Consider the following 277,618-nt stretch of genomic DNA (forward strand, 5'->3'; position numbering starts at 1 on the left):
AAGCGTTGCCGTCCCGAATACGGGACACCTAAGTTTGCATTAATATTGTTGATGTAAATTTTAATCTATCACTACAAACTATATATCGTTGGAAAGGTCTAAGCCTCCAAAATAGACATTTCAACAGTGTTTTACAAAATAAATTATGTAGGGAGAGTAATTGATTCATTTATGAAGAGAGTGTGCCTCAAAACATTTATTTTCTGCTAAATAAATGTCACTGTCCCACCAGCAGGACGACTACATTTACTTCAATGTTTCCATATGAATTCTTATCTAATCATGACAAACTGTATATTGTTTGAAAGCTCCAAGAGTGTAGATTTAACTCAATAGGGTGGGGTGATGCTTAAAAGGTTTAATAATACAGACACAACAGCTGATTTCCATTAAGACCAACGCAATCTACTAAAAGCAGCGCAAATTAGTTAAGGGTCGCAAATAAGCAGAGCTGATGAGGTGCTGGTGATCTACTGACACCTGATGAACTTGAGTTCAGCACCACAGATATTGCAACTGAAAATTTGGGGTGTGATCTCTCAGCAAAAGAAGCCATAGGCTGTGTCCAAAATCTCAAACTGTGACAGTAAGTACTGAATTAGATGAAGTATCTATACATCTAACCCTAACAACCTTAAAACAGTAGGTACTAAATAGTATGAATATGGAGAGTATGGATGAATTTGAACGTACTACATCCACCATGTTTATACATCACGTGACATACATCGTCAAAACAACCAGTTAGTCGTTAACTGGAATGACATTAAACTAGCACAGTTTAACCACGAGGGACAGCTGTCTAATAAATGTATTTGCATTTTAATAGAGCCGCGTTACCACTTTTGGACATTTTTATAAAACGCCTCTCCTTCATTTTCTTTATTGGATAACTTCTCTCTGGGGCTCACAGGATAGTAAAGGGTCCATCGAATGAACGCTTCGGGATCTTGCCAGATGGTACTTTTCTCCTTCTGTTTTTGAAATACTGTGAATTCGGACATACTACTCGCCTCGCTTACTGCTTTTCGCCCGCTATATATACCATTAATATCACACACGCAAACATAGCAGTAAATCACGTTGCGTGAATCATTTAAAAAATCTCCCCCCAAAAATGTTGTGTCTGACAGGGAAACTCCTAGAAATGCATATGCAAAAATAACTAAACCACACCTTTTCAGTGCTAATGATCCACTGCGTATCTTTAGTAAATCCTGACATTGTTATTTAACACCAAAATGATGGTTTGCGCTGGTGCGAACTGTTAGTAAATCTGACCCCTGATGTTTATGAAATGCAGTTTATGTGTGTTATTTATAAAATGTGTTTTACTGATAATGTTCATAACCTTCAGCCAGTGCAGTCAGATCCACATTGAATGAAGTTCATCTGCACACTGAGCGACTCTACGACCGTCTGAAACCTCTGCAGACGCTGAGTGAGAATCTGGGCAGAAACCTGTCTGAAATCAGAGAGCTCATCAGACAGACCCGGAAACAGGCCGCATCCGTGAGTAACAGATCTGAACCGTTCCTCTCCCCAAAAAATAACTGAGAACCCTACTGAAAAATCCAGCTAAAACCAGCATAAGCTGGTAGCTGGTTTTAGCTGGCTTTAGCTGGTTTAAGGTGGTGTACGCTGGTCCTCCCAGCCTAACAAAGCTGGTCATGCTGGTGGGCCAGCTGGTATGCCAGCATGACCAGCTAAGCCTAGCTAGACCAGCTTAAAATGTGACCAAAACACAGCTAGACCAGCCTGCTACACCAGCAAAACCAGCTTCCAACACCAGCAAAACCAGCTAAAACCAAGCTGGGGACCAGCTAAAACCAGCTCACCAGCTTATGCTGGTCTTAGCTGGATTTTTCAGTAGGGAAAATACACATCTCTGACACCCACACCTGTGTCACTGTAGATTAAAGTGGCCGTTGCTGCGGATCGAGATTGTGTCCGAGATTACAAACCCGAAATAACATCCAGAAACTTCAACATACTTACACTTACGGTGAAGACCGCTGAACCGGATAATCTGCTTTTCTATATGGGCAGCAGTCTGACTGTAAGTTATACAACCTGAAAGTCAGATGTTTGTGTTTAATTCTGTTTATATATAAACATGATGTGCTATATCCACATCAGGAGGATTTTATGGCTTTGGAAATGCGTCATGGGAAAGTGTCATTCCTATGGGATGCTGGTTCTGGATACACCCGACTGGAATATCCCAACATTCAGATCAACAACAACATGTGGCACAGGATCAACGCCACAAGGTATGAAAAATCATTCTTTAAAGACTGTAGATATAATCTACGATCTGTCGATATTTTATATTTGTCTTCATTTCTTTAACTGCAGGTTTGGTAAACACGGCACCCTGACCGTTCAGCAGACGGACTCTGAACCCATGCCCACCGTCAAGACCACTGCTGCCGGTTCTTCTACTGTTATGGACGTCAACAAATCCACCTGGATGTTTGTTGGAGGTTTGGGTGGTCAGGTGAAGGTGAGGGCTTCATCCGCTTTATAAGGATCTCCCTCAACATCTCTGTTTTGTTGTTTTACATTCTCTGTACATCTCTGCAGAAATCTCCAGCGGTGAAGATGACTCATTTTAAAGGCTGTATGGGAGAAGCGTCACTCAATGAGAACAATATTGGATTATGGAACTATAGAGAGAGAGACGGAGAGTGTGCTGGATGTTTCATGAGGTCTGATCACACACACACACACACACACACACACACATACACACGCAGATCTGAATAAACATTAAACTCTCTCCTCCATGTGTCACGTATAGCGTGCGGACAGAAGACACTTCATTTCACTTTGACGGCAGTGGATACTCTGTGGTTGAGAAGTCTCTTCGGTCCATGTCCACCAGCGTCATCATGTTCTTCAAAACTCTTTCTCCAAACGGCCTGCTCCTTTATCTGGCCTCCAACGGCACGGTATGATCTCACCAACACCTTTTTAAAAAAGTCACGGATCATTTCTTTTAGTTTGATCCCTCACATGTTCTCCTGTATGTACAGAGAGACTTCTTATCCATTGAGCTGGTAGAAGGAAAAGTTCACTTGACCTTTGAACTGGGTGCTGGAGTTTTCACCCTGACCTCTAACAAAACATACAACACGGGCAACTGGTACCGTATCGCCCTGCAGAGGAACAAACGCAAAGGTGACTTATAGACTTCACCTATCTCTCTTCTCATTGGCTGGATTCATAGTCTAATAATAAAAGGGTTTTTTTTGTCTTCAGGACATTTAGCTGTGATGGCAGCTGAGAACCCTTCAGAGCGAGAGGTCATGGAAGGGGAGGCACCGGGTTCATCGTCTGACCTCAATCGCTCCGATCTCGACCCCATTTATATCGGCGGCCTACCCGCCTCTCGACCAATCAGGTGTGATAAGTTTGAACTATAAGCATGTTTTGAACATCACACATAAATCTTTCTCAAACTTATTGTGAATTATGTCTGCAGGAGAGAGGTGGTCGCACGATCGTTTGTCGGCTGTATGAAGAATGTCGAAATTGCTCGTACAAATTTTGATCTGCTCAGAGAGTCGTACGGAGGAGTAAAGAAAGGATGTGTGCTAAAGGTAAAAGTCCATCACCTACAGCAGATGGCGCCAGAGACATTTAATTTATTTATAACTGCTATCAAATACAACACAGAGAGGATTTTACCAGAGACTGCAAATACAGAAATGATTCTCATGCTAACTATGTCATATTATAATACAGATATTCCTGAAGTTTACCTTTTAAGTATCTTGACTTTATTCCTCAGAAAGCAAAGTGTTCCCAAATACTCCTTAAAGTGTGCTTGATTGTGTTCATTGAAACTCATATTATGTTGATGTGTTTTAGCCCATCCGCAGTCTTTCTGCATTTGGTGATGGTTATCTGGAGATGCCTGGCATCATCATGGGTTCACATACAGAGATCATGACCACCTTCTCCACTAAACACGACAGTGGGGTCATTCTGGCCGGATTCAGCAGAACCACAGGACGCTCACGCAGACAAACACAACAGGTCAGTTCTACATCACACAATATTATTATTCATTTAATGATGTCATGCTATTAATGATGTGATGTTATTGTTGATGTGATGCTGTAATGTTAGTATCAATGTGATGTTATTGTTCATGTCATGATGTGATGTTAAAATCGATGTGATGTTATCATTGTGATATTATTATTGATGTGATGTTATCATTTGTGATGAAGTAACGTTATCATTGATGTGATGTTATTGTTCATGTGATGCTGTGATATTATAATCGATGTGATGTTATCATTGTAATATTATCATTGATGTGATGTTATTGTTCATGTCATGATGTGATGTTAAAATCGATGTGATGTTATCATTGTGATATTATTATTGATGTGATGTTATTATTGATGTGATGCAGTAATGTTATTGTCAATGTGATGTTATTGTTTTATGTTTTGATCTCATGTTATTATCGATGTTATGTTTTCATTGTGATGTTTTTATCATTGATGTGATTTTATTATTGATGTAATGATGTTTTTTCATCTGTTTCTCATCAGTCTCTCCTGACTGTAACGCTGGTGTCTGGTTGGCTGGAGGTCCGTGTGGGTGTGGCTGAGGGTGGGGCTGTGCACAAGGCAGTCGTAAAGTCACGAAATGGCTCGTTCAGTGACGGACGGGAGCATTCACTCGTACTGCAGAGGAATAAACGGTTTGTGACGCATCATCAAATCATATCTATAGATGTATTAACAGATGTCATATAGAGCTGGTTTTCCAGACAGAGTTTAGATTAAAACAGGGCTAACCCTTATATGAAAAACAAACTAAGGCACTGTCTTTAGAAAAGTAAAAAGGGTTAGGCCTTAGTTATATTGGGACACTGAAGTAGTTCAAACAATTACAGGTGTGCATCTTGAGACAAAACAATGCAGTGATATATTTAAAGATCTGTCATTGGTTATGAGGATGTCATTGATCTTTTCCTCTGTATGTTTGTGTGTCAGGAGCATTACAGTGTTTGTGGATGAGGAGAATCAGCCCACAATAAAACTGGGCTCATCTTCAGATAAACCTCTGTCATTGGGACGTCTCTGTATCGCGGGTGTTCCTGCAGGAGAAAGCATCACAGGACTGAACGCCATGACCTCTTTCTACGGCTGTATCAGAAACATAGCTGTGGATGGAGTGTGAGTAAAATACATACTCATATACTCTCTATCAAATACTTACACACGAGTAAAATAGTCATACAACAGTACCGTGATGGCATCCTGTGATTATACTGTGATACTTTGATACACGCATTCATTTACTGTTATCTCACAGAAACCCTGAAGTCTCCATAATAATTGTCTATATATATCAATCCAGAAGTACAGTAAGAGATGTAATTGATGTTTCAGACTGCTGGATCTGTCTGCTGCTCTGCACTATGAGAACGTGGACATGGACAGCTGTTTACTGCAGGAGAGACCCAGACGAGTTCTTTTACCTGATGATGTAGAGACGGATCCGACCCCTGACCCCGCTGTACCACCTCTGACCCCTACACCAGAGCTCATCACCGTCACAGCACACAGCACCAGTGTAAGCCAACATGACATTTAAATACAAATCTCTATGATGAAAGAGATCCATAGGGATTATTGTCTGATATAAATCTGATCCTATCTGTGAAACCCAGACTAAAGTCTCAGAATCCAGGAGCATCACAGGAGCCTGATATTTAATATGATCTTACTCAGTCAATATTAATCATATCAAGATTATATTATATTTTGAGTTTGAGTTTAAATGAAGGCTGATGGATAAATGAATGTGTGGATATCTATCTATTATAGAGAGATATATAAACAACAATATTCACCTTTAACCTGTGTGAGTGTTTATTTGAAAGCTCAGGTTTCAGTGAAAGCAGATTAATGAGTCAGATTGTGTCTGTGATTTACACACATGAACGTGTTGCGTTACATTCTTGTGTCGTCATCATTGAGTATGATAAGAATGTCATGTGTGTCTCATGTCTTTATTTGGTCATTTCTCTTTCTCAGTGTGTTGCCATGGATGACACCGAGAGTATCCCAGAATCCCATCAGTTTGGATTGTCTCGACACAGTCACGTGATCATGGCCTTTAAGAATAAGACGGTCAGAACGAGGTAAACCTTTAACCGCCATCACCACAACAACAGGAATGAAGCGTCTCTGGTATGAATCTAATGAAATGTGTTTGTCAGTTTTACAGTGAAGATGTCGGTGCGCACGTTCTCTCGCAGCGGCGTTCTCTTCTACATGGCCAACGCTAACCAGCAAGACTACGCAGTGCTGCAGGTGCACAACGGTCGTCTGCTGTTCTCCTGTGATTTGGGCAAAGGTCCCGCCAGCGCCACGCTGCCCATCATCATCAGTGACGGCCTCTGGCACACCGTCAGTTCCTTCTGCATTCAAACAAACCTTTATATTGAGAGAAGAGCTGTGTGATCTGATGTGTGTGTGTTTGTGTTTGTGCAGGTGAAAGCAGAATTCAGTAAGAAATCAGTGATGATCAGCGTGGACGGCTCAGACTCGGATCACAGCCCTACTAAAGGACACACATTAGACGTGGAGGGGAAGTTATATGTCGGAGGACTTCCAGCGACATATACAGCCAAGAGAATCGGAAATGTAATTCAGCTTATTGTGCTTGCTTCATTACAATTCAATACAACACCAAAACATCAGATATCAATAATACTAATAATCGATGCTAGAGTACTCATCATCCCTTTAATGGCTTGTGTTATCACATCTTTCAAATGTGTTTTTAACAGCTAGTTTGTGTTGTATAATTCAGGTGACACACAGTCTGGCGGGCTGTGTACAGAACGTGATGTTTAACAGCGTCCTGATGAACCTCAGCAGTCCGATGTCTTCTTACTCCACGCGTTCCTGCTACAGTAAAGTTCAGGACGGGACGTTCTTCAGCGGGAGAGGACACGCTGCCTTCAGTAAGAGTCTCATTATGTTGCAGTAGATAATAAAAGCATCAGTAGTAATAATAATAATAATCATTTTCCTGTGTTTCTACAGTGAAGGACGGTTATAACGTTGGCTCAGATGTGACGGTGACTTTAGAGTTTCGCTCTACGGTGTCAGATGGAGTTCTGTTGGGAATCAGCAGCAGTAAAGTGGACGCCATCGGTCTGGAGCTCATCAATGGACAGGTTTGTGCCGCACACCCGTGTTGTGATACACAAGAGCTGCTGTCGGATTGATATTAATGTTGTTCACGCTCTCACAGGTCGTGTTTAATGTAAATAACGGCGCGGGCCGCATCACGGCTATCAGCAGGTCACGTGGACTCTTGTGTGACGCTCGCTGGCACTCTATAGTGGCCAAAAAACAGAAACACAGTCTGAGTTTGACCGTAGACGGCGTTACCGTCACCACAGAGAATCCGTACTCATCATCTACCTCAGCTGAGACCAAAAACCCAATCTATGTTGGTGGATATCCAGGTACTGTACCTTTAAACAGTTATGTTTACGTTCATTATTATGAGATCTACTCTTTCAACAAAAATCTGTAATACTGTAAGAGCAAAATGAGTTTTACTTAAAGGGGGCCATGGCACAAGACTTTTTTAAGATGTCAAATAAATCTTTGGTGTCCCCAGAGCACATATGTGAAGTTTTAGCTCAAAATACCATATAAATAATTTATTATAACATGTTAAAATTGCCACTTTGTATGTGTGTGCAACAATGTGCCGTTTTGGGTGTGTCCTTTAAAATGCAAATGAGCTGATAAAATTCAAACACTGATCACAATGATGGTGGTTTGTTGAAATTAAAACTCAATTGTGCTTTTCTCTGCACTAAATGTCAGTGCTGTGATTGGATAGTGCAGATTAAGGGGTGGTATTATTATAATAAGAGCTCCTTCTGAAATCACAAGGGGAGACAAATTTCAATGAGCTATTTTTTTCACATACTTGCAGAGAATGGTTTACCAAAACTAAGTTACTGGGTTGATCTTTATCACATTGTCTAGGTTGATAGAAGCACTGGGGACCCGATTATAGCACTTAAACATGGAAAAAGTCAGATTTTTAGGATATGACCCCTTTAAGTGTAAATCTGAACTTTGTAAGAGGATTAGAGGTGTAACCTCATTAAGTGATGTAGTAAACATAAGAGCGCTACATTTCTTTGTGTTGCTTTGTGTCAATCACAGGTGATGTGAAGCAGAACTGTCTGGTGGGACGAAAAGCGTTTCGCGGCTGTATGAGGAACCTGCGTTTGATGAAGGGTCACGTCACAGATGTCCTAGACTTCACTTCAGCCTTCACATACGCGCATGTGTTTCCTCACGCCTGTCCTGCTGCATAAACCACTGACAACCACTCACACCCCCATATACACATACTGTTGGTCTTATTGTGTTTAGATTTGATAAATGAATAAAATGATGTTGCTTTCTTAGTAAAATAAGTTTCTCGTGTTCCTCTGGATGAGATTTACACCTTTTTGGAAACATTCCTTGACTGTCTCGCATTCCAAAGCAGAAGATGCTGAGTGATAATGAAACTCTCTCGCTCTCTCTCTTTGACCTGAATGACCTCTTATGTACCAGTGATTTATACTCCTGATGATGATGTCATAGTTTGATCATTTTAATTGCATTAGTGTTTCACAATCACAACCTGTGGCTCAACCAAATATTACAACATTAATGAAGTCAAATGTAGTCATGAAACCTTAAACATACTGAAGACCAGAGCAATGGTTCATTCTGTCATCTGATGAATAATCAATCCAGCTGTGGTGTACAGGGTTTGACCTTCATGTTTTTAATGTACTTTTACTGTGTTTCACTCTTAATATCTATGAGCAGAAAATGTTAAGTGAGCGGTCAGTGGTAAAGCTCAACATCACGGTTACAATTAAAGACCAACCTAATGATCAGATCATCTCACACATTCATCATGACATTAAACACAACAAAAACTCTTTTGGCAATATCAAAGACTAAAAAAATAAAAAATAAGACACTTGAACATCATAAATAATCCAAATAAACAAAAGTCCATCATCAGAGTGTAAACTTTAGACGTGATGAAGATCCATGATGATGATGATGATGTGCTATGAAGATTCAGGTCATGAATGCAGATTTATCTTCTCTTCATCATATAAACTGTGTTCATGATGTTCATCTTTAATGGATTCTCAAAGCTTCAGATGTGCATAAATGCAGTGAGTATTTAATAATGTTGGCAATAATATTGGCCTGAATTAATGAGAGGTAAATATGAATAAGTGTGGGGTGAATCTCATGATAACAAGACCTGCATAAACTAAATGAATGTTTGTGTATTATTCTCTTTAGTGTGACTATTTAAATCTGAAAGCAAAAAAATACTGCTGAGACGTTTTTTACATACGAGTAATGAGGTTGTTTTGTAAACAGTAGTTTATGGGCAAGTTTTCACTTGTTTTGTCTTCATGAGATTCACCCGAAGTTCACATGGCTTCATTAGAAACATGCAGCGTATAGAAACAATACAAAACTGTCATGATGCAGTCAGATAAATTAGTGGTATAAATATGTTTATATACATGCTCTACTGTACAGTATCTGTATGGTATAAAGTGAATCATGCTTTCACACGCTTGAGGTTTCAGTTCGCACAGTTTTGACACAAACTCAACGACCAGCATTGATCTGCGCCAGCGTTCGCTTCAGGAAACTATAATACCATTTCAAAGAGATCAGGTGAAATCTTCAGCAGTTTTTCATAAGCAGATCTCCTCAGTGCTTCTCTTCTTCAGGGTTAACACTCCAGTTCAGAAAGGTTTGCTGTGTGATCTCAGGTCTGCCGTGATTTTAAAATCCATTCACAATGTGGGTTAGCGTGGTAAACATCAAGTAAATAAGCTTCTGGATCCAAACATCGTTCTCCTAGAGTAAACAAAAGCATTCATCAGAGTAATGCAGTCATGATTATGAGATGTTTGGGGTGGTGACATTGAATCACATCAGCTCTGGTGTTTGCTGTGAATGTGTTTATCAGCTAGTTTCATTGTTTTGGTCAAATCATTGTGGATTCTGTACCCTCATACACACAGCACTTGTTTCCAGAAAAGACCCAGAAAATAGTCAAAGAGGCTTCTGTGTGAACACAAACACATCCCATAAATGTTCTGGGATCGCTCCCATAAAGAGGATCTAGTAACATTGCCGTAACATTCACAGAAAGCCCTCTGTGTGAACAAGAGACAGAAACAATGCTGTAAGGGGTGTGCCGTAGTGAGACCGAGCGTCATCGCAACAAGAAGTTATGGTTCAGCTTATAATATAAACATATTATAATATATAATTATTAGGGATGCACCGATAGGATTTTTTTGGGCCGATACCGATTTAAACAGACAACTTCTGGCCGATACCGATATTAAACACTTGTATACAATACTATACAGTTGGTCTATTAGCTAGTTTATTTCTGCATCAAATTATTTTTACTGAACATGGATTGGATCTAATTAACATTCAACTGACCAACATAATAAGAGAGGCACAAATTAAGCTAAAACAAATATAATAAGACAGCATGACAACCTTCAAAGGTGGTTTTAGCTATTCAGCATTTATTTTATTAACATCATTAACTCATTTTTTACATATAATGGATTTCTTTAAGCAGTTAATTAATAAACAATCGGTATCGGCCTGTCTTGTGCCATTGCCAATATGCCGATGGTTTCAAATTCATCAAACATCGGCCGATTAATATCGGCGGCCGATACATCGGTGCATCACTAATAATTATCATAAACTAAAATGCACGTGAGTGGTTTCCGGAGAGAGAAATAATGGATAATATGCAAACTTAAGACACTGTGGGAAAATGCCTACCAAATGCAGGACTTTAAATACGTCACGTGTCTTTACGGGATCTTTATGGTATTTGTGTGAATGCATGCACAGATTCTGGAAAATCAAACGATCCCAGACATATCCCGGATGCATTTTCCATGTATTTTCTGAAATCTCTTTTTGAAAAGGTCTCGTGTCTTCAGAGTGAATCAATTTCTACCAGAAATATTTCTACTTACTGATATTTCCTCCAACCTCAAATAGAAACTGCTTCTGTCGTCGACCGGTGCTGCGTGATCCTCGTCTGGAGAGAAGATTCAATCGTGAACACAACACAGAAAAAACATCTGTAAAAACAAATGAATCTCATTGTTCGTTCACTCACGAGTTCTCCACGTCGAACCGTGCCATGATATCTCTCGCCTTCATCTCAGCGTTCAGCTGTATCGCCATTGAAACCTTTGCGTGAAGCGGTGCGTGAACTCTGATGACTCCGTCATGAAGATCTGTGACCTGAACCAAAGAAACGGAGATCCATCAGCATCCAGAGATAAACCGTCTGACATTACCCACCCACTCAGATCTTACCTCACTTCTGTTTCTGTCCTTCTCTGTGTTCCACCTTCTCAATAATCTACGCTTGGTTTTCTCTGAGGTTGGCGTTTTCTTGCCTGTGGCGGCTTCGTTCATCTTTCTGACATGAGAGATCAGGAAACACGGAACCTGAAGGAGATGAAGCACATCTGTAAACACATTTCAGTTGTCCTGTATTAAATGGGACGTCTTGTTTAAGGTGTAAACTCACCGTCCACAGAAGATCCTGATGTTGGATGAGCAGTCGTACGAGATGAGCCGAGCCCACGGCAGTCTGCATCTCCTCCTGTTTGGCGTTCTTACCATGAAAGATGATGAGATTTGGTGCTACAATCATAGAAACGTTCCACAGACTCATCCGGTTCTTATCTTCATACGCCACAACTTTTCTGAGGAACTCCAGGAGAGCCTGAGAAGAAACAAAGACCATCATCATCTTCATCATCAAAGGAGAGCCGAGACCTGGTGTTGTGTTACCAGATACCAAACAGGACACAACATGACTTCTCTGGAAATCAAGTTTAGATCTGGACGCCCCATACGAAACACAGTTAACATGTCTTAAAATTCATATGGAGGAAAGTAAACAGATTTAACTTTATCATCATGTGTTTATGAATATAATGAACTGTCAGTTTGGGTCGTTTCACTTCAGCTCACAACAATGCAATAAAAACAAAGTAAAACTAAATTGACACAAAAGCACATCAGACTGATAGGTGTTAAACCCTAAACAACACAAAACAACACAAAACTCTCAGATCTTTAATCTCAATCTCATCAGCTGTCTGTCAAACCTGTTCAGCAACTCAACTGAGATTCATATATTCATTTAAACAATACACACACACACACACACACACACACACACACACACACACACAAACAGTATCTAATCTCGCTAAACTGCCATGAAGTTATTGCTGCTGTGTGTGTAAAAATCACAAGAAACACAAACTAATGAGTGACAAACAGTGTGTAAAGATAACACAATATGAATGCTTTAATGTAATGTGAATGTGTTAATGTAACACAAACTGTTGTATAGCAAACAGAGCCTTCAGTGTGTCTCTGTTGGGTTCAGGAAGCAGCATGATGAGAAGATGAAGAGCCTGAAGCTGATGTTTAGGTGATGAGATGTCTGACAGAGAGAGAGAGAGAGCATGATTTGAGATTTTCTGGTCTTTTTTTAGAAGACCACGTGTCTGTGTCTTGCTGCAGTTGGAGGTCTGATGATGATGATGAGGTATATCTTTTTCACTATATAATAATCTTGTGTGTTAGAGACTCACTTTGAGCAGCAGTGAATGCCGGCAGATGTTGTTGTGTTAGGAGAGGATACGGCAGCTCGCGGATGAACATCTTTAATAAACCAGCAGCGTCATTCTGACGAACTTCATCCCAATCAAAACGATCCTCGTAAAACTTTAACTCCAACTCCTGACGTAAGTACTGTTAACATCATAAACACAGCTGTAATAACATTTATTTTACAACAACTTACAACCATAAAGGCACTAAAAACATGGTAATATACAGAGACGGCACGCCCATTCAAACGAGCCCTCTCAGCTTTGTATTTATTTTTTTCACCAAAATGTTTTTGCTTGCAAGTTGGATCTTCCAAATCAAAGAAGCATTAATCAATGTGTATCTCAGCACAATGTTATCATTGTCAGTTTTGATTTTATTCCTTTTTTGCTTCGTTCATGCGGAAGGCTCTGCTGACGTCACAAGCATCTGTGTACTCCGCGATCGCGTGCTCGTTGCATTTTGTTATCTGAGGAATTAAAACGCCGTCAAAAACGTTTACAGCACTTCCGAAACGCAGTACAGTAATGTGCAATTAACCCCAGCTGTGTACACAATCTACAGTAAGGTATCAAATCTAATTACTCAATGTTTTATTTGTAGATTCATCTTTGTACAACGCCAGAGTTTACCGGTGTTGTGTCGAAGTCTGTTCCCCCTATTTTTCCCTTCAGTGTAGTGTTTTAATGGAGTTTTTATCACGTTATAGGTTTTATTATTTATATATTTAAAGTTTTAATGGCTACTGAGATGTATATGTGTGCATTTCTGTAATGTATCTGTATTGTTCTTAATGGTAAGTCAATTATTTTTACAGTATGAATCATATTATATGTATAATATTTATTTAATTATGTATGCAAACATTACATTTTTAAAACAACCAGTAAAGGAAAAAAAAGAAAAAGACAGGCTATATTTTAAAAGAAATACCCTAATAGAAAACTGTCAAATGTATGAAATATTTAATAAATTGTATTATAAAATACATGATATTATGCCTTTTTAGTATAACCAATTCAAATCTTTCTAAATGTAACATGATGAAAACGCCATAAAAGCACTACACTAAAGGGAAACATAGGGGAACTGAGTTCGACACAACACCGGGTCACGGAATCAAATATGCTCACAGATGAGGTCAAATTAATGCATCTATAATAACTTTATTTGAACCTACATTACAAAATGTTTATTTAAATGCATGCTTTCAAGTGTAATTAAAATTAATTTAATTAAGAAAATTAACGTAAATGGCAGCATTATTGTTTTTGCAGAGTTGAGCATTACAAACTAAAGGCACGTGATGTTTTTGACATTTTCATTGTTTATATACTTTAAGTATTTAAAATTAACCGATTTTATAAAATAAAGCAGTTGTTGTGTAACTGCATCAATGGCACAATTGAGCAAATTAAACTCACTTAACGTAAATAACAGTACATTTTTGCTGTAACTTGTGCCAATATGTCATTATTCTGATTGGCTATTTGACCTAAAAGTTAGTTTTTACATAAAGGAATGTGAGCACTAAAGAAAAAGAGTGTGAATACTTTATTATATTACTTTTAATCTCTGTCTGTCTGTGTTTGTCTGTCTACACAATACTGTGAGCTGTACACACGGTGCCACCTTAAAAAAAATGACCCACTGATGATGAGATATACAGTAATCATTTAATGCCACGGTATTTATCAAAGTACTATCAGCCACCACATCACTGTACTACCAGTGTCTAAATTCATACGTGTGTGTGTGTGCGTGCGTGTGTGTGTGTGTGCGCGTGCAAACACAACTATTTAAGCCCTAATGGACTTTGGAATGAGAACAGAAACCAAAGTCTGTCCTTCTTATTTCAGTCTTTGTGATAAGTCTTTAGAAGCGTCTAACATGCTGTAAAACAAACACAAAACACAGATTCTCTTCTGTCATGTTGAAAAACATTTCTCTTACTATAACTATTGAATTGTTTTATTTAGCCAAACATGACGTCACATCACAAGCTGTTTTTTCTAACTCATACTGGATAAATAAATGTTGTTGAGCATGTCAGCTGGAATCATTGGTGAAAATCCAGGCCAAATGTTTAAGAGATCACACGGGCACATGTGCTGAGACTCAGTCCGCTCTGACAGGTCAGTGTGTGTTTCACAAACCAAACAAAACCACACACACACACACACACACACACACACACACACACGATCACATGTAAAGTTCAAGCTGATTGATGAATCTGTGTGAATTATTACCTTGACTCTGGACGCCGATCCTGGAATCCTCAGAATTCCTTCCGTCTGTAATCCCGTCTGCTCCAGTTTAAACAGCAACTACAAACACACACACAGACACATCTCATCACATCTATACCACGGTTATAAGAAGGTGTTTGGGCATGTACGTTACTTTAAGATCCATCAGCTGTCACAAATGTTTGTGGTGTAATGTGATGATGTGGGATATTTTCATAAGCTGTGATGTGCTGGTGTACAGTTACTCAACACATCTCATCTCATACCGAGCAGATTATTCTCCTTCATAGAAACATTCATTCAAAGCATCTTATTTTAATCATGTGACTCTGCAGGGCATCCGGCTGGATTTGCTTCTCGACACAGTTTCCTCAGTAAATCTCTTAAGTCGTCGGGCGTCTGTAGGGGGTTGGAGTGAAACACCAGACGCCTCCCTCGCTCAACTTAAAAACAGATGAGACTTCAAGGTCAATCATGTCCTGTTAAACAATCCAGAGCCCTTCTGTCACCGCCTTTGTTTTATGGAAAAGAAGAGATCCGAGCGTGACCGTGAGGTCCAGTTAACAACACTGAACAAACACAGCGGCGCTCGACCCGGAGAAATGCAGAGCGGGACCTTTCCAGCGCTCCAAATCTTGATGTGTTCCACTGTGGAACGATCCAATACGATCCTGTGTGGCTTTGTTTCAAACTCACAGTTACACCCAAACAAGGAAAGATGAGAGACGCACCTTCTTAAAAACAAGAGGGACCCTGGAGCCAGGATATTTCTTTTGGTCGTTCTCCAGCAGCGTATCAAGAGGAACGCCGAATATTCCGCTTTCTGTGGAAACACGACAACAGCATTCACACTCCATGTTAAGTTGAAATGATTTGTGTGGTCCAATATTTTACACACACACACCTCGTGCTTTACTCCGCCATACACGATTCCTCTTCAGCTCGATGCCCAAGATGTCATAGAAAGTGCTGAGCTCGATCAGAGAGATGTAACCGATCTTCTTGATGTCCTCAGATGACAAATCACTCACTCGGGTTAAACCCTGCCTGGGCTTTACGATCTGAAAACTCTAAACATCAAACCACAGAAACTTTGATCTTACTAGATCACAATTCATTATAAACAAATACCAGGGTAATGCTGTGAACATGTAGGGTAAAACTTTTCAACTTGGTCAAGGGTTAAAGAGAAACGCACTGGTAAATCATCTTTCCGAAATCTCCTGCAGTCCTGACACTCGCGGCCCTTCCGATGACCTCGAGCCGACTCCGAGTACGGCACGTCAAACGATAATGAGATCATCTCTGAAGAAACACTCGAGCTGTGACTTTCAGCTGGAGCAAAGACAGAACACAACTGAGGAGCTGTAACACACAAACACACAAAGTGTTACTTTCTATCCACTGACAGTGAGATTAAATCACTCATTGTGTTTGAAGTCAAACCTTTTGGTGGATTCCACAGTGGCAGTTTAGGAGTGATCTGTCCATTTGGAGAAACTGAAGGTGTCAGATCACCAGACTGCATAATAACACAATAATAACAACAACAACAACATCTTTACTGAGATACAACATCAACTTCTCTGGCTTTAGCACTATCATAGGTTTATGTAAGCAGTAAAAATAATACGTTTGTAATAAGAGTTTAAAATAAATAAGCTGTCTGAAGTTGAACACAGCGATCAAATGACTTCATATCAGCTGAACATTTGTTGGACTATTTCAGTGTGAATCTGTCGCTCGTATCCCATCAGAGAATCAAACACTTCAGCTGCTACAGCGACTGACACCCCAGCAAGCAATAACTGAGACCCAATAAAGGCTGTGAGTAACTTACTTCTACCATAAATAACCTTGAATTTGGTTACAAGGCATTTTTTCTAAAATAACAACATTTCATCATGTAAGCAAAGTCAGCACAGGTGTTTAAGGTGTTTGCTTTTATTTCGTTTACATGTTCTTAGCAACACGCATCGTCTTCTCTTGAGCTATGGTTATTAAACTGACCCGTCTAATTGTTTTAGCCAAAATTGCTTGCTGGGACATGACACACAAATCTGATTCTCACACCAGTCACAGGTCTCAGTCAGTAGGGCAGATATTTTAAGATGAATTCACACGCTGAGCAATCGCTCGCAGCAGCTGCAGTAACAAATTTGTTTCACTTTCTATAATCAGAACGGACTGTCGAACCTAAAGCCTTTGTCCATTTTATATAGATTTAGATAGACTGCATTATCAGCAGAATATAATAGTGATGAACATCTAATGCACTTTATATTAAACAAACTAACCCTAACTGATTATTATATAGTATATACAGTGGTATGCGAACCCCTAGGAATGAACTGGTTTGCCATTAAATGTGATCTGATTCTCACACAATGTGTATATGCTGACAACACACAAATGATTCTAGAAAACATCCATTAAACATTTACAATGCTGGAGGAACATGCAAGTGAACCCATAGACTAATAACTTTAATGAAAGCTCATTTGTGTCAGAAATAAAATGAGATCAAAGTTGTGGTTTAGTGATACTTTGATGAAAAGATACTTAAACATTTTAAGATTGCTGTCCTTAAGAAGCATCAGCTGTTATCAAGCATTCCTCTCTAAAGATATCCCATCAAGAGTTGTTGCACTCCATAAGGCTGAAAAGGGATACAAAACAATCCCAAAATGTTTAGACATCCATCAGTCGACAAATTGTCTATGAATGGAGACGGCTTAATACTGTAGCATGAAACTCGAACGCAGAAAACTTAATGAAGTCAAGAAGAACCAACAAGTATCAGCTAAAAGCTTGAAGACATCATTGGAGCTGACACACATCTCTGTTCATGAGTCTACCATACGTAAGTTTTTGAACAGGCACAGTGTCTATGACAGAACACCACGGAGGAAGCTGCTGCCCTCCCGAAACATTACTGTGAGCCTGAAGTTTGCAAAAGAGCATCTTGTCAAACCACAGTGCACTGGGAAAATATTTGATGGACTGATGAAACAAAAACACAGCTTACCAACAGTAAGCATCATCCCAACAGTGAAGTATGGTGGAGGGAACATCATGATTTGAGCATGCTTTGCTGCCTCAGGGCCTGGACCACTTGCCGTCATCAAGGGGAAAATAAATTCCCAAGTTTAACAAAATCTCCTACAGGATTATGTCAGGGTGTCTGTCCGCAAGTTGAAGCTCAGTAGAAGTTGGTTGATGCAGCAGGACAATGACCTTAAATCCACCACACACTGGCTTAAGAAAAACAAAATGCACCATTTGGAGTGTCCGAGTCAAACCTCATAGAAATGACCTCAAGAGAGCGCTTCACACCAGATATCCTACAAATATATCTGAGTTAAAGTGGTTTTGTAAAGAGGAATGGGTAAAAATTCTGAACGTTGTTTAGGTCTGATTCAGAACTACTGAAAGCGTTTGCTTGAAGTCATTGCTGCTAAAGCAGGTTCAACAAGCGATTCAATCTAAGGCTTCACTTACATTTTACTCCAGCACTGTGAATGTTTTATGGATGTTTTCTAGAATTATCTGTGTGTTGTCAGCTTATACACGCCGTGTTTGTCTATTGTTGTGACCTAGATGAGGATTAGATCACATTTAATAGTAAATAACCGTAGAAAACCAGTTTATTCCTAGGGTTCACATACTTCTTGCTTGTGAAATAGGGCCATAAATAGTTTAATGTGAGACACACTGTAGCTTTATGATTCATAAAGTGCTCATTAACATATCACCCTCCTGTTTATTATTGAATGAATTTCTCCTCAGTTCTCACCGATGTATCCGGTGTGGAGAACACATCTCTCACGTGTCTCGTGGGTTGTCTGTTTTTCTTGCGCAGCGTCTGCGTGTAGTTATCCAGACGTTTCTTCACCATGTTGGCCTGCGAGTGCGTGAGCGTGGAGAGCAGAGCTTCTGTATGGCCGTCGCTTTGAGTCCCAGACACCAGCGTGGAGAGCCCCGCCTCCTGCAGCCACTCCTCCTCAATCTCCGCCTCTTAAACATCAAACACAGGTACCGTTCACATTTTTAACATCACATTAGAAACAGGATTTTCAGTCATACAGAAGAAGATTTGTTACGCACCATCCACGCTCCCCATGTCCATCATCTCCTCGTGAACTCCTGGACCGTCCTCCTCTATGTTCTTCATCTCGCTCCAGTAGTCGTCCATGAGGTCACGGGAGCGCTCCGGAGACGAGGGGGACGCGGTCCCGGGCAAACTCATGCTGGCTATCCTCGGATACTGTGCTTTTCTGCACAACATCACAGAATCAAATCATTACATCTTACATAACAAACACCTGCATAACAAGACACATAACTACAAATATGTCTCTACACAACACAGAAGCAATAGTTACACTATTAAATATAGAAGATAAAAAAAGATCAAATTTATGTTTATTCAATCAGTCAGCAAAATTAAAGTACAAACATCTGCATGCATTGAAAACAGGACAGGATCCAGCATATATATACACATTCATGTGAAATTACAGAGAGGAAATAATTACATTTACTTTTATTTATTTTGGGAACGCTTTTATCCGAAGCAACATACAGAAGAAAGCATTTAACATCTTTCAATGTTTTGTTAAAAGAGCCAACAAGAATAGATCTGTAAATATCTTTTAAGTTGAAAGCATTAAGGGTTCAGTGTCTGTGACATGAATGATCCTCAAAGCAGATAAAGACTTAAAAATAAAAATCAGTAAACAACTAACTAGCAACCATCCAAAACACAACCAGGTTAACGACGTCAGGTCTTTACTGACCTCATGATAAAGATAAACTGATCCATCACTAATAATGATACTGGAGTCATGTGATCAGAGTAGCAAGTGCATTTATACAATCACGAGACAAAAAAAACCACATATTAGGTGGCGTTTACACATTAAAGCGTGTGTTTTAAATCCTCGTCTATACTGGCATTTCAGAAACGATCTTCATCTTCACTATTACACAACCATAAACACATGAAACATGACCATTCACACACACTGAGCATGCACACACACACACACACACACACACAAGTGTAAAACAACACATTACTCTAATAATAGCATATCTTTAGCGCATGAATGCAGCATGGGGGTGTGTGATATTGGCAAAAATTCATATCTGGATAAGATTTCACCGATAATGATAACAGACGATATATTGTATCCTCACATGTGCTCGTAAGCGTCTTATATTGTTCTAGCTCAGCCATACAACATATTAACATGATCAATAGGTTAATGTTGATGTTATAAATCAAACAGAAAGGTCTTTATGATTTAACACTGAAGCAATTACGTAAACACTACTAAACAACAGTAGCATACTTGAAGCAAAAATAACATTATAATACAAGTCAGCAAATGCAAACTTTCATCAAACACAGCATAAGAAGTGATGCACAGCTTTACGTAATGGCTTACTGCGAGTTCCTCTTTAGACGCTGTTATGTTTATAATAGTTCATTGTTCATATTGGTGATCTTATAGTCCATGTGATAATATGACTGTATTTGTCAGAAAGACATCAAATAACTTCTCATAACATAAAGACACAACACTTCATTCAGTCACAAACACTGAATCTTTACATATGAAGCCCATGAATCATTGTTGTGTTGAGATGAATCACATCAGATTGAGATGATGGTAAACTGAAGGCTATTATACAGATCTTTACTACTCAGCACATAAACTGACAAAATCATCACAGATTTATTTATCACTAACACCAATACAGATTCTGAAAGACCAAAATCTCTAAAACTATTTTAAAATATGAAATAACATCAAATTCTCTTTAAAAACCTCTTTCAGACGGGTTCACATGTAGTGCACGTAGAGTAAAAAGCCCATGTGACTCTTTGATTGGCTGTTTAAAGTAAAGGCGGGACATTTATTTCTCTCTGAGTGCTCCTGGTGTCTTATTAAAATATTGATAAGGTGAAAGGATGTGATGATGATGATGATGATGATGTTCAGAGAGGAAGTGAGGAGCAGATATTGATCTCAGTATGATGGATCTGAATCATGTTACATACACAACTCCACTGCTCTTCATTCAATTTACACACACTTTAAACCTTCAGTGGAAAAACACACACACACAACACACAACATACATAACTGCAGCTCACGCCATACATACATTCATTCATTCATATAGTTATTTATTTACTCACAATGAAAGTGAAATGCTGAAGAACAGGTTTGTATTGAAGTTTCTATATGAAGTGAAATATAATACGCTTGTATATAGATTACAGCACAATGCTATTCCTGTAGTATCCTGTCAATACCGTGCTATACAAATAGAAATAAAATCATTCAGTTTATGATACACATCAAAGGATTGCAGTATTATGATACCATCACTGCACCGTGGTACAATCACAATTATCATTTAATCTTTCTCTTAAACATACAGCACATCAGTCCATAAAAACAATGACTCAATACACAAAACACTGTGACACAAATCACAACATACAGTATGATCAAAACAAGCTCACTTTTCTATGACAGACTAGCAGAATAAATAAGAGAATCAAATCTCATCTAGATGATAACACAACACCACTGAAACAACTCAACACATGCAGAAAACACACACACAATACAGACATGTTCTCAATCAGGTTCTCTTACTCTAACATTACATCTCAATCAAACTAACAAAGACACATTCACAGTACCTCTCAACGGCCCGGCAAACTCCAGAACACACAGACAGACATGAGAGCACTCGCTGGTGAAGAGACAGACAGATCAGATCACAGAGAGAGAGAGAGAGAGAGAGGATTTCCCTCCAGCTGTGAGATCTCGCTGTCGTCTCCTCCCACTGAAGAGTTTGTTCAGCCTCCTCCTCATATCATTAAACATCTTTTGTCTTCTCCACTTACATCTCTGATGCTTCACAACACTCAGAGCCGTCTGCTTTCTAATCTCTAGTCTTTGTATTTGCTCAAAGATTGAAAATAATATCCACACGATTTACTTTCAAACACTAATGCTCATGACTGTGAACTTCTTGTGCGGTGAAATCTCTCAACATTATTTAAATATTTCTTCTCAAAGATAATAAGATTGACAGATTTGTCTTCACTTGTCGTAAAGTTAAATGTAATAAAACCCATCTTTAGAGCTTCATTTATTCTGCTGTGAAGGATTCATTGATTCAGGGAATTGTTATAAAGTGAGCCATTTTAAAATCTAATGATTCATGGTACCACCAATCAAATAGAAATCTTGTTTCACCATCCAATCAAATCTCCGGGGATAGTCCCGCCCCCCTACAGTACATTCTCTCTCATTGACTATCCAGTTTCACTCAGATCTGTGTCACATTACTACACGAGCTGTGAATACCAAGAAACCCAGATGAGTGGTAAAACAAGTGATCAAAACTTTTCAAGAATGCTTTAAAAAGTCGAAGGTATGAACGTTCCTAACATCTGATTCATCTTCACAAACCTCCTGTCATGAATGAGTAGAGAATTAAACTGAAAACATCTGCAAAGATCCAAACTATGAGCTCATCATTCAGAAAACATAAACAGATGAAGCACAGCTATACAACATCAAGTCAAAAACCTCAAACTTTACCATGTTAAAAATAACTTTATTTATATAGCACCTTTAAAAGTCCTTTTTAAAGGTGCAGTTTTTTCCTGTGTTTTCTAAGCTTTGATTGTGTTTACGGTGCGCAATATAACATGTGTTCATGTTTCACATGTAGTGACTTATCTGTATAGCGCTGTTTTCACTGTCCTAAAAACAGCCTGATGTCTTTCTTGTTCTATGAAGTCCCTCTTAAAGAAATATGTATCGAGTTCTGATTGTGTACATTGTAAAAAGTCAAAAGTTTGATCAACTTATAAAATGACTTCAAATAACACTTAAAATGTCAAAGTGAAAAATTATTTAAGTTGAAAAAATTTGTCTTAAAACCTTGACATGGTTCGTAAAATTTGTAGGTGTTCCCAACTGAAGTAATTTCATTAAGTTAATCCAACTTTTGACTTTTCATAGTGTAGCTGATCCAGTGTGTTGTGATTTGACAACAGCATCTTAGCGCACATTGTCCAGAAAGCTCACACAAGATTGTGGAAGCTGTCCTCAGAAAAGCCCAAACAATGGGAATTTGACTCCAGGATAAAAATAACAGCGTCTCAATGGCATGGCGACAAAATCACTTTACTAACACAACTCGTTCTCTTCTCCGTGAAAGCACAACAAGGTCACACCCATATTTTGGTGTATTCCTGTGGCCGGAGTTTAGTCAAAACTCTTATATTGACGGCATGTTTCCGGGAAGTAGAGGACTGTAGTCCAAACCGGATGTTCACTGTAGTCCTTGAAAGTGAATTGTATTAAAGAAAATATATCGCTTGTCATTGAACCTTACAGGTATTATTTATGCAACATTACACACTAACTAAAGTTTTAAAGATGGGATCACAAAAAATAGCACCTTTAAGATTCTTAAGGTCACTGGATATTTTTTATCAAAATAAAATCTTCTCCATCATTGATCTTGATTAAAATTGCCATCCGTTTCATCAACAAAACTTTGCCAAACATCAAACCCTGGCACGACTTCATGACATATTGGCATGAATGTTTGATTCATGGCCCCATAAGCAACATCGGGATCTCATCATGAATGTCAAGTCAAAATATCTTCCCTGCTAAAGCCTAGAGAGAAACATCTGTACTTTAAAAATCCTTTTAGATCCTGATCTAACCCACACCAGACCCGCAAGAGTTCAGATGAAACTCACAGGAAAAAATTCAATGTTTCATGTGTCTGCCTGATATTGAAGAAATATACCATATGCTAAATGATGCGTTTCGCTAATGCTGTGGTCTCCAGCGTTGTGCACGCAATTTTATTTTTTTTTATATAAGCTTGCCTTCTTTTAAGTATGTTAACATTTTTAATAATGATAAAATATTAAGCCCTCCAGATTATTTGATCCATTGTGGTGGCCCTTGCTCACAAAAGGTTGGAGACCCCTGCGATAATTTGATACAAAAATGCATTCAATTTGTAAAATCCATCTGAATAATAATAAAATGCGTTTAAAAACAGAAAATTATATAACAACATGTTTTACATTATTTTGGTGAAAAGAAAGCATCAGTCTCTCAGTCTCACACAACTCTCTCTTAACCCTATATCTGCATTAACCTACAACTGTGAGAAGTTTTAAAATCATTCTGTTCTTCCAAACTATTGCTGTATTTTCCTGTAAGTTGGGTTTACTTTAAAGCCCCAACACAGCCTGAACCCACATCACGAATCTAACCTCGCCATCTCAAACCCTAAACATTATAAACTAAAGCACCCCACAGCAGACGGGTCAGTTCACCAGGGTTAGATTTAATCAACAGGTTGAGTTTTACCCCGAGACGTCCGTGGGCATTAAAACTCCAGCACAAAACCGCTGTCAGCAAATTGCAGCACTCCTGCTGGTTAAAAGCAGGCGCATTAGCAACAGGACACGCTGGAAAACAGATCAATAGATGGTCTCTGGACTTTAAAGATTCATATCAGTGTTTGAGAGGTTTGCATCTGTGAGTTATGGAGCGATTCATGAGCTAATGGAACAATAATGACTAATAGTGTCAGAAAAAGACACTTTCTGGACGAGGTCACGTGACCAATGATGCGTTTCTTACCGAGCAGAAACCACAACACATCAACTCTTTCATCAACATCGTGACATTTTCAAGTGCTACTAGAGTACAGAAAGATAGTATTACCATGGTACGTGTCTAAAGAATGCGGTAAACATGGTGTGTTCATTGAAAACACTACCAGACTCCAGTATGAATGAATGTTTTACAGTAATAAGATTACAGCGAGACACGACGTCCACTTAAACTTTCTGCTTTGGTTAAAGTGATTTAAGAAGTTTCTTCTTCAATGTCAAATATAAATGTTCTCTTTTAGCCACAACAAAAATCAATACGTATACAACATTAACTTGCATTTAGTCTCAATGAGAAGATGCTCTCAGAGTAACAGACACGGATGCCTTCATCCACAAATATTCACCTGATTCAATGAGGAAAACTCTTATTTATCCACTCAAACCAGCATTTATTCATCTTAGTTTGTCTGATTTTCAGCATTTACGAATACATTTATAAAATCAAGTGTTGTAATGGTTAACATTAGCAATGAACTGACATGAATAACTTTATTGACATTAACTAACTTTAACAAGAATGATTACACTGATCTCTAAAATACTTCATTCTGATTGGCCAGTCACAGCATTCCAAGGTTTGTTCTTTTCAGATAACTACCGCTCAAAACTAACACGGTAACCCGGATGTAAATTAAATATAAATGTGTCTTTTAATAACATATATGACATTATATTTACAAATGATTAAACTAAATAGTGTGTTCATGACATCTGAACATCTTGTTTTATCTTAAAACCCAAAAAAGTAAACAAGTTATCCTTATGGAAGGTCTGTATTCGTTAAATATTAGCAAATCAAATATTTCAAATCAATATTTAAAGTTCCTTACCTTACTTATGAGGTAAATAGCCGTGTAATAAGCGGGATAATGTACAGTCAGCAGGTTGTTATCATGAAATAAACCCATTCAGTGAGACATAAGACCCTGCTACCTATACATTATTATCCCTACATGCTGAAAACTGTACTGAACATTGTTTATTCATGTTAGTTAATGCATTTACCAATATTTACTAACCTTATTGTACAGTTTTACCCATAATAACTGAAGCTCATTTCAGCTTCTTCACTAAACACATCTGTTGAAAATCATTTAGACGAGAAGAAATCCTGTCCAAATGCTTGTCTATTCAAACTAGAAAAACTTCCTTTCTGTCATTGAACTTCCTCACGCTGATAACAACGGTTCAAATTTACCATTCAAATAGTGACGGCCTACACGCATGCAAAACAACTTGTGCTTGCGGCAAAGTCACAGAAATATCAAGTGTGCGTGAGTAACAAACCCACAAACATACAAACACACAGCGCTGAATCATTTATCATCATCATCATATCCATATATGACAAAAACATACACACAGTCCTCTGTACAATATCTGTATTGTGTAAAGAAATGATACAAACAGACACAAGCTGACTTACTGATCTTATGCAAATGAAAGAGATCTGAAGAACTCATCAGGAGGAGAGTTTTAGATGAGATTTAAATTAGAATTAAATCCATGTCAAGGTTTTACTTTTGGTTTTACTCTTAAAACACGTTATTATAATGATCCTGTAGAATAAACTGTGCTTTCACATTTTCTCATTTGCACATTGATTTCTATAAATGTTTCAATGAAATCCTAACATTAGATCAGGACACACAAAAACTAGTTCACAGATGAGAACTGAATCAAATACACAAATCAGACTGTATGACAATAACACTAATCTGCTTCAGAAACCCACAAACAATCCACTGCATTATAATCTCCAGAAGTAACTCTTTATATGAAAGTCCTGTATGATTTTCTTTCAGAATCGTACACAATCATTACTTCAGTAGGATTACCTGTGCATGATGGCATCTGTCTGACGGTCCGAGCAGTCACTCTCATGCCGTCTGGATGTTTCTGACAGGAATTCTGCCGTGTTTTCCTCTCTCGTTCTGTTCAGGTGGAATGCAGTTCTGCCGGATTAATGGCATTCCTACAGGTCACCTGAGAGTCCTTTCATTTCTCCTATCATACTGCCTAACCCAAAACTACACTGCATCTGACAAACATTGATGCTACAAACGTGTTTTTGGTGAAGGGAATGTGCAGTAGACGTTTGCGCACTACTACATTTAGCAGACGCTTTTGTGCATTACTGTACATATTAGATAGTTTAGGAGTTTGATGTCACTTCTTAGTAACACAGTTTGAGTTCTCCAAAATCTCACAACGAATGACCTCACAACATTTTTGGTTTGAGGTGAACAAAGAGAAATTAACATACAATTCTGCATGACAGTCCATGAAAGATCAAAGTTACTGTACTTCCTCAGATACTCAGTTTGATCGTGTTTGTATCGTAGCTATAAGGAAGATTGTGTATAGAAAGACGTGACTGACACACAAAACTCATTCAGATGAAAGGATCTGTGTTTCACAGCACAAAGACCACACGAACATCAGAACTACACAAAACACACACAGACACACACACAGACACACACAAGTCCATCTGTCACTAAAACACAACGGCCACTTTCAGCCTGTGAGAACCGTATCACTGAGAAAGATACAACAGCTGTGTGTGTGTGTGTGTGTGTGTGTATGTGTGTGTGTGTGTGTATCAATGGGTCTGGGAATGAGCCGCTCCATAAATAACAAATCTTCTAATAAAGAAACTGCATCGTCTTACTTGGAGGAAAAGATATGCATGACAACTTCTGCAGACATTTGGTTTCTTTTACTACTTTGATTTATTTATTTATATGGTACACCTGAAAACTGAAAACCACTAAAACATCAAAGGTTGATCTGTGACCCCTTCAGAAAACATGTGCTGAAAATACCTCAGATGTAAATATAGAAAACAGAGAGAGAAAGAGAGAGAAGCGTGTGCTGTCACTGCCTGACTCTGACATCATCATCATCACCATCATCTGATGTAAGACACAAACACAATGAACGGGCCGCTGCTTTTGCAGTGATGCATGCTGGGAGCAGAAACACAACTGACTGACTGAAAAAAAATCAAAGAAATAATCAAGCAAATGTCTAAATAATGTACATGATCAAAGGGCAAAGTTTGTCAAGAATCTCTGGTAAGTGTTTGTAGTTTCTAGGGCTGCAATTAATCACAACTAATCTTTTGCAGAATAAAAGTTTTTTGTTCATATATGAATGTGTATTGTGTATAATAATTATGTATATATAAATACACACATGCATGTATATATTTAAGAAATATTTACATGTGCATATACATTTTATATTTATATATAATTTATATTATATATAAATATGAATATTTATTAATATTATATAAATCAACTTTTTTTCTTAAAATTATATATAATTTTAAGATATTATTATATAGATATATATAATCATAAAACAAAGTACACACGCACATGTAAACAAAAACTTTTATTCTGCAAAAGATTTGTTGTGATTAATCGTTATGCAGCCCAAGTACTTTCACATAAAAACTATTAAAACTAGACAGTTACACTATATAAACACATAAAAACAGCAATAAAAAAAACTGAACACCATAAATAATCCATACATATATATAAAACTATCCTGTCTAAAATGAACAAACAGATGGAAAGCATTTCTGTCTGCAATGACTGCACTGCATTTCACACAAACAAATAAAGCGCTTAGACATTTATTCATTTACAAAGCAGAGACTTCTAGTGAACAGTGTGGAAATAGGTCATGTTCAATGTGTTTGTTCAGCAAATATTTGAACAAACATCATTAACACACAAACACATTCAACTACACGAGTTTTATATCTGCTCCAGTTCAGCTTTATAAAATAACACACATAAAGATCTCAGTTAGCGTTATTAAACACAAAGACCAGATCACCACAAACCTCACTGACTGTGTTTCTAGAGATTATCAGACAGACAAGACAAGACAGGTGTACTGAATACTGTATGGATCTTTAAAGGGATACTTCACCCAAACATTACAATTCTGTCATCATTAACTCACTCTCAAGTTATTACAGATCTGTATAAATGGAGAATATTTGTAATCCAGCATGAAACAGGAGCACCATTGACTTCTATAGTATATTGTCTGGAAGTCAATGGTGCACAAAAACGGTTTGGTTACAAACATTGCTCATAATATCTTCCTTGGTGTTCATCAGAACAAATACATTTATACAGATCTGTAACAACATGAGAGTGAGCAAGGAGGACAGAATTTTCATTTTTAGGTGAACTATCCCTTTAAGAGAATTAGTTTTGTCACAAATACACTTAATTGTAATAATGTAATATATTTAATATTGTAATAACTGCTGGACACACTGTGTAAATATAACACACATTAACATTACATTTCACCACACACACACATGTGTATGAGTTGTGCGCGTGCGTGCGTGCGCGTGCGTCTGACCTGTTGTCCGGTGTGTCCGCGTGGATCCTGAAAGAATGAAACGCTGTTAAAACCACACCGCCACGATCCGTGTCGTCCATCATATAAACACAGCAGTGGAGATCGCAGATCTGATCCCACGAGTGAGTCCGGCTGTGTGTCTGTCTTTCTGTGTGCGCGCGTGCGCGTGCTTGTGTGTATCAGCTGTAATTACAGCGCGCTCGTGTGTGTAATTTAACTAGTGATACACTCACGGAGGCCGGAACTTCAACTCTCCTCCAATCAGAGCGCAGGATTCCTGCATAAATTATCCAACAAAACAGTTCTAGAGATGTACAGAAATGTTCAAGGGATTTTTCATTATAATAGAAAAGCAATAATTGTGCAAATATGTGTACTGATTATTATTTGTAACACATTCCCTACTGAAAAATCCTGCTAAAACCAGCATAAACTGGTAGCTGGTTTAAGGTGGCAGTAGCTAGACCAGCTTGCTACACCAGCAAAACCAGCTCACCAGCTTATGCTGGATTTTTCAGTTGGGTTTTCATTATTGTTGACATAAAATACACATAAATTTTAAACAGTTCACTTAAAATCCACTAAATATTTTCTGAAGTGCAGAAAGTGTGCTGCTATGTGTGAACAATGCTGTCTGTAAAGATGTGAAGATAACATTTGTGTCAACATCAGATCTCTCTTCTCAACATAAAACACAGCCGAAGTATTTCAATGGGAACTTTTAAAAATGTAAACTCCATTTTAATAGTTATAAATATTCTCGTCGACATCCAAATTTGATGGTTAATATTCATAATGCGCAAACATTTCCAGTGTTCAAACTAAGATAAGACTAAGTATTACATTAGTGGTTAACTAGGGCTTGTAATGGTTTATGGCTAAAGTTTGATAAGCAGCTATTAGTTTGCGTCACTGATCAAGACTGCACGTTATCTCTGTAAAATATGTACTAGAGTAAATGTGGGTAAATGAATAACAGTAAGAATCTGATTCTAGATCAGTGCTGAGTGGTGAACACACACACACACATAACTTCACTGAACGCTTGTTAAATCTGTTTACCTTAAACTACAATAACAACTAAACAAATAATGTTTGTCTCAGGAACATGAAATAATGGACAGAGAGAGAGAGAGAGAGAGAGAGAACATGATGAGTTTGATCAAACCAAACAAATCTGATTATGTAAGCTGTTCAAACATCAGACTCTTCCTCTTCACTTTAGGATTTATGTTAACATCATTTCAGCACACAACTATCAGGATTGATTTTTCTCTGTGGTGTTTCTCATTGATCTTCTTCTGTTGATTCAATGCTGTCAGATAATAGTGGATGTTATTGATAGATCATATATTGCTACAGTGTATTGTGAACAAGGTTGTAAAAAAAAGAAAAATGTCAGACTGAGACACATAAACACACGTTTGATTTCAACACTGAAAGAGGTTCATTTTTGACTTTAAATAATTCATTTCACAGTTTTTTCTCTACAGACTACAAACAACTTCATGAATTTGATTTAAATCGATCTCCTGTAATGTAAATCTGTCTGAAGTCTGATCATTGTTTTGATTATCATTCATGTCACTAGAAGAAGTTATGAAGAAATGAATCCAGCAGAAAGTCTTTATCTGAGCATTGATTCAGAGATGTGCAGGTTAAACTCTGACTCTTTTATCCGGGTTGATGATTTCTATCAGTCGTCTGACGTGGGTCACAATCTGTGTCTGAGGAGACGAGGATCAGATTCCACCGTACTGTATGAACACAAATACTGCTCATTTAAACCTACAGGAAAACCACATTCATAACCCAATTCAATTACATTGATGACTGAATATTTAAGTTCCTGCTAATACACAATAACATTACAGCTACACTGATATTAAAATACAGCTCCAGTGATTCAAGAGCAAATGCTTTGATGATGACTGTTTCACCATTGGCCAGACTCAATGACAATTACCTATTTTATGTTTTTTTACACCTTAGCCAACATCCAAAAAACCCTGCTGCCTGTGCACTCCTGACAGATATAAGAGTGATCTTATTGTTCTTGAATCTGAAGACCTCACCTCACATTACTGCTTATATGTGAGATGATTGACAGGACTGAATGATCTCACAGGAAGTGATGTAGTAACAGTGTATCTGTGTTTATAATCACATTTACAGAACAACCTGACAGACTCATTTCAATACACAATATATCATATAACTTACACTCAACTCATTTACATCTTTTACTCTTACTGGAATGACTAACCATAAATCTCTCTTAAATTGATATTGTGTTTAAAATATCATTGATTTGTGGTTAGATTCTGACACACTCATATCATTAATAAATGCAGGTGTGTGCACTGATCCAAGAACAGTATGAAGATATAGCAATGCAACTTATGTGCACCATTACATTACACACATCTGCAGGTCTCCTTACTGCTGATTCTCAAAGTGAAGACTAAACACGCACACACACACACACACACACACACACACACACACACACACTACTGTACTACCTTACTGTATTATCAGTATGTTTTGTAGTATTGATGTGTATATATGTAAGACAGCTCACTTTGTCCACAGCCAGACAGTAAAAAAAACGAGCCGAGTATTTAGAAAAGGAAATAAATCTGTGTGTGTGTGTGTGGGGGGGGGGGTGTAAGTAAGAATTCTGGAATGTTCCAAGATATTCCGACCTCTGAGCCCTCATTCCTGTGAGACATAACATACTTGAGTATTCCCAGATAGTGTTTGATAGAGTTGTGTCAGTTTAGAGGAGGTACATCTCAGTCATTATAACAACAATCACACAATGATATGAGTGTTTAGATACAGTAAACATACAGGATATCATTTGAGTATAAACACTGAGCAGGAACAATATTTTAAGATTTGCTAAATGAATCTTCAGCTTTGAACTTTGGTTTGTTGGTTGTATGTTTTCTTTCAGTGTAAAATGAATTTTAGCAGCAAGTCTGTGAAATAATTTCCAGAATCTGAAAACTTTCAGTAGAAGATCCTGAAACATGAAGCGTGATATCTGAGTTATTGTGTGTTTTGTTGAACAGAAGATGTGTGTAAAGGAATGTTTATGATGTTTGTAAAACACCTACACACTCTTAGTGTTTATTAACACAATCTCTGACCTGGCTTAACCAAACTACTAACTGTTTCACAACTAGATTAGACCTCTGACCTCTGAAGCATGTCAGGATTTATAAATCTGTGCTGTGTTATTTGAGCTCTGACACATTTTCTGAACGAGTACTAAACATCTACATAATGCTGTTTATGCTTTAAAAAACAGATCAGTGAAATGTCTGATGATCTGAATGTCCTAAATGGAGTCTTGTGAACTTTACAGTGTGATGATGTTATAATGACCATCACATGTGAAAACGGCTGTCCATTAATATACTTTACTCTCATACATCTACAGTATATTCTTATGCAGATAAATAAATAAACAGCTCTTACATTACATTAGTAAGAGATACATTACAGAACACACCTATGAGCTGCATTATGACTATTACAGCTTTACTGCCATCTACTGCTCAACTTTATATATGCACTCAATTCATAGAGAGAATATATCATCTCTAACATCATAATATATCATCTCTCTACGTTTGTATTGTCAAAATATTTACAGCTGGGCTTTGTTCAAATAAGGTTTAATATTTCATTATTTCATATTTTCATTGGTGGTTCAGAGATGGGATAGACCAATGCAATCAACCAATCAAGACAGTTTAATATAAAATATTTTTCTGAAGGTTTTTGCATAGTAGTAGATTATTAGTAATATAAACTCCAAATGAAAAAACATATATATATATATTTTAATCCTTAATTTATTTATGTATTATGGTATTTGAATAAAACCCTCATCATTGTGTGTCCACTGTCATCTTCATACCACGATATACACTTATTATCTCATATTGTTTCTTTGCCTATATGTTTTACCATCAGAAATACTAATACACTCTTTACTATAATAAAGTTCATTCATTTGTATAAAGTTTTTGTCTATCAGACTTGTTACACAACACTGAGTTTCAATGCTTCACTGCATGCCACACAGGATGTTAAATAAACGTGAACAAAAGAAAAAATAGCTTTAAATAATCTGAAGGATTTGCTTATTTCTTGGTCTGTGAAGCCTGTAATGTCTGTGTTTGTCTAGTGTGCGTGTGTTTCTATAATATGTGTGTTTGTCTAGTGTGTGTGTTTGTCTAGTATGTGTGTGTAGGAGGCATATTTCTGTTAACCATTTATTTCCACACGACCTATTGTTATAACATTTGTTATTAAGCTATACAAACACGAAGCTATTTGTGATTTTATATTTTAGAAGAAGAAGAAGAATAGAAACCGAAAGGAAGCAGAAAATAATGAATGAAAGTATAGAGAAAAAAAATGTGAGTTTTTATCAGGAATCAGTTGTGTTTAAATGGAAATACAACATGTTTGTGTGCACACACAACAAAACACACTAAAATAACGAGATGTTTATTTCTTCTGTCACAGGTCCATCAGTGTGTTTTCATGTAAGTCTTTATATCTCATACTACAGTACAACTCTTGTTAAAACATTTGTATTCTCAATCTATTGTCTGTTTTAGTGTCCATGAGGTCAGTGATCATTAGCACGTAACTCTTTTGTGTAGGTTGTGGGTTCGAGTTTGTTCTGTTCTCTATATGTGACACCTGTTCTGGTTCTCCAGCAGAGGGCTCTGTTGCGCATGCGCAGTCATTCGTGCTGTCACCGCGTCTCTCAGGCTGCGTGCTGGTAAGAAATATTCATGAATTTCAGTCTGAATTTGAGCTCTTTCATTTCTGAAGCATTATAAGAAGAAGTGTTGGAGTTTAACTTTCATGTGTGTTGCCTTAAACGCTTCACATCTTCACTTGTTTGTGTGTTTTGTGAGGTGAATGTGTGTGTGTGTAATGATGGCTGCTCGGCTAATCTGTGTGTGTTTGTGTTGTGTTTCTCATCATGTTTACATCAAGCGTTAAAGATGGAGCTCGTGTGTGTTTTTGTGTAAGCCTCGTGCCTCTTCATCTTTGTGTGAATATTACAGTGTTTCCTCTCTCTCTCTATCTATCTATCTCTCTATCTCTCTGTGTTGTGTGTTTATGTTTGTTTGTCGTGGCGCTGCGAGTGTTTCATTATAACTCTTGATGTTTCTCACTTACTGATCTCTTGTGTGTGTGTGTTTGTGTGTTTATGCGTGTGTGTGTATATGTGTATGTATATGTGTGTGTTATCTTCTATTCTCATCACTTCTGTCTATGTGATGTTTGCGTATCTGTAATGACATTAGTTTGTGTGGTGTGGTCGCCATTTTCCTGATCTCATCCTGGATGTTGTGTGTTTTGTGTGTCTGTCTTTGCTCTTTTAATGTATGAATTTATTTCTTCGTGCTGTGATAAATGAGAATTCTAACACTGAGTCAGGAGGAGTTTGTGTAATATCAGGATGAAACTGTTGATGTGTTTTGGAGAAATGATTGGGTTGATGGTGCACCTGTTGAATTTCACCTAAAGGATTCAGATTTAACATTGACCATCAAGTTTTTATTGGAGGAAAATAAATTACATTGTATTTGAAATCAAGTTCATTAAAGTTACAATGAAACGAAAAACTTCAGCTACATGCAGAATTAACAGAAGGTGGTTTTTAATTTGGAAAGGTGACACATTTTAGTTTTGGTTTTGTTAATTATTTTAGTTAATTCAAACCTTGTTGTTTGCTGTAGTTTTAAGGGTGAGAGTAAGTGATCAAATCACATCTGAATAGAGTTGTTTTATTTAATATTTAAGTTTTTCAAATCTATATGATTGAGGGAAATTCTGTATTTACTGTATTCGTTTTGTTACAGCTGTAAATTTATTTTAGCTTGTTTACCATTTAATGGTCCTGCGATGTACTATCTGATTCATGATTTTACATTTCCTTTGGTGTGTAAGTGTGTATTAGTTCATGTTAACAATATGCAAGGTACAAACCCCAAAGTAAACGATGACGCGAGTTATCATCTCCAGCATAAATCTGTTTTTTTGGACTACAACAAACACATGGATTGTAGGCAACAGTTTACTTCCTCGGCTTGTTGACGTGGACATGACGTCATTATCATAATTTTGTCCACTTCAGGCTCTCAGCCTGTAAGTTGTCTATGTTTTCATATTTAAAGACTTGACTTCAGACTAAAGCATGATTCAAACACAAGTTTTGAGCAGTGTAGAGTAGCTCTTGTTGTTTGTCGTTTCTATGATCACAAATTCAATATTGGTTTAATTGTTTTAGTATCTTTACTTTACCGATCTGTTACATTCTGCTCAAATCGTGCTGGTAAAGTTGATCGATCAGTTTGGTCATCTGCATTTTCTGGATCAGATTTGTCTCGTATTGATAAGGTAGTAAAGACGATATTAACTCCTGTTAGTGTTGCATTGGGAGCTAATCTTCAAAATTCGGTAAGGAGAGTCACAGAGGTATTCAGGAAAATCATGTACAGATTAGTTGGCCAATCAGAGGACACAGTTCTTTTCAGAACGATGAGCTCTGTATGAAATCAAAGCGTTTCAGGGAGGCAGCAATAATGTGCTTTTTATCCATAAACCACCAAACACACTGCATTACACCAAATACACAAACAGCATTGTTTTTAGCAATGTAATATGGGCTCTTTAAAAGACTTTGATTCAGTGAAATCAAGTTTTAAAGCAGGTTAAGTATTTAAACAGGTTGTCAGTATTAGATGGGGGATTAGGACACATTTATTAAAGTTATTCTAAAATAGACATGTTAATATTACACGCCTGTGAATAAACAGATGATGTTCTGTTGGGTTTATTCTGGATCAGGAGATCTTAATGGTTGTTTTTGTTCATGTGGACTCTTGTGGAGAGTCACTGTAATGTATTCATGTTTTAAATGTGTCATCGTTGTGTTTTCCCACACTGACACACACACACACACACACACACACACACACACACACACACACACACACACACGCGCACACACACACACACACACACACACACACAAACACACACACACACACACAATAATAATGCTGCTGCTGGTCTGTGATGTCTGTTTGGATTTTGGTGTCAGTAAGTTCTTCAGTAGTTTCCTGATGAATGGTACCGCACATCACTTCCTGTTCCTGTCTGTCCGTTCCATTCGAGACATTCGAGCGTTGTTTTGTTGTTTAGTGACAAACTCTCAGTCTCTCGTATATAAAACAGATTTCTGCTGCTCGACTGATGGAGGCTGAATTTATTTCTATGTATTTTTAATCATTCTGACACATGAGCATTCAATCTACAGATAAGTGTTACAAGAAAGGGTTTTTAATTTCAGTAAACAAACTGTTATTATGTTGTTGATTCAATTAAATATAAATAAAACAGAGCTTGTATTTAGAAGTAAAATGAAGACATTATGACATTTCCTCTTTTAAAATATAAAAAAGTTTATCCTGTTGTGATAAAGAGTCCTTTAAGTTAAATGTAAATGATGCAGTGCATGTTTGTGGTAGTGTTTTATTTATAGCATTCATGTCAATTAAAGTAAATAGAAAATCAGTAATGTATTAAGAACATCAGTTGAGATTGAAAATGTATTTGATGAGATGAGATGAGCTCACACATTTATGAATGTGAAGTTTCTTTTCTCTTTATAAACTTTATACTGAATATTTAATGTACCTGTAGACACTAACAACAGAAAGCACGTGTCACAGAGCAGCTTCGGCTTCACGTTTGTGTGGTTTTTGTAGGTTCATGTGCTCAGGTGTCATAGAAATGTAACAAGGTTTTTTTCCACCATAATGGCTTGTGGTTATAAAGTGTTTTATCAGTCCTGTACATCTCATTTAGCATCCGTCAATCTAAGCAAGGTTTTCTAAGCCCGGCTTTTTTAAAAGGGTTTATTGAAGCACTAATGTGAGGTTGTGTGCTGATGTGTAAGTCAGTAAATACTGAATATTGAAGTCATCCTGAATCTGGCTTGTCAAATACACTTTTCTGTCCTGTTTCTAAATATGCATTAGATAAAGTGTTGTGTCATGAGAATTAGATTATGAGTATTGACTAGTTGTCCACCCATCTGAGTTTATATTATATTTTGGTGATGATGGTGTTTTAAAACAGAAACACAGAATCAATCAAGAGTCAAACTGTGAGGTTTTGTGGCTTTGTGTGATGGTAAATGTTGTCTGTTTGTTAAACTGAAATCCAATGGAAAGTTTAAATGAAATCTGATCTTGTGTTGATGAATTGAGACGTTCAGAACCATCAGTAGAAGTGAATTATCTTTTAGGTTTTAGTCTCTTACGGCACAGAAACAGACTGATGGATTTATTTTCTTGTGTTAAATAATGCTTCTGGATGTTGTTTAAATATGATTTAATCAGCTGTAGTTGTTGAATCAGATTGTGTGTTTGTGTCCTCATGGGTTGTTTTCTGTTTTTGTGTTGTTTTTCATCGTTTTAAATGATGATACATGAGAGAGTCTCACACCAAACCATTTCCATTGTTTAAGATTTCAATGGGAGGAAAGCAAATCATAGTTTGTGGAGACTAAAACTCCAGCGCTGTACAACAATCTCATAACTGATGCTTGCAGAAAATCCATCATATTTTTAGAGAAATTATATTTGTTTTCATGTTGAAATATTTCTCAGTTAACTGTGAGTGATTCATTAGTGATGTGCATTTATTGCAAATAATCCATATGGGTCTGAAAACAAGTACTTAATTAATTAGGAGCAAAACAATTAAAGGATATTTAGGCGTACACGTCGTGGTGAAAATGAAAATATATTTATTAAAAACACTTAAATAAAACTTAATGTTTAAGAAACTATGACAGAAAGATTAGATTATTAATGAATGAATGAAATGTTTTTAAATAGGAATAGCTTTGTGATGAAATGAAGTAAAGGGGTGCGCTTTAGAAGCAGACTTATCTGTTTTCTTTTGAATGTTTGGTACTGATATCTCATGCCGCTGATGTCTGTGCAGCTCAACACGACGTCAAACCAAATCCAGTCTTTACTACCACAGGCACATGTAACACTAACCAGACCTCCAAATGGCACCATAACCACAAATAAATAAATAAACCCACATGATCAACTTTTTCTTTCGAGTACTCGAGCCCATCCCTAATTGGTAGTTTGATTCAATACTGTAGTGTAGGTCATCACCTAAACAAAACCCTTGTCTGAGTTGTTCCAACTAGTTCTGCATTTAATCCTCAGAGATTCAGGCATTAATATTGATATACAGTAAAGTGTTTTTACAGTGTCATAATATGGTTATAACTATCCTGATATTTATACATGCATGTTTATTTTAAACTCTTTTGAGTAAATGATGCCAGCCGGGTTTCTGACCCACTTGAACTCCTTCACTCCAACATCTCTGATGAAAAGTTAAACATCATAATGATGAAGTGAAATATACTGAAGAAGATGCTGAAGGTTATAAAGGATACAGAGGTGTTGTTGTGATTGTGTCTCATCAGATTCTGATCTCTCACTGAAATGAGTTATGTGATACAGATGTGTCTGGATTATTTCCCACAATGCATTGCTGTCTGTCCTGTGCTGGATTTGCTGGGTCAGCGTCTGTCATAACACATGAAGTGTTCTCTTACGTCATCATCTCTCGGTGAAAACATGAGGTCTTCTTGAACATTCTGTCCTCCATACGCTGTGTGATTTGTTATTGTAACGGTGCCGAGCATCAGAAATCATACAGGACTTTTGCAGACTAAACTCTTTCATTTTGAGCGACTACTGAAAGTCTTCTGTACCCGCTGGCTTCTCATGTCTGTTTTATAAAGCACTGTGCTTTATATGTGTTGAACATCTCAAAGATCACAACATCAAACTTGCTTGTTTTTTATGAATATTTACTATGATTCTTATTTGTAAAATACTACAAGTTACTACAGTAAAACCATGTTATGTCTTATTTCCTCAGTTGTATTCATCTGTTTGAAACATTTGACTGAAGTCAGTCATGACATAATGATATTTGCAGTTTATTTGGAAATTATTGCAATTATTTCTTATTTTAATTTGAACACGAGAGGTAAACAAAGTTGCCTGAAATCTAAATATATTTGCTTTGGCTTGTGTGGCCGCAGGACAAACCCTGATCTGATCTTCTGATACACACAGAGAAGTCAAATCTGCAGTGAAGATTGTGTTTTAAACAAATAAAGACAGCAGATGATGGTGAAATATCACACTGTGACCTCATTCACACTCATCTCATCTCAGGTTATCTTAACTACAGGGCTCCAGACTAACTTTTTTCACTAGGAGCACAGTGGCCCCCAACTGAAAATTCTAGGGGCGCAACCAGAAAATTTAGGGGCACACACCGTAAATCAACATGCTAACCAAATATTCACATTTCTACTTATTTCCACTGTATTACTAATAAATTCTTTAATGATAGATGCGGAAAGTACAATGTGCTGTTTCAAATTCAGTGTCACATTACAAAAAAAAGTGGTCAAATTTACTGGCACGTGTGCGACTGGATGTAAAATTCAGTGGCACCCTCTCAAATTTTGGTGGCAAAATGCCACCATTTGGTGGCAGTCTGGAGCCCTGAACTAATTAGACTTCATTGATAAAACAATGAGGCTACATTCAGATGGTACCAAAATATTGTTGTCAAACCCGTATTTGAGTTCTTAAGACGCTTGCGTTCATATGCAGTTCAGTTATTTACGAGTGTGGTTCATTACGTTACGATACAGTACTGATCATCTTCAGCCACCGGTGCGATATTTGCCGATACATCAAATGGTTTTTTTTCTCGATACAATTACAATTCGATTAATTTATTGATACATTCTCAGAAATAAAGGTACAAAACTTGTCACTGGGACAGTACCCTTTCAAAAAGGTACACCTTTTGTAGGCAATATTAGTTCTTCAAAGGTACATATTGGCAGTTCAAAGATACATATTTGTACCTAAATGGTACATATTAGGACCTTTTTTAAAGGGTACTGCCCCAGTGACAGCCCTAACCTTTTATTTTTGACAGTGTACTTTAATGTTACGTGCCTAGTTAAGCGGTTACATTTTTAATAACTCACGAATGCAAGCAAAATATATTACATTTAAAAAGGAACAATCTCTGTCCCAATTGGGTTATTTACAATAACAAACTTAAAAATTAAATAAAGAAAAAAAATAATGAGGGAAAAAATGTCAAACAGTCTTCAGTGTTTCAGCTGCTGCTGGCAAACCTTTTCTGCCAATCTGTTTGTTCAATCCATTCTCCAAATACAAAATATTTCCAAACCCACGATTTGCATCTGATAGCAGTCACAACATCTTCTGTCTCTCTCTTTCACTGTGTTTTTACTACTACAACTGATTTGTTGCTGCGTTGCATTCACTTGCTGACACTAACAGACAAAAAAATAAATGGAAATGTGTAGATGGACGGGACGTTATGTCAAGTAATGAGGATGCGGAGAGTGTCAAAATAAAGGTACTTCATATCAATATGTGTGTGTGTTCATAGTTCACTCATCTCATCACTGTAAGTGTGATATTTACAGGACAGTATTATTATTTGAGTATGAATACTTTGTGTATCTGTAATGAGCTCGAGATGACACCATTGAGTCTCTTTGTCATTTCCTCTTTCTGTTTGACTCATTATTAACTCTTTCCTTCCCTTCAAACCTTTATACACACATATGACTACAGGAAGAGCTTTGACCACCATCTCTTCAGTTTTACATTCAGCTTGAACTTTTATTAAGATGTGCTTCATAGCTGTTGGGATATTTCTGTATATATCAACAGAATGAGATCTGCTGATTTTATTACATTTTATTGATTTCATAGATTTCTGCTGGCATAATAAAATAAATCAACTTGACTTAGATGTTGTTGTTGTTGTTGTTGTTGTTTTATCGCTGTGATGTTAATCAGGGATTTTCTCAACATGTTTCTTCTGTAAACTAATTTCTGCTGTTGTTACAGAAAATCTTTAATCTAAATGTGAATGATTGTCAAAATCACAATATGATGATCTGCTGATGTTGTTTTTTTTTTTTTATAATGTTCAACATCAGAATTATTCTTTGTTTTCTTGTCATTTAACTTAATTACATTTTAAACATCAAATGTTTTGTTTGTTTTTGCTGTCTTGTGGTTCTGTGAGGTCAATTTTGACTTGGACAAATGGATCAATGATCCTCTGGTACTGATATTTGATCATTGTTTATGTAGTGTTGGTGCTCTCACTCAGGTCCTGTTTGCCTGTGTATGTTTGTGTTGACTGTTGTGTTGGTTTTGGTTTCAGGTTTGGAGTAATCCAGGAAAGATGAAACCGGTCTTTGGGTTTGATGTTTGTGGGTTAAAGCCCTGACCCGGACCACGGGCTCCAGCAGATATCAGGCGGTGAGTTTATGTCATGCTGGTGACCGTGATATAATGTTTTTATTGTTTTACACTTGAGAAGAGATCACAAAGATACATCACCATGTTCCTAAACATTTAGATCATATATTCACAGAAAAAGTGTAAACAAATATTTATAGTAAGTGGATAAGTTTGATTTACTGTCACAACAGTTCAAAAGTTATTTATTTTTATTTATAGATTTTGATAGCACAATAACACTAATATTCAATAAAATTTAGACAAATGTAACTATGTTGTATTAATATTTTTAATCATCTTCAGTCCTAGAATTTATAGAAGTCTGTTTTATCAAGCAGCTTCTTATCTTAACCTGAGAGGATTTTTTAACAATAATATAGTTCACATCTATTTTGCTTTGGCCGCTTTATCTTTAATTCAGTCCAAGTTATGCAAAATATTATTTTAGATGTCTAATGAAAGAATAAAAACCATAGGTATATAATGTCAAACATTTAAACATTCACCTTCAGATTTAAAGATGTTTAGGACCATAAGAAACATTTTAGTCAAATGTTTTAAAACTTTTAAACTGTGGTGTATATTTGTATAAGAAATCTGTTTGTCAAGAAATTAATATCTTTAAAAATAATTAGGAGTGGTGCAATGAGACACAAACTCCATGAGGTGAGATTTACACTTTAAAAAGTCCTCAATTATAAAATGTATGAATGAAAATCTATCAAATCATTTTGAAATGTTTTATAGGACTGTCCCTAACAATTATTTTGGTAATTGAAGTAATTTGATATTTTTTCATAATAAAAATAGACCTTAGTAAGCAAATAACCTTTAAAATGACACATATAATATGATAAGGCAATAATAATTGGTTCAAATAAAGGTATCAAAACCAAGTAAACACATGGTTTTATTCAACTAAATCATTCAAATGAGTACATTATGATTAATATAAACAAACAGCCTGGCGATTGTTGATCAATATTAAGTTATGTTATTTTTATTTACTAGTGAGGAAACCGAAAAACTTTTGGTCAAACAACGATTAAATTTGAGATTGTCTGTGGATATTAGTTATTTATTACCTCAGCGAGCTATCACAGTTTGATACAGTTAATGCATGAGTAAAAGCATAGATAAACAGCGCTTTGTCAACAGCCATTTCATAAAATATATCAACAAAATATGAATTATTCTGACATAAAATACAAGTTAAGAAATGCAATGATATATAAGATGTTTTGTTTGTTACTGTCCTGACAATGTATTTATTCCAGTGATATTATTCATTAAATTAATATTATTCTTCAATCTTTCAGACCCATATTTATTACATTGTATGCAATGTGGGAGTGATTGTTTCAATGTTTAATGTATTTCTGTATACTGATGTGATGTAAATTAAACTCTTTTTTTCTTAATATGCAGAAATCTGTTGAATCAGATAGCAGATTGTGTTTAATGGACTCTTATCACACATACTGTATAAATGATCAGTGTGATTGTGTGTTTATGGTGATCTGTGTTGATTTAGATTCACAAATAATGCAAGCAGACGACTGCAAGAAAAAGAAACAAAATCTGAACTCCAGAAGCGTATCAGAGGATTATTGTCTGCGTGTGAGTACTGTAAACTCTTCTCATCTTCATCCATCATCTCCGCTCATAGTCACCTGAAGGATTTCTGATTCCTCCTCAGGACCAGCCGAAAGAAGACGACACAAAGATGAAGAATAAAGTTTCCACTTCACAAGGTAACACGAGAGAAACTCAATCATGTTCATGAGATATAAACCATCTTCTTTCATAGCTGAAATCTGTTTCTTTTGTGTTCAACAGTTAGCAGTAAGAAGAAGCCATGGTCCTGGGATCAGTATCTTGAGGATGAGAGAGCCATCGCTGCACCACTGCATCTCTTCACTGAGGTAAATACATCTGATCCAGGATCAGTCTCAAACACAGTTAATGTCAGACACCAGTGACCTTCACACTTCATCTTTCTTCAGAATAAGCTTACTAATCAACATTGGATCATTTAATTTGTTTAGTTTAATTCAAAGTCTAAGTTTGAGATTCATTTATGTCATACGTTTTTGGGGGGGGGGGCGCACTATATACGTGGGGGGATGCATGCCGAGACCACTGCTCTGGGTATCACACACACCAAAACACAGTGGATAGACGCTGCTGGAGTGCATACACTCATAGAAAACAATGTGTTTGAATTTTAAATGTGGCGCGATGCTGTGCTATGCTTTTTGCCGGATGTGTGTGACCCACTTTAGATGAAGGAGCTCAGTCCAAAGACTCCAGCTCACATTTATAGCACCAGACTACTGAATTGAATAAAAATAATTGAATATAATAATTGAATAAAATGGGATGAGTGAAGGTGATGGAGAGATGCCAGAACAGCTTATGTAGGAAAAAGCTTGATGGCTGCTTTAATACACTTAGACAGGGTCCGATTCCCTGCCTCTGATGAATTATTTTTATCCCCGGTGGGGACAAAATGTGTACCCCCCCATAAATAATGGCCTTATAAACGGCCTTAATAACTGCCCCTAGTTTGAGAACCAATACACTAAATAATCAACATAAGCCAGTGGATCATCATTTATTTTCATAAATACAAATATTTGAAAAACATCCCTCCTCTGATTCTTTCACAAATCACACCCTGCACTTAAAGATTGACAGGAGGGTATGATGATGATGACTCTTCCCCAACCTGTGTTTACAACCTGTGTCATTTCTTTTGCACCACACACATAAAAAACATCTTTACACTCAGGTGTGTGTGTGTGTGTGTGTGTGTTTGTTTGTGTGTGTGTTTGATGTCCTCTTTCTCTCTTATCTTGGTCATTTTGTTTCTGGATGGATGCGAGGGGACATCTGTTCCTCTCTAAGACGCGGGAGACGGTTTCCATAGCAACTCAAGTCTTTCTCTGTAGAGACGGTCAATGCCAGCAAACTGTCTTGATCCTGATACTCTTGTGATTTGTGTTTCTGCAGTCCCAGACGTTTCCCAGCAGCAGAAATGGATTTAAGGTTGGAATGAGGTTGGAGGGCATCGATCCTTTACATCCATCCATGTACTGTGTGCTGTCTGTGGCTGAGGTCAGAATAACTCGCTATACACTTACCACTTACTGTGTGAATAATGAAGAGTCAAGATAAATAATAATGATAATGGTGTTTTTTATATAAAATAATCATAATATAAAGAAAAGTCTGTAAAAATATAATCCTGCTATCTTTAATATTGATTGAGTAGCAATGAGTGAAATCTGCTCTTATCATTACATTATGTTTAGTCTGGGTTTCTAAAATAGTTATTATATAATGTAGTTATTTAAAACAGGGGTTTTCAAACTTTTTTTGTGTGTGGACCACTATTTGTAATTAAGAATTTTCCTCATAATAAAATATGTCTACACAAAGTCCTGAATTTATCTGCACCTCTAAATAAGCTTATAGCACTAAAACTATAATTGGTCATCATATCAGTACAACAGATTCTTGAAACGTAATCTTAAAAAATATATTTTTTTCTTAAAAAAATACATTATTTTATGTTTTATTTTGCCTTTACACGGACCACCTGCAGTACCCTCACGGACCACATCTGTATTGATCTTACTGTAGATTGATTCGCTGTCTGTTTATTGTTAAAGGTGACTGGCTTTCGTTTGCGTCTCCACATTGATGGTTACTCTGAGTGCTATGACTTTTGGGTAAATGCTGACTCTCCAACCATTAAACCAGCTGGTTGGTGTGAGTTAACAGGCCATAAACTTCATCCACCTAAAGGTTTGCTCTTCGTCTAATATTTCATTTATATTGTAAAGTAGCTGATAGTGTCATTGTGTTTCAGTTATGATGATCAGTCAGGCCTGAATTTATAATGGATAATAATGGGAAGGGGTACATAATAAAGTGTATCATCTCTTATCTCTTCTGTCAGGTTATAAACTGAATGAGTTTAACTGGGAGAAATATCTAGAAAGTCAAAATGCTCAAGCTGCACCAAAGAATCTCTTCAAATCCCAAAGCAGCGTAAGTCTTCATTCATACACGTGAACATCTGAGCTGTAATAAAAGACTTCAGCTTGTGTATGAATTGAGTTTCTCTCTTCAACAGACCACCATCACCTCCAGTTTTCAGGTGGGTATGAAGTTAGAAGCGGTGGACCGTAAGAATCCGTGTCTGGTGTGTGTGGCCACTGTAGCAGATATCATAGACAATCATTTCCTGGTTCATTTTGACAACTGGGACGACACTTACGATTACTGGTGAGAAAAACGTCATCCATCTAAATGAATGAATGAGTAAAAATGATAAAATAAACATGTGTGTGTGTGTGTGTGTGTGTGTGTGTATATATATATATCTCATTAATATAAAAAGATACATAGAAGAACATAAGTCATGGTATTAATAAATAATGAGGAAGATTCATGAACAGTTAGATGTGATATTATTAATGATTTAATTTCATTGTGATCAGAGGCGAATAACAAGATACTGTTAGAGGTTTAAATGTGAAAGTTTCTCTTCTCCAGCATTAATGGGTTACCTTTTCAATTAAGAGAAAACGGTTTCCTGCCAATTAGCTTTTCTGATGTGTTTTTACTGCAATCCATTCTTCTGCTTTTATCCACTAGGTGTCGCTCTTACACAACTTATAAAACACCACACCATCCACTGATCCAAAAACAGTAAAAACTCATCATTGCTCTGAATCTGATCTCTAACAAAAGTCCTTTAATGCAATTATTTCAGCTTTTTGCTCAAAATTTTGTATTTTAGAAGAAACTTACCTATATTTGATAAAGAGACACCAAATAAAGATTGGAAGAAATATTTTTTCTGTTTGTTTGTTTTAAAGCAGAGGGTCTGTTCTTTCCTTTGATATATTGTATGTTTATAAATTTATAGAAGAACATATTTTCCTGGAAGGTATTAAACTTTTATGAAAATTGTAAAAATGCTGGCGCAGGCTGGCAACTTTTTTATAAACGCTGGTGGGGAAAGAGTTAATACACATCATCTATCATTTAGGGGCAGTTTCCCCGACAGGTTTTAGATGAATCCAGGACTAGCCCGTGGTTATAATAGGATATTTAACTAGATTTTATAAACAAACCTTATAAAAAACAATACTGGGGAGCATCTTGAGACAAAACAATAGCACTGATATATGTTAAAGGTGCTGTAGAAGGTAAAACTGTATGTAGGCATAGATGAATAATAAGAGTTGTGTTCATGGTAATGACATATCATGAGTCTCAAACACGATTGTTTCCTCCTTATGTAAACCTCAAAAGACAGCTGGAAAACAGACCAATCACAACATAACACCAACTGTGACGTTACAGTCCAGATGTACGCCCACAACATTAAATGAAAAAATAAAGTTATTAGAGAACAGATTATTACAATGCATTCTTTGGCACCTTTAAGATACGTCTGATGTCTTTAAATGAAGGCAGATCAAGTGTGGGACTAGGATGTCTTAATCTAGTATCTTTTATTAACGGTGTGAATGTTGTGTTTGGTCAGGTGTGATGCGAGCAGTCCTTATATTCACCCTGTAGGTTGGTGTCAGGATCAGGGCCGAACTTTAACTGCACCTCAGGGTAAGAAACACACAATGACCTTTATCTTGTGTGTGCGTTGTGTTTTTAAATGTGTCTGAATAAACATGTGTATGTTATGTACATGTGCGTGCGGTGAATGTTGTTGATCTGTATTGTAGGACATCCTAATCCAGAACATTTCATCTGGGAGGAATACATGGAGGACACGTCCACATGTGCTGCTCCGACTCAAGCTTTCTGTATGGTGAGCTGTTTGTGTTACAGCATAATCTCATCAATCATTTAACATTTCAATGTCGTGCAGCGCTCACAACTGTGTGTGTGTGTGTTTGTGTGTATTTAGAGAGCTCCACATGGGTTTCAGGTGCACATGAGATTGGAGGCAGTAGACAGAAGAAATCCCATGTTGATTCGTGTGGCTACAGTGACTGACACTGAAGACTACCGAGTCAAAGTGAGCGAACACATTTCACCTTCATGATCATCACTGTGTGTTTGTAATGCTGGTGTTGACCTTCATACGTTACACAAAGAAGAGTCAGTAGATCTAAACCTTCATACAGGAGTTATTAAATAGAGATTGTGTTATTAATAAAAGATGAACTTTCTTTCTATGAACCTCTTGATGTTGATTTACTGTGAATCTTTCTCCTCATCTGCTGAACAGGTTCATTTTGATGGCTGGCATGAGAAGTTTGATTTCTGGGTGGATTCAGATTTATGTGATCTTCATCCGGTGGGTTGGTGTGCCAGGACGGGTCATCCTCTAGAACCTCCACCCAGTGAGTTTAGTCCTGAAGATGATCAGATGTTCTGCTTGTTATTCTCATTATTATTCATGACATGAGAAGATACAGAGTCTGTGTTTTATGCTCATGACAGTGTTTCAGTGGTAGTTAATGTTAGATGACACTAGAATCTAAATGAAGTCTTATCTTCAGGCTTTAAGTCTGCTTCAGAAAGATCCTCAGTCATTTGTGTTGGTGTTTTATGAGGAGAGTAAATTACAATGTTGTGTGTGTTGTCATGTTTTCATTTCTGCTGGATTTAGAATCTGATGTTATCTTGATGGTTGCTGATACGCTCATATCTCATCAGATCAGACTTACATCAGATTTTACTCTAGCTGTGTGTCTGTGTGTGCATGTTTGTGTGCATCTTTGTGTGTCTGTGTGCATGCCTGTGCGTCTGCACGCGTGTGTGTGTGTGTGTCTCTCTCTCTCTGTGTCTGTGTGTGCGTGTTTGTGTCCATCTTTGTGTGTCTGTGTGCATGCCTGTGCGTCTGCACGGGTGTGTGTGCATCTGTGTGTGTCTTTGTGTGTCTGTGTGCATGCCTGTGCATCTGTGTGCGCGTGTGTGTCTGTGTGAACGTGTGTGTGTGTGTGTGTGTGTGTGTGTCTGTGTGCATGCCTGTGCGTCTGCATGCGTGTGTGTCTGTGTGCATGCCTGTGCGTCTGTGCGCGCGCGTGTGTGTGTGTGTGTGTGTGTCTGTCTCTGTGTCTCTGTGTCTGTGTGTATGCCTGTGCATCTGCATGTGTGTCTTTGTGTGTCTGTGTGCATGTCTGTGCATCTGCATGTGTGTCTTTGTGTGTCTGTGCGCATGCCTGTGCATCTGTGCGCGCGTGTGTGTCTGTGTGAACGCGTGTGTGTGTGTCTGTGTGCATGCCTGTGTGTCTGCATGCGTGTGTGTGTGTCTGTGTGTGTCTTTGTGTGTCTGTGTGCATGCCTGTGTGTCTGCACGCGTGTGTGTGTGTGGGTGTGTGTTTGTGTGTCTGTGTTTATGTGCACCCTTAGCATGTGTGGTGTGAGATTCTGTTCCCATTATGCCACACTGATAAGATCACATGATGAATTACAGGTCTGATCTAAATGAAGTGCTGTTTTACTGGGTTTAGTTTGATAAATGATGTGTTACTAAAAGGTGTGTGTGTGTGTGTGTGTGTGTGTGTGTGTGTGTGTGTGTGTGTGTGTGTGTGTGTGTGTGTGTGTGTGTGTGTGTGTGTGTGTGTCAGGTAGAAGAACACTGTACAAGTCTTTCTTCAGGATTCAGATGTAATAGAGAACTTTAATTAGCCTCAACAATGAATCCTGTCTGATGTATGTGCTGTACTCATTTAGTGAAGGTTGTGTGTCTTTAGACTCTAATGATTGTGTTGTTTTTTAGCACACACAGGTCTTTGTGAACAGAAGAGCTCTGTTGGTCAGGGTGTTTGTCCAACACCGGGCTGTAGGGGCATCGGTCACATCAAAGGAGCAAAATACACCGGACACCACAGGTGAGACAGTCAAAGATCTTCAAAGAGAAACGCTCACTCAATGTTTCTGTCTTTAGATTGAAAACAACATCACGGTCTTCATTCTTTTTACTTAAACATTTATTCAAGATAAACATGAGTGTGTGATTTATCTCATGATATTTGTGTAAGGAGAGCTGAATCTGTATGAATACACATGAATCTGATGAGATGACAGAAATAAATCCCAGTCGTCTCATGATTCATTTCTTTAATGAAGCTGTTGATGGTTTTAGTGCTGTCTTTCCTCTCAGAATGGGCTTTAAATGAGATGATGACATACTGTGACCTCACAAACACTCTTAGATGTTGTAATGATGTCAGGAGGAGTTTGGTCCTCTGATGGGATGCAATCAACATCCGTGTTATTATTTCTGTACTTCACCTTTCTCAAGTATTTCATCAATCATTCGTAAAGAGTCAAACACATCTGATTATACAGAGACAGAATATTTTACACTGAAATCAGACTGAGTTTCATTAAAGACTCATTTACATCTTATTTGCATATATTTGCAATCATTCACCTCAAAAGTAGAAGTGTAGCATCCCATTTCAATCTAACCCGTTTATAAACAGATAGTAAACACATCTAACCCCATGAAGTTATTGAACAATTCTATTGTTTGGTTTATATGAGAGTCTTGACATTCAAAAGCTTAAGAAAAACATAAAAGATTATAATCAACACCAGTGAATAGAAATGAACCTAAACTTTAAGATCTTTAAACAGCCATATTAAAATAAAGAATCAAATCTTGATGAAGTCTTAATGTGTGTGATTTATGAATACAGTAAAACTATAAACTCAACATCAGTAGATGCAGATGTGAATCATGTGATGCCTAAAGATTCACTTCAGTTTCATTCGATTCAGATGTGAGCAGTTTTTTCATTGTCATCTGCATAAACTCTGTCTGTCAATCCAGCTACAGATCAGAATCAGTTTCTGTGTTTGAAGAGTCATTCAATGTTTCTTTGTCTTATTTTCTGTGACTTTTAATCAATCACACGACACCATTTACTTTTTGTCTTTTTCTTTTTCTTTCTTTATTTGATCTGAAATGTTAGTTGTGAGTGGTTAGTAGTTTGTGAAGTTATAGACAGAATCATTTCTCTCTCTCTCTTAGTGCCTTTGGTTGCCCATATTCAGATATGAACATGAGGAAAGAAGTTGTGCTGGCCGATCGTCTCGGAGGAGAGAAGCAGATTAATTTCATCCCTGTGCAGTTTGTGCAGAAGACCAAACGTCTGTGTCCAGATGAAGAGGAGGATGAAGATGAGAAGGTTGAGAACAGTCATGTGGAGAACAGGTTTGAAACGTCAAGCATAAAACACACACAAAATTTAGGGTTTTGATTACAATGCAGCATCCTACCGATTAAAAATGTTTAATTTTATAATTCATTATTTAATTTGCTCAGTGTACTGTGTAGTTTACAGTAATATATTACTTTAATTTTTATTTGATAAGTGATTGAACTCTTTAATAAAGGTGTCATTCAGTTGTTTAAATCTCTGACTCCTGTGAACAGGTTAAGATTGTTAATATATGTGGATGATTAATGGTGCGTTTACACCAAAGATGTGACTGAAGCGAATAAATTGTGCTATTCGTGTATGTTTGAACATTCTGAGTGAACTTTGCGTCATTCGCATGTGAAATTCATTGTTGTTTTGTATTTCTGCCTGCGCTTGCTACGTCGTTATCACATCACTACTAGTGCAAGCCTCTGATTGGTTAATATGACATGAATATCCACCAAAGTTCAGACTTTCAACTTTCGAATCACGTGCATCAAATGCCCGAACCGCTCAATTTGCTCGAATCACGCAGCAGGAAGTCTATCGCATCTTTGCATTGACTTAACATGTAAATCACTCGTGCTTAACGCTTCATTCGCGTCTGATGTGAACGCACCATAAGAGTGCTGATGTGTGCTGATATTCATGCTGATCAATTAAACTAAATCAACAAATAACTTTAAAGAGTGATTTTTCTCCCCCCAAAAAATCTAAAATCTTGTTAAATAAATTCCAAATCAATAAATATTTTTACCTTTTTACCCAGCATTGAGAAAATGCTGCCAATGACAAATTTTTCCGACAATCCATATTTCTGCTATTATCCACCAGGTGGCGTTCTTGCGCAACTTATTAAACCCAGAAGTATTGCCCTGGCCTGGGGCAAACAGTTCAAACTCTTTTTGATCATCAATCTGAATCTAATCCCTAACAAAAGTCCTTTACAAAAATGCTATTATTATTTTTTAAGAAACCTACCCATATTTAAGAGGTGATAAAAAAGAGAACAAATCAAGAAAGGATGAATTTTCTTGTTTGCAAGACAGCCTGTTCTTTCATATGATATATTTATATATTTAAAGAAGAACATTTTCTGGAAGACATTGAACTTTTGTGAAAAAAATCATAAAAATGCTGCTGCTGGCTGGCAACTTAAACGCATAAACGCTGGTAGGGAAAGAGTTAATAAGTGTATAGAGTAAATCCTAATATTGAAAAATTTTCACTTACATGCACCATTATAAGAAAACATTTTTTTATGAAAGTAGATGACATTCAGTATTGTGTGTTACAGAGAGATTTTAACAGGGTATGAAGTGACTCCTCGTCCACGGGGTCGACCACCGATTGTCAAGAAGGAGCAGAAAGAAGAGGGAACAGATCAGGGGTCAAAACTTCTGTCACCGCTCGGGAAGAGAAGTCGACTGAGCAGCAACAGCAGCGGCAGCAGCAGGTAACAATCATTCATTCATTCATTCATTCATCTCTCATCCTGATGTTACTGACAGACGCCTGATGTTTCTCACCTCATTTGTTGGCTGTAAATGTTGATGATATTGTTGAGAGACACAGCTGATGGGTTTGTGAGGTGTGTGTGTGTGTGTTTCATTATTTAACAATGAAAATAATTAAGGGCAAAAATATTCAACGGGACACATAGAGATTTCTGTTCTTTCTTTAATTTAAAGGTTCTACATCTTAAATAATTTCCTGCTGTACGTCCATGTAACGCTACCTTTAATGCTGAAATGTTCTCACAGCGCATTAGAATGCTTTTTCTTGCTTGATCATTTCTGCATTAGATGTCTCCTAAAGTTAATTCTTTATATTTTGCCATAAAATATCACTGCCATTGTTTTGTCTGAAGATGCACACCAGTAATGTATGTTGTAAGGTTTTTTTCTAAGAAACTCCTTAAATGTCCTAATATAAATCAAACCTCTAGTCTTGATCAATCTAAACCCTGTCTGGGAAGACCACTTCTATATATTTTATTATTTTGTTGTTTAATAAAACCTTGTGTTATTTGGGTTTTATACTTTATTTCAACCCAATTATTATTGTCTCATCATTATTGTCATTGTGTAAATGCTTTTGTCCACTTAGGTTTATTTTTATTACCAAAAATATCAGATTACTTGATCATCATCATTTACCAAAATATTTCTTAGTGAAAACTCTAGATTATTTAAAACATTTTAAAATGTGATTTCTATTCATATATTTTATCACTGAGGATTTCTTAAAACTTTGTCATGAAGTCTCAAGGTCTCGTAATATCAGCAAAGTGTACAAATCTTGTCTTGTTTTCATGAACCCAATCTTGTGTCTCTTCACACCCTGAGAAAAAAACATTGTATTTTTTTGTTATGAAAGATTAAAGATCTTAAAAAACACACAGACGCATGCAGACTGGACTGTTAAATTGTATTTAATTCTCGTAAAAATGTGACTTTGTGAATCCTGCAGAAACATTGACTAGAGATGAGCCCATCATCACATTTATCATGCAACGTAATATATCTTTAAACTAATACATTTGTTTTAAAAACACAGATTTGGGTCTTGCGGTGTATTCATATAATCATGTAAATCTGTTTCATTTCTACTTTGCTCTTTTTAGGTCAGCCATGGAAGTGCTTCTCAAGCATTTTCTTTATTTCCTGAATCAGTTTTAACAGTTCATGAGTTTTCCTAAATAAAAGATGTCCTCAGGGATTATCTGATGTTATGTGCTGTAGTCGTTGTGTTTCTGGTGGTCTCAGTGCTGATAGTGAATCTGTGTTAATCAGATGTATTTAGTGAGTGCAGTATCATTAAAGGTTAAATCTGTGAAAGTAAAGACGGCATCTGTGATCTGTGTTCATTTATTGTGTGCAGTCAGTGATGTTCAGGGTCCATGTGTTTCTTTTCACAGCAAGATCATTAAAGTCTTTCTAGAGAGACATAAAGCCATGAGAGAGACTACTCTGATTTTATCTTGAGTTATATCTGTGTGATACACAGCACTTTTACCCTCCTTACTGTGGTACAAACACTATAACTATATAATGATAAAAGATGCTAAATAATCATTTTACGACAGTAGCTGTTTGTGCTCATCTTACGTGACAGTGACATTGGTTGGTGGAGATTTTGTTTACTTTTATAGTGCCTTAAATATAATATATTTTTAAACACTTTCCACTGCTAACACAATGCTTTGCCACTGAGATATATATCTTATCTATATATATATATCTATATATATCTTGAGTATACATGCAGTATACTGATGTATGAGGGAGATGAAACCCTACTGCAAATCCACATCATGTTAGACATTCAGTCTGTGTGGGATCCTAAAATGACATTTGACCTCTGCACAGTTTTTTTAAATGAGTTTTTATTTGTATTATTATATGGACATGATGTGCTATCTGCTGTGCTGAACACGATTCAGGTTAATAGAGGTGATGTGATGTTTAGTGATGATGATGAAGAGCAGGACTGTGATTTACAATAACAATTCTACCTCTCGTTCTGTTCAGATTCACACATTCAGCGAAATATCTCCGCATTAAAGATGAGGAGGAAGACATTGATGTGGACAGCGTCATTACAGGTAAGATTCACTTCAGTGCATTCATTTCATCGTCTTTAAAGATCATTTGATTATCCTGTGAATAATTTTGCATGTGGAAATGTTTGTACTGTCTGATACTCGCTATATTTAGCAGTCTGTGAACTTGGTTTAATTGTGTATTGATAACTGGACTGATTCCAGATCAGATGTTAAGTGATAATGTATCTGATAGGGTTTTATTACTGTTGTGATGAATGATGTCTCATTTGACACTTGTCAAGGGTTTATTTTCTCTCTTGTACTGCTGCTGATACACACAAATATCCAGCTGTTTGATTGATTACCATCATTTTCTGATCGTTTCCATGGAGACACGAGAGCTGTGTGCTTTACAATATTTCATTGCTGTCAACAGAACACAAAACAACATTGTGTCTGTGTGTCTCTGCGTTCCTGTGTCTCTGTGTCCCTTTCTTTGTGTGTATATGTGTGTCTATTTGTCTGTGTGTCTCTCTATCTGTGTCTTGTGTGTCTCTCTGTGTCTGTCTGTGTCTCTGTATGTGTGTGTGTGTGTGTGTGTGTGTGTGTGTGTGTGTGTCTCTGTCTCTGTGTCTGTCTCTGTGTCTGTCTCTGTGTCTGTCTCTGTGTCCCTGTGAGTCTGTCTCTCTGTCTTTGTGTGTGTGTTTTGTGTTTGTGTTTCTCTGTGTGTCTCCATCTCTGTGTGTGTGTGTGTGTGTCTGTGTCTGTGTCTGTGTCTGTGCCTGTGTCTGTGTCTGTGTCTGTGTGTGTGTGTGTGTGTGTGTGTGTGTGTGTGTGTGTGTGTGTGTGTGTGTCTCTGTCTCTCTGTGTGTGTCTCTGTGTGTCTTTGTGTCTCTCTGTGTCTGTCTGTGTCTGTCTGTTTGTCTGTCTGTGTCTCTGTATGTGTGTGTGTGTGTGTGTGTGTGTTTTGTGTTTGTGTTTCTCTGTGTGTCTCCATCTCTGTGTGTCTCTGTCTCTGTGTGTGTGTGTGTGTGTGTGTGTGTGTGTGTGTGTGTGTGTGTGTGTGTGTGTGTGTGTGTGTGTGTGTGTCTGTCTGTCTGTCTGTCTGTCTGTCTGTCTGTCTCTGTGTCACTGTCTCTGTGTGTCTTTGTGTCTCTTTGTGTCTGTGTGTCTCTGTGAGTCTGTCTCTCTGTCTTTTTGTGTGTGTTTTGTGTTTCTCTGTGTGTGTGTCTTTGTGTCTATGTGAGTCTGTCTCTCTTTCTGTGTTTCTGTGTCTGTTGCTTGTTTGTGCCTGTTGCAACTTGCGTGTTTGTGTGTGTAAAACTGCAGAGATGTGTAGATGCTCGTGTGTGTGTGTGTGTTTACTTCTTTGGGTTCCGCTCTTCTTCATAGTTAGCGACAGTATTTTTAGTTGTGTTTGTGGTTTGATAAGAACTGATGAGGTTCTGTCTGTGTCAGCATTGGCCCATTATCATTATTGAACAGACTGCTTGAGCACACACATTTTTTGTTGTTTGCACCATAATACTTAATTCTGTGTAACTGGAATCTGGTGTACATAAAGTGGACAATAACACTGCTTCATGATCAAAGAAAAATATTTGGTTATTATATTTATTGTTTTTTCCTAACCCCAAATAGCTGGACGAAATCTGGAAAAAAGCCAATCTAAAGGTCGGGTTTAAGATCATTTGTAACAGTATCCTAAATGATACTGTAAGTCATGTGAAGCTCATTGCATTGTGGGATATATGATCCCGTACAGGTGGTCACATTTGGGCAAATCATTCAGGTGATTTTACATTCATACAGAAAGTGTGAATACAGCGGCAGGGTTTAATACATACTGCAGGGTTAGATGAGAGTAAAGTGTTGTTAAACCTGCTGATGAGGTCTGCATAAATAAATGTATGAATGATGTTCATCACCTGAAGAGAATCACCTTTGATCTTTTTAACATAATAACAAACATCATCATCCGTGCGTGCGTGCGTGCGTTTAAGCAGCAGAGTCTATCTCATAGAGAAATCTTAGGAAATGTTTTATTTTTAGACTGCTGCAGGATGATGTTTAATGAAAATCTCTCTGGAGGTGTTGAAGTGAGTCAGCTCTTTCACTTACACCTGTTCTTCAGTTATATCCTCAACATACAAATAACTGTGATGACCTTCAGCTTCAATAATGAGGAAAAACTCTTACATGAACCGAGTCAAAGAACAATTTAACATAAAACATGTGCGGCTGAGATAAAGTCGTCTTTTATAAAGAGATGAACATTAGAATGGGATTTCATCAGATTTAAAGGTGAAACATCTTAATGACTGCACGTTCAAAACAAGCTTGTCGTCTCAGATGTAAATGAAAGATTACTCTATCGTACACAATAAGATCAGAAACATTTTCAAATATAGTTTATTGTAACATCAAATTAACCGTACAAATGTTGTCTTCTGTCAGGTGATGTTTGAGGTCCTCTGTATGGTTTTCTGATGTCTTTTTCTGTTCTCTAACTGTGAATGATCGATGTCTGGGCCTGTGAATTCATCACACTAAATATTTACAGTTCTTGTTATCAGTGGAAATAAATATTTCACAGTATGTCCAGTGTGATGGGTTTAAAACGGTCCCTCGTCCAGTGCCTGCATCATTCTGTTCATCACTGTTGTCATGGTAACAGTGGAGGTCGTCCTTCACCAACTGTGTGTGCATACAGCTTGGTGTATTTGGTTAACTATAGGTAACTAGAGACTCTGTCTGTAGTCAGTGACGTTTCTGAATCTGACATTGTGTTGTGTGATCAATAGTTTCTGCCTCTTTAATTCTTTGTTTCTCAGATGTGAGTCACGTGCTGCTTACGTTCATCATACGATTGAGTGTTTGTTGTAAAGTTCATCTTCTGCTTGTTTTGCTTTTATCGAACTAAGGATAAGAGAGGTTATTCAACTTGGGGATTTTTCAATAAGATTTAAAACTATATAAATATTAGAGCTGTCAAAATAACGCAGATAATCCATTTCATATTGACCTTTGAACCTGGAAACATTCTTGCCACCATTCTACTTTAAAATGAAGGAGGGAGATGAGAACGCGCTGACGGTGACTGGATCATTGATTGGAAAAACATTTACTGATAAAAACGGCCTGATGGAAGTGATGATAAAAATAAAGTCGTCTGCAGCAAGGAATTTGCATATCACCTGAGTTTGTTGACTCTAAAGTACCACATCAATGCAAAGCATCCAGAAGTTAAATGTTAATCCGGAGATACGACCTAGATGTCCCGTAATGCCAAAGGTAAAGGGGCTGATTTTTTTTAAATTTAAGGTTTATGTTCAATTGCACAAAAAAGCTCTGCAATTGATATTGCACTGTTAAACTTTTGGTCTCTGAGTTTATTTCTAGCACATATAAGAGAAATAGTGTTCACATTGAGAGGAGTGTTCATTTATTTATTGTGTTCCCGGTTATAAATGTGGCCTGAGATGCCTTGTTTGTATAGTGAAAAAAATAATCTTCCTGAAGCACTTTTGAATTTATTTTCTTAGCATATTACTGTAGGTCATTTTGTTGATTGTTATGGCCCTTATTTGAACAGTGAAAATAATAATAAAAGATTTTTTGAACTTTAATGTCACTAATCAATTTATTTAAATTGAAATTGAAAAGATTTTAATTAATCACAGAGTATGTAATTAATTAGATTACTAATTTTTTTTAGAGATAATAAAAGAGAGATTTTTTTAATTGATTGACAGCCCTAATAAATATATATATTATTATATTTTTGATCATTTCTATGAATGTGATGGTCAACCAGCAGACATTGTTTACATTGTTTTGTTTCGATGATCTTATTTATTAATTGTAATATTTACAATATCCAGCAGCATTGTAATGTACATTTTTCTTATATTGTCTTCTTGTCTATCTATAACATCACTTGTGATTTTCAGTCAGACTGCGTATGATTATAATGAGCTTCATTCAGTGATGATAAACTATAAACAAAGCGTGAGATAAAGATAATGAAATAAATGAAAGGGTAACACTTTACAATAAGGTTATAACAGTTGGTTAACTAACATGAATTAACGATGAAGAGCATTTATTAATCTTTGTTCATGTTATTTTCAGTATTTGCTAATACATTTATAAAATCAAGCACTGTAACTGTTAACATTAACTAATGCACTATGTACTAACATGAATAACATTATTGACATTAACAAGAAAAAAGAAATGCTAAAAACAGCATTGATCATTGTTTGTTTATGTTAGTTAATGCATTTACTAATACAACCTTAATGTAAAGTTTTACCAATGAATGTGTTCCTATACTTCAGTTAGTGGAGCGCGGTGACGCTTGACATTACAACATATGAAGTGTTATGTGATGGTATTGTATATCTTATTGTGAAAGTGTTTGTATGTTGTGTGTTAAACTGACATTAATGTTGTCTGAAGGTGAGCAGATCTTCATCCATGATCAGATCAGTTTCTATGTGGAGACATTTGACTCTTTGGGGTTTATTGATCAGACACTTTATAAAAACTTTGTGTCTCTGTCAAGAGAAGAAAAGTCTTTGGATGACAAATAATGTTTAGGATTTCTCTTTGATTTCTGTGTGGATTACTGACCCTTACTGGTTTGTTTTAAGTGTTGAGTAAATGATTTATTGATAGATTACTGATGATCTGCCAGCAGGTTTACTCACCTTATATCGGTCATGTCTAGGCTTTAGGCTTATCATTAAAGCTGGTGTTCTGTATGTAATGTGATGTTTGTTTGTTTGTTTGTTTGTTTGTTTGTTGTGTTTATACTCCAGTGCCGTGTTTGTGTTGTAATTGTTGAAGATCACTCTTTTAATGACTGTAATCCTGAATGAATGAAGTCACTTCATTGATGTCCATCATCTGAACGTCCTTAAACATCCCACTGTTTACTGGACTAATGTTCATGTGAATGAAGGACAGGAAGTGACATCATATCATGTTTCCATTGACCTGTCCCTTATAAAAATTACCCTGTTTTTTGTGGTAAAAATGTAGTAACCATGTTTTTTTTTTGGTGTAATTGATTATTATTAGCATAACCATGGTCTTACTACAGTAACCTTTCTGTTAATTTTTGTAAGCGGTGAGGTGTTGATGTGTTAAAGCTAGAAAGCTTTTAGGATTATTAAGGCATTAAAGGAAAAAATGCTTTTCATTTGTCAAGTGAAATAATAATGAGTCTGTGTGCGTGTGCTGTAGTAATGAATCTGCTGTGCAATTTGTGTATTATATTCAGATTGTGCGACTGAAATAAATGTTTGACTGAACTCATGAATCTTTTTCATATATTTGACACAGTAAGAGTTGTGTGTTGTTATCTGTAATTACTCCTTATTTACTTTATAGTACTTAAACACGAAAGCAGATACCGCAGTAAAATCACATTCTTACTGCTGATGGGTTTCTCCACTCGACACATTGTGTGTTGCTCTTTTGTTTGCCACAGCAACACAAACATGCTACAGGAGTTTTATATTACGAGACACTTTCTCCGTTGGTATTCTTGTCTCTTCTGGTCATAAGACACAACGGATTACAAGCCGTTTCCTAGACGACGATTCACTGTGACAATCACCATGGCAACCGGTTGTGTAACTGGATACAGGTGGTGGTGTGACATCAAGAACACAGCAAATCCATTCTGATGTGTTCATGTGAAGTTCTGTGTGTGTGTGTGTGTGTGTGTGTGTGTGTGTGTGTGTGTGTGTGTGTGTGTGTGTGTGTGTGTGTGTTAATATCTGTGTTTGTTTAACTTTGTCTTTGTGATGCTGTTGTTTGGATGATGATGATGATGATGTTTAGGATGATAATGATGGTGATGATGATGATGATTATGATGGTAATGATGGTAATAAAATTGATGATGATGGTTAGGATGATGATGATGATGGTGATGACGAAGATGGTGGTGATGATAGTGATGTTGATGATGGTAATGATGATGATGGTAATGATGGTGATGATGGTGGTGATGATGGTAATGATGGTGATGATGATGTTAGGATGGTGATGGTGGTGATGATGATGATGATGGTGATGATGGTGATGTTGATGATGGTAATGATGATGATGGTAATGATATTAATGATGATGGTTAGGATGGTGATGATGATGTTAGGATGGTGATGGTGGTGATGATGATGATGGTGGTGATGATAGTGATGTTGATGATGGTAATGATGATGATGGTAATGATATTGATGATGATGGTTAGGATGGTGATGGTGGTGATGATGATGTTGGTGGTGATGATGATGGTGATGTTGATGATGGTAATGATGGTAATGATATTGATGATGGTTAGGATGGTGATGATGATGATGGTTAGGATGGTGATGGTGGTAATGATGGTGATGAGGTTGGTGATGATGGTAATGATATTGATGATGATGATGGTTAGGATGGTGGTGATGATTATAATGATGGTGGTGATGATGGTGATGTTGATGATGGTGATGTTGATGATGGTAATGATGATGATGATGGTGATGTTGATAATGGTAATGATGATGATGATGGTGATGATGGTGGTGATGGTAATGATATTGATGATGATGGTTAGGATGGTGGTGATGATTATAATGGTGGTAATGATGATGATGATGATGATGGTAATGATGGTAATGATGATGATGATGATGATGGTGGTGATGGTAATGATATTGATGATGATGGTTAGGTTGGTGATGATGGTAATGATGATGATAATGATGATGATGGGGGTGATGGTAATGATGGTAATGATATTGCTGATGATGGTTAGGAGGGTGGTGATGATGATAATGATGACTCTACAGTAGGCAGCTAAATGACTGTATACATACGAGTGAGTGATTTCTTGAATCACAGTTTTCAATACATGAGTTGTGAATGTTAAGAACTAGAATATTTAGTTTGCCTGTCTTGGAGAAAATACTGACCACATAGGACCCTTATCATACACACACACACACACTCATGAATTATGATTGAATTTAGGCTGAAGCATCAATACAGATCAATAAAGAATGTCAATATTTAACAGATGAAATAAAAGCTATAAATCAATGTGACTGTAAACCAATGCAGCATCATTATAGTGTAGATATCCAGATGTTGTTTGGCTTTGTCTTTCCTCATGTTGAGTCTGTCATCTGTCTCTCTCTCTTCATTACACAACACATCACTGTGTATCAACAGAAAAACAGATTTCTGTGTTGTCTCTGATCTCTGATGTCTCTCTGTAAGCTTGTAAACTCTCCTTTAGCTGAGCTTTTGTCTTTAGACTGTCCACACATTTGAAGATGGCACACACACACACACACACACACACACACACACACACACACACACACACACACACACACACACACACATACACATACACATACACATACACATACACACACACACACACACACACACACACACACACACACACACACACAGACATAGACAGACACACAAACAGATGGTACTGCGAGTCCTCAGTTAGGGTAAAACCACAGAGTTCTGCCAACTCTTTAACATTCAGCTACAGTAGACACCAATAACAGATGATGTTCTGTTTTGTGTTAACACAATTCACATGACTAACACACACACACACACACGCACACACACACACACACACACACACATACAGACGGCTATCTGGATAGAACGTGCTGTTTGAACACACTGCCATATAAAACTACCATTGTTTATTCTTTAATAATTGAGATGACTGCAATGTCTGTGAGGAAATACAGAGAGAGATTCAGAAACACATCTGTGTGTTGTGTTGTGTTGTGTAGAGGTTACTATGAAGGTTATTAGAGGCACATTAATATAAATGCATTTTCTGTCTGTGTCATCCAGCACATGTGATGTCATGTCATTTGATGTCATTTGATGTCATGTGATGTCATGCCATGTTATGTGATATGATGTCATGTGATGTCATGTTAATATCATGTGATGTCATGCCATGTCATGTTATGTGATGTGATGTCATGTGATGTAAATCTCAGAGATGCTGCCGTCGAGCTGGACACAGGAGATTAAATGCTTTCATTATCTTATGGCACGTACAAGTCACAAATTAAATGTGATTGTGTGACAGATTTATTTCTTCAGCTAGTATAAGAATGATAATAACTGTAGCCTGATCTATCTCTCTTTTCAAGATAAACTCCTTTAATGCTGTATTTAAAAGAGTTTGAGTCTTATTCACATTAAAGTAGTTAAGCACCAGTAATAACATTTTATGAAGATTGTAACTTTTGTCACCTGTGTTAGTGATGCACTACATGTTGTTGAAACACTTGTGTGTGTGTGTGTTTCTCAGAGCGTAATGTGGACAGTCTTCAGCAGGCTCTTCATCAGTCGGTCTTCCTCTCAGCTTTATCTGCTCACCCGACTCGTGATCTGCCGCTGTGCTGGGAACAACACTGTAAACTCTTGCCCGGTGTGGCAGGCGTTCAGGCCAGTCGAGTCACTCACTGGACTGTTGACGAGGTGAGATGTGTGTGTGCGTGTGTGTGTGTGTGTGTGTGTGCGCGCATGCGTGCATGCATGTGTTATTATATAGACTTCAGTATTATGAAGAATTTTTGAGCCTCGTTCTCACGGTGTTAATAAAGTTTAATGGAGGTTTTCGATGTATAATAGCTAATGATGAAGCTCATGTGAATGTTTCAGTGACTGATGATGATTTATCGAGCAGACTGATCTGATAGCAGTAGATGAAGTGAAATGAGCTCTTATTTTACTTCAGTTATAAATCACTTATGAAAGATTGAGAGCATAACTGTATTAAGATTGATAAAGTCTGTGGTTTATGTCCATTTGACCGCTACTGAACACTATTAATATTCATCTTTACATCATTGAGCTCATATCTAAAGGTCTTACTGCGGTACAGTTTGTTAAACGCTGTAGTTTTTTGCATCTCAGACTCGGAGCTGTTTGTGGTATGGACAGTGATTTACTGTGCTTTATTACACGGCTCTCTAAAATGCTTGATTCTGATTGGCCAGTTGCGACATTCCAAGGTTCATTCTTTTCAGATAACTAGCGCTCAAAACTAATAACACACGTTAACCCGGATGCTGCTGCTCATTGTGCCAAGTACAGTTTAATTTTACAGTAAATTAAATATAAATATGTATTTTAATAACATATATGACATTATATTTATGAATTATTAAACCAAATAGTGTGTTTGCGACATCTGAACGTCTTGTCTTATCTTAAATAAAATATTTTAAATCAATATTCCACTTGGTTGGTTGTGCTATACTGTGCTTTGCTTTGCTTTACTTCACTTTACTGCGCTTGACTTTGGAATACTGTGCTATACTGCAATTGACTACACTTGACTGTGCTTTATTGCCATATACTGTGCTATACCGCGATTGACTGTGCTTTATTGCACTATTCTGTGCTATACTCCAATTGACTGTGCTTTATTGCACTATACTGTGATTGACTGCGCTTGACTGTGCTTTATTGCGCTATTTTGTGCTATACTGCGATTGACTGTGCTTGACTGTGCCTTATTGCACTATACTGTGCTATACTGCGATTGACTGTGTTTTATTGCACTATTTTGTGCTATACTCCAATTGACTGTGCTTGACTGTGCTTTATTGCACTTTACTATGATTAACTGCGCTTGACCGTGCTTTATTGCGCTATTTTGTGCTATACTGTGATTGACTGTGCTTGACTGTGCCTTATTGCACTATACTGTGCTATACTGCGATTGACTGTGTTTTATTGCACTATTTTGTGCTATACTCCAATTGACTGTGCTTGACTGTGCTTTATTGCACTTTACTATGATTAACTGCGCTTGACCGTGCTTTATTGCGCTATTTTGTGCTATACTGTGATTGACTGCGCTTGACTGTGATTGACTGTGCTTGACTGTGCTTTATTGCGCTATTCTGTGCTATACTGTGATTGGCTGCGCTTGACTGTGCTTTATTGCACTATACTGCGCTGTACTGTATACTGCGCTTGAGTGTGATTATGCGTGTGGATGATGATAAGACATCTTAAGACATCACTGCAGGCTGAAAGCAGAGTATCAAACAGACCTGGAGTCTCTTTTCTTACGAAACCAAATAACATTAATCTCTTATGATGACTGATAGAGATTTAATTCCTTCTCTTGTCTCTGTTGGGTTAAACTTTCATGAACTGTGCAGCTGTGCTCTCAGATCTGCACATGTGTGTCCTTATCATCAGGAACAAACCACCCTTAATACATTTTATATTAACATTTATGCGTGTGACAGATGTTTTAAAGGGGACATTTCTTTTTAAAAATGTCAAATAAATCTTTGATGTCCCCAGAGTACGTATGTGAAGTTTAAGCTTAAAATACATCAATTATTTAAAATAATTGAGCTGATGATGCAAACACTGATAGCCATAATTCATATGCTTGCAGAGAACGGTTTACCAAAACTAAGTTACTGGGTTGATCTTTTCATATTTTCTAGGTTGATAGAAGCACTGGGGACCCAATCATAGCACTTAAATATTGAAAAATTCAGATTTTCAGAATATATCCCCTTAAAGCTTATATCAGTATCATTGTGTGTGTAAGAGGACACTAAGATTCAAACCCATGACCTTTTGTGCTGCTGGAACATAAAGTCTTAAAAACTTATTTCATCACGTGAAGGATGTTGTGATGGACAGCAGAAGGTTATGCTGATATTCTGTGATGGTGTTTTGTAGTAAATGAGGACATTTATGATGAAGATCTTCATGCTCTGCTTCATGTGACCTTGCTGTCAGTGTAAATAAACAGCTTACTGATGTGCGAGACGTCAATAATATTCCTTCAGAGTCTCACGCACACATTAATTTTCTATTTGAAAATGTTTTCTAGTGAAAGATCAAACTCTAAACGTTTGAGTGCTCACACAGACTGAAAATAAATGAGATGTTCAGTGAACAACATCATAGAAATCATCCAGAGCACCCTAGAGACCCAATACCAATGCACTATTTTTTGCAATAAAAAGTCAAGCTGTAGTTTAATTTGATTGTGATGGTGTGTTTGGTTTCAGGTGTCAGATTTTATTCACTCATTACCAGGCTGTGAGGAACAAGCCAAGCAGTTCAGAGAGGAGGTAAGGTGTCCGTGTCCACATTACTACTGGATCATGAAGGAATTTTAGATGACACTGAGTCTCTGCTTACATTTATATTCAAACGGTTAGCAGAAGGTTTTATCCACGAGGGAGGAAGATCACAAGTCATTTATTATATAAGAGCAGAACAAAGCCATTCAATATTACACCTTTCAAATCAAACTCTTTACTACACATACACTTGATGACCCTTCATCTTATCTCATCTGAAGAATAAAAACATTGAGTACTATAATATATAGATGAGCACAGATTGATTTAAAGACACAACATCTGGTCTTTAGGATATGGCTGTACTGTATGTGTTGTTCACACTGAATCAAATAAATCCTAAACCCGTCCTCTTTGATTCTCTCCACAGCAAATCGACGGGAAAGCCTTTCTTCTGTTGACGCAGCGAGATATCGTCAAGATCATGAGCGTGAAGCTCGGCCCCGCTCTCAAGATCTACAACTCCATCTTGATGTTCAGACACGCTGAGGATAACCAATCGGCGAGCAGCGATACTAACACATGAAGCTGAACGGATGTCTTGTATGTTTGTGATCTCAGTGTATCGATGCATTCCAACGCCTCTCGTGCCCCAAACGCCTTCCGTTACCGCTCGTCGCCGTACGACCAGATCCTTCAGGTTCCTCTTGACTCCGTTCTGCCTTGAAACAGCCATAATGGACCTAGCGCACGTGTGCTCGCTCGCTTTACCCGCTCTGCTGTAGTTTTTCTTCATATAAACTCAACAACGTGACAATCAAACAAACAACCGCGAAGCCGTCGGCCGTATCAGGGCTCTCTCTCTCTCTCTCTCTCTCAGTCACGGTGCTAAACAGATGAACAGGGACTCTTCTCTTGTGTTCATCCCAAACATGAGAGTCCTGTCATCAGCTACTCGCCCTCTTTACAAACACATAGCAGTGATTGGTGGACATTCTTATAATATTTCAGCCAAGAAATTCACCGTTTGTGTTTGAAGGGCTTGTGAATGATGAGAGTATTTTCATCTTTGCTTGAACAAACCCTTGACATTTGTGTCCATTTTGTTTCTCTCTCTCTCTCTCTTGTGTTTTATTCTTACCGTATGTGTAAAGTTCTTATGATTTTCTGTATCTGCTGAATCTACTTTTATTTATTGTGCAAAAGCAAAGTCTGTTTGCACAGTGAAGGATAGTAATATATTGTATATTATAAAATTTCCAAATGCCAAAAGGATTTCTTTTAAATTTAAGAGTGTTTATTTTTGTGATGTATTGCACAGAAAATTGAGAATTAGATGAATCCTTCATTTATGTTTAACAAAATATTATAAAACTAAGTAAAATATGTTTTGTGCGATCTCTCATTGACTTGATAAGAATGAACGTTTCTTCTTCTTCAGATCCGTGTCGTTTTCTTCTTCAGTGGTCCGAATGAAAGATTGCACGTCATGTGAATTCTCCTTTAGCATCGAGAGGGGATGATTATTTATAAACTTGCTCAAAAATGCACAAAGCGACCGTATATATTTGCTATCAGTTTTGAAATTGGTGTGAATTCATGAGTATTTTGACCAGGTTTATTTAACATCAGGAATGTAAATCCCTCTTTCTTCTGTATTTTAATGTTTATTTGTGAGCGTCTGACAGTGATGATGGGTTAGATTTTGATTCAGTTGCTGTATTTCAGATTCACTCATTATTTGCAGTTTGGTTGATTCTGTATATATTTATAAACCCTCTTTCTTACACTTACACACTTTGTACAACAGAATTTATTCAGACTTCCCAATAAACAAATGCACATCTCTCAGTCTCATCTGCTCTTTAATGTTTTCTGTTGTTTACTGATAGATGTTTAGATGAATCTTTATCAGTTCACCTGCAGTCGTGATGTTCTTCATTTCTATTACAGAAGGATTTCTGCTGATTCTGTTGCCATCACAATGATTTGACTTCATATACAGTAGTGTTGTGTACAGTGCTAACACACTGCCTATACAGTATTGTGAGAAATCAATCACAGATTGCTATATATATATATTTACTGGTACAGAGATTAGTAAATCCATAATTTCATTAGTTGTAATAGTGATTATTATTAATTTATACCACGGGTCTGTTGAATGCTGCATTCTGATTGGCTGAGAAATGTTCTATGTGTGTTGATTATTTTTCTGTAAACCGCACACCTAATTTTTCAAATGTCTTAAAAATAGGCACCAGAGCAATGTTTGTGGTAACCGTGGGATAAGAGGAATAATTGACTCCGGTCCTTTGAATTATTTGAAAATAATGCGTCGTGCCGCATTACCACCTTGGTGTACATTATTTTCTTATAATTCAATGGCCCGTCGTCAATTATTCCTTACTAAATGTCTGCGTGTTGTTTGGTGAAGCAAAAGAGATTATAACTACACAGCATTAACATGATTTCCAATAGTAATCCTAGAATGTTAACTATTATTATAACACTAGTCATATAATCTTTACTATAACGAGCATTTAAACATATCCTATTAAAACTAAGGTGGACTTTTTGGTGTAGTAACTTGATGATGATGCACTGAAAAAATTCTTAGTATTTTTGTCTTGTTTTCAGTAAAAAATGTCTAAAAATTCTTAAATTAAGATGCTTTTTCTTGATGAGCAAAACAACCCAAGAAAATAAGTCTAGTTTTTAAAACAAAAATATCAAATTTATGATAAAAATTGTGTCCTAGTGGAACCATAGTGTATTATAGTGTATAGTAATAGTTATGATTAGTTATAATAATAATAATAATTAATGTAGGTGTGGAAGTAGTGGGAACCACAGTGATCACAAAGAAATTGGTAATATTAACTGGAGTAGTTTGTAGACTTAATGCTGAAAACATCATGTAAAGAAAAGAAAATAAGTATAGCAAGAATCTGAAAACAAGGCTTACTGTCGCACTCCCTCTTTTTTCTGTCTATCTGTGTGTCCATCTCTCTGTCTGTCTGTCTGTCCTTCTGTCTATCTGCCGTTTTGTAGAGAAACGTCTGAGGAGGAACAAGTTTATAAATGATTTACTGTATCAGCTGAGGACAGAGAAAGACCTGAGAAATCCATCATCACATCTCAAGTTGTCACACGAGTGAACGATCAATAACTGTCAGATCATCTTGATGTATGAAACAAACTCCTGATGATCTTCACAAGCTCCGCTAAGTGTATTTTATATTTCCTGCTCTGATGACTTTGTGTGATTGTTTATTAAAGAAGTTTAGCTGGAGATGTGAGTGAGAAGAATATACTGTTCAATAATCATACTGTTATAAAACTAAAAGCTCCATCATGCAACTTTCATTTCATTGAGCTTCTGTTTGATATAAAGATGCAGATCACATCACACTGTTAACTCTCAGACTGAAGCATGAACATAAGAACTTTATGTTTGTCATCATTAAAACAGAAGTTGCTTTGAGATCTTTAAACCATTTTGATGATGACATACAGAGTCACAGGAAGGTTGTTGGTAAATGTAAAAAAAAAAGATCTGCGATATTACTCAAATGTTGCAAACTAGTTGATGATTTGTGTCAATAAACCCACAAACCACTATTAGCCTAAGAGCTACTGAATGTTATTGACCTGTTAAGACAGTCATGTAATGACTTAGACATCTATAGCTCCATACTGTACTGTATGTATTTATTTACTTCAACAGTAGCCCTCAGTTCCCCTCATCTGCTTTTCATTTAAGCACTAAACACAATAAATAACTCTTACAGGCCAGAGTAACTCGGTCCCGCGAGACGTCCGTGTGCCAGATGAACTCAAGAGAGGATTATAAGAGAGGTTGATGACGCAGGTCTTTATTTAAATGTTGTGGGAATAACGCATGAATGTGCTGTATGCACAGATGCATTCGATTCAGAGAAGACGGAGAGCAGGAACGTTTGTCCCGATCCATCCCTGCGGAGAACTTCAGCAAGGATCTTGTTAAATGCACTCGGTCATTTGTGAGCTCTGCAGGAAGCAAGAGAAATAAAAACCTGAATTCCTCCTTCAGCAGTAGATTGTGTCTTCAGGCGAGATGTAGCAGAAAGAAACTTCAAAGGTTTAATGTTATAAGCTCATCTCTGAGGTCTCAGCAGCTTCAACCTTGTTAGTTTCTCACGGCTTCATCTTTCTGCTCGGCTCAGCGTGTACAGGAAGCTCTTTGAATAAGTCCAAGTGTAATTTAAGTGTCTTATGTTACTGCATATATTAAACACAGGGCTGTGTAGTTTAAAGTCTGCACTATACTGTAGGCCTAATGTCTGCTCATAACTACACATCTTATATTCTCATGTGACCTTTAACCTTTAGACGTTTTTATTTGTTTTTTATCATTATTAATAGATTTCCCAGTTACTGGTTTAGTACTCATGGTCTATTATATGAGTGATCTGAGTGATATTGATCATATAATGATATTGATTTAACCCCATATGCTCCTCTTAATTAGAAACAGTTAACACTCATATTTAATCAGATGAGCTTAAAGGGGACATATCATGAAAATCTGACTTTTTCCATATTTAAGTGTTATAATTGGGTCCCCAGTGCTTCTATCAACCTAGAAAATGTAAAAAAAAAAAGAGATCAACCCAGTAACTTAGTTTTGCTAAACCATTCTCTGCAAGTATGTGAAAAAATAGCTCATTGAAATGTGTCTCCCCTTGTGATGTCAGAAGGGGAACTTATTATAATAATACCGCCCCTTAAACTCCACTATCCAATCACAGCACTGACATTTAGTGCAGAGATCACCTCATTTGCATTTTAAAGGAGACACACAAAAACAGATTTTTGCTCACACCTACAAAGTGTTCAATTTAAACATGTTATCTGTGAGCTACAACTTATTACACACTCTGGTGACACCAAGGATTTATTTTACTTCTTTAAAAGTCTTTTGAAATGTCCTCTTTAATGTCACTGTTTATTTTGACACGCTTTAAAGAAAGATTGAGATGCAGAGAAATATTACTGTATTGTTTAACCTATTTTATAGTTGATTCATTGGACCTGGAACAGACGAGACCAGCTGTGTCTGTACTGGATCACTGATCATGTGAAGTTGATGAATGTAAATAAGCAGCTCACTAAATATTTAAGAAAGCACATCAAACACACTTACATTTCAGTTTTGCGCCATTTAGCGTATCATTTGTGACTGAAGTAACATGTATGAATACTCGCAGTATAATAGACTCTGATACATTAAACAATTGCCATATTCATGTTTTATGTGTTTTATGTTTATAAAAAGAACAAACTGTCCAAAATAAAAGATTTTCCCATAGATCTTTGATGGCTCATTATGATGTTTTCCTCCTCCAGCTAGTAAATCTCACTGTTACTCTGTTACATGATGCTTTTGTTTGATCGGTTTCTTTAAAGTTTTCGTTCATCTATGAACGGATCACATCGCGCTCTCTCTCTCTCTCTCTCTCTCTCACACACACACACACACACACACACACACACACACACACACACACACACACACACACACACACACACACACACACACACACACACACACACACACACACACACACACACATTTTCTCACACAGTCTCTCACATTTTTCTGTCTCTCACATTCTTTCTCTCTCTCTGTTCTCAGATCAGTTCGGTTTGTCTTAATGTGCGCATCCTTTATCCAGTTAAACAGTTTAAAAATGTAATTATTCAAATCCTGCAGCATTTCCTCTTGATTCGGGCTGCGGTATCATAGCAACAACACCCAAAAATCACCATAAGAGCGAGAGCCGAACCCGAACCTGAAGAAGGCGCAACTCTGCAGCCGCGAGCCGCCGGTGGAGGCGCGGGAATATTTCTGACTGAAAGAAGCGTCGCATCAGCGAGAAAATGTTTCATTGTGACGAGAGAAAGTTTGCGTTTAATCGCCTGAATGCGCATTTATTCGTCATATTTCACGGTAAGCTCTTCACACGTTTATTTCTGTGTGTCGGTGGAGGCGCAGATGTTTGAGCAGAATGATAAAATAACGAGTTTATGTAAATAGAGATGCTCGTCTTTGATATTCGTGTGTTTTATGCTTCGTTAAATTTAGCGACTGTCACGAGCTGTTACGCACGTTATTTGCTGCGCAAAAATCCTGCTGGTTTCTCAGTTTATGTTCAGTTTGCCTTTCTAATCTAAATCAATTGATGTTTCACATTGCATAATACATTTTATTTTATATTGAAAATACGTTTTTATAATCGAGTGTTAGTGTGAACAACACATCATCTTCACACTCTTTACGTTGCACATAACGTTATATACATCAAATGCTTACATCAACATTACATGTCGACGCTTTTAATGGCTGTATTGAGATGGTTAATGTATGAGTTTGTGTTATATCATGACTGATGGGATTGTTGTTTATATCTGATCACATCTGATGCTGTTTATTGATTATTATTGATTATAAACTGAGTGAATATTGTATATTTGTAGTAACACTGAGGTTTGTCATATATAATGTGTTTAATGTTGAGCTGTAGGTCACTGCTGCTTCATTGTCTCTCTTTGAAAGATCACAGTGCTGAGAAACGCTTTAGTGAACAGTTGTACATATATTTAAGTATCTCACAACAAACTAAACAATGTCCAGTCATTAAATGATAAAACGTTGTAATGTCAATCATTGAATTGTGTAGTTGTGATGGATATACGCGTCTGTAAGCTCTTCTTATAGAATAGAAATAACCTGAACGATGTTTGCTGAATGAGTTGTAATAGGAGTGTGGATGGTTGTGTAAGATCCTATAAAGAATCATCTGTATAATTAATGCAGACATTCACTGCCGGCTGTTTTTAGACTCATTAATGCTTCATAGTGAGATAGAGAGAGAGAATGAGAGAGAGAGAGAGAGAGAGAGAGAGAGAGAGAATCAGCCTTCATATATTTGCTGTCCAAACAGAAATCTCAGAGTTTCTGGAGTGATGATTGACACATTGAGATGCGTTACACTATATATCAGACACTGTTATTGTAAGAATCCTCATCTAGTGAAGTCATTGAGCAGACAGCATGTATAACAGTAGTGTTGTGTGTTTCATAAACTCTATAACATGCTGGGTTGTTTTCAAACCAGCATTGGGTCAAAAAGGACGAGCCCAGCAGCTGGGTTAAAATGAATCCAGAAAATGTTTAGATTTGACCCAACAATGAGTTAAAACAACCAGGCAGGTTGGGCTTGTCCCTTTTTGACCCAACGCTGGTTTAAAAATAACGCAGCATTTTTGAGTGTGTAGGATTTATGAAAGGATCAGGAATAAATCAATGTGATGATGATGTTAATAAAGCTGAATTGATTCTTTATAGACATCATCTGGTTTTGTTTTTGAAAGTAGTTCAGTTACTCCAATAGTTAGTTAGTGAGACTTTACACCGCAGAGAGATGATAACGTGTAAGCAGATAAAGGATGGTCCACATCTCCCCCAACAGCCCATCATAAAGATAAATCTTGCTTTGTAAATATATAGTTTACTGTTCATTCTGTGTCCTGAATAAATGTCATCAGCATCTGCTTTATAAAATCTCTTTCTTGTTTCATTGTTTGTTTGTGCAAGCATTGAAATCACATCATAATGTTTGTCATTTTTACCTCTATTAGCTTTTATGTTTGTGTGAATGATAATGAAGCGTGTAAATCAACACTCTTTCTGCTTCAAGTTTTACATCCAAGTCATTTGTGTTACTGTTCACCTTCATTCAATTCTTACATTGTGACTGTAATGTGTTTCTCTTTCTCACACACTTCTTTGAACTCCAGCGAACTGCTGGATCATCTGTTATCTGGACTGTTGATATACGTTTACAGCTTCATTTAGTTAATCCTCTGATGTTAAAACACTCAGGAATTTGTAAAATATGCAAATGTTTGTAAATGATAAAGCTGAGCCAGAAGTGTTGTTTCTGTAAATCTGTCAGCACTCGTGGTTTATACTGCGTTTGTGGATTGAATTGTTAAGAAACAGGCCTTTAATCTTGATACTGAAACAGTATGGGATTATTTTTTGGGCTCAAGATATATTTATTTTATTAGTCTTACAGGCAGTTTCCCGGATAGGGCTTATCCTAGTCATAGACTAAAATGCATGTTTAAGATGCCATCATTTAAGTCATAACTTAGTACCATTGTTTTGTGTCAAGATGCACACCAAGATTGTTTTTGTTTTTGTAAAAGGCCTAGTCCTGGCTTAACCTAAACCCTGTCCAGGAAACCGCCCCATCATGCTTCATTCATCACTTAATGTTAGACACTTCATTTAAAGTCTCTTTCAGATGACCTTCACATTAAAAGCATTGCAGACGGTTTCACAACTGAAGCATTTTATATTTACTATATTAATCTCATAAATGTAAAGTATGTTGAACGGTTATTGTGTCTGTAAATGTCTGTGTCATTCAGTGATGTCATGGGAATTTGAGTGTATTCACTGTGTGTGCTGAAAGGTCAGCGGTAAATGGTGTCTAAGTTAGGATCAGGATTAGTGCCAAGGTGCCCGAAAGGACGCCCCCCCATAGGGATTGCACATAGCATAACCCAACAAGTGCTGGTTGTAAACTCACACCTCCACATCTGTTCCCCTCTCCTCTCCGACACGACATGAAAGATGAATTGAAATAGTCATGTTTAATATCATTTAAAATGTCTCAGTGGTCTCATCTCCACAACACTAGAATAGCAAAGCTTTAAGAATATTCTGCTCACTATGAAGGGTGTGTCCTTTGTAGGGTCTTTCATGTAAATGTCCATTGGTGGTCTAATAAGGTCCAGGGTTCTTTGGTGTGGGTATTTTAGGAAATCTGGCAAAAGGTTCGGGTTGACTCTATATTTAGAATTGAACCCAATAGTGTTGTCTTTTCCTTTAGTGAAGGTTTCTATATGTTCTGTGTTTCTCCATCTATTTACTTTTTATTGTCAGGTATGCATCTGAGACTATTTGAGTGAATATGATTGCATAACAACTTAATTAAAGTTAAACAACTAGTATGAACTTAACCCCGGTTGTCGATTTACAGTAACAAGAATAAACCAAGTTAATGAGTGCAATATTAAAGTTGCATTGAGTAAAGATCTCTTTACATAAATGCAATATAATCTACATAACTACTATATTATTAGTGATGTATAAAGACCTTACATAATGAACTGTATTTGTTTTAAATTACTTTAGATTGAGTCGTTTTTATCTTCATACACCACGGGTCTCCTTATATAGAAGTCACCGTCATGTTTCTACAATAGCCGTAAACGGAAACTGTTCTACAGAGCACATTTTATCCATATGTTGTCTCAGAAGACAACATGTATATGCTGAGATATATATATGGGTTTTGAAATTGAGGGGTGAGCTGTTGGTTGCAATTCTCAATCTCACCACTAGATACCATTAAAATGTACACACACCACCTTTAAATAAAGAGTTAAAGCAGAGTAATCAAACAACCATCCAAATGTCATTGTTACTGAAGATAACAATCTGTTTGATTCATACTCATTCATACTGAATGAGAATGACGATGTGAATGATGTCTAGTACTTTATTATATAACATGTGTCAAGGTTATAGATACATTATACCACGGGCTGTTGAATGCTTTATTCCGATTGGTTGAGAAATGTTCACAGGTGTTGACACCAGAGCAATGTTTGTGGTATAAGAGGAAGAATTGAAAGTAATTCCGCGTCACATCGTGCTTCATTATCACCTAAGGTATAATGCCCATCGTCAATTATTCCTTACGTTTGTCATAAGATAGAGGCCGAGAGAAGTTTCTTCTCATATTTTCTTTCTTGTATAAAGATCTAGTGGGACATCAGATACAATACACTGGAGAAAAATACTGAGTTGTAGTTTTCCCATCACCGAGAGGTCAAATAATAAATCCTGTGACTGAACCTCCATCCTTACAGCAGTGATATCATAATCAACATGGGTTATGTTTGCCCACTGTCATTTCCAAAATCATCTCTGTTTTTGATTCATATGAAATCAATGTCCAGCGTCTCTTCTGCCTCTGCTTTTGTCCTCTGATTTCATTGGTGCCATAAATCAAACTGCTGCAGAAATCACTTCATTAAGTCTAGATACGATACAAGAGGTGTATGTACAGTAAATACAACCATGTGTGAAACTCAGAGTAACTGTGAATCTCTCTTGAACAGTCTGTCTGTGTTTCTCTGTTCAGTGTTTTCTGTTGATTTAAGCAGCCCAACACCCGTTAGCTTCATTTAGGACGGGACTTCCTGTTTGAAAGAGGAAGTGGGAGGAGCTATAGGAGTGTTTGGAGAGAAGTTTGTAAAGACAGATGTTTTTGTAGTGTTGTTTATTGCAGGGCAGCACAGTTTTAATATTTCTTTTGACTAGGGCTGTGCAAAAATATCAATACAGCTAACTAATTTTACAAAATTTTAAAGCTGTCCAGTTGTCTGTCATATACGACCATTCGGCCAATGTCTTAGAAGTTAGCGGGAGTGGAAAATGGCAGAAAATTTAAAAATGCCTGCAGCTTTCAAAGCCGACGTGTAGACGCACTTTGGTTTTAAGAAAAAAAAATCAGCTCTATTTTTTTTACATTTTTGATAAAAAAAAGTATTGCAATTTGCAACGTATTGTACCGTATCGTGATACATTGTATCATGCCCCATGTATCGTGATGCATATGGTATTGTGAGGCCCTTGTCAATACCCAGCCCTACTTTTGACATTGTATTTTAATAATAAAATAAATAATAATGGTGCTTCACGATGCCATAGAAGAATCTTAAAGAAGAAGATTTCTGTTTCACAAAAGGGTGAAATCCATATGTGGTGGTGATAAAGGTTCTTCAGAATCAGATTATAACAAGATTAGAAAGAAATTGATCTTTAAAGAACATTGGGCTGATTGTTTCTTCTATGGCATCACTGTGAAGAAACTTTCAAGCATGTGTGTGTGTGTGTGTGTGTGTGTGTGTGTGTGTGTGTGTGTGTGTGTGAGTGATGTTTATGATCTTGTGTTTAAGACAGAGCTTTTATTGATCTTGCATTGATTTTCCTGCTCTTGTTTATCTTCCTGATTTTAGAGTGAATTCATCAGGATAAGTGAGATTCTGGAGCGGTCATCTAATGAAGAAGAGTCAATAACAGCTGATGTGTGTGTGAGAGAGAGAGAGAGAGAGAGAGAGAGAGAGAGAGTTGTTCAGTTAAAAACCGTGATGCTCGCTTGTCTTTATGATACGCAATATATAAATATTTTGAAACATTATTTTTGCATGATAATAATTACACATTATTAAGTTTGCTCTAAAAAATTTCAACAAATTCTCACATTTAGATGACATTGATGATAAAAACGCTGTCTGATCATGTCATATCATTTCATATAATCTGATCAGATATTATATCAATAACAGAAAACATGACACAGTGCTCAACCATCTTAAATCTTTGATTCATTCATATATGTGATAGATCTCTATGTATTTGTGTGTGTTGATGAATGATGTGAGTTTCTCTATAGATTTGGGTTACTAACCTTCTCTGTGTTTTTGTTTTAGGATGATTAATAAAACATCATCATGATCGCCACAGGAGGTCTACTGCGGATATCTGCCAGGAGACAGGACTCCCTTCACGCCAAAAACCGAGCAGAAAATAAACGCAAGAGGAAAGCAAAGAAAAAGAGGAAGAATGAAGTGGTCGTTGTTAAGGGCAAGCTGAAGTTATGCTCAGTATCTGGACTGGTCGCTGCCTTTGGCTTACTGGTGCTGCTGGTTGGCGTTTCCATGGCTGTGTTGGGTTACTGGCCTAAAGAGAACCCGCTGTACTCAGAACCGCTGATAGCCAAGAACACACCGAGAACTTATGATGGCGGAGAAGCAGAATTCCTCAACGTCACCATCAATAGTAAGACTTCTTGGCATCACCTAGACAAAGACACGAGAAGTTATAATCGCTCCAATGGGACCGCTGACTTTGATCCGCCTCAGTTTGGAGTGTTCGCCACGTTTATAAATAAACACTTGCATTCAGACAAACTGAAAGTGTTTGGACCTTTGATTATGGGCATCGGAATCTTCCTGTTTATTTGCGCTAATGCCGTACTTCATGAAAACAGAGACAAAAAGACAAAAATCATTAACCTCAGAGACATCTACTCCACGGTCATTGACATTCACAGTTTGCGGAGCAAGGAATCCGCCCCGATTAACGGTTTCCTGAACTACCGTCAATCGAAAGAGACCAAATCGAGCCCTTCGTACTCCGCCGGCCCTCTCGCCAAAAGTTCCTGGCCATCTCCGGGCTCGGGTAGACACGACGTGGGTAGCGTGATTCCTACACGACGGCCGTCTAGCACCATCTTACGGGTTTCATCTTTGGAAAGGCAGAGTTTTACAGACACGGTGTACAGCATCTACAGAGATCAAAACCAAGTCGACGAGGTCGAACCCAAGAGGTGGGAAACCAGAACCATCGTGTCGACGTCCGTCAACGCTTTCACTCTTCCCATGATGAAAGCCAACAATCGAGGAATGGCAGACAGGAGGGGGTCGGATAAAACCGGAGAGGTTAAAAGAGAGCGTTTGGATGCGGAGGCCATCTGCAGACGTCTGGAGGATCTGGTGGCATCTCGGACCGTCACGAAGGCCAAAGTGGAGACTTCACCGACCCGTGCGCAGGACTCAGTGGAGGTTTACAGGAGCAGCGCTAGTTTACAGGGAGCTCTTCGTGTCGTCTCCCTGCAGGGCTCACAGGTTCAGCTGTTACCTCCGTCCTCACCGAGCCGCAGGGCCGCCGGATCTCACGTGTCTCTGAGCGCGCTCTCCGATTACTCCAGGTCTATCGATCTGGGGATCTGTCCGTCCACACCGACGGAACGGCAGGCCATACGATCCAGACGTCTCAGCTGTCCTCGACTGGAGGGGCTCGGCGGCTGCGGAGGTTACACCAAACTGGAGGGTCTGGGAGGCGAGTCGTTCGAGTCCACAGATAACGCCGTGTTTAGTCGCGCGAGCTCCGTTGAGGTTTTAGAGCTTCAGTCTGACCGAGAGGAGATCACACCTGATGATCCAGATCGCAGTGTAGTCAGGCAATATACCAACAAACAAAAACTTCTAATGGTTTCTCAATCAGATGCAACTTTAGAGAATATGGACAGTGTGGAAATATAAGCAGAATTGACTTCAGTGGATCTGTATGAAGACTTGAATGGGTTTTAAAGGCATTATCTGTAGATCAGAAGTGATAGATTGTGTTGGACTGTTGAAAACTCCTTCTTAATGCTGTTTCCTCCAGGATTACAAAGCAAAAACCTGAGCGACTCTGATGGTAAGCATGATAGCACAGCTATGCTCTACTAGATTCAAATACTTCCCGTAGTCAAATATTTATCTGTGAAGATTGGCTGTCTGAGCGGCATGTTTTTTATTCTCATCTACTTGCACTTTTTTTAAGCACCACATCATGAATGATTTTTAACAAAAGACTTGCACAGCAATATCTCATTTGAAATGTTGACTGGAATGTTTGCGTTGTTCCTCAGAAATGTTCCTGTGTATGCTGTCGGTTTGTTTCTTGCTTTTTCTAGAGTATGTCTTGTTTAGAGATGTAATGTTTTTGACTTCAATCCATCCATTAGCACAATGGTACTGTCTGAAACGTAATGTCAATGAAAATAGATTTGAAATATCATGACATGTTAGCAGAAAGTGTATTTTAGGCTAATTGAATTAAAGATAAATCAATTACATCTCTTTTATGGCTGATCTCTTTTTAGATGCATTAATGCTGTGTTTCATTTACAGTCGAATGAGTTGTTTTATTCTCTGACAATTATAATAATATCAAATCAAAAGAATTCATTACATACAGGACATTTCTGCAGCACTCAAAGCTCTTTACATGTGAAAGGGGAATCTTCTCAACCACCACCAATGTGCAGCATCCACCTGAATGATACGACGGCAGCCATATTGCATCAGAACGCCCACCACACAGCAGCTTATTAGTGGAGAGGAGATTGAGTGATGTAGCCAATCAGTGTATGAGGGGATGATTAGTAGGCCAATGGGCAAGTTTGGCCAGGATAATGGGGCACGGCACACCCCGACTCTTTTTAATGACCACAGAGAGTAAGGATCTTGGTTTAACGTCTCATCTGAAGGACGGTGCTTTATGTCTCCATCACTATACCACAGGGTCTCACTAACACCCCCACCAATTATAAATAAGGAAAATTACCATGCTGCTCTTTTCATTGCAGGTCTTTGGTTGATTTAACATTAATAATACTACATTCAGATAATTCTTAATGTCTGCTAATGAATCGAGTTGATGAATGCTGTTAAAAAAGTTCTTTCAAACAGAGTATGAAGTATTTAAGGCTTTATTATTATGTGTCTCTTATTTCTGTCTGTTTATGAAGTCTTGTCTACAGTTAGGATGATTTATTAAATATAATCTCCAGTTCTTTATTTCATCAGATGATTCTTCCCATCATAATTCATCTCAAGAAACCAGAAAAACTCTCAATTAGATTACTGAATAAAACTACTACAGTTGTTACTTTCATGACAATATTTCAGATTATTTTCTCCTTTCTCTCATCACAGCAGTTTAAACTAAACTTGTTTTTGATATTGACACAGTTTGAGATAAAAAAGTGATAAACTATAAATTAAGCACAAAATGCCTCAAATATGTTGTCCTGATTGATTAAAATGACAGAAACTGATGTAATAGTTATAAAATATATATAATAGAAATGTTAGTTAGGGTTCAGTAAAGAGTCTTAATGTACTTTTAAAGATCAACTTTGTTAAAGTTAACAGGTTGAATCAGTTGTTTCCAGTTTATGAACATGTATCTGTGTTTTTATGTCATGAATAATTGTGTTTTCTGTGTTTTACTGTTCTGTGCTGTATCAATCGTTCGGGCAGTCAGCGCTTAATGGTTAGAGAGTCAGGCTTGTTAACTAAGAGTCACCAGTTTGAGTCTCACAGGTTATGACTGAGTATAACAAAGCAAAGGCTGCTTACACAAAGCAAGAGAATCCAAATGCAAGGAGGTTTTATTAAAGATATTCCACGTAGGCAGGCAAACACATCCATAAAAGGTTAATCCACAATCATAATCCAAAATACAGGCAGAGGTCACAATCCAAAACATTGAAACAAGACAATGGCTTGAACGCTTAGTGAAGCAGGTTATACTGACAGTACTTCGCAACGGGACATGGTGACTGAACAGGCTTTATACAATACAAACAGGAAGTGAATGGTGAAATGAGAAATGGCATGATATCAAAATAAAAGACCAGAAACATGACTTCAAAAGAAAAGAGCTAAACAACAAACCAAACAGAACACAAGACAAAACCCCTTAGACTGAGGTGCCCCCTGTCCCCCATTGGCCTACATCACACTACATACAGTAACTAGTATACTATGTTCCTGTGTAGGTCATGGGTTTAACCCAGGAAACACACATACTGATAATAGATGTATTCTTTTCAGTGCACTTTGGATAAAAGTGTCTGCCAAATGCATAAATGTAAATGTTAAGTGAGTTACATTACAATTTCATTTCAAAAAGTTTGACTACCCTTAACAAAATGAACCATGGTTTTATGGTGGTAAAAGTGTAGTAACCACGTTGGTGTATTTTACTACACTAACCATGGTTAACTATAGTTTTTGAAAACCACGGTTGTCAAAACCATGGATATTTTGTGGTTACCATAGTTTTACTACAGTAACCATGTTTTTTTGTTTTAACTGTAGTAAAACCACGGGTCATTTTTGTATATAAGTGCACTTGTATAACCTTACCTCAGCAGATCTCTCGGGTGGGTGGTTATCAGGTCTAATGTGCTCTGAGTGGTTGCTAGGGTGTTGTGGATGACTGTTAGTTAGTTACTTACTGACCCAGAGTCAGAGCTTCACGTATCTATGATATTCTGGTCATGACTCAACATAACAGCAAATGGTTTGTTTTTCCATCAACCAGGTGAACTTATCATTCATTAAGATATAACACACACATGCGCTGAAGAGCTGGGACGTGATGTCTTGGTTCAGGATGAGATGCATACTGAAGATAAATGTTTGAGGTCACTAAACATAATCAGAAATAGACGTAATGTTTAACTTCTTAATCATGATGTATGTAATGAATGAATGAAACTCAAGAGTTGTGTGGACACAAAAGGACAATGTGCCAGAATCTGATCCTCCAGTGATGCTGTATGTATAATGTTTATTCACTCTTCATCTGTAAATTATCTTTATGATTTTTCTGTTAGATGCTTCTGATATCAAATATAACAGATGAGAATCTGCCGTCAAACATCTCAATGTCTGTCAAACTACAGTAAAATAAACACATCTTATATTTGTCTTTCATTGTTTGGGTGATTCAGTGGATGTCGTTCTAGTTGACTTTCATCAGAACATTAAATCAAAACTTCTGCTTGACTTCTCTGTTCACCTACATGTGTTTTCTGTCCTTTTTTACTCATTTGGTTAACCAGCTTTCTTTACTGATTCAGATGGACTACACCACCAGCTGTTCTGTTTTGAATTGCATGGCTGGATTAAATTCAGGGTCACTATTATACAGTCGACCAGCACAGAAGTGATGAAGAAAGCAAAGAGTTCAAACATTTGATAAAAACCTCTGAATGTCATTATGTAACCTACAGTGTCTGTTTATGTAACACATTTGCCATCATGCCTTTCTCACAACACAACAGTCTCAACATTTCTTCATTCATCACTCAGAATATACAGCATTTGAGTGAATGTTTCATCTCTTTATTATGAGAGTTTCGGTCCTGCTCAGAAGGATCATGTGAGAGAGTTATAATACACACACAGATAACAACAGATCCTGAGTGAATGAAAGAGATCAACGTGTTTGTTTCAGAAGATTGAAACACTAATGGTCACTGGATCTAATGGGAGGATCTCATGAATGTTGTCAAGCTGTGATGTTGTCTGTGATCTATAAGAACTGAAGAGAAAAGCACTTCACATTTATTCAGTGACACACTGTGTCAGGTTTATTCTCTACAGATGAGTGTTTGTGACCTCATGGAAATCTTGTGTTGATTTGACTGAAAGTGAAAGGTTTTTAAAGATCACAGATGCAATAAACAGATGTTTAAAATAAACTCCAGTTGAGCTTGTTCTTTTAGATGTATTATAAAGCTACAGTAAAAACATACGATACAGAAGATTTGTTTGCATGTCATTTCTTTAACTTTGGCTAAAACACACTTAATGTAAAGTTGTTTTATTAAATCAGTTCATTTAACAGACACACTAAAGCTAAATGTAAACATTAAAAAAAATTACAATTAAATGAGTTGAAAATATCTGCATGTGTTTGTCCACAAGAGGGCGTCATTGTCTCACACACTGCAGGTTTCTGTATTTCTGTATTGATATTTGTCAAATGCATAAAACTAAATAGATTTTAACTAGCATAATTTCTTTATTTTAATTGTTTTTAATGTATATAATGAAAGATGGGTAAAAAGATCCAGTAAATATAAACTAAAGCCATTGTGCTGAGGGTTTTCTGTTCTGTTTCTGTTGTTTTCATCTCATTCTGTAGCAGCACAATGAGATCCTGGATCTCTTACTTGAAATGTAATACATGATTAAAACTTTGTAGTTTTCTTTATATCATATTATAGGATATTTGCAGTCATACACAACACTTTTAACTTGTGTTAGAAACTAGAACTTAAGATGTTAATTTTGTAATAACATTGAGTACTGGTTTCTTCTGTCTTGACAAATATGTTTGTATGTTTCACTCATGTTGGCTTTGTGCTCTTCAGAAAGCTTCTGGATATCATCTTCACATCCAGAATAAAACACAGAGAGATAAAGGGAATTATTCAGAAACACATCTGAGGAAAGAAAGACACATTCATTAAGCAGGTGTGCAGCAGATGTGATTGATGAAATGTGAAGTTCATGAGATGTGCTTTGATATCTGTGTGTGTGTGTGTGTGTGTGTGTGTGTGTGTGTGTGTGTGTGTGTGTGTGTGTGTTTGTGTCATCTTATCCGGCAGCATTCAAGATCAACACAGAACCGAACAGATCCAGAGATGAACCGGACAGATGTTCAGATAACAAGGAATGAATCATAAATACACACTTACTGGAAAATGTCAAAAGTTGGATCAACTTAAAAAAAAACAATGCTTCAATTGGTGAAAAATTGAAGAATTTGTTTTAGGTTAAACTTTTCACTTTGCTATATTTAAGGCAACACATCTTTACTCGATTCTTATCAATATTATAAAATCTTTGTTTCTGTTTTATGTAAAGCTGCTTTGTAACAATAAGCAATAATGTGAAAATCGCTATAAATAAATAAGGTTTTAATTGAATACTGCACTACACAACAGATAATATTAATGATGACTAAACACATAATACAACAATTTTAATGTAGTAAATCGTTCATGTGTTTAGGTCACATGATCTTGTAAAATGAATGCATTATGAATAAAGATGAATTATCAGTGAGAATCAGAGTCAATAGAAGTCTGATGTTAATCTGATCGATTCATGATGTCTGATAATTGTGCTGAATATGTTTTGTGTGAAGCTGCTGATCGAGCACTATATCATCTGTAATCATTCATTTGAGTGACATCAGTGTTGACCAATCAGGTTCCGCTGTGGGACAGCGCCCGCCTCAGTGGGTGTGGTCATGTTTGTGTTTGATTTCAGTGCTCCGAGTCCGACAGATGCGGTCCGATCCAGCGCAGCTTTTCATCTGATCTTTACTGGATTATTGAATCAGAAGTGAACATTATAAAGGGTGAGATGTGTGTTTGTGTTGATGTTTGTGTGATGTTTGTGTAGATGTTTAAATGAAGTGATTGTATTGTTCAGTCAGTGTCTGATAACCTGCACGCTCCCTTGAGTGTATTCATGACATCAGATATCAGACCGATACTCTGTCTAGAGTCTGAAATAGATTTAAACTGGATTTTCATTTTAGGGTTTTCTTTCTGAAATGGACTTTGTTGTATTGCAGACTGTTCTGGGTTCAGTGGTTATTTATATCTGTAACTGTATCCAGCAGAATATTGAATGACAGATTCCATACAGACAGGAATGCTGTGCGCGTACTCGAGACCACGGAGTGTACAAGAGGCTCTCCAGAACGCGCACGGCATTCCAGTGTGGACGGAACCGGGCAAGAGTTCATGTTTGTGTGTGTGTGTGTGTGTGTGTGTGTGTGTGTGTGTGTGTGTGTGTGTGTGTGTGTGTGTGTGTGTCTCAGTGTGTCTATTGTGAACATACACACACATAAATGAAAGTTATGTGTTTTTTCTCTGCTGTCTGGACCGGACTGACCGCTCATCATCTGATGGATGTGATCCTCTGGATGGATGTTAATGGTGAGTTTCTGTATTTATATTGTAATTATTGATGATCTGATGACTCACAAGCAGTGTTTGGACTTCTAACAAAAACCTTCACACAAAAAACATATACAAAACACACTTCCTCCCTCAATATACAGCACATGATGGAGAGAGAGAGAGAGAGAGAGAGAGAGAGAGAGAGAGAGAGAGAGAGAGAGAGAGAGAGATGTTTGGAAAAGAGAGAGATGGATTGATGGATGGATGGATAAACATCTGGACAGTTTATTTCCCGTGTGTCCTGGTTTTAACCTCTCTGTCTGTCTGTCTGTCTGTCTGTCTGTCTGTCTGTCTGTCTGTCTGTCTGTCTGTCTGAGATTTAATCTGTGTTGGATTTAAGGTCACAACTGCTGCTGGTTTACAACTCTGAGCGATTAAAAGCAGAAATCCTGCTCAGTTCAGTGGATTTGTCTTGCTGTGAGCGTGTTGTTCATCTATTATTATTATCAGACGGTTCAGTTCAGTTGCTATCACATCATAGTTTATATTTTATTCTGGTGTCCAGCTCTACAATAATCTGAGATTGAGAGTCACATCAATCCAGAGCTCCAATATTTTGGGTGTTATTGTGTCAGTGAATCTGTATCGGTTCAGATAATGTTGATATAAAAGTCAAACTACATTTTAATGTGGCTAAAATGCAGAAATATCCCTTTGCCAGGCTCCACCCCTCCTGTTTGCTTCATTTTATTGTGGATTTATTTAGACACAGATATAGACTTAAAATAAAAGATGATGGAGTATAGTACTATACTGGCTGCCCCCCCTAAAATACTGCCCTAGGCAGCTGCCCATGTCGCCCATCCCTAAATCCACCATTATACTCATCAGTGGCGGCGTTTCACAAAAACCTAGGGTATGGCAAAAATTCTTCGTACAAGAAGGCCATTCAAATAACGAATCTATGAAACCACATTATATCCCAACATATCCATATGTGTACATACTCCACCAACCTGTATAAAATCATACTATGATTGCACGGATGTACACTTACTGACAACAATACGGAAGCAATACAAATGAAAAACAAAAATAGAAATCATGGTTGTTTAAAATGCTTTTCAAATGTTGTCATTCTTAACTAAGTGCAACTCCAGCAACAGATAAACTAAAACAAGATAATATCAAAACATACTGTAACATCCCTTCACAAATCTTGTCATGACAGCCGCCAATAAACACTTATAAAAACACAATTAAGACTTTTAATGATGTGATAGAGCACACATAGTTAACCCAGCCAGCTAACCAACTAAGACTAAAACATCAAATAAAACTCTTAGTAAAACAGGGCTAAATGCAAAAACAAGTCTTACCTTTTGTCGTCGTGCAGTTTTTATTCCACAAGTCGCCATATTCAAAAACGCGCGCAAATAATTAATACAATTCACTTCGACTGCGCTACAATTTCCCAGTGTAAGAGAACATGTTTATTTATCCACAGAGAACACATCATTTTACTTCTGGAATAATGTATGCAATATGCATTGCGCGAGTGTGGGGGAGAACCGTGAGTCTGTTTGAATGTTAAAACAAAAAAAGGAGTTTACTTGCGAAAATAAAGATGATAACAACAGCGGTCATCATGAAACCTCCTGCACAATTCAAGCTGCGCTGCAAGAACGACAGGTTGATGACATCAAAGTACCGCGAGGGTGAGGCGAGAAACCATCGGAAGAGTTTGCTTTCAGACCGCTCTCGCGGCACGTTGATGTCATCCACATGTCGGTTCCTGTATTATAGCATGAAGTCGAGCACACGCGTAAATTATCCATATTAGTGATATACCAATGTTCAGAAATGTTCTACTGAAAATATTTAACATTATTTTTAATGAGCTTCATTATAGCCTGTTAATTTCTGGTGTTTTGTCTGAATGCTAGGGTATGGCAACTGCCATACCCTGCCATACGCAAACGCCGCCCCTGATACTCATCATAAACTTTCAACATGAAATAACAACTAGAAGAAATTCCACATTTGCGGTTCGCAGAGGTTTGAGTTCTTGTAAAAACTGCTCATGTTGTCTCAGAAATGGTTTGGTCGCAATCTGGTGCAAAGTCAGCCAAATGTTTTTATGTAGAGTTTTGTATTATGAATTAATGTTTTAACATTTATTTTTGGACTTGATTGGAGCTTTTATGATCTTGTCATGAGTTAGAAACATCTCTAGGGTCTTACTAATGACTGTAGTTTCTGTTGATGTACTGTGTTGAGCGCTTTTCACAACTGTTTGTCATTCCAAAGCAGCTTTACAAGAAATGAAGCACAGAAAAGCAAAGAACAACAAAAACATGGATCCCACTTTCATGATCTTCAGATCTTTGTTCTTCTGATCATCTCAGTCTCTCTGTGTGTCCTCTAGATTTAGATACAGCAGCAGATACTGTATGTACATTGAAATGGGTCATTGTGAATGTGAGTAGTTCAGCACAGTCAAGCAATTTGCGCTATGCTGGCCAGACCAAAGTAGGCGGAGTTTTTAAAACTTTCAGCGGGAGTTCTAAACGTTCATTTCACGTAACTTAAGCCACCTACCTACAATAAGCTATGCCTGACTTAAAACACACATGACATGCTAACTTGAATTGATATGTTTTTCCATGACACAGCTTTTCTTCCGACGACGTCTCTATAGGAGCGTAAACCTGTATTATACAGCTCTGGGAATTCTAGTTGTTCTCCATTTTGCTTTTTGTGCTTGTTTGGATGCACTGTTTCTATTGGCCGTGTGGGTAATCGTCACAGAGCACAGCGCAAAAGATTAAATATTTTGAACTCTGACCGCAGCATGAGCACAAAGCAGTGTGAGCACAAGCCATTGAAATGAATGGGTTTCATAGCGCACACCGCGTCCTGTGTGAAAGCTGCATTAGACATCAAGTGCACAGGTCAGGTAAACTAGATAGTAGACTAATGTATAAAGGATTAAAGTATGTAGCTATAGCACTCATATCCCTACAACATACTAACTGAATAACACTGAATATAACTTGTTGGGTCACACTTTATTTTATGGCATCACTGTTACAGTCTAATTATACTTTTAAGTACTAAGTAATAATCATTAACAACATGTACTTACTATAGGGTTGGGGTTAGGATTATGTAACTATGCATACTTAACTGTTATTACTATAATAATTACATGTAGCATTAACAGCAGTTTAACAAAATAATGTGTTACCAGCAACAAATCAATTACAACCTAACTATAGTCAGGGGTAAAATTGTGATTTATAGTAATCTGACGATAGTAATTATTTTATATTGTTATAGTAATTGTATTGACTAGCTGCTGCTGACCTAAGATCAGCATAGGGAATCTGAAGATATGTTGCTGATATGTTGTACCTTTTCTTGTTTTCTGAGTTTTTTGTGCTATTTTATGCCTTTAAGATAATTAGTCAAAAAGGTTATATGATGACTTCTAACTCCCTTTTCTGAAAGTTTGATCAATTGTGCATGATGACATGTGCAACAAATATACATGGTTGACAGACTTATAGATTTGCATCATTTAATGTAAATTCAGACACAGACCCAGCTTCAAAGCTGAAACTGATCAAATCCTATCAGAGATCCATCATGTCACCGAAACACACCAGTGGCTTTGCTGCTGCTGATATTTATTCATTTACTGTGCGCGCGCTGTCCGATGTCAGGAGTGTGTGTGTGTGTGTGTGTGTGTGTGTATCCGCGCGCTCGGTGCAGTATCAGGTGCTCGTGTCGTGTGTGTGTGTGTCTCTGTGTGTGTGTGTGTGTCTGCAGTCAGTCAGTCGGTCAGCGCTCCGGGGAGCAGCAGCAGCATCACAGCCGGTAAACACACCGGGTTTTCTGCCTACAGCTATATGTGTGTATGTCTGTGTGTGTTTGTGTGTGTAGTATTTGCACAGGTGTGATTGACAACATGACAACATCAAGCTGTACGCGACTGGGTGCGCGCGCGTATACTTGATCGTTAATACCGTGCACATGTATGTGTGTGTGATTCAGGAGTCTGTATGTAAGAACTTGTTTTATTTGGCATAAGTCAATGTTTTACTGCTGTGGGTCATGGTGTCACGCGCGCTGCAGACATACAGACCATAAAGACGCGGAACATTAAACATGTTTACACGCGCATTACTTCTCGTCGGGTTCGTTGTGTTGTATAAACATCAGATATTTGGATGGACTGATGTGTTGTTTCTGCACGGCGAGACTTAATAAAGTTCGTCGGTACCGGTTAGCGGTTCTGCAATGCGGTGGGTGTGGTTTTCCGCGTGCTTGCGGCCGTGGTGTCATACGCGCTACGTCATACTTCAGTGACGTGATGACTGGACGCACTGGGTGGAACATGTGCGCTGCTGGTTTTGTCTAGTCACCGTTAAGAGATTAAACAGGTCCAAGAGTAAAATATGAAAAACAAACACCGACTAATGAAGGTCAATTTATTAATATATTATCATCACAAACAGCATTTTTATAGCTGAAGTGTTTGTTTTGTTCAATATTTTATGATGCAGAATCATGGGCGGTAACACTAAAGTGACTGTAGATGTCTGATAATCTGATCATCATCAGCTCTTCAGATGTCCTTCATTTAGGAGATCAGTCTCCTGAGATCAGACTAAAGATGTCTATTTCTGTATGAGATTCATTGTGGAAATGAGAGCAGAGCTTCATCTTGACCTGGATTTCTCCTTTCTTCTATGTTGGTTGTTTAGTTTTTGTTCATTTGTGAGTCTCTCCATCATCATCATCATCACAAACACTACACTATCATTACTGTACTGTATGTGTTTTCAGACATTTCACTTCTGAATCAATCTCATTATTAGTCCTGGTTCTCATTCGATTATTAGTCTCTTTTATGGGCTGTACAACAAATACCATCATGAAGAATAAAATACAGTTTACATAACAAATAATCTTTAAGCATTGCATTACATTGATGTGCACTGCAGTCATAAAAAGTCACAGTGCAGAAATACACAGAATTTGTCTTTGGGTTTATTATTATTATTTTTTTGATCATCAGATGATTTAATCTGCTCAGATGATTTCTGTTAGACAGAACTGCTGCTGGTCATTGCTGTACGTTCACATCTGTCTGTGTGTGTTTGTGTATTGATGTACAGTAAATGTTTAAAGACACATGATCGTATCAGAGCAGCTGATTGGCTGAGAGCTCATAGCGTGTCATCAGCAGAGGATATAACAGAAGGACTAAAAGAACCCTTCAGACAGAGACAAAAGAACAGAAAAACCTGACAGTTTCATCATTCAGTTTTCATCTCATTACATGAAGAAGGAGATTATCCGTTTTTTTTATATTAATGTCTGCAGATGGTTTATTGGATTGATTTTTCTCTATTAAAATAAAATTAAGGGTGTGTCATATTGAAGGGCTTCAGCCAATAGACCTCAGATGACATCATAACACTGAAGTGTTGTTGGTCAGTTTAGATATCATTTATAATTGATGATTAGTTGTCCTGGGTGAAGTAAATCTGTATTTCTGCCAAATGTGCTGACAATGCATTATACAATAGTTACTGCAGTTATAAAACATCACTACAAGATCAGACAGATCCTAAAAATATTCTATATACTGACATCTATATACTGTAGTTATATAATCTGTGGTATTTTGAAAGGGATGCATGCTGTCTGACACAAACACACACACACACACACACACACACACACACACACACACACACACACAGACACACACACACACACACACACACACACACACACACACACACACACACACACACACAGACACACACACACACACACACACACACACACACACACACACATTAAAGGACAAGTTGGGTATTTTACACTTAAAGCCCTGTTTTCAGATTGTTTATGATGAAATAGAACGGTTTTGACTGAAATTTGGACATATGATGCTGGCCCGAGAATTTTCGGGTGTTTCTTGTATCACCTCCCACTTCTACAATGGCTGTATAGGTGCACTGGAACAATACTTCCTAAAATGCATTAAACTTTCATCTACAAAGACGTGAAACTCAGCGAGTGGTCAGGGGTGTTTACTGATGTGCTCATTCAAAAATCGCTGCAAAAGATGCTTTCCAACAGCTGTTTTAGCATTCGTTGTAAACTTGTGGACCTATTTTTCCAAACGCCTCACACCCGTACATTCTTCCGCTTAGAGCTTGAATAATAGACACTCCAGCCCAGTTGGTGGCGATAATCCGTCTTTGCCAATTGCAAGAATACAAACAACGTTCATGGCGCGGAGTAATACCGTACCTCACAGCACATCTAATACAAGTCAATGGAGTTGGACAAAACCTACGATAAAACCTGTTGGAAAGCACCTTCTGCAGCGACCCCTGCGTGAGCACATCAGTGAACACCCCCGACCACTCGGTGACTTTCACGTCTTTGTAGATGAAAGTTTAATGAATTTTAGGAAGGATTGTTCCAGTGCACCTATACAGCTATTGTAGAAGTGGGAGGTGATACAACAAACACCCGAAAATTCTCGGGCCAGTATCATATGTCCAAATTTCAGCCAAAACCGCTCCACCTCATCACAAACAATCCGAAAACAGGGCTTTAAGTGTAAAATACCCAACTTGTCCTTTAATGTGTGATGTGTTGCTTATATAGAATTAAACATCAAATGTTGTTGTTATATTAAATCCATAAGCTTATTAAACAAATCCTCCTCTCTTCCTTCACGTAAGGTTGTTTTGATCTGGTTATAGTTACTTTGTGTTTTCTAGTTTGATCTGAAATGACGACAGAACCAGAGACCAAACCAGAGCAACAGGGGGCCAGCGCAGCTCCGCCCCAAACGGCTCCGCCCATCGACAACGAGCTTCCTCCTGCGGCTGCACACAGCACACCTGTCAGAAAAGATCAGGTAAGACATCCTCTTGTGATCGTACGCTTCCAGTAAGCTTCTGTGTGTTTAGTGATTCTTTACATTTTTTCAGGCTGGAGAGCGAGACGCTGGCGGGAAAGCTGATCAGCAGCCATCCGAGGACGACCGCACCTCACACTGGTCCAAATCTCCAGTGAAGGTCACCAGAAGACCCAGAAACATGCAGTGTAAGATCACGCTGCTGGATGGATCTGACTACACCTGTGTGGTGGAGGTAAGTTATCATCTCACTCATCTAAACGAGTTCACCTGTTGTGTTTATACTGTGTGTATGTTTGTGTGTGTTGTCTTGTGTTGTCTTGTGTCTAACCCTAACGCTGATTCATTCTGAATTGTCTGCCAAATGCATAAATGTTTATGTGTTGGGGAAGTTATAATCCCCTACAGATAACTAGTTACTTCCCTGCAAAAGGTTTAAATCTGCATGTTTGTGTTTGGTTGTTTAGTGAAGTTAAGTTTTTTCTCTTTACAGAAGCGTGATAAAGGTCAGGTGCTCTTTGAGAAAGTCTGTGAACATCTCAACCTACTGGAGAAAGATTATTTTGGGATTACATACAGAGATGTTGAAAACCAGAAGGTAGATCACAAATAAATACACACACATACATGACACATAATATAAACATACAATACAGATGTGTGATGAAGTTTAGTGTGTCATGATGAATAATCTGTTTGTTTGGTTTCAGAACTGGTTGGATCCATCAAAAGACATTAAGAAACAGATCAGAGGTACAATCGTCAGATCAACAGCATCTCTTTAGTTTATATGCATGCGTGTGTTTTATAATAGATATGAGATCTCAGGTTTCTCTACAGGCGTCGCTTGGAATTTCTTCTTCAATGTGAAGTTTTATCCTCCTGAACCTGCACTGCTGTCTGAAGACATCACCAGGTTACAATCTTTCACTTCATCATCATCATCAGAGACAATAACAACACAACAGAGAGATCATGAATCTTCATCATATGAGTAAAGTGAGAGAGTATAAGTGAGTGAGTGTCTCTCGTCCTCTGTTTCAGATATTACCTGTGTTTACAGCTGAGGGATGACATCATGTCAGGACGTTTGCCCTGTTCGTTTGCCACACATACGGTTCTCGGGTCATACACGGTTCAGTCCGAGCTGGGCGATTACGACCCAGATGAATACGGGACCGATTACATCAGCGAGTTTCGTTTTGCACCTCAACAGACCAAAGAGATGGAGGAGAAGATCACAGACCTACACAAGACCTACAAGTAAAATATCTTTTTAAAAAACAACTCTACTTTATAAAACCTTTCATGATTTCATCCCATCATCTCTCTCTCTCTCTCAGAGGAATGACCCCAGCAGAAGCTGAAATGCATTTTTTGGAGAATGTAAAGAAACTCTCAATGTATGGAGTCGACCTTCATCATGCAAAGGTACAACTGAACACACGCACACACCATACTGAATCTCACAGCATGATGGAGTTTGTCAGTCTGATCACAGATCAGTTCTAATCAGTCCTGGTTTTGTATGTCAGGTTTATGCTGTAACTGCACACATCAGTGTTGTGTGTTGTGTGTTTATTCTTGTCATTGTTCTGTTGTCGTTCAGTCGGAGTGTGAATCAGATGATTTACTTCAGCAGGTGAACACAATCATCCTTCATACAGATCAAAGTCAGACTTAACGTAGAAACCCTGATTTAAAATAAATGTTATTTAGGAAACCATAATGTAACTCACCTTATAGGCAGAAATTGTAAAACCAAATTTTGCATTCAGATTTTCTGAACATCAGTTTGTTGTGGATTTGGCGCTTATGCAGATAAATTTGCTGGTAATTTTAGTGGTTAGATGAAATAGATGTGAAAATTATAATCAAACCACAAATCATTATAATCAAATTTTTAAATCAGTTTATATTTTTGCTTGTTTTCAGTGAAAGTTGAATCCTTAGCTTTATTGTGCTGTAAAATATCAGAGATTATTATCTGTCTAATCTAATTTTTCTAGTTGGCAAATTGTTATTGTCTTGTTTAAAGAATGAATCATAGCAAGATTTCGGGTTTGAAAACAATCTTCAGATACAGTGGCAAGAAAAGGTTTGTGAACCTTTTGGAATTTCATAGTTTTCTGAATAAAATGTGATCTGATTTTCATCTAAGTCAAGAGTATTGACAAACCAAAAACTTTATAGTGCTTTATAGTGCACTTTGAACTCCTTCCTTCTGTCGTCTGATTGGTCTGATTGCTCTTTTGCATGGACTTTTGGGTTGGTAAAGTGCGCGAAGCCTGGGACAGGGTCTTTGACTGATAAAACCCCTCAAACTTTTAAAGTTTGCTCAACACAAGAAGATCACGCTTACGTAAGCCATGCCTCGCCAAAAAGAGCTTTCAGAGGAGCTACAAATGGAGATGCTTTGGGACTCTTGCTACTTTACCAAGAAGTGGACACCCAGTCAAAATGACACCAAGAGCACACAAAGACTCATCAATGAGGTAAAGAAACAACCCTGAATGACAGACAAAGATTTAAAGGCATCATTGGAGCCTTTTTACATCTTTGTTCATGAGTCTACAATACATAAACACTGAACAAGCAGTGGATCCACGTCAGGACACCATGAATGAAGCCGCTGCTTACTAAAAAACAACATTGCTGCACACCTGAAGTTTGCAAAAGAGCAGATTGACACTCCACAGACAGCGATATTGAAAAAATGTTTTGTGGACTGATGAAACTAAGATTGAACTAGTTGGTAAAAAAAAACACACAGCGCAACATCTGCGTAGAAAGAGCAACGCATATCATCATGAAAACATCATCCCAACTGTAAAGTATGATGGAGGAAACATCATGATCAGGGCCTGTTTTGCTCCATCAGGGCCTGGCCATCATTGAGGGCAAGATGAATTCCCAAATATATCAGACGATTCTTCAGGATAATAAAGCTGAATCTGTGTAGAAGACGGGTGATGCAACAGAACAACGACCCAAAACACAGAAGCAAGTCCACAACAGAATGGCTTCAGAAAAACTAAATCTGCCTTTTGGAGTCAGAGCCCAGACCTCAACACAATAGAGATGCTATGGATTGATTTGAAGAAGGGCCAAACACATAATGACAGAGATAAAGCACTTCTGCCAGGAAGAATGGACTAAAATTCCTTCTCAATGATGTACAGATCTGATCCACAACTACAGGAAGCGTCTGGTCGAGGTTATTGCTGCCGGTCAATCAGTTATTAATGCTAAGGGTTCACTTACTTTTCCACTGCCATTTTGAATGTTGAATGAGTGTATAAGACATGAAAGATCAGAATTTTTTGTGTAATTATTTCAAGACACATGTTTGTCAATACCCTTGACTTAGATGAAGGTCAGATCACATTTTATGACAAATTTATTCTGAAAATCATGAAATTCCAAAAGGTTCACACACTTTTTCTTGCCACTGTATTCATTTGAAGTGAGTCTTCAGTTCTGTTGCTGTAAAATGTTCAGATGTGAAGATTCAGTGATGAAACTCGCCTGTTCATCATCTTTATGAGAATGAAACACAATGAAGCTCTGGATGAAAGTGTCCGTCACGTTCGTTTAGATGAGTGGTTTTCTTTCTCCTTCTCTTACTGATGGTCTAGTTGATAGGACGATTCTTTCACTGCTTCTCTCCAGCTAAAGGAGAGGTAAGCTTGCATTTGTGTATCTGTGTGTCTTTCACTGTCTGTGTGTTAATGCTATATTTGTGCATGGTTTTGGGCCGAAGTCAATGTTTTCTACCTTCAGATTCTTTTCAGAAACCTCTTCCTGTTTCATGTCATAAAGTAAACCTCTGATTAGACCCTGTTCACCATTAACACCTGTGGGTCCAGATCTGCCCTTATCAAAGAAATATGAGTTTCCTGTAGACAGCATTAATATTAAACAAAGATCTTCTGATCTCAGTAATCTCACGCGTGTCTCCTCGAGTTTAAAGAGATATCTCAGTTATGTCTCAATCTGTGCTCAGATTTGATTTAGGGACTTCAATATGAATCAGGATCAAATAGGATCAAATTTATTTAAAGCTCAACAGTCGACTTATTTATGTCTGGAATAGATTTTATTTCTCCTAAATAGTTTTAGCTGACGCAAAGTTAGCACAATTATATTTTTCTCTTGGTGTTGAAAGCATCTAGAAAACTTTATCAATAATCCATCACAGCAGATGTGCTAACGTTACCCTCCAGTTATGTGAATTATGTCCATTTTTCCCACAGTCCCTTGTGATTTTTGTATAATGTGATGTATTTAGATCTGTTTTAATAGAATATTAGTGAACCACATGAACTTTATTACTACAGTGCCCTCCACTAATATTGGCATCCTTGGTAAATATGAGCAATGACGGAAATGTCTTTATTGTTTAACCTTTTGATCTTTTGCTCAACAATTTTAAACCACTTCTGGTATTTATTGCCAAAAAACTTGTTTGTTTTGGTTTCATCTGACCATAAAACCCGATCCAGTTGTTTCCGGCCAACTGTAGACACTTGAGTTTGTTTCTAGATGAGAGAAGAGTTTTTTTAAAAACCCTTTCTAAGCTATTTGTGTTGATGAAGGTGATGTCGGATTGTAGTTTTGTAGACTTTCTGAATCCAAGACCCGATGAACTTTTTCAGTTCTCCATCTGATTCACTCAAACTCGTCCTCCTGACAGTACAAGACAGATACACGTCGCTCCTCTTCCAGGCTGATTCATAATATTCAGTCTCTTAATTATTGCTCTGATGGTGGAAATTGGCATTTTTTGTGTTTTTACTATTTTCTTACAGCCACTTCCTGTTTTATGAAACATGATAACCTTATTGCACCTCACAACTATGTTTTTTGACTAAGACTGTGTCTGAAACCGCATACTTTCATACTATAAAATAGGTGAACAGCAGTAGGAGAGGGGAGTAGTACAGTATGTCCGAATTCATAGTATTCCAAAAACAATAGGCAAAAAGTACCCGGATGACCTACTACTACCGACAAGATACCGAAGTGTTCATTCGATGGACCCTTTATCCTCTAATGGAGAAGAAGAAAATGTTATTTTATTCAAAAATGTCCAAAAGCAGCATACAGCTCTATTCTTTTTGGAAATGGTTAGTGTTACTGGAAAACATGTCGTTCAACCGTAGCAAAACGTTGCGCACGTTTGAGCTTGATGTCCTCTAGGTGTACAATAGTTTTTTTTAATCAGTGGGAATATACTCAATGGGAGCACATGTGAATTTGTAGGGGTGCCAATAATTGTGGCACACATATATTTAAGAATATTTTTTTGGGTTGTGTTTGCAATAGTTTGTTTTCAATGAGTTTTCTATAAATATTTTGAGCAAAAGATCAAAAGGGTTCACAGCTTTTTTTTGTTTAGATTTACCAGGCGTATCATTATTAGTGGAGGTCACCGTATATCTCTGCTGGAGTTTGTTTCAGACAGATCAAATGTGTTTGACCTCCACTCATGAATTAAACAATCATTTATTTAGACATCAGACGTTTGTGCATAACTCTGATTTGTTTTGAGATAATGATCCTAATCCAATCATTTCTCAGGATTCAGAAGGGGTGGAGATCATGTTAGGCGTTTGTTCCTCCGGTCTTCTCATCTATCGCGATCGACTTCGCATCAACCGCTTTGCCTGGCCGAAAGTCCTGAAGATCTCCTACAAACGCAATAACTTCTACATCAAGATCCGTCCGGGTGAGGTGAGAACATCATCACAGCGCTCTGTCTTCACAGCATGATGTGTACAGATGAATTAGAAAATAAAATGTGTGTGATCATCTTCAGTTTGAACAGTTTGAAAGCACCATCGGTTTTAAACTTCCCAACCACAGAGCGGCTAAGAGACTGTGGAAGGTTTGTGTGGAGCATCACACTTTCTTCAGGTGAGATTTAAAGACGTTTGTGGTGACACACGTTTACAGTTATCATTTGACAGATGTGCTTATTCAGAAAGCACTTACAGTGTATTCACCACGTACATCAGTGTGTGTCTGAGATTCAATCCAGTGACCATCATCCATCATTGAATTATTTGTCAACAGGTTAGTTTCACCAGAGACTCCACCCAAGAAGTTCCTCACACTCGGCTCTAAGTTTCGTTACAGCGGCAGAACCCAAGCCCAGACCCGACGAGCCAGCTCACAGATAGTCCGACCAGCACCGTACTTCGAACGTTCATCCAGCAAACGCTATACGATGTCTCGAAGCTTGGATGGAGGTTTGTTTACTTTAGTTTCTCTCTTATGATGGGATTGTATCTGAATTATTGTCTGAAATCAATCGTTCATTTATTATTCTGGTGAGGAACATTCGTCTGATGTTCTTGTGATGATCTCATTCAGTCTCATCATCAGTTATTATTGTCTCTCATGTGTGTGTTTGAGTCGGTGATTCGGTCATTAGCAGTAATGTGTGTGTGTAGCTGTAATGTTCTGGACTGAATGTGATTCAGTGTTCATGGTTCATATTATCAGATTAATATTTGTCTGTTTAGGGTTATGCACTTCATACAGAGAGACACATTTATCTCATCATTATTCATATTTTCTCATAGATCCACTGTGCTAATGTTCAGTACTTGATTACAAATAAAGCTTTTGAGATTAAACTCAAAACACATTTATTTGAAGTTTTCAATGAAAAAATTCAGAAAACCAGTTGACTTCATACAGCACATCCACTAAAATGACCTTCTCAGCAGTTATCAAGGTAAAAATCACAGTGAAAACAGCTCAGAGAAGTGAAGTTCATTATTTTTTTGTCCGCTGATGAGACACAGTTTGGTTATCTAATGCAAAGATTTGCACACATTTTTTGGGGGGTGACTATAAATGTTACTTGGGGGGCGTGCACACCAGAGTGTTTAAATGCGCTGAAAACGGTAGGCGGACGCTGACTTGCCAGCCGTTGAATGATGCACCGGTTGGTTGTTGATTTGTCCCGCCCCTCCTCAACTGTGATTGGACGACATTGACGAGCTGAGCGTTGAACATTTTTCGACTCTTGGTGCTCAGTGTGTACAAAACCCGCCAGCTGCTGGCATTTTTAAAAAGCTCAGTGGTGCCATTAGAAACAATTGAAAACATAAAGGCTTTGCTGTGCACGCTGCCATAGTGTTTTAAAGGGGACCTATTAAGCCCCTATATACAAGATGTAATAGAAGCTCAATGGGTTGAAATTAGATTCAAAATAATGAACAAATACATGCACATTTATTTATTGATGCACGTTACGATGTATTTTACTATCCACAAGCAAATGTTTTCAGATTTGAATATGTAAAATTCAGAATTTAAGGAATGTGTATCAATTTGTATAAATGGTGACATATGTGAATAACATTTTTTTATTTTGTATTCAAATATCATAATTTGCGCATGCAAAAAAGGTGATTTGTGCATTTGTTGATCAGGTGACACGCTTGAGTTTATTTCGTTCTGTTCATTTGCATTTTGAGATCCTAAAACTAAACACCTCGGCTGCATACGAGAGATTCTTGCTACTCCAGCGTGGAGAACGTGAACAACTCGCTCAGGATAGTCGTTGTGGGCGGGGCTTGGGCAGTGTGACATCATTTTTTTTTCATTTATGAGATCGTTCATGTTTTATAGGGATAAAAAAGTGTGTGTATTTTGATCATTATGGGGTGGTTGTGCACACACCCTGCTAACACACATTTATGTTTAAACATGCAGCATATAAGAGTAAATGTGGCATAATAGGTTCACTTTAAATATAATTGTAAATGTGTTATGAGGGTTTCTTATTGTGTAGAGAGCAGATGTTTGTATAAGTGTATTTGATTAAGATGTTGTTGTGTTGTTGAATATGTTCCTCAGCTCAGCGGAGTACACCCATGAACACAGCCAATGGTACTAGACCAACAGGTAGAGAAGTTTCATCTGTACAAACCCTTACAGAACAATGAAGCTTCTAGTGACTAAAGAGCCTCCGCTGCTTTCTGCCTGTTTCATTTATCCTCAACATAACAAACTCACACTGATGTCTAGTAATGCTCAGGGTGTGTGTCTCTCTGCCTGTGTTTGTGTGCGTGTCTGTGTGTGTCTGAGCGTGTGTTCGTCTGTGTGTGTCTTTGTGCGTGTGTTTGTGTGCGTGTCTGTGTCTGAGCGTGTGTTCGTCTGTGTGTGTCTTTGTGCGTGTGTTTGTGTGTGTGTGTCTGTGTGTGTGTTTGTTTGGCTATCTTTGTGAGGACCAGCGTGAGTTTTTAACCTTTGGAGTGAGGACCTTTTTACAAAGTGAGGACATTTAGGCCGGTCCTCACTATGTTTTCACTGTAATGGCCTCCAATGGCTGTAATATAGGCTTTTCTCTAAGTTTTAAAGAGGTCCTCAGATTGATGGAAAAATGAGAGGGACCGATTTTTTTTTTTACCTTGGATACACACACGGTTTGCTCTCTATCGCCCCCTATGAATTTACAACATATTGCGCCTATAAATAGTCCTTGCGATAGCTCTAAAAAGACTGCTTTTAGGGAATTTCTTCAAATTTGTCATAAATGTTTAGGGTGCAAATTATTTGAGGAGCAGAGTTCAAAGGTCAAGGTCACTGTGACTTAACAAATCAAAATGTTGGCCATAATTGAACTTGTGAATTCAATATCTCAGGAATGCCTGAATTTCTTTAAGTCTGACACAAATGTTAAAGCTGATTAGATCTCTATATATTGATATCAAAAACAGATGAAGGGGGGTTTATTACATCTGGATACATGTCTAGTGATATTTTGAAGTTTGTGATCTTACACAACAATTTTTGGCTATATCTCAGGTCAAAGGTCAACTTCCATGTGACATCTCAATGTCTTACCAAAACCCTACATATTTTATGCATTTTTATAACCCTCTGCAAGAATAACCATATATATTATTTAAATTATATTTTATGAGTGTATTTATTAAAATCCAGTTACCTGTGTTACTACAGTAATGATGTATTAAAAATGTAAAACCATGGTGAATTTAGGTATTGCACTTTTTATCAAGGATTGCATGATCAGTATCTGAAATTTAAATGGACCTTAAAATATTACATTTATGTTACTGTATTTACACAATATGTGTAAAAATTGCACCATTCACAAACAGTACAGGTTAAAGACTACTGTACAAGTACTGTAATAACAAACACACAATAGAGAAGCATTTCTGTGAAATTATCTCTTAACAGTTAGTCTTCATGTCGATGTACAGTCAATATTAAAGTACAGACAATATTAAATAAACCGACAGTTTCGAATTCACTATGCAAAAAAGTTAACTAAACTCAGAGCATCTGCCAAAGTGGTCTGATGACATCGACAGTGTAAAATAAGAAGCACTTACATTTGAAGATACAGCAAATCACACGTCAATCATCGACGGATTTTCTTCAGTCTGTGCTGTTACAGTATAGTGCGCGCAGCGCGCGTTTATCTGACGACGAACAGGTCGCGCGCTTATACTGCCGGGTCTTCATCAATAGTACACGTGTGAAGTTTGCTTTTAGTAAATAGATGTAGTACATTCATATCCATGCCATCCAACACTCTTTATGTTCTCCGTGTTTTTATATGAGTGAAAAAAAACCGCTACAGACGGTTCAGTTTGCGCAGCGTACTGAACAATTCATTCAAACTGATTCGCGAATCAATTCAAACGTTTGGCCCATTGTTCAATACATTCGTGATAAAGAATCGACTCAAATGACTCATTTATTTGCAATACACGAAGGAATCGACTCAAATGAGTAATTAATGAGCAAATGGCCAAGAAACAATAATGAATTAAAATACAGTAACGCAGTAAAAGTACAAATTGTCCATTAAATTTACTCCAGTAAGAGTTAAAGTGAACCCTGAAAAAACGGCTAAAATTAGCATAAGCTGGTGAGCTGGTTTTAGCTCTTTGAGTAAAAAAAAAAAACATGGTTACTGTAGTAAAACCATGGTAACAACAAAATAAGTTTTGACAACCATGGATTTCAAAAACCATAGTTAAACCTACTACACTTTTACCACAATAAATCCATGGTTAATTTACATAGGCCTAATGGTTAGCTGGTTTTGCTAATGAACCATCTGGTTTACCTGTGTTTTGGTCATTTTTTAAGCTGGTTAAGCTGTACAGCTGGTCAGGTTGGAAGACCAGACCCACCAGCTTGACCAGCTTTGCCAGGCTGGATGGGCCAACTTAAAACAGCTACTGACACCTTAAACCAGCTAAAACCAGCTACCAGCTTATGCTAGTTTTAGCTGTTTTTTAGTAGGGCATTTTAAATGTACTAATAGTAAATATTTTCAGAAATCTTACTCAAGTACATGTAATGAAGTAAATGTACCGTTTCTACCCACCTCTGGTTGCATGTATACTTATTACTTAAACGCAGCTTTATGTATTAAGACATATATAGTACAGTAACAGTGGGTTAATGACTTTATATCCATATTTGTGTTGTTTCTACTACTGTGGCACACGCTGACAGTCGTGTAGTCTCTCTTGACTAAACAATGTTGTATTAGATGACTTCAAACTGAACTGTAGGTGAAATAAACCTTCATCTAAACATTTGACAGAATGACAGTAGACAGTATAGCCTATTTAATGTCTAAATCTAAGGCATCACGTGTGAAGGACATGGGCAATTCCGCAAATTCAGATAGGAAACAAAAAGGATGTGGAAATAAACTTTAAGTCTGCCTGGTTTTTGTTACTGTAATTAAAGTTTATATTAATAATTTCATTGATTCTCCAGTCTTCTTCCTCCAAGCAATTGTTTCTCAGTTTTATGGTTGATACACTTTAGCTCTGATTTGAATAATATTGTGGTTATTTATTTTGCTTGTTATCAGAAATAATCTACTGTACTGTAGATGGACTTCTATTCTATGCAGACGTTTACTGGAAGTTAAGTTTGGGCCACAAAATCCGTTTGTTTGTGTTATTGCAGCTGAAAGGTCTATAAGCGACACTTCAGGTGTGCTTACATTGTGCATGTATTGTCATCAATATATTGTTCTAGACAGATCTGACCAGCCCCAAACTTCACATGGTGGTTTTGCAGCATCCCCTGAGTGTCATACAAAGATGTCATACAAAGTCTCTAAAATAAGGAGTTTTTCTAGTTTTTATGCAGGAATATGGCCTTTATATGCATCTGTGTCTAATAGCCACAGAGATGCTCTTAAATGAACAATGTCAAGTCAAATGAGGGTTAGGCTCGGGGTCTGGTGCTACTATGATACTAAATTTCAACTTTATGTGATCTTTGACCCTTACATACAGTCACCTTCATAAATATTGGAACAGAAGCACATTTTGTGTTAGATAGTTTATAGTGCACACTCTCAGCTTTACTCAGAGGGCATTCACATCCAGATTGTCTAAATAGTTTAGGACCCTGCTAAAGGGAACAGCATACCAGCAAGACCAGCATATGTTGTGTTTTGGTGCTTATTTGCTAGTGCAGTGGTTCTTAACGTTATTCCTGGAGGCCCACTGCCCTGCACATTTTGTATGTCTCCCTTATTTAGCACACCTAATTCAAATCATCAGCTCATTGAAGAGATCTCCATGAACTGAAGTGAGTCTGTCAGACAAAAGAGACATACAAAATGTGCAGGGCAGTGGGCCTCCAGGAATAACATTAAGAACCACTGTGCTAGTGAACACCAGCTAAACCAGCATAGACCAGCATAATTCCCATGCTGGTTTGATGCTGTTTTTTTCAGCAGGGGAATAACAGCCATTTAATGTAACTGCCCCTTTTAGATATATATCAAAACACAACAAATCCATCAGAGAGATGGCAGGAACCTTAAGAGTGACCAGATCAACATTCTAACTAAAAAAACACAATGGTGAGCATAGCAACATACAAATCCTGTACACCTATATAGGATAACAGTGGTGGATGATCTTATTTTACTCTCACATTTTAAACTGCCTAAACCATTCATCCAAACTGGATGTGTGCACTTTAAGCCTATATTTACTATATGACTTTAACTGGAATAAATTTTGGTAAACAGCTTAAATAACACAAAACCTGCTTCTGTTTCAATACTTATGGAGGTGACTGTACATTTTCCATGTATACTTTATTATTTTTCATATAATTTATTCTATTGTCATCACTAGTGTTATGCTGTCTATTTTAGAGGTTGATGGAGTTTTACTGAAGTCAGATGTTGTATTACCTGGCCACACAGACATGGTCACTTGGAGGGAGACAGCTATTTGGTTAAAGGCAGGGTATCTGATTTGATCCAGAAACACTTTTAGTTATGCTGATTAAAAGTTTCCTCACATCCTGATAGCAATCACTATGTTAAGTTGTTTGAATGTATTTCTGTCATCTGTGAAAGGCGTAGGACCAAAACATTTTAAACCAATCATAGATCTCGGTTCGAACGGATGTTGCCTTTTTTGTCCCTCATCCGTAAGCATAATTTGAATGTCACTGCGCAGCTTGTTCACGCAGACACCATACATCATCGGTGCGTTCACGTGCACTCATCTCCTGTCTGTAAACAGAGGGATAATGACAAACTTTTCTGCTGAATTGACCTGCACAGGAGCCACACAACAAAAGAAATCTTTTATAACAACAACAGCAAAAACTGTCTGGCTCAGCAAAGAGCAAAAACACAAATGAACATCGGCAACTTGCTTTACCACGAGATGCAAACAGCTGCAGGAGGCAAAGGGTCTAAAAGTTTATTTTGGTAAGACAGGTACACGATATGTTTGTATTGAGATGGATTCAGATATTTTACTTTGATGAAACATTGTGTTGCTTCTGAAATTTGTGTTCGTTTACGGATTAGCATAACGATATAGTTATGTTACTACGTCTACACAGCCGAAAGTGTTCTTTAATTCTGTACTGCAAAGTTTTCTCACTGGTGAACGAGACATGAGATGTGACCGTCCGATCTGTGCGTGTTCATGTGTTTTGAAAGAGGTGTGACTTTGGATGGCGATTTGAATGGAGAGGGGCATCATGATTTCATTGCTATTCGGCTACCGTTAGCAATTTATAACTAAATTAGTTATAGTGCTGATAGCACAATGCTATCTTCCAGTCACTAACACAGTATGTCCGGTGGTCGACTGCATAAACTGTTTAGACTAGTCATACAAGTTAGTAATCTATTTTCTTCAAAACTGGTCAAGACTGATCTCATATCAATCCAAAATGTACTGATTAGCCCTAGTTGATTAGACTAGTTCTTAAGACACAGTACATAGTGGCCAAACTAAGGTTGAATGCCCTGTGTTATAAACAGTGACATGTTTGATTAGTCTTGCATATTTGGTTAACTCCAAAATGGAATCAGTATTGTCGCTTAACTACAGCTGCTTGACTTCTCAGCATAAGGATCATTATGAAATTAATATTATTCATTAATATTTGAAATTTAAAAGTGGGTTTACCCCATGCCATCTAATAAAGTGGGTATACTCTGTATATACCTTGCACTACACAACTGTTTGTAGCCACACATTAAAGTAAATGTACATCCATATAACTTCAGCTCACAAACGAATAACTCTGTACCTCTGTGAGCCAGTTAAGTACATTAAATACAGTGTAGACATACTAATTTAATCGAAGTTTAGTTTAGTCTTCATTTTCTCATATAATTCCAATTTAAAGAATTGTTTAATCAATGCATCATTTACATACTGGATTATAATCACTAAATTTTTGCATATAATGCTTAATGGTACTGCTTTTGTAAATTTACTTTAATAAAAGTTTTAATGCAGGCCTTTAACAAAATGAATACAGTGTTAAAATATCATATATTTTTCACTACAGTTATATTTAAATGAATGGTTAAATCTGACTTAGGTTAAGATCTTATTAATGTTGAAAAAGTCAAGATTCTTCCATGTGAAACACTGTGACAATATTGTTGTGATACAAAATCAACGCCCATCCCCCAATGCCCCAGACCAGTGCTACACTGCACGTGTTTGCGTCGCCCAACCCCCACTCCTCAGACCAGCGCTACACTGCATGTGTTTGCGTCGCCCAACCCCCACTCCTCAGACCAGCACTACACTGCTACACTGTTTCCCCATCCCCCATTTCACTGCACTGCTCATCAGCGTTTTTTTATAACTCATGGTTGATGGAGCGATTTCAGAGAAGATTGGAGAGACTTAGACAGCATCACAATAAATGCGCAAGCCGTTTTGAACAAACTTTTCTTCGTCAGGTAAGTGTTTCTAACATTATTATTTATCTTCATATTTATTTAAATGCATGTTTTTGTTTTAATTGTCTTAATTGTCCAGAAAGCATAATGCATATCAATTCACAGACTAACTGTCGTTTTTGTAAAACATCTCAATGTTTTAACCCTTGTTTAATGTTTTAAGATTGAATCAGAACTTAAGACCATAGATTGTAACATCAGTACAGCCTGTAGGCCTCACTTTAAGAGTCATGTGATCATAGATTAAGATGAATTAGGATGCATTCATTTGGTTGTATTTGTGCAGTCTGTACATTTTGATATGTTTAATATGTGTTATGCTGATATACATTTTCAATCTTGGTGTCCAGGAAACAATGGGAGAGCGTTCAACACAGGTATGTGCTTTTTCAAAATCTTTTAAAAAGTTGCATTTGTCATTTAATTTAAGGAGGAAATGTGTATTTCGTAATGTTACATTACAGCGTTCCGTGGCCGTTCGCGTGTCACGTTTTAAAACACGTGCTAAACCCGGATCAAAGCGCTTCTTTCTTCCAAAGCGCGCTCCCGTGGCGTGTTTCTTAGCAACCACGAGCTGCGCTCGGCGAGGATAACGTAATGCTTGATCGGATTTAAATCGCCCCTCTGTACCTCGCGTCAAATTGCGTTATTTGTTTCGATGAATCTGGTTGTGACTTTGAAGTGTTTGCACAGAGAGCTGTCAGTCACTCAAAAGTATGAGAAGGAGTTGCGGGGGTCGCTCATGTCACTGCTTCCAATGGTGACACCATATAGCCTATATATAATATATTATAATTTTTATTTATATGCATACATATAAATGCATACATATACATACATACATACATACATACATACATACATACATACATACATACATACATACATACATACATACATACATACATACATACATACATACATACATATATAATTTCATGTCCACCTAGCTTTCATTAGTGTCCAGAGTTTAGTGGAAGCACACGAAATGATTGAAAGTGTCACACATTTTCAAACAGTTGCTTTGAACTAAAAACAAACACCTCTGGGTTGAAAGCTCAAAATATCAAACGCTTTTGGTGGTCAGACTTGACGTATTTATTGTTGTATTTAGTAAAAACATACAACAACCATGCGGCGAGGGGTGGATATTGCATGAGATGCATTGTAAAAGTCCCGTGTGGCGGAAACAGATTTTATGCCTCAAAATTTTGACACACGTGTCCGCAATGTCAGCATTGCTATTTATAGAGACTGTGGTTCAGTCTAATTGTGTTTTTAGGTATGTTTCACATATAAAACATCAAGTATCTGGACAATTCCATTGGCTCTAAGCTACAGCACAGGGTTTTTTAACAGTGGCGGCTGATGACTTCTCTTCTGAGGTGCGTAATTCATAATGTGTTTGCAGTGTCGTGTGTTGCTCGTCAAGTCAAAATATTTGTTTGTTGCGTCATGTGAACCATGTGCATCATGCCTCTTTTTAAAATGCGTGCCTGGTGCACACACGTTGAATGATAAAAGAGATGCTCATGTTCACAAAATACTCGTACGACACCTACTTAACCCTAACTTTGATTACACATAAGATTAACAGAGTATCTGGCAAATGTGAGCGTCTCTCTTATCATAAACCCCTTTGAAGCATCTGCAGCAGGCTCATATTTTGACATGACGTGATGCACAGTTTACATGACGTGCCGAACACATATTTTTAAAATGATGAACCACACACATAACAGGTTACATACATGTTGTGACGAGCTTCACATCATTTGGCCTCGAAAAATAAGTCACCGGCCACCACTGGTTTTCAGACTTTTTTGTCAGCTGAACACCTTTGACCTAAATTATTTACTTGAGAATTTCCCTGTGATTTTCCAGTAAATATTTTAATGTCTCATTTGCATGTTTTAAAAACATTCATTTTTCTTCCGTATTTAAGTTTATTCAGCCCTTTTTTACACAGATATTACAGAAAACGCATCCTGGTTTTGTCTGGAATTGTTTGATCTTCATTCACACTGTCAATGACTTCTCGGAATCTGTGTTTGCATTCACACAGATACAGCAAAGATCCCGTAAAGACACGTTTTTAAAGGAACACGCCCACATTTTGGGAATTTAGCTTATTCACCGTATCCCCCAGAGTTAAATAAGTCCATACCTTTTTCATCTCCGTGCATGCTGTAACTCTGTCTGACGCATGCCCCTGCTAGCTTAGTTTAGCACAAAGACTGGAAGTGAATGGCTCCAGCTAGCATACTGCTCCAAATAAGTGACAAAATAATGCCAACATTTTCCTATTTATGTGTTGTGACTATACAAATCACACCGTGTACAAATAACAAAGTCATATAAGCCATCTTTTAACAGTATACATACTGGGAACTATATTCTCAGAAGGTGAAGCACTGCTTCTTGGGCGAAGTGATGTCTGTCGCATGAATTCTCGGTTTTATGATGTACTGTAGTATTGCATAATGGTTACATGACATTCAAATTATACAAATCTTAGTAAGTTTTTCGTAACACTTTACAATAAGGTTGTATTAGTAAACATTAGTAAATGCAGTAACTAACATCAACAAATTAAACATGCATTAATTAATGTTAAAAGTTATAACGCTTGATTTTATAAATGCATTAACAAATGCTGAAATTAACATGAACAAAGATTAATATATGCTGTAGAAATATTGTTCATTGTTAGTTCTTGCTATCTAATGCATTAACTAATTGTTAAGAAATATATTCTTATTATAAAGTGTTGCCAGTTTTTTTCCTCTTTTTTTTAACGTACTTTAAATTCATTTTACGATTAAATTGTAAGCAATTGCTTTCAACTCATGAACCCTGCGATTTCAATTTGACATTCTGATCATAAGGATTATACCATTAAAAGTTCATGTATTAATGTGAAAGATTTCAAATGATTTAATAGATATAACTAGGAGCCAACTCTCTGCTTTTTTGCTTATAATAATAATAATAATAATAATAATAATAATACTTTTAATTTGTAGCTGGATGCTATTTCTGAGGAGCAGGAGGATAGTGATTCATCAGAATCAGAGTTATCCAGTTGTGCAGGACTAGACCCTGATTACAAACCAGGTCAGAGTTCATCGTCCAGTGATTTGAGCCCAGACAAAGGTTCATCGTGGAAGAAACCAATGATGTCCAGTGAAATACTTGAATGTTCCGACACAAATTCTAGCGACAGTGCCATAAAAAAAACTGAAAACACAAGAACGTATGTAAAAAAACACCATAAACTACACAAGATAAAAAAGACAGATACATCCAAATTAAATGTGACCCTAAAAATTTGCACAAGGCGGGAAGACAAGAAAAGAGCTTGGGACAAAAGACATTATTGCCTCTACTGTGGGAAATCTCAGTTAAAGATTTCAAGACATTTAGAGAGAAAACACATGGATGTCAAAGATGTGGCATATGCCTTCAGCTTTTCATTAGGATCAAAACAAAGAAAAAGTCTTTTAGAACAGCTCCGCAACAAAGGAGACTTTAAACATAATTCCAAAGTTCTGGAAAAAGGCAGAGGACAAATAGTGACGTGGAAGCAGCCATCTGATAAAGCCTCGGTTAAGGATTATTTGCCTTGCCCATACTGTTTTGGAATGTTTAAGAGAAAAGACCTTTGGAGACATCAATCATCATGCAGAACAAGAAAATCTTGTGTGACCGATGAAAAAACAAAGAATAGACGAAGTAGAATACAAAGTCGCGCCGCATCCCTGCTTCCTATTGCAGCTTCCTCAGATGGCTGTCAGAGCATCATTAACCAAATGAGACAAGATGATGTTTCGTTTCATATCAGGAGTGATAGTTTAATTTGCAACTATGGTGAATCACTGTACGCAAAACATGGTCGAGTGAAGTCCAGGCACCAGTACATTGCACAAAGAATGAGAGAGCTTGGCCGATTCATGTTAGTGGCTAAGGACATGGACAAGACTGTCAATTATCTTGAAGATTTGTGTGTGCCATCAAAATATCAGCTTGTTGTCAGTGTTGCCAAGTGTCTAACTCAGTTTAGTCCAGGCAAAAATGAGTTTGGAAAACCTTCAACAGCAGTCAAAATTGGATTCTGTCTTAAAGGGGCTGTGGAGGTCCTAATAGGACAGACTCTAATGAATGAAGATGATCTTGCAGAAAAGAAAGCTAAAAAGTTTTTGGAACTTCTGGAGAAAAACTGGAGAAACAGTGTTTCTGTCACAGCTCACCAAACCATACAAGAAAAAAGATGGAATAAAGATGATGACATCCCCCTCACAAAAAATGTGATTGCTTTAAGAGACCATCTCAGGATGGTAGAAGATGAAGCAAGAAAGGAATTGACAGAACAAATGGATTTACATGCATACAAAACATTAAACGAGTCCGTTCTAGCACAGGTCATTATCTTCAACAAGCGGCGTGAAGGGGAAGCATCACGCCTTACTCTTGACGTTTACATGAAAGCAAGCACAAGTGCCATAAACGAGGACATTTATAAAACCTTGTCACCATTGGAAAAGCAGCTCAGCAAGTTATTAACCCGCATAGAAATCAGAGGAAAACGAGGAAAGAAAGTTCCAGTTTTCTTGACAAAGAGAATGAAGGCATCAATTGATTTGTTGGTTCAAAAGCGAGTGGAAGCTGGTGTACCTGCTGAAAATCCCTATCTCTTTGCAAGACCCGGTGTGATGACAAACATACGCGGATGTGACTGTCTGCGGAAATATGCAAAAAAAAGCAAAGCAGAAAACCCTGAACTCTTGAGGTCAACTAAATTAAGAAAACAAGTTGCCACACTCTGCCAACTCTTGGACCTTAGTGAACAAGAACTGGAGCAAGTTTCAAGGTTCATGGGGCATGATATCAGAGTTCACCGTGACTTTTATAGGCAAACTGACAAAACATTTCAAATTGCCAAAATAAGTAAGCTTCTGTTTGCAATGGAGCAAGGCACTCAGACTTTAAGGGGGAAGAACCTTAATACACTTGCCCCGGCCTGTGGTACGTTTGCAGTTTTATCTCCAATGCATTTTTATTGTGTAGACACACATCTTTTAACTGCCTGTGGTTTACCCACTAGGGTAATTTTTAAGAGCTAATCATTGACTTTATTGGACAACTGATAGCAGATTTATCATTTACTGTATACTACCAATGTAATTATTTTAATTTAGAAGTAGTCCATGTAAAAGTATATTTCTATAAAATTTTAATGTTGTTATCTGTTACAGGTGAAGGTCCCACACTGAATTCTGTGGGTGTCTCACCGAGAACAAAGAAAAAGAGAGTAAAGCTGGCTGAGGGTAAGTTTTTAAATTTAAATTTTTTTGGCACTAACACTAGGGGACCATACGTGCCATTTTCCCGGGACGTGTCTTGGCCATGATTTTCGGGTGCATCTTCCGAAAGTATAATTTGTCGACCGCACACGTCATCGAGAACACATCCTGGGAAAATAGCACATACACTGTAAAAAAATTCCGTAGAAATTGCAGCTGGGTTGCTGGTAACTTACCGTAGATTTAAATTTATGTTTTTTACTGGCAACATTTTGTTCAAAGTAAAATGAACATTAACCATTTACAAGTCTTTGTCTTTATAGAGTAAAACTAAAAAAAAACTGCATCAAGCAAAACATTATGGGAAACAAAACCTGAAGCAAAAAACAGAAAAAGGTTGATGATGATTTCTGGTTCCCAGAATGCTTTGCATGAGGCTGTTATTGTATAGTTTCACTCCGCAAAGACAAACACCTGCCAATATTCAAAATTCATCCAACTTTGAACAAACCCCTGCCAGTAAATAACAAATGTAAATCTACGGTAAATCACCGGCAACTCAACTGCAATAACATTGAAATTTCTACGGAATTTTTTTACAGTGTATGGTCACCCTAACTAAGACCGTGTCCTAACTACATGCGAAGCGATATGATTGCAGCGACAGGCAGTTTGTCTGTCCATACTGAACAGGACTAAAGGGCTCGTTATAGTCGTGCGTAGGTCCTACGGCGTAGGTTCCGCGTCGGTTTTCATTTATACTTTTGCGTCGTCATGCAAACACACGCACAGACCGCTGGAATGCAGTAACCATGCGTGTCACCACAGCAGCAGCGCAAACGTCAAAGAAGGAGAAGCTTAGCAAGTTAACCCACAAACGAATAAGAAACTGCAACTTGTTGTGTATAATTTGAGAAGACCAGCAATGATGGAAGTAAATAAACAGCGACGTTTGATGCAGTTTGAGTTAAATCACTCCTCAACTTGGCTCATCTTGTTTTCACCGTCACAAACGCAAATACCTATGACGCAGTTTTTTTTACCTGACGCGAGGGGTTCTGGTGGACCAATCACAACGCTTGCGGTCTGCGGAGATCTGACGCGCTGTTAACATTTTTGTGAGGTGCGCGACAGGCTACGGATAGCCTACACCGTAGCTACGGTGTAGAACCTATGCACGACTATAAATCGGGCTTAAACAGGGGCGTGCCACATCATAACAGTTTGCTCTGTTTGTGCGCTGCCCTATCACACTGCAGCTGAAGAGCATGCACACATACACAGTAGGGGTGGCACGGTTCACAAAACCCTCGGTTCGGTTCGTATCACGGTTCTATGGTCACGGTTCTCGGTTCAGTACGGTTCTTGTTTTTTTTAACACTCCAGAAATTTATTATCTTATTAATGTATTAATTATCCATAATTTAGGATACAGTATTAAAAAAAGTTATATCATGTAATTATGCACAAACTGAATTTGACTTTAAGCACATTATTGGGAACATCCCTGAGGAAAGCCAGACGAGATTTTTACACAGCGAGAGGGAAGACATTGATGATTTCAACATGCTTTTCATTTATTTGCCATCTACATGAACTTTGTGTGCATTTTTAGCACACAAAGATAACTTGCATTTATCAAAATGCCAACTTCAGTGTAGCTTTAAGATTTATCACTGAGAGGCTGCTTAAATAATGCAGAGAGAATATGTGAATGAGAGAGAAACATAACGTTTACACCTGTAATATTTAAATCCGTCTCTTTTGTTCACTTTTGACCATTTCTGTCCTGATTACTTTAAGGGGCAGTTTATGAAATAAGATCGCGCAACTTTCACACGCTAGCAAAATGAAACTACGCGGAAATCAGCCGCTTTCGTTTTATCAACGAAAGGCTAAAAATAGCGCTGAATACGAAAAGACGTAAAACAGTGTTCATTACCTCAGATTAGATAAATGGTCGGAGAGAAGCCTTTCGCGTGTGGCTGTATCTATTGTTTTATTTCCGCTGTCATCATAGGTAACATGAAATAAAAAATGTTTCCACACACCAAACTTATACGACGCTGGCGCATCCTCCAACTGCGGGCAGACTTCTTTTTCTCTCCCTTTTGCCATTTCTACACGTAACATGACCGGCAGCACCCACTCTCCACACCAGTCACCTCTTCTTTCACGCTATTCGCGAAAGGGGAACACGCTATCTGAGGTCACATACAGGGCACGAGGCTACATACATTGCGTATGCCATGAACCGTTGAACCGTACAACACACGCGCTCCGAACCGAGACAAGCGAACCGAACGGTTCGGATTTTTTTCATGAACCGTGCCACCCCTAATACACAGACACATTCCTATGCTTCTTGGTGCTTTCCCCTGTGCAACTTTAGGGATTTGTTATTTATTTCTGCTTTTGAATCAAACATCTACAAACATGAAAGAGGAGAGACATAATATTCATAATGCGCATAGCTTTCATTAAATAAGATCTCTGTATAGGTGGAGCTGTCACCCATGACATGTCAGACCGTTTCTAAAATAGAGTAATTGTGGTATCACGTTGTGGTTGGTTAGGACAAAACTCTGATTATCATGGAAAACGTAACTTTTATCGGATGTCGCCGTGGTGCATGTAGTTAGGACATGGTGTTAGAAGCACCTGAAACTTTATTATCTCAGTAAAGAGTTTATAGGCAAAGGACTTTTTGTTTTTTAGATGGAGGTTCTGATCTCTCCTCCCCTGAAAAGACACGTCAATCATGCCATGAAGCTGATGGTTCAGATGTCAATGGTAAGTAATGTTTGATGTACCACGAGAGTTAACAATACCTAATGTTTTTACTAATAGCTTCACATGCATTTCTGCTACAGATGATTGTTCAGGAGCAAACCTGAAGAAAAAACCCACACCAAATAAGAACAGACGACGACGACAGACCAAGAGTGGGGAAACAAAGTGTAAGTTGTTTTTTATGACATGATTCAAATCTCTGTTTTGTGTCAAGGTCAGTTAATAAAACACCTGATCCTGTTATAATGTATGAAGCTCACAGTTACACTTTTTGTTTTTTTTTTAAGATGAAGGTTTTGATCTCTCATCCCCTGAAAAGAGACTTAAATCATGCCATGAAGCTGATGGTTCAGATGTAGATGGTAAGTAATGTTTGAATCTTGAAGACATGTACCACGAGAGTTAACAATACCTAATGTTTTTACTAATAGCTTCTCATGCATTTCTGCTACAGATGATTGTTCAGGAGCAAACCTGAAGAAAAACCCCACACCAAATAAGAAAAGACCACGACAGACCAAGAGTGGGGAAACAAAGTGTAAGTTGTTTTTTTATGACATGATCAGGGCTAACATTTTTTCTTAGGTGCACCAGTACAAAAAATAGGTGCACCCAAATTTTTGACTGCATCGGATTTGTAGTTCACCCAAAAATGAAAATTCTGTCATAATTTACTCACTCTCATGTTGTTACAAACCTGTATAAATGTCGTTGTTCTGGTGAACATGAATGAAAATATTTTTAGGAATGTTTGTAACCAAACCATTCATGAGCCCCATTCACTTCCATAGTATAATTTTTTCCTACTATAGAAGTGAATGGGACTCATGCTTGGTTTGGTTATTAACATTCCTCAAAATATCTTGCTTGGTGTTCATCAGAACAAAGACATTTTGCAGGTTTGTAACAAAATGAGGGAGAGTTAATGATGACAGAATTTTCATTTTTGGGTGAACTGTCCCTTTAACACCGCTAGTTTAGCGCCCATGGTGGTTTAATACAGAATATAAACATGTAGGCTATTTTATAATTTTCATGTTGCCATTCCATTTTCCTTATACGAGTCATGCACAGTCCTGTTTGATAACCCGCATCTGCGCGATTAAAATAACACTTGACCCGTTATCCGACATCAGCATCAATTTATTTCATACCCGTTTTACATAAAGACTGCGACCGGCCGCACCGCAAATCGTGATGTAAGTAGAAACCTTTAAAGATCTTCATGCAGAACATTGACAGAAATAAGCACAGGGCAATGATTTGACAAATATACTATCATTTAATGTAAAACTTTGTGAGGGTCGGCAGATTGACAGCTGAGGGTTCAGCAGTGTTTGAACACTCATAAGCGCTGCGCTTATATTTATAATTGCCTGATAAATTGATGATATGATGGCAGTGATTCCAAAGGGATGTCCAAAAAAACCCTAAAGTAGAATTTTAAATGTTTAAAGTTTAATATCTCTTTATCGCTGCCCTGCATAAACCCGGCTGGTGATCGCATGATACGCGTGATGAGCTTGCATCTTGCATTACCTTAAATTATGGTCATATAAATAAAAGTAAAACAACATTCAAAACTGTAATGGTGTTCATTTATTTTTGTAAAGTTACACTCACAATAATAACAAAACATTGTGCTTTTTAAATGGCTAAAAAAAAGTTTTTTGTGCTGCATTGGTTTTGGAGCGCGTCACACAAAAAATAAACTCATATTGGCTATAGGCTACTTTTGAATTCGTTTTGTAAATTTTCTAATTATTTAAGTGAAACACATTTCATGTAGTCTTATTTATTTTATTAGTTTTTCACCAAAGAAAGACGTAATCATCATGTCCTATTCATTGTAATGCTTTTTGCGCATAAATTAAACCCTTGGGGGGGAATTATTTATTAATGAATCAACAATGCAAATCAATGAATGAATTTATTTCTCTATTTAAGACAGCCAGTCTGGCAGGGAAGTAAGATTATGAAGAAAACAGTGGTCCTGACTCCTGGCTTTTTTCTATAAATTGGGCGCACGCGACATTGGTGCTCTGACTCGATTGTAAGAGGCTCATTACCTAATGCCGTCTTCGGACCAGGGCTGAATTGGTCACACTTTCGCGCCCTGAGGATTCAAATCTCTGTTTTGTGTGAAGGTCAGATTATAACAGGATCAGGTGTTTTATAAACTATCAAGCTCACAGTTACACTTTTTGTTTTTTAGATGGAGGTTCTGATCTCTCCTCCCCTGAAAAGAGACTTAAATCATGCCATGAAGCTGATGGTTCAGATGTAGATGGTAAGTAATGTTTGAATCTTGAAGACATGTACCACGAGAGTTAACAATACCTAATGTTTTTACTAATAGCTTCTCATGCATTTCTGCTACAGATGATTGTTCAGGAGCAAACCTGAAGAAAAAACCCACACCTAATAAGAACAGACGACGACGGCGACAGACCAAGAGTGGGGAAACAAAGGGTAAGTTGATTATTTTTTAAGTAAACACAATACAACAGACATTTAAATCTGTAACAAACTGCTCAGAGACACAAAGGGTTGAGGATCCAAATGCAGTTTAATATCAGGGCAATCCACAAACATAAGTCCAAGTAAACAGGCAGAAGGTCATACACGGGTAAACAATCCAATAATCAGGGCAACAAGGCAGACAGGGGTATAACACATTGAGATATGTGACCAGCAGAAAAGCGTTATGTTATGGAGTGACCTTTCTCTTTACTAAAAAGCATAAATTAATGAAGCCAAAGATCTGATGAACTGGTCTCACATAAGTCCAGTGTGACCGCAGCTTAAATCTTTGCATTTCTGCTTTGCATGAGTATTTCAAATACAGTTGCAAGAATAATACATTTTACTTGTTGTGGATCAATTGATGTTAGCAGGTAAATTTATATGCGTCACATTGAGCGTGCTTCCCTTTCCAGAACGTGAAAAAAATATATATAAATCACATAATAAATAGTATTTATATACAATATAAAAAGAGTATCCCACGTTAAAAGAACATTAAGGTTTAGGGATGTTTGATTAAAAGTTTGTTGATTTTTTTTTGTGGTAAATTATTTGTTTAGAATAATCGATAGATTAGTCGTTATAAAAAGTCGTTAGTGGCATCCCTAGATCATGTAGATGGTTTCAGCAGTAACAACATAAACGGCTTTTGTGGAACACATGTAACTTCTGGTAAACCCTGCTAAGAATAAATAACAACAAAGTCCTTTTTAAAGTAGTTAATTAATATAACAAGCAAATTAAACAACACGTAGATTAGCTAGGAAACCAAAACATTTGTTATTTTCGACAAGGTATTTGTTCAATGGTTCAATTTAGCAACTAATCAGACCATTAAACAAACAGAGACTGAAGTAAAAAACATTCACAAAACGTGCTCAAAACTAATGGTATATTTTTAACCAAACTTATTTGTCTATGCATTTACCTTTTACCAAAAGTGCCTGTCATTCCCTTTGACATCTTCATAAAATATCACGGCTAGCAACCTTCTACAATGCAAGTACATCACTCGGATACAAGTCAAAATCTTCACTCTGGGTAACTAAGTATTGTCTAATATTAGCCATTGTCTAATTCATTTTTAGATTTTACTCACTATTGTGTGCATTTAGAGGCCAAGTATAATTTTAGCTTAAGTATAACTTTAGTATATTTTCAGTTGCTAAACACTATGACAGAAAGCTTGAGTTTTACTCTCGATCTGCGCAACGCCACATGAAATCAAACACGTCTAATAAACTACAAACTTAACAATTACCGTGAACTTCATTGCACTGGCTTTGCTGAGACAGGATGCATATCTTCTGACCTTCAAAAACAATTTACATCACAATGACATAAACATACTTGTTTCCGGATCATAAAACATGTATGGGGGGACCATCATGAGTGTGGGAGGACCATCATTGTACTCTGGTATGTTTGGCAGAGTTAGGGTGTACTCGCATTATGTGAACCATATCGTACCAAGGTACGTTTGAGCCCAAAGTACAGTTCGTTTTGCTGGTGTGATTGCTTCGAATTGTACCAGAGTGTGGTACGCATAAGCGTAACCTGGTGCACTTTGCAGAGGTTGTCTCGGGTAGGGTTTACTTTGATTCGGGGGTGAGGCACTCGCTTCTGAATGCCAAGCTTCGTGTCATGGTAAGGGGCTGTTTACATCTGGTATTAAGATGCGTTTTGGTGGACGAGAGAGACACATCAAGTTCACACCTGGTATTTTAATTGATCTCTTTTGTCCACATTCGACTGCTTCTGTCCTGATTGCTTTGAGGGGATGGTCTGTGGAAACTGTGGGCAAGTCCCTCTGCTTTCGTTTAAACGCGAGTGGGAAAAATGACAGGTTTAAATTGATGTGAACTAATATTATGTTAGAGTCTGCTGCTTATATTATTAGTAAACAGAAAAATTTATGAAATAAGCTCACACAACTTTCACATGCTCGGAAATTAAAACAAATGAAAGAGGCGGACAGCAGCCACTTAATTTTTATCAATGAAAGCCTTAAGATAGTGCTGTATATTGTGTGTACACTCTAGAAGTCAGATCCTATGTAAAAACATTGTGCTCAATACATTACACATTAGATCAATAGGCGGAGAGTCAGCAGTCTTTTGTGGCTGCTCAAGCACATTCAACCACATGAGCATCTGCCCCACAAAGCAATCCGGTCGAATGTGTTTTAAACTACTTAATGTGGTCAAAAGTTGACGAGGTTAAAAAGTTTTAGACCTCGTTTACACTTGTCTATAGCATTGTTCACTTGTGATCTGAACAGGCAAAATGCATCTTAATACCAGGGGTAAACAGCCTCAATAACAATTGGACATGTGCAGCACAAATGCATACAGTTGCGCGTCATCGCATCCTAAATGACCACAGGTAAGAGAGGTGTGTTTGACATCATGCTCGCTGCACAGACCGATCGTGAGTGTTTGGAGAGCAGACTGCTCACACACATAATTATATACACATTTATTATACACAGTTATTTACCATCTATGTATTAAACTCGCATATATTTTTACTCAGACTGCAGGCACAACGTCCACTTCTTTAGTGTCAACACTGTGGTACATGATTTCTGTAAACACAAATGTAGATAAACTTTATATTTAAAAAAATAAGGTTAAGGTACACACAGAAAAATACTTTATTGCAAAGGCATCTGGAATCCATGAAGTGAAGTAAAATGTTTTTTAAATGCCACAATCTTGGACCTGATCTAAAGAGATACTTTAAACAACAAGCATGTCTTGAAAGGCAGGTTTTCATGAGTTAAATATACAAAACAGTAAAATATGCTAGCTGCTAACCCACACATACTGATTTGTGGTTTTGATCAAAGATCATCTCATCTTGGCCCTTTTTTCGCAGACTGAGAATTTATCTACACACATTCACAGTTATGTATTTTAAATGGCAACTATAACAATTCGAACACTTCTAGTATAAAGACAAAAATCAATTACATAAAACAATTATGAAATGGAATGAAATTGAACTTTACCTTGCTGTAAAAACGTTTCAAAAGAAACCGACGGTCGTGTGGGCAGCTGTTTGATTTCGCATCATACAGGTCATCTGGTGGGTGGGTGCTTAGTTATTGGTAAGTCCTTTTCCATAGGTGGATTTTACACTGTTGATGTAAACCGACTCTTACAATTTCCATCTAGATTGCAAAAAATGTTATAATTCCAACAGAGACAGTACAGTATTCAACCACCCTTACACTATATACTGTCTAAAAGTTTGTGGCTCAACAAATCTTGTAATGCATGACCGTACCATACTCCTGTTACAGGCACAGGTTTATGTGTGACTTTGTTTTTTAGATGGAGGTGCTGATCTCTCCTTCCTTGAAAAGCGACTTAAGTCATGCCGTGAAGATGGTAGTTCAGAATCAGATGTAGATGGTAAGTAATGTTTTAATCTTGTTTGTAGTAGTGTGATAGTGTTTCATGAAGGCTTGATGTCACATTTTACTGTTTACACTTTAGTACACAGGGTTAACAATACCTAATGTTTTTACTAATAGCTTCTCATGCGTTTCTGCTACAGATGAGTGTTCAGGAGCAAACCTGCTGAAAAAAACCACACCAAATAAAAAAATAGGACGACAGACCAAAAGTGCCAAAGGTACGGCCTGTGAGCAAGCAGTTGCAGATTAAAAAAAAAACTTTATTTAATTGATACTTTTAGTTGTTCATGTAACTTAGCAACACTAAAGATTGTGGGTTTGATTACCAGGGAATGCAAATAATGTACATGTTAAATGCAGTGCAAGTTACTTTGGATAAAAGCTTTTGCCAAAAGTATAAATGTAAATGGTTTATGATTTAATGTTACAAAATCTACATTGTCATTTGTAGTGTCGGCCAAGGTAAATGTGAAGAGACCATGGAGTGAGGCAGAGAGGAGTGCAGTACACAAACACTTGGCCAAGTTTATAGCCGAGCGCAGAGTTCCTGGAAAACTGCCATGCATGAAGTGCATAGAGGAAGAAGAAGCCCTAAATGAACGATCTTGGAAGGATGTGAAGAATTTTGTGTACAACACAATTGTAACTCTAAATCGGAGATCTGCTTCAAGAAAACTAAAATTTTAAAGGCTAAATGTGGTCTTCATCTCAATCTCTCTTTCTCTGTTTCTCACTTTTCCTTTTTTTTTTTTTGTTTTAACATTTTGTTGTAACGTTTACTGTTTTCTGAAATTGTGAACAAAATAAATGTTCATCTGGTTACTGCAGATGGTATCTCTCTTGCAGCTTTTTGGAAATTGCGGGATGGTGGGTATATATATTGCTAAAATTTGGTTCCTTTAGTATAATTAATAATTGCACTGGAAACTCTTTGCATTTTAGTACTGTAGTCAGATTATAATAACAAACATATTTAGTTTTTTAAAAATCCCAGTATGTGGCTTGCATGATGAAACATAAAATGGCAAAGATGGTTGAAAGCTAAATCAATGTAGTTCAAACAATACATTGACAAATGAACTCAATAGCGCCCCCATGAAAATGTCCTCGCTCTGCTGGTAAAAAACTTTTTCTTTCCCTTTGTTTTATTAAGAATCTGAGGTGATAACTAGGCTCATGGGCACCCCTAGTGTTAGAATATAACATTTGTTTATCTCAAATTAAAGCAGAAATGGTGGTCCTCATACTGCAGGTTAATTTACCCGGTCCTCATTTTGGTAGTTGTACAGGAATGTGTGTGTGTGTCTGTGTCTGTGTGTGTCTGAGCGTGTGTTCATCTGTGTGTGTCTTTGTGTGTGTGTGTGTGTGTGTGTGTGTGTGTGTGTGTGTGTGTGTGTGTGTGTGTCTTTCTGCCTGTGTTTGTGTGCGTGTCTGTGTGTGTGTCTGAGCGTGTGTTCGTCTGTGTGTGTCTTTCTGTGTGTGTTTGTGTGCGTGTCTGTGTGTCTGAGCGTGTGTTCGTCTGTGTGTGTCTTTCTGCGTGTGTGTCTGTGTGTCTGTGTGTCTGTGTGTCTGTGTGTGTCTGAGCGTGTGTTCGTCTGTGTGTGTCTTTGTGCGTGTGTTTGTGTGCGTGTCTGTGTGTGTGTCTGAGCGTGTGTTTGTCTGTGTGTGTCTTTGTGCGTGTCTGTGTGTGTGTGTTTGAGCGTGTGTTTGTCTGTGTGTGTCTTTCTGCCTGTGTTTGTGTGCCTGTCTGTGTGTGTCTGAGCGTGTGTTCGTCTGTGTGTGTTTGTGTGCGTGTGTTTGTGTGCGTGTCTGTGTCTGAGCGTGTGTTCATCTGTGTGTGTCTTTCTGCGTGTGTGTGTGTGTCTGTGTGTGTGTGTGTGTGTGTCTGAGCGTGTGTTCGTCTGTGTGTGTCTTTGTGCGTGTGTTTGTGTGCGTGTGCGTGTGTGTCTGTGTGTGTGTATCTTTCTGCCTGTGTTTGTGTGCATGTGTGTGTGTGTCTGAGCGTGTGTTCGTCTGTGTGTGTCTTTCTGCGTGTGTGTGTGTGTGTCTGTGTGTGTGTTCGTCTGTGTGTGTCTTTGTGCGTGTGTTTGTGTGCGTGTCTGTGTCTGAGCGTGTGTTCGTCTGTGTGGGTCTTTGTGCGTGTGTGTGTCTGTGTGTGTGTGTCTGTGTGTGTCTGAGCGTGTGTTCGTCTGTGTGTGTCTTTCTGTGTGTGTTTGTGTGCGTGTCTGTGTGTCTGAGCGTGTGTTCGTCTGTGTGTGTCTTTGTGCGTGTGTTTGTGTGCGTGTCTGTGTGTGTCTGAGCGTGTGTTCGTCTGTGTGTGTCTTTGTGCGTGTGTTTGTGTGCGTGTCTGTGTCTGAGCATGTGTTCGTCTGTGTGTGTCTTTCTGCGTGTGTGTGTGTGTGTCGGTGTGGGTGTGTGTGTGTGTGTGTCTGTGTGTGTCTGAGCGTGTGTTCGTCTGTGTGGGTCTTTGTGCGTGTGTCTGTGTGAGTGTGTGTCTGAGCGTGTGTTCGTCTGTGTGTGTGTGTGTGTGTGTGTGTGTGTGTGTGTGTGTGTGTGTGTGTGTGTGTGTGTGTGTGTGCATGCAGCCGCTGACCTGGCATGCATTAATGCTCGAGCGTTCCTTATCCTGAACACGCTGTGTGTCTGTGTGTGTTTGTTTGTGTGTCAGAGATGCTGTGGATGTGAATTTCTCTAACAAACTGATAGTTCAGAATTCCTCATCTAATTGAAAACCGTCTTGTCTGTCTGTCTGTCTGTCTGTTTTCAGTTTATAACTCTGTGTTCATACTGGATCACAATATGTCCTCATACACATCAATGTGTCCATCAGTTTATTCAACAGAAATCAGTACAGATCACATCCATCAGTTCATCATCATACACAGACACATCAGACTGATGGACTGTGTAAAACTAGTTTTATTTAACTAGTATTAGTTTTGTAGAAAAGAGATGTTGTGGTCCTGGATTATAATGAACGTTTGTAAGTTTTATTATATATATATATAGATACTTGAGGTTTGATTTGAATAAGTTTAATTGTGAGTGTTCTAGTTCAAATCTTTATAAAAGCTAACTGTGTGTGTGTGTGTGTGTGTGTGTGTGTGTGTGTGTGTGTACAGAGATGGGCACAGCGTTGTACGGCACAGCTAAAGGCGTGGCAGTGAGTGACCTCATCACTACAGTGACACCAGAGAGGAAGACAACAGAAGATGAAGAAGAGCGGGACAGAGTGATGCTGGTTGACAGTGTTGCATTACTGGAAGAAGAAGACGAGAGCACTAAAGTTACTGAAGTGTCCCAACCGAGTCCTCTTTCACCCGTACGACAAGACACACGGGTACAGTTAACTCTCTTTTACTCTTAACTCATCCATACTCATCTATCTATCTCGTCTGTATTGCTAACTACTATACAGGATGATGTTAATGCTGAAGATCTTCATAATACACAACAATATTTCAATATTTATGATCTAAAACTGTTTGATATCTGAGAGATCTGAGAGCCATCTTGAGTTGTGAATGCAGAATTGTTTCTTGTCGGTCTGTTTTTATTTGAATATTGCAGTCTGGTCTCTTATTTGTCTCTTTCATTGAACTAATGAAGGTTTATTATTATGAAGTTAATGCTCATGTACTGAAGATGATGTTGTTGTTGATGATCTGATTCTCTCTCTTTTCTCGCTGGATTTATCATCACAGACGGATTTCACAGACACAGCTGTTGATGGAGATTTAACAGCCACTGAGGTCTGTTTCTGATCCATCACACATTCATACACGTCACATGATCTCTGTAATAATACATATTTACTGTAAAGCTGCTTTATAGAAATATAATCTCAGTCTTATATCATAGAGAAATATATCATCATGTCAATCATCAGACGCTCGACCGGAAGATCAAGCAGATATGAGAAATACATTTCATGAGATATTTTAAGCTCATGTATTTATAATCTTGATAAAATGTCGCTTGTTTTGTGCAGTCGGATCAAGACGATGAGTCTGAAATAAAGACACAGGTGAGATCTGATTTGATGTTATAAAACATACAATCCTCAATGCTGATTGGTTAATAATACAATTATAATTTACTGCACCTTTGTATCTGTAGGGCGGTTTCCCAGACAGGGCTTAAGCCTAGTCCCAGATTTATTTAAATATTAGTGTTGTCTTGATCGAAAAAACAACTTGCTCTGACATATCGTAAAATATATAAGTGTGACTATTGTGTCTCAAGATGCACACCAGCTGTGTTTATTTATAAATTATGCTTTTAAAAATGACCTAAATATCCTAATTTAACTAAGGCCTATTCCTGGGTTAAACTAATCCCTGTCTGGGAAACCAACCCTTTGGGGTGATTATTTTAAAACATGCCTTACTAAGAAACATTACTTGTGTGAAATTTAAGGCAAAATAAAGGGCACTAGTGTATTTTAAGATATGTCAGTGCAAGAGGTTTTCCATTTGGACAGCTCTTACATTTCTTTTAGTCTAGGACTAGTTTAATCCCTGTCCGGAAAACCGCTCCTAAATCTACTAGTGGAGATTTAAATCATTTATATATTTGATTGAAAATGAATGAAAAGTTAAATTTGATGTGTGAGGTGTTGTGTAGTTTGATCTGACAGACATTGAGTGATTTATAAGATTGCTGAAGAGTATCAGCTGCTGTTTACTATAGTAAAGATGTCCATTATGAATGAATGAATGAATGTGTCTCTGTCTCTCTTCAGTCCATTAAACTCAATAAAGAAGTGAATGTGTTTATCAGACACAGTAAGATGATGATAGAGGTTGGTGAGGATTGAGAGATGATGTGTGCATGAGGTGGTTTTTGACTAACTATGAGCTATTGTCATTTACTCAACTTACAGTACTGTGTGTGTGTGTGTGTGTGTGTTTCTGATACACAATGAATGTGTAATATGTGAGATTATTGATGATGTCAGATGATCAGTAGGTCTTCTGCTTCAGATATCATTGTGAATAATTAATAATGATGTTCTCTTATTGCCTTACAAATGTGCATTAAATAGAGATTTGAAATGTTTGTTCCTCGTTTATTTGTGTGTGTGCTTGCGTGCACGTGTGTCTGATGATGTAGCTCTGCTGCTGTAGCTTTATTTGAGATGTTTAACTAAAGATGACCTAAATCTCTTGATCTGACGTTGAACAGGACATTGATCAGACACCAGATGAACTGTTGAAACATCAGACCAACATCAGTGAACTGAAGAGGACGTTCCTGGAGGGAGGAACGGGTCGGACGGGTCTGACAGAGTGGGAGAAGCGTCTGTCCTCGTCTCCGCTTCGATCTCCTCGTCTGGATGAAGCTCCCATGATCGAACCGCTGGTTCCTGAAGAAGTAAGATCAGCGATGGCACTGCTTGATCTGGTCCGGTTTGCTGCAGATTATTTTGTGCACCTGGTGCTTTTGAGAAGAGATAACGACAGCTGTTGAATTGATGGCTGTTTGTGTTTTGGAAGTGAAAGGAAGCGCTTTAGATGTGAGTGCTGAATGATTTATCATCAACAGAAAGCCTCTCATTGATTTTGTTTGTATGCAGTAAATGACTGCGGTACATTGAGAAACATTAGAAAGCTTTACACTGCTCTGTGAAGATGAGCTCAGGTTAAAATCTTAATATGTGCTTCTGCAGAGAAAACTGCAAAACATTCCTGTGTTTTAGTACAAAATGTCCTCATCATCATAGACTCCAAATGCCATTGAGGTACCATGTTTAAGATGTCATGCATTCAGTTTAGTGCTTGTCTTCATGTTTGTCTTAGATGAAACAGGAATCGGCTGTGGGAGGATCGACAACACAGGACAGTCTGAAGGACAGAAGAGTTGATGTGGTGAGTTGTTTTTTTCCTCTTCTGTTTAATTAAATTGAATCATGATCTTCACTAGATCACACACCTGAGACCTGTAACACGTTGAAAAGGAAGTAAAGGTCAGATGAAGATCTAACAGATGTTATAGATGATCTCCTGGCGTTCCTGTCACTAACTCTGCTTATGTTGAGCACACTAACATTAATCTCTGTGTGTTATATGTAGGAAACTGATGGGTGGGTCATTATAAACAAGGTTCCTCCTATAGAAAAAGAAATGATTTCAGAAAGAGTTACTCCAGAGACGGTGCCAGAGAAATCTGATGCTGTTATAAAGGAGAAGTTTGAGCCAGAGAAAAGATTTGGCATTGAACCAGAAGATCTTCCTCCTGATGTAAGAGAGAAAGTTACTATTACTCAAGAAGAAGTTCCTCCAGTCGTTCCAGATCGAGGTCTTACTGTTGTATCAGAAGATCTTCCTCCTAAAAAGGTTCCTCCTAAGGTACCGGAGAAGAAACACATCTCCAGCTACAGATTTGTATCCACCACTAGCACTGTGACCAGCAGTGAAGCTCTGGAAGAGCAGAAGCCTAAAGTTCAAGAAGACGTCTTCAGTAAGGCCAGTAGATCTTATGACTTTTCCTCCACCAAAGTTGAACGATCTGAAGACGGCAACCTGACATCTGCTCAACTTCCCATTAAACTCTCTGAGGGGTCCATTGCTGCTACCATTAAGGTTGTTCCTGTGACGGTTAAGTATCAGATCACCAGCACAGAAGAGGGCACTGGTACACCTGTCATCACAGTCAGGGAGGCTGGAACGCCATCGCCCTCCGAGCCTCCAGTCATCCAGACCGGTGAGGAATCTGGAGACATCAAGACGACCGAACTGAAGATTTTCACCGAGCGCAGCTCTCCGACGCCACGGTCTCCACTTAGATCTCCTCTTAGATCTCCACTCAGATCATCTGCAGATGTCAGGCTGAGCCCCGGCCCTGTGCCCTATCTCACCAAAACCTCTCCTACAGCTCGAGTGGTAGGACATCAGCATGGGCTTCGATCCCTCACCCTGATCTGGCTTTGAGAAAGAGACCCACTGCAGAAAAACCCACTGTGCACCTGCTCCTTTACACGCCGCTCTTCCGGTTTATGTTGCTTTTTGCTTGTATGACACAAATCCCAAGACTGGAATTTGATGTCACAACTGTTTCTGTTCAGATTTGCTGTTTCAGCTTAAACCCGAGAGCATCAACATACAGTAAAAGCTCATTTATTATTTTCCCCTTCATTTGCCGTGGGAATCTTCTAGCACTTTTCCAGTATTCTGCACTGCTTTGCTTTCAGTCACACAACTGAAGACACACACACACCTGATTTTTTTGCTCTCTGGCTGTGACGTTTACTGCTGAATATTTGAGTTCATGTGGGTTTTATTCATAAGAAGAGTCTGTGAGGTGATTAAAACACTTTGTCTGTGAGGTGCTTAACAACTGCAGATCTGAGTTTTTCTAACTTGAGCTTTCATTGGATCCACAAGTAGAGCTGTCACAATGGTTGAATAATCGTTTCATCACAATTGTTTGACCTCATTGCGATGAATTCAGATCACCGCAATGATTGCACATCTTTTTAAAAAACACAAGGGGGAGCTGCAGAGCCTCTATAAACGAGACTGTATCAGATGGCGCACCTTAACTGACAGTGTGATGCGATGCATTGCAAAGCCATTCAATACAGTAGAAAAACTTTGATAAGCAGTACGAACTGCCAGGTAAAACATACATTTCCAAAACAGCAATTTCAAATTTAGGGAAGTGAAGGATGCTATTCTTAAGGATCTGTAAGAAATTGATTTTTTTGCAGCCACTACATACATAAGACAAAAGATTTCATTTAAATAATCACAACAATGTGTGAAAATTATTTCATGAACAAACAAAAAATGTATGAAAATTAAATGTCAAAGCATTAAAACAGTCAATTAATCGTCATAATTTATTAGGCAAATAACCGTCAGCTAAATTTCATAATCGTGACAGCCCTATCCACAAGTTCATTTTGATATTTTGAACAGAATTTATTTCAATCTTTCTGATTGTAAACAGTTTAAATGTAACTCATTGTGAATTTAAATGAACAGGGTGACACACTTTAATTAACTGACCTAACCCTTGCTATGTATGAATAGAGAGTGTACAGCGTTAGTTTAATGATAACAGCGCCACCCACTGGCCACATATCAAACGTCTCAGGTTACGTATGTAACCTCTGTTCCCTGAGAAGGGAATGAGACGCTGCGTCTCTTTTGTCATACTTCTGGCGTACCTGTACACCCGCTTCAGCATATGTCAGATAAAGTGGGGGTTCCTTTTCGTCTCTTTTATGCTCTCTGGCTTCTGCCTATGACGTCACGCCCAACCATTGGTGGAATTTAATATACATACTCAGACGCTATTACGCTGTAGGTGTTCCTAAAGTGTCAGCTCTCTGACGGAGCGTAGAGTTCCCTTAAGGGAACTAAAAGCAAAGATATTGCTGCTGTATCATCTCCTGTGTGTTTGACATATTAATTCCTTACTTTTATACAAGCGTTTACGGGATACTTGGCAGACCCTACATGTTTACAGCGGTTATATTTACAAACAGACTCTATTATTCAATTCACATCAATAGGGAATGATGTTGTATTTTTATTTCCGTATTAATTTGCACAAACATTAGATATTTGATGAAGTTTAACTGGTTGAATTCTCTTATGAATAAATCCTAAGTGAGCCCTTCACCCACCCTAAAATACACATAAACGCTCTTCATAATCCTGTGTGTGTCTGTGTGATAATATCTCATTATCTTGTGTGTCTTGTGTGTGTGTTTTAACGCTGTGTGTCTCTGTGTTTAGCCTAAACCCAGTTTTGATGAGATGTCGCCCGAGCTCACTGCTCTCTTACAGTCTACACACAGCTGGTCATCAGCTCCTCCGTCCGCCCTCATCACCCCTTCATCTCTCTCGTCCCATAAGGTGCACAGAGCTGACAAATCATGTGTACTGAATATAACCGTGTCTTTATAGCTCGAATGTTTATGAGGTTATAAATGTAGATCTGTCTTCATCCCATCGTGTCATCTCAGTTCATCTCGCTTTTGCTCTGGTTATTAACAAATGAAAGAAACACTTATGAAGTTATATCATTTATTGAGACTTAAAGGTTTGAGAAGCTTCCAGATATTCCCAAAATGTCTTTCGTAATCTCATTTTTGAACACCCCTCCACACCTTATAGAAACGGCGAATTTCGGAAAATCAAATCTTGCTTCTTCTGTTTTAATGTTCTGTTTCACTCAGAAACTTCACAAATCACATTATAGAAGTAAAATGGGTTGCAAACGCTTTTTCTTGTTGTTGTTGTTGTTGTTGTTGTAAGTATTTATGTTGAATCATATGTTCATTTTGTTTTTGACAGCCATCAGAAAGCCAGAAGAGTCATCAGGAGGATATCCAATCAGAAGAAGAGAAGCAGCCATCGGACAAACCGCTGGACCAGCCTCAGGTAGAGCTGCCCGAATCTCCAGAGGTCCCCTTGGAGCCTGATGTGTATTATGAAGCGCGTGTTGTTTCCGTGCGAGCTCTCGATGAGTCTGAATCTGAGTCTGATGGTGACACCAGCGACTCCAGCAGTGTAAACTCAGTTAATTTTGACAGACCCCTCTCGCACACAAGCGTGGCCCCCGCAGGGGTCGTTTCACCCAGCGACAGCGAGTCCGGAGGCGAGAGCTTCTCTCTGTCCACAGATGATGACGATGATTTGGGATCGGGTGACCAGTCGCCCAACATGAGCCCGTCTTACCCTCTCGGGACGGTCGAGCAGCGGGGCGTAGCTGAGGGTCACAGCGGGGAGGTAGAAGTGATGAGCGGTTTAGAGGTGACCCCGCCCCCTGTGACCCACAAATCCCAAACACATCTGCTCCTCTTCTCTCCACACCTTCTGCTCCTTCAGTTGTGAAAGCGATTTCTTTATGATGAGTCGATGTTTAACATATTGTACAACTCATTCCTGACCTCTGTGTCTGTCTGTCTGTCTGTCTGTCTGTCTGTCTGTCTTTGGATTTAGAAGGAAAATGTTCTGACTTTATATCTGTGTGTGTGTTTGTATATCTCATTGGAGTTTTTTTGTGTCATTCTGCAGTCAGAGCCCTTGGGTTTGTCAGGAGACACACAGCAGATGCCCGTCATCCACACAGAAATGAAAACTATCACATATGAGTCCATGCAGGTGTGCGTCTCCTATATAATCTTCTCATGCTGTTTACTCATACAGTGAGGAGAATAAGTATTTGATATTTTGGAAGTTCTCCCACTTAGAAATCATGGAGGGGTCTGAAATTGTCATCGTATGTCCATGTCCACTGTGAGAGACATAATCAAAAAAAAAAAAAAAATCCAGAAATCACAATATATGATTTTTTAACTATTTATTTGTATGATAAAGCTGCAAATAAGTATTTGAACACCTGTCTATCAATCTGTTAGTCTGCCTTTAAAATGTCCACCTCCACTCCATTTATTATCCTAAATTAGGTGCACTTGTTTGAGGTGGTTAGCTGCATAAAGACACCTGTCCACCCCATACAATCAGTAAGAATCCAACTACTAACATGGCCAAGACCAAAGAGCTGTCCAAAGACACTAGAGACAAAATTGTACACCTCCACAAGGCTGGAAAGGGCTACGGGGAAATTGCCAAGCAGCTTGGTGAAAAAAGGTCCAATCAGAGCAGAGCTCAACATTATTATTCATGACCCTTTCAAATAAGGCAATAATAGACCATTTCATTCTAAAGACAAATCCTAGGGTTGTAAATGGACATGTAAAACTGACTCTGGATCATTTTTTAACTTAATAAAGCCACAAACATTCTATCAGAGATTTATTATCTCAGCTGGTTCTCACAGACAGCTATGACATTAAATAGACCAAATTGATATTTTGCTGAAATCTTCTGCTTCTCATTTGTCTCCATGTTCATATATTTGTTGATTTCTTCTTTCAAAGCAAAGATTCTGTCAAGCTATAGCTAAGAATTTTAATAACAGTAAATGATCCTGTGATTGGTTTATAGGTCACTGATGAACATAATGAAGATTGTGTTTTAAATGTTTATGTAATGATGGTGTTGTTGAAACCCGGCAGGGTGAAGCGGATGGAGACACTGAACCGGGAATATTAATGAGCGCCCAAACCATCACATCAGAAACCAGCAGCACCACCACGACCACTCACATCACAAAGGTAACAAACGTGACTGACAGACAGACGGTGAATGACGTCACGCTTGTTTAACTTACTGCTGCTCTTCTGTGTTCGTCTGACAGACGGTGAAAGGCGGCATATCAGAGACACGTATCGAGAAGAGAATTGTTATCTCAGGAGATGCAGACATTGATCATGATGAGGTGAGACCTGATGATCTTTATATGAGCTGTGAAATAAAAATACTGCCATCGTTTAATCGCTGTCTTGTCATCCAAACACGTACGAGTTTCTTTATTGATTCCCACCTGGCTTGAGTGAGTCCTACAGGTTTGGAATGACAGGAGAGCGACAGAAGTTTCTTTTAATGATCAGATTAGTTTTACTATCATTTATATCCACAAATATTGAGGCGCTCAAAGAAAATGAAGATAGATGTGAAATGTTAATGTTACGACACACACAGAACAGCAACATGGGAAAGTCTTTTGAGTTTGGCAAGCTGTTCTGATTGTGTCTCCTGTGTGTCCGTCTGGGTTTCTGGTCCTGATGTGGGTCAGGCTCTTGCTCAAGCTATTAAAGAAGCTAAAGAACAACATCCTGACATGTCAGTGACTAAAGTCGTGGTCCATAAAGAGACGGAGATCACGCCAGAGGAGGGCGAGGAGTGAGGCAGGTAAGGCCTAAGCCAATCACGGTGGTTTGGCTTGACTAACTGCAAGCTGATTGGCTGCTTCGCTGGACTCTTGGAGCAATGCTATTGGCTGCTGTTCTAACAAAGGTGTTGCTTTTGCTGTTTATCTTTGCCATGCATTTACATTTATTCATTTAGTAGGCACTTTTATCTAACCTACCAATAAACACTAGAAGTGAACGTTTTTAGCAACTTTAACAAAGTTGTAAATGCTTTTTTTAAATAAACTAGCTCTGCTTATTCACAATTTTTAACACTGACATAAATGAAATGAAAAAAAAAAGTTTAAACAAAATAGAGATGTGGTCTGTCTGAATCTGCTGGTACTGAGAGATACTGTAGTGATCTGACTCTCTTTTTATGTATTAATTGTAGTCAAAGTGGAATTGCGGTGGCGGCACTATTCGGACATGTTTTTCTGTCTACTTGAATGTAATGATGGGTGATTTCGAAACACTGCTTCATGAAGCCTCAAAACATTTACGAATCTTTTGTTTTGAATCAGTGGTTCAAAGCGTGTTTCAAACTGGCCAAGTCACGTGATTTTAGCAAACGAGTTTAATTCTGATGGTTCACCACTACGTGGAGCTGATCACAACTGACCGGTGTCTAATATGTTTAGGTAAACTCAAGTCAGTTTTATTATGGTCACCTTCCTAAAATAATTGCCTAAGTCATTTTTTCAGGTTTCTCAGAAAACACAAATAAATGGAACTAACTTCTTCTTGATGCAGCTGCCATTTAGAAAAGCTCAAAGTCTCAATGTCTTTTGACTTGAAACAGCCTAAAACATTTTTGTCAATTATGACAATTATTTTAGGAAGGTGACGTTATTGTTCCTAAAACATTCATCCTTCAGACTGATAACGCTAACATTTTGCCTACTTTTTATTTATAGACAGATTTAATGACAAACATCTACATAATTTAAAGGGGGTTAATGACCTGTTTGCCCTAAATAAAACTAAAAACAGTATAATGGCTTAATTAAGTTAAAGTAATTTATTTTTTTAAAGCATATTTTTATTGCAGTTATTTTGTAAAAAGTGTCAAATGTTTGGACCGATATCTTGTTGCTTTTACAACATTTTCCCCAGCAGGTTGTGCCATATTGAGGTGTTTCGAACGCTTTGAAACAGTAAATCATTTTTCGAAGCAATTGGTTCAGTCGATTTGAAGCTTCGAAAGCTTTGTTTCTCCAATCACTATTTGAATAATAAAAGACGAAAGCCTTAAAACATCACAAATCAACAAACTATTTCTGAACAACAATTAAACCTGACATCAAATGTACAATAAGTTTTGTTTCTTAAGCTCAAATTTTTCTAAAAATTTTTTTTTATTCAAGGTCGTTTAAGCAACTGTGCAGATGTTGTCAAGCGCCTCACGTGAATCTGTACAGAGCTCCTCCCCCAGAGAATCATCAGTCGTTATCGATTAATGATTGGTTCTTTTAACCTCTCGATTCCTGCAGCGCTCCATAAAGTCTAACAAGCTTATTGTGTCCCTAAAGCAAGTTATATTCAATACTATATATAATATATGCTATAGTGTTCATAAAAGTCAAGCATCACTGATGCTGTTGCTCATTTAGATTTAGGTTTAGATCATGTGAACACACATCGTATTTGTGCTACAATAATGAATGTTCATCTAAACATGGCTTATTAATAATGAGAGGAAAATCCCATAACCACACCAGACTGAATCTGATATCTAGAAACAAGAAAATCATAGTTTTACCAAAACATCCTAACCACTCACAGCATGCATTACAATGAGTTAATCTCATTTTTCTTCATCAGATGCAGAAATTCAACTGTATATAAAACGATATGTGAACTTCATAAAGGTTTTGTTTGGTGGCCTGTATTTCTTTTGCCTTCAGGTTTATTGCATGTCTAACAGTCATTATTGTGCCGCTGACGCTTCAACCTGCTTCAAGATCTTCTCTTGCTTCTCATCAACTACGCTTGAAATGTTCACACTGAAATGTTTTTGTGTGTTTTTTAGGATTAACACCTTCATGCATTCTGGAAAAATCTCTCGCTGTGGAAAATCTCGGCTGTTTCAGTTGGATCCACAGAATGAATCATCTGAACACAACACACACACGCTTACAGACTGGATCACTGTTACTGCATGATATGGGAACAAATCTGAGAAAAACAAATATTTATCAGCATTTTAGGAAATATTATATGAGCGCAGTGTATAGTTCAGCCATGAGCTCGCTATAAAGAGAAATGTGCAAATATAAATCTCACAGATATCTACATTTTATTTATTAAAATACTGCTCACCTTAAAAGCAAAATCAACCCGAATGAGTGCTTAATATTTAACCACACAAAGATGTGCCATCATCATCATCATCATGTCATACTTCATCTCTGATTTACTCCTGGTACACGTTACACACTAACAACATGTTACACAATTTCTCCAAACATCATTTAACTTTATGGAGTGTCCTGTTGTTTTTTACTTGAATTATTTAGCCGTTTATGTGTTTCTCATTGTGAAAGCTTGAGTTTAGAGGAATGAACACTGCTGATGTTTACTGATGGTTTGTATCCTGAATCTTTTAATCATTTCTGGAATTCACTTTGTCACATCTGAGCCTTAAACTGTACAGCAACCCCAACACAAACCCAATGTGGCTTTATGTCTGTGTTTGTCAACATTCAGTGTATTTATTTATTTATTATACAGCATTGATTCGTGTACTGTTGAATGTTTCCTCCTTCAGCTCAAATAAAATCATTTCTGATCATTTCTGTTGTTGCTTCATCTGTTTTTTTACAGAGAATATGCATTCACATTTATTACACACACAAATAAACAAGTTTAGTAAGCAAATTAATATTTATGTTATGTATAATTTTAAGTACAAATGCTCTTTATACTTCTAACGTTTACATTCTTTAACATGCAGTTTCTACAATATATCCATATATATTACTATAAAAAATAATAATGTAATCAAATCAAACCAAAATAATTTGGCTGTAGACTTTACAGATGTACTACCATGATATTACCCATATGGCAAAAAAAATATATCTTCAAATATAGATTTTAATATATTTCAAAACAAATAGCTAACAAATATATGTGCTGCTGAAATATATAATAATGATAATGCATATATAAATACTTTTATATTTTGGCCAGGAGAACATATATATTGTTTTCCATATGGGTTGTACAATTATAACTGTATTTGTCGCCCCTGAAATACATTTTGAATTATATGTTAATATATGAAGGTTAAAACTAAATATATTTTCAAATTCAAACTATCTACAAAATGTATTTAGTATATATTTAAAACATATTTTTGGCCAAAGAAATGTCTTTTTTGCTGCTCGTGTGTTTGACGTCACTATTAGTTGTGTTCCTGCGGCAGCTGACGCAGAAGGTCGTGGGTTTGATTCCCAGATCATACATATACTGTATACTGCTAGAAAATGTATAACTTAAATGCGTTCATGTATTCTCCAGTACTTTAATACCGTGGTAAAGTGAAAGGCTGGTAAAATGTACGTTTTTGAAAACATACACATTGTCTTATGTGTCTAAGCTTTACGTGAAGATGGTAGACAATCATTACTATGGTACTAACAGTTATGCTGTATCATTCATTATCATCGCTAATCTCCACTGGATGGCGCCATTTTTATTTCTTGTAAATGAGAATTTAATGAATTATATTTATGATTCACGAACAGTTAATTTTACATACACATCGAATTCTGTCAGCTATCGAAAACATTAATTAGTAGTAACAGTTTAGCTCCAGCAGATTTATGTTCGCGTTCCGTCATTTGCGTAAGCGTGCCTGCGCATCTGCCCATGTGCGAGTGCAGCAGCTGCGCTGTTTGCGCAGAAGTGCCCGCGTCTTCGTACGCGCTTCGGTCACTCGTTCTCCGCAGTTCCGCGCCGGCGCAGCGCGTTCTTCCTGTGCTCGTCCTCGGCCTCGCACACAACAACAAAGTATAAAATTTCCCCCTGATTCTCGTGACACCAAACACACACTTTCCCAGTGGAGCAGAGCAGCACATTAACGGTAAGAAACTGGTTTCTGTGGGGCAGATTAAAGTAGCGCTTGAAATAAAGCGCGATGTTTTGCGCGGGATGGCTGCGCGCGCCCGGCGCGGGAGTGTTCATCACGGCCCGCGCTGCTCGCGCCACTAAATCCGCCCTCGGCGCGCCGCGATCCACGACGAGCACCGTTTACCGAGCGCGTCCCGGTGTTGCGAGTACTCTGCGCGTCCCCGGGCTCCTTCTTCTGAGGGAAACCGGACGGATAGTTTGTATTTTGCTCGATGGATGTCGACTAAAGTCATCGGCGATTAATTTTGTGCTAATGCTAAGATTAGCTTCAACGGAACCGAACCATACTAGCGCAGAAATATCACCGTGACGTTTTATTGAGTCGAAACGATATTGAAACGATGGTAAATGAATCTTTAAAGAGAGAATGAAAGTTGTTTAGTGTTTAAATGAAGATGTTTGTCGTTTGTGGCTCGTGTCGATTCATTCAGAGCATCATCATGTGTCCTTCAAGGTATTAACACAAAAATGAAAAAAATCTCTCATCAAATGTCTGCAATATGTTTAAATGCAACTTGTAAGCAGTTTGGTTTGACTGATTTAATTGATTGATTTCGACTTAATCGGTGTTCACATCACCTTCATGAATGCAGCTCGTGCACTGCTGTTTGTAAACAATCACGTGCTGTTACCTTAAAATGTCCCTCAAATCTGAAATGTTTTTATTTTTGGCTACACTGTTTTAAAAGTACTATGGTAATATTAGGTTTCTAACAGCATGTTTTTAGATATTTACCATGCTGGTGTGTTGTGTGAAAATATACATTAGCATGAATATCATAAATGTGATGCTCTGTTTCATAAAAAATACAACTTTGTCCCTTCAGTGTTAGTAATATCTGTCACACTATGTCATTCATTATACCACTGAGCTGTTGAATGCTTTATTGTGATTGGTTGAGAAATATATGCATTGTTTTTTGATGGGTGCACACCTGGCCGGTCCAATGTCTTAAAAATAGACACCAGAGGAATGTCTGGGGTATAAGAGGAATAATTGACTTCTTGAAAATAATGCACGTCCACGGTAAAGTCGTGCTGCTTTACCACCTTGGGTGTGGATTATTTCTAATAATTAAACGGCCCTTCATCAGTTATTTCTTGCGTAACATGCTATGACATTACACAATACTTTCACTGTACCATGGTACAAGCACAGTACTTTTAATGGTATTACTCACCAATAACATTTCCTCTCTTTTCTTCTCTCAGAAAGCTGCTCCAGTATGTCAGAAACTGTGAAGTATGTGGACGATGAGCACAAGACCATCTTTCTGAAGTTACTGAACGAGCAGAGATTGGAGGGCGAGCACTGTGACATCGCGGTCGTCGTGGAGGATGTGAAGTTCAGAGCGCATCGTTGCGTGTTAGCCGCATGCAGCAACTACTTCAAAAAACTCTTCAAAAAGCACGAGGTGGACAGCTCGTCCGTCATCGAGATCGACTTCATCCGCTCGGACATCTTCGAAGAAGTTCTCAATTACATGTACACCGCAAAGATATCTGTGAAGAAGAAAGACGTCAACCTCATGATGTCCTCGGGACAGATCCTCGGAATCCGTTTCTTGGATAAGCTCTGTTCTCAGAAACGAGACATGTCCCCCGACGAGAAGAACGACCCCAGAAATGCCAAATTTCCGTACGACATGGAAGATCACGGAAAATTTCCACCTGAGGATCCGCCGTTAAATCAAGACGGCGACGTCCAGGTGCTCGGGGACCAGGACGATCCGCCGTCGGACGATATCGTGGAGGAGACCCAAGGCAATCACGACCTGGACAAGTCGCCCAACAACGCCCTGCGAGTACAGGAGGCCATCCTGAAGGAACTGGCGCAGGAGGAGGTACACAAGGTCGCCTGCTACGACCAGGAGGTGGAGGCGATGGACGCCGAACCCAAAGAACTGGCCGCTCACACCCAGACGCTCTCGTTCGCCGACAGCATGGGCGACGTGAAAGACGAGCAGCCCCCGGGCTGGAGCACGGCCACGGCCGACATGAAGTTCGAGTATCTGCTCTACGGCCACCGAGATCAGCTGGCCTGCCACGTGTGCGGCAAGACTTTCCTCGACGAGAACCGCTTGAGAAAACACGAGAAGCTGCACTCGGCCGACAGGCCGTTCGTTTGCGAGATCTGCACCAAAGCGTTCACCACGCAGGCTCATTTAAAAGAACATTTGAAAATCCACACGGGCTTCAAGCCGTATCGCTGCGACGACTGCGGCAAGTCCTTCATCCGCGCCCCCGACCTGAAGAAACACGAGCGGGTGCACAGCAACGAGCGACCCTTCTCCTGCCAAATGTGCGAAAAGGCCTTCAAGCACAAGTCCCACTTGAAGGACCACGAGCGGCGCCACCGAGGAGAGAAACCCTTCGTCTGCGGCTCGTGCACTAAAGCCTTCGCCAAAGCGTCGGACCTGAAGAGGCACGAGAACAACATGCACAGCGAACGCAAACAGTTGAGCGGCGCGGGCGGCCTGCAGAGCGAGACGGAGCAGCTTCAGGCCGCAGCTATGGCCGCAGAAGCCGAACAGCAGCTGGAGTCTATAGCGTGCTCCTAACACGCTCTTCACACGAACACTTTTACTGAGCTGTTGTAGTCTTATTATTATTATTATTCCAGAACTGTTTGAATCTCGCATCTTGTTAGTCAAATCTTGTTTTTTTTTTCTCTAGTTTTAGACAGAACTTGATTCACACCGATCAATTTTCTCTTTTTTTATGTAAATGGTGCATTTTTCTCTTACTGTACAGTTCATACCAAATGTACGCGAGTATTTATGGAAGCTGGAGGGACGATGAATTAATCTGCCTTACACAGAATGAAACTGTACGCATGGATGACAGACGGCAGGAAGTATTTGGATCCATACGCCTTCATTCCATCACTTTCTTGCAGAAAGATGTGAAGATTTACACACTGAAATATTTTTGCTGTAATAAAAGACTCATGAATCATTTCACTGAATGTTATTTTCTCCTTTTTATTCATTAACATGAAATATTTCTTGTCTAATTGATATTAATTTTGTCATAAATGTTTCTATTGTTGTGACATTAAACCTAACTGTTTTTCATGAAACCCATCCTTGGTTGTACTCTCGATACATTGATGATAAATTAAAAAGAAATTTGGGCACAGGAGGCTTAAACCCAATGTTGCTGTGTGGTGTTGTCTGCGCATGCGCGCGTTAATCCAGCAGATGGCGCTGTGTCTGATTTTGCGCATTTGATTAAATGAGGAACTTAAAAACTTTCAGGTGTGTTTGAGATCCGACTGAGCTGAAAGTTCAACAAGGTAATCTTACATCACAACTCAGTTCGTTTTGAGGAAATCTTGATGCTTTATAAAATCAAACTTGTACAGACTTTCATTAGCAGCTGTTTGAATGTTTATTCACGTGTTTGTGTTTTTTAGGCTTTTTGTGAATCCTGCACGTAATACTTTGTGTTTATTCACAGAAATGCTGACCAACTTACAGGATGAAACTGATGAAGGACTCGCATGACAAGAGCTCTAAAAAACACAGCAAAAGGTCAGAAACACACAAACACATCATGATGTGTGTAGTAATAGTGTGTACTGTGTAGATCATCATGATGTGTGTAGTAATAGTGTGTACTGTGTAGATCATCATGGTGTGTGTAGTAGATCATCACTGTGTCTGTGTGTCTCAGTGAGCAGAAGTCCAAACTTTCATCTAAAGTTAAAGTGAACGGTGCTCACAGCTCCAGTTTAAAGGTGAAATCTTGATGGCATAAATTGATAAATGATCCTGATGAAGGTTTTTATAATGTGTTTAAATCTCTCTTCTGCGTCTTGAGCAGATGAAGCCCTCATCATCAGAATCTCTGCAGATGTCTGTAGATATCAGGTGTGTTCATGAGAGATCATCTGCTAGTTTATTCACTGAACATCTGTCTCGGTCACTGATGCTGTGATGTCTTTCAGCAGTAAAGCCAAGCGTGAATCAGGAGACAGTGAGATGGATGTGCTGGTGAGACCTCATCAAGAAGTTAAAGTATATGATCAATGTTCAAGTTTACTTGTTGAAAGTCATCTGTTTATATTCACAGAATGCTACAGTAGATCCTGTAGAAAGGCAAGTGTTTAGTTTAACATGCATCACGTGTGTATTCATTCAAATAATCTCACAATGAATTAAACACTGAGCAACACAAGTGTGTAATGTTTGTATGATCCTCCAGACCTCAAAATGATGGACACAACAAATCCCAACATTCATCAGAGACCATCAACAAACACAAGGTTTTGATCTGATGATGATGTTTACTTTGAGTGTTAACATGATAATGAGTCATCAGTTAACTCGGTTGTGTGTTTAAAACTCAGTCACGATCAAAAAGCAGCAAAGAACGTCACAATGATAAAGTACAGAAGGACACGAGTGCAGATTCACATCAGGTCAGAGGAATACATTCATCTTTAATATGTGTTTGTGCTCCTGCTGGATCTGTCATGTGTGTAGTTTTGTGTTGATAAAGACAGAAGATCATGACGGCCGTGAGCCAGCGGACAGCCAGAGGATCAGCTCATCTGTCAAGAAGAAGAAGAAGAAGAAAGTCAAAGATGAGAAACACAACACAGAAGATAAAAATCACAGCAACCAAAAGAAAAGAAAGAGTGAAAGTTCTGAACCTGACAAACCAAAAACTAAAAAGATAAAGACGCACGAGGAGAAGAAAGACAAGAAGGTGAAGGATGAAAAGAAAGATGAAGGGACAGAGAAATGGAAATGGTATGTGCTCAGACTGTTTTCTTTCAGGTAGTCTAATTAATGCATTTGACTGTCTTTATGTTAAAGCCAGATCATTTCATTATTTATTTACCCTCATGTTGCCCTAAACCTGTATGAGTTTCTTTATTCTGTTGAAGCACACACTTGATGGTACCCATTGACTTCCATTGGATTTATTTTTCCCTTTATGGTAGTTATTGAGTACCTTTGTGTGTTTACCATCATTTATCAAAATATCTTCTTTTGTGTTAAACTCATACAGGTTTAAAACAACATGAGGTCGAGTAAATGATGTAAAAAATGTGTTTGTTAAGATTTTCAACAATATATTTAATCATTAAAGTTATGTTGCATAGAGTGAAATTTATTTAACATATTAGGTCATAAATAATTGGTGAAAATGAATGATGTTATTTGTTTTGAAGTGTGAGTGCAGATAATTTTAAATATGTGTTTTGTATATAATTAGTTTATGTACTGTAAGGTAAAGTGTTTATAAATTCATGTCAATGTGGCGGAACTGAAATGCGCTGCTGATGTTTCAGCTCGAGCTTTAATAACAGAGACGCGCGTCTCGCGCTGCAGTGGTGCGACTGCGCATGCTCACGGGTGCACACGCACGTAGTTTCGATGTAATGAATAGATGTTTGTCTTTCATTCCGACAGTGATTTATATTTCAGTCAAACAATTTAAAGATGTTTCCTTTAAACGAGTTTATAGTCGAGCTGCAGCTGCTGAACTACTCTCATACTGTAGGTCAGTTCAAGTTATCACAACTGTTTACATTATTATTTACATACACATCTGGATGTGTAATGTGTTAAATAAGACACCTGATCATGTGCTGACATGTATCTAATAATCTGCATAAAGTTTATTGTTTATAAAAATAGGAGTTAAAAGGCAAAACTTTCCCTTTCAGTGTCCATGCACACTGTTTTATTTGTGTTTTATTATGTGTTCAGAATAAGACGTATCTAATATTTATATATAATATTGAGTAAATGTAATGAGTTAACTTGATTCTTTAGGTGGGAAGAAGGAAAATCTTCTGAAGGTCAGAAATGGTCGAGTCTTGAACATAAAGGACCGTATTTTCCTCCAGAATATGAGCCGCTGCCCAGTAACGTGTCGTTTTATTATGATGGTAAGATGAGTTGTGATGATGTTGTGTTATCTTTAGTCTGATGTCAATCTGAGTTGTGTGTAATATCTGGTATGTGTCTATAGGAAAACCTCTGAAACTCGATCTGCCTGCGGAGGAAGTCGCAACGTTTTACGCCAAGATGTTAGATCACGAGTATACGAGTAAAGATGTGTTTCAGAAGAACTTCTTCAATGACTGGAGAGAAGTAAGAAACAAACAGAAAGTATACTTATCTGTCTGTCTTTTAGAAGCACAAATGTTTGTCTGTGAACGCACAGTGTGTGATTTTTCTGGTGGGGATTTGTGGATTACCCCCCTACTAGTCTTTATATCCCTGCCTTTGTTTAATTATTTTTTTTAATAACACGACTGAGCAGTATTGTGTCTGTAGGAGATGACTAAAGAGGAGAGGAAGGTGATCAAGTCACTTTCCAAGTGTGACTTCAGTGAAATCCACAAATATTTTGTAGCAAAGTCTGAGGAGAGGAAGAACATGACTAAAGAAGAGAAACAGGTCAGTGACGTGACCTTTAGTTAAAAGTCAACATTTCAGAGGTTTATCTTTGATAATCAGTGATGTTTACTCTGTGTGTCTCTCTGACTGAACGCTTCATTTCATCAGGTCCTGAAAGAGGAGTCCAGTCGTCTGCTGGAGGAGTACGGCTTCTGTCTGCTGGACGGACATCGGGAGAAAATCGGAAACTTTAAGCTGGAACCTCCGGGTCTGTTCCGCGGGCGAGGAGAACACCCGAAGATGGGCAAACTGAAGAAACGCATTCAGCCCGAGGATATCATCATCAACTGCAGCGAGTGAGTCTCGTAACATTCATGTGAGGGACCTTCCTGGTGTCGTCAGAGAGTTTGAGATGCTCTTCTGCTGTAGGGCGATGCCACAAATAAATAAATGAATCTGTGTAGAGAGAAATAAACCCAAACATGTCTTCATCTGATTCTCATCTCCTCAGAGGCTCAAAGATCCCAGAGCCCCCTAAAGGACACAAGTGGAAGCGCGTTCAGCACGATAACACGGTCACGTGGCTGGTGTCCTGGGTGGAGAACATTCACGGACGCCCCAAATACATCATGCTGAACCCCAGCTCCAAACTCAAGGTGTGAACTTGATGTGAGAGCCGACACCTGACGCCGTTGTGTAGTATCTTCCTCACAGTGTGTTTGTGTTTAGGGGGAGAAGGACTGGCAGAAATATGAAACGGCCCGTAAGCTGAAGATGAGAGTGGACTCCATTAGGAAAGAGTACAGACGTGACTGGACCTCCAGAGAGATGAAGACCAGACAGAGAGGAGTTGCTCTATACTTCATTGATAAGGTCAGCTGAAGTCTCATCATCCACACATCTAGACATTCATTTAATGTCACGTAGGTTTGACATATTTGTGCAGTTTGTTGATGGGTTCATCAGTGTAAATGAAGTCGCTGCTAATGTTCATTTAGAAGAAGAAAGCGTCTGATGATCTGAGATGATCTTCAGTCCTGTGCTGTAATGATCATGAGTCCTGACAGAGAAATCAAAGCAGAAAATATCTCCTAACATAAACCTCTGTGTGTGTTTGTGTTTGTTTGTTTAGCTTGCCCTGCGAGCCGGTAATGAGAAAGATGATGAATCTGCTGATACGGTGGGCTGCTGTTCACTGCGTGTTGAACACATCACTCTCCACAGACATCTGGATGGACAGGAGTTTGTTGTGGAGTTTGACTTTCTGGGCAAAGACTCAATCAGATATTACAACAAAGTTCCAGTAGAGAAGCAGGTCAAACACACACACACACACACTCACAGAGAGAGAGAGAGAGAGAAACAAGCACACACACACACACACACACACACACACAGACAGAGAGAGACACACAGAGAGACACACACACACTCAGTGTATTGATAAGGTTTTTCTGTGTGCTGAAAATGGTTTTGTTACTATAATAATAATAATGCTAATTCTCATCAAGGTCTTAAAGGGACAGTAAGTAGGGTTTTAAGTGTTTTAATAATCAAAATCAATGTCTTTATTCATTAAAAATGTCCTCCTTGGTGTCAAATGAACTCTGCCAGTGATCTTACTTTTCTTTGTAAGCTTATTATTTCTTCTCTTTACTTACATTGAACGGGTAACTCCAAGGAGGCTTCCACGTCTCTCTGTCGTATTAATAAACTATAATAGCAGAGAGGGACAAAAAGCACTAACTTACCAACACGTTTCCACAACACATTGTCATTCAGAACTAGGGTTGGGATGGTATGAAAATTTCATATCATGATTATAGTGTTATCATAGTTATCAGTATTATCATGGTTTTGTTAAAATGAGAAGGAAATGTTCAAAAAGAACTGATACACACACTGAAAACATTAAAAAAGTTTTATTTTTGAAAATCACAATTTATATATTTCTGTATATCTAAGTCCCTGAAATTATTTCTGTGGTAAAAAAATCTGTCTCATAAGTTTATAGTGAATGAATACAATACATTATCCCTTAAACATTCTGTCTGGACAGAATTTACAGCGAGTTTTCAAAATCACGGTAATCAAACACGATTGTAATGATAATTAAATTTTAAAGGATGATGCTAATCGTCAGGACATTTTATCGTGGTTAATCGTAAAACCGGTGATCATATCATCCCTATTCAGAACATGTGAACCAGCTGAAATCAAGGAGATCAGTGATTACATGATGGCTACCGTAGTTGAAACATGCATTTGGAAGAGCGAGGCGCTAGAGAGCACTGTTCGTTTGAATGCAAAATACAATTTCACCACTAGATGAGTGTAAATCCTACTTATTTCCCCTTTAAATTGAAGATTAAAATGAGTTTATTCATCTGTGGCTAAATTTCCTTACCAGCACATCCATGAAGACTCGATTAATTTAGTTTATTATAATTTTTACTACTTAAAAGCTTTTTTAAATTTTCTTTCAAAATCAAAACGATGATATTAGTAAATCTTTGTAGTAGTGTGTGGCTTTTTCACTTTTAAAAGTACACTTCTACATGTGAATACTCTCATTTACTGCCTTATTTAAGTGAAAAATCTGATTAAACATTTCTGTTTTTATCCGATTAGTTGATTAATCAAAATAATAATAATAATTTAACATTCATACTTGACCACAGTTAATGTTAGTAAAAGTAATTTCAGGCCTTTACGTACGAGTCTTCTTTTCTCACAGGTGTTCAAGAGCTTGAAGCTGTTCATGGAGCATAAAGATCCAGAAGATGATTTATTTGACAGAATTACAGTGAGTGAGTTTAATATCAGTGTGACATCACACCGCTCTCAGTACTGTGAAATTAACACAAACACCTCTCTTGTGTTCAGACGGTCTACCTCAACAAAACCCTGAACGAATCAATGACAGGACTGACGGCCAAAGTGTTTCGAACCTTCAACGCCTCCACCACACTGCAGGATCAGCTGAGTAAACTCACTACAGGTCAGTTTTGACCTCTGACCCGTCTCCTCCAGCAATGATCTGTCAAAGCGCTCTTATGAAGGCAAAAAGATTTTCAGTCTGAGAGTAATATGAGTTTGTGTTTCAGAGGACATGACGCTGGAGGAGAAGATCCTGTCATACAACCGAGCGAACCGAGCCGTTGCTATTCTGTGTAACCACCAGAGGGCAGCACCCAAAACCTTTGAGAAATCAATGCAGCTCTTACAGGAGAAGGTTTGTGTGCCGCTCGACATCACATGAGATTTATAAAGACATTGCCAATACATCAAGTGTCTTAGCTTTGAGTTTCTGCTGCAGATGATGAAATAGATATGATTTATAACATTATCTAGATTTGTTTGCATCTCTTGGAGGGAAATATATTAATGACATCATCGCAGTGATAAAACTGTCTGACTAACAGTAGCACATAATAACTTATGGTTCATCTTTATGTTAAACAGTTCCTGTAAGGTTCAGTTGATTTATTTTCAATCGTAGTTTTATTCAACAGGGTTTTGTTTTTCTGTAGCTTAACTCTTATGGGGCGTACACACCAAACGTGATTTCAATGATTTGCGTGAGTAGATTACATATAAAGTCAATGCAAAGATGCGAATAGATGCAAATTGGGCGGCACGATTGAGGAAAAATGCTCACTATTCACCTCAAATTAAAAATATTTAACATGAGCGAAAAATTTGCATGACGCGAAGTTAAATCTAGAGCGAGGAACGTGATGCTTCACATTTGGTGTGTACTGAGCATTAGAACGAGAGCTGGCGACATCAACGCCACGGTTGAATTCATGCCCATAGTTAAACTTGAATGCAATATAAATCACTTTAAATAAAAATATCTGTGGAATGTAAACGTCTGAGTTTTTATAGTTTGGTTTTACTGAGCAGATAAAATGTCTGGATGACATTATAAGGGTCAGCGGTTATTGGATCGTAGGTGTTTGAGACTGTAGAGAATAAAGCGGAGCGGCGCCGGAGGTGAAGGTCTCTGACAGGAGCGAGAGAGCCGTCAGAAATAAACTCACTGATGATAGAAAGAGACATTCAGAGGTCATGACCTCACAGTTAAACTGACATCAGCCAGCTGAAGGGTCACACGAGATTCATATCAACACAACTCGGGCTTTAATACTGTATAGGGTTTATTTATTTGTGTGCTTTCAGATCTTCTGTCTCTTTCTACAGATCAAGAAGAAAAAGGAACAAATTGAAGAAGCCAAAAAAGAGTTAAAGGAAGCAAAGCGCGCCCATAAAGAAGCCAAGAGCGACAAATCCAGCAAGTGAGAAACTCTGTTCAGATCTCAAGGTTGTGTGAGTTCAGTGTGCGCCAGCAGATTTCACTTAAAATGCATCAAATATTCAGATGTGTCAACACACAAATACAAACAGAATTTTATTGAAGAAAAACAGCTACGGTTTGGGCATCAGTTGACAATTTCCATTAAAAAATCTTTTTCATTTTGATTTGAAGACCGTGAAATGACATTCATTATGTTCATAAGTGAGGGAGAAAATGTTTATCCATCAGGAGATCATCAGATACTAAGTGTCTCTCTGAAGGTGCTTTTGGACCACAAACTGACAGTGAAACGTCTTCACATCCTCTGGTTTTTGTTTTACAAGAATACATTAGGTAGAAGATACTTATCTCTCTATCTATCTCTCTATCTATCTCTTTCTCTCTATCTCTCTCTCTATCTCCATCTCTCTCTCCTTCTCTCTCAAGGCTGGTAGAGCAGAAAGAGAAGAAGCTTCAGAGATTGTATGAACAGTTGAAGAAGCTTCAGTTGCAGGAGACTGATCGTGAGGAGAATAAAGTGATCGCTTTGGGCACGTCCAAACTCAACTACCTGGACCCTCGCATCACAGTCGCCTGGTAAATACAGAGTCCTGCTCTTTAACTCTACATCACAATCTAAAGCTGCATTAAGACATTTGACACCAAACTAGGGCTGGACAATAATTCAATAGCAATATATTACACAGTATATTTTTTCTATAACGTTGATATGGTTTCTAAACACATTTTTGGTATTTCAATTCAATTTTATTTATATAGCGTTTTTCACAATTGTTAATTGTTTCAAAGCAGCTTTACATGAATAGATGTAGGGGAAACACAGAAAAATGTATAGATAACATAAGAAGCAGAATACAGATGCTAAGAATAAACCGTACAAGCGAGCGTAGTAATAATGTGACGTATACAGGAAAGTGCTAAGTTAAGCCAATGTTGCCTGACTCTCCCGGGGAAGAAAAAACCACTAGGAGGAAAACCCTGTGGGAAAACTCCTAGGAGGAGAAAAACCCTTGAGAGAGATAGCATATATATTTATACATATAAACACGATAGGGATATGAAACAGGGAAGCAGATTAAACTGGTTCAGCTGGTGGTCGCTGGTCAGGTATCGGCTGGGCATCACGTTGAAGGACAGTCAGTAGATCAGTGGTGTGATGACCTTCACAGCAGCAGGAACTGGGTCTGTTTGTGTCCTCGTCCTCAGGGAGAGAGAAACAGAGTTCTATTAGCGTAGGGGCCGATCACATGTACTGCAAGTGTCATACAGTGTTGTGGTTTAAAATCCGCTCGGTTCCAGACAGGCTAACTATTGCGGCATAAGTATATTACCCAGATGAGTTATGTAAATGCTTTTTTCTGAACAAACTAACTATTGCGGGATAAGTATATTTACTTGACATTTTATGTGCAATATACATTAAGTCATCCCGTGCGCCGTGACTGTTCACATGTCATGTCTAAGATTGCGTGTTAAACGTGGTTTTTGCAGTATTTCACTGCGTCTGTGGCCAGGGCTTTTCTTTTTATTTGCTCGCTTTTATTCTCTGCGTCTCCTTTGTGTTTGCGCTGCATATTTGTCAGATATAGCCAAAGAGGCATAAGGTCATGTGGTGGCATTTTTGCACTGCAATTGCCTGATTCGTAGATTTTAAGATGGTCCGTCATTTATTCATATCACACGTCAACCTGAGCTGACTGCACGGCAGGCCAGAACGATCGCCAGGCCACCGGAAAATGTCCCGGTGCTCCAGATGGCCGTTCCGTCCCTGCTTTCAGACCGTTTGCCTCCAACAGCTGTTTCCATCTCGTGGAAAAGCAGTAAAGTTACTCGTGTTAATTCGGCTCATTGCTGATCCAGATGGTTTTTGCCTTTGCCGTTTTAAAAAAAGATCTTTCATTTTGTGCAGGTTCTCAATTCAGCAGGAAAGTTTGTTTGCCTCTGTGTACAGTGATGATGTATGATGTCTGCGTGAACGGGGTGCGCAGCGAAATGCAAAGACGTCAAGTTATCTCATCAATTAAGAGAAAACGCTTCCCTGTCAATCAAAAGATTTTACGGCAATCCATATTTCCTCTATTATCCACTAGGTGTCGCTCCTACCCAACTTATAAAACACTAAAGCATCCCTTGATCCAAAAACAGTAAAAACTCATCATCGCTCTGAATCTGATCTCTAACAAAAGTCCTTAACAAAAATGCAATTATTTCAGCTTTTTGCACACAATTTTTGAGGAAACCCTGCCCATATTTGAGAGGTGATGATAAGAGAAGAAATAAAGGTAGGATGAAACCAGGTTTTTGTTTGAAAGCAGAGAATGTGTTCTTAATATATTGTATGTTTATGTATTTAAAGAACATTATTTTCTGGAAGGCATTAAACTTTTGTGAAAATCATTAAAAAATGCTGGCGCTGGCAAGCGAAAGAGTTAATCACTTATTGATAAGCACCTTATTAAAGGTAAGCATTAATGTTTTGTTTATTTGACAGTGAGTTTACATTTATTTTTGTATGAAGGTTAAATACAAATGAAAGATGAGCATCAATTTATTTATACCATTTTATATATTTTTCAATATGATATTGTTTTATAGGAGGAGGATTCATTTGTAGCATCTTTTGCAGTTTATCACAAGGCTTTTTTAACAATCATAATGTTATTGGATCTGACATTCAGAAGTATATGGATAGAAATGTTCGTCCAGTTTTACACCAAACACACAAGAATAATATAGAGTAAGATCAGCGTACACTATTGTGTGTTTGTTTATGGTTAGGTTATAAGAACGCTGATGTCCTCGAACCGCTTTCATCAGATTGTGGTGATGTTAGATTGTCTTTAATCTGGTTAATGTTGCTTTACCAGGTGTAAGAAACATCAGGTGCCCATCGAGAAGATCTTCAACAAAACTCACAGAGATAAGTTTGCTTGGGCCATTGACATGACCGATGAGAACTTCCTGTTCTGACATCATCACTGTGACACTGATATAAAGATGTTTATTCATACATCACCATTGAATGTGATTATATATAAATATATATATTGTATGATTATTTGTGGTGTTTTGTTTTGATTTTTTCTGTTGTGAAAAATAAAGATCAAGTAAATGCTGGAGTAAAATCACATCGCTTATCTCTGTGCTGCCTTTTTTTAAAATCTGGTTTTGTAATTTTTAGAGACAAAAAACAACACAGACTCTCACTGTAAATATGTAAATGATAAACATGATGGTATTAGAAACATTTGAATATAAACACACAAGTGAAATGACTTTGAATCTTTCCTGGCCTTCAATATTTGATCAGGAGCTTCACCTGGTGACTTGAAATGAGAGTAAAGGTGCCGTTGTGAATGTTAACCGCAGTGCGTTTGTCGTAATGTGAGTCACAGACACCTGAACACATGACCGCTGTGAAACCAAAATCATGTTGACTTTCTGTGTCAGATATCCGACTTTCAGCGGTGCTCCGAGATCAGACAGCAGGAATACTGCAGTGGGATTACAGAGGATCGCTGCTGGTGAAGGGTTGGGAATAATAAGACCGTTTTGGATTCAGGTCCTGCTGAAAACACCGGCGTATCGTTGGGTTCTGATGGTTTATATGCGGGGTGTTAACTAACCTCTTAATATTGAGTTTAACAGAGAAAAGCTTTATAGAAAACTTAAAAACCATCAGCTGTTTTCAGTACATCCAAAAATCTGTCCTGCAATGACCGTAATGTTTATTAGACCAGCGGACCTCAAACTGAGGGTCATGAGATTTGTGTAATTCTGTGAAACCATTCTGACCTCTGTGTAATTAAAAAAAAATAAGGCTACTAACCTAACATCACTACAGGGTGGTTTATCTTAGGCCAGGGATGATCTTAAACCAGGACTAGGATGTAACTAGTTTTAACAAACATGCCTTACTAAAAACATTACTCGTGTGCATTGAGTTAAAACAAAGGGTACTGATGTATTTTAAGATGTCAGTGCAAGATGTCTTACATTTCTTTTAGTCTAGGACTAGTCTAGTTTAATCCCTGTCCAGGGAAACCGCCCTACATTGTAGAATTTAATGTTTTGTTTAATTAAAATTGTAAGTTTTAGAAAGTTTTATGTCATACATTTTCTTTAAGGCGGCCACAAAGGGATGCACCACACATAAGGGGGCCCGATAAAGTTTAATAACCACTGCATTACATGATGAAATTGTCTCTCTCAGTAATGAATGGAGGGGGCGGGACTTAAATTGATGATGTTAGAGGCGGGGCACATTATTACATTTCAATCAAATATTAGGAAGATTCATATTTTTCTTTAGAATAAACAAAAAATGCTCAGTATATTTTTTGCTTATATAACTGCTGGCCATCATCACAACATCTATCACACAAAACTGAGCTGAATCTTGTCTAACAATATAAAAACACAATTGGGTGTAACAGCTACAGTAAATCTGTATAAACATGTGGTGTCTGTGTGGTGCAGTCATTTAACATCTAAGTTAAAGTTCAGATTGTGTGTATGTGTGTGGTTGTGTTGTGTTTATTAAAAGATGATAGTGTGAGATTGAGAGACAGACGAGTGTTAATAATTTTCCTTTGTTAGTGCAGGGCTTTATAAAGTTGAATAAGCGTTCCCAGACCTCCTCCTCTCTGGAATCTTTGTTGTGTAACAGCAATCTGATGCTTTTCTGAATGTTTTTATGCAGCAGTGCAAAAATCTTTTCTCTCTCTCTCTCTCTCTCCACCACATCAAAGATCTCCTGAAGAAAAATGAACAAAGTCTGTTTCTCCTTCAGTATGGGCACACAGCAGATGATTTGTCTTCTGTTTTCTGCTCCATGCGGCGTCGCTCTGAAACGCCTCCTTCATGTGGTTTCTGAGGAGCTTTTGACATGCAAAACAAATAAAGTGTTGATTTATTTAGACAATAAAAACCGAATCTATTGAGAAACCCGAAGAAAGAAATCCTGCTGTAGTTTATGATGGATTCTGTGGAGAGTTTGTGTTTCTTTAGAAATCCTCTGAGCTGTAAATGAAACCATTGAGAAGTTGAGATTAAAACCCTGTTTAACGTCCAGATGATTCATGTTTACACTCCTGCTAACTAAATGAAATGTGCTGAAGTGATTTGTGTTAAACTGATGATTTTCTACATTAAGTAACAGTAAAGTGCATGTGGATGCAGAAGAGAGCGCTAACTGATCACTGTCGTATTCATGGGTTAAATGTTAAACCAACTCATGTTGTGATAAATGAACTAGTAAATGCTGTACATGTATGTAGTGTCACTCACAACAATGAGCTTCATATAGATGCATGCATCACAATTCAACACCAGTGCTTCTCAAACTTTATCGGTGTACAAAACTTGTAGTGCTCTTGATTAGTAGCCTTATTTTTTCTGAGGTTTCATTACACAGAATTTATGATAAATTACTGTATTTTATAAAATGTCATATAACTGGGGCCCCCAGTGTTTGACTGTGTTAGATGAATGAGACAAACGCTGTGTAAAGTTTTCAACATCACACACTACAGCCCATATGGCAAAAATATATATTTTTAAAAATTATCCAAAAAAATATGTTTTTCACTGATATACATTTGTTGTATATTTTAAAATATATTTTAGCATTAAAAATATATATTTAGCCCTCCATATAATTCAATCCAAGGAAAATATTCAAGAAAAACTTCATGAACCTGTAAACATAACAGTTTTAAATAGGTTCAAATTTAAAAAAAAATTAATTTCAAATATATACTTTATAAAATTAACTTGCATTTAGCATATATTTTGGCAAAGAATAAATTTTTGCCATATGGGTTGTAAAATTTGAGATGTATTTGCTTGGCCTTGAAATACATTTTGAAATACATGTTGAAGGTTACAACTAAATATATTCACTTGAGCATTACTTTTTACAAAATGTATTTTTGGCCAAAGAAATGAATGTTTTTTTTTTTGCCACGAAGGACTCGGACATTTTCTCTTGCTGAGGAATTTTCCACAGAATTAATGTCAAGGCCAAACAAGATGTTTTCTTTAAAAGCTCGCTTCCTTGATTTAATATGAAATGAAAAACACATTGACCTTCTGAACGAGATGTCGGATATGTGTGCAGGTTAAAATTCTCTCCTGTGGAGTTTCTGATTCTCTGTCACTTTATCTGCTGTTTATCCTGAGGATTAACCACACATGAGATGAAACACAACACATTTCTCTTCTAAGTCTTCATTGAACATTTACCGCCATCGAGCTGTTTTTCCACCATAGTTCTGCTGTATATATGCGAAGTCAACAGCTGCAGAGACGCTCGGCGTTTGTTTACATCTCACGGTTGTCAGCTGAGCAGATGCTGAACATGCTTACATCTGTTTGAGGCTTACGGCAGCTCGGCTTCAGTCTGTCAAACGCTGTAAACTCTCAGCTCTGAATCAAATCATTTCTCTGTTGGGTTAATGGGATGTAAAGCACAAAACATTCAGTCTTTGAACTCTCTGTGTGTCTGGGATGTATTTTTCATGACGTACAGAGCTTGTGTATGCACCTAATTATCCATTGAGTTCTAATAGCAGACATGCTCTCTAGTTTTCACTCATACATTTATTCATAGTATCTGCATGCGCTCCTCTGATTAAAGAAACCTGAAGGATTTAAGGAAAGTCTTGTTTAGTTTCATGCAGAATCAGACGGCTTGTTTGGATTTTAATATATGAAGGTTCAGTCGCCTGTTGGGATCATGTGACCTTTGACCTCCATTGATCTATGTGGAACCGATGCTTTTTCTGAAACCTGACTTGGATCTTCGCATAATAGACATTTCAAAATTGATATGATGAAAAATGCAACTTGTGTTGCTCTTACAAAAAATAGACAAGTGAGCATGCTTTTTTAACCCCTTAATGATGTCCAACAGAAACATTCATAAAACCAGACGTATGGACTCGTGTATGTTGATACGTTTCTCCTGCAGATCTGTGAATGTTTTCCTCACAGATATATTTTGGTCTTGTCAAATCTGTTCAGGTTCCCTGATGGCTCGGTGGGTTTTGCTGCAGCCTGACAGACGCCGCAGTCCAAGCGTTGGAGGATGGAGGGTTTCTGCACAGCAAACACACTGAAGAGCGAACACCCGCCGCTCGCACTAATGTTATATGGTACATTCAGATGATTCATTTAATGCTGACGCTTGAGTCAGGTGTCACTGTTGTTCATTGTTGGAAAGTCTGGAATCTATTGGAAACGAATGAGTAACTGTATATCTCCTGATCATTATTTACTCCACACCAGCATCTCGAGCTGATGCGAACACCAACACTGCTCACCTGAGGCGCTCTCTAGTAAATGTTTCTAATTGTAACTCGTGATGGATTGGAAATGATCTGCAAAATGACAAATAAGCCAATAAGCCGACACCTGGGCTGCGTTTCAACAAAACAAATAACCTTCATCATAGTGAAGTATAAAAAAACACTTTCACATGAATTAAAGATGAGATTGGCCAGCAGTAATTGAACACTCGGTGGCAGCCCATTAAAGTCTTCATTAATATTTTTCATGTCATGATTTTGGTTCAAAAGGCAGAATTTACAGTCTAACACGTCCACGATCAACTCAAAATCATGAAGCGATATACTATAGTGTTGTGTTGTGTCTTTACTATAGTAAATACTTTGACATCAGGCTCATCATCTCAGATGTGAATTCAGTTCATTATTCTTCTGTACTATAACTCAATTTAACATGAATTCATGAACGTTCAGAGGTTTCTGCTTAAACCGCTTTCAAGTGTTGAGCATAAATGTTTATAAGTAAAGATGTGAGTAATTGTTTCTTGAAGATGTATCTCATTAAAATGAAATATAAGAGCCGAGTACAAAATGAATAAGTTATGAAGCAGCTCGTCAGAACAAGAATCTTTCTTCATTTATGTGTTGTGTTACCAGAGTAAAACTCTTGGGCTGTAAATGTCAGAAACACAGACACACAAACTCCCACACCTGTTGTGTTTTTACCTGAGTGCCTTTCATATGTCACGATACACACACACACACACACACACACACACACACACACACACACACACACACACACACACACACACACAGCAGTGACTCATAAGATCATGATTGAATCTTGAGACCTGCTGCGGTCCGATCCATCACAGCGCGCGCCCACCAATGCGCGCCCACGGCTGTGCTCAGCTGGAGAGAGAGAGAGAGAGAGAGAGACTCAGAGAGAGAGAGAGAGAGAGAGAGAGAGAGAACATTATCAAGTCCGATTTATTCTAGCAAATCAGTTCGATTGACTCGTTTCAGTAAACCTGTTCAAAGACTCGGTTCATTTGAGCATGTATTCATAGCGCTTTCACAAATGATTCATCGCGCGATTCATCCTGAGAAAGAAACATCAGATATTCAAAGAACTTTTGGGATAATTTAGTCCCGTTAGGTTTCTATTTTATTTCCAATTTCTGCTTGTAACTGTTATTTGGAATATTTAACACTTATTATTTAACTTTTATAATTCAAAAAGCAATTAACAATATTTGTAGTAGTCGTAATATGAATTATAATATTATTGCTAGTAAATGATATTAACAATAATATTTAACTTAACCCACTGTAAATGAATGACAGGCAGATGGTTTGATTGACAGAGAAAGGGCGGGGTCCTGTTGTCATCATCTGTGTTTTTAACTGATATCTGACAGATATTGTTGATGTTTTATTTGCAAATATTTTTGGTAAATCGTGTATATATTTGATAAAGTCGCGCTTTACAGATAGATTTTCAGATGAATCATTTGAATCTGTTCGACTGAATCGTTCAGATGGCTCGAGCATCAGTGAAACGAGAGTGAGTGAGGGAGCGCAGATTGAGATCAGATTTGAGAGGTGTCACTGTTATAATGAAGATCAGACGCGTTTCTTCAAATTAATTCTTCTTCTGGACTCATTCTGCTGATGAATCGGGCGGGAAAAACACTCGTGTATACTTCAGAGAGCTGATGAGAGAAACTTTAACGCATTGAATCTTCATCACGATCCGTTTTTCTCCCATAAGTTTATCGGGTTTTGTCTGAATATCGTTGCTAAGATGTTCTCTTTATACTCTCTTGTCATTTTTATCTCGGGTGAGTAACTTTATCTCGTTTTAAAGCTTTAATAGTGTTCTTATAATTGGAATGAAATATTCATGTGAGATGTGAGAAGATTCTGTGTTTAATAGATTCATTTTCTTAATCTCTGTATGAGGATAAATAACAGATATTACATTATTGTGTGTGTGTGTGTGTGTGTGTGTGTGTGTGTGTGTGTGTGTGTGTGTGTGTGTGTGTGTGTGTGTGTGTGTGTGTGTGTGTGTGTACAGGCTGGTACTCGTGTGCACGTGCGCTGAAGGTGAGTGTTGGTGCGGTTCTGTTGGAACGAGGTTCTGTTTGGTCTTTAGCAGTCAGTCGGTGTGACTCCAGACTCCGTGATAACGTGACTGTACAGATGCCTCCCAACATCTCAGGTCATTGGGTGTCCAACAGGTACAAGATATAAAAAAATTAAGTTCTTTTGTAATTAAGCAATAAGGTACGAGAGGCTGTGCTGTATCGTGAATAAGTAACGGCTGAAGGGCATTGTTAGGCACGACGCGAAGCGGAGTGCCTGCAACCCCTTCAGCCGTTACTTATTCACGATACAGCACTTGCCTCGAGTACCTTATTGCTTTTATAAAACGGTTACCACACAATATTAAAGTAAAAAAAATATTAGGGCAACTTTCATGAAGTTAAATCAATAAAAGCATTCCTTCCGCTAGAAAAATAGTCCCTGAATGCAAACAACAACATGGAAGCTCAAATAAAAACAACAAACTGCTCTCAGACTTTGTCGCATTATATGTTTATGTGTTGCTAAGGGTGTTGCTAAGGGCGCAGTGATATTAAATAGAACCGTTGGGTGAAGCGGTCATAGCAGTGTTTTATTGTGAATAAAGCACACCTATTGACCAATCAGAATCAAGGATTGGAACTAACCGTTTTATAATTAAACTTAAAGAAAATGATGTAAGCATTACAGTGCGTTCACACCAGATGCGAATAAAGCGAATAAATCGCACTCTTTGCCCCTACTTGAACATTTTAAGTTATCTCACTTCATTTGTGCATGAAATTCAGACGCAAATACGCTCAATTTGCCAGCTTTTGCTAGCTTGTAGTGCCAATAAATATATATTTATATTATACATATCTTAAATTGAGTAAAGAGCGTTTTTTACAACTTACCAAATTGTCCGACCTCCTCGATCACTTTCTTCCCAGCAAGAACCCTTTATTCCTGTTTTTATAAAAGTACAAAGATGTGTTGTACAGCTTTGGGTGCCCACATACAGCGACAATGATTGTAACCACGTCACTACTAAAGCAAGCTCCTGATTGGTTAACATGGTGCGAAGTTCAGATTTTTTAAATTGTGTTATGCGTGTCAAATGCTCAATTTGCGCTGCAGGATGTTTATCGCATCTTTGCATTGACTTAAAATGTAAACCACTTGCACTTAACGCTTCATTTGTGTCTGGTGTGAACGCACCATTACTGTGTTTCTTTGAAAACGAAATGTATGATATATTGATCATTTAAAGGTGCAGTGTGTAAATTTTAGTGGCATCTAGTGGTGAGGTTGCGAATTGCAACCAACGACTGAGTCCACTGCTCACGCCTCGCTTTTAAAACACATAGAGAAGCTACTGTAGTCGCCACCAGACAAACATGTCATCTTCAGAGACAGCTTAGTAAAAACATTTTGTCCATTAAGGGCTTCTGTAGAAACATGGCGGCACAAAATGGCGACTTCCATGTAAGGGGACCCTCGGTGTATATCTAGATAAAAATGTCTCATTCTAAGGTTATAAAAACATAACTGTTCATTTTAAAAGGTCTTTATACACCCCTGATAATATAGTTTTGTATAATATTTAGCATTTCTGTCAAGTGATCCTTCTAAAAATTACACATTGTACCTTTAATATAATATTATGACATCATAACAAAACTATTAAAAGTACAAAAACTTATAGACATCATTGTACAGTATCATGACGTGATAATACTCTTTCGAGTATCATGTAAATTCCACGATGCATGAATGTGTAGTAATCATTCTTTAACACTGTATTACTAGCTGATGTCATCACTGGTAGTGTTGTGGTATTTTTTTGTAATGATTATTATTGTCATTGCAGTTGTGAGGTGAGACCTGGCCCAGAATTCCTCACTCGCTCCTACCGCTTCTACTCCAATCACACCTTCCAGGCTCTCCAGTTCTACTACCAGGACAACCACTGCACTCAGCCCAGCTACACGCTCCTGATCCAGGGCGGCATCCGGACGCTACAGGCCTCGTGGGTCGTCCGGGGGGGCACCGAGTCCGAATACCACCTGAGCCTCGTTCAGCTGCTGTGTCACGGCCCGGCGGCAGAGCTGCGGCGGCGTCTAGAGACGGCCTGCGACCTGCGGCGGCCTTTGCTGCCGGGTCAGACTTACGAGTTGTGGGACGAGCGGTGGGCGTCGTCGGGTCTTGACTGCACCCGTGGCTTAGACTTCAGCATGCGTGAACTGCAGCTCGTGCGGCTAGAGAGGCGGCATCACCATGGCGACCCCGGCCGACAGTCAGAGGAGCTGTTTCTGGGAGATGTTCACACTGAGCGCGCTCATAGGAGACTCCACCGACCCTCGGGCTACCAGACCCCCCTACAGAACATCAAGGTCAGAAGCTCTGCTGCTTCTCAGCGGCCTGACGCATTCGCCCGCTCCATATTGATGCGCTTCATCTGAATGTCGTCTGAGTGCAGCGCATTAATATTAAGAGCAGAGAGTTCAATGGTGTCATATATTGTCACCTTAAATTAAAGAAACGAAAGAAGAGAAGAGAGCAGAATAAAAGAGAAGAGAGCAGAAGACAGAATAGAAAGTGATGTGTTCGATACATGCATTAAACGTAAACCATCAACCCATTCCATTAGGGTTAGTTTGTGTTAGTTTTTTTTACCCTATTTATCTTCTTAATGTACAATGAATCTGTGAATAGTTCATCCAGTGCAGATTATTCTGAATGACCTCCTGTCTAGTGCTCAACCGATTCGGGTTTTTTAATGGCCGATACAGATATTAGGAAAAAGCTGTATGGCTGATATGAGGCCGATATAACACAAATGTAATTACTGTAAATAGGAGACCAACAGAAAATTGGTGAAACATTTGTTATGAATAACATTGATAAATATACCCTTTTAAAGTACTTAAAACGTATTTACATAATTAATCATTTATAAGACATAATTAATGTGGATCTGACCTCTCACGTTAATGTTTGAATAAGTGTGTTTGATCCAGTGTGTTGTTGTGTGTGACACAACATGACGTCATGTTAAAAAGTGAATAATGATTGCTCATTTTACTGTCTGTCAGATTTTGGCTTTACATTGAGAGACCATGAGCGTCTTTTCATTACAAACAACACATTTAATTAATAGAGAAATTTACTGGACGATTGAAAAGATTTATCAGTCAGTGCAAAAAAAAATCAAAATATTGTCATTTGCAATATATCGGTCTATCACTACTCATGTCTTACTGTGCGTTCATACCACACGCGAATAAAGCTAAAAAAAAAACATGTTTTTCGAGCATAGTTAGATTCTTGAACATTATGAGTTAACTCGCATGTTTCACACGTCAAATTCAGACGCGAATACCCTCAATTTGACAGCTTTAGCTAGATTGTAGTCTCAATATGTATATTTATATATATCTCAAATTAAGTAAAGAGCGTTTTTTACAACTTATCAGATTGTCCGACCTTCTCACTCATTTTCTTCCAAGCAAGATCCTTTTATTCCTGTTTCTGGTTAACCTAATTGGTTATCCGCTAAAGTTCAGAGTCACTTGTGCTTAAACGCTTCATTATGGACCACCATTACATGTGCTGTGAATGCAAATACATGTGGATCTTCAATCCATCATCTTAATATAAAGCTGTGTGAGAGAACCATCAGTAGCTGCGTTTCCATTCAAATTGCTCAAATTGAAAATATGGTAAATAGAAACACTTTAATTTTGCAAAAAACCCTAACCTTAATATATCGCAATGTTTTAACGCTCGCATGAGGTGGTTTTTCAGGCAATTTATTAAAGGTATATTTCGCAAAACTGCAATGGAAACAGTTTATTCACATTTTCAGGTCAGTTGAAGTCGGTATAACACCTCTCAGAAACACCTCAATACATGTCTGCTCCCGCGTATAAGAGGCTTTCCTTGCCAATATTGTTTGGATAACACTTAATCTCCTTTGATTTAAAATAATGTACTTTTACATCCAAGAAACACTTATACGTTGCCGCTCCTCCTAAGTATAAGGGGCTTTTTTGGCATTCATGTTTGGATAATACTTTTACGTCTCCTTCCATTAAAATAATCTGTCACTGGGATGTTTTGAATGAAAAACTATGTTTTAATTACATATCTTTGATTAGTGGAAACACCGTCATTTCACAAAAGGTGACATTTTATCGACATTTAGAAATTTTGCATACGTTTTATGCGAATCTGTAATAAAAAAACACAGCTAGTGACACAATACCAGTACTCAGTTGAATCAACATCAATGACAAGGTTGAAACAACAGTTAATTACCTTTTGATTTTGCACATTTATTCAACATTAAACAACAATTGACATTATTTCAATAAATTTTCAATGTTAATTTTTAAGTATTTTATTAATATTCACCGTTGTTTCAACGTTGAACAAAAAACTGACATTATTTCAACCAAATTTCAACGTTGAAGGTCGGTCATATGTCTGCTGGGTACTTTAAAGAAGATTAAATAAAAGATAATACTCATACCTTCATCTGAATTATTTATAGTTTAGATGATTGTTGTAACTTTAATGTGTTTTTGTTTAGATGAACGTCACCTTCAGAAACATCTCGAGCAGAAGCTGATACAGAACGAGTGATTATACGATTCAGTCCAACTTAAAACAAAACTCAGACCAAACCTAAAAAATACATGAAGCTTTTGACAGAAGGATGATTAATTCATAAAGTGCCATGTTTGCTGAAGTTTAAAGTCTGTATTATACATAACATTGTGCTGAATTTGGGATGTGACATTGGCTGTTATTAATTCATGTCAGACGGGCTCCTGGATTTCCGGCCTTCGCCTTTCACGCGTTTGGTATTCACCAATAGCCTTCAGTGTAATTTCACTGGGGTATTACGGGTATCTGCGTGGTCTCTATCTCAGAGATTGATGCGTTCCCCGTCGTTCCTCTTCTGTCGTTTGAATAGTGTGATTTCAGCCACGTCGGCTCATGTCCGCACGGCTCATCTCCCATCTGCTTCAAAGGGAATGTGGAAATGGTGTTTGCAAAGGGCAGCGGTCTGCAATCCTGCGCAGCGCGCGTGCCTACGGCTCTATCTGTGAGTCGAGAGGAACCTGAGATGAGCTTTTCTGATGGATTCGTTTCTTTCATGTGAGCGTGAGCCTCGACCCCCCACCACCCCCCGCCGCTGCTAAAAGCGGATGTGAAACATGTAATGCAATGTTAATGAATTCTAGTTCACGGCTGAATAATTGATAGGCCGACTGACTCGAGTAAGCCAGCGTTTCTCCAGCCTGACGTATGTACACGTGTACAGCCATCGTCCCATGTGAGGACCTTACCCACGATTCAATCACAAACTTTATAATCCCATTAGGTGAACAGCTGAAGTTATTATCAAACCCACGAAACGCTGTCTTACAGCCTCGTAACAGAACGCAATTTCCAGAACACCAGGAATGTCGGGTCAGAACTTGTGTCCTCTATTTCTGTCATAGTTATTGTCTTCATTAAATCCTTTATTGGCATATCTTTAAAGACGCTGTGTGTAATCTTTAGCTGATAAATTTAGGTGTGGGCTAGGCGTTTGTACAGGTGCGAGGAGATGACATCACTTTCTGATGCAACCAATGGCACTGCGGCTTTAAGCCGAGATAAATCTCTCATATCGCTGGTCGAGTGTTTGAACAGCTGAAAACTTTGAAGTCTGAACCTTAATCGCCGAGTCTTTCGGCTGGTTCGTCTTGTGCTGTGCTGCTTAAGATGGGTTTAACTTCTCGTTCTGTCTGTGTTAAAGCAGCCGAATGCTCAATTAGATTCCAACATAGAGCAAAGAATACAAACCATCAGAGATGTGCTGCTCTCCATCCTCTGCATTCATTCTTTGGCCTTGTCCCAAATGGGGGTCCTGAAGGAATGCACTGTACACAGGGAGGTCGCACATTCTTGTTCTATGGCAGAAACTGCCTAATTTCATATTATATAGTAGGCGAAAAGAAATAGGCGAGGTGAGTAGTATGTCTGAAATCATAGTATTCAAAAAAAATTGTAGGCGAAAAGTACCCCGGATGACCATCCAGGAAGATTTTGAACTGTCCATTCGATGGACACTTTACTCTCCTGTGAGAAGGAGAGGCGTTGGCATATTCAAAAAGGTTAGAAAGCGGTAATGTGGGTCTATTCAAATGTAAATACATAAGGAAAGCTGCTGGTCCTTGTTTTAACCCCTTAACTGTGACGCTGTCCTGTGAGTGGGGAGTTTACTTTAATATTTTGCATGTAACTTTTCATCTATTATGACAAACTATATATTGGAAAGGTCTAGGAATGTAGTTTTAATTTTTCAAAACATTTCAGCAGCAATAATAATGCAGTAAGAGTCATATATTAATTTGTGACAAGAGTATGCAGCAAACTGTTGACACCTAGTGGTCGTTGTTGGTAAAACCACTAAAAGTGTAACACAAACCTAATTTTTTGTGGTAATTTTATGTATAAAATATATACTTTATTGCATTATTTTTACTTATTACAATAAATGTAATAACAATTATTTTATTTTATATTTTCACCTCCAGACACCTAAAGACCAAGATTAGGCTTATAGACAAAAAAATGCCAGAGAGGCAAGAAAAATGATGTGAACCTTTTGTAATTTTATAGTTTTCTAAATAAATTTGTCATAAAATGTGATCTGATCTTCATCATTCTAAGTCAAGGGTATTGACAAACATAATGTCTCTAAAAATAATAATAATTCTGATCTTTCATGTCTTTATTAAGAACAACCAAAAAACCTCATAGTGATTGTGGAAAAAGTAAGTGAACCCTTGAGGTAATGAACTAAAAAAATTTGTTAGAGTCAGGCTTTAGCACACCTGGAGTCTTGTTAAGATAATACATTTGGAGGTGTGGACTACAGCTACATTGATAAAAACCCCTCAAACTTTTGGAGTTTGCTCAACACAAGAAGATCACGCTTACGTAAGCCATGCCTCGCCAAAAAGAGCTTTCAGAGGAGCTATCATCAAGAATTGTTGCTTTATGTAAAGCTGGAAAGACTCCTCAGTCTACAGTTTGGCAAACAATCTACAAATGGAGACGCTTTGGGACTCTTGCTACTTTACCAAGAAGTGGGCACCCAGTCAAAATGACACCAAGAGCACACAAAGACTCATCAATGAGGTAAAGAAACAACTGAATGACAGCCAAAGATTTAAAGGCATCATTGGAGCCTTCTAACATCTTTGGTTATGAGTCTACAATACATAAACACTGAACATGTAGGGGATCCACAGCAGGACACCATGAATGAAGCCACTGCTTACTAAAAAACAACATTGCTGCATGCCTGAAGTTTGCAAAAGAGCAGATTGACACTCCACAGACAGCGATAATGGCAAAATGTTTTGTGGACTGATGAAACTAAGATTGAACTATTTGGAAAAAACACACAGCGCAACATCTGGTGTAGAAAGAGCAACGCATATCATCATGAAAACATCATCCCAACTGTAAAGTATGATGGAGGAAACATCATGATCAGGGCCTGTTTTGCTCCATCAGGGCCTGGCCATCATTGAGGGCAAGATGAATTCCCAAATATATCAGACGATTCTTCAGGATAATGAAGCTGAATCTGTGTAGAAGACGGGTGATGCAACAGGACAACGACCCAAAACACAGAAGCAAGTCCACAACAGAATGGCTTCAGAAAAACTAAATCTGCCTTTTGGAGTCAGAGCCCAGACCTCAACACAATAGAGATGCTATGGATTGATTTGAAGAAGGGCCAAACACATAATGACAGAGATAAAGCACTTCTGCCAGGAAGAATGGACTAAAATTCCTTCTCAATGATGTACAGATCTGATCCACAACTACAGGAAGCGTCTGGTCGAGGTTATTGCTGCCGGACAATCAGTTATTAATGCTAAGGGTTCACTTACTTTTCCACTGCCATTTTGAATGTTGAATGAGTGTATAAGACATGAAAGATCAGAATTTTTTGTGTAATTATTTCAAGACACATGTTTGTCAATACCCTTGACTTAGATGAAGGTCAGATCACATTTTATGACAAATTTATTCAGCAGATCATGAAATTCCGAAGGGTTCACATACTTTTCTTGCCACTGTATTCATTTGAAGGTGTACATCATCTTTTCACCCTTCACTGTAAAAGAGCTGAATACAATTAAACAGCTCATCTGTTGTTATGATTAAGTTTGTCAAGTGATGTCGGATGTAGTACGTCCGAATTGTATTAACAATACCCATATTTATACTAGGACATACTTTATTAATGGTCAACAAGTAGTATGCAGTTTCGGTCTTCCTTCAAGTCTGCACTTTTGTGACATAACACCACTTTGACTGTCAAAAAGAAGTCTGGTTCAAGAAAGTTGTGCATCAAGAGCACATATCGACTGAAAGGAGGGCACCCATGAGCACACTTAGAAAACCTAAAATTACACATGGGACTTAACAGGCACACGCACAGGGTACCCAAAGTCCATGACATTTGGGGCGCACCCTTTGTGTTCATGGTCATTGATATTAAACTTAAACCTCTTAGTGTCAACCAGATTAGTTTAATATTTGTCATGTGTGCTTTTATTTTCTGTGTTGATATGCAGGTTTTTTTCTTCATTTGGTCATTATGTCATCCGGCAACAACAGAAAATAATTAAAAAAGTCATAATGCATGAAAAATAAAATCAGATGAGAAACTTCATTTAGACCAACAGATACTCCTTCAAGTTGGTTTTAGCTGGATTTTCCAGCAGGGATGAGGGACTTTTCAAAGAGAATACGGTTATCAGATATGGATTAAAAATACTTGCTGTTTGCAACCCACTTTAACTTAAATATGGTGACATATTTACAAGTGAAATGTACTTGATGAGATTTGGGGCCTCGTTTATAAAGCGTGAGTACACACAGATTTGATGGTAGAGTGTGTAAGCAAAAATTCACAGCAATGGGAAACCGTCTTTGACATGAAAAACTGCTTGGCCCAACATCAGAATCTGAGCAGATGTATGTGCTTTTGAGAAATGATCATAAGATCAAATTTCGCTGGTCTGTGTGACAGCTGGGTTAAAAAGAAGACATTTGAATAATTGTACACAATAAGATCATGAATTGTTTATTAAGTGCACAGGGTTTGGATGTCAGTGTAACTTTATAGTAACGCAGCAAGCCGTCTAGGTTAACTATAGACCCGATATAGTCTGACCATAGACTGTATAAAAAGATGGACGACGTCTGTTCGCTCTCTTCCATTGTTGAAAAGTGAAGCCGCCAGTGTCCCGATATGGCGCTGACATCTTGGGTCTCGAGTCTGCGCAGTAGCGATTTCAGGACCAGTCCTGCGCAGTAGTGAACAGGAAGTAAAGCCACGAAATCAAGACCCCGCCCTCGCAGAATGCACATATCACACGATATCACAGCTGTCAATCATGACGTGACACCACCGTTTTTATATCATTAAATAACTAACTAAACACAAACTTATTTTAAAAACAAACATTTGAATTTACATCAGCGTGATAAAAACTACAATAAATGACAGAAACCAGCTTCGGAAAAAAGATATTTGAAGTGTAATTACATTTTTTAGTTGGTCTCAAGTCCCATTGAATAACATGGGGTGGCTGGCTTTATGACCTATACTGGGACCAGACACTGGGGGGGGGTGGCTATCGAGACGTTTTGGCTTCACTTTTCAGGGCTTGTGCGGCACGCTTGAGTCTGACTATGAGTGACCCACTTCTAGCCAAAATAAACTTGAATATAGTTATGATATCTCATCACGTAAGCAAAGTCAACATTAATGACAAGGTGCTTGCTTTCATTTATTTCTTTATTTTATTTCATTTGTTTTTGGCCTAGCTCAATTTTCACTGACAACCTAAATTTATCGTTTTATACTAGACCTCTGGGTTGTTTGGAGGGCTATTAAGGGCAGTAAATGTATTTTTGCTGGGAAGTCAGAGGTCAGTGATCAGTATTTTTCTTTTGCTTTCAGACCGATGGCCGTCACTGCAGAATTTGTCAAATTATCGCTTCGGCCGATCTTCATCATCCTCCCGTCTTGCCGTCCAAGAAGATCCGTCCAGTACGTCTCCATGGAAACTGGGTGAGCACACGATGTGAAGTTCGCCCGGGCGTCCTCTTCCTCACCCGATATCTGACGTTCCACGAGGACAGCGGCACGTGGGAAGGACGTTATGACCATTTCTCTGACCCCACCTGCAGATACCCGACCTTCAGTATCACAGCCAGCGGACGCTACAGCAGAGGACCTCCTTCATCCACGGTCATGGGCGGTGTAGAGTTCACCTTCACAGGTACAGATACGACTCTCCTCACAGAATGTCATTCTTAACTGGAGTGAGGTTGGTCTTTATTACGTCTGTCCATGAGATAGTGGAGTGTCCCATTTGTTTCAGAGAAGTTGCACCCCTTTAGGAAACTTCTTGAACTGAGGAGAAACCCAAAGTGGTTTCTGTCTGAGCAGATATTGAAACAGATGGTGTGCCCATAGCAAACTATGTTCATCTAATCCATTTAAAAGTATGCAAATAAGAATACAAACTCAGAGCTCACAAAAGTACAGTGTGAAGTTTTTTACCTGAATGTTTCCCCGAGGGCTGACGTTGTCAAGATGGACTTTTTACAGCAGTTTTTAGTGACAGATGAATGTTGTAGTATTCCCACATCCAGCACAGTTCTTTATTGACTCTCCTCTAGTGACACACATGAAGGTGACGCCGATGGACGTGGCCACCACATCACTGCTGAACGTCTTCAGTGGGCACGAATGTGGCACGGGCGGCCCCTGGAAGCTGGCCGTCCAACAGGACGTGACGTCGACGGCCGGTTGTGCCGCGCTGGGAATCCGGCTGCCTCATACGGAGTACGAGCTGTTCGGCATGGGTCAAGACTCCGACGGACACGATCTCCTCTACAACGGCCAGAGGCCGACCAACGGCTCCAGTCCGAATCGACCCCACAGACGTGCCACGTCCTACCAGCCGCCTCTGATCCGCTGCATCGCCGGCCGGAAGGGGGAGCCACAATTGGGGAAAGAGGGAGGTCAAGATTTCAGACTCAGTCACAATGGATGCCACATCCTCCGAGGTTTATTTAATCTCGTTGCATTGAGCGTACTTATCAAATTCATGTAGCAGGTATGAACTTACAAGATTTTTGGATCCGACCATTTATTTGCACTACTTGAGGATACATTTAAAGACTCGTCGGTCTCATTCCGATTAGAAACGTGAGCTGACAAATCTTTGTGTGACAGATTTAAAACCGGATCTGCAGCATTCTGTGTGTTTTTAAATGTCGGTTGAAGATGGTTGTGGGTTGACACATGCATGCACACTAATACAGTCCAGTGATAATCTCCTCTTTATTGTATAAAGATCATTATTAACACATTTAAAATAATCAGCCGGTAACATCTAAACACTGTAAATATTCCAGGTCTGAATGGAAGCTCATCTCCTGTTTGCCCAGGCTTAACAATATCAAGTGTGAAAACTATTTTTCAGCGAGAAATGTGTCGGTCTAAACTAGGGTTGCAAAATTGCAGGGATTTTCAAGGAAATTAACTGGGAATATAGTTGCCAATAACAGGGATTGAGGGAACATACACGTAACTTCTTGCAGCATACATTTGTTTAAACCAGCAGCCATATCACCCTGTAGCCCAAGACTGGTTGCCAACTGAAGCTAAGTAGGGTTGAGCTTGGTCAGTAATTGGATGGGAGACCATAATGGGAAAACCAGATTGCTGCTGGTAGAGGTGCTATTGAGAACCTGTGGTCCTAACACCCCAGTATAGTAATGGAGACACTATAATGTCATAAAGCACCGTCCTTCAGATGAGATGTTAAGCTGAGGTCCTGACTCTCTGTGTTCATTAAAAAAATCCCAGGATGTCATTTGATAAAGAGTAGGGGTGCCCATTGGCCTACTAATCATCCCCTCATACACTGATTGGCTATATCACTCGATCTCCTCTCCACTAATAAGCTGGGGTGTGATGGGCGTTCTGGAGCAATATGGCTGCTGTTGTATCATCCAGGTGAATGCTGGACATTGGTGATGTCAAGAACTCATAAAAATTGTATGACTTTGCATGCATGTCTTCTTATGACCAAACTAAATGTTTATTTATGTTTGTATATGATATAGTTTATATACATTTCAAAAATAATTCCCATTACATTTCCAATTGGGAATATTTCCAAAATTCCCAAAGATTTAATTTCCATGGAAAGTTTCCAGAAATTAACTGGAAAATGTCCACCCCTTTGCAACACTAGTCTAAACTCCCAGACAGTATTTTCAGGGAGTTGAGGTTCATGTTTATTGTATCTACAGTAGCAGCTTTGCATTCGCTTGAGTTTGTGCAGCATGTTTTGTTCAATGTGTTTGTGAAGTGGCATATTTACCATAGAAAACGTGTTTAACAAGCATTTGGAAGAAAATGCTTCCAAAATGAGCCGGTTTCAGACAGAGACGAGACAGATTCATGAGTGTTAAAGAGGTTTTATTTAAGCAATGTTAAATACCACAGGACTGTAAAGCTGATCTTTATTCAGTCAAGTTGCCTCACAATTGAGTAATATATGATTTGCATAAAGAAAAACTCAATGTAATGATTGAAATCGGCATTGGTGTCATTGGAGATGGTGAGGAAAAAACATGGACACACGAGGCACATTTTTCCAGCAGACTTCATCACATTCAGGAAATCAATGTGAAATTCAGTGTCTGAATTCGTCATCATCCAGCAACAAGCAGCAAAGACGATTAATTAATTTATTTTTATTATGAATCTGCATTTCCCATTTTTTTTGTCAAAAGAATCAAAAGAACATGTACATGACACTTAAAACATTCCATTAAACTCTTAATAAAACCACAGAGAGGAAGAAAACACATCCTTTTATTTATTCATATTTATAGATTGCCATGAAGGTCTCTAGACACGGTGCCCTGTACTGGGCTGCTAATGGGGCTTTGACAAATGGACAGTTTCTTCATCCCCGACCCCAGAAAAACCCACCCGGAACCACAGAAAGCGTAATAAGAGGAGAACCGAACGATCCTCTTGTTTCTGAGTGTATGTTTGTGTTTGTTTGTTTGTTTGTGTGTGTGTGTGTGTGTGTTTGTTTGTTTGTGTACTAACCGTGTGAGAAAGGCAAGGCCCGTTTGAATGATCTTGTACACAGACACATGTATTACCGTCGCTTTGGGGCACGTCGGCACTGACGCAACGGTTATCGACAAGAACGCACGCGATGCTCGCCAGGCCCGGCAAACGTGGACGCCGATGCCCTCTCTACAACACAAACTTCCCCAGGAAGAAGCCGATGAATATGGCGGCGATGACGACCAGCAATGACGGCAGGGATTTGGAGGCGGGGTCTTTGCTCATCATCGCTGAAGACTTTGAAGCGGAGCTGTCAAACTGATTGGCCCTCCTCATCCTCAGACCTTCATCCTATGATGATGATACACACAGGTAAATACAGGTGCTTTATTCTCACACACAGTCATAAGAAAATTAAACATCAACAAATCTCAACACAAACACAATATTTAACACAATCTTGTCAAGGATTGATTTTTAAGGACACTTATTGTGGTTCTGTGTCCGGTCACAAACCAGAAGAGAAGCGCTGAATCCTACAGTACCTTTAGCTGGCGGTTTTCCTCCAAGAGTTTTCCCACTTCTGTCTGCAGTCTCTTGGACTCCTCCAGGAGTTTCCTCATCTCGGTGTCGTCCATAGACAGGCTGCTGGGTTTGGCTCCTGACGTGCCGTCTGCTTTAGAGGCGTTCAGCACAGCTGCGGTTTTGCTGGATTCCTGCTCGTTCTGACCACAGACAGACACACAACTGATTAACTGAAGTTTATATGAGAGGAACATATTGTTGAGGAACACAAATCGTGTGTCGGTCCCTCATCTGTGTGTGCTGTTAGTCAGTTGAAGCGTCTCGTAAACAGAACGTGTATAATTTAGGATCACAGCAGACGTGTCTGATAGTTCTGCTATACAACATTACAGAGAACTACATTGTGTCCTTGGAAACATTCACAACGCGCTTCTGTCTCAAGGCCACACCCCCTCACACAGCATCAGTTTCGGCTCAATCTGTGCTTATGATGAGAATCCAGTAAAAGAGATCACTGAACATATTTACCATCCTGTCGTTCTCTGAGGGCATGTCAAACACACAGCGCAGTTTGGAGTCCATCAGGTCATCTGGTTTGGCATCTTTCCACTGGAGATGAGAAACATGACATCTGTTAATATGACAGACAGACTCGTCTCGTATGGCAATGAGAAAACAATATCTATAATTTGTCTTTTTGTCTTTTACTGTAAATTAAGAACAGTATCTCTCTTAATGTGACACTTGTATGTATCATCACTCTCTTTATAAAAACATCATTACATTCACACCATTACTCTTTGTAAATAAATCATGAATATTTAAATATATTGTCCAACTTTAAAGCAGGGAATATTGATTTCATCATCATGTTAAGCATTCATTAGTGTTTAACATTAATAAGGTTAACTTTGATAATAAAGATGTGCAGATAGAGACAGAGATGAGCAGTGTTTATATTCAGTATGTGTTCACCTCTGCTGCCATCTACTGGATGAGCTCATATTGGGACGTTTCAGATTAACTGGCTATTATAAAAGCAGGCAGTTGATTTTGTTATTGTGTTAAAGTGGTCACATGATGTTACTAACAAGAACATTGTTTAGTGTGTTTGGTGTAAGGCGATGCGTTTATGCAGTTTAATGTTAAAAGAAACACATTATTTACTATACCATACATTATTGTTGCTCGTCTATGCCCCGCCTTTCTGAACCACATCAATTTTTACAAAACTCATCGTTCTGAAAAACGTGGTGTGCTCTGATTGGCCAGGTATCCGTGCATTGTGACTGGCGCGTGTGATGGAAATGTTACACCCCACACCATATTTGAAATATCAGCTCCCAAAGTGCAGCGTCTCCACGACATGCCGGCAACAATACTACAGTGAGAGTAAAAGTTGCGCCTTCTTTCTTTGCGTATACATTTCTTCCTACACAGTGATGTAGATATGTGGGGGCGTGTTAGGAAGGCGTTCACTTTTAGAAAGAATCTCTATTTTGGTTTAAGACTTTAATCTTTGCGACTTTACGAATCTTCTTTATGCACCAACAGCTTTTAACTCGAGGTCCCCACCATTGATGAGTAAAGTCGTCAATTAAGAGAAAATGCTTCCCTGCCACTGACGAGTTTTTCCGGCAATCCGTATTTCCGCTATTATGCACCAAGTATTTCCTTAGGGCAAACAATACAATTATCTCAGTGTTTTGCTCAAAATTTTGTATTTTTAAAGAAACCTACACATATTTGAGAGGTGGTAAGAGAACAAATAAAGGTAGGATGAAACGGTTTTGTTTGTTTTAAAGCAGAGGGTCTGTTCTTTCATTTGATATATTGTATGTTTATATATTTATAGAAGAACATTTTCTGGAAGGCATTAAACGTTTGTGAAAATCATAAAAACACTGGCAGGGAAAGAGTAAACCCTTCACAGTCAAAGGAAAACATGAAATCATATGACCGCTTTAAAGCAGGAACCTTGTTTGGAGCAGAAAGATCAATCGCTTACCAAAGCTTCCAGGTCCGATACGCCAGATGGTGCAAAAATGGTCTGGACCATAAACTTGTGTTTGCTCTTCTCATTTGGGTCGTAGTCAAACGGCTGGAGCATGACTGGAGAAACACAGATCACAGACTCATGAATGAATGAATAAAGACAGTCTGATGAAGCGCGAGCCGCTCTACTGGACGACCTCTTACCCGAGATGGTGACCGTTGAGCCGGGATCGATCACGCCGCTGTTGGGCCGCACGCAGTAGCGGCGTGGAGCTGTGGTCTTCACTTTGAAACATACTCTTTTATCAGACGGGTTCTTCAACTTCAGGTTGGTGGTTACCACATCTGTGAAAGGTCCTGCATGTGAACAACGAACAAACCAACAAATGAATAATCCAATGTCAGAGATCACTGCGCTCGCCTATATGATAACACTTTCTGATTGAAATCATACACAACCTCTCCATTCAGCTCAGATTATGCAAATGATATTTGTAGCAGCTTTTCTGAATAATGTAGATGCTGTCAGACAGGTACAGGTTTGTTGCTGGTGTAAAAGCAGACATGTCATTCATAAAAAATGCAAAACGTCTAAGCTTCTTTCCAATCCTTCCAGCACAAACCATTCACACAAACCCTCCAGCAACAGAGCTGTTTAGATATCAGTGAGATTAAACCATTAATGATTCATTCAACTGAAAACAGATTATCGATAACAGGCCTGCATGGGCCAACACACAAAAGTGCATTATTACATTCACTGTGATTTACAGGATTGATCATTAGATGATCCGCGTGAACTACTAACTAGACCATGTAATGGTGATTTACAGTAGAAATACAAAACAACGCCACATTTAACCTTCACATGACAGGACAGAAAACATAAAAGTGATGAGAGCCTGCAGTGAGCCGTGTGTCACTTCTGGTTGAAACAACGCGATATATCGCTCTTAGTTTATCGGCTCAGCAGTATTACTGACACATGATGACGTTTCTGAATGTAGAGTTTGATCTGTTATTAGCTCTGATGCTAACTGTGACAACTCAACACATTCATCAATCAATCACATTAACTCGCGTGTAAACATGAACACAAGCCTGACAGCATTGAAATGACATTAAAGCGTCACTAAACAGAGAGGCCTGCGCATCCCCGGGACTCGCGTTAAAGCGCATCCACCGAAGACACGCAGGCGTGCGGCCTGACACGGCCTCCGACACACCGGCAACTGGATGACGCGAGGCGGTCGGACGCATTTACCTCTAAAGCGGAGGTCGCTCGACGGGTCGAGGATCAGAATCTGCTCCAATTTGGACATGACAGCCGTTAAACGGGACACAGTCGCGTGCTGCTCAAGAGCCCCGGCCACGACGCGCGCGCACTCACTGTCACACACCCGCGCAACGCGCTCACTAGCAGCAGGCAGACGCGGCGGCGAGCACGGCGCGACACGTCACGGAGATGAGGAACAAACAGCAGCTGTAATATTGAATCGTATTTATATGTCAATAAGCACAGAGCTCAAAATAAACCGGCGCGTCACGATCACTTCTGCAGCTCCGTTCGAACGGGAGACGCTTGAATGTTCTGCGCATGCGCGGCGAGCGATCACCCTCAGGTAACACGTCATTCTACACAACGAACGTCAAAACGCGCAGGAACTGGTTAAACTGGAAACGTGCGCGTGCACATTAATGGCGGGCTATAAAACCAACCCAGGAACGTATGAAGGTAATATTTTAAGCGTCATTAAAGAAAAATAAATAAAAACCCAAATAAAAAATTATTCATAAACTTCATTAACAAAAATGAGCAAAATTCATTCAATTAAGTGAAGATTTCGCGAAATGAAAAACATAATCTTAATCTTACTTTATTTTAAAAAATGAAATTAGGGTTTATTAAACACTCACAGAGATAAAGACACGTTCAGGTTCTTATCATGATAACTGAATTGAAATTACAAATAAAACATGCAGCAGCATTGATACTTTAATTTGCACAGCAGCAGCCAAAATATGAAAATATTTTTTAAAAACTATATAAACAACTACATATATTGTTATCAATAAATAAACCAAATTAATAATAATGTCTGATTTGGGAAAATAAATAACATTTTAGATTTCGTTTTTCAGGTTTCAAAGACAACAAAGACCAAACTTGTCTCGATGTATAAATTAATCCAATATAAAGTGGAATATTTCATTCTTATTAACAACAAGAAAAAGAGATATTGCCATTTGAAACCATCACTGGCGTTTAAAAAAAAGTAAAAATAACCTCACTCGTTACTACTGTTTTAATCGTGTTGCGAACCCTTCGTCACCGCGCATGCGCACTGTCGCAAAGTGCGTGCACGCTCCAGAGGCGTGCGCGTGATAAAGAATACGTGCGCGGACCCGGCTGTAGTGCTCGAGCAGTGTATCGCGGCGCGTGTTTGTGTGTTTTTGTGTCGTTTTGTGTCGTGGCGGTTGTTGGTCATCAGCAGCACAGCAGCGGGTTAAATGTAGGAGCAGCGCGAGATGGCCGGTGTGTAAACACACAAACATATAAACACACACACACACACACGCATTTACACACACTCTGATTGTGTTGTGTTTTCTCGCAGATCTCTCTCTACTGCAGGATTCACACGAGGACACAGACGGATGTGAGTTTCGCGCGTGTGCTTTTTAGCCTAATACACCGTCCTTAAGTTAGTTTAAAATTCAGATATAGAGGTTAAGCTGAGTAAGTTTATAGTCAGATCAGTGTTTGTATTATACACACTGATAAGAGTTCATGTTCACAGCTGTCTGTGTGTGTTCATTGTGTGTTTCTGTAAAGCTTGTATACATCAGCCCCTAACCCATACAACACAGTCACATTTAGTCTGTGATACTATCAGCTGGAAACTGATGAAGACATCTGGCATAATTCTCAAACACTTGAACAGAACCAGCACAGATTCACAGCTCATTGATTCATCATCACCTGTGATTTAATGTTGTGCTGCTTCTGCTGTGTTGTGCTGTGTTGTGTTGTGCTGTGCTGTGTTGTGCTGTGTTTACTCACTGTGTCTCACATCTGTGTCTGTCAGTTGGTGTAGATGGCTACAGCTCAGAGTCTGACGCCATTATAATCCCCTCAGCTCTGGATTTTGTGTCTCAGGATGAGATGTTGACTCCTCTGGGACGACTTGACAAATACATTAACAGCGAGAACGTCTTTCACAGGTGAGAAATCACTCACAGTCTTTGTTTTTTTACTTGCAGTCTGATTTTAAGATATGATGTATGTTTTCAAATGCAGACCTTACTTGGAGTCTGGTCACAGAGATATTCTGAGTGATGTGCTGTGATTGAGATGTTGACTGTGTTTGTGTGTTACAGACAGATGGTGGCCCGCAATATTTTGGACACACTCCGAGCGATCAGTGAGGATGACAGGGAGTGCGTGTCTGTGCTGGAGCGGATCGACAGACTCGCCGATGACTCGGGTACATCTGTAATAATGAGAGTTTTATTTAGTTTGATCATGCAGCTGTGTTGTTGACTGACAGAAAGTTGTGTGTTTTTGCGTCCATCGTCACATTAATTTAATGACGTGTGTTCCTCGGAGCCGGCGGTTCGAGCAGAGCTTATGGAACAAATCCCACATATTGCGATCTTCTGTCAGGAGAACAGACCTTCCATTCCATTTGCCTTCTCAAAGTACCTCTTACCCATCGTCGTGAGATACCTGGCAGATCAGAATAACCTGGTAAGTTACAGCCGCTTATCTAATCTCTGTTCGGATGAGCCGGCGGTGGTTATCGTATTTTTTTCCTCGTAGGTTCGTAAGACGAGTCAAGCGGCGCTTCTGGTTCTTTTGGAGCAGGAACTTATAGATCGAGGAGATGTGGAGAACCTGGTGTGTCCTGTGTTAGTGGACCTCACCGCTCCAGACAGCAATGATGATGTGAAAACGGAGGCCATGGCGGTGAGGATCTCCACTTTTAAAGCGTCCAATCAGAAGCGTTTCATCCCGACTGATCGTTGAGAGATTTTGCTGGTCTCGTTTTAGATTATTTGTAAAATGGCACCGATGGTGGGGAAAGACGTCACAGAGCGACTGTTTCTGCCGCGCTTCTGCGAGATGTGCTGCGACTGCCGCATGTTTCACGTACGCAAGGTGGGCGACTCTCATTGGCTCGTAATTCGACTCTGGAGGGAGCTAGTCTGTTCTCATTGGCTGATTGAAGAGATGTTGTGTTTGACAGGTTTGTGCAGCAAACTTTGGTGATATCTGCAGTGTTGTTGGAGGAGAGGCCACAGAAGAGCTTCTGGTATGTTTCACTAACAAGCATGCAAAACATAGCTATTTGAAATCTGGCTCCCCTTGTGATGTCATAAGGGGATCTTATTATAATAATACTGCCCCTTAATTTGCACTATCCAACCACGACACTATAAAATGAAAATAATTGACAGCACAATAGGCTTTATGCCCAGCTGCCTGAACTTCAGCCAGATCCTTGTGTCCTGTCTGCCATTATCGGACAAACTGATTAATCCAGGTGTGTCTGATTTTTGTTCTTGTAACTACTGAGGTCAGGTACACCTGGATTAATCAGTTTGTCCAATAATGGCAGACAGGAAACAAGGAGCTGGCTGAAGTTCAGGAAGTAGTGCAGCTGGTCATAAAGCCTATTGAGTTTCTCTTTCAACAAACCACCATTATGGTGATCAGTGTTTGCATTTCATCAGCTCATTTGCATTTTAAAGGACACACCCAAAAACAACACATTTTTGTTCACACCTACAAAGTGCCACTTGTAACATGCTATAATAAATGATCTGTGGGGTATTTTGAGCTAAAACTTCACAAATTTAGTCTGGAAACAAAAGATTTATTTGACATCTTAAAGGGGACATTTCACAAGACTTTTTTTAAGATGTCAAGTAAATCCTTGGTGTCCCCAGAGTACACATGTGTAGTTTTAATTATAACATGTTAAAATTGTCACTTTGTAGGTGTGAGCAAAAATGTGCCGTTTTGAGTGTGTTCTTTAAAATGCAAATGAGCTGATCTCTGCACTAAATTGCAGTGTCATGGTTGGATAGTGCAGATTAAGGGGCGGTATTATTATAAGAAGATCCCCCTTATGACATCACAAGGGGAGAGAAATTTCAATGTCATTTATTTTTCACATGCTTATGCTTGCAGAGAATGGTTTACCAAAACTAAGTTACTGGGTTGATCGTGATCACATTTTCTAGGTTGATAGAAAACTGGAGACCCAATTATAACACTTAAACATGGAAAAAGTCAGAATTTCATGATATGTTACCTTTTAAATATTTTAGATTGTTTATGTTATCCGACCCTAACCCTTCTCTGATTTTCTCTTGGTCTCGTGCAGCTGCCACGTTTTTTCCAGCTCTGCTCAGATAACGTTTGGGGCGTACGTAAGGCCTGCGCCGAGTGTTTCATGAGCGTCTCCTCCGCCACATCTCCAGAAGTGCGACAGGCGAAGCTCTCGTCCCTGTTCATCAGTCTGATCAGTGACCCCTCCCGCTGGGTGCGTCATCTCATCCGGCTTTATTTAAAATGTGTAACTCGTGCCATGTTTCAAACCCGTGTGCTGTTCTGTCTCATCAGGTGCGTCAGGCGGCGTTTCAGTCGTTGGGTCAGTTCATTTCCACGTTCGCGAGTCCCTGCAGCAACGCGGGACAGTACTTCAGAGATCCCAACGGCGAGGGTGTACCGCACAGGTGAGATACAGCGACTCATGGATGAAGGAGATTGTTTAATGATAGATGGTCTCAATGATGTCTCGCTTGTTTCTCGGTCCCTCGTGCAGCACGAGTACATATGTTGCAGACACGCTGCAGCAGAACTGCGTTTCCCATAATGCCTCGGGCTGTGAGGAGCACGGTGGTGCTGATGTAGGAGAGGAGGGTGGAGGTGAGCAGACGGCTGAGGTTCTTTCGGGAGATGAGTCCATCAGCGGCGATAGTGCTGTACCTAAGTGCCTTCCTGAGGAGATGGAGCTTTTATCTGGACTTGCTGAACCGGTGGAGGAGCAGAATCCACCGACATCAGCACAGGAAGACCTTTCACCTCCTCCTGAAAGTCCTGAGGGGGACCCGACGCCAAACTCCACGCAGAACCTTCAGGAGAAGAGCTGTGAAGAAAACATCTCTGCTCCATCAGCGAACCCACACGAGATTCCCGAGCAGGAGCTCTTTAACTCCTTCCACTACTGGAGGACGCCCATCCCAGAGATCGACCTGGATCTGCTAAAGGAGGAGGAGGAGATCCGGCTGGAGGAGGAGGAGATCCGGCCGTCGAATCGGAGCGCTCCTCCGGCTCTGGGCAGAAAACAGCTGGAGGAGCTTATTGAGAACCTGGAGCCACACACCGATGACCCTGATGTTAAAGGTGAGCCGTGTGATTGACTGGCGTCTTTAACAATGATTGTTTTTATTTTTTGAGCTACGTTTCTTTAGTGCTGTGCAGTCTTTGCAGTCTCTTATTATTATGATGCCCGGTCCTCTTTACTCTCTCATATGTTGAACCGTCACAAATCATTCACCAGATTAAACTGTAGAGATTTTATGGCTGTAGTCAGACAGTGTTATAATCACAATGTTTAAGTCGTTATGGCTCAATAGTGTCTGATATTTAGAGCTGGTTAAGTGAGATGGAAGGAAACGACTACAGGAAGTTGCAGGAACCTTGAGCTGAAAACAGAACAGGGAGTGAGCACCACTTTAACCCTTAAAAATACTTCAGCTCACAATTCATCCATATTAAAATGCCATCACGTTATCTTATAACAGAGCTCCAAATGCATCCATCATTACAGTAATCCACTTGTGAATGGGTTCATAAATGTTTTCAGAGAAGAAAGAAATAATACTTGAAAGACAGAGACCCCTTCACAAACAGGTCACGTGACCACACGCACAAAAGTGATGTCACTGTATGTGTGCTGTGTTTGTTACAGCTCAAGTTGATGTTCTGACCGCCGCGCTGAAGGCCACGGTTTTGGACTCTGAAGCAGAAGATCCAGCGTTCCTGGAGCCCCGGCCCGCACAGTCAAACCCCTTCAACTCACACCAATCCACTGATCTCCTGTCAGTCAGCACACAGGTCAGCATAAATCAAACACATTCATCCAATGCAACTTATCCATTAAACATCTTCATATTCAGCTGATGCAGTAACATCTGAATGTCACTTTACACTGCTACTCTTGATGCCCTATTCCAATTGGTTGCCTGTATCTGATTTTGACAACCCGCTTACATCATCATCATCTTTTAAAAGCGACTCGTTATCTTCATTTACACTAAACACTTAAAAAAACAATTCAAGGTAGAAATACTGACCCTGAACGGCTTTAACCACAGAGGAAGTTAAAGATTGCGATATGCAATGAACAGACAAAATGATTTTACAAGATTATAGAGCTGTTACAAGATAGAAAACTTCAACGTTGCGCTGCTAAGAAGAGTCATGTGATTTTTAATGATGCACAACACATCTTGAGATGGGAATATCCGGTCTGTCCGTTTACATTGCGGATGCGAATGCATATATCCGATTCATATCCGAGTTATTTCCACATATGAAAGAGGCCTGAAAAAGATCAGAGAATATCTATGTGTTTTTTCCTGGGTCATATATCCCATCTGTGCTACTTGAGGGAAAATATTGGAATTGAGTCGCATCAAACAGGCAGCCCCTTTGATATGAATGTGTTCATGTGCATCTTTTAAATGTTAAGGTATTGCAAGTGTTGTTAAATCGCTTGCTAGATTTGATGCTTTGATATGCATATGCGTTCTAAATCTGATTGGCTAATACTCTCATGTGTTTTGCCGTGTGGTTTCGCCCCGCAGGTGAACTGTGATGATGAGGACTCGGATGTGAGTGACGGTTTGAATCCTGAAGATGAGCACAAATCTAAACATCAGGTGAGTTCTGGCGAGTGATGTCAGTCCTGTCAATCCCATAATGCTCCACTCTGACCGCCTGTCTCCTTGCACGCCCCAGGACGTGGTTCCTCAGCCGTTACTGGACCAGTATCTGTCCATGACCGACCCGTCTCGCGCTCAGACCGTAGACATGGAGATCGCCAAACACTGTGCCTATAGTCTGCCCGGTGTGGCTCTGACGCTGGGACGACAGAACTGGCACTGCCTGCGAGACACCTACGAGACGCTGGCCTCCGACATGCAGGTGAAACAATCGTTGGGTAGCCCCGCCCACAGTGATATTTCATTGGCTCAAACTTCTATTGTGTATTATTTATCTGAACTTTTTTTGTGCTTTTGTCAGTGGAAGGTCCGGCGCACGCTGGCGTTCTCCATTCATGAACTGGCTCTGATTCTGGGCGATCACCTCACTGCCGCTGACCTGGTGCCCGTATTCAACAGCTTCCTGAAGGATCTGGACGAGGTTCGCATCGGAGTCCTCAAACATCTCTACGACTTCCTCAAGGTCAAAGTCACCTTCATGGATTGACGTGTGGTTTAATGTATTTATCACGGATCGGCAGTATCTTCTTTGTTTGGTTTTTTCAGTTGAATGTTTCTTATCTCATCATCAGGGCGTTTGTTTCTCGTTCAGTCGGTAGTGTTCACTCACGTAATACATGCGGGCATGTGGAAGGTCAAGCTTGAGCGCATTGCATTGTGGGATATCACGCTGTGTGCTCTGCTGTATACCTTGGCAAACATAGCAGGAATTTCTGCTGTTTGATGTTTCTATAAAATCCTCATGCTGTGCACAGTGTATACGGCTGATATAACAGCGTCTGATCTCTTACAGTTTGACCAATAAAAGACTCTCATCCTTTAAACACATTCAGTTCATCAGTCAAACGTGTTGTTTTGTCTGCGTTTCTCTTTCAGTTGTTGCATCAGGACACACGGAGGAAATATCTCTACCAACTGCAGGAGTTTTTAGTGACGGACAACAGTCGAAACTGGAGGTTTCGCTCTGAACTGGCTGAGTATGACCTTCATTACTATTGACTTACCCTTTCATAAAGCCTCCTGTTAATAAACCATCAAATATCACCAGGGTTGCAAAATTCTGGGAATTTATGGGAATTAACGGGGATAAACTGGTTGCCTATAACCGTGAATTTAAATGTAGTTGAAAAAAAATCTTCATATTAGAATGACTTTTAAATGATTTTTGATGAAATAAATCTAGGCTTGATGAGCGTTAGTATAGTGATTCTCAAAATTTGTATGACCTTGCATGCATGTCTGTTTATGACCAAACAAAATGTTTATTTATGTTTGTATATGATACAGTTTATATACATTTCCATATAATTCCCATAAATTCTTGTTAAGTATTCAATTTGGAAATATTTCCAAAATAATCAACTGATATCAGCTAGAGGAACACAATGTTAAAGCATTGATTTAATGGTGTGTGTGTGTGTGTCCGCGTGTGCGTGTGTATTACAGGCAGCTGGTTCTGTTGTTGGAGTTGTACAGCGCTCAAGATGTTCACGATTATCTGAGACCGCTGGCATTCTGTCTCTGTACCGATCGAGTCTCATCTGTACGGTGGACGTCCTACAGATTGGTACTGAAACCAGAGGGACCTCACTTCACATTTACACTCATATAGACACACACACACACACACACACACACAAAAGCTTGAAGTCTAATCTCAGATGTTTTATATTTTAATGCAACACATTTTGTGTCCTGTGTATTTTGGTGAGTTTATATAAACACTTCTGTAACGTCTCTGAGCGGATCATGACCATAAACACAGATATACTGAAGAAAGACATGAATATTAATCACGTCTCTCATATGCCAATAATGATACGCTTACAATTCACAAACCTAACGATCTGATCTGAACTCTGTCACTTATCTGAATGAAATGAAGAATCTATTAAAAAAACTCGGTTTTCAGTGCCTAAATCTGTGAAGGTCTGATCTCTGTGTGTGTGTGTGATTGTGTGTGTGTGTTTTCAGGTGAGTGAGATCATCAGGAAGTTGTCCACCTGTTCATCTCTCCTGGTGAATTTTCTCAGTGAGCTGGTGGATAAATTCTGTCATTCATCAAAGTGGTCTGGACGGCAGGCGTTTGCTTTCGTCTGTCAGGTGATTCGCCGGTCAAACGCTCTTTTCATTCTATCACAGTTCTCAGAGCAGTTCTTCATCATCTGCTTGTGTCTCACTAGTTGTCTTTAGAGGAGGAATGTCTGACCCTGGATCAGTTCTCCGAACACCTGCTGCCTCCTCTGCTGCAGCTGGCATCTGATCCTGTGCCCAACGTCCGTGTGCTGCTCGCCAAGACCCTGCGTCAAACACTGCTTGAGAAAGGTGTGTGTGTGTGTGTTTATGAGAAGTTTGTGTGTCGTGTGTGTGTGTGTGTGTGTGTGTGTGTGTGTTATTGTTGTTACTCTGCTCATTGTGTATCCTTTCTCCTGCAGAATACTTTCTGAACTCTACCAGCTGTCACCAGGAGGCGCTGGAGCACACATTGGTCGCCCTACAGACTGACATCGATAAAGATGTGAAATATTTTGCTAGCGTTCATCCGGGAAGCACCCGCCTCAATGAGGACGCCATGAGCACCACCTCATCTACGTATTGAACGCGTGAGCGGCTCTGATTGGCCAGATACTGAGAAACGAACCCAGAATGCACCTCACTACAGCAGACACTTGTTGGGTTATTTGTGGGTTTTTACGCATTCTCATTTAATTTGCCACAGAAGCCTTAAAACCGTCTTCCTTACAGCAGGAAATACTTGAAGAGCTGGAGAAATCAAACTCTTGACTAACTCCACTGAACCTTGACTAACTCAACTAAACCGTTCACATTTCAGCCTAGCGACGGGTCAGTTATCTTCTAACTCTTTCTGCTCCTGATGGGACCTTATCTCTCTCATATATCATGTTGTAGTCACAGATGAGACGTCATCACAGGTGTCTGTCTGATCTCAAGGGCTCGAGTCGTCGGTCATTTTAATCTTTAATGCAGCACATTGTTGTACTGATGGACGTTTGCTGTTCCTCGTGTGATGGGACGCTCGTCTGCATAGAAACAAATGTAAACTTGTATTTTTTAAAGCGATATTACGAGTGGTTCATTTCGCTGAGAATGTGAACATATTGAATATGAAATCATCACTTGAAGCCTTTGAGTATTTTAATGCAAAAATTCTCTCTCTCACTCTTTCAATTTTCTGTATATATTTGTTTTTGATCATGAATAGCATCGCTGTTATTCTCTTAACTTGCCCAGAATAAAATTTCAGATAAATGTGTTTTTCTGTGATGTTTTGATATTGTGAGAACCTAATGCTTTGTCCTGATATATTTTCATCTTAAATTCAGTTTTACTTTCAACCTCAACTTCATCTTAAAGTGGGTTAGGTTAGGGTGCTTCACAAATTAAAATCCCATATGGGTACACAAATAAGATACACATGTGTGTGTTTCATTACACTGACTGACAAAATACAATGAGTTCAAACTCATCTTTTCTTAATGTGTTCTCATAAACACAGATGATGTCTGGACTCTAGAGTTAATTCTTATGTGTGCCCTCCAATATTTCTGTTGTCTAGTTCAGATTTTCTGCTGTGAATGAATCTTCCAGCATGAATGAATGTCCTATGATCTGAAATCACAGAGGTCTTTTGTGTCTTTTGACAGTGGATGAACTTTTGCCAGCTTGTTTTAGTCTTTTGGCAGCACATCATTCATTCGAGACACCTGCGTGCTGAATTTGCCAGCAACTGAAATGAGGTCACATACGACAAATAATTCACATCACAAACACAAAATATTGAGTTTCATTGAGCCGTTTTATTAAAATACTTTTGACAAATAGGAGGAGAAGGTACAGAAGTGTGTTAAAATATTTTTCTTGATGAAACTGCGTCTTTTTCCCTGCACTCTTTATCAAAAGCATTTTTTTGGCATCATGAGAAGAACACATCTGATTCTGTCTGAAAGTAAAAAAATATATACAAATCCAAACACATTTGCTCAGACACTATAAAATATCTCAAAGAAATAAAAGAGGAATCTAATTTACATGATTGTATTAACGCTTCTTATAAAGAAAACTGTGTTTGGGTCACGGGTCAGTACTGACAGTTCATGCATTTGGCCATTTTGCTTCCGTAATCGACACACTCGGGTCCGATGCATTCACAGCAGGCGTTGTGAAACCAGCGATACTTGGAGCCGCCCATGGATTCACAGTACAGCTTACACTGATTAATGGACACGCAGTCATCAAAGTACACAACCGTGCACATTTTATCTGCAAAAGATCAAATCAACCAATCAGAATGCAGGACATTAGTCTCAGTATTTACTCACTAAGTTTACTGCAATGTAAAATTGTTCACTGGGACTCGGCCCTTACAAACATTAACCATGATAATAGTAAAAGTGTAGTAACCATGTTAATTTGTTTGGCATAATGATTATTACATAAGCCACAATGAATATTTTTCAGGATCATCATAAAGTCAATCAGATCAATTCTCATTAAAACTCATTCTGAACTTAAATAAGAGATGAAACATTTTTAGCGGTTTCAACCAATCTAATAATTTGAAATACTTTCACCATTTCATTCAAAGTTTTTTCTACTGTTGATAAAACATCAGATTAGAAACAAAATAGTTGTAACTAAACGGAGACATATTTCTTTGGGTCTTTTTAGAGACACCTGCGATCTGCTGGATATCGGATTAACAAATGTGTTTTTCTGTGAATGACAGCACAAGATCATGAGGTCAATGCACAATAATTCAACATCAATTACCATCAACTTAATAAAGCTTCTGTCTTCTGAAGCGTGAGGTGTTTAATACTCAACAATCTTCTCAAACACCACGCTTACCCTGAGTATTATCATAGCTGGCGTGGATGCTGTTGCCGGGCAGTGAGATGTTCTGATGTGAATCCTCAATGGTCTCCAGATAAGAGACCAGACTCTCATGGTAGGAAAGCTCTTCGGTTACTGGAAATGACACCACCATCATGTTGACGGGTGAATCTCCTTCAGTCAGAGCTCGGAAGAGTGACGGGATCGGTCTGTACAGTTCCTCCACTGTGCTCTTGGCAGTGGCTGGCGTGGCGCTGTAATTTTTTGGGTTGCACATCCCTGTGAAGACAATATCAAAAAGGTTAGGGTTATCATTCAATGCAGATGGATTTGACGTGGGGTGCAGAATTGCTCATCTGCTTTTACTGTAGTTGAATTCAATGGTATTATAACAATGATTTCAGCAGCCAATAAACAACAACCCTTGTTTATCTCTGCTGCAAATAAAAAACTATAGTTCAGGTGGTCAGGTCATATTTACTATTACCATATGTAATATTTGTTTATGAGTTGTGAGGAGGACACAAAATCTTATATGGTCAAGTTCTCTTACCCACACAATCACAGCACTCCTCCCACAGAGAGCCAAGACACATCATACAGTCCTTACAACACGAGCAGTTTCCATCCTGTGGTCGGCACTGACACAGCTCCTGTTAAATGACAGCACACCAACACTATTAAACACAGATCAACACTAACACAACACTTACATTCTTCATTCATCAGATCCTTACTAACACAGTTAAACACAGAAATACCTCATCAGATCCTTAATAACAACAGTTAAACAGAGACATGCTTCATGAGTTCAACACAGTTAAACACAGACATGCTTCATGAGTTCAACACAGTTTAACAAGGTCGCGCTTCATCAGTTCAACGCTAACACAGTTGAACACAGGCACACTTTTTGAGTTCAACACAGTTAAACACAGACACACTTCATGAGTTCAACACAGTTAAACACAGACATGCTTCATGAGTTCAGCACAGTTAAACACAGACATGCTTCATGAGTTCAACACCAACAAAGATAAACACAGACACACTTCATGAGTTCAACACAGTTTAACAAGGTCGTGCTTCATCAGTTCAACGCTAACACAGTTGAACACAGGCACACTTTTTGAGTTCAACACAGTTAAACATAGACACACTTCATCAGTTCAACGCTAACACAGTTAAACACACACACACACTTCATGAGTTCAACACTAACACAGTTAAACACAAACACACTTCATGAGTTCAACACTAACACAGTTAAACACACACACACTTCATGAGTTCAACACTAACACAGTTAAACACACACACAGACACACTTCATGAGTTCAAAACTAACACAGTTAAACACAGACACACTTCATGAATTCAAGACTAACACAGTTGAACAACACAGACACACTTTACGAATTCAACACTAACACAGTTAAACACAGACACACTTCATGAATTCAAGACTAACACAGTTGAACAACACAGACACACTTCATGAATTCAACACTAACACAGTTAAACACACACACACTTCATGAGTTCAAAACTAACACAGTTAAACACAGACACGCTTCATGAGTTCAAAACTAACACAGTTAAACACAGACATGTTCCATCAGTTCTGAATATATTCAGTCTTTGACGTTTAATAGAACAGGCATGTTAAGACGAGTCCTTAACTTACATGAAAGAATTTTTTAACCATTCCATATCAAATCCAGTGACTGATTCTTTTCAGTTGGAACCACGTTAAACTAGTACAGAACCCAATTTAGTGCAGCAAACTGATTCCAGGTCAGCACAAGAGGATATATAAAAGCACCTACCTTCTCATGTTGATATTTATTATATAACAAAGCAGTAAAACATCTACAATAATCTAGATTCCCTTCAGTCAAACACATTTTATTACATCAATAGAGAGTTCATATGACAAAAACCTGCTGTTAGGAGGGAAAGTGTGAGGGGTCAAGAAGAAGTGAAACACAAACGAGCTCAAACACCTCACCGTGTCAGTCACACAACACATTCACTCTTCATATTTACCGACAAATGAAAGTTCATCTTACCTGAATGAGACACTTGCTTACATCACTGGCACACAGAGCTTTATTACAGCCCACAGCAAGAGAAAACCCCGAGACAAGAATGAGAAATACTGATGCTGCTCCTGATGACTGCATTCCGAATCCGATCCAAACCCTTCTGATCTACATCAACACACGACAGAGTGAATCAGAAGAGAGAAAGAGAGAGAGAGAGAGAGAGAGAGAGAGAGAGAGAGAGAGAACGAGAGGAAAGGAGAGGGAGAGAGAGACAGGAAGAGAAGCCTAATAAACAAACACTTCAAACATCAAAGACAAAAGCGGCGTCCGATTGATTGTGACGCCTCAATGAGCGGCAACATCAAAGACTAGAAACGTGTGAATGTATCGAATCACCTGACAATGAATCAAATCACTGCAGCGAAGCGACGCGACGCGACTGATTCAGAAACAGCGTGAAAAGTCTCTCACTCATTAATGAAGACTTCAGTCTCACCTCCAGAGAAACACGCGGCGTCTGCTCTCACAAACACAACACAAACACAAAACTTCTCACAAACGCGCCTTAAAGTCACACAAACACACTTTCAATTACTTTAATGCTATGCTTGTGTTTTTAGTTACAATATTGCCAAGAAATACACAATATGACAACAAAACTAGGTGCTAGGCACTGCTTTTGGCCTTCTACAAAACATTAAAGTTGATTTGATATTTAATTGATTCCTCTATAAATACACATTTATGATGTCATAATCATAGATAAGATCAAAATGTCACCATTCACACAATGCCTGTAAAATTATTAGACTTATTTATCGGCATTTAAATGTTATGATATGATAATGCACTGTATGTTTGTCTTTACTAAATTACTTCGTAAAATCAATTAATTTATGTTGCACTTCCCTTCATAAACTGGTGAATATTAAATATTTATAAGCAAACACCGCTCACGGTCTCTGCAGCGTCATCGAAATTAAATGAATACTGAATAATGAAATATTGCATGAGTGATTTATAATAATCTGCACAAGACCTTGCACTTGCAGTTCAAACCGTGACTGACTGGGTTTAACTGTGCAGCATGAAGGAAGTCCCGCCTTCATGTAAAAACAGCCAATCATCAATCGTTAAAGACGCTGGGGGAGGGGCTCTTACAGAGTGTGGGAGGTGTCTGTAAAGTATCTGTTCCGGCCTGCAGGTGGCACTGTTGACAAGTCATTAAACATAAGGTTATCACAAAACTAACCGTGCTGGTTCCCAAACAGGGATTATTTAATGTCAAATTATATTTCAGTATGTACTTTCAATCTGGTACTTTTTCTAACATGCTATATTGTTGTATTACATTTTCTATACATTTAAAAAAAGGTGGCATTTTATATTTCTACTTGCTTCTTAATGGGTAGCGAATTATTACTAATGTTAAATGATGGCAACATATTTTATTAATTATTTGTATTTATTGCATTTATGAACATTAGTTTCAATAACTGCTAGAACCGATTAATGTTATCAAAATATATCAACTTATTTGGCCGACATGCTTTTCATGTGAAACAAACTCAAACCTTCAAATGTTAACACAAACACACGACTGAATAAAAAAAAAAAGAGTTTTTATTCATGTTTTTCTTTATTTGTCCAAATAAATCTTGAACTGTACATCTTACAGCATTCGCTCGGGTGGAAAAAACATTTCTCAAAAAAAGTCACTTTATTTTGTTCTTAAAAGAAAGAAACAGGCTAAAAATAAAAAGGTTTTCATCTTCCTGAAATGAAGCTGTGAGAAAAACATCAAATCACAGTCCATAAATCACAGATCAGATGTTTCTGCTGTGGAGTTTTATCAACAGTATGAGCGCTCAGACATTCAGTCGTGTTAAATCACACAGCAGTCTGAGAGGAAAACTGACAACAAGAGAAACTCAATGATGGAAAGCAGAGGCACCTTATGAAAGCAAAGAGTTTCCATCTTTAAAATCAATCACATCAACTCACTCCATTCAACTGGATGAAGAAATATGGCAGCAAGAATCTTCATCCAATCTATCAAAACCAGGACAAGTGAAGAAAACCTCATGTGGCTCAAACCGTATCCCAGAATCCACCGCTCATGACCTCATGCAGTAAATAATCGAATTAACATGACGAACACAGTTTCAAAAAAAACAAAAAAACTACAGACGCGCTTTAATGTCAGACCTGCACAATTCACTCCTGTGTTACTTAAAAACTGTTTCATGTATCTGCAGTGTGTGTGTGTGTGTGTGTGTGTGTGTGTGTGTGTATCAGTCCATCAGCGTTCAGTGATGATTTGTTATTCCACTGAAAACACAAGACCAGCCGCATGATAAAGGCTGTTACCGCGGTGATGAGCGTTTCTTCACTCGTCCGATCCGGCGGAGCGTTTCTGAGTCCTCTTGCGTGGAGATCTCCTGGGAGAAGCTTTATCTGACGAGACAGTTTAACATCAGTTACACACAACCAGCATCTGTACCATTATCAGACAGATTCAGAAACAGAGCTTAAAGTAACACAAAAGACTGGAAACAAACTCTCACCTCGTCGACTCGCCACTGAACACAAGAGAAGAGAAGAGAAAGAGAGAGAGAGAGAAAGGAAATAAAGAGAGAGAGAGCGAGTGAGTGAACCAACCAGCAGCATTCACAACCAATCAGAGCTGTGATTGATCTCAAGCAGAAGACAGACAGATATCAGTCAAGCTCTCAGAAACAGAAAGACAGCCATCAGGAATATTCTCATATCACACAAACACTGATTCATGATTGGCTGAAACTCACTGATCTGGTTAAGTGTTTCCTGCGGGATCCAGCTCAAGTCTACATCATTGTGATTTGAGGTTCCCATCTCAACTTTAGCAGGTCGTCTCCTCTGCACACACACACAAACACTCATGACTACACAACACACTACACACAGATGCTGTTTAACATTATTAAACATGAAAAGATGCAGTTGTTAAAGGCGGAGTGCACAATGTTTGACAAACGCTTTGGAAAAGGAGACGGGCCGACAAACAAAACACACTTATAGCCAATCAGCAGTAAGGAGCGTGTCTACTAAACGACATCCTTGCCGGGTATGTGTGGGGCGGGTCTTTTAAAAGAAGGTCCAGATTCTATTGGGGTAGGGGCGTGTTTGTTTAGGTGATTTCAAATATCAACATTGGCTTTCAAACATTGTGCACTCCGCCTTTAATGTTAACATCACATCATGCAGAGAGACTTTAACATCTGTATCTTCTGCTGAAATCATCATTATTGCACACATACCTTTCGTGACTCCAGCAACTGATGTAACCCGACGACCACCAGCAACCCCAGACCAGACAAAAACACATACAAGAAGATTCTGCACACAAAAACACACAACACAACACAACTGATCAGAGTTCAGAACAAACAATACATCTGAGCAATGACACAAAGACAATCCTTCACTATAATCTACAGGATGATGTCATCAACAGAAAAATATTGAAGTGTATATTAAGTGTTGATAAAATATTTTTAAAAGCACACACATGCACAACAGGTCAAAGGTCACTCTTTCATTTACATTAAAAAAAGAATTCAATTCAGTGTCATCATTATTATTATTAAATGTAGAAGATAATAACAATAAAGTAAGTGACCCTAAACTTGTGACTGGTAGTGTAGATCAGCTCACAGCTACAGATGTTTTTAACTCTTTCCCCACTAGCGGGTTTTTTTTTCCAAAGTTGCCAGTCAGCACCAGCATTATTTATGATGTTATGACAATCTTACGTTTCTCCGTCCAGACCGTCCTCCTCCTCAGTGATGGTCACAGTCTGGTTGAAGACGGCGTCCTGGAAGACGTTACCCTGAAATGCAGAAAGATCAGAGATTGAAGAGAGATAATAAAGCATTAATCGTTTTATCTACAGTCACAGACTCTGAACTCAACCCAACATCACTCACGCTACTGTCTTTATAGTTCAGGTTGATGACCAGACCGAAGGGACGTCCACCCATCGGCTCTGCAGGGATGAAGGAGTATTCAAATGTGGCCTGACGCTGAGGAGGAACCACTGTGCCCAGCTGAAGAGCCGTGAAGTTCTGAATGTAGAACTGGAAGTCCTGAGGATAACGGAAAGAGGCGTCCAAAGAGTCCACGATGAAGTTTTCTGAGCCTTTGTTGGTGAATCCCAACAAAAACTTTACAATGTTGTTGGCAGGAAAATCTGGAACCGTAACAGAGAGAAAATAAAAGAGAGAAAAGCGTTGATTCATCATAAATATACATCTGTGTGCGTGTGTCTGGATCAGGGAACATGACATCACTACAACTTTTGATGTTCAGGTGAAATGTGAATCAGTTTATGCTCGAGAGATTCACAAATTTACTTTCTCCTTTGACGAAGAGGATGGTGGTGTCAGCGTTTGGTGAAGCCTTCATCTCCCCCACCAGACCTTCCTCCTCCTCCTCTTCTTCTTTTTCTTCAGTCTGAAAGCAAAAGGAAAAACATAAGGGTCTTGAATCGTGACCAACTACAGGTGATGTTTCTGGCACATGAAGAGAGTTTCTGTCTCTTACTAATTCAGTGTTTTCATCATCTTCAACCTCAGCTTCATCATCTTCATCATCAGCCATCACATCATCAGCAGTATCTTCATCCACAGCCTCCTCTTCTTCAGTTGCATCCTGTGCCAATACCACAGGACCTGATGACAAACACACACACACACACACACACACACACACACACACACACACACACACACACACACACACAGACACACACACACACACACACACCAAATCAGTTATAATATCTGAAGTCAAAATTACATCTTCTGTGACTTCACATAGACTTCAAATAATTAATTTATAGTCATTCATCAGAGATGTTTAGTCAAATAAATAAACGGCCACACTCGAGCTTCACGTGGACAGATTACTAGCCAAGTAAAAAGAGTAACATATGTGACTATATGTATGTTGTGTTTGCAGATGTATAATAAAGGCTGTAATATATTTATGTGTATTAATGTGTTGTGTTTAAATGAATCACAGCTGCAGCGGGAAGGACACGTCACACAAACACACACGCGCACACAGAAACACACATTCACTCCAGCGGGTTTAAACGTGTTCACGTGTTTCATTAACACACAACAGATGAAAGTTACAGATTACCGATCAGATTATTAGTTGATATAACAGAAAGTTGAGAGCCGCGCGGCCTTATGAAAGACTCAGTGTCGTGTAAACTCACCCTTCATCATCAGTGTGGCGGGAAACGCCAACAGGAGCAGCAGAAGCAGTTTATTCAACAACCTCATCGCGACAGTCAAACACAAATCAAACAACAACGAGAAAGAATGAAAAAATCTGTGTTAGAAACACACGTCAAGCGCTGCTCAAATCCACACTGAGGAAAACCTGCACTGCGACTGCGCCTCATCCGGGTCACCTCTGACGTTACACGCACGGACACGTGTCGCAATAGAAATAGAAAACAGGTAGAATGACCGTGGATGGGTGTAAAGCAGGGGTGAAGAAAGGGGCGTGTCTTTGAATATCAAACGTTAATGATCAGGTAAATTAAATCTAAATGGTTTTAAACTTTCATCTGAATACTTCCAATTTAGCGACAATTACAGCTTGTCAGAATCATAATTTAGATATGAATTATTGTTCCGATCGAGCTGTAAACTAGTTACTCTTCTCAGTACGAGCGTGTTTCTATAATTGTAATTCTGTAATTCTATACAGCGGTCAATTTCTTCCTGTATGGCAGGCATCTAATCCCTAAACCAATATATGTAAAACATGACATGTGTTAATGTACACATATCTCTAATACGACTAATGGTTTCATGTATTTGAACGGAGGGTTGGGTTTTTTTGAGCCGCTCAGCGCCACCTGCAGGAACAGTGCGTTAACAGACACACATGCCGCCCAATGAGCGTCACTCAGATACTGGGCATGCGCACAATCCACTGACGTCACACACAGAAGGAGACGTGTCTCTTACTACGAATGACCAGTAATAACTATATTTTGTAATAATCAAACAAAATACTATATTTTATTCAACAATAAAAAATATAAAATACTGCAAAAGACCAAAATGTACTGAATATGAATTCTGCTAAAATTAAACATTGTCCTTCTACCTCTTCTGGAGTTTATATTTTGTTAAAATTTGCAATGTAGAAAAACTTTCATTAAACTCATCATTCTGCTCTACATTCAATACAACTACAAAGAAATCAGTTTTGTTTTGAATTATTTTTAATAGGGGAGTTTCAGTGTTATTATAAGACGGTGAAATCTTTGAAACCAAAGCAAAAGATTGACTCAACTCTTATTTCATTTATGCAGCAGTGCTTGTGTGTTTAGTTTTTCTTTCTTTTTTAGTAAACTGTTTTGTAAATGCTTTAAAGTGAAATTACTTTTTAATTGTGTATAACAGGACCCATAAATAAAAAGAGACCGAAAACAGCAGATCAAAGCACAACAAAGTTCATACAGTACATATAGGGGCGGTTTCTCGGATAGGGATTAGACTAGTCCTAGACTAAAAGAAATGTTAGAGCGAAAAAACAAACTTGCATTGACATATCTTAAAATACACCAGTGCTCTTTGTTTTGCCTGGAAATGCACACAGGTAATGTTTTTAGTAAACCATGTTAGAACTAGTTAAATTTTATAATTAAACTAAGGCTTAGTCCTGGTTTAAGATAATCCCTGTCTGGAAAACCACCTCTTAAACTAATATTTATATAAATACACCATGGGGTGATTTCCCAGACAGGGATTATCTTAAGGACTAGGCCTTAGTTTAATTATGAAATATAACTAATTTGAACAAACATGCCTCTCTAAAAACATGACTTGTGTGCATTTTGAGGTAAAACAAAGAGCACTGATGTATTTTAAGATATGTCAGTGCAAGAAGTTTTTAGTTTGGACAGCTCTTACATTTATTTTAATCTAAAACTAGTCTCATCCCTGTCCGGTAAACTGCCCTCATGTGTGTGTGGACAAATCTAAACACAGAAACTCACAAAATGCTGGACATTTTTAATTTCTATAATTGTGAAACACTACAAATTAAAATAATGTTAACAGAAGACATAGTGATGTGCATATAAGTTAAACAATGATTTTATAACAAACAAATAAATGTCAGAACACTTTGTGTACACACGTGAATTGTCTTGTATAAACTTTGTCATTTTTATACAAACTGCAACATATCTGCATTCGGATTCAAACCAATTCAACAATCAGATTCATTACACAGACTGACTGATCATCATCATCATCATCATCATCATCAGACTGACTGATAAAAGAGAAGCTGCACAAGACAAAGTTCATAAGTGTTGAGGTTCATTCTGAAAGATCAAAATGATCTTTGTGTTTTATATAAATCTGTGCTATTAGACAGAAAGAAGAGCATGATGTCACCTGTAGTTTGTTCACATGTTAAAACAAGAATAAATGAGCAGAAGAGTGCTTTTATATGAGATGACCTAAACTAAATCTCTTGTGTGAATTGATCTAAATTATTGATTAGAAATACACTGACGTCGTTTAAGAGATTTCTTGGTGCATGATGTGATTTAGTTCAGATAGAGTGATAGACTTTAATGATGATGAAATCATGACACAACATCTGTGTTTGCTGTAGGTCAACACGTCCTTCACGGCAAACATCTCACTAAATAAATCCAACTGTGAGGTCATTTAAGATAGAAATACGCATTGCAGACGCATGACAAGAAATAAACCCCAACACACATTATTAAATAGACCTAAAGAGCATCATGACCACATACAGTACAGTAGATGTTTCATTATTGTTTCTGTGTCATATGAGGTTTCACAAATCATTTAATCTTCTAGTGTCCTACAGAAAAACTTCAGCTCATCAAACATCTGCTGTTTATTTAACTCCTATACAGACAACAACACTTCTACTGGTTAGTATACAGCCTGGTTAAGGAACACACACACATCTCTCTTCATTCAAATACTAAATTAACCTGTTAGTAGTTTATTGCACTAATATTCAGTGGGCCAAAATTTGTTGATGTCATGCAAACTGTTTTACAGTGTAATGATAATAGCTACCAAAAACTCTGTTAAACGGGTAACTAGTGTGTTTTGCTTGGCAACATTAAAAACTTCAGATCCTGAGACTAGAAAAATGATCACCAACCAAGTTTGGTGTCAGTATGGTAAAGGTCACAAGTGACTGAAACTTAGTAAGAAACAGCTAACAGAAGCTAGAAGTAAATAAAAGAAAGGAATGAATGAATGAAATGTGTTGAAAAGATGCAGACAGACAGAAGTATCTTTAAATGTGAACGGGAACAAAAGCTGTTTCTCAGTTGAAACATTCCACGTAGTTGGCAGGAAGCATGCCGGACTTTCCTGTCCGCTGCACGGTGCCGAACATCCATCCCTCATCGATGGGCTGAGCGTTTATGATCACGTCACCGTCACGAAAGGAAACCTCATCGTGGTCTTGGGCAGCGTAATCATACAGAGCTCGATACACACGCTGTGTGACAGACACCGTAAACTTATTAAACAGAGACTCTTTTCTTTTAAAAACACTTAAAAGACTTACAGACTTTTAAGGGTTAAGTGTTAACAAAGACTTAAGGTTAGTCTTAGACTAAAACACATGTTTGAGCTGTCTCAACTGAAAATAACTAAACTGTATAAGCACATACAGATCTTCAGATATGCCAGATACACATTAGTAGCGTCTTTAAGACATGTTTATAAAAGATGCTTAAACATCTTAATTTAAATAAGGCCCAGTTCTGGCTTTAGCTAAGCTTTGTCTGTGAAACCAGACCTATGTTATTAAACAGACTTTCTTAAGCTACAAAATACATGAAATATTTCTCTCTAAATGAATGATAGTAACACAATGTTTTTATTGCTTGGGATGTTGCTTTGGAAATATGCTTGTCTGCCAAATGCACAACTGTAAAAACAGCAGTGGCCAAAATTATGCAAATACCTGACAGATCAGAAAAGATTGCCTCCAAAACATGATTTCTTTTCATAATGATGGTTTTCATGGAGCGCAACAAATATCTGATGTGAGTTGTAGTGTTTATATCCACTTTTCACTTGAATATTTGATATGTGTCCACCTTTTGCAGAAATGATATCAGCTCATCTTTCTGTCATTGTAAATATATTTCCTCAGATCATCATCAGTAATGTTATTAAGCCTTTTGCAACTCAAGCCAAAGACTTTCTTCTGAATGTACAAGTGCAATAATGATGCTATATAAACCCTAAAATAGAGTCATCATGAGGAGATTTAGGCTGACAGTTCCCCCGCCTGCCAATTTACAAGTCTGAGATACCAAAACATACTGTAAATGATTATTTATTATACTGAAATTGGTTTTAAAGAATAAAGTGACAGCTGTCATACATGTATCAAGTTATTTTTATAGTTTATAATGCCGGGGGACACAAGAATACGTATGTCATGTCATTGACTCGTATGTGTGTTTGTTTTTAGTGTAGATGTGATGTTTGTAATCTCACCACGCTGCCCGTTGAATGTGGAGGAGACTGAACGGTGCGGACGGGCTGCTGCTGCTGATGAGACTGATGCTGGTAAACACCTATCATCACAAGACAAACACATCAAACAAACTCTTAAACAATCAATCAAGTCAATCCAGATGACTGCTGGTAAAAAGAGTTAAATTTATTTCATACTGGAGTCACAGTCCTGCTTTATGAAGTTTCAGCACATCACAAACACAAATCTTTATCATCAAAGTGTTAGAAGGAAATCTTCAGTGTATAAATATTCATCCTGAATCAGTGACTTCACATGCAGACATGCAGTGGGGTCACTCTGTAGACAGCACACATCTGATCTGCGCTCTTGCCTGAACCCCATCTGTCCTGGAAAACAGAAGCGCTACTGCAGACCGACCCGCTCCGATCAGCCCAAAACTCTGAGCCCAAAGAACTGCACACCGACTGCGCTCGAGACGGCACTGACTGCGCAGACTGATGCCCCGACAGACGACAAACACGCTCTTATATGAGCACACACACAACATCAGAAATCAGATTCAGTTGAATACACACAACAGAAACTGTGTCACACATGAGCAGCTGATTCAGAATCAGAAAACCTGATTTAATCCCTGTAAATTATATCAGACTGTAATGAGACCCTCAGTCTCTTATATTAAATATAATCACACTACACATGCATTTAAAGTCTTAAAGGGTAAAGGTCTGTTTGTGGTACCCGTCATTCTGCGAAGACTTTTAGATTGAATCTCATCTTCCACCGGATCAAAATCAAAGATGGATCCCGGATCGGTTCTCCAAACCTTCAGCTCTTCACGACAACGCAAGTAAATCAAATGAAAACATGAAGACATAAAGTACTCAGACTCTAAAACAACATTATTATTATTAATATTAATAAAAAACATGTGTAACTCCAGCAGAGAGCTAAAATAACTTCACATAAGAGTCAAAAGAAGAAATGATTTATGCTGTTACACGAGGCACAGACAAATTTCTATTCTTCAACTGCACACGTCATAAATAAACTTTAACTTTTCATTCTTAATGTTGTTTAAAAAATGACAAACATGTTTTAACACTCTATATAGCAGTGAAACCAAACCCAGTCCTACATGACACCCCTCCCAAGACGTCCTTGACCTCTCCTTATATAAAATAATATAATGATTTAACTCATCAGCTTGTTTGTGTTCATTATGGAGACAGACAGACGGTCTGTGAGGAAGCTGAATCAGGTGTTTTATATAAGAAGAGATCAAAAAACATCCCGGAAGAGGTATCACATAGGACCGGGCTGGGAAACACCGCTACACAGTTGTGACTACATTTAAATATTAATATATAAATCTTGACAGGAGATAACAGTAGCACAGCACCATGAATTACTCACTGTGGATGTTTTAGGGTTTATGATGTTATCCGTGCTTTTAACAGCATGACTCTTTAAACTAGTGTGTCATTTTCAAGTTGAAATACACTTTATATAGAATTGATCTCATTCTTTGAACTCAGTTTTAATTTGTAACAAATCTGACCCTCATTTTAATTTAATGTAACTCAACTGATTTATGTTGATTTTTAAAAACTCTACACTTTAGTTGTTAATCGATGAACAGAAACTCATCTGATGCTGAAATGAGAGCTCAGACACTTTGTGTATTTCATTTTCATTAAACAAACACTTCACACTGCAGGTCTTAATGTGAACTTCTAACTTCTGCTGAAATCAGTTTTGTTTGTGCTGTTGTTCATATTATCATTTAAATGCGACTGACGTCAGTATCATGTGTGAACCGTATACGACCCTGAAGTGACCCACATGCACAGAATTGTGACGTCTGTTGCATTTTAATGAAGTAAAGGTCGGATTAAATGTGACATGGTCGTTCAGACTCGAGCTGCATTGCAATACATCAGATATGTATCCAATTTAGGACCACATATGAAAGTGGCATGGGTCTGATCTGTGCTCTTCAGACTGTCATAAGAAAATCAGATATGGGTCACATTTGGGCAAAAAAGTCGGATTTGGGCCACATTCGCCTACAGTGTGAAAAATAAGTGATCGCTCCAAGCAGTTTGTCTTTATATCTGCACACAAACGCTAAGAAATAATCTTGTAACTGTCATCATGAGCTGTTGTAATATGTGATGTGATGTGTGTGTAAACAGACCTGTAGCTCCAGATCTGCGGTCAATCTCCACCATCTGTGGCTGGATGCCATGGTAACCCTCACTGCCACCCATCTGATGGTCTCCATGGAGACGTGCCATGTGCTGCTCATCGAGGGTGTGGGTGGCACCTCGACCCCGTGTTCGTTCAAATTCCTCGTGATACTTGGCCTGTGAGACAGACAGAGAGTGTAAAACACACAATCACATAAACACACACTCACATAAACACACACACACACACACACACACACACACAACCAGCAGGTGAGTGTTAAGGTGCATTCTGGTCACCGATGAAACACACAGACACACAAGAGGTTTAATAATAAATCTTTATTAGCACACGCGTGTTAAGGTCCACTCTCATGTTAATGCTGTGACATCACACACGGAGGCGCCGTCACAGTCCGCTACCATGGAAATAGAGTCCTGTGATTTCCGCACACGCCTCATTTCAGGTGTATCCAACTCAGAGCAGGAGTGACCTTTGACCTCCTGCAAACCTCGCTGATACTGCACCTGTGATACACACACGCACACAACAGAGACAATAACAACACGAGTTAGAAGCTCAAGAGACCTGTTAATGTGTGCGTGTATGTATGTGTGTGTGTTTCGTGCCGAGCTGATGTTCTGTTGGTTCTGTTTAATCCGGTCTAGTTCTGGTGTCACCCCCACACTGACTGGATCAACTGGTTTCTTGTATTTCACCTGTAGACACAAACACTGGATCAACTAAACATGAGTGTGGTTCTGATGAATACAGATCCGTCCCCTCCTACAGGTTCTTCATTTTAATATATAATTGGGTATTTTATTGATCCACATCCTTTAGATTTATCCTGTAAAGCTTCATTATGTTGTGAATGTGATTGACGTACAGAACTGATGTTTTCTTGGTTTCTGCGAACTCGTTTCATCTCAGGTGTTTGTGTCACTGCTGTGCCTGACCCAATGCAATCTCTGTATTTAACCTAAACACACACACACACACATTAAACATTATTCACAGGGTCTTACTGTAAATCAACTCTTATATGTGCAATACTCACATCGCTGATATTTTTTGTGTTTTCTCGGGCCAGTTTGATCTCTGGAGTATCTGTGATCGCTGATGTCAGACTTCTTAACAGCTTAGAGTCCCATGTGTACAACATCTACACACACACACACACAATTACACATCAGAACAATAGTGTTTGTTTATCCTGTGAGTCCTACACAGGTTCTGTTTGATAAACCCGTCACATCAAATATTAGTGGTTCACTCATCAGTTACCCGTCTGTGTGCAGGACTCTGTTAAGTGTTGTGTTTCTCTGTTAAAGCACGTGTGTGTTTGTGTTTTTATGTGTGTGTGAGTAAATGTCTTACTAGGCTGAGGTTACGCTGGTTATTTTTCACTCTCTGGATCTCAGGAGTGTCTGATACGACAGCGTATGAACCCTTCAGCCTCTCAGCATCATCACGGTATTTCTTCTGAACATACACACAGACATGAAGGAGAAATCATCTTTAAATTAAACACAACACATAAACAGACAGACGGACAGACAGAGAGACAGATGGATGGACAGACGGACAGACATGTTTATTTTGTGACCTGACTGTAGATGTCCTTCAGGTAAGCAGCGTGCAGCAGTGCAGGTGTATCTGTCACTGTACCGTATGAAGTTTCTCTCAGCTGAGATGACTGTCTGTATAAGATCTGAACACACACACACACGTACGCACAATTTATTGATGCATTGCAAACATTCATTGAGTCTATATGTGACCCTAGACCACAAAACCAGTCACAAGAGTCAGGTTTTTCTTTTTAAGATGAATACAACAACTACTTGAGGATGCAAACAATTTTATATTGAGAAAATTGCCTTTAAAGTTGTCCAAATAAAGTCCTTACCAAAACACTATTAATGATACATACAGATTTTATACATTTACCGTAGGAAATTAACAATATCTTCAAGAACATGATCTTTACTTAATATCCTAATGATTTCTGGCATTTATTTTATGTATTTTTGGCTATTGCTACTGCTCTACCTGTTTGACTTATGAGCGGTTTAGTGGTCCAGGATCAGATAACTAACTCACATCACTGTTGATCTCAGACGCTTTCTTTGCTCTCTGGATGTCCAGACTGTCTGACGTGAGGTCTGATCCTCTCCCTTTGATCTCTTGCTCAAGATCTTTACGATATTCCTTCTGCAGGACCACAAACACATCTCGTCTCAATGCAGATGAACTCTGCTTTATTTATCAGATGATGTTTGTGATGTTTTAATACCTCACTGAGAATGTGTCCAGCGTTTCTCACCCGCTGTAGCTCTGGAGTTTCTTCTGGACATGTGAGACCTTTACCTTTCACCTCCAGTTCCAGATCTTTATGGTACTCTTTCTGTAGGAAACACACACAGACACACAAATGATACACATGTGTGTTTAACTGAGTCACCTCTTAAACCTTAATCAAACATACACAATTTAATCCTGCCATGAGTTATTTTCTCCAAACCAAACCAATATCACATTAATATTCACTGTTGTGTGTGTGTATGATAAGATGATGATGACCTGATTCATAAGAGCGCTGGCGTTACGGGCGGTGAGATACGCAGGTGTCTGATCGACCTCCAGCTGTACTTTTCCTTTAACACTGCTCTCATACTCCTTACGATACTCGTTCTGTTCAAATATCAAGCAGACGTTAACGCTGAGGTCTCAGTTCATATCAAACACACACAGATGATGATGACGTCACCTCGCTCTGCATCTTTTGAGCTTCTCTGGACACTTTATAAGACTCTGTGTCCACAAACTCCATCTGTGATTTGCCCTTGTTCTTCTCATGTTCCTCTTTATATTTCACCTGCGGACACAAACACACACACGGGTTGACTTTTGTATGAATGTAAGAATAAATCTCATTCAAAGCTGTATTTATTATTAAAGACCTGACTGTGCAGCACAGCGTTTTCCTTATGATGACGTTGCTCCGCTGTGTCCGGGGTGAAGTGGTATCGGCCTTTAGACTCCTCATACTTCTTCTTGTACTCCACCTGATGGACAAAGAGTTCAGCCAATCAGAACGCTGCTCTGAACACGGGCAGAACTGGACATAATCGTCACTAATGAGAGGAAAATACAGATCTGAGATCAGAGGAGTGAAGATCAAACTCCTACATTGCTCTGCAGTTTGCTGGCGTGCATTGTGTGACCCAGATGAAGCAAGTTGGGTAAATCTGTGACCGCCTCCAAGTTCTTCTGTTTGTATTTCACCTGGAAAACACACATACACACACCTGATCACATCAAATCCCTACTGAAACATCCAGCTAAGACCAGCATAAGCTGGTGAGCTGGTTTTAGCTTGTCTCCAGCTTGGTTTTAGCTGGTTTTGCTGGTGTAGGAAGCTGGTTTTGCTGGTGTAGCAAGCTGGTCTAGTTGTGTTTTGGTCACTTTTTAAGCTGGTCTAGCTGGACTTAGCTGGTCAGGCTGGAAGACCAGCTGGCCCACCAGCATGACCAGCATGTCAGGCTGGGAGGACCAGCGTGAAACACCTTAAACCAGCTAAAACCAGCCACCAGATTTTTCAGTAGGGATCTCACACAGACACACAGGAGATCACATCAAATCTTACACAGACACACACAGTGTGTTTGATTGCTATATAAGACAATCTAAAGATGCTGAAGGAAAAATAAAGTCTTAAGGTTTTTAAAGTGTTGCTGGACACAACTACAGTCTCTCAGGAATCAAACACAACATCAGCTCAACAACATTCTGCACAAGCATTCAGTATGTGTGCGTGTGTATTTGTGATGATGTTATATAGAGTAAACATTGGAGGTCATAAATGACACAACTTATGTATCTTTGTAAATCTATAATATCTATAACCTATAGAGGTCTCCTGAGAAGATGAGAAATAAATAACACAACTCAGGTTTGTCTTGAATGTCATACAGATGTTTGTGTGAGGGTTGTAATATGACACTAAATGACTGAATATATATGAATGATGTGTGTTATCTCACGTGACTGGCCAGCAGAGATGCAGTCTGTGTATGTTTGAAGCTCACACAGTCTGTAGGGTTATACTGAGACTTCTGCTCTTTAAACTTCTGCTTATAGTTCACCTGAACACAAACACAACAACACACATTTACACAAAGTCTAATATGATGCTTTATTCGCAGATTAAGTTTTTTATATTCATCTTATTATCTACCTGACTGGCCAGTTTGTTGGCTTGTTTAGCATGTTGTATATCAGGTCTCTCCAGCAGCGCACGCTGGTCAAATGTCTCAGATTTACTTTTGTTCTTATAGGCCACCTGTGAGGATGAATAATAATGAATAAACACAACACATATAATCAACACAACACATATAATATCATACACAACACAGATAATATCATACACAACACAGATAATATCATACACAACACAGATAATATCATACACAACACAGATAATATCATACACAACACAGATAATCTCACACACAACACATATAATCAACACAACACATATAATCTCACACACAACACATATTATAATCATAACACATATAATCAACACAACACAACACATATAATCAACACAACACATACTCAATACACAACACATATAAGTGTAAGACTCACGTCACTGGCGAGTTTAGTGGCTCGTGTGGCGTTAAGGATGTCTGGTCTGTCCATCACTTCACTGTATTTATGAAGTTCCTCTTTCCCTCTGCGATACATCACCTATAACATCAACAATATACTGTTAAAATGTATGTACTGTGTGTGTGTGTGTGTGTGTGTGTGTGTGTGTGTGTGTTTCTTACATCACTCTGGTGTTTGTTGACCTGTGTGGCGTGTGTGACATCAGGAAGATTCATCATATGTGTGTAGTCAGATTTTCCTTTCTCAGACTCAAACTTCTCTTTATATACTTTCTACAGAAGACAAAGAATACTGATTATCATGCTAAACAAAACACAATATTATAACCTCATAAAAACACACACATAGAAAATGTATAAACACATTGTGTATAATATATAATGTAGTATAATGTTTATACTCACATCACTCAGATGTTTGGAGACTTGTTTAGCAAACACCGTCTCAAGGGTTTGAGGCATCTGAGCATAAAGACACGACTGTGTTTCCCGTTTACCTGCGTCTCTATAAATCTTCTGTAGATGAGAGAAAGATCATCAAACACACCTGAGCAAGCTTATCAATGTCTTCATGATCACAGGTTGGTGTGTTTGATCAGGGTTGGACTTGAACTCTGCAGGGCACCGGCCCACCTGGGTAGATTTGAGGAACCCTGGAATAGGGCACATGTATAACCTCCACATAACCTCTTGTGTCCTTGTAAACCAAATGACTTAAAAATCATACATTAAGGTTTTCTGTGAAGGTTAGATTTAGGGGTTAGGGTTCTCAAACTGGTGGATGTGAGATGGTGCCCAGTTTAATTTTAAAATAAATTAATTCATCATACATTCTGTACAATTAAATCTCAGAAAAATAAATTAACCAACAGCATTAAATTGTATCAAGTTTGAGATTGTTTTATATCATGAATTTTCTTTGGGGGGCACGAAGGGATGCACACGACATAAAGGGGCCGCACACAGAAAAGTTTAAAAAAACACTGTGTTAGGGGATATAATATACAGTTGGGGTTAGGGTAAAGCAGTATAAAAAACATTAAACCACATATACAAGTGTGTGTGAGTGTGTGTGTGTGTGTTTGTATGTGTGTGTGTGTGTGTGTGTGTGTACCTGACTGTAAAGTTGTGTCAGTTCTTTGGCGTGTTGTGTTTCAATAGTTTGGGGCAGATGTGCATACAGGGAGTTCTCCATCTTCTTTTTTCCTTCTTCTTTATATTTTTTCTACATTCAAAAATTATTTACACAGCATCAGTATTCATGAGATTCAGATTTCTTCATATCAAACAAAAAAGTTTGTTTTTGAAATGATAATCTAACATCAACCTGTAAAACCAGCAGGAAAACACCAAAGTCCAACAGTTCAAACGTGTTTACAGATGACATTAATATAAAGAGTAGATCACCTCACTGATGAGCGGCGTCACTTCTTTAACAAACTGTGTGTGAAGCGTTTCAGGTAGTTGTGAATACAGACAAACTGATAATTAATCTAGAGTCTCTCGCTTGTAGTTATTCTACACAAAACACACAGATCACAACACAACAGCAGCAGATTACAGAAATGACTCTACTTGTAATAGATACACAAACGCACAAACACACATACATCACTCTGGAGATCTGTCATCTGTTTGGCAAACTGCATCTCTTGTGTGATGGGCAGCTGTGAATAAATGCTTTTGCAAATCTCCTCTTTGCCTTTCTGCTTGTATTTATTCTGACTCAGTTGTTCAGTGATGTTTTTGGCGTGTTGTGTTTCTGTGGTCTCAGGCAGTCGTGTGTAGAGACTCTGTGAAATCTCTTTCTTTGCATCCTCTGTGTATTTACTCTGTAATGACAGTAAATCTTGATTTATATGAAGTGTTAATCCTGACACACGCGTGACACACGGCTCACGTGACTCGTACCTGACTCAGAAGTTGCATGGCGTCTTTGGCGTGTTGTGTGTCTAAAGTCTCTGGCATCAGTGAATATAAAGCGCTGGACTTTTGCTTCTTAGCTGCGTCTTTATATTGAATCTGAAATGACACCAGACATCATGTTGATTTAATAAGCATGTTCTCTTATATGGACAACACATAAAGTCTCATCATCTACTCACATGACTCTGTAGTTCAGTCACTGTCTTGATAAACTGCGTCTCTGTCGTCTCAGGGAGTTGAGAATAAACACAACTGTTGAGGGTTTTTCTGCCCGCCTCTCTGTATTTATTCTGACAAACATAAACCAACAGACAGGTCAGGTTCTCATTGAGCTTTCACAATAAATGTTGAGATCTGATGAATGATTCGTGTGCGTTTACATCACTCTGCTGCTCGCTGATTTTTGCAGCAAATTCAGTCTGAGGTGTTTGTGTCATCTGTGAGTAAATGCTGGATGACTGAAGTTTCTTCCCATCTTTATATTTGATCTGATCATGAGAGAAACACATGCTGATTACAGATAACATCATCTATCAGATCTTCATTCAATGCTCATCTTTATTGAACAAAAACACTGAGACATTTACAACAAGACAATATGACTTTCTGCATTGTGTTATCACGTGACATTAAAGAGAAATAAACGTTGTGTCATTTAATTTTAGTTTTGATCTTTTCATTTAAAGCAGAAGTTTAATAAAGATAAAGACAGATGTGACGTCACCTGACTCTGTATCTCTGAAGCGTCTCGGGCGTGTTGAATGTCTTTAGTCTCAGGCAGTGAGTGATATAAAGCTGTGCTCATCTCCTTCTTACCTGACGCTTTATATTTACTCTAAAAATATCAATCAACGGTTAAACATGAAGGATTTGGGAAAATATCATCAAACTTTAATGTTTGCATGTCTGTTACATATATTTGTTATAGGGCCGGTTTCCCAGACTGGGTTTAGATGAAACCAGGGTTAGTCCTAAGTTATATTAGTATTTTTAAAGGGGACATACGGTATCATGAAAATCTGTCTTCATGTTTTAGTGTTATAATTGGGTCCCCAGCGCTTCTATCAACCTAGAAAATGTAAAAAAGATCAACCCAGTAACTTAGTTTTGGTAAACCATTCTCTGCAAGCATGTGAAAAAAATACTGTATGTCATTGAAATCTGGCCCCCCTTGTGATGTCACAAGGGGATCTTATTATAATAATACCGCCCCTTAATCTGCACTAACCAACCACGACACTTACATGTAGTGCAGAGAGAAAGACAGACAGAAAATAATTGACAGCAAAATTGAGTTTCAATTTCAACAAACCACCATTATGGTGATCCGTGTTTGCATTATCAGCTCATTTGCATTTTAAAGGACACACCTACAAATATCAAATTTTTGCTCACACCTACAAATCAGCAATTTTTACACACTATAATAAATTATATATATGATATTTTGAGCTAAAACTTCTCATATGTACTCTGGGGATACCAAAGATTTATTTGACATCTTTTAAAGTCTTGTGAAATGTCCCCTTTAAACAGTTTTTATTTAACAGGCCTTACAAATTTACATTACTGGTTTGCATCTTGACACAAAACAATGCCACTGATATATTTTATGTTATTGTCGGCTCAATGATAGTAAAGATGCATCTTAGTCTGGGACTAGACTTAAGCCCTGTTTGGGAAACCACACCATAATATACAGCCATTTAAAGACACATCTGTAGATCACCTCACTGATGAGCGGCGTCACTTCTTTAACAAACTGTGTGTGAAGCGTTTCAGGCAGTCGTGAATACAGACAGTCTGATAATTCATCTCGAGTCTCTCGCTTGTAGTTATTCTTCACAAAACACAAAAGAATATCAGTCAAACAAACACAACCAGCTAGAGATGATAGTTATGTATGGAGACTAACACTGCTAGTCAAGTGAAAGTCATTTACAGAAAGACAGAACAAATCAAATCAGTTAAGATTACAGACAAACACAAATCAACATTACCTCGCTCAGTAGTTCACACTGATCTTTGGCAAACTTTGTTTCCAGTGTTTCAGGCATCAGAGAGTAAAGACACGACGAGATATTTCTCCTCCCGTCCTCTTTATATTTTACCTGCACATTCAACACAACTCAATCACATCACAGATAACCCATCAGGTGTTCAATCAGACTGAAACTGATGTAAACTTTACCTCGCTGTAAAGATCGCTCTTTTCTCTGGCCATCTGAGTCTCAGGAGTTTCAGACAGTTGTGAATAAACTGAAGACGAATCTTCTTTCTGATGTTTTTCTTTATACTTCACCTAATACAAGAGAGAAATCATGTAGTTTAATCTTCACTGACTAATAGGAGAGGTCTTAATTCTTCAGACAAATGATTGACAGTACCTGACTCTGAAGATGTGAAGCTTGTTTAGCGTGTTGAGTCTCAAGAGTTTCAGGCAGCTGATGGTAAAGAGATTTACTCATCTGATCTTTAACACCTGATTTATATTTCACCTGAATCAAATACAATAAACCCATCAGACTGGATTCAGATGAATGAATCAGTATACCATATAATGTGATAAATCTCACCTCACTCTGGAGTTCACTTAATGTCTTTACAAACTGAGTTTCTGGAGTTTGTGATAGTTGAGAATAAACACTGACGCTCTTCTGTCCATCGCTCTTATATTTCACCTGAAACACATGAAGATGAGCTGGAGTGATGCTGCTGTAGATGTAGATGCAGATGTATTCATACCTGACTCTGAAGCGTGCTGAGATCTTTGGCCAGCTGTATCTCTGGTGTGATTGACATCTGAGAATATAAGGATGAGCTCAGATCTTTCTTCACCGTCTCTCTGTATTTCAGCTGTAAGTAAAACACATCCATCAGTTCTTACCTAAATCTTAACTCATCTAAACAAGTGTTGATGTTTTGTAGATACCTCACTCTGTATCTCTGCGGTGTGTTTGGCATGTCGAGTGTCTTGTGTCTCGGGCAGATGGGAGTAAAGAGACTGAGCGTCTGTTCCATGATTTTCTTTATATTTAATCTAAATACACATACAAAGACTTTAATATATATATATATATATATATATATATATATATGATCATGTGTTAGTTTTACTCTCAGTCTCTGTGTGTACTTTATTGGCATGACAAAAACTGTTTAAACTTTCTCTCTTTCACACACACACACACTCACGTACGTCACTTTGTAGCTCATATGCATCTTTAGCGTGTTGAGTTTGAAGTGTTTCAGGCATCAGGCTGTATAAATTACTCTCTGCCTCCTTCTTACCATCCTGTTTGTACTGAATCTGAAATCAAACACAGCTTCAGAAACGTCTTCATATAAAGGTTAAAGGTCAGTGAAGGTGAAGCATTACTGAATCTCGCTCTGGATGTCACTCATGTGTTTGGCCAACTGAGTTTGTGAAGTCTCAGGTAAGACTGAATAAAGACTTTTCTGATCATCTTTCTGCTTGAGTCTGACCTGAGAACAGAACAACAGTATCAATCATTCTGATATGAAACATGAATATAGATGTGATGTCTCTGCAGAAATACATTTGTGAAGTGTTTTGTACCTCTCTCTGTATGTCATTAATCTCTCTGAGCGTTTGCATCTGAAGTGTATCAGGCAGATGAGCGAACAGAGGACTCGGCAAACTCTGCTTATATTTCACCTGCATCAGAGAAAAGAATCTGAAGATTAAGGAATACTGAAGCCTGCTCACAAATAAAGAAGTGTGATGTTTGAATGACCTCACTGATGATGTCACTGGCGTGTTTAGCGTGTTGTGTGTCCAGCGTCTCTGACAGACTAGAATACAGCGCGTTGTTGACGTTCCCAGACTTCTTATACTTCACCTTAAGGAATAAAGCACACAGTTCCTTCATGAACATCTTTCAGATATGTTAAATAAGACAACAGCACTTGGAAATAAAAAATCTCTCGGTAAATAAAACTGTGATGATTTTGAAGCTCTTCTCACATCATTCGGTCAATAATTGACGGATTAATAAAAATATTTGATGTTTATTCTTCACCTCACTCTGAAGTTCTGACACTGATTTCACAAACTGAGTCTCCGGCGTCTGTGGCATCTGTGAATAAACACTGGACGAGAGGTTTTTCCTGCCCTCCTCACGATAGTCAATCTGAAAAACATCCCAACAATAAACAGAAAACCGTCCACGCTGTTGTGAACGAATCAGAAGCGAAACGAATCTTCACCTCGCTGATGGCACGAGAAACGGCCTGAACAAACTTCATCTCTGCTGAATCTGGAACCGAAGTGAAGGTGGACCCGGAGAAATCACCTTTCCCCGTCCCTTTATATGACACCTGAATCAACAACGCAACCACTTTTACATGACAGACGTACACAAGAGTGAACACACGACACACAAGAGAGAGTTAATGTGTTGTTACCCGACTCTGAAGATGTGAAGCTTGTTTAGCGTGTTGAGTCTCAAGAGTTTCAGGCAGCTGATGGTACAGAGATTTACTCATCTGATCTTTAACACCTGATTTATATTTCACCTGAATCAAACACATTAAACACACTTCATATACACATAGTGTGTACTGTATAAAGAGTTATTATCTGTGTTTCATACATCACTCTGTAGTTCACTGGTGTGTTTGGCAAACTGTGTGTCCAGTGTTTCAGGCATAAGAGAGTAAAGATTACTGCAGTTCTCCTTTAAATCCTCTTTATATTTCATCTGAAACACAACGCAAACACAAAGAAAAATGGTGTGATAAGAGTGTCTATGTTTTTTTATTTGGTCATGTGAATGAATGAATGAATGAATGAATGAATGAATGAATGAATGAATGGGTATTGCAGTTTTTTATTGACATGCGATATGAATGAGATTTTCATCTGACTCTGCAGCTCCATCTGATGCTTGACAAACAGATTGTGTGGAGTTTCTGTTGTTGAGTATAAATGAGTGTTCATCATTTCTTTATTGCCCTCTTTATACTTCACCTAAACACAAAATACACCTTTACTCAAAACATCTCTTCAAGATTCATCTCTGTGTGTGTGTGTGCTTTTTAAAATATATAACTTTTTTTAAAGCGAGGGGTCTGTTCTTTCATTTGATATTTTATGTTTATTTAAAGATCATTTTTCTGTAAGGCATTAAACTAAAACTGGGTGCAAACTTTAATAATAAAAAAAATGCTGCCGGGAAAGAGTTAAGCATGCTTCCAAGCATATTTGATCATCTCTTTAACAGTTGCACAATATAAATGTTAATGTATAAAGTAGATGAATGTTGATTTATGAAAACACATACTACAGTCTTAAATCATATTTTCATTGTGATTACAACTTATTTGTGTTTTATTTGATGAAATCCTGCTATGCATATGAAGTAATCTTTTTATAAAAGCAATAAGCCCCAAGAAGCAGTGGATTACCAGTGCATTTTATAACAGTTAAGGGGCGTTGTTAGGCACGACGCCAAGCCCCCTTATTGCTTTAATAAACAAATGAACATGAGTGTGGTATTTTCATGAGACATGTGTGTAAATCTTATCTTGTAATGGTCCAGCTGCAATCTTACAGATGTCAGTCTTTTATTTTGTAGGTCTTCATGATTATATCATCATTTCTTTATGCTTTAATGATGTTGATATCATTTCTCTATATTGTTATGGTATTAGTGCAAATACTTTATGTAATATCAAACTCCTGCTTGTATATATATATATATATATATATATATATATATATATATATATATATATATATATATATATATATATATATATATATATATATATATATATATATATATATATATATATACATATATATATATATATATATACGGTATATATATAAGGGTTATTTCTATGTAAGATGGAAAAGCATGTCTAGTTTAATATGACAGCTGTTATTTATCATATTAATTGACTAAGGGGCAGTTTCCTGGACAGGACTTATCTTAGTCCCAGACTAAAATGCATGTTTGATCGGCTTTCATTTAAAAACATTTTGCACTGACATCTCTTGACATATATAAGTGACATTGTTTTGTCTCAAGATGCACACCTGTATTGTTTTATGTAATGTATGTTTGTAAAAACTACTTAAATATGCTAATATAACTAAAGCCTAGTCCTGGATTAATCTAAACCCTGTCTGGGAAACCCCATTAATATGTTCGATAGTTGATGAAAAAGAAGATACATTTATTTGTATTTTATTTTCTTCTTTGAAACAATGCAACACTGTGAAAAAGCACTAAATAAATGAATGTGATTCGGTAAAAGCACTTGAAACGTTCATTTGTTACCTGACTCTGAAGATGTGAAGCTTGTTTAGCGTGTTGAGTCTCAAGAGTTTCAGGCAGCTGATGGTACAGAGATTTACTCATCTGATCTTTAACACCTGATTTATATTTCACCTGAGAGAGACCATCATTGGATTATTTACAGTAATCTATCAGTGCTTTCTGAGGATAAATGAAGTTCTTGTTTGAGTACCTCGCTCTGAAGATCACTGACGCTTCTGCTGAATTCTGTTTCTGGTGTATCAGACAGTTGAGAGTAAATACTGCTGCTGATGCTCCTCTTGCCCTGTTCTCTGTATTTATTCTGTATTTATTCACACACACACAGAGACACACACACACACACACACACACACACACACACACACACACACACACATACAGTGTTTTTGACTGTACAAGCTTGCGCACGCGCACACATGCACACGCACAAACACATGCACACATACTCACGCACGCACGCACACACACACACACACACACACACACACACACACACACACACACACACACACACACACACACACAAGTGTCTGATTTACCTCACTGATGATTTCTGTCATCTCTCTGGCAAACTGAATCTCTGGAGTGTCAGGCAGTGTGCAGTACAGTGAACTCGATCCACCCATCTGTCCATCTTTATATTTAATCTGATTAAACAAAGACACAATCAGCTTTTATATGAAACGACTTCAATCAAAGGTATATCTTCATTGACATGTGTGTGTGTCTGTGTGTGTTTGTGTACCTCACTCTGAAGCAGGTTGGCCTCTCTGGCGTGTTGTGTCTCAAGCGTTTCAGGTAGTTGTGAGTAGAGACTTTTAGAAACGTCTTTCCTGCAGGCCTCTTTGTATTTATTCTGATAAACATGAAAAACGTTCAGACAATATAACAGCAGATTCAGATGATGAAGTGTGTAGAGATGAATGATTGCGTTACATCGCTCTGTAGATCCGTCATCAGTTTGGCGTGTTGTGTTTGGATGGTGTCGGGCAGTTGCGAGTAGAGACTACAACTCAGATTCTTCTTTCCGTCTGCTTTATATTTTAGCTGTAAAACATCAGCGGTGTCGTATGAAAGAGATGAAACACACACACCTGACTGTACGCTTGTGAGAGATGTTGCGTGTTTACCTGACTCTGTACATCAGAGATCTCTCGAGCAAACTGAGTTTCTGCAGTGTCGGGCATCAGTGAATACAGATTGACACACAGATCTCTCTTGCCCTCCTCTCTGTATTGTCTCTGTACAATAACACATCATTAAACACTCGCAATAAACTTTTACACAATGCAATGTTTGATTCTCACCTCACTGCAAAGTTGTGAAATATCTCTAGCGTGTTGAATTTCTAATGTTTCAGGAACACTCGAGTGCAAACCGTTCACCGGCTTCTTTCTCTCGACTCTCTTCTGTTCAAAAGAATGAAATATTACACAACTTATATACAACACAACTGTATTATTGTATGCTACACACAGTCATTCTGTTGGGAAGTTGTGTAATTATATAAGTATTAAATAATGTGTTTGATTATTGTGCTTCCACAAAGAATAACATGAGGTGTAATTTAGACTTCAGTGCAGGTTTGTACCTCAGTGAGGACTGAAGACATCGAGATCTTCTCATCTGTGCTCTGTAAAAACAACAACAACAACACCACAGCAGCTATAAGAAATCTCTTTAATGATGTAGACGGATCCGAGGAGCATTCACGACCTTCATCTGAGGATCTCTTTGATTCTTCATCATCATGTGATTTATGATAGACAGTGTGAATGTAAACGTGTCTCACCTCATTGAGGACATCAGACTGAGCATCACAACAGATGGAGTCTTTCTTCACGTTCTCTTCAATCGTCTCCTGAATTAAAAACACTTTTATAATCACTAACATTAATAAACAGAGAGTTTACAGCTTTAACTCGTGACAGAAGATCATGTATATGACACCTCAAATAACTCACATGTGTTGCTTCTCTGAGAGGTTTTTAATTAAAGGATAAAGTCTGATTAGATGAGCAGAAACACATTTACCTCACAAAACATCTGAACAGATTCTGTCATCTCTACACTTGAAATGATTTTTGATTCCTCACTGCTGTTGATCTGAAGAAAGAATCAGAAGATGCTCATAATGTAAGATGTTAACTTTTTCCCTGCCAGCATTTTTTAGAAAAGTTGAATGCCTATAAATTTAGAAACATACAATATATCAAATGAAAGAACAGACCAAACAAAAACCCTGTTTCATCTTCATTTCTTCTCTTTTTATCACCTCTCAAATATGGGTAGATTTCTTCAAAAATACCAAATGCTGTGCAAAAAGCTGAGAAAATTACATTACATACAGTTTTTACTGTTTTTGGATCAGTGGATGCTTCAGTGTTTTATAAGTTGGATAAGAGGGCCACCTAGTGGATAATAGAGGATTGTAGATGAAATAACTCATCAATGGCAGGGAAAGAGTTAAATGTGATTTACATATTGAATATTAGCACAGGCTGTCACTAATGCACTGATATTCAACACAACAGCATGAGGGCCAATGTGCAATTTTTATAAAGAAAATGATATTATCCAGTGTAAACAATACAACCAGGATATTATTTTTGCTCCATGGATGAAAACAGAAGAGATCTGTACCCAGATTTAAAAATGAAATGTTTTTCTGCAGTGTTTGTCCAGTGAAATAAAGCAGAAGTGACTCCTGTACACCATCTACTTGTTCTTTATTCAGACTGAATTATGTTTATTGGACATCTGAGAGTGTCTTTGTTTTTTTTTTTGGATTCATTCAATCAAAATACACAAACTCCTGCCATCATCTGACCTCACACTCATGATCGTCTGTGATTGACAGGTGACTCTCAGTCCTGGTGAATGAATCCAATCTAAACCACTCTGTTTCTATGATCGATTAAAAACATTCATACTGATTCATTCACAGACACTCACCTGATGGAACGATGAGATCGACTCACACAGATCTGGATCACTTGCGATGAGTTCCTGTTTAAGAGAGAGAGACACATAGACACAATGATCTATCATGTCAAGGTCATCTGTGATATCAGCAGAAGATCTCACCTCTGTGCTGAGTCCCACATTCAGATCAACGCCTTCATCTGTTTGGGCAACTTCTTCAACTTCAGACATCGCTAAAACTCAACAACACGAACAGATTGAGAGAGAGGACGAGCACTGAACTGAGAACAGAACTCACAGCTTTGACTTTGTAAAGACTTTCTCCTCATCACAGCTTCTTATCACTGAAGCGTTATCCACATTTAGAAACACTTGAGTTTATCACAGGAATGTCCAAACGCCCAGATGTCCTCTGTCACAGACAACTAACCGTCTGACACCATCACATCAGCTGCTGCATTCATATTAAACGTGATCAGACCTTTATAAAAGAAAAGACTTGAGAAATATCATATAGTCACACTGAAGAGGAATGAGAGTCACGTCTACAGAGATCAACATCATAGATATTTGGGTCTTTAAGCAAACTGATATTTAATAGAAATGTTTAGAGACCGCAGGACAGCAGATCAGATTATGTCAATATAGTCAGAGTAAAGTTATTCATTTATTAGATGAAAGAAGCTAAACAATCATTCAAACAAATCTATCAGTTTCATAAATATTTAAAATGATTGATAACTCTGCCGTGTTCAATGTGAGTCTCATCATAAAATCACACAAAAATCTTCATATGTGTGATGCTGTTTTATGATGATACTACATTGGTATCTCACATGATCTCACATGGTCATAAGAACTGATGTTTTAAACCTGATATAAATAAATATTTTACCTGTCATTTATTGCAGAACAGGTATCTCAATCTCAATCGCTTCAGTCATGAAGAATAAAATCTCACCATCTCATTAATGAATCATTAATATTTAAAATGAAAAATTCATGCTGTGATATTCTTATCAATGACCAAAATGCACCAATTATCATTAACACTGTCTCTTTCTCTCTCTCACACACACACACACACACACACACACACACACACACACACACACACACACACACACAGAGTGAATGTGAGTTTTGCTTCATACGTTGCTGATGTTTTCTTGTGTTTGTTTAAATCTCTGCAGCTCTGGAGTGTCTGTGACGATACTGAATCCACGTCCTTTACTCTCCTCAAAGTCTCGCTTATATTTCACCTGAAAACACACACGCACGCACGCACACACACGCACGCACGCACGCACACACACACACACACACACACACACACACACACACACACACACACACACACACACATGTGGTCTGTATGTTTTGTGTTGTGAAGTTCAAACATGTCACTGGTTTGTATTGAGCTCTGCACCTATAAATATGTTTATTATGTGATGTATTACAATTCAATATCATTTTATTTGAATAGCACATTTTAAAAAACAACTGGTGTTAAACCAGCAATGTGCTTTACATAAACCAGAGTTTATATTAATATGATCTATACAAGAACCTGCAGGAGAAAAAAATTTAAAACAATAAAAAAGATAAGTTGTCAAATTAGCTTTAAATAGGTCTGGTTTGGGCAGATATGATATCCAGAAGATGTTAAACTGATGAGCATCAGAAGACTACAGATGAAACTACTAAAGGTCAAAGATAAAACAATAAAACAATGACACATAAAAACATTTGAGATTCTGAGGAACGCACGTGTGATGTGGAGAGTTGGGAAAGAGCTCCAAGTTTTCCTCAGATGAAGTTCAAACAGAAGAAGATGCTGGAAACTCTTTTGTGATTATGTCAGAGATACATTATTTCCTTTATAATCTCACCTGACTCTGTAACTCGCTCTGATGTTTCAGACGAAGGTTCTCCGGTGTATCTGTCACGATTGTGAACGATGTCTTTGGATAGTGACTGTTGACAGAAATATATAATGAGTGTTTTGGTCTCACAGCGAAAACCTTCATTCACAGTTTTATTCATCACTTCAGTAATAACTTTCATGAACTTTCATGACTTCATTGGCATTATGTGATAAAAACAAACCATCATCATTCATTGAATCAGCAGAAAGTTTCCTTGGCAACCCCTGACTCCGCCCTCAACACATTAATGAGCAAATATAACCAATCAGCTCTCAGTTTCTCTGTGTTTACATCACAAACTTTATGGTGAACAACACTTGAGTTTATATCAGGTGTATATTTATACACGACTACATCTCAGCTGATCACAGACTCACAGTAAAGTCTGAAACACAACAGAAGCTCACAGTAAGATTGTGTTGATTTGAGTTTGTTTGTCTGATTTGAGCCCACCCTGTAATTACAGATAATAAACACACAACATCTCTCTGGAGAATACACACACACACACACACACACACACACACACACACACACACACACACAACACAAAGAGAAACACACAACACAGAGGTTTAAAAGAAACCATTACTTTAAACGTTGTGTGTGTGTTGTGTATGTGTGGTGAACAAGTTCCCTGCTAGAGCCTCATCTTCTCTCCTGTATTTAGGACATTGTGTGATTTTTGTGTTGTCTCCAGTAGCAACTGCTGCTTTCACTTTGTTGTGAACTCAATCCAGAGAAACAAAGAGTCGCTCTGTGGGACAGCTGAAGATCTGCCAAACACTCACAACACTCACAACACTACATCTCTACTCAATTATTATTAACATCATACATACACATTAATGTTTGTGTTATCAGAGTGTAAACTCAACACTTTGACTGAGTATTACAGTATATATTGTATTGGAAGGGTTTGTGTTGTCCTGACGTTAGAAAATAGAAAATAAAACACACACACACACAAAATACAGTGAAGGTCCTGTAGTTAAACCCTTAACATTAAACTGAAGTCAGCAGCAGCTCTCACAGGTTGTTCATTTTAAATGATGATAGATTATACCACGAGTCTGTTGAATGCTTTATTCTGATTGGTTGAGAAATGTTTTACGGGTGTTGATTATTTTTCAATAAGCGCACACCTGACTTGTCAAATAACCATCAGAGGAATGTCTGTGGTAACTGGGTATAAGAGCAATAATAAAGTGCCGCGGAGATGACATATTTTTGTAGGTTAACCCAGAAGTTAGTGGAACAGGTTACCCTCGCAAAAAAGCCCAATTATCAGTCACTATTAGATCATTATTCATTGTATGTGACATGCGATGACAAATAAAGAAATCTAATCATATAAAGAGATACAACATTAAAACGATAGGTGTCACAAAATTCAACTGTGTTAATGAAAATGTGAGCTGACCGCTAACAGAAGTCTCTGGAGTTTAATACACAAAAATCAAACATTCATTTAAAACATCTGACCTGATCTGAAACAACAATACCAGACTCAGTCAATGTTTCAGTGTTGTGCTCCTCGATTATAACAGATGTTTGATAAGAGACAGAAAAAACACTTTATACTACAAAGCATGACAACCGCTGAATCTGTCCATCTGTCTGTGTGTCTGTCTTGTTCTCATGATGTGTTTCTCTGGAGCTGTGATCTACAGCGTCAAAATCAATCACAAATGTGCATATCACAAGACACACAATAGTTGGCTTTAAAAAGTGATGTATAATAAAAGGGTTGATGCAGATAGCAGAGAAACTGGTAAGAAACAGTGATGCTTCTTTCCTAAACATTTTTTAAAAAGTTGTTTGTGTAATAATGTTTAGTTTATAAATATATTCAAACTGACTGTACAAACTTAAGGTATTATTGTATCGCATCTTTCAGCTAGTTTGGCTCAATATCATGCAATATCACATTTGGCTTGAATATCGTGCAGCCCTATTGTTAAACACATGACTAACTCAAACCCAAGATTTTAAAATGATGCTTTTTCTTTGGCTCATTCTTCATGTTGATAAAACAGAAGCCCGGGGCGCTTCAGCCCGCACACTCGACCTCAGTAGGTGTAGGAACAGATCGCAGTATAAACATTCGCTCATCACTCTTCTCTATATCTATATCTTATTTTACACAACCCCTGAATTTGTACAGACAGACACTGGGACACATGCCTGCAGAGGATCATGCCCATTCAAACTTAACCCCCTCAATTTTTTGGACCAACAGATTTGGTAACCCTAACCCTAACACACCTGTGTATTTATTTATGACTAAGTTATACAATGTAAGTGTTTTTTGATTGTCCCACTGGCTGATTGTTGTGAGGCGAGTGTGTTTAGACCCGGAGGGGAAACATGTGGCCCACATTCAGACTGAACGATGCCCTTCATAACAATACACTACACACTTCATCATCACAGGTCACTTCTACAGGATTACTGAGCTCATATACAGATACACACAAAACAAATATAAAGTACAGATGATGATTTATTGAAGAACACACAGACGAGATTCAGGAGGTTTGTGTGACAGATCCACAGATGAGCTGAACATGAGATACATCAGCAAGAAAAGAGAAAAAAGATCAATCACAATTCAATATGGCTTATTAATATCATCTCAGAAGGAACGAACCTCACAAACACCATAACCATTCCTCAGATCTGCGTCTCAGCAAACTAAAGACAAATGTCACAAATGTCACGCAAGTAATTCGATTAAACAATAATGTGCCAAAGGTCACATCACACTGACATTTAAACACAATCGACAGCAAATAACGTAAAGGCCACACGACAATGTGCCTCCATTCTAAATGTGTTTTATAAGAGCAGCTACTTAAATCTGTCACATTAACTCATTCACAGTCAGTGACCGCACACACAGAGTCATGTGACCTCACAACTAACTAACTCCTAAAGCTTTAGATATTACAACTGATACACAATCCATCAGCAGAAACGCTCCATCAACACCACTTTAACCAAATCCACCGTACACCTGCAATTGTATTCCTTATACAGTCTATACTTTGTGTACACTTTTTGTGTATGTATATTGTGTTATTTAAGTGTTACTCCTCACTGCACATGTGCTGTTGGGTGATGTGATAATAAACATTTAATTTGTGTACGTATTCACCACAGCAGACAGCAGTCAGTTTCTATAAAACATCTAAAGGCAACATTCGCTCCTAACATCTCTCCAAAAAATAAACTTCATTTATCCAGCGGCTCAAACTCCATATGTCTACACCCATCTGCTTTCATTTCTCTCATGAGACTTTCATAAACACTGAGTACAGGATAATAAACAGAGCTGATGATGAGAAAACAAAAAAGTTTCCAAAACATTTAACACCCAAAGAAGATGAAGCTGCATGAGTGGTATCATTCGATCCTGGTTTCACAGACAAGGCTTAGCTAATGCCAGGACTACGTCTCGGTTAAATTAAAATGTTTAAGCATGTTTTATAAACATGGTCTGGGGAAAAGATGTGACTGGTGTGTATCTTGAGACAAATCAATAGCTCGGGTATATTTTAAGATCTGTATGTGTTATATAGTTATTTTCAGTTGAGATACCTCAAACGTGTGTTTTAGTCTAGGACTAACCTTAAGTCTTGTCTGTAAAACATGTCTGGTACTAATAACATTTATAATGTTTGAATAAGACTGTTAAAATATATAAGGTTCGTGTCTTCAGAACAGAGAAGCTCCAGGTAAAATCGGTCAAAACTCGTTTTCATGTTATTGATGTAGATAAATAGATGAACGTGTGATGGCTGTGTGTTATGCACGTGTGGGTCAGATTGATGTCGAGTCCCACCATGTTAAAGTCTGATTTGTTGACCAAGACAGATTATGTGAAGAGGAACTGAAGCACACTTACGCACTGCAGTAGGGTTTCTTGTCGTAGCCTTTGTAGTTCTTCATGTTGAGAGTCATCTTACACACTTCACAATGAAAACAGCCCTTATGCCAGTTCTGAACAACAGAAAAATCACTAATTATATTTCATTTATACATCAAGTTTACTCTAGAAATAAAAGACAGAAAGAAAGTTAAAGTGTGAGAGTAGCTTCATGTTTCCAGTTATTGTGGGTTTCACAGACAAACTCAATCCCTCAAACACACAATACGTCAAAGATTACTCAAAACAGTCATTAATTACTACTTACTAATTACATCTAATTACAGTAATTAGATTACTGTACAAATTACTCTCTCCAAAAAATATTTAATTTCTTATTCCTATTTAGTAAGTGAGACAAAGATTGGCTTGAAAGAGCTGGAATAAATCATATAAAAGTACATCAATGATTCTGCTCACACTTTTTAAGGTCCAAGTCTCACTAACTGCTTTTGTCTCAATATATTCCTAATGACTGCTTATTAATACTTAGTAAAGTAGTTGTTAAGTTGAAGTATTGGTAGGAATTGGGTAGGATTAAGGCTGTAGAATAAGGTTTTGCAGAATCAGGCATTAATATGTCAGGCATAAAATGTTGATGTTAAATAATATTGATCTATAGCCCATACACAGTATTTACTTTAATTACATCAGAAGTTACTGTCATTACTTTACTGAGTAATCCCTTACTTTACTTTTTTAAGGAAAAACCATGGTGTTGCTGATAGTAATCAATACACCAAAAACATGGTTACTACACTTTTACAACAATAAAACCATGGTTAATTTTCTTAAGGGTGTTCACCACAGCATGTATATAAGTTGACTACACAAGAGTAAGAGTGATGAAGTTCAGTAAATACTCCGTCATCATAACACAATGTGTTGAATAAGAGGAAACTCTTAAAGGTTATCTGAGGTACACTGATGATATTATTGAATAAATGATTGTGTGTTTGTGTTCTGCTCACACTACACTATCAAACATCAACACTAAATCTTAATATTTCACATTCAGTGTGTACAGTAAAAACACAAATCTTTCTGTCAGATTTAATCAAACAAATGTAACGTTATATTTAAATTTATTTAAACGCTTATAATACCTTTATTAACACAGCAACTTTAAGATGATGAATAATAAATAAACTTCAATATGTAAAGAACAAACGAGGATTCAGACAAAAGGAAAACAAAAAACATCAAATAATTATTACAGCAAACTTTGTGTTATAACTCCTGATGATGTCTTTACATAAAAATATCCTTGCGTCGATGTTTAATCTACAAGATAAGTTAAGACTAGTGATAAATATCGTGTAAAGAAATAAACTAGCTTTCCCACGCACCTTATCGAGGCAGTTGATTTTTTCTGTAGGATAAACGATCTTTGCACAGCGCGCGCACGCAGGATTCATCTCGTCAGAATTAAACCGATGATTCACAGTCGCAGTTAAGTCTTCACTCACAGTCCCATAGTGCACACTAATGAGGGTATGTGTGTGTGTGTGTGTGTGTGTGTGTGTGTGTGCTGGGGGGCGCTTGCTCGATGCTCACTATATTATCGCTCATGTGCACCAGAAAACAATACGATGCCTGTCTCTAATCCTAGTGAACTAACTGCCTAGTCAACATTTTCAACAATTATATTTAGTAAGGCTCTCATATCTGACTTAATGGACAACTCTGTCTAAGTAGACAGCTCGTTAGGCTTTGAGACACATCCGCAGATTGTTTGTTAGTGTGTTAGCAGCGCTCATTAGAGAGAGAGAGAGAGAGAGAGAGAGAGAGAGAGAGAGAGAGAGAGAGAGAGAGAGAGAGAGAGAGAGTGAGAGAGAGATTGTTATGTAATACCTACTTTTTTTTACAGTCTATTTGTAAGACAAACTAGTTGAAGCTTTCAAGTTGTAATTCATGCGCATGTAGCGACACCTCCTGGTCTCTCTGTTATATAAACACTTTTATACTTTGTTCTATCTGCTGCACGTGCAAATCGATCTTCTGGACGAATCCTAGCGAACAAAAAATATGTAAACAACTGCGAAGGGTTAAAAATGATTCTAATTGTAACCACAATTTTGAACCATTAAGTGGTTTATTCAGAATTTTAAAGTAACTCACATCGCGCTGTTGATAAATAGCCAATCACAGTCTATTATGTTTACACTTTTAGGCCGTTTCTCAATCCATTTACATAGCGGGCAACAAACATAACAATATTTTTAATAGTTATGTTAAATGATTAATGTAGGAATGCCTCGAGTCTGAATCAATGCAGGATTCGCCTTTATGAGCCACTCAGCGCCGCCTAGAGAACAGAAAAAGATTTCCCACAATGCACTGCTTTGAATCGCAAAAACGGTAACAATGTGCACATATTATCTACACAGAGATGTGTAGAGTTTAAGTGAAATGGTATCCATGTAAAAATAATACTAAAGATAATACAGAATTTTAAAAAATGTATCATTAATAAACCCTAACCGTCACTGACATCACTGTGTATAATGTGCTGTATAAATAGACTGAGTTTGTATCTGATCTCTCGGCTGGTCCGATGGTGGTGGGTTCAACACAATTGATTGCTTCAGTCAGTTACAGAATCCTTGTTTCTTCTCTCCCTCACTCACCGCTCAACTTGACTAGCCTTTTACTTTCTAACTCAACCATGACTAGTTAAGAACATAACCAACACAACCTAAACACAAGCCACTGTTCTGTAAAGCTGCATTTAAATTATATTTAAAGATGTCTCACACACCTTTACTCACTTTAGATTACTTTAATTTCTCCTTAACCCTTAAATGAGTAATGTTTTACCTTTTGTTTAAAAAACAATATAATCTTTAATTTCTCAAAATGACCTGAGAGAGTCTTTCTACTGCAACATAAGTTACTGAATAAACTATTTCATCATCATCATCATCATCATGTTAAACTGATGATATAAAGAAACATGAGCAGGGATATGGGTCAGAGATCACAGAAGTATTTTGAAAGTAATTTCACAACCATTCTACTGCAGTGAAAACCAGATAAAGCAATAAATTAAACAAATACTACAACCAAGTCTTTATTAATACATAAACTGTACATATATACACTAACATTCACAAGTCTATCCATAACAATAGTTCAAAAACTGACCCTTTAAAAAAATACTGAACAATTAATAATGAAGTTTAGTTCAGGAGAACATAAAGGTTGAATATAAGATCAGACTACTGCTGGAATAAAATACTGAAGAGAAACGTCCTCATGAAGAAAGATCAGGTGAAGAATTTGTTTGTGAACGATATCTGGAGAAGAGAAAAAAGCATTTATAATAATTTCTTTTCTGCATATAATCGAATTCAGACGAGCACTCAAATGTTTGAGCTCATGTCACTGTAATGATGATTTTCACGAGAAATAAATGTCCGATCTTCAGACGTATACGCTTCTGTATAGCACAGCAAAATGTCATGGGTTTGAACGAGGGCTGCACGATAAATCGCATGTTATTGTCACGTGCATCTCGTCAGTAAAGCCAGTTCTTGATTAGTATTATATCACCATCACCTGCTTTCAGATGCAGCAGCAAACTGAGCCATATCGCATACATATCACAGGAGATACGGCTGCGATAATTAATGCAAAATTGCCCTAATTGTCAACTCCTGAAGCAAGGGAACAATATAATCAAACGTGTTCACTTAATGGCCATGGGATAATTTTATTTTGCATGTCATGTGAGGAGAACGATCTGCGTGTGCAGCTGTAATCCAGACACAGGGTAGCAACGTTACGTATAAAAGCGTACGATAATGTCGTGTGATGTATGCGGGTGCGCATGATGCTTAAATGCATGTTGTGATGTTCTTACTGCACATGGCTTTGCTGGGGTTGACCTGTTGACCCGTGAGGAACTGTTGGAGTTTTCTGATGTCTACACGAGCTTCAGCCATCAGATCTGCATCTCTGCTTTGACTTGCTGCCTGAGAACCATCATCACCTAAAAGGACCAATATTACAGAGCGTCTTATTTAGACAATAAAATAAAACTGCACTGTGACACAAACATTTTACAGACAGAGTATTAAACTGCAAAAAATGATTTAAGAAAAAAATGTTTTTAGTATTTTTGTCTTGTTTTCAGTTGAAATATCTAAAAATTATTAAATGAAGATGCTTTTTCTAGATGAGCAAAACGACACAAGAAAATAAGTCTAGTTTTTAGACCAAAAATATCAAATTTAAGTGATTTTGTGCATAAAACAAGCAAAAAAATCTGCCAATGGGGCAAGCAAATATTTCTTGAATTGAAAAGATTTTTTGCTTACCCCATTTGCAGATTTTTTTTGCTTGTTTTATGCACAAAATCACTTAAATTTGATATTTTTTGTGGTCTAAAAACTAGACTCATTTTCTTGGGTCGTTTTGCTCATCAAGAAAAAGAATCCTAATTTAAGAACCCTTTGATATTTTTTTCTGAAAACAAGACAAAAATACCAAGATTTTTTTTCTTGAAAATCAGTCTTTGCAGTGTACAAAGACACATGTAGAAATAAAGTTTGCCGAATCTTCTCACCCCAGGGAGGGTTGCCCAGTTCTTTGAAGTGTGTTGTGACAGAAACCAGCTCCGTCTCAATCTTTAAGTTCATCTCACCTTTCAGATTGGCCTCCATGACCTAAAACAGACAAACACACACACTGAAAAACATACAACACAACACAACACAACACTGATGCTGCCCAACACACACACACGGCGGTGACGTGTTTTCATGATACTGGTGATCAAACATTTAGATCTCTATCGATTGAATGACGGTCTGGTTGTCTTTACATCACTACACACAACTCTTCTTCTCTTCTTCATGAATGTGACACAAACATACCAGATAGTTGGAAAGATTCTTCATGCGGTCCACAACACTCTTCATGGTTTTTAGAGGTGGCAAATATATGCTAACCTAAACAATGCAGGAGTCATTATTTAATGATTCAGAATTAGAAGAGAGAAAATGTACACAACAGTTATAAATGAAGTCTTACATCAAAGTCGGGCATCCGAGGCTCTCTGAAATCATGCCACAGTCGTCTGGGAATGACGTCCACTGGAATATCATGAGTGACAACACGACTGACACTAGACAGAGACGGCTGTAAACAAAGTAACACCAATCATTTTTGACCTTGTTTTGGCCCCCATGAGGAAACAGCTTACGGTATAAAACTTTTTTCCACTCACCAGCTCTGCTGTCAGCGTTAGACATGGACAATTTTTTTTGGTAAGTTTCATTTTGACAGATTTGGCATTCTGTGCTGTTTTTAAGACCCTTGAAAGATTCTCAGGTGTCACCTCAAGAAAGATCTCATTGGCATCCGCTGACACTCCCTCCATCTGATACTCATCAAAGAAATTCACCTGAAAGTCAGCAGGAGTTTTTAGTTTTACTTGACATTTTCAAAGGTCAAAATGCTTCGACTTTACGTTTATTTAAAATGTAATAGAATTTCTTTCATTGCATGTTAAACACAATCAACCCACATACAGAGTAATATGCGATTAACACTTTTTGTTTTCTTATGTTTGTGTAAAGAAGAGTTTGATTGATGAAAATAACTTACCTGCAGTAACTCACACCACATACTGACTCCTCCACTCGAGATTTTACCCGACAGCACAAAATAAAGATGATCAGATGTGAGGCGAAGGACACACGACTTAGTCAGTTTAGACACTGTGTTTACTACACCTGTCATAACAACAAGAGACATGACAAAACTTAAACATACGAGTCTCTTACACACAAACAATTAAACCACAGAATAATTTCATACAAAAGTTATTTAAAAATCATTTAACCCACGCGTGAAGTGATTCAGACATCCCACGTCGATGATTTTGGCGCGAAACTTCATTTTGTGGTTCTATTGTGATTGTGCTTTATGTTAAATAATTTCTGACGTTTATTTGTATATATGCATGTTCCCGCCGGCAGTGAGTGCGCCAGAAAACTCTTCCGTCTGGAAACAAAAGCCTCCTGTTTACGGTTCCGCTGTTCTCTCTCTCTCTCTCTCTCTCTCTCTCTCTCTCTCTCTCTCTCTCTCTCTCCCTAAATACTCTTGACAGCATTGTCTGATCAATTTTGTACAGGTATTATGTTTACTGTAAATCTAAAAAAGGACCATTTACCTGATTTAGCATCAGCTTTTAATACTAACGTTATATAATTTAGCAGATTTCTATTTTATTTACAATGGTTTTAAGGTTTACAGGTTCAGTATCTCACTCATGTTCAAGCAGATGACGAGAAGTTAGTGAGAATACAGTGAGAATATTTGTGTTTTATAAATCATCAGTCAGATGAGTGCTGTGTAAAACTCTCATTATCACATTGCTGACGAGCAGTTTCCCTTCAGCAGCTTGAGATTTATAATAAAATACAAAGAGTACTGACGGAAACAAAGGGAGCTTATTTTAGAGAGAGAGAGAGAGAGAGAGAGAGAGAGAGAGAGAGAGACATAGAGAGAGAGAGAGAGCAGGACGTTGAGCTGAGCTCAGTCATCGTTTCTTCTTCTGTTGTATCTGATGATTATAATGATGCTTATAATCAGACATTCGGGCGCTTTTATTCGCATTTATTGGATCGATGTGTTTGATTGGAAATGAATGATGAATCTGTTCAGAGATTTAATTTAATTGATTTCTTCATCATGGATCGGAATCTTCTCACACTCATGAAAGTTTCTCTGCTCGTGAGTTTATTTTCACACTGACATTTAGGTTTTTTGACAGACACTTTAATGTATAATCTGTATTCGCGTTCAGTCTGCGCGTTCACGGGATTCGAACCCACAACCTTTGTTCTGCGTGCTGACTGAGCAACAGGAACGCGGATGATTTTAATGTTGTTTAAACGAAATACCTCCGCAGTTCATCTTCTAAAATATTAACCTTAATTGTCACAAAGCTTTTATTCATTACGAGCAGAGTTTTAGTGATTTAAAATCAGTAAATATGAGTAAAGTTATCAATGATAGTGCGAGAAAACATTTGACCATATTATTATTATTAGCTGTAAAATAGTGTTGTAATACAGGCAAGAAGAGATAAAATATTTTGATCGTTGGTTTGATTTGAATGGAAAGAGAAATTGTTACCTGATTGAGTCCTGATTGAATGAATGTGAATATGATAGACATTAAACTTTTACCAAATCCCTTTAAAAACATCCACTTTACATTAGACAGCAGATTTTTTATAGATTAATAAATTCACTATCCTACTATCTATGTACATTTATTTTTATTATTTATAGATTTAAATGTTTTGTATTTAGCAATTTTTACAAAGGAACTTGCAAATGAAAACAATACAAGCATAACACAAGCAATGTCAAGATAAGCAGTGATAGCAGACGATTGCATATCTTTACATTATTGACTGCACACAAGATACTGTATACATAACAAACCCTTTAAATAAGAATAAAAATTGCATTCTTAAAGGGTTAGTTCACCCAAAAATGACAATTTGATCATAAACCCTTTACCCATGTGTCATTCTAAACCACCCAAGTTCTTTGATTGTCTTCAGAAAACATTTTTATATATCTTTGATGAAAACTGAGCGGCTTGTGTCTGCAAGACTGCAATGTAATTTACACAATCAAGCCCAGAAAATAATGAAAGACATCACCAAAAAGGTCCATGACCATGTGCCATCAGTAGTTCAATAATAATATTATGAAGTGACGGCAACACCTTTAAACGCAAAGAAAACAAAACAAAAGATTTTATTCAACAATTTATTCACCTCTTTGGTCCTTCAGTGCGCGTTCACGACCAGACTTAAAGTGCATGATGCTGACGTCACCTGCTGATGTAGTTGCCCACGTTTTTTGTTTTTCCCCTTTTCCTTTTTAAGACATTATGCAAAGATGTAAACAATACTTAAACAGTCAAGATAAATTCACAAATTACTTGCAAGCGGATTCTTTTTTTTTTTTTTTTTTTTTTTTTTTTTTTATTTAATAGAAAATTATATCAACAACAAAGGCAAATATATATTCACAGTTTAAATAAGTATAACAGGCTCAACACAAGAAGAAATTGAAAAAATAAATAGAAATCTGAAATAATAATTTAAATGAATTTAAATAACACGTAAAAGAAAAATAAATAAATGAATAAAACAAAGATACATATTAGGGGCAGTATCACAATAAATTAAATGACGTCAATAAGTAAAGCAGCTTCATAGCACTCTGACCTTTCATCTTATTAAGGGCTTTGGAAAAACATTTTAAGTCATTTTTGAATACAATAAGTAGTGGGGGGGATTTAAAGAATCTACATTTATGAATGAAATATTTTGCTAATATTACAATGTTATTAAGCAAGAAAGAATTAACACAACAGTCTTGAAATACTCCAAATAAAATATGATGCAAAGAAAAAACAAAATTATCAGCAACCACCTCTTTTTCTATCAACCAGTCCTGAAGTGATATCCAGAACAGTTTGGAAAAATTACACAAGAAAAAAATATGATCTGTGTCTTCAGATTGGCTTTCACAAAAGGAACAGGGGACCATTTCTATATTAAATTTCTGATTTAAGAATTTATAAGAAGGATAAATCTCATTTAAAATTTTGAAATGTATTTCTTTAGCCTTAGGAGGAACAGGAAATTTCAAATAAGCCGTTCGAAGAAAAGTCACAGTATTCTTATCAAACATGTGATCTAATTTGTTTCTTTTAACTTGACAGGGATAACAGGTTTTTAAAATGACCTGTCTTATATATTTGTTAGTACAACTATCACTTTTAAACTGAAAATCTCCAATATATAAGGCTGGGAGAACTGGTTTAACTTCAGAATAGGAAAGAGAGGATTTCATCAGCATTTTTATGCCAGAAGGTATTGCATTCACAACAATGAAAAACTCTTTCGGGTGACAGGCAAAACCATGTTTCAAAGTAAAAGCATTATAATCTAAAATGTTACCCTGTTCATCCATTAGATCTCTCACTGACCATATACTTCTGTTTAACCAATTCTTATAGCATAAAGATCTGTTCCTGTGCAATATATATCTGTTGTTCCAAATTGAAGCATTATGAGGTGTAAAATTGTGTGTATGTGCCAATTTCCAAAATAAGAGTACTTGTTGATGGAATGTAGATAGTTTCACTGGGAGTTTAGATAAATCAAAATCACATTTGAGAAAAAATTTAATTCCACCATATTCTTGAAACAGAGCTGATGGAACTGTAAACCAAAAACTATCTTCTTTACATAGAAACATTTTTAACCATTTAAGTTTTAACAAAGTATTCATGTTTTCAAATTCAATTACATTCAAACCACCTTGTTCATAGGATTTTGTAGTGTCTGTTTTTTTAATATAATGGGCTTTGTGCTTCCAAATAAAATTAAACATTTTTTGGGAACATACTTTGATGAAATTTGAGGGGGGAGCCAAAGAAAAAGCGGGATAAATCAGTCTTGATAAATATTCAACCTTCGTTAGCAAGATTCGGCCAAAGATGGAAATGTCCCTTTGTAACCAGCAATTTAATACTCGGTTTGCTTTTTGCAAGTTATTATCAAAGTTTTCTTTCGTACTTATTTTCTGGTCTTTGGTAACTATAATGCCTAGATATTTCACTTTATCTTTTACCGGAATATTATGCAAACAAGCACTATCACTCTGATGCAGGGCAAGAAGTTCACATTTGCTTAGATTCAACTGTAGTCCTGATGCCTTAGAAAACACATTAACTAATGAGATGGCCAGAGGAACTTGGTCTTTGTTTTTTAAGAACAGTGTAGTATCGTCTGCCAGTTGACTAATTGCTATACTTTTACCAAATACTTTTAATTTTTGTACCGTTTGATCATGAATAACTAAAGTAGACAACATATCCGCAGCCAAAATGAATAAAAGAGGGGATAGAGGGCATCCCTGCCTTATTCCACGACTGACAGGAAATCTTTGTGATGTACCACAAGGAAGAGAAATAGAACTGTTCATACCTTTATAGATCATTTTTATAATATTGACAAAGTGCTCACCAAAACCAAAACTTTCTAAAGCTTTAAATAAAAACCTATGTTCTAGCGTGTCAAAGGCTTTCTTAAAGTCTAAGAAAAGAATATATCCATCATCCTCTATCAAGTGATTGTATTCTACCACATCCATTACTAGCCTTATATTATTGTGAATGGACCTTTCCTTAAGAAATCCCGATTGAACCTCATTAACTACTCCATTAAGTCCTTTTTTTAATCGATTGACAAAGACGTGTGTGAAAATTTTATAGTCACTGTTAAGTAAAGTGATTGGGCGGAGATTATCTAAAATTCTATGATCTTTATCTGGTTTGGGAATTAATGTAATCAAGCCTTGACTCATTGTGGGGCCCAATGAACCATCTTCAATAGATTCACTAAGGGCATTAAATAGTAGCATTTTCAATTCATTCCAAAAGAATTTATAAAAATTCCCTGTAAGGCCGTCAGGACCAGGCGATTTGTTTGGTTTGAGTTTCTGAACAGCTAAATCAAGTTCTTCCATACATAGTTGCGCATCACAAAGATCTCTCAATTCATTGTTAATCTTGGGAATATAATTTATAATTTTTTCAAAAAAGTCATCACACTCATTTGGAGAAAAATTAGACAAATACAAGTCACTATAGAAATCATGTATTTTTTTGCTAATTATTTTAGGATCAGTAATTTCAACATCATTTACAATTAGGGAAACAATACTGTTTTTTGATTGGCGTCTTTTTTCCAATCTACAAAAATAGGACGTGCTCTTCTCTCCCTCTTCTATCCATTTGGCTCTTGAACGAATGTATGCACCTTTAGCTTTTTTAATGTACAAGTCATCCAGTTGTGATTGAAGAGAAATAAGATTACTTTTTTCTAAGCTATTCAGAGAAATTTTACTACAGTACTTATTAATTTCAGATACAATTTTGTGTTCAGTTTGTTTTCTTATTTTGGCAAGCATTTTACTATAGTTTATAGAAAATTCACAAATTCTAAATTTAAGGAACTCCCACCTGGCTTTATGAGAACTGAAGTCATTACTGTTTTCAATTTCTCTAATCAAATCTTTTAACTTAGCACAAAATCCTTCATTTACAAGCAAATCAGAATTAAACTTCCAATATCCCTTACAATGTGAAATTTTACTTGTTGGCGTAACATCCAAGGCAATAGCACAGTGATCTGTTAAAGGTGCTGGTGAAATAGTGCAATGCTTAACGAAATGTAACAAATTATCTGAAATCAACCAATAGTCGATCCTTGATTTGCTAGAGGCATTGGGTCTAAACCATGAGAACTGTTTGGTGTTAGGGTTAAAATGTCTCCATACATCCAATAATTTAAGATTATTGCAAAAATTTGTAATCAGAGAGTTTGGTTGAGGGGTACTACTTTTAGGTGGATGTCTGTCAAGAGTTTCATCTGGTGTAACATTAAAGTCTCCACCTATAACAATATTATCTGTTGGGAACAACTTCTTAAAGTCACAAACTAAACAGGAAACATCAGCAAAAAGCTGCTGATTTTGTTTTACATTATTATAGCCATAAATATTAATCAAAATAAAAAAGACGGATTCAATATCCATAACAATTGCAACCCAATGTCCATTAGAATCAGTTTTAACAGAGATAACTTTTCCTGGACAGTTGTTAAATAAAATAGCAGTTCCTGCAGAGTGGGAGGATCCGTGGCTTAGTAACACTTTATCTCCCCATTGACTCGACCAAAAAGCTGCATCAGCAACAATAGAGTGCGTCTCTTGTAAAAAGATGCAATGCGAACCAGTTCCTTTACAGAATAAAAACATAGCCTTTCTTTTGACCTTGTTTTGAATACCCCGAACATTTAAAGAGAGTAATGAAAACGGTAACTTAACTGGAAACATAAAAAAAAACGTATAAACGTAGAAAACAAACAAACACTGGTTGTACTGGATATGTACTAACTGGGTGACAACTAACCGTACATACCTCGCAACCTAGTATTTCTCCAAATTATCATTTCTCACACCATCCTACCCGTAAAAAAGTTCAAGTGCAGGGTTTTGTTGGGTCAATGCGCCTTCCTTCAATATAACCAAAAGGACCTCTGTAATATGCTTTCTTCCCTTCTTTACGCGCTTGAGCAATCAGTGGCCATAAAACCGCACGGGCGTTCCGGTCCTCCTTCGTAAAGTCTTCCACAAATCTGACTCCATGGTGTAGGCAGATAGAAGAGTTTTTCGTTGATTTCCATATTTCGTCTCTGTATTTTCGCATTGTGAATTGTACGATCATCTGTCTTGGTCTTCCTGGCTCCTTCTTACCGATCCGGTGCGCTGTGTCAATAATATCGTCCAATTTTTGTATCAAGTGCGGAGCAATTTCAGCAATCAGGCCAATCACCTCGCTGCGGGCATCCTCTTCAGATTTTTCATTCATGCCGTTGATCCGGAGATTCCATCGTCTCTTATATCGTTCAAGATCTGATGTTCTGTTTTCCAGGTCGTTCTGTGCAGCAGTCAGTTTCAGGACCGATTTGCTCATCTCGTTGCACTTTTCTTTGCATTCTTTGATTTCATCAGAGTTAAATTCGACCGCTTTGGAAATCTCCGCTATCATGATGCTGTTGCTTCGCATTTGGTTCGCCATTTCTTCTAACTTCTCATCCTGTGAGTCGAAGCGAGCAGTCAAGGAAGTAATGGCTTGCAGCAGAGTAGCGTTAGTGATGTCGTCGTCTTGAGATTTTAGCTTTTTCGGCGTGTGTGTTTTAGTGGGAGTAAAGTGAGAGGAATCACGCCGTTTTTCTAATGTATCAGTCACTGTTTCCATATCTGGAGCAGAAGTTTGAGCCACGTGCTGAGCCGGAGGAATAACAATCCTTGGATGAGTTGTCTGTTGAAATTTTCGCATTTTGGAGGCCCGTATACAGTAACACCAATCTTAAATATCACTCTGGGTAGGTGTAATTGAGAATTAAATTATTTTCATATTAGAAAACGGGAGATAACTAAGCCGCTTAGTGAGAACACATGTGTTCAGCCCGCCATCTTGCCGGAAGTCCCACTTGCAAGCGGATTCTGTGTCTGTACGTCGTTGGCAACTACATCATCAGGTGACGTCAGCAGCATTCACTGTAGTCTGCTCTTCAAAAGTGTCCTTGTCACTTTATAATATTATCATTGAACTACTGATGGCACATGGACCCGTTTGGCGGTGTCTTTCCTTCTTTTCTGGGCTTGATGGTGTAAATTAAACTGCAGTCTATGGACAGACACAAGCCTCCCAGTTTTTATCAAAATATTTAAAAATGTGTTCTGAAGACAATCAAGGGACTTGGTGGATTGGAACGACACAGGATTAATGATAAAATGATCATTTTGGGGTGAACTAACACTTTAATAAAAAAGATTCATATTAAGAGAGTGGATGAATGAATGAATCTGTGTCAGTGATTCATTTGAATTCTTTTAGGAGTTTAAAAATCTAAACCACCAGCATTTATCTTTCATTTGTATAGCAGAACCTCAGAGGTGTGGAGAGAAAGTGATAGAGATAGAGAGAGATAGAGATGCTTATGTGTCATTGACAAGGTTAACACTTCAGTGGAGGTGTAGTTGGCACTCTTATCATCGATAACAACAAATACTGTGTGCCTTCCACACAACACTCAAAATGAATATAGCCAAGTAATACATTGAGAGCCATTCAGACTTGAAAAGCAGATTTGTTCAGTCACTCTTGTGTGGCATTAAATAGTGAAATGTAAATATCACAGAGTGAGATGTTGTGTTTAGACTGAAAGAGGTTTTTTAGGAGTGCGACTTTGAGCATCTGAGAGCGATAAATCTAATTAGTTATAAGAGCACCTATTTAAAGTACATCAATGTTTAGTTTACAGTTTGAGCTGGATTAATAATACACATGATAGAGATGAAATACAGATAGAAAGACAAAGAGATTTAAGTGCATAAGTATGATTTTATGTTTAAAACCACCTGGCACATCAGAGGGATGTTCAATAGATCATTCATAGTGTTGTAGACTTATCTGTGGTTTTCTTAAATATTCTACGCTGTCTTAAGTTTACTCGCTCATAGTAATAATAATAATAATAATAATAATAGTAAATGATTCTTAAAACGAAGAGCTCGGTCCAGAGATTCGTAAAAATGAAATGAAGTAAAAGTAAATGTGATCATGTCAGGGTGGTGTAAGTGAAGATAGATGGCTGCTTGTATGTTTGAAAAAAGATTGACAGGAATCACAAATGTCCCCACGAGGTCAAAATTTACTGGTATTCCTATTTACTGGGGACAATTGATCCCCACGACGTAATAATGACCAGGTACACACACACACACACACGCACACGCACACGCACACGCACACACACACACACACACACACACACACACACACACACACACACACGCACACACACACACACCCGCACACACGCCCACACACACACAGACAGACAGAAGTGTTGGTGTGATCATGTGACCACATCATTCAGGTCAGAGGTCACAGTGTGTGTGCTGGCTTCATCTCTACATGTATTAGAATCAGGCGGTAGCGACATCTATTCATGGATGTTGCCTGAAGGCTCATGTTGAGATGATCAGTCTGATGATGAGTGACATTAGTGCTGTGTTGATGAATCAGATGTGACTCACAGATCTTCTGCGTGTGTGTGTGTGTGTGTGTGTGTGTGTGTGTCTGTTTGTGTGTCTGTGTGTTAATGTGTGGCGTGTTGTCGTGTGGTCCCTCTGTGAGGTGTTGTTATCAGTTTCTCTTCAAGCTGTACTTCTGCTTGATTTCACACCTTTCCTTCACTGTGGGATTTTGAAGGACATCTGGCAGTCCTGTTAATAAAACGAGATTACTGTTCTTCTGGGTGTTTCACTGAATGCTGTAATTCTGTAGATTTGAACACCTGATAACACACAGAAGACACCACCTGATTTCATTCATTTATCTTTTGGAAAACAATTCAAAATCTGTTTGAACGTCAGGTTACAGAAATGTTGGGTTTTGTTTTCCAGCATCTTCTCTCACCGTGTGTCTGTGTAGATGAGATGCACACGAATGACTGTTTGGTCATCTCTAGCATCTTGACAGCATCCGGTTATTGTTTCCTCATCTATTACAGGCAGAGAGAGATCAAAGCTTATTTTCATCATTGGGCTCATTTATGATGTGACAGCGCTAAAATTTGAGGTTAATATAAATCTCTACACTGTTTGCACTAGAACTAGTTTCATCAAGCCTAACACAATATACATAGCCACGGGTTACATTTTTTTCAAGGACAGAAAAAATAAAAAGTGAGGTGTTGGCGGAAGAGATGGGTTTTTAGTCGATTGTTAAAGACCGCTACGGAATCAGCAGATCTTGTCACAACCGGCAGATCATTTCACAGATGAGGAACAGAACCAGAGAAGACACACGATAGTGATTTTTTCACTTTTTGGGATGGCACCACAAGCCGTCGCTCATTGGCATCGAGATGGTACGTAAGTCTGTATAAGCAAGTGAAGGTAAGGGGGTGATGATGACCCAGTGGTGGTTTTAAAGTCCAGGAGTAGAGCTTTAAATTTGATGCAAGCTGCTATAGGAAGCCATTGCAACTTGACAAAGAGAGGAGTGACATGCGCCCTCTTTAGCTTATTTAAGACCACTCTTGCAGCAGCATTTTGGATTATCTGTAGGGGTTAGGTTGTGTAGACTTGGCGTCCGGCCAGTAACGCATTGCAATAGTGCAGTTTGGACAGGACAAGAACCTGGACTCGGACTTGTGTAGCATGCTCAGATTGCAAAGGTCTAATTTTCCTAATGTTGTAGAGGATAAATCTACAAGAGGGGCCGGTGCTGGCAACATGCTCTGTGAAACTAGCTGATCATCAATGACCACTCCCAGGGATTTGGCTGTCGTGAAAGGCATAAAGGTTGAAGAATCTAGTTGAACTGAAAGATTGTGTTGAATCTTAGGGTCAGACGATATGGCAAGCAGTCCCGTCTTTGCAAGGTTCAGCTGGAGATGATGATCCTTCATCCAGATTTAGATGTCACTCAGGCATGCCGAGATGTGGCCAGAAACCGTGGGATCATCAGGCTGAAACGAGTTGGAGTTGTGTGTCATCTGCATAGCAGTGGTAAGAAAAGCCATGTTTCCGAATGACAAAACCTAGGGATGTCATGTATATACTAAAAGAGCAGTGGTCCAAGTACTGAGCCTTGTGGTACCCCAGTATTAAGACATTGGGGTTCAGAGATATTACCTCTCCAGGAGCATTACCTCTCCAAATGACCTGCCTGAGAGGTAAGACCTGAACCATAGTATCGTCGTTCCAGAGACACCCATAGCCTTGAGGGTCGACAGAAGGATGTGGTAATTGACAGTGTCAAAAGTGTCAGATAGATCCAGCATGATCAGTAAAAATGTTTATTTACTTTGTGTGACAATTATAAAAAATGATCATTAGATTGCTGTGAAAACACACACACACGCACGCACGCACGCACGCACGCACGCACACACACACACACACACACACACACACACACACACACACACACACACACACACACACACACTCTCTCTCTCTCTCTCTCTCTCTCTCTCGCTGAGTGGACTGGTTAGTATGAGAACACACATTTCTGGCTTGTGATGAGCATTTTACATGCTGAATGTGAGAAACAACAATATCATCAGTGTGAGATGGGAAAGAAGAATGCTTCTTAAACTCTGACTGCTAATGTACTGTGTGTTTGTGTCATTTGTTTCAAATATAAAGGAAAATTATTTGTTTCAAATGGCAGCGTTACACATGAGTAACAACAGCATGTGTGTATTTTACATTCCCACCATGAATATGAAATGATCCAAGTGTATTGGGCTTTACGGGAAAGGGTTGGATAGAAACCTCTCCTCAATGAAAAGCACATAAAAAACACTCCCGCTTGGAGTTTAAAAAAAGTCTGACAATCCTTCAGGTGCTTTGTGTAAACTCTAAGGTTTTCATGTGTTTTGCACTGAGGATAGAGGAAAGGCACAGATCGGTGGAGGGCTTCAGTGATGGATGTCCTTCTGAAAGTTGCAGTGTCCCATCTCCACACAGGATCACCTCGACACCTCTCTTACTAAGACCCTTCTTATCCGATCGCTCAATACTTGTAATGTAATATTTCAGATTCTGGCAGCAATATTTTACTGGGATCTGATGAGAGGGTTCAGAAGGAGGTAAAAGCAGCTTCTTCAGGGGAAACTGAAGTCACCGTGTTGCAGCAGATCTTCACATTTGAACGTGTCTGTATCCTGATGCAGGAAACAGCTAAATTTAGCACAACAGTAAATCATTTTCAACGTTTAAAGGGACAGTTCACACAAAACCAAACTTTAAGGCCTGTTCAATTTCTGAATGTGTTGGGCTCAATATAATAATGGATTTACATTTTATATAAAAACAATAACCGTTGTAATCAAACCACAGGTTCAGTAATGCTTAATAATTGGGAGCTTTGGTTTTATTGACCTAAAGGTTCCTTCTTTTCATGTTTCTGCTGTATGTGATCCTACTTTACATTCTGGTCTGTTGACTAACTTGATTTCTGTCTGTTTTCCTCCGAAGCATGTTTGTGAGCTGAACGTATTCTGATCACATATGCTGTGTGTGTGTCCTGCTGTCTGCTTCAGTAAATATTCATGCAGCCCTGACTGTCCTGCTGAGAACAACAGCGTAGAGCAGCATAAATGTGCATAATACTTCACACTGGTTTATACTGGATACTGCTGCTTTCATATTAGTATGCGTATGGTTTGTGTGTTGTAACTAAACGGTGTGTGTGCGGTCAGTAAACGGTGTGTGCGCGGTCAGTAAACGGTCTGTGTGCGGTCAGTAAACGTTGTGTGCGTGTCAGTAAACGGTCTGTGTGCGGTCAGTAAATGGTGTGTGCGCGGTCAGTAAACGGTGTGTGCGCGGTCAGTAAACGGTGTGTGCGCGGTCAGTAAACGGTGTGTGCGCGGTCAGTAAACGGTGTGTGTGCGGTCAGTAAACGGTGTGTGCGCGTCAGTAAACGGTCTGTGTGCGGTCAGTAAACGGTGTGTGCGCGTCAGTAAACGGTCTGTGTGCGGTCAGTAAACGGTGTATGCGCGGTCAGTAAACGGTCTGTGTGCGGTCAGTAAATGGTCTGGGTGCAGTCTGTAAATGGTCTGGGTGCAGTCAGTAAACAGTCTGTGCGTGGTCAGTAAACTTTATGTGTGTGCGGTTAGTAAATGGTATGTGCAAGCGGTCAGCAAACGGTGTGTGTGCGGTCAGTAAATGGTCTGGGTGTGGTTAGTAAACAGTGTGTGTGGTCAGTAAACAGTCTGTGCGCGGTCAGTACATGGTCTGTGTGTGGTCAGCAAGTGATCATTTGCCCATACCACCTGTCATTGTGCAAGCACTGAACTGTGTTCACTTTCTAGGATTATTGCACTTGAACGGTCACATACACAGAGAATTATGTCAAAATGCCCATCTTGGCAAGAATTTATGTCAACATGGTCGGTTACGTCTAAAGTGAACAAAGTTTTGGACATGCGGTTATAGGATCTGTGATCAAAGGTTTTAAAGAGACATTAACCTAATATATATATAACCTATAACAATATAATGTCTGTGTCCTAAATGTTAATCAAAAGCATTTTAGGTATCCAAAAGAATATCAGACTATTTAAAAAAAACATTCATGAAATCCTGGTGGGCTGTTTAATATGATATAGTATAATTTAATATTATAATATGATCTGTCTGCCAGGTGATTTGATTCAGTATTTTTTGGCATTGAGAGCTGCTATGAAACCAAGTCAATATGACTGTAATGAGCTTCTCATACACAGCAATGATTAAATGTGTTTGTTCGACACAAACAGTATGTGGTTATTAATGTAATTGTGTTTTTGTCAGCAGTGAGCATGCTGGTTACAACAGGTTTGTCAGGTGAGCTTCTTATGAATTATTATTACTACATGTAAATATTTCTCACATTGTTTTGACACATTGCCATTCATCCTGATGTGTGTATATAAACTAAAGTCATCATGACTAGATGTCATCACTGAAGCTGTTATGTTCTGATCATTCAGGCACAGACAGCGTTGATTTGTCATTAACACAACAATCTCATGACTGCAATCATTCACTTCTGCTGCTGGAGATGGAGACGTGTGGAGCTCGATTCAAATCATATATGGATCATGTGCTACCACAGGACAGATGCAACCTCACCACCTTCATAGGGTAAATCAAACACACTAGTTTACACTGAGGACGGTCGGCTACATTTTCATTATGTTAAAGTGGTGATGAATTGAGATGTCAATTTTCATTAATCTTTTAACATATAAAAGCTCAAAAAACAATACTTTGAGACATTTCACAAGACTTTTTTAACATGTCAAATAAATATTTGGTGTTCACGGAGTACGTATTTACAAAGTTTTAGCTCAAAATATCATATAGATAATTTATTATAACATGTTAAAGTTGACACTGTTAGGTGTGAGCAAAAATGAACCTTTTTTTAGTGTGTCCTTTAAAATGCAAATGAGCTGATATCTGCGCTAAATGTCAGTGCTTTGGTTGGATAGTGCAGATTAAGAGGCTGCATTATTATAATAAGATCCCCTTCTGACATCACAAGGGGAGACATAAGTTCAATGAGCTATTTTTTCACATACTTGCTGAGAATGGTTTACCAAAACTAAGTTAGTGGGTTGATCTTTTTCACATTTTCTAGGTTGATAGAAGCACTGGCGACACTTAAACATGAAAAAAGTCAGATTTTCATGATATGTTTCATTTAAGTAAATATAAAGTATTACAGAGACACAGTTCTTAACTCTTTAATGAAAATGTTTAAATGCAAAATGGTTAGTTGTGAAGCTACAAAAACTCATAAGCTTAAGTGAATTATCATGCACACACATTTAAGTAGGGTTTTAAAGCTTCTCACAAAAAGAAATGTAACATTTTAATGTTTATAAAGAAGTAATATTAGTGTATTGTGAACTATCTGTAAGATATCTTAAAAGTAATGATGAGAGGTTAGTACTGTTTACATTTAAAAACAGCTTGTGAGAACATTTTCCAGAAAGTTCACTGTGACATTCTTCATTATTTTGAGTTTTCATGAAGTGAGGAGAGTTTGCAGTGATAGTGATGACCTACATCACACTAACCCTAACTCAACTAAACCATAAACATCCTTTAGACGCTTGTTTACACATCCATGTTGATAAGAACAGCCGTGACGGCCACACTCTTACTCCTGAAAAACATTAAAACGGCCATCCTTAAAACAAGAAAATGCAATATGTTCACATGAAACTGAACTACAAGATTAAATGTTTTTGCATAATTTACCAAAGTTTAGTGTTTATGCATACATATAACTAACCCCAAACTGTTTTTCCAGATCAGCCTGAAGGCGACGGACGATATTCCTATAAATCATCATAAACACAAATTAAACACACACTGAGGGACCATTAACATACTAATCACAGAAAAGTCTTTAGCATTCATGCGTAGCATTTATTTCATCATTTATTAATGTCTGTAAGATCTGTAATGCAGTCCTGTGTCATAGTGAACTTTACTCATCAAACGTGAATGTCAACTTCTATTTACATCAGATTACAGTATTTCTGTCAGATTTAATTCATCGCTCAATGATTCATACAGATGGTCACTGTAGGGCTTCACGTCTCTCGTAGCATCTCCTGCGCTACACAATCAGGTTTTCTATTGAGTTTTGTGAAAGTTTTTCCTCACTGATAGCATCACCAGATGGAAAACCAGATGGTGAGATTGAAAAGAGCGATTCTTTGCTGATGTCACCGTAATGAGCTGATATGATTCTGACATCGAGCTTCTTTAATGGTGAATGTTTACTCTTAACATTTCTCCTCTAATGGGTTTTTGTAGCTGTACATGATAATCTTGTGCGGGTACTACAGGATAAAAGCAACTCAACATGAGCAAAGGTCACCTGTGTGTGTCTGTCTGTTTAAATGCATGTGTTTAGTCACACACACACACGCACGCACGCACGCACGCACGCACGCACGCACGCACGCACGCACGCACGCACGCACACACACACACACACACACAGACAGACAGACAGACAGACAGACAGACACACACACACACACACACACATGAACGTTTTAAAGACGGGGTGCATGATTTATGAAAAACACTTTGGAAAAGGGAGTCGGGCCGAATACCAAAACACACTTGTAGCCAATCAGCAGTAAGGGGCGTGTCTACAAACGGACATCATTGCCTGGGTTGTGTATGTGTGGGATGGGTCAATCAAAAGAAGGTCCAGATTATATGGTGGTAGGGTTTGTTTAGGTGATTTCAAATGTCAACATTGGCTTTCAGAGATCATGCACCCCACCTTTAAGTAGGGATGAGCAATATATACTCAGTGCAGAGTGTGATAATGAAAGAATTAAAATCACACAAATAATAAAAGAAGAAAATAAAGACAGCTAGATTACTAATAATGCAACATCAACATTGTTACAGTAATAAAGAAACAACTAACAGGAACAATTGCATAACACATGTAAATGTACACCGACAAACTAAAGCACTTCCTTTACATGTAAGACATTGTAAATCAGATTGTACAGACACAAATGTAATCACACAATCTCTACAAAATACAAGTGAACTTATGTTATGTGCTGGGCAGTAAGAGTAACTCTGATACGCTCTTCCCGTAACAGTCTGCTTTAAAACACTGTCAACTAAAACACATTTATAAGTCTTACACTATCATTTCAGCTGTTAGTTGTGTCGTCTGACCACTAAATATGTTATGTTAATTTTTTACATCGTTTTTATAATCATGATAATTTATGATCATTGTGGTCATCGCTGTCACATTTGTGTACTCGAGTATCCATCATCTACATTTTAAATCAGGAAAAGGAGCTATTTCAACACAACTATTTTATTTAAATATACAGTCATAAGTGTATCCTGTCATTCACTATCTACGCATACTTTTCTTTATTTCAAAATGAATTTCTTATGATTTGGAGCTAAATACGACCTGCTCATGTCTTCGTTATGGTCATAATAAAAATTATAATGTTAAGATCATTCATTTTTTAAAAGCATAGCAGTCCATAATAATATTCAAAAGCCTGTATTGTCTGTATTATCTACTGAAAGTCTGTTAATGTATAAACTCATTTAAACTCAAGCGTGCTTCTAAAGGAAATGACTGATTCAATGATTGTTAGAGTTTATAAAGCAAATTAAATTGCTAATAATTTGAATCATCTTTATGTTTTCAGCGAGTATCACGTCTTCTCCTCCTGCACCGAGATAAACTCAGGACGCATCGGATGCTTTTGGCCCAATCCGGTGGTGGAACATTTTATCATCCACATCCACAAACGCTTCTTTTCCAACTGCACGCTGGAGCAGCCCATTCACGTGGACCCGCCGGACGACACGCTGGCTCTGCTCATCCTCATCCCTGTGTTCCTCACGCTGGCCATGGTGGCGCTCGTCGTCTGGTGCAGTAAGAGAAGCGACATTCTGGCATAAAGACTGAAGATTTCATTCACTGACTGTATATCTGTAAAGGTTCAGCTGTCGTGTCCGTTCATGAACCTGTAAAGCAAATTATCAAATTGTCTACCCCTCATCTTCTGCATCAAATGAAATCCCTCCAGAATCATCGAGATGTCTCATAAGAAAACAATCAAACCAGACCGGTCTGTGCCAGCTACTGTATAGATCTATATAATCAGTTTTAATGAGAGTCAGACCAAATGCATCAGATGAAAAAAGCATTAAGCTTGATGTTCATTTCATTGACACGCGACTGCTGAATGTTTGATCATTAACACACAAGTGTGAATATTATTATCTTTCACAGCCGATTCATTGGACACTAAAGATGATTCACTCTTGTATTGTACAGATTTTATTTAATGTTTTAATTAAATGTCTTAGAATGAGAGCGTTTGTCAAACACACACACACGCACACAAACACACTATTATTTGTTGTTTATGTACGAGCCTTCAAACATCTAATTGTCTGTTTTAGATAAAGCGCTATTAGAGATGAAAATGTTTCTCAGATGTGGGATTTAAAGTGTAAGCTCAGTTACTTCACTCAATTTCATGTTACAAACAGTTAAAAGCTGTCAGGACAATGAAAGCTATTCAATTGATTTGATATTACAGTAACTAAATGTTTAAGAATGACAAAGTGCCATCCTGGAAACTTCACACGTGATCATAATGACTGAACAGAAACAAATATGATTATAGTAACACACCACACAGTCAATAATAATGATTGTTTTAGGATGCGAGTATAATTGATATGAAAAGTAAAAGTCTCAGTTATTGTGTGTATTGAGTTTCAGTCAGAAACAGAAGACAATAGTCTTTCTCTAGCGTCATTTTCTTAAGATTTGCCATGTAAACCCTGAGTTGCATACACTGCAGGAAGGAAATACAAGCATAGTAAGCCATGAATGACAGGAAATGTGCTGCTTATCATTTTGACCAAAAGAGTTACAGGAACCAATGCGCCATTTTCCCCCCAAACATGTGTTTGATACTGTATGATGTATGGTGTTCATACTCATTCATCACAATGTGTCTGCAGGATCTGATCTCACCTTCCAGAAACTACAACAGGGTCACATTCAGAACAACAGGCCTCATATATTGATAGATGCTTGTTGTTGTTTTTAAGAGACGTTCAGCAAGAGATCAGTTTAAAAACACTAAAAAAACAGCATAGATTCCCATGCTGGTTTGGTGCTGGTTTAGCTGGTGACCAAACTAGCATGGGAATTATGCTGGTCTATGCCCAGCACCGAAACACAACATGCTGGTCTTGCTGGTATGCTGGTTTTTCTAGCAGGAATTTATCCTCCAGAACTGTTCGAAGTTTATATTCGGTGCTTGCCTTGAGAAACAGAAAATCACAATTTAAAATTTTGGAGGCGAGCGACTGAAGCACATGCTTCCTGTTTACTTTTAAAATCCCACATGACCGAGTGCGAGTTCACCCTGAAGAAAAACTGAGCTAATTATATCTGGCCGGCCAAATTTCTGTGACGTGAGAATCTCTGCCTGCTGTGGACGTGACCATTGAAATCCCCAACAGAGATCTCAGATCAGATATTAAGAGTTCAAGGTGAAGTGTTACTTTGATCGTCTTTAGTTGTCAAACACTCTGCTGTTATTCAGCAACTCTAATTCAACGTTTTACACAAACAGTCATTTTATTATTATAGGTTTATATAGTAAAGCTGAATGAGCGAATCACTGCAATAAACAACCAAGAGATCTGATAATAGTTTGATGTATTTCACTCATTAATATTCATGAAGTGATGATGAAGCTGCTGAATATCAATGACATTCACCGTTTATTTCATATGAACGCAGAGCCATCGTGACGTGCTGCACTTTAAAATATATATATATTTTTAAACATCCTTGGACACAAAAGTCCAACTAGAGAAGATTATTTCTGTTAGGAGCAACAAACGTCAGAATCCCAAACAATTTCATCTGGGGACGGAGTATTTCAGGAAGCAATAGGACAAATCAAAGCTTTCTTACTGTGAATTTTATAAGGAAGGTTTCCACACAAATAAACAAACAATGGAAACTCGCAATTAACAAAGCAAACCCAAAACACCAGACAAACGCAGCTCATCTGACAAACTTGACAGTAAATATGTGTGGAGATGAATGAAGCCCCTTAAGATGATTTCAATGCTTTATCAACCTAAAACAAAACAAAATGTTTTTGCTCACAGGTTTCTCTTTCAAAGCTCACAGGACTGACAGGCTTTTCTTCAAAAATTCACCAGAAATATTTTGAGATCTCTTTTGATTGCAAACCCTGCCATTAAATCACAGTTGTGTGAGATCAAACATCTTTATTTACTCTCCATTTCTTCTTTCTTTTCTAATGGACAATCACATTATTATACCACGGCTCTGTTGAATGCTGCATTCTGATTGGCTGAGAACTGTTCTATTATTTACTGTAAACCGCACACCTAACTTGTCAAATGTCTTAAAAATAGGCACCAGAGCAATGTTTGTGGTAATCGTGGTATAAGAGGAATAATTGACTCCGGCCCTTTGAAAATAATGTCTCCGCTTCGCATCGTGCCGCATTACCACCTTGACGTGCATTATTTTCTTATAATTCAATGGCCCGTCGTCAATTATTCCTTACATATACTATGCATGATCTGTTTTTTCGATATTTCCCAAACACCTCAGTATTCACTCAAACCCACAACCTTTTGCCTGGCTAACACAATGATCTTCTAGTTGAGCTTTAGAAACATGGATGTCCGTGTCTGTGTGTCTCAGCTCAGATATCTTCTCATACAGTTTATGATAAGAAGCGAATCTAAATCTCTGCGGATGTTTTCACTGTAATCACAGAAATGCTGAAACTTCAACAGTGAAGAAAGTTGATCTTAAGAAACCAGAATGATTTCATATACAGATGACCTTTACTCGTGATTTCTTAACTAATGGGGTCAAAATGTGCTTCTGTGACTTCTAGAATATCAGGAAGTTTTCAAATGTAGCATAAAGATATTTGATATGAGAAGTGAATCAGATGGGACATTACACAGAAGCAGAAAATAAATCAAACTAAACAAATCGGCCGCTGCCTCCTCTTCTGATATTTGACATTACGCGTGATGCCCTCAGGTTAATGTGACACACAGAACATATATTTTGACATGACAATCCACACACATGATGATGTTTTGACGAGTTTTGCACCTCGGAAAAGAAGTCACGAGCCACCACTGCAAACAACATAGGCGTGAGGTATGAATATGGAGAGATGTGTATGTTACACAAGTGTTTGGATTGTGAGATGATGGTTTGACTTCTGAGTTTGTGGAAACCAGAAGAAAGCTGTGACTTCACATCTGTCCTCATCATTATGTGAATATTGTGAGATTGTATCTGACATAAATCCACACACAAGTGCTTCTGTCTCTCATGTCTCAGTGTTTCCATGACAGCTTTAGATCCAGTTGATATCGTCTATCTACAGACCAGAGCCGATGCCCCAGGAGAGAAGATCTTAAGGCCTCTGTGTCTGTTTACGGGACCCTGGGCATTCTGGGATGTTATGAAAGGAAAAGCTCAGAAAAAAATCCAAACTGTGTGAAACTAAATCCTGTCTACAAATTCAACAATGAGAAACATGAAACCGTTATTCGCTGAGAATCTTCTGTTATATCTCCACTGCACGTCGTCACATAGTTAAAAAACTTTATCTAAATTTAAACGGACTGTAAATGGTTTGTTGATGACGTTTAAATGCAATAAAACACACCAGCATTATTTGACTGACTGAAGTAGTGGAATTGTAGAAAGCATTTGTAAAAGTTCATTCATTCAATTTGATTTAAATTCATGACATTTTCATATCGTGCCTTAAACGGCTTCACAGAAAACATTTTACTCATTGACTGTGACTCATCTTAGACTGATTTCTCTACTAGCACCTTATGGAGTTCAATGCCACAAATTCCTTACTTGGTGATAGTTTGCATAACATTAATTTGTACAAATATTTCAGCATAACTAAAAAATACGATGAAATTATGTCCTCTCAATGTATTTTTACGTTTGTATCTGACATCTCTAAGCTAGATCTATACAATGACTGATGAATGAAATGAGAAGATCAGTGCAATGTTTTCTGTCCTGGAAAAGATGACATTTTTTTTCTCAGTCTTCTTTCACCTCAGCATGTCTTTTTGAGTCATCTTGAGATGTTATCTGTTCTCTCTCTCTTTGTGTGTGTGTGAGATTGCTGGCAGTATTACAATCTTGCCTCAGGGTCTTTTGTAATCTCATCATTGCAGTCTTAATAACGTGTCTCATTTGACTGGTGTGTTTCTCCCAGTATGAGAGAAATATTTCAATATTAGTTTCAAAACATCTGTGAGTGTGAATGAACATACAACAACATACATCTCTGTCAGTCAGATCAGAAAAAGATTTTGCTTCATTTAAGTTTAATTTAATAATGACTGTACTAAATCTGAGTAAAAATCCTCTGTAGTTTGTTTGAATGTTAAAGCAACACCTGCTTTTATATTTAGTTTTTGTATATTTTTATGTTGAAATGACATCCACACAGTTTTCTTTGACTTTTTAAATTGCATTTACACTGTAAACCAGAATAATCTGACAAAGTTAGTTAAGTTAAATTAAGTTTGCTGATATAGGGATAAGTTTATGTGTCGTACAATTTTTACCTTTGCCATGGCATCAAGAACTTAAAATAAGTCCCCCCCCCCAAAATAAATAAATGAATAAATAGTTATATAATAAAGCTGAATATTCAATAATCTTTCTTGTCTATTTCTTATAGAAAACTTGCAGCTTTTCTCAAAACAAAATGATGAAGAAGAGAGTGAAACAATACACCTAACACAATCTAAAAACACAAGCATCACCCTTCTGTAATGTAAAAAAATATTTGTTGGTTTAACTTAAAAAAATAAGTTACCTGGTTGCCTTAAAATCCAGTTAATTCTACTTAAATAATATTAGAAACACGTTGTGTAAAAATTGGTTAAGTTAAATTAATTTAAGGACAATTAAATGAATTCAAATTATTAAATATAAACTCCTGTAAATCGCCAACATAAATAAACATTAAACACTAACAAATACAAAAAATAATCCTTTATTCAAAAAAATGTACTCTCCTAATGCAAAAGTATGTTGGTAACTAAATCCAGAATCATTCATGTAGTCCTGCAACTCTCTAAATGAATATATAACTCTCCAACTCTCTATAAGAATAAAGTCTAAAGTTAGTTGACTGAACATGATAAAATCAAGTTTTGACAAAATCTGGTTAAACATGTTGTTTAATGAATAATTATAATTATTTTGAGTGTCTTGATACTGCTTTTAAAGCGACAGGTTTTGTTTCATATTACTCTTGTCAGTAAAACGGGAAGCGATGTGTAAATGAGCAGCTGGGATTTCTCATGGAGCAATGTGCTCTCCAGACAGCTGGATTTAAGCTCCTCCAGGGACTCTGATGTGGTCCAACACTGCCATTGTGAAAACATACAGAAACATTGCACTTGAACTTTTGTAAAACATAAAGAAGTGTTGCTCAATATGATCAGAAAATCCCTGCAGATTCAATATGAAGACCTCAGCTGTAAAACATGACACAAACAGAATCCAACTCCATTTAGTTTTATAGCAATGTGCATCAGAAAAGATTTTAGTGTTATTATTGAAACATTATTTGGTCTGTAAGAACCCAGCAAATGAATAAAGGATCAGAGTCAGTTCTCTTCTCTATACACACACTGTAGTGTCAATGCAAGCTGCTGTAAGTGGTTTGATATACTGTAATAATTATACAGTTATTTAGCTAAAAGTGTTTATTTTAGAGATGTTTACAGTATATAATCCTTTATGAAAACAAAACAAAAAAGCGGATTATGTCATTGATGTTTTGTTTCTTTTTAAAACATCTTTCAGGTCAGAGAAAGATGAATCTAGTCTTTCTTCTCTCTTATCATACAAAGCCTTGTGAGCAGAATCACACTGAATCTAAATAACTTATGAGATTTTATTCATTTGAATTATAAAGAGGCAGATAAATAAATACATTTCAGATTTAATAAAATACATTTTCCATTTTGAAAGATTGGTACGAATATAATATTCTAGAAAGCCTCTCATAGATATTTCCTATGAACAACACAAATACGAGACTCATGGATGACCAGCAACTCTTAGTGACCTCTGATTTATCTCTATAAAATATTTTTTTAAAGACATTTTTGCCAGACAGTACAGGGTATAGAGAGGGGGACGGGTCCAGTAAAGAACTTTAAGACAGGAATCAAACTCAGCTCGCCGAAAGCGCTGCCCGCTACATCATCGGCTCCAACATCTCTGTACAATCTGATGTATTTTCTCAACACAGATAGAAGGCTGTCAAAGACCATACTGATGTTACTTTCAAGCAAAATGTCATCTAGAAACAGTTAAGGACGACTAGTTAACTATAGGACTTCTGTTATTTTTAGGAGCAATCAGCCAGATGACAAAACTGGCAAGAACCTTCCATACAGTAGTTTTACATTGATGGAGGAAATAGACTTCACAGAGACTTCAGGAATGCTTTTGACACAGAGCAGTGTGTGCAGAGACCCTCAGTTGGGCTCAAAAGGACCACAGGGACCCCTCTCATATCTACAAAACAGACCAAAATATCAAATGAGAGCATGGGAAAAAATCAGGGCAGTTTGGCAAAACATCCACACACAACATAAACACAATCACACACACAGAGTCATTTACTGTAGACCAGTGCTTCTCAAACTGGGGTCACCTGACATACACAAATACACATGACATAAGCATAAACATACACAATACATGCACAACATAAACATATACGTTCACACACATTTCAAGGAGATGTTCACACATGCATCTTTTCTAAGTTTAATAGTTGATATTGGGTTACAGACAGACTGTGTATAATCTGAGATTGAGATTTGAATGAAACTGCTGAGGGAGTTCTGGCGAATCTGCAATCATCTTTACCTCTGTCACATAATCAAGATGAATCTTTCACATTCAATGCTGTAATTTAATGACGTTTCACATTATTCAGTGCAGGGTGAGTTTTCATCCCACAGACTGAAACACAAAGCTAATGATGTGAGCAGAAAATAATCAAGATTTCTGAAAGCCCATTTCTAAGCATTTAGCCTGCTAATCTCACAGGAGAGAGATTAAGAAACAACCTGTCAGTTTCAGCTCGCACACACAAATATAAATGCACTAAAGTCAATACAATTAAAAATCATTAAAGAATGCAAAAAAAAATGTCACAGGATCCACATACACTGTAGCAGTCATTTAATTCATTATAAAATATTTAAGCTTATCAAAGAGTCATGTAATGATTTTGTGGTTCATGAAATTAAAATAATTTATTTCATAAGAAATCCTAAAGCTTCCACTAAAACTAGCAACTCAAATCAAAATATATTTCAGAAGTATCATTTTATTTCAGAAATCTTTTATTTGAAAACAGAAATGAAAATAATGCAAAAATGCAGGAGGTTTTAATAAAATAAGAATCTGTTTAAAAGATGATTTCTTAAGAGAGAAAGCAATTAATAAATCTTGCTGTCTGAATTTTCATTCTTTCTTCAACGTGTTTATGTGTTTTATTCTCGACAGCAGTGGATTTACTGTGACCGGAGCAAAACAGACACGACAGATATGTTCTGTAAAGCCTCCGCAAGAATTCCTGACAATATAACTGTCTGTTGTTGTTTTATATTAGCATTGACTCATCAGCTCATCCTGCTAAAGAATGAGTTCCTATCCCTATGAGAACATGAGGTTTATTATTAGAGCATTAAAACACGTCTTCAGTCTAACAGCAATCTGGCAACCCAACTGCAGACTGATTCAATCTGGCTCATAAATCAAAACAGCACAGATCTCTCCTGAGCTTTAGTAATTAATTCACTTGCACAGCAATCTATGGAACAGCTTTATGTCTTAAAACTTTTATTAGCAGTTGAAAACAAAATTGATTGACAGGTGTATGGCTCAGGGATTATTTCTGACAGAATGACTGATGCCTTCAAAAAATGATAAATGTTGAAAAAGTCAAGTTTCATTTCTCTAGTGCTTTTACAGAGTCGCTCTACTACAGAAACAAACTGCATAAACAAGATCTCAGTTGTTTCTTCTAGCAATGATATAAATACAAGTAAAGGATATTTGGTGAAGTCTTCAGCTTTTTTCCCAGATAAGTCATTATTGTATATTAGTTTGTCTCCTCTAGGGTTTCACAAGAACAAAATGTGAAAAATGTCTCAATTTCTGCTCAAATTTCCCAATTATTCAAACATCATCTTCAACATTTTGCATCAAATTATTCAAGACCAAATACAGCAATGTGATCTCTGCAATTTACGATTGTTTAATCAGATTTCTATTTGAATTCATCCAATGATGAAACATCTGAGACAAACTTAATTCTTCAACGAGTCTGTCTTGGACCATCATTGTGACCATCATCACTGACAGACAACGCTGCTGGGCGACACCTGTCTCACTCTCATCAAACGTTCCCATGGCGATGAGCTGTCTCTAAATGATTATACAGTATATAAAACACTGATTAGGGAGGGACAAAATAATTGTGTTCCTGTTCCTGGAGTGTTCCTGAGCATGACATCAGCAGCTCAAATGTCATGGGTTTGAATCTCATACTGATAGAAAATGTATCATTTCATTTTAGCTTTATCATTTAAGCAGTGAAATAACAATGATCCTCATCCACTTTAAAATATCACAGATCCAGTAACACAACAAGGAATGAAGTTCTTGCAAAAGCTGCACAAATAGACGTCAGTGTTTCTGTAAAGGACAATGACAAAATATTCAGAGGTCACACTGAACTGTTTCTCTTGGTTAAATCTTTCAGATGTTGTTCATTTTGTTTCTGCTCTGATTGTTAAAAGAAGAAAATCATCATGACTGCCGTACTGCACATTAGCCTTTCGTGGAAGAAAACCATTGATGAAAACTACAAAATCCACTCATTTTAACTTATTGAACTCTGAATCAACACTGACAGATCTTTGTGTGTTTACACACTTCATCTTTCAAATGATGATGATTCATCAAACACACATGACCAGAAAACTAAAACACAGATATGTGTAAATCTCAGAGGACCATCAGAAGAACATCACACATCTGTCCTGTTGTGTAAACAGCAAGATTCATGAAAAAACACAATATTTTAGTTGATGTAGTAAATCATACTTTGTTTCTTTTGTTTTTGAAAAAACACAGATACATTTTCAAACCCTTTTCATTCATTTAACATATTTGCTCTTCCACAATCATATTAGCTTGACCCCGTAATAAATGTTTATGATTTATTTTAATAATCTTAGCTTTGATTTAAGTTTACATTTACTGATGTGAAATCTAAATGTGTAAATATTGCAATCTTTCTTCATACAGAGTTGTCATAACATTTAACATTTTCATCTCACAGAAACCATGAATCTTATGAAAGTTTTTTTGTTGTTGATTTTGAAAGTGATAAAATGAATGCACAGTTTTTTTTAATAAAGAGAAATCTCATGTTAATACAATATAGTCTGAAGTTATTTGGTTTGCTGCCAACAAACACAATCATTACATTCTGTGCGGTTTAAACTGGTTCTGACTGGTTCATACTGCTGAGGGTTGTTCTGGTGCTGCTGTAACTGTAGGATCAATTAGTAAAACTTAACTAGTTTACCAAGCAAGTCTAAGTGGTTAAGGTGGACATGATGAGGACAAGTGTTTAATGTTAAATTATTATATAGAGCAGAGATATTTATTGTATTTCTATTCATATTCTGACTTGTTACGAGACAGAAACTTTCCTCTCATGTAAGGGTGAGAAATCCTTTGACACAGTTTCTCAAGTAAAACTTTCGATCGTCCACGCACAGATAAGTCAAAAGTTCTCGCACTCTGTGTTTGTTTATATTTGTTAATGATATAATCAAATACTTCACTTACTAGTGTGCAACTCACCAACGTCACATTCAAAGCATGTGGCTATATTAATGCAACATGAGACATGACTGAAACTCCAATGTCATTGTGTTTCAGCTTATATTTATTTACTGATAGTATTGATTTTTATTGGGAAATCTTATTTATAAAAACTAATCTAATATTTCACTAAAAATTAATCTGAAATTGTAAACGTTGCAAGTGTAAATGTAAGATATTTGATCTTAAATCCAGACACTAATAATACTGTTGGGTCTTCAAATCAGACAAAAAACCTAAAAACTATGTCGTTTTTACTCTTTAGAAGCACAAACTATACTGAAGATTACATTAAAGCAAGAATATTTTAACTTAAATTCAGCTTGTTTGAAGAATTTTTAAGACCCACAATATCCTGAAATGTGATGAAAATTATAAAAACCAATAAAAATAAATGTGTGAGCATGCTGTATAAACTCAAATTATTTGGGTGTGAATTGTTTTTTTCTTTCATTTGTCATTGTGATGCTTTATGAACGTCTCAACACAAAGTTACAGTATAGATTACATTTCACACTTGTGCAACAACATTTTAGGAGTAAAAAATGTTCTTTGTAAAGAGTCATAAAAATGGATTAAAAAACAACATCTTTGTCCTTTCTTACAATTTTTGTTAATTGCTAAAACACTAAAACCCATTCTCCAAGTAAACACAACAACTCAAAATTTTTCACACTTTGTGCTAATAATGTTTTTACCAATCGTACACATTATAAACTAGCACAGACTGTACAGGTGTGTTCATATCAACAATGAAAGAAAAACAATCAGAGAGACTGTGGAGCAAGAATATGAGGAAGAGGTGATGATGATGATGATGAGGAGGAAGATTATAAGGAAGAGCAGGACACTATAAAGGAAAATCAGTTGACCTGTGGTGTGATATCAAGAGGGTTTTATTCTCTTTTTAGGGATAATGTTGTCTGTGATGTGGATGAAGGTTTGTGATCAAAGCTTTAGAGCATGAAGATGCTGAGATGCTGAGACAGAATTGAATTTCTCATTGACTTGGTTTTGCAGTTGAACATTTATTGAGCACTGTAACATGATTTTTATTTAGAGTTTTCATTGATATTTGAGATTTATTTGTTGGACTGCTGAATGTTTACAGGATGCAAGTGTTGCATTTTGTATACAGACATTCAAAACATACTATTACTGTATGCAGTATACACGATATCCACTAAAATAACTTAGTAGGAAAAACAAATACGGAAGTCAATGAGTACCATCAAATTTGTGCTTACCATCATTAATCAAAATATCTCCCTCTGTGTTCAACAGAATAAAGAAACTCATACAGGTTTAAACCAACATGAGGATGAGTAAATGACGACAGATTTTTGATTGTTGGGTGAACTTTGACTTTAACATGAACACATTTGACTGCACTTGGGTTTAGGTTTGGCAATAACACAATGCACTTTATCGTATTTGGGAGCTTTGCACACTGCTTGAAACCTTTCTTTAGCACATTGGTTTTAGTTGTAATTGACATGTATGTTTTAAATAATTTTTTGGTCTGACATGAAAAAATAAAATAAAATTACTGAATAAATGGGGAGCTGGGCATTGCACATAAATAATGTAAAACAAATTTGAATAAATAATTTAAGGACTTAACCTCAATACATCCAGCACCTAAAAATAAAGTCATCTATAATATTTATGTTTATGAGAAATAAAAGTCATTCATTCATTATGTGTGTGCATTATTGATTTTAAACTCTGGATCTATTTCAATGATTCTGGTTTGATCATTTATTACACTAGTGAACCCGAACCCAACACATAATGACATCATGTAGCGATGAAAACAATGTTTTGTCTGTTTGTGTCACATGTCTGACATCTGCTGGTCATTACAGAACACTGCTTGAGCTTCTCAGTCTTTACACTAAAGGTCTTTTCCCATAGACTTTCTTTTAAATTAGGTCTGTATACTTTATATTTATGAATGATTCGTGTGTTTCTGCTATATGATGTGACCTGAATACTGTATTTGTTTAATATCACATTGATTTAGGCAGGAAGTATTATTAGTTCATTCTGTTGTTTCTATTTTTGAAAAATACACATTGTTGAAAACACAAGATGTTACAGTGCAGTGATTAATGAAAGTATGTTAGGAAATATACATTACAGTTTGTGTCTGTGCTTTTTGTGTGTGTTATGAAGTTTACACTATATTTTAATTGGGTAATTGTGATTTTCTTTTATTATTTATTGCCAACTGCTCATTTGTGTAACTTTTATATCTCTCGTATTTAAAATGCATTATAACAGAAGCATCAGAACTTAATGAATATCTTTTTTTAATCATCATAATTAATCCATTAAAATGCAAATGTACATATTTTTACATAATATGTAGAGAGAAGAAAAACTATGAATGGTTTAATATAAAGTATCCCACAATAACTCTTAACTAAATACATTTTCAGAAGGTAGCACAGGTTTATTGGCGCATCTCTGGAATCCTGCAGGAAGTCAGGATGCGCCCGACGTGGAACTGCGCGTGCGCACTGCGAGTCTGAAGTAAAGCAAGCAAACAGTCTGCGTTTGCGCAGCTGCAGAACTTTCATCGCGCTTCTTACGTATCATTGAAATCGCACGAGACTGATGAAGTTTGTTACATTCACAGTCTACGATGAGTCGCGTCACGGAAAGGCGGTTGGCGACAGCTGGATTGTGACTGGAGCGCTGATGGAAGGAAGTAGCGTAGATTCCGGAAGCGATCCGGAAATGGAGGATGTGGATAGTGGAGGCGGCGGGATTGAAAGTAGTAAGTGGAATGTAGTAGAAAATCGGAAAAGGAAGAAACAACAGGGACAATCTTCTGACTCGGGTAGTGAGAAGGGAGAAATCCAGGCTAGAAGAAGGAAAGAGGAGTATAAGGTACTGTTGAAGTTTGTTGACTCGGTGAAAGCAATTAATCCGTTGAAACTGACGAAAACATTGAAAGAAACGATAGGGACCGTCGAAAGCATTAAGACTATGAGGGATGGTAATCTGATGTTGTTTTGTAAAGACAGTATGCAGCAAAAATCGGCCCTGGGGATAAAATCAATGATTGGACGTAAGGTGATTTGCTCAATTCCAGAAGGAAAGGTTTTGATCAGAGGTGTTGTATCAGGGATTCCGACAGATATCACGGAGGATACGATTAAAAAGAACATTACAGGAGCATCGGTAAAATTTGTCAAAAGGCTCAAGTACGTTAGAAATAACGAAAAGAAAGACAGCCTTTCAGTAATGATAAGCTTTGATGGAAATAAAATGCCAGAAAAAGTTTATTTAGGATTTGTAAGATATGAGGTTAGACCATACGTTCCTCCTCCACTGAGATGTTATAAATGTCAGAAATTTGGTCACGTAGCGGCAGTATGCAGAGGCAAACAGAGATGTGCGAGATGTGGAGGTGAACATGAGTACGGCAAGTGTGGGCAAGGTGTAAATCCTAAGTGTTGCAATTGTGGGGGGGATCATAGTGCAGGATACGGTGGTTGTCAGGTACGGAAAAAGGCAGTCAAGGTTCAAAATGTCAAGATATCAGAAGGGATAACGTACGCTGAGGCTTTGAAGAAAGTTAACCAGATACCAAAAACAAATGAAACTAGGGGTGAAGAAATACAAACAAAAATACAGAGGAAAGAGCAAAGTGGGGATAAGGAAGTAATGGAGGATAAGGTGGCATTTTTAGCATTTATCGCTGAAGTAGTGAATTGTTCAGCTCAAACTGAAAGCAGGACAGAAAGAATCAAAATCATTATCAGAGCTGCAGAAAAGTATTTGGAAATGGGGAATGTCAATGTTGACATGATAAATGAAAGGCTCAAGATTCCAATATTGAATAGTCAAGTAGTAAACAGTCAGACATTATGTGGTGGATCTTAATGGTTTTATCTATCTTACAATGGAATGCAAGAAGTTTGTTTGCAAATGGACAGGAATTTAAGAAATTTATAGGAAACCAGGAGGAAAGCCCAGACGTTATATGTATACAGGAAACTTGGCTTAGATCACAATACAATTTTTTAATACAGGGTTATATTACTATTCGAAGGGATAGACATAAAGGGAATGGAGGTGGAGTAGCTACATTTATTAAACAAGGAATTGGATATAAAATAGTTGAGGTAGATAGGGAAATAGAAGTTGTGGTGGTGGAAATATGGGAAGAATTGCGATGTAGGTCTATAAGAATAATTAATTTTTACAATCCATGTGATAAGTTAAGCAAAGATATCCTAGAAAGTATGGTAGGGAATGGTAGTCAAAAGACTGTGTGGTGTGGTGATTTTAACGCTCATAGTTCAGTATGGGGAAGCGATAAAACGGATTATAATGGTGAGATCATTGAAGATATGTTAGATTGGGGAAGATTAGTATGCATGAATGATGGAAGTCATACTAGAATTGATTTATATAAGGGAAATCATTCAGCATTAGACCTGACAATAGTCTCTGAAAGTTTAGCGAGTAAATGTGAATGGAAAGTATTAAGAGAAAGTACAATGGGAAGTGATCATTTTCCTATTTGTAGTAAAGTTGGAGTAGAAATAGAACAAAGAGTGGGGGAAAGAATGCTTAGGTGGAGGTTCAAGTCAGCTGATTGGGATGTATATAAGGAGGTATGTGAAAGCAAAATGAAGGAAATAAGTGAATGTCTGGAAGATGTTGATGTTTTTAATAATGAAATATGTAAGATTCTTCAGAGTACAGCTGAAGAAGTAATAGGTAAGAGGAAGGCAGGCATCAAGAGGAAGTATATGCCATGGTGGAATGAGGAGTGTAATGATGCAATTAAAAGGAGAAATAAAGCTCTCAAGAAGGTAAGAAGATCACTTAACTTCAACGATTTAGTTAGTTATAAAAGGGCACAGGCGATAGTGAGAAGAGTTATAAGAACGTCGAAAAGGAAGTATTGGAGGGAATTTTGTAATAGAATAGGGGAAGACATTGAAATAAGTGAGTTATGGAATATGATTCGAAAGATGGGAGGAATACAAAGAGATTACAACATACCAGTACTAGAATATAATAGTAGGCAAATTATATCTGAAAGTGATAAAGCAGAGGTGTTTGCAGAGACATTTGTAAAAATCCACAGTAATTCAAATTTAGCTGAGGATATGAAGAAAACTAGGGCTCAGATACTAAGTAAATATCCTCATTTACTGGAGGTAAAAGGGCCTTCGGGAAATACGTTGGATTCAGAATTTACTTTGTATGAATTGAAAAAAGTGCTAGTAGGGGTTAAGCAAACTTCTCCTGGTAGAGATGACATTTGTTATGAGATGATTAAACACTTATCAGAGACAGCATTGGAACCAATTTTGAGGCTTTTTAATAAGGTTTGGAAGTCAGGAAAATTACCAAAAGATTGGAAGCATGGAGTCATAGTGCCAATTCCAAAACCAGGCAAGGATCATTCACAACCAAGTAACTATAGACCTATATCTTTAACGTCAAATTTGTGCAAACTAATGGAGCGTATGGTTATGAGTAGATTGGTATATGTCATTGAAAGGGATAATATATTATCACCTTACCAAAGTGGATTTAGGAAAGGACGTAATACAATGGACTCAGTTCTGTGTTTAGAATCTGAAATAAGGAAAGCACAGGTAAATAAGGAAGTATTAGTTGGGGTATTTTTTGATGTCGAAAAGGCATATGACATGATGTGGAAAGAGGGACTTTTAATTAAATTAGAAAAAATGGAAATTAAGGGTAGAATGTATAACTGGATCAGGGATTTCCTGTTCAACAGAACAATACAAGTAAGAGTTAATAATGTTTTTTCTCAGATATACACAATAGAGAATGGAACACCTCAGGGAAGCGTTAGTTGTCCAATTCTGTTTAACATTATGATAAACGACATCTTTTCAAAGGTTGATACAGGAATTGGAAGATCTTTATATGCAGACGATGGTGCGCTGTGGAAAAGAGGGCGTAATGTTAAATATGTGGAAAGATGTTTGCAGAATGCTGTTAAACTAGTAGAGGATTGGGCAAATGAATGGGGTTTTCGGTTTTCAGTAGACAAAACTCAAGTAATTTGTTTTACAAAAAAGAAAAGTAACCCTATCATTAGCATTAAATTGTATGGACAAGAAGTGAAGCAAACAGCAGTTGTGCGTTTTTTAGGTGTATGGATGGATGTTAAATTGAATTTCATAATGCATATCCAGAAGCTTGTAGACAAATGCAAAAAAGCTTTAAATGTCATGAGGTGTTTAGCAGGAATCGATTGGGGAGCATGTTGTCAGTCCCTTAAGACAGTTTATTGTGCCACAATAAGATCAGCAATAGATTACGGCAGTATGGTATATTGTACTGCATCTAAAGCTCAACTTGTAAAGCTAGAGACAATTCAGTCGCAGGCTTTGCGAATTTGTTGTGGAGCTTTTAGATCCTCTCCAATACCGGCAGTGCAAGTAGAGATGGGGGAAATGCCTCAAAAAATTCGTAGACTTAAGTTAAAAATGAGATATTGGATAAGTATTAAGGGACATTCGGATCGTCATCCAATTAAAATGGTGTTGCAGGAATGTTGGGAACATGGAATTAAAAAGATATCGAGTTTTGGATGGACGGCCAGTGAGGAGGCTCAGAAGATGGGGTTAAATGAATTAAATGTTGCATCCACTGTAAATAGTTCAGCAATCCCCCCTTGGCTTTTCCCAATGCCTTTAATAGATACTCAATTGAGTAAAGAAAGGCAGAATGATGGCTTAAATAGTCTAGATATACAGCAATACATAGACCAAACGTATTATAGTGCAGTACAAATATATACTGATGGTTCAAAAGATCCAGAATCCGGGAAAACAGCAGTAGCAGTATATATACCACTCTTTAATATCAGAATATCAAAAAGAACTTCAGATCATATTTCTGTATTCACAGCAGAAATAATAGCAATATGTCTAGCACTACAGTGGATAGAAGAAATACAACCAACAAGGACAGTGATTTGTACAGATTCTCTTTCAGTTTTGTATAGCTTGGCAAGTGGAACATCATCAGCAAGGCAGGACATGATTTTTGAAGTAATGCAGAGTCTTTACAGATCACAACAGTATGGATTATTGGTCAATTTTGTATGGATTCCATCGCATATGGGGGTGGAAGGAAATGAAGAGGCTGATAATTTGGCCAAGCAGGCATTAAAACATCCACAAAAGGATATTGAAGTGGCATTAAGTAAGACAGAAATTAAAGTGATAATAGCAAAACAAATACAGGAAATTTGGCAGAAGGAATGGAATGAAGAAATAAAAGGTAGACATTTTTACGGTATTCAAGGAGAAGTTGGTTCAGTGAGAAGAAGATTCGGAAATAGGAAAGAGGATGTATTAGTCACAAGAATGCGTTTAGGACATTGTTTATTAAATAAATGTCTTCAAAGAATTGGTAAGCATGACAATGGAAATTGTGATAAATGTGGATTAGCTGAAACTGTAGGACATGTGCTCATAGAATGTGAAGCTTATGAAAGAGAGCGTTTCAAGTTAAAACAAGCTTTAAGAAATATTGAGATTAATGAGATGACACTTCAAGTTCTCCTAGGGAAAGGTGCTAAGCAATCAAAAATATATCACGAGTTAATTATATTTTTAAAGGAAACAGGATTATTTAATAGGATGTAAAATTCACTTCTGTGTAAACTCTTAAATTTATAATTTTTTTTTTTTTTTTTTTTTTTTTTTGACAGAGTAGGTTAAGTTTAAATCTTCCTTTCAAATATGCGCTTCACACTCCTTTCCAGTAGGTGGCGGGAATGCACCTTTTAAGTTGGTTTGCCAACCGCCATAAAACCCTAGAAGAAGAAGAAGAAGAAGAAGAGTCGCGTCACGGCAGAAGTTTCTAAAGTTCAGTTTGGGTCCATTAAGCCCTCTGCTGTGATTTTGGGTTTCTGGCTCCAGTGTCTCGGAATGAATTTGGTACGCGCTCTGCTGTGAATTTGTGTTTGGGTCTCCAGGATGAGTTTGGGTCCAGTGAGCCCGCTGTTGTGGTTCCGGGTGTGTGATGAGGGGGATCTGGAGAGCGCGCGGCGGGTTCTTGAGGATCCGGGCGGATTCGGTCACGTAGACGGAACGGACGAGGAGGGAAACACGGCGCTAATGTTCGCGTCAGCCGGAGGGCACGAGCAGCTGGTTCGGTTCTTACTGAGGAAAGGCGCCTCAGTGGACAGACGGAACCATTACGGCTGGACTCCACTAATGCAGGCGGCCAGGTTCAAATTTACAATTTAGTTTTACGAAGATGTTTACGTACAAAACCACTGCTAGAAGAAAAACACATTAGCGTGACTGGACTTTTAAACTCTTGAGACATCTAGAACAGTGATTCTCAAACTGGGGGCCGCGAGATTGTGTCAGGGGCCCCATTTTTATGACAATTAATAAAATACATTAATATAATGAATTCTGTGTAATAAAACCTCAGAAAAAGGATATTATCAACAGCATTATGTTGTATATAATTTAATATGTTTTGTTTAATAAATATTTTAAGTTTTAGGTACATAAAACAATCACAAAGGGATTCACAAGGGGGAGGCTGCACATTTTGATTTAGACCCTCGCTCCCCTCCAATAATCACTGATTTATCATTTTCACCTACACACGGCTAACCAGCTGCTGATAACTACATGTTAATTCTTAATTCTAATATAAGCATGAATTTGGTAGAGCATTGCATGAGCAGCACAAAGGTTATTGGTTTGAATCCTAGAAAACACACTAATAATAAATATAACAGGCAAGGGTCTGCTTGATGTATTTATTTGATATTTAGTTTTATACCAAACACTGTGTGAATCAGAAAACTCATTCAAGCTTTTCATCTGAACTCCCCTGTGCAGGTTCGGACATCTAAACGTGGCTCATATCTTGCTGGAGAACGGCGCGGAGATCAATGGGAGGAACCGGATGGGTGCCAGCGTGCTCACCATGGCTGCTCGTGGAGGTCACGCTCACATGGCCAAACTGCTCTTGGAGAACGGTGCTTTCGTAGACGACTTTGACCACCTGTCTGCGGCTGAAGGCAGCACCGCCGGGAATAACAACATACGCAGTGACAACGGGAAGACGTTTTTGGAGATAACGTCACTACTGGCCGCCGCTCAGCACGGATATGAAGCCGTGGTCCGACTGCTGCTGGAGTGGGGTGCTGATGTCAACTTCACCCAGAAGACCACGGGCTGGAGCGCGCTGATGCTGGCGGCGGCCGGCGGGAGGGTTCACGTGGCCCAGCAGCTGGTGGAGAGAGGAGCGGATGCCGATCATCTTAACGTCCTGGGGAAGACGGCGTTCGAGGTGGCGCTTCAACTCCAACATAAAGAGGTGAAGAACTATCTGGACTCCATCACAACCGTAAGGCCACAGCCAGGTAAACGTCACACCAGTAGGGTTAAGCCAAAAAAATCATTACCTTTCTTTAGCAACTAAGAAAAGAACAAAAGAAAAGTGCTTCTGAATGATTCTGTAAGATGAGCTCTGCTGTCTTATATTCGTCTGGTTAATTAAGGATCGTTTGTAGTTCAGTCAAACACACACAGAGCCGCCGTCTGGATTCAGTTAAGGGCAGTAAGAGTAAAAGCTCTTTGGGTCATCATACTGGAATCTTACTGGCTTTGAAGTACTTTGAACTCTCGTTTACACATGCAAATTAGCAACACTTTTGCCTAACAGTTTGCAAAGGATGTCGTATACTGAGGTGACCGTAAACTCATGTGACAATAATGCATTCACGCATCAGCATGCAGGATTACACTGATGATGTACTGTAATGTCTCAAACAGTCGTGATATCAGAGACCTTTCCCTCAAATCTGTAAATTGATCAAAAGACAGACACAGCGTCTCGTCCTTAGAGATACATCTTGATTTGATTAAACGGGGTCTTACATCGATACCATCTGTATGTTACTTGAAGAAACTTGTTGTCCAATATCAAATCATTTTATGTTTGCCTGTATTGTGTCTGTCAGAACCCAAAAGTTTGTAGTTTTCTTTAAGACTATTATTAGGGCCTGAGCTCCCTATTGTTCTTCAAGGAGTTATTATTATTATTGTTTCTTTGTTTTTCATCTTGATTGTTTTGTGATGATACATTCAGACTAAACTTTCTTCATATTGTTTCCTTCTGAGCAGATGATTAGAACACACGACCAGATGTCTTTAACGCACTGAAGTTAGGTGAGATAAGAAACTCCAGAGCTTTACGGAATAAAGTTTACTCGCTGAAAATGCCTCATTGTGTGTTTTTGTGCGTACGGCACAGGAAACGCTCAGCTGGTCAAGGAGATCGTAGAAGAGGACTCGTCTCAGGTAAACGTGTTGAACGCTGATGGCGCGTCTCCTCTGATGATGGCTGCAGTTAGCGGGCAGTTGGAGGTCGTGCAGCTCTTGGTGGAGAAACACGCTGACATAGACAAACAGGACTCTGTTCACGGCTGGACGGCGCTCATGCAGGCCACCTATCACGGGTGTGTGAAATCGCCGTGTGTGGATATATATGTGCATTGTTTAATGTAATGCCCATAACGTCTGTTCTTCGTGTGCTTTTGTGTTGTTTCATTTCTAAGAAATAAAGACGTGGTGAAGTTTCTTCTGAATCAGGGTGCTGATGTGAATCTGAGGGCTAAAAATGGTTACACGGCCTTTGACCTTGTCATGCTCCTAAATGACCCAGGTCAGCAGATCATTTCACTTCAGTTCACCGGTGTAAATGAATTTCCTTTTATTTTTGATGTTGTAAGCGAATTCATTCAATTCAGTTCTCTTTCTGTTAGACACTGAGCTGGTGCGGCTGTTGGCGTCTGTATGTATGCAGGTGGATAAAGACAAGAGCAAACACAGAGGAATAGCAACTTTAAAGAGACGTCCGTCTGGAAATGTGCCTCTTCCACCTGATGAAAAAGGAGGCTTGAAGGTTAACCATCAGTTTAATTAAGCCTGACCTCTGACCCCTGAAGCTATAGCAACACTGACTGTGACAGACTTCGGTAACACTTGCTGAATACAAATCTCGGGTTATGTGCTAAAAAGTAGACAGACTGTTGTAATAGACGTGTATATGACGTCTGAAGTTTTCTAATTATCTGTGATTTCTCCTTTGAGAAGTGGATGTTTGTTTATAATAAGATCATAATGAGCGTGTGATGCTCTGTTCTGTCATGCTGGTGAATGATCTCTGATAGTGATGAGCTCCCTGATCTCTGCTTCAGTTCAGTTTACAGACTTTTCTTGTCGTGAATGTTGATCTGCGTTTAAATCAGTCCTGCATGGAAGTTGGGAGCTCTTAACAAAAGTTTACACACTAAGTGGCTTACACAATTGGTGGACTCCATTACGCTTGCAATCGTGCTTATAACATACAGACATCACTGTTACTAAAGATAAATGACTTTATCAGAACTACGGTTTATACTAAATGATTCGAATGCTAATAATCAAAATAAAGTTTTTTTAGTGTCTTTCTAGAACTCGCAGTCAATTTGCTCGGTTTGTTGTTTTCAACAGTCGTGGTGGAGCCGGATGTCGAATCGTTTCCGCAGGCTAAAACTAACTCAAACCCTGAGACACGGACTTTCCACCAATCGGCTCGCTCCTTTTCCAGATGATCCCGAGGTCCCTCTTGATGCCACTATGAAAGCGGAGCGCAGCGGTATTGCTGAACCCAATGGAGCTCCGGCCACTGACATCATCACTGCTTGGACATCCAAGAGTAAAGACTGTGGTGGTATGTTTTGTTACTACAGCTGCATTTGTAATAAAAAAATCAGTTCATTAAATACATGGAGATGATTTCATTTAGTAGCTAATTCATGCAGTAAAGCTGCTTTACTTGTAGGTCTGAGCAGAACAGAAGGTGGAAAAGACGACCTCCTCATAACAACAATGGTACATTTATGTTCAATTTCAGCTTTTATAAACATGTCAAAGTCTTACAATTCATGTATTTATAGTGAACATCTTGTCGTCCTTCAGCTGCGGAACGGTGCTCCTCTCGCTCGGCTGCCCAATGAGAAACTGAAGGCCGTAATCCCGCCCTTTCTGCCACCGTCCAACTTTGAGCCGTGGAACTCGGAACGTTCTGGAGCGTTAAAGGAGGGCCGCGGCGGGCACATGCCACACAGACCGAGCAGAACCAGCTGTGCCAACTCGGATATAGTGAGACGCGTTTACAGAAAAACCACAATACAGCACAATCACACTGATCACAACACAGGATGATGTCATACTCAAAGTTCATTGTAGATTTATACATATACATTTCATCCTATGGTTTTTAATTAATTTGACCATTTTAACTCTTTCCCCTCCTGCTTTTTTTTAAAAAAGTTGCCAGTCAGCGCCAACATTTTTTATGATTTTCACAAAAGTTTAATGCCTTCCAGAAAATGTTCTTCTTTAAATATTTAAACATGCAATATATCAAATGAAGGAACAGACCCTCTGCTTTCAAACAAATAACAAAATGGAAAAACATTCATCCTACTTTTATTTAATACTAAATTTTGAGCAAAAACCTGAGATAATTGCATTTTTGTGAAGGACTTTTGTTAAAGATCAGATTTAGTTTTTACTGTTTTTGGATCAGTGGATGCTTCAGTGTTTTATAAGTTGTCTAAGAGCGTCACCTAGTGGTTAAAAGCAGAAATATGGATTGCCGTAAAAACTCGTCATTGTCAGGAAAGCGTTTTCTCTTAATTGACGAGATAACTCATCAATGGCGGGGAAAGAGTTAATTAAAGAGTCATATAATTTTTATATTTTTACTACATTCTTGATCCCTGAGGTGTACGTGTGTTTGTGTGTTTAGACGTCCATCAGTCGAGTGGTTAACAGGTCTATCAAGTTTCCCATCATCACTAAAGGTCCTTCCCCATCCAACTCAGGCAATTATAACTCCGCCCATTCCTCAGGCGGGTCCAACGGTGTGGGCGGAGTTAACCGTCACACCTCAGACTCCCACAATCGCTCAGGTGCCACACACACGCACACTGACACTAAGAGAAAATACTACACAACATGTACTATACAACTGTGTTCATCTGTTAATACACTTCACATTTGTAACGCTCATCAATTCTGATAAACTCCATCTAGCTGCGAGTCAAGTGTACTCTCTGTGTGTTTTGTGGAGTTAGGGGGGCAGATGGGAGGACAAAAATTAATTACACAGTTAGTTTACATACAGGTCAACAGTTATGATCAATTCTTCATCTTTTTATCTTCTTTATAGTTATTGATTTGATGTCTTAATTTGTCATTTAGCAAAGTCAACTTCACACTCAAAAGGCATCATGAGGAACTTGTTTACTAAATGAAATCACCAAAATAAATGTGTAAATGTTGTGTACCCTGCTGAAAAAAACAGCATCAAACCTGGTTTAGCTGGTGTTCACTAGCAAACCAGCACCAAAACACAACATATGCTGGTCTTGCTGGTATGCTGGTTTTTTCAGCAGGGTATGTCATTGATTTTGTTGTATGAAGGGGGCAGTGGGGCAGATAGTGTCCTCTCTCAGATAGCAGCTCAGAGGAAGAGAGCCGCTGGCCTGTTAGACAGCAGAACACCTGCGGCTGAGACGCCCAACGCTGTGCCGTCTGCTCCTCCTGACATCAACCATTCCAGTGATCTCAACTCCAGACGGGTAACCCAAACATTTACCTGTGTGTTTGTGTGATGCTCTTAGCCTGCGTGCGCTGTTCTGAACTTGTGTGCCTCTCAGAAACTAGATTTGAAGAAGAGGCCTCAGTCGGGAAACTCGTCCACCTCTAAGAGCACATCGCCCACGCTAACACCCTCTTCATCACCAACACCTAAACCCCCCGCAGCAGACTCGCTCTCATCAGCCTCCACCCAGCCCAGATCCAAGAGCAGCGGAGGCTCCAGCAGCGGAACCATCACAGACGAGGGTCAGACGCTCACGACTGATGACAGACAGACACACAGACAGACAGACAGACAGATAGACACACACACAACCACTGACGGACAGAGACAGACAGTGACAGTCAGACAGACAGAGACGTAGACAGACACACACACACACACACACACACACACACACAATGAATAAGTTGTGTTTTTATGACTGACACATCTGATGATCACAGAGTGAACTGATTGTGTTTGTTGTGTTGTACACAGATGAGTTATCAGGGATTCTGAGAAAACTTTCCCTGGAGAAATATCAGCCCATCTTTGAGGAGCAGGAGGTTTGCTCATTTATCATTTTCTCCGTCTTTTGTCAGGATTGTGCACACACACCGTTCAGTGTTCTCCAGTTTTTAAATGGTCAGACAGAAAATACAAAAAAGCCCAACTCATTTTTGCTGATTTAGAATGATTTAGTTAGTTGGTGTTTGTTGGTAATAATAATGTGATTTAGTCAAAGTAAGATATAAATATGAGCTCACAGACTGATCACACAGATGATAAATTTACAGATGTTTTGATGGCAGGTGGACATGGAGGCGTTTTTAACTCTGACTGATGGAGATTTAAAAGAACTGGGAATTAAAACAGACGGGCCGCGACAGCAGATATTGGCGGCCATATCTGAGCTCAATGCTGGAAAAGTGAGTCCACATCTGTATTATCAGTGAGTACTGAATGAAACCTTAACAGATCTGTTAATAATGCAAGTATTCTTGTGACAGGGAAGAGAACGGCAGATCTTACAGGAAACCATCCACAATTTTCAGTCATCATTTGGCAGCAGCGCCAGTAACCCTCGACCCACAGGATATCCACGCTGTGAGTATCGCCTCATTAAAGAAACGAGTATTAAATGTTCAAATCCCAGATAATTCAACATTAATGACATAAAGCAGGGGGGGGGGGTGTAAAGGTGGGGTAACAATGAATTTAGTTATCAATTAATGGTCAAGTCAATGAAAGTTAGCTGAAAACTGTTCTCAAGTCATTGATTATTTATGTCAGTACTGTCAATCAAATGAATAAAATGAAGCCTTCACTTGTCACGTGTTAGTGCTGTTTACCAGATCGAGCAGTATTATTCCTGATCTACATTCACATTTACGACATTATCCAAAGCAAACTGTGCTTTTCAGTTTTTTATTAGTGTGTGTGTTACCTGAAAAATAATACCCAAGACCTTTTGACAAAACAATCAAAAAGCCTGCATAATAAACTGCATAAGACCCTGATAAACAGTACCAGCATTGTAGCAGTAAGTTTTGCTCGGTCAAGCACATAATCCTCAGTGAATGTTTTTATAAACTCTTGTGTTCAGCGCCGTCGGGTTGGAGGAGCTCACATCAGCTACATCCCTCCAGCAGGAGATAACGGCAGATGAGATGAGATCTGTGTCTGAGCCGTCAGTAAAATCAACATTATGTACATGAAGTTCGAATAAAAGTCCTTGATGCTTATACCAAAATAAAACCTCAGTGGAGTCTCATGACAGAATCATGAACATGTGATCATACGTGTGTGTCTGTGGTGAGTACTGATGCTGTTATACACTTGTCATGCAACAGGGGGCGATTTAACATCATCATTGTCATGTAAAGTCTCATCAGGGTACGAATGTTTGGGTGATTTGAATTGTGAAAGTGAGGGTTGAAGAGGGTCAACCGTAAAATCCTTCTGATCGGATACATCATGACTGTCAAATGATTTCAAAGATCATCGTGCGGTCCTCATCACTTCATTTCTTGAATCGTTCAGAGCAGTATGGTCATTTTGAACTTTGATCTCATCCTGGACTGATGGAGAAACTAAATCTTTATTTTACTCTTTTACATTAACTCTTTTCAGTATGATAGTTAATTGTGTTTACAAAGACTGTATATGTGTTTTTGTCTTTTACTTTTGTGTGTCACTCTCACAGTGATATAAAAGATTGTCAACATTCATTTCTCATCTGATTAAATCAAAGCCTCAATAGATTTTTGACTGTATCTTTTCTGAGCATGTCAAACTTCAACATCACACCCATATTGTCTTGTTTAGGGTTTACTGTATGGCTTCTGCTCTTTTTCACCGGATGTTGGAAACACAGATAGAGGGATTTTCTCATAGACGCACAAACATCAGTGAGGTCAGGTTAAGATCTGGCTCACAGTCAGCATTTTAGTTCATTATAGACTCAATAAGTTATTTCTTAAAGCACACCATGCTTCAATAAAAGCAGTTTGGATTTGTGCTATAACACTAAGATTTGTCTTTATGGAAATGACAGAACTTGGCCAAAACTGAGAAATATCCACAGGACAGCAATGCTGTGCGTGTGTATTCATTTGTTTTTGGATCACGTGAGTCTTTAATAAAGTTGTAAAAGAATTCTAACCACATGAACATTTTATTATCTATTTTGTGTCCATTTGTAATAAGAACATTTGTTTAACTGCTGTGAGAGTTATTCATTTAAACAGTCAGTACAGATTTAAATCATCCAAAATCATGATTACTGAAATGAATAACAATGTGTTTAGCATATCTCTGATGCTTTTGTTGGCTTGTGTCGGGCTTTTCTGCATTTACCTCAGCTTTAAATACTGCTGTTCATCATGTATATGTTGTACAAAATCCTGTAAACAAGCTGTTTCAGCTCAATTCATGTGAGGGTCTGATCATTTCATTCCTCTTGTTTGAAATGAAGCTCTAAACATACAGTCCCGTCAATCACTTTGAGAGCGAGTCAGTGACCACGCCTTCCCAGTGACGCTTCATCGAGCACCCCTCCCTCGTTTGCTCGTTCCTCTCTCCGCACACTTCTGCTACAGGAGGGGGGGGGGTTGAACTTGGGGCTCGAGGAGAGCCTCGCGTTAGAGCTCCTCCGAGGACAGTAAGCCAAGTTAGTTAACCAATTTTCATTAGGCTGAATGCGCAGGCAAACTAATGAAACTAACCCATGCATTTTTTGTGTGTAGCCTACTGCACAGATAACAGCGACATAATTTAATAGCAAACACCTATAACGCCTTGATTTTAAATGCATGAAGCACTCCAAGATACAGACAAAATTGTCAAAAGTCTTACAATTATCCGTCTCCTGTAAAAGGCCGAGGTTAGAGAACACAACAGGGACGAGAAAAACACCTCCGTATTTCGTTGAACTTTACTGAAATGAATTAAAACATCATCATGATCATACAGCCCAGTTTAAACCTTTAGCCCGCATAAAGATAAACACTCAAAGCTCAGAGTTTTACCACATTTACGTCCTTTACTGACATAAATCTCAGGAAAACATCCCGTCACGATGAACCAAAGTTTCACTTCAGTCAGTTTGCTTTCTTGAATAATTTCCTCTTTGAGTCGTAAAATCTTCATTCCAAAGCTTTTCACAACACAACATCATCTTGAAATGTAAACCATTAAGATTAAAATCCACCAGTTCGCTCGTACACAACATCACTACTGTGCGAGCCGAGGCAATCCTTCCTTCAATGTGTGTGTGCGCGCGCCTGTGTGAGCGCTCCCCTCCCTTCAATGTGTGTGTGTGTGTGTGCGTGTGCGCGCGTGCGGCTCAGAATCGCGTGCGAAGAGCCCGGCGTGTCATTCTGTGGAATCTGCCACCTGAAACACTCAGCATATAAAACACACAGACACACACAGATACACACTGACACACACTGAGAGTGAATATTCATCTGCATCTACTGCGCTTCATCAACACACAACAGGTACTTTCATTCATGCATCAGCTGCATCACAATCAACTTTTTCATCTTTTACTACTTTTATTTTAACTGAAACTTGTAGTGAGTCATTAATGATTAATGCTGAAACTCAAATTTATTAAACTCATTTTTGAAATTGACTGTCAAAACTTTCTTCTTCAACTCATTCTTCGTCTTTATCTTCATCATCATCATCATCATCCTATTTTTATTGTATGTGTTTTAGATTAAATATGATTCCACCTGGAGATTGCTTGTATGCTGGGAGAAAGCGGAGGAAACCCATCCAAAAACAGTTAAGATTCATCACTTTACCTACATTTAATAACCATCTGAAATATACTAACTTTAATTCATCAAGAATATTAAGAGTTATGTTTAGAAGAAACATAAATTATTTTTTTGTGATTCATTCTAATGAATAAATTTAATCTAAATGTTAAAAGGTATCTATTTTTATGATTGTTTATAAAACATTATTATTGTTGTTGTTGTTGTTTAATTATAAATGATAATAAATGGATTAAAACAAAATCAGTAACAAAAGACATGAAAATATATATTTTTTGTGACGCTAAAATAGTTCATAAAAGTTTAAAATAATACAGGAATGAAGAATGTCTGTCTTTCTTTCTTACACATTTCTTTATTCCCTCCTGACAGCACATTAATCCTATTAGACAGTCATTGCATGTTTTTAAATGTATGACATGTGTTGGGCTGTGGGTTTTTCTTTGACCACAGAGTTTAACTTCATGCAGTCATAACATTATATCACATAAACACATAAAACCTGAATTGATTGTGATCAATACATTTCTCTTGTGGTGTCTGTATGTTGTGCGATTGTCCATTGATATGATTTATGGCAAATTAATCTGCATTTGATTTTATAGATTTTAAATCATTAGCCTAATGTAAAAAAGTTTAAAGTCATGCTTTAGTTGAAAGTGTCTGAATTGAAGTCAAATTTAAGACATATATGTATATAGAGTAACTTCATTCATTCATTCATTCATCACATTTTCATGAACTCATTTAAATACTCCATGTATGTTTACAGTGTGTGGCTCTTTTTGTGGCTGACACCTCATCTTGTTGTTGTAGTTTTATGTAAATGTATCAATATTTTGGTGTTCATGTGATTTGTCTTAAATATTGAAGAAAACCTTAAACTCAAATAACTGCCAAAGTGACTTTTACTCTGTATTGTGTCGTCCAGGAGAAAATCGGCACCGGTGACTGAAAAATCGAATCCATCAAAACGTCACCGTGACCGTCTGAACGCAGAGCTGGACCGCCTGGCGAGCTTGTTGCCTTTTTCGCCTGAGATCATCTCAAAACTGGACAAACTGTCTGTTCTCCGTTTGAGCGTTAGTTATCTGCGAGTCAAGAGCTTCTTCACCGGTAAGACTAACACTTGTGTTGAAATACATACAGATTATTTGTTTCTCTCTTAGTAATGTGTGTGTGTGTGTGTGTGTGTGAGAGAGAGAGAGAGAGAGAGAGAGAGAGAGAGAGAGAGAGAGTTTAGTATTGTCAATGAAAGTTCAGTCTGTCTGAAGGATGCGGTGAATGGTTACTGTCATGAAGGCTATTTCAAGATACACACACACACACACACACACACACACACACACACACACACACACACGCACACACACACACGTACATCTATCTCATCATGTGCTGCTGTTTCATAGAGTAAATGCATGTGTTGATCTCTCAGTGTTGTGCTGGCAGATTGACTCTGTGTTACATGTGTTTGGTAAATCATCACAATAAAGTGTTAACACATACAAAGCAGGGAATCTAGTAAAACTAACGACAGACAGTCAACAAGTAGGTTAGTAAAGTGTCTAAAGTGGAAGGAAAAAGTGTTACCTAATGGTTAGGGTTAGCCTTTATGGGGCGGTTTGTCAGATTAAGGCTGAACAGGTCAAAAATGTCTTTTGTATTTTTTATTTACAATTTTTTTTATAAAAGGCAACACTTTACTGTAAATACTTTGGCAGCGCTTTATTTTATATTCAGCACATTCATGAATTTTGTCCATCTTGGTATTCTTCAGAAATATTTCACATATTTCTTTATTATTTTTCAATTTATTTGATTTTTTTTAAAATCAATTTTGTAGTTTTTGGCATGTTAGACTATTTGAGTCATTGTCCAGCTGGAAAAGTATTGCACATTTCTGTCTTGTTTCTCATGTCAGTGCCATCATGGTTCACATTATAGATGGTGTAACAGTTTGGTTTATTTGACTGAGCGGCTAACATTATATTGTTATGCGTATAATGTGTGGACTTTATTTTCTTTCTACTTACAATAAACAAACAAAATGAGTTGTTGTGTAGCATTTCTAAAGTTTTGTTTGTTTTGGTTGCCAAACGAATAAGGAACTGTCGTGGTTTCAGTCCACAGATTTTTCTCTACGTGTCGAAAGTGCGCTGACGTTTGGGTGCCTGATCCTCTGCTGAAAAGCTGTTCGCTGTAAATCAACCGAAATTTATTTTTATTAAAATTACATTTCAACATTTTTATTTCATTGTTTCAAAGTGGCTTTACATGAAAATGGAAATAACAAAATTCATTATGAAATGATATTCTCCTAAACAGAGTTGGCAGTAAAGGCGTTTATTTGGATGCAAGCTTATGGCAAATTTAGCAAAATCATTGCACTGCTGTTACAGTGAAGAATAAATCCAGCTTTATATCTGAGCTAGAAGTTTACAGCGTCTGGCCAGATAAGTAGCCAGAATTAGATTGTGTTAAAGATTAATAAAGATATTTATTTCATATATTTGAAGTTACTTCTGGATGATTTAGGCTATAGTTGCAGACGTCATTATTTGGCACGAGGATAAGACAGAAAGACAACACTGTGCCTGGGTAACAATTACATCTGTTTGAATGGGAATCGTCTCCAGTCAATCTAATGAATGAAGACTAATAATCGCTAAAGTGTATGCAATGCTAAAGAAATTAGTCCTTAATCTAGATTTAAACTTATATAGTGTGTCTGCCTACTGGACAACGCTGGCAAGACTATTCCAACTGGGTGCTAGAGAGGAGAATGATCTACCACCCGCGCTTGGTTTTGAAGTTCTAGATATTAACAGCTGGCTGGAGTTTTGATGCCCATTGCAAACGACTATAATGTGATACTACGAGCTCGCTCGGGTGCTGCAGAGCTAAAACATTCAAGGCTTCATAGGTCATTAAAAAGATTATATGAAGTTTATACCATGTTTAATAGGCAACCAATGCCTTGTTGACAGCTAACCGGGCTAATGTGGTCTGACTTTTTTGTTCTTGTGAGAAGTCTGGCTGATGTTGTGCAGGACAGCTACCCAGTAGGGTTAGGGTGAATGAATAAACCTTTCAGTATTTGACATTAATGTAGTTTTGATATATGTTTAAAATAAAAACACACTTTTACAAACATTTGAAACATGGCTTTCAACTGATAAGCTGCTATCAAATCTGACGCCCAGATTGCTATCTGAAGACAAGAAAACATCCATGAAAGAGTTCAGCTGTGTTCTGGATTATTACGTCTGGAAGTTTTGGTCTGATAATTAAGACTTCTGATTGTCTGAATTCAACATTAAGAAGTCATCCAGTTTTTAGAATCTGCTATGCCCTTTGCAGTCATTTTGATGCGTTGATGTGTTTGGTCGAGCCTTGAAAAAATCTACAGCTGGGTATCATCAGCATAGCAGTCAAAACGTCTATTTATTATATTTCACACAGATAGCATGTTAAAAAGCAAAGACAATTCTTCTTTAGTTATTCTGTTAAATTAACAGATGGGCAAACTATGTGCAGTCTGATGTGATACCATAAGAGGAGCTTGCATGATTTAAAATGCACCTATTTCATTGTTAAAAAACAACTTTATTTTGTGTATTTGCTATAATAAAATATGTTCATGTGGTTTTCATGGTTAAAAACACATTATTTTCCACATATTGTACATTTTTGTAGCTCCAGATTTCCCTCTCTTCCTGACACTCATCGATTTGAAAAGCTCTGTGTCCTTGATTGGCCAGCTAATCTGTACGTTGTGATTGGTCTGAATACCTCTGACGTCAGCAGGAAATGTGACGCTCCTTACACGTTTGAAAGATTCACTCACAATGCAATGCTAACAGGAGTTAACTTACAGACTGTGAGTCTGAAACGGGAAGAATTATGATAATGTCGGACTTTACTACATCACCAATCCCAGGAAGTAAACTGTTGCCTACAATCCGGGCGTTTGTTTTAGTCCAAGAAAAGAGCTTTACGTCGGAGACGATTACTCGCGTCATCGTTCACTTTGGGATTTGTACCTGTACCTGTACTAATACACATTTACACACCAAAGGAAATGTGTAAAAAACGTGAATTGGACCATAGGTGTCATTTAATTTCGATCTATAACATGACAAGAATTCACTTCATTCTGCATTTCTGTGTTGTTGGGTTAGACAGAAGAGTTTCATAAAGACAGCTGATTCTTTAGAAATAAACTTAAATGAGTCACAGAGAAACACACAGAGGTTTGATGAAGGTCGTGGAGTAAAACGTTTTGTTGGCCCAACACTTGTTGTTCAGGCTGTCAGATGAAATTTCCGTCAAGCCAGGCAGCCGAATCGGCACCGGACTGAATCTCTGTGGTTGAGAACAAAACTTCTGAATGCTGATTGGTCAATGGCTGTGGTTGATTCCCGCTATCATCTTCTAACTGCGCAGGCGGCGTTGATGTTTGTTATTGATGTATCATAGCAACATTCTCTGTTCCTGCTGAGACACAACATCATCTAACCACATTTTGCTAAAAACCTTTCTATATATTTATTGGTTACACTTTATAATAATGGTCCATGAATCATAATGAACTAAGACATAAATGTATTTTTTACTTCAGCATGAATTAATGCTGAGTTAGGGCATGTAGGGGTGAGCGGGGCAGAAACTAACACGGGGTTAAACTGTAACGCAGCTACTTTAAATATTTCTACAGGGCCGAGCATGAGCTGTGCTTTTGGTCTTTTTCTCTTACTGTCAGAAGATATCCTGTGAATTTATGAAAAGTTTTGATGTGTTATGTGTGTGATATTGAACAATAAGTGTTTTGGAGGGAAATTTCATCATCTTATTTTTTATTTCTGAATTGGGTGTGTAAGCCATCAAATCCAACCTTATATTATTTTAATCAATGTCTTGTTACCTTAAATATAACAGAAACATGTCAGCAACTCCTAGTAACTGATAGCTGGAATTGAAGACATTTTTACACAGCGGGGTTAGTTGTCACACAGTCTCAGGTATACAAAGATAATGAAATTAAAACAATGTAAATACTATTCATTAAAATGATAACTGTTAACACAATATCAGGGGATATCAACTCACTATTCTGATAGTGTTTTTTATATGCATTAATGAATAATACAAGGATGTTTAGTTGAAGGATGATGGATGGATGAATGTGTGGAGATCTATCTATTATAGGCAGATATATAAACAATATCCACCTTTAGTATATAGACAGAAGTTGATTGAATTATTTGTGTTTAAACTCAATTTTCTAGCCGGTGTTACAACAAATCCTCTGTTTGTTACAATGAACCTCACCTATAGGGTAACGTTTGCACTCCTGTCACTTTCTGTGTAATTGTACAATAACGGTAGATCACACAAACAAACTGTTTTTATTTGTAGCAGAGATGTGTGTGTTAATTGTGTAAAAAATGATTCATTTAACTTAAATTTTGAATGATAAAGCCAAAGCGTTAGGTTGTGCCCTGCTCTCCCTAATCATAAACTAATGAAGAGTCGTCTTTATCTACAACATGACATGTTTTTTGGTTGTTAGTTAATCTAATAATTAATGAATTCGGGTGTTGAGTCATGTTGTGGTTAGTGATGACTCTTTATTGGTTTATGTTATGCCTTAACTCAGCATTACTTCATATTTAGGTAAGATTTAATTAAGGTATTGGTTCACTGTGATTCATGGACCCTTATTATAGAGTGTTAATGATATAATATACTTAAGAAATAAAATAATTCAACTTTCAGAAATCTTAACCAGTATCTCATTTAGAGTTCATGCTTAGTTGAAATGTTGCACATTTGTTTACACACAGTGTTTGAGGGTTTGTTTTTTAATGTAACACAACGACAGCTATCTGTATTTTGGATGGGTTTGTTTTATATACATTGAATTCTTTGTTTGTTTGTTTGAGTGTAATTGGCCTGAATAAGAATCACTATAGGCAGCAGGTTAACAGCTAATGAATATTTGGTTTCTTCACTGTGTTGCGTGACTTCTGTTTGGCAGCGTTCCTCGAGCCTGAGGCGTCAGACTTTGTAACAGAAGCTCTTTACTAGACTAGAAGTGTTTAGCATGACTGCTTTGTGATTGGATGGATTTTTCATGACATCACAGTCTTTGGTCATTTCTTCAGTCTTTCATTGTGATGCATATAGAGGAAGTTTAATAGAGGAGTTCATGTGTCAATCATGCTCCTGCTCTTCTGATTGGCTCTCATACATAATAACATAATAGTGATAGGATCAATATAAGCCGCTGATGTTTCAGTGCATATAAACACAATCGATAACAGATACATGACAGAAGTGATTTTTAAGCTGTAGCTCCTACGACATGCGCACGCACGCACGCACGCACGCACACACACACACACACACACACACACACACACACACACACACACACACACACACACACACACACACACACACACACACACACACACACACACACACACACACACACACACACACATTCTGGTTTCCATGTTTTGTGGGGACATTCCATAGACGTAATGCATTTTATACCATACAAACTGTATATTCTATTCCCCTAACCTACCCCATTCCCTAACC

The 277,618-nt window shown here is 38.0% G+C and overlaps 19 protein-coding genes and 1 long non-coding RNA gene across 53 annotated transcripts in view; 12 read left to right on the plus strand and 8 right to left on the minus strand.

Moving 5' to 3' along the window:
- The window catches only part of lama1 (laminin, alpha 1), a 33,340-nt gene extending 24,779 nt beyond the window's left edge, over positions 1–8,561 (plus strand). The window contains exons 44-63 of the mRNA XM_055181679.2: positions 1,358–1,512; positions 1,916–2,059; positions 2,140–2,273; positions 2,359–2,506; positions 2,587–2,711; positions 2,804–2,954; positions 3,039–3,183; positions 3,265–3,406; positions 3,488–3,605; positions 3,877–4,044; positions 4,572–4,723; positions 5,019–5,201; positions 5,418–5,601; positions 6,066–6,172; positions 6,251–6,440; positions 6,525–6,677; positions 6,847–7,000; positions 7,083–7,216; positions 7,294–7,510; positions 8,229–8,561. Coding sequence (XP_055037654.2) covers positions 1,358–1,512; positions 1,916–2,059; positions 2,140–2,273; positions 2,359–2,506; positions 2,587–2,711; positions 2,804–2,954; positions 3,039–3,183; positions 3,265–3,406; positions 3,488–3,605; positions 3,877–4,044; positions 4,572–4,723; positions 5,019–5,201; positions 5,418–5,601; positions 6,066–6,172; positions 6,251–6,440; positions 6,525–6,677; positions 6,847–7,000; positions 7,083–7,216; positions 7,294–7,510; positions 8,229–8,383 — 3,059 coding nt within the window. The 3' untranslated portion in view covers positions 8,384–8,561. The remainder of the gene's footprint in view (positions 1–1,357; positions 1,513–1,915; positions 2,060–2,139; positions 2,274–2,358; positions 2,507–2,586; positions 2,712–2,803; positions 2,955–3,038; positions 3,184–3,264; positions 3,407–3,487; positions 3,606–3,876; positions 4,045–4,571; positions 4,724–5,018; positions 5,202–5,417; positions 5,602–6,065; positions 6,173–6,250; positions 6,441–6,524; positions 6,678–6,846; positions 7,001–7,082; positions 7,217–7,293; positions 7,511–8,228) is intronic.
- Positions 8,562–8,651: 90 nt separating this feature from the next.
- On the minus strand, positions 8,652–29,373 carry arhgap28 (Rho GTPase activating protein 28). Of its 3 annotated transcripts, none has more exons than XM_055181681.2 (15): positions 29,181–29,373; positions 19,139–19,308; positions 18,828–19,048; positions 16,478–16,553; positions 16,230–16,396; positions 15,936–16,101; positions 15,763–15,854; positions 15,032–15,109; positions 12,761–12,920; positions 12,527–12,609; positions 11,680–11,877; positions 11,463–11,597; positions 11,260–11,387; positions 11,114–11,178; positions 8,652–9,956 (listed from the first exon to the last, which is right to left on the minus strand). In XM_055181681.2, exons 1-15 carry the CDS (start codon positions 29,261–29,263, stop codon positions 9,865–9,867), a joined length of 1,914 nt encoding a protein of 637 aa, XP_055037656.1. In that variant the 5' UTR covers positions 29,264–29,373; the 3' UTR covers positions 8,652–9,864. The 3 variants fall into 3 exon arrangements, with proteins under 3 accessions (XP_055037656.1, XP_055037657.1, XP_055037655.2); XM_055181682.2 differs by lacking the exon at positions 29,181–29,373 and adding an exon at positions 26,618–26,751; XM_055181680.2 differs by lacking the exon at positions 29,181–29,373 and adding an exon at positions 21,756–21,911.
- A 4,491-nt stretch (positions 29,374–33,864) lies between these two features.
- Positions 33,865–67,354, plus strand: LOC129426037 (lethal(3)malignant brain tumor-like protein 4). Of its 3 annotated transcripts, none has more exons than XM_073864245.1 (20): positions 33,865–33,990; positions 41,565–41,662; positions 43,179–43,264; positions 43,344–43,398; positions 43,484–43,569; positions 44,660–44,764; positions 45,322–45,457; positions 45,612–45,703; positions 45,789–45,940; positions 47,211–47,287; positions 47,407–47,492; positions 47,592–47,702; positions 47,916–48,030; positions 49,413–49,524; positions 50,673–50,855; positions 52,142–52,300; positions 54,375–54,451; positions 62,754–62,923; positions 65,494–65,556; positions 65,939–67,354. In XM_073864245.1, the coding sequence occupies exons 3-20, from the start codon at positions 43,190–43,192 to the stop codon at positions 66,092–66,094; spliced, it is 2,010 nt and encodes a 669-aa protein (XP_073720346.1). In that variant the 5' UTR covers positions 33,865–33,990; positions 41,565–41,662; positions 43,179–43,189; the 3' UTR covers positions 66,095–67,354. The 3 variants fall into 3 exon arrangements, with proteins under 3 accessions (XP_073720346.1, XP_055038130.1, XP_055038131.1); XM_055182155.2 differs by having other exon boundaries at positions 54,378–54,451; XM_055182156.2 differs by having other exon boundaries at positions 52,142–52,288.
- A 3,637-nt stretch (positions 67,355–70,991) lies between these two features.
- On the plus strand, positions 70,992–79,321 carry tmem200ca (transmembrane protein 200C, genome duplicate a). Of its 2 annotated transcripts, none has more exons than XM_055182919.2 (2): positions 70,992–71,503; positions 77,128–79,321. In XM_055182919.2, exon 2 carries the CDS (start codon positions 77,149–77,151, stop codon positions 78,739–78,741), a length of 1,593 nt encoding a protein of 530 aa, XP_055038894.2. In that variant the 5' UTR covers positions 70,992–71,503; positions 77,128–77,148; the 3' UTR covers positions 78,742–79,321. The 2 variants fall into 2 exon arrangements, with proteins under 2 accessions (XP_055038894.2, XP_073719914.1); XM_073863813.1 differs by lacking the exon at positions 70,992–71,503 and adding an exon at positions 76,643–76,722.
- Positions 79,322–84,261: 4,940 nt separating this feature from the next.
- Positions 84,262–134,790, plus strand: epb41l3a (erythrocyte membrane protein band 4.1-like 3a). 18 transcript variants are annotated; one of them, XM_073863982.1, is made up of 28 exons: positions 84,315–84,412; positions 84,881–84,998; positions 91,778–91,917; positions 91,991–92,152; positions 92,411–92,515; positions 92,628–92,670; positions 92,758–92,833; positions 92,962–93,180; positions 93,261–93,348; positions 95,556–95,600; positions 97,501–97,653; positions 97,739–97,836; positions 97,996–98,171; positions 99,793–99,840; positions 123,349–123,566; positions 123,931–123,978; positions 124,218–124,253; positions 124,971–125,030; positions 125,414–125,602; positions 126,028–126,096; positions 126,301–127,110; positions 128,974–129,093; positions 129,535–129,621; positions 130,258–130,343; positions 131,258–131,360; positions 131,444–131,524; positions 131,882–131,997; positions 134,029–134,790. In XM_073863982.1, exons 3-27 carry the CDS (start codon positions 91,789–91,791, stop codon positions 131,990–131,992), a joined length of 3,360 nt encoding a protein of 1,119 aa, XP_073720083.1. In that variant the 5' UTR covers positions 84,315–84,412; positions 84,881–84,998; positions 91,778–91,788; the 3' UTR covers positions 131,993–131,997; positions 134,029–134,790. The 18 variants fall into 18 exon arrangements, with proteins under 18 accessions (XP_073720093.1, XP_073720083.1, XP_073720084.1 ...); XM_073863992.1 differs by lacking the exon at positions 84,881–84,998 and having other exon boundaries at positions 84,262–84,412; positions 91,799–91,917; XM_073863983.1 differs by lacking the exon at positions 84,881–84,998 and having other exon boundaries at positions 84,316–84,412.
- Positions 105,129–121,520, plus strand: LOC129418353 (uncharacterized). The gene is made up of 14 exons (XM_073863998.1): positions 105,129–106,180; positions 106,531–106,557; positions 109,207–109,223; positions 110,391–111,205; positions 111,436–111,507; positions 114,202–114,276; positions 114,357–114,443; positions 114,564–114,638; positions 114,731–114,814; positions 116,492–116,566; positions 116,659–116,748; positions 120,141–120,221; positions 120,367–120,444; positions 120,678–121,520. Exons 1-14 carry the CDS (start codon positions 105,905–105,907, stop codon positions 120,911–120,913), a joined length of 2,088 nt encoding a protein of 695 aa, XP_073720099.1. The 5' UTR covers positions 105,129–105,904; the 3' UTR covers positions 120,914–121,520.
- On the minus strand, positions 116,827–120,440 carry LOC141362146 (uncharacterized). Its single transcript, XR_012368137.1, has 2 exons — positions 119,816–120,440; positions 116,827–119,389 (listed from the first exon to the last, which is right to left on the minus strand). It is a non-coding gene; the product is annotated as an uncharacterized lncRNA (long non-coding RNA).
- Positions 134,791–135,928: 1,138 nt separating the features above from the next.
- zbtb14 (zinc finger and BTB domain containing 14) lies at positions 135,929–139,093 on the plus strand. 3 transcript variants are annotated; one of them, XM_073863761.1, is made up of 2 exons: positions 135,929–136,086; positions 137,346–139,093. In XM_073863761.1, exon 2 carries the CDS (start codon positions 137,360–137,362, stop codon positions 138,692–138,694), a length of 1,335 nt encoding a protein of 444 aa, XP_073719862.1. In that variant the 5' UTR covers positions 135,929–136,086; positions 137,346–137,359; the 3' UTR covers positions 138,695–139,093. The 3 variants fall into 3 exon arrangements, with proteins under 3 accessions (XP_073719862.1, XP_073719863.1, XP_055038986.2); XM_073863762.1 differs by lacking the exon at positions 135,929–136,086 and adding an exon at positions 136,165–136,477; XM_055183011.2 differs by lacking the exon at positions 135,929–136,086 and adding an exon at positions 136,166–136,587.
- A 258-nt stretch (positions 139,094–139,351) lies between these two features.
- Positions 139,352–153,973, plus strand: top1mt (DNA topoisomerase I mitochondrial). 6 transcript variants are annotated; one of them, XM_055183005.2, is made up of 22 exons: positions 139,352–139,431; positions 139,596–139,669; positions 139,812–139,875; positions 139,962–140,008; positions 140,086–140,131; positions 140,211–140,236; positions 140,343–140,403; positions 140,488–140,559; positions 140,640–140,893; positions 141,926–142,041; positions 142,125–142,246; positions 142,433–142,555; positions 142,664–142,851; positions 143,007–143,151; positions 143,225–143,368; positions 143,628–143,810; positions 145,233–145,301; positions 145,382–145,496; positions 145,603–145,730; positions 146,702–146,796; positions 147,243–147,392; positions 149,684–149,944. In XM_055183005.2, exons 2-22 carry the CDS (start codon positions 139,617–139,619, stop codon positions 149,784–149,786), a joined length of 2,304 nt encoding a protein of 767 aa, XP_055038980.2. In that variant the 5' UTR covers positions 139,352–139,431; positions 139,596–139,616; the 3' UTR covers positions 149,787–149,944. The 6 variants fall into 6 exon arrangements, with proteins under 6 accessions (XP_055038980.2, XP_055038979.2, XP_055038982.2 ...); XM_055183004.2 differs by having other exon boundaries at positions 139,411–139,431; positions 139,552–139,669; XM_055183007.2 differs by lacking the exons at positions 139,352–139,431; positions 149,684–149,944 and adding an exon at positions 153,843–153,973 and having other exon boundaries at positions 139,464–139,669.
- Positions 153,974–155,126: 1,153 nt separating this feature from the next.
- On the plus strand, positions 155,127–169,141 carry LOC129426602 (protein APCDD1-like). The gene is made up of 5 exons (XM_055183010.2): positions 155,127–155,952; positions 156,189–156,351; positions 158,049–158,571; positions 166,227–166,548; positions 166,952–169,141. The coding sequence occupies exons 1-5, from the start codon at positions 155,916–155,918 to the stop codon at positions 167,386–167,388; spliced, it is 1,482 nt and encodes a 493-aa protein (XP_055038985.2). The 5' UTR covers positions 155,127–155,915; the 3' UTR covers positions 167,389–169,141.
- A 226-nt stretch (positions 169,142–169,367) lies between these two features.
- vapa (VAMP (vesicle-associated membrane protein)-associated protein A) lies at positions 169,368–173,486 on the minus strand. Its single transcript, XM_055183012.2, has 6 exons — positions 173,155–173,486; positions 172,095–172,247; positions 171,904–172,007; positions 170,424–170,504; positions 169,916–170,095; positions 169,368–169,721 (listed from the first exon to the last, which is right to left on the minus strand). The coding sequence occupies exons 1-6, from the start codon at positions 173,210–173,212 to the stop codon at positions 169,560–169,562; spliced, it is 738 nt and encodes a 245-aa protein (XP_055038987.1). The 5' UTR covers positions 173,213–173,486; the 3' UTR covers positions 169,368–169,559.
- A 746-nt stretch (positions 173,487–174,232) lies between these two features.
- On the plus strand, positions 174,233–183,183 carry ppp4r1 (protein phosphatase 4, regulatory subunit 1). The gene is made up of 20 exons (XM_073863760.1): positions 174,233–174,426; positions 174,509–174,550; positions 174,980–175,115; positions 175,272–175,373; positions 175,494–175,641; positions 175,714–175,860; positions 175,945–176,052; positions 176,141–176,206; positions 177,284–177,442; positions 177,523–177,635; positions 177,725–178,305; positions 178,874–179,019; positions 179,772–179,846; positions 179,926–180,111; positions 180,211–180,372; positions 180,786–180,886; positions 181,356–181,476; positions 181,884–182,012; positions 182,093–182,234; positions 182,345–183,183. The coding sequence occupies exons 1-20, from the start codon at positions 174,420–174,422 to the stop codon at positions 182,506–182,508; spliced, it is 2,835 nt and encodes a 944-aa protein (XP_073719861.1). The 5' UTR covers positions 174,233–174,419; the 3' UTR covers positions 182,509–183,183.
- A 524-nt stretch (positions 183,184–183,707) lies between these two features.
- On the minus strand, positions 183,708–187,891 carry twsg1b (twisted gastrulation BMP signaling modulator 1b). 2 transcript variants are annotated; one of them, XM_055181562.2, is made up of 6 exons: positions 187,769–187,891; positions 187,208–187,328; positions 186,836–186,971; positions 185,317–185,416; positions 184,779–185,042; positions 183,708–184,190 (listed from the first exon to the last, which is right to left on the minus strand). In XM_055181562.2, exons 3-6 carry the CDS (start codon positions 186,947–186,949, stop codon positions 184,009–184,011), a joined length of 660 nt encoding a protein of 219 aa, XP_055037537.1. In that variant the 5' UTR covers positions 186,950–186,971; positions 187,208–187,328; positions 187,769–187,891; the 3' UTR covers positions 183,708–184,008. The 2 variants fall into 2 exon arrangements, with proteins under 2 accessions (XP_055037537.1, XP_055037536.1); XM_055181561.2 differs by having other exon boundaries at positions 186,836–186,976.
- Positions 187,892–188,421: 530 nt separating this feature from the next.
- Positions 188,422–192,280, minus strand: ssr1 (signal sequence receptor, alpha). Of its 2 annotated transcripts, XM_055181558.2 has the most exons (9): positions 192,078–192,280; positions 191,396–191,523; positions 191,206–191,305; positions 190,780–191,042; positions 190,606–190,682; positions 190,111–190,189; positions 189,619–189,709; positions 189,379–189,393; positions 188,422–189,268 (listed from the first exon to the last, which is right to left on the minus strand). In XM_055181558.2, exons 1-9 carry the CDS (start codon positions 192,142–192,144, stop codon positions 189,201–189,203), a joined length of 888 nt encoding a protein of 295 aa, XP_055037533.2. In that variant the 5' UTR covers positions 192,145–192,280; the 3' UTR covers positions 188,422–189,200. The 2 variants fall into 2 exon arrangements, with proteins under 2 accessions (XP_055037533.2, XP_055037534.2); XM_055181559.2 differs by lacking the exon at positions 189,379–189,393 and having other exon boundaries at positions 192,078–192,277.
- Positions 192,281–192,421: 141 nt separating this feature from the next.
- On the minus strand, positions 192,422–214,719 carry LOC129425534 (uncharacterized). Its single transcript, XM_073863892.1, has 56 exons — positions 214,581–214,719; positions 214,449–214,502; positions 213,528–213,599; positions 213,286–213,354; positions 213,085–213,126; positions 212,801–212,902; positions 212,624–212,734; positions 212,430–212,540; positions 212,239–212,349; positions 212,033–212,140; positions 211,684–211,794; positions 211,494–211,604; positions 210,062–210,175; positions 209,799–209,900; positions 209,611–209,721; positions 209,413–209,523; positions 209,226–209,336; positions 208,941–209,045; positions 208,763–208,861; positions 208,559–208,668; positions 208,382–208,484; positions 208,115–208,222; positions 207,928–208,038; positions 207,759–207,863; positions 207,570–207,680; positions 207,374–207,484; positions 207,183–207,293; positions 206,912–207,022; positions 205,907–206,017; positions 205,563–205,670; positions 205,362–205,472; positions 205,168–205,278; positions 204,867–205,088; positions 204,664–204,696; positions 204,371–204,481; positions 203,662–203,772; positions 203,419–203,529; positions 203,234–203,335; positions 202,815–202,919; positions 202,621–202,722; positions 201,767–201,862; positions 201,538–201,642; positions 201,345–201,452; positions 201,158–201,268; positions 200,871–200,981; positions 200,678–200,788; positions 200,181–200,285; positions 199,952–200,056; positions 199,632–199,736; positions 199,461–199,553; positions 198,994–199,290; positions 198,491–198,747; positions 197,120–197,337; positions 196,749–196,901; positions 196,396–196,475; positions 192,422–195,382 (listed from the first exon to the last, which is right to left on the minus strand). The coding sequence occupies exons 1-56, from the start codon at positions 214,647–214,649 to the stop codon at positions 195,206–195,208; spliced, it is 6,375 nt and encodes a 2,124-aa protein (XP_073719993.1). The 5' UTR covers positions 214,650–214,719; the 3' UTR covers positions 192,422–195,205.
- Positions 214,720–214,763: 44 nt separating this feature from the next.
- Positions 214,764–222,014, minus strand: LOC129425538 (LIM zinc-binding domain-containing Nebulette-like). Its single transcript, XM_055181563.2, has 5 exons — positions 221,627–222,014; positions 220,257–220,351; positions 216,311–216,395; positions 215,573–215,680; positions 214,764–214,899 (listed from the first exon to the last, which is right to left on the minus strand). The coding sequence occupies exons 1-5, from the start codon at positions 221,693–221,695 to the stop codon at positions 214,894–214,896; spliced, it is 363 nt and encodes a 120-aa protein (XP_055037538.2). The 5' UTR covers positions 221,696–222,014; the 3' UTR covers positions 214,764–214,893.
- Positions 222,015–223,334: 1,320 nt separating this feature from the next.
- Positions 223,335–226,289, minus strand: hus1 (HUS1 checkpoint clamp component). The gene is made up of 8 exons (XM_055182235.2): positions 226,133–226,289; positions 225,891–226,018; positions 225,511–225,687; positions 225,315–225,422; positions 225,158–225,232; positions 224,848–224,947; positions 224,143–224,271; positions 223,335–223,576 (listed from the first exon to the last, which is right to left on the minus strand). Exons 1-8 carry the CDS (start codon positions 226,182–226,184, stop codon positions 223,494–223,496), a joined length of 852 nt encoding a protein of 283 aa, XP_055038210.1. The 5' UTR covers positions 226,185–226,289; the 3' UTR covers positions 223,335–223,493.
- Positions 226,290–226,775: 486 nt separating this feature from the next.
- Positions 226,776–243,350, plus strand: LOC129426534 (receptor activity-modifying protein 3). 2 transcript variants are annotated; one of them, XM_073863817.1, is made up of 4 exons: positions 226,776–227,021; positions 239,266–239,296; positions 239,443–239,596; positions 242,677–243,350. In XM_073863817.1, the coding sequence occupies exons 1-4, from the start codon at positions 226,932–226,934 to the stop codon at positions 242,930–242,932; spliced, it is 531 nt and encodes a 176-aa protein (XP_073719918.1). In that variant the 5' UTR covers positions 226,776–226,931; the 3' UTR covers positions 242,933–243,350. The 2 variants fall into 2 exon arrangements, with proteins under 2 accessions (XP_073719918.1, XP_055038898.1); XM_055182923.2 differs by lacking the exon at positions 226,776–227,021 and adding an exon at positions 236,235–236,470 and having other exon boundaries at positions 239,264–239,296.
- A 17,542-nt stretch (positions 243,351–260,892) lies between these two features.
- LOC129426375 (ankyrin repeat and SAM domain-containing protein 6) lies at positions 260,893–268,978 on the plus strand. The gene is given in 16 exon segments (XM_055182622.2): positions 260,893–261,282; positions 261,914–262,440; positions 263,204–263,248; positions 263,334–263,538; positions 263,638–263,744; positions 263,845–263,984; positions 264,575–264,794; positions 264,906–264,955; positions 265,043–265,225; positions 265,878–266,040; positions 266,555–266,712; positions 266,791–266,977; positions 267,213–267,280; positions 267,527–267,643; positions 267,725–267,821; positions 268,321–268,978. Coding segments are annotated over 16 exon segments (2,574 nt in total). The 5' UTR covers positions 260,893–261,028; the 3' UTR covers positions 268,374–268,978.
- Positions 268,397–277,618, plus strand: part of ahrra (aryl-hydrocarbon receptor repressor a) — a 24,748-nt gene continuing 15,526 nt past the window's right edge. The window contains exons 1-3 of one of the 2 annotated variants that reach the window (XM_073863615.1): positions 268,397–268,529; positions 270,942–271,010; positions 271,938–272,122. In XM_073863615.1, the coding sequence (XP_073719716.1) occupies positions 270,949–271,010; positions 271,938–272,122 (247 nt within the window). In that variant the 5' untranslated portion in view covers positions 268,397–268,529; positions 270,942–270,948. Of the gene's footprint in view, positions 268,530–269,884; positions 270,719–270,941; positions 271,011–271,937; positions 272,123–277,618 lie in introns of those variants that run through there. The other variant, XM_055182623.2, reaches the window with a different exon arrangement.

The sequence above is a fragment of the Misgurnus anguillicaudatus genome, chromosome 25 (assembly GCF_027580225.2).
Source record: "Misgurnus anguillicaudatus chromosome 25, ASM2758022v2, whole genome shotgun sequence".
Lineage (NCBI taxonomy): Eukaryota > Metazoa > Chordata > Actinopteri > Cypriniformes > Cobitidae > Misgurnus > Misgurnus anguillicaudatus.

What these genes read in the sequence shown, in the direction of transcription:
- hus1 (XM_055182235.2), bottom strand. Translation starts at nt 226,184, where the DNA reads ATGAAGTTTCGCGCCAAAATCATCGACGTGGGATGTCTGAATCACTTC. An exon ending in TAACGCTGACAGCAGAGCTG is followed by an intron (nt 225,423 to 225,510) that starts GTGAGTGGAAAA and finishes CTTTGTTTACAG; the next exon opens with CCGTCTCTGTCTAGTGTCAG. An exon ending in CTCGGATGCCCGACTTTGAT is followed by an intron (nt 225,233 to 225,314) that starts GTAAGACTTCAT and finishes TGCATTGTTTAG; the next exon opens with GTTAGCATATATTTGCCACC.
- epb41l3a (XM_073863982.1), top strand. Translation starts at nt 91,789, where the DNA reads ATGACGACAGAACCAGAGACCAAACCAGAGCAACAGGGGGCCAGCGCA. An exon ending in GACCTACACAAGACCTACAA is followed by an intron (nt 93,181 to 93,260) that starts GTAAAATATCTT and finishes TCTCTCTCTCAG; the next exon opens with AGGAATGACCCCAGCAGAAG. An exon ending in CCGTACGACAAGACACACGG is followed by an intron (nt 123,567 to 123,930) that starts GTACAGTTAACT and finishes TTATCATCACAG; the next exon opens with ACGGATTTCACAGACACAGC.
- LOC129418353 (XM_073863998.1), top strand. Translation starts at nt 105,905, where the DNA reads ATGCCCCAGACCAGTGCTACACTGCACGTGTTTGCGTCGCCCAACCCC. An exon ending in AACAAACTTTTCTTCGTCAG is followed by an intron (nt 106,181 to 106,530) that starts GTAAGTGTTTCT and finishes CTTGGTGTCCAG; the next exon opens with GAAACAATGGGAGAGCGTTC. An exon ending in GAGAGTAAAGCTGGCTGAGG is followed by an intron (nt 111,508 to 114,201) that starts GTAAGTTTTTAA and finishes TTTGTTTTTTAG; the next exon opens with ATGGAGGTTCTGATCTCTCC.
- twsg1b (XM_055181562.2), bottom strand. Translation starts at nt 186,949, where the DNA reads ATGCAGTCATCAGGAGCAGCATCAGTATTTCTCATTCTTGTCTCGGGG. An exon ending in GGAGTGCTGTGATTGTGTGG is followed by an intron (nt 185,043 to 185,316) that starts GTAAGAGAACTT and finishes TTGTCTTCACAG; the next exon opens with GGATGTGCAACCCAAAAAAT. An exon ending in CAGCTATGATAATACTCAGG is followed by an intron (nt 184,191 to 184,778) that starts GTAAGCGTGGTG and finishes GATCTTTTGCAG; the next exon opens with ATAAAATGTGCACGGTTGTG.
- LOC129426534 (XM_055182923.2), top strand. Translation starts at nt 236,356, where the DNA reads ATGATGATCCTTCATCCAGATTTAGATGTCACTCAGGCATGCCGAGAT. An exon ending in GTGTCATCTGCATAGCAGTG is followed by an intron (nt 236,471 to 239,263) that starts GTAAGAAAAGCC and finishes TGTTTTTGTCAG; the next exon opens with CAGTGAGCATGCTGGTTACA. An exon ending in GGTTACAACAGGTTTGTCAG is followed by an intron (nt 239,297 to 239,442) that starts GTGAGCTTCTTA and finishes CTGATCATTCAG; the next exon opens with GCACAGACAGCGTTGATTTG.
- vapa (XM_055183012.2), bottom strand. Translation starts at nt 173,212, where the DNA reads ATGTCCAAATTGGAGCAGATTCTGATCCTCGACCCGTCGAGCGACCTC. An exon ending in CTCAACGGTCACCATCTCGG is followed by an intron (nt 172,008 to 172,094) that starts GTAAGAGGTCGT and finishes GTGTTTCTCCAG; the next exon opens with TCATGCTCCAGCCGTTTGAC. An exon ending in AGGAAAACCGCCAGCTAAAG is followed by an intron (nt 169,722 to 169,915) that starts GTACTGTAGGAT and finishes TCATCATCATAG; the next exon opens with GATGAAGGTCTGAGGATGAG.
- LOC129426602 (XM_055183010.2), top strand. Translation starts at nt 155,916, where the DNA reads ATGTTCTCTTTATACTCTCTTGTCATTTTTATCTCGG. An exon ending in TCTTGTCATTTTTATCTCGG is followed by an intron (nt 155,953 to 156,188) that starts GTGAGTAACTTT and finishes GTGTGTGTACAG; the next exon opens with GCTGGTACTCGTGTGCACGT. An exon ending in TGTAGAGTTCACCTTCACAG is followed by an intron (nt 166,549 to 166,951) that starts GTACAGATACGA and finishes ACTCTCCTCTAG; the next exon opens with TGACACACATGAAGGTGACG.
- LOC129425534 (XM_073863892.1), bottom strand. Translation starts at nt 214,649, where the DNA reads ATGTCTGAAGTTGAAGAAGTTGCCCAAACAGATGAAGGCGTTGATCTG. An exon ending in TGACGGATCTACAGAGCGAT is followed by an intron (nt 212,350 to 212,429) that starts GTAACGCAATCA and finishes CATGTTTATCAG; the next exon opens with AATAAATACAAAGAGGCCTG. An exon ending in CCAACAAACTGGCCAGTCAG is followed by an intron (nt 202,723 to 202,814) that starts GTAGATAATAAG and finishes GTTTGTGTTCAG; the next exon opens with GTGAACTATAAGCAGAAGTT.
- LOC129426037 (XM_073864245.1), top strand. Translation starts at nt 43,190, where the DNA reads ATGCAAGCAGACGACTGCAAGAAAAAGAAACAAAATCTGAACTCCAGA. An exon ending in AACTTTAACTGCACCTCAGG is followed by an intron (nt 47,288 to 47,406) that starts GTAAGAAACACA and finishes TCTGTATTGTAG; the next exon opens with GACATCCTAATCCAGAACAT. An exon ending in TGTGGACAGCGTCATTACAG is followed by an intron (nt 54,452 to 62,753) that starts GTAAGATTCACT and finishes TGTGTTTCTCAG; the next exon opens with AGCGTAATGTGGACAGTCTT.
- arhgap28 (XM_055181681.2), bottom strand. Translation starts at nt 29,263, where the DNA reads ATGATGGACGACACGGATCGTGGCGGTGTGGTTTTAACAGCGTTTCAT. An exon ending in GGACATGGGGAGCGTGGATG is followed by an intron (nt 19,049 to 19,138) that starts GTGCGTAACAAA and finishes TTGATGTTTAAG; the next exon opens with AGGCGGAGATTGAGGAGGAG. An exon ending in ACTGTGGAATCCACCAAAAG is followed by an intron (nt 16,397 to 16,477) that starts GTTTGACTTCAA and finishes TGTGTGTTACAG; the next exon opens with CTCCTCAGTTGTGTTCTGTC.
- LOC129425538 (XM_055181563.2), bottom strand. Translation starts at nt 221,695, where the DNA reads ATGAATCCTGCGTGCGCGCGCTGTGCAAAGATCGTTTATCCTACAGAA. An exon ending in AAATCAACTGCCTCGATAAG is followed by an intron (nt 220,352 to 221,626) that starts GTGCGTGGGAAA and finishes TCTGTTGTTCAG; the next exon opens with AACTGGCATAAGGGCTGTTT. An exon ending in AAGAAACCCTACTGCAGTGC is followed by an intron (nt 216,396 to 220,256) that starts GTAAGTGTGCTT and finishes TTCTGTCAACAG; the next exon opens with TCACTATCCAAAGACATCGT.
- top1mt (XM_055183005.2), top strand. Translation starts at nt 139,617, where the DNA reads ATGAAACTGATGAAGGACTCGCATGACAAGAGCTCTAAAAAACACAGC. An exon ending in CTCTATACTTCATTGATAAG is followed by an intron (nt 143,369 to 143,627) that starts GTCAGCTGAAGT and finishes TTGTTTGTTTAG; the next exon opens with CTTGCCCTGCGAGCCGGTAA. An exon ending in AAGTTCCAGTAGAGAAGCAG is followed by an intron (nt 143,811 to 145,232) that starts GTCAAACACACA and finishes CTTTTCTCACAG; the next exon opens with GTGTTCAAGAGCTTGAAGCT.
- tmem200ca (XM_055182919.2), top strand. Translation starts at nt 77,149, where the DNA reads ATGATCGCCACAGGAGGTCTACTGCGGATATCTGCCAGGAGACAGGAC.
- ppp4r1 (XM_073863760.1), top strand. An exon ending in ATCGACAGACTCGCCGATGA is followed by an intron (nt 175,374 to 175,493) that starts CTCGGGTACATC and finishes TGACGTGTGTTC; the next exon opens with CTCGGAGCCGGCGGTTCGAG. An exon ending in TGGCAGATCAGAATAACCTG is followed by an intron (nt 175,642 to 175,713) that starts GTAAGTTACAGC and finishes TTTTCCTCGTAG; the next exon opens with GTTCGTAAGACGAGTCAAGC.
- ssr1 (XM_055181558.2), bottom strand. Translation starts at nt 192,144, where the DNA reads ATGAGGTTGTTGAATAAACTGCTTCTGCTGCTCCTGTTGGCGTTTCCC. An exon ending in CGCCACACTGATGATGAAGG is followed by an intron (nt 191,524 to 192,077) that starts GTGAGTTTACAC and finishes GTTTGTCATCAG; the next exon opens with GTCCTGTGGTATTGGCACAG. An exon ending in ATGATGAAAACACTGAATTA is followed by an intron (nt 191,306 to 191,395) that starts GTAAGAGACAGA and finishes TTTTGCTTTCAG; the next exon opens with ACTGAAGAAAAAGAAGAAGA.
- zbtb14 (XM_073863761.1), top strand. Translation starts at nt 137,360, where the DNA reads ATGTCAGAAACTGTGAAGTATGTGGACGATGAGCACAAGACCATCTTT.